Source organism: Oryctolagus cuniculus, chromosome 17 (genome assembly GCF_051225735.1).
Source record: "Oryctolagus cuniculus isolate XC-2025 breed Fujian yellow rabbit chromosome 17, ASM5122573v1, whole genome shotgun sequence".
In the NCBI taxonomy this organism is placed as follows: domain Eukaryota; kingdom Metazoa; phylum Chordata; class Mammalia; order Lagomorpha; family Leporidae; genus Oryctolagus; species Oryctolagus cuniculus.
The window spans coordinates 71,348,749-71,637,106 of NC_142883.1; the positions used below are offsets into that span (position 1 = coordinate 71,348,749).

Below are 288,358 nucleotides of genomic sequence, written 5' to 3' on the forward strand. Positions count from 1 at the left end.
TTCTCCAAAATTGTGAGAAAATCAATTTCTGTTGTTGAAATTACCCAGGCTGTGGTACTTCACTGGGGCAGTTTTAACAAACTAACATAGCCGAGCATCTTCAGAGCAGGAGACAGCATGCACAACCATGACAAAATTAATTTTCCTTTAGTTTCTGTGAAATGAGAAGTAGGTAGCCATGGCTCAGAGGAGCTCTCTGCTAAAAGAAGTCGTTCACCAGGATATGGCTTCTCAGTCTCTGCTCCAAGGTACTGACACTGAAAAGATGGATTGACATTGAAGGACTTTTCTGAAATGAATTGTTAGGATGAATTTTAGACCTGCATTATAGTCACTTTTTCCAGGTAATGTTTTTCCTTTTTTATACTTTGTCGAACTTTAAACTCCCCATTAATACATGAAGTTTTCCATAGAGTAGATTTAAAAAATGGCTTTTTTGGAGATTTCTCTGATTAGCAGTATGACCTTTGTTTGATTTATATTTCCTTAAATATGTTTTATTTATTTTTCCTTGTTAATATAATCATTATCATTTTCCAGCAATTTCCCTCATAAATGCTTGTCATTCCACTATTGCTTCTATAAAATAATTCATTATTACTAATGCTGATCACAGTACATTTTACTTCATAACCCCTTGATTCCCTTTTTATTTCGTGTGTAGGTGTGTGTGTGTTTGAGCTTCTAACTATCAACTGTGTGTATATTTTGTATCCTATTTATTTTTTAAAGATTTACTTATTTAATTTGAAAGTCAGAGTTATAGAGATAGAGAAGGAGAGAGAGAGAGAGAGAAACAGAGAGAGAGAGAGAGAGAGAGAGACCTTCCATCCATTGGTTCACTTCCCAAATGGCTTCAGCATCTAGAGCTGAGTCAGTATGAAGCCAGGTGCCAGGAGCTTCTGGTTCTCTCACATGGGTGCAGAGGCCTAAGAACTTGGGCCATCCTCTACTGCTATCCCAGGCCCATTAGCAGGTAGCTGGATCAGAAGCAGAGCATCCTGGTCTTGATCCATCACATATATAGGATGCCAGTGTCACAGACAGTGTCTTTATACACCATGCCACAGCCTCTGGTGTCTGATTTAAAGCCATTCTAATCACTATGAACTTGAGGTCACCTTGCTTGTATTTTTTTCTTTAAGAAGTTTTCAACTGACACAAAATTCTGTAAGTTGTTCTGGCAATTTTCATGTACACAGTTTTTCAGAGACTTCTCAGGCAAATTTGATCATTCTCCTTTTCCAGGTATCATATTTATTGGCAAATCTGAATTTTTCCAGAGCTATGTTTTTAACCTTTGATTTTTGAAAATGTCCTTAGATTAATTCCAGTTACTGGCATTTTCCTTTATAATTAGTGGTATTTGGACTTTGATTTATATTTTATGAAAAAATTTAGTTTATATTCTTTTTAAAGGTAATTTAATGATAAAATTTTCACTTATATCTATTGGTCACTCTATATTGCTCCTACAAAATTACTCATATTTCACAGTGATTAGCCTATATTTATTTTATAACAATGACAATTTAATTTCCATTTCCTTTTTAAATTGGAGTTAATAGCTACCAAAATCCTAGTGTAAGTCAATCCTAGCACTGGAAGCCCATGGTTATCTTGGTTGGCTTTTTGTTATGAGGTCACCAACTCAATCAGAATACTGTACTTTTTATGGGCAACCATCATTTAAACATATTTTAGACATATCATAGACCCATTTGATAACTTTTCATCTGTAGGTAATAATATTTTTACCATTTCTGGATTTTATGGAATCCTAAATTTATCTTTGATATTTTTAAAGACTTATTTATTTGAGAGGCAGAGTTACAGACAAAGAGAGGGAGAGACAAAGGTCTTCCATCCATCCGCTGGTTTACTCTCCAGATGGCCACAAAATGATGGCCAGAGCTGAGCCAAACCGAAGCCAGGAACCAGGAGTAACTTCCTGGTCTCCCACATGGATCAGAAGAGGAGCAGCCAGGACATGAACCAGTACCCAAATGGGATGCCAGCACTGCAGGTGGAGGCTTAACCTACTATGCCAAAACACTGGCCCCTATCTTTGATTTTTAAAAGTTCTAATGAAATAATTCTAGATAAAGATACCTTTCCCTTAAGATAATTGTGGTACATTTTAAGATCTTTGATTTAATTTCCCTGGAACATTTTTGCATATTTTCCTTTCTTCTGTGGACTTGTATTTTCTTTTTATAGCAACTTTCCTTATGGGGGGGATTCAGGAAGAAATTTTATCTCACATTAAAATATGGTCCATAGTAATCCAATTTTGAAAAATGCATTCTGTATGGGTTTCTTTTGCATATTTAGATACGTAATAGTATGAGCAGTGGCTGGATAATATAATTTTCATTCATATATCAAGTATAGTTCAATGGTGAAAATACAAGTTTTACATTTATACATGCTTATATGCATTTATTGTTGAGGTTATATGAAACACATTTATAATTCTACAACAGAGGAATAAAATTTAAAGGTGTAGTAAAATAAGAAATGTATTTTGAATGTCCATTAGAAACAGAACTGAGGAAATCATCAAGGGGCCACAGTCACCAACATAATTGGTTACTTTGCTAGATGGCCACTCAGCTCGAGGCCTGGGAGACACATAATTGAATTCAGGCTGATGAGCATGGAAATGGAGCAATAACTTCCTGGAGAAGGTTGAGATACAGGAACACAGTAACTGAGGGTGCCCCTGAAGATCACCATAAAGCCAGTATGAAAAATCTCCCCCTGCCCATGTGATGTATCTGTATTTTTAAAGAGCTATTTTCTGAGGTGGCATAGATCATTGATCACAGTGTTTTCTATTCCAAATATCTCCCAGATGTGTTCTGTGTCAAATTTTGGAAGACTGGTTGGCCATTTGCCAATCAGCACCTATCATTTCAATAATTTCTTTTATACTTTCTTTGGATAGGCATCACGGAAGTCACTTGCCAGCCCCAAGTGATGCATGGTAAAGGGGGTATACTGGGGACAGCTCCTTGTTATAATGGGCAGCTCCTGTTGTGGGCTGGCCTATACCTCTTCTCTTTTATATTAAAATAACTCAGTTTTCTGGCAGAAAACCTACTTCAGATGGTTTGGGTGGAGAACAATCAGTTCTCCCCTCCATCCTTACCTTACACAAAATTGGTCATGTGACACAAGGTGAACTATTTGGAGAATGCCATCCTGGTAACAGTTATTGAAACAAGGATGGCTTTGTGGCCCAAACTGGACCAATCAGTCCTCCTCAGGACCTCTCCCTGAGTGTTTCAAGGGAAGACTAGTTCATTCCTATCATTTTACCAAGGAAGGGGAGATATGGGTTGATGGCTACTGGCAGCCATTTTTCTAAGATCATGGAGAAAACATCCTAAAAACTGTAGACAAGCCAGGACAGGCAGAGTTCAGATATGGAAAAAGAACTAATTCATTACCTAATTTTAGTCTCCAGTCATGCTTGGTTCCAATAATAAACCAGCTTCTTGGAGCAGGAATTTGGCAGGGTTAGGATGCTACTGGTGGCATTTCATATGGGGGTGGCTGGGTTTTAGTACTGGTTCTGCCTCTGATTCCAGCTTCCTCTACTGTGCACCCTAAGAAAAACCAGGTGCTGTATCACTCAGCAACTTTCCTTATTATTGTTCCTACCACTGTTATTGCTCCTGTCAACTTATTCATTTTATCTAAAGAAATTAAAAATGTATTTTATTGAATAGTATTTCTAATTTTCTTTCTTTTTTTTGCCTTTGCTACGGCCAGCACACTGCACTGATCTGAAGCCAGGATCCAGGTGCTTCTTCCTGGTCTCCCATGTGGGTGCAGGGCCCAAGAACTTGGGCCATCCTCCACTGCCTTCCTGGGCCACAGCAGAGAGCTGGACTGGAAGAGGAGCAACCGGGACAGAATGCAGCACCCCAACTCGGACTAGAACCTGGGGTGTCGGTGCCGCAGGCAGAGGATTAGCCTAGTGAGCCATGGTGCCAGCCTAAGATTGTCGAACTTTTGTAAATTGTCCCTGGAAATATTTATGTATATAGTTTCACAGAGCCATCATAGAAAGGGGTGATTATTTCTCCTTCCATGTCAGATTTTTTGCATAACCTGGACTGTTTTAAAGATTTATATATTTGAATAATGGAGCAAGGGCGGGGGAGAGGGAGGGGGAAATTTTTCCATCCACTGGTTTATTCCCCTAAATGCATGTGACAGCCATATTTGAGCCAGGTGGAAACCAGGAGCTGGCAGTGCCACCCAGGTCTCCCACATATGTGATAGAGGCCCATGTACTTGTGCCATCTTCTGCTGCTTTCAGGCACATTAATAGAAAGCTGGGGGCTGGCGCCGCAGCTCACTAGGCTAATCCTCCGCCTTGTGGCACTGGCACATTGGGTTCTAGTCCCGGTCGGGGTGCCAGATTCTGTCCCGGTTGCCCCTCTTCCAGGCCAGCTCTCTGCTGTGGCCCGGGAGTGCAGTGGAGGATGGCCCAAGTGCTTGGGCCCTGCACCCCATGGGAGACCAGGATAAGCACCTGGCTCCTGCCATTGGATCAGCGTGGTGCACCGGCCGTAGTGCGCCAGCCGTGGTGGCCATTGGAGGGTGAACCAATGGCAAAAAGGAAGACCTTTCTCTCTGTCTCTCTCTCTCTCTATCTACTCTGCCTGTCAAAAAAAAAAAAAAAATAGAAAGCTGGATCATCTGCAGGAAAGCTGGGACTCTAACCAGGACTCCAATATGAAATTCTGGCATCACAAACTAAAACTTAATGTGCTGCACCACAATGCCTGTCCTGCATTATCTGCATTTTAATGGGACCTTAAATTTTTTTTTTATTTATTTATTTGAAAGTCAGAGTTACAGAGAGAGAGAGAGAGAGAGAGAGAGAGAGAGGTGTCTTCCATCTTCTGGTTTACTCCCCAATTGGCTGAATTGGCAGGAGCTGCACTGATCCAAAGCCAGGAGCAGGAGCTTCTTCCGGGTCTCCCATGCAGGTGCAGGGGCCCAAGGACTTGGGCCATCCTCCACTGCTTTCCCAGGCTATAGCAGAGAGCTGGATCAGAAATGGAGCAGCTGGGACTCACTGGAGGTGGCGGCTTTACCAGCTACGCCACAGAGCTGGCCCCAAATTCGTTTTTTAATATGAAAATTCTCAATGTAGTACTTCTATCTACTGGCACTATTTCTTTTTTTTTTTTTTTTTTTGACAGGCAGAGAGGACAGTGAGAGAGAGAGACAGAGAGAAAGGTCTTCCTTTGCTGTTGGTTCACCTTCCAATGGCCGCCACGGCCGGCGCGCTGTGGCCGGCGCACCGCGCTGATCCGATGGCAGGAGCCAGGAGCCAGGTGCTTTTCCTGGTCTCCCATGGGGTGCAGGGCCCAAGCACCTGGGCCATCCTCCACTGCACTCCCTGGCCACAGCAGAGGGCTGGCCTGGAAGAGGGGCAACCAGGACAGAATCCGGCGCCCCGACCGGGACTAGAATCTGGTGTGCCGGCGCCGCTAGGCGGAGGATTAGCCTAGTGAGCCGCGGCGCCGGCTTACTGGCACTATTTCTTACAGTATTTTGGTAAGTGATATGATCTTTTAAACTATTTTCTGGAAAATTTCTCAATATGTTCTTAATGGTTCAGTAGTTTTCATTATCTCTTATCACTATAGTATTAACCCTGGCAAATTACCCATTTCTTCTTGTACTAATTGCAATAAATTTTATTTCATTACATGCATTTCTTTACTTTTGGGGTTTTTTCCCTTCAGAATTATAACTATCACCTGTACATACATCTAATACTCTAGTGTAAATTAGTCCTAGCATTGAAATCCTGTGAACATTATGGTTGGCTTAGTCATTTTGAGGTTCCCAGTTATCTCAAAACTGTGTAAGTTGTCCTGACCATTTTCATGTGCTATTTTTCAGAGTCCTCTTATGGCTGCTAGCTAATTCTTTCTAGGTAATATTTCTTTTCTGGATTTCTATTGGACTCTAAAATTTCCTGTGATTTTTGAAATGCTTAATGGAGTAGTTCAAGATACTGTCATCTTTCACTTATGATTATTCCTATAAAATGTAATTATAATTTTCTTTTCCTTTGAAAATTCTATTTTTATTTTCCATTTTAAAGAATTTTAATAATCATTTTTTAGAAGGTGCTTTTATACCTGCTTGTCAGTATATTATTACTCCTACCAGATTAGGCATCTTGTCTCACAGCAATGAAATATATTCTATTTCATAAAATGTGTATCCTTTCACTTATTGGTTATGTATTTCATGATATAAAATCACCTGTGTATTTCTTTACTATCCTAGTCTGAGCCAATACAGGTGAACCTCTGACCATCTCATTTATAATTTATTTTTGGTAGCATAATTGTCTCCCTCAAAATTCTATAACTTGTACTGGAAACAATCCTGCATATATATTTTCAGAAAAATCTGGGGTCTGTCTTATAATTCACCCCTTTCAAAATGTATGTTTTGTGTATTCTCAAACGCTGTGAGAATTTACCTTTGGTTCCAAAGTTTCAGTAGAGGAGTTCTAGATTCTGGCACATTCTCTCAATCATTATTCAGGTGAGTGGTGTGCTAATTCCTTGATTTATGCTTCCTGACAAAAATTTATTTTCTTTTCCCTTTTTAGTTTTATATTATTTTCAAATTTTTATTATTTATTTTAAACTTGCAAACAAACACTGTGAGACACTATTACAAGTTTCCATGTACCACTGAGCCCATCTCTCTTATTAATTTCTCATATTATTATATTTGTCACAATTAATGAATCAAACAACTATTCCTGAAGTTTATAATCCAAATTCACATTATCTGAGGCCAGTGCTGTGGCACAGAGGGTTAAAGCCCTGGCCTGAAGCACCAGTATCCCATATGGGCACTGGTTCGAGTCCCAGCTGCTCCACTTCCCATCCAGCTCTCTGCTATGGCCTGGGAAAGCAGCAGAAGATGGCCCAAGTCCTTGGGCCCCTGCATCTGTGTTGGAGACCTAGAGGAAGCTCCTGGCTCCTGACTTGGGATCAGCGCAGCTTCAGCCATTATGGCCATCTGGGGAGTGAACCAGCAGATGGAAGACCTCTCTTTCTGTCTCTACCTCTCGTTGTAACTCTTTCAAAATAAATAAAATAAATCTTTTTTAAAAATTCACATTATTCCTTTCACCGAGTTCATACTCTAGTAATTAACATTCTGTGTTCAGACTGAATTATTTTAATTTTAGCTTATTTCAATCAACATGATGTGCTCCATTTGCAGCACCCATTTTGCTACAAATGACAGTATTTCATTCTTTTTTATAGTTGAGTAATATTTCATCATGTATATATACTACATTTTATTTATCCATTCATTTTATGAGGTACACATTTTGACTACTGTGATCAGTTCTGCTATAAACATGGTGGAGCAGGTATCTCTTTGATACAATGAGTTCAGATATTGAGTTTTTACCCAGTAGTAGGATTGTTGTGTCATACAGAAATTCTATTTCCAGATTTCTAAGATGTCTCAATACTGTTTTTTTTTTTTTTTAAGGTCTTGCAACTGCGATTTTATTTTGTGAAAATAATCAATTGGGAGCTTAAATTGCTCCAAAAAACATAAAATCAAAACAAAATAGACATAGAAGAAGCATGTGAGGGGAGGGGGACAGGGAGGAGGGTCCTTAGAGCTTTGGCAGATTGTGCTACCACTGACCCAGGAGGCAGGAACCAGGCCCTGCTGCCAGGGCCTGTCTGCTGTGCTGGGACCATGAGGGGCAGATCCCAACAGGTCAGGGGCAAGGGGGAGGACACAGAACTCTTCACAGAGGAAGTGGCAGGCACCTTGAGTCCCTTTAATTGTGGTGGGGGGACCAGTTCAGAGGACCTCCTTCCCCACCCACAGCTGGGGGCTGGTGGGTTGGGGCCCACCGAGGGAGCAGGGATGCTGGTGGAAACCAATCAGCCCGAGATGTCTTCTCACAAGGTGATGGCCTCACACTGGGAAGGGGACAGGGAGGACACAGGGGAAGGCCCCCCGTACTGTGCCCATGGTAAGAGCTTGGGCCAGGAAACAGGAGAGGTCCAGGAATGGATCCAGAAGAAGAGGTACCAGGCTAGAAATCACAGCAACGGCAAACATGCAGATGAAGTAGAGGGAGCCAAGACAGGTGGGGTGGATGAGAAAAGAGAGGGCAGCAGGGAAGAGAAAGAGGTAGAGAGGTGTCTTCTGCCCAGGTCCATCCACCACAGCATGCACGGGAAGAATAACACACTACTTTTCTGTTCTCGTAAAGATTTTTTTGTTGTCGTGTTGTTTTGTTTCTTAAAAAGGCCTTAAGATCAGCTACTGGTTACATCTACAAAATGCAAAGTGGTTTTGTTATCAGTCACTTTATGCAACAGTCCAGAGTGGTCAAATATTGACCAATAAAGTTTTCCTTTTTTTTTTGTTTTTTTTTTTTTTTTCTTCTGAATCATTACTACTCGATGAGTCAAATGGCAGCCTGCATAGGTCGGGGAGCAGCTTAGTGGGCAGACTTGGTGACCAAGGAAAAAGGCTGGGCCTGGAGCACGGGGAGCATGTGATGGGCATGCAGCATGGCTGGGAAAGAGGGGAGAGAGGTCAGGAGAGCTGTGGGCACGGACCCCAGCGGGAGGGCTGGGATGGGAGGGGAGGCTGGCTGCCCATCTGGCTGGAGGATGTGGCCCTAGCCTTGGCTGCCAGGACAGCAGCCGAGTGCAGAGCCAGCTGGGCCCAGGTCTCTGGCTTGGTGGTGAGGGAGAGGGGCTGGTCTTGCTTGGAGTGGGTGGCAGCAGGGGCAGCTGGTGAGGCCAAGGCTGTGGAGAGGGTTGCAGGGGAGTCCAACATGCTGCCGTGGGAGGAGGCAGGGCTGTCACATGGCCTCTCGGGGGGCAGGTACTGGACATGTGGCTTCTTTGTCTTGGAGGCCAGGGCACCCTCTGCCTCTTGGATGTGCTGCTGTGACTGTGTCTGTGTCTGTGACAGTGGCTTCTCTCACTTCCTCTTCTTTTTCTTACCGTAGTTGTCCCAGCCGACCAGGTCGGGCAGAACTGGGAGTGAAGTGCCGCTCCTTCTGGGCCAGCTCCTAGTACCTGGCCTGTTCTTCCCGCGACAGGTTGTGCCACTTCCTCCCCAGCATCTGGTTGATGGCAGCACTCTCCTTCAGGGTGCACTAGGCCACCACCTTAGCCCTCATCTCCTTCAATAAAAGGTTTGTCCAATTTCATGGCTTCATAGGGTTTTTTCTCTTTCTAAAGTCCCTGGATAGAAAGTGACCTGGCTTATGATATATAAAGTTGTCCTACATTCACATGTTTCCTCACGTGTGTGTTCTTTAATGTGTGTGTAAGATTGACTTCTAGCAAAAGGAATTTTCAATCATTCTATTGTTTTCCTTTTTGTGAATTCTTCTGTGGTATAATTTATAGTAAAAGGTCTTTCTCATGTTTATTGCATTATTAAGTTTTCTCTCATGTGTGAATTCTTTTATGGATTTTGAGATTTGAATTCTGTGAAAATGTTTTTTTTTTTTAATTCATCACAGTGATAAGGTTTCTCCCCTGAGTGAACTCTCTGATGTGTAATGAGTTGTGAGTTCTGACTAAAGGGTTTTCCACATGTACCACATTCATAAGATTTCTCCCCTTTGTGAATCAACTGGTGTTTAGTGAGGTGTGATTTTTGGCCAAAGGTTTTTCCACATTCATTACATTCATAAGGCTTATTCCCTGTGTGAATTATCCAATGTCTAATGAGGCTTGACTTCCAGTGAAAGACTTTTCCACATGTTTCACATTTATAAGATTTCTCATTCGTGTGAATATTCTGATGTGCAATGAGGTGTGCCTTTTGACAAAAATCTTCTCCACATGGATTACATTCATAAAGTTTCTTCCCTGTGTGGATTCTCTGATGGATAACGAGATTTGACTTCTGGGAAAAGGCTTTTCCACATGCATTGCAGTCATAATGTTTCTCTCCTGTGTGAATTCTTTGATTTCTAATATCTGACTTCAGGTAAACGGTTTCTCTGCATTCACTGCACCCATAGGAATTTCCTCTGCAAGTTCTGTGGTGGGTAGTGAGGCAGGGTTTACAGCTGGGAGATTTCCCATGGGGGTTGCAAACATAGGGTACTTTTCCAGTATATGTTCTCTGATTTGTTGGAAGATCTAATTTGTAAAGTTTCCTCATATTCAAAAGAGTCACAAAGTTTCTTTCCTGTGTGCATTTTCCAAGGTTTATTGGAGTAGGATTTTTCCTGGAAAGTTTTCTTTATGTTTTCAGTTGTATTTTCTACAATGACAGTTGACTTATCGCAGGTGTATCCCATATGAAGCTGTTCACATGTAAAGAATATTCTTTTCTTGCTGAAGCCTTTGCCTTTTCCACAGTGTTCAAACACCTGCTGGAAAGTCTGAATCTCGGGAGGCTAACTAACAGCCTCCCAGCATTCAATGGAGTTCCCAGACACATTAAGGTCATCAAGTTTCTCTCCTTCTTGCATCTCACCAGTACTCCTAGGGAAAAGCACATTCTAAAATAAATGATATGCCTCAGCTTTCTTTTCTTAACAATTCCCCTTTTGTATAATCAGGTTTCAAAAATGGCCTGAGCTTAAATTCAGTGTTGTTTTTAATTCAACTCTCTTGTGAGTTGATAAGTTGTTGTTTGTGATTACAACTTGCCTCAAATTTATTTGTTGACTTTTCTGGTTGGTTCCAAACTGGTCATCCCTTCTGTGGGCAACTGAAATGAGAAAAAGATAATCATATCCATGAAAACATCTAAGTACCTCTTTTAGAATGTTCATGTAAAGGCAATGAAGTTTCTTGCCATCCTAGTGGTATAGCATTTTAACATGCCAGTATAACATATTCATTTATATTATGTGTTTTACTCCATAATACACCAGTGTAATAAAACAAGCTTTCCCAATAATCATACATTACCTTAAATGCTTTTAAGTGGAGGAGAGAGGATGGATGATGTCATGCAGTGAGTCAAACCATTTCTTCAGGTGCTTGCATCCCATAATAATGCCAGGATGAGTCCTGGATGCTGTGTTTAAAGTACAAATTCCTGCTAATGCATCCTGGGAGGCAACAGATGATGATTGAAGTGCTTTAGATCCTGCCACACATTTGAAAGACCCAGATGGAGTTTTTCAAATGTGTTTGATTTCCTGATGGCCTACTTCTAACTACTGAAGGCATTTGAGCAATGCACCAATGAATAGAAGATGTTTCCCCATTCTATTTGTCCCTCAGTCACTAACACGCTGCCTTTCATGTAGAAGTAAATAAGCATTTTTATAACTAAATAAGCATTTTAAAAAGATTTATTTATTTATTTGAAAGGTAGAGTTAGAAAGACAGAGATCTTCCATCCACTGGTTCACTCCACCAAATGGCCACTACAGCTGGCACTGGGCCAGATGAATGAGCAGCTGGGAGCTTCTTCCAGGTCTCCCATGTAGGTGCAGGGGACCAAGGACTTGGGCCATCCTCTACTGCTAATAGGCTCACAGCATTCAACAGAGTTCCCACATTAGCACATTAGCATCAAGTTTCTCTCCTGCTTGCATCTCACAAGGACCACAACTCCAGGCATGTTAGTACATAGCTGTATTGGAAGTGGAACAGCTGGAACTCGAACTAGTTGCCCATATGGAATGTCAGCACCACAGGTGGAGGCTTTACTCGCTAGGCCACAGTGCCAGCCCTTAAATAAACATTTTTAAAAGTGGAGAAACACTTGCTAAAAATACTTATCCACTGTCTTGCTAGAGTGCTTTAGCAACTTTCTGTTTTCCCCACCCTTTTATTCATTGTTTCTTAAAAGAATGATGTGTTGGGGCTGGCACTGTGGCACAGTGGGTTAATGTCTTGGCCTGAAGCACCGGCATCCTATATAGGTGCTGGTTCAAGTCCCGGCTGCTCCACCTCCTATCCAGCTCTCTGCTATGGCCTGGGAAAGAAGTAGAAGATGGCTCAAGTCCTTGGGCCCCTGCACCTGCGTGGGAGACCCAGAAGAAGCTCCTGGCTCCTGGCTTCAGATCAGCACAGCTCTGGCCATTGTAGCCAATTGGGGAGTGAACTATAAGATCAAAGACCTCTCTCTCTCTCTGCCTCTCTTCTCTGTGTAAGTCTGACTTTCAAATAAATAAGTAAATCTTAAAAAAAAAAAAAAACAGATCCTGTACCTGTGGTTGTTGAATGTTCAGTTGATTACCTCTGGGGTTTTCTTAAGCAAAAATCACCTTTAAATTTTTTATCAAAATTAATTTATTTTAAAGGTAGAGTTATAGAGAGTGAGAGAGAGACAAAGAGAAAGATCTTTCTTCTACTGCTTCACTCTCCAAATGGCTGCACTGCCCATGGCTGGGCCAGGCTAACACCAGGAGCCTAGAACTCCAACTGGGTCTAAGACATATATGCAAGGACACATTTGCTGCTTCCCTGGTCATATTAGCTTGGAGCTGGATTGGAATTGGGGCAAACAGGACTCAAATGGTTCCCATATGAAAAGCTGTCATTGCAGACAGCACCTTAACTCACTGTGTCACAATCCCAGACCCCTCCCAATCTTTTATATGCACTGTATTTTGATAGCTTTCTCCATATTCCTAAGAAAATCTAGTATCTTTACATTTTCAGTTCCACAAAAGGCTCAGAAAAGTCCCAATACACCATCTTGTTCTGCTTCCCATACTAGTTTAAGGCTCAATGTTCACAGAAAACAAAGTCCCCTACACATTTTTTAATCTCTTTATAATGTAACAATTATAAAAGAAGGAGAAGTAGCAGGTTAAGCTGCTTCCTGCAATACTGGCATCCCATACTTGAATGCTATTTTGAGTCCCAGCTGCTCCACTTCTGATCTACTTCCCTGCTAATGTATGAGCTAAAGCAGCAGAGGATGACCAAATACTTGGGACATGCCATCCCTATGGGAAATCCAGATGGACTTCAGGGCTCCTGGCTTCAGCCTGTCACAGTTCTGGCCATAGTAGTCACTTAAGGACTGACCCAACAGATGGAAGATGTCTATCTTCTAAAAAAATAAAATACATCTATTCTTAATAAAGGAAAAGAAGGAATAGAAGGAATTATCTAAGTACAAACTCCTATCCCAAGCAAATGTGAGCCATTGAATATGAATTCATGGATTCACTTGACTTTTTTAATCAGAATTTTTAAATTTTCTTGGTGAATGTATTACTATCCATGTCTATATTCCTATTACAGATCCTCTTATCATTTCTGATGTCACAATACACAGAATTGCCCCGGATATCTAATTTTATTTATGTATGTATTTATTTATTTCCTTAATAATTTATTCATTTAACTCCAAGGAATGATACACAAAAAACAGAACCTCTTCACTTATTCACTTTTCAAATGCTTGCAAAGGCCTATAATTTATTTGAGAGTCAAAGACAGAGAAAGGGAGAGAAAAGACAGAGACTATGAGAGAACTCTCATTCACTGGTTCAGTCCTCAAATTTGTACAACAGCAAGGCCTGTTCCAGGCCAAAAACAGAAGTAGGAACTCAATCTCTCCAACTAGTAAGAAATCAGTGCCTGTGTGTGGCCCGATTAATAAGTATTGAAGCAATTAATAAATACATGTATAAATGTCTAGAGAAAAACAGGCTGTAAAATCAGAGAGAAGGACTAGTTAGAATATAGGGGATGTATCTAACAAAAAAAAATAGTCTTATTACAACCAGAAATTGAACAGTTGGTAATTCTAACAAAAGATTCACCAAGAGCAAAACAACAGGTAGGTGAATGTACATATGGAAGCCTTCCTTGCAGACTGCAGAATGCCTGCACTTGATAAATTAGTGAGAAGTGCTCTACACAGTCAACATCTGTTGAGCTCTTTCTGTCCCAGCCTCCCTGCCCAATGTGCACTGACTGACCTGACAGGCTCTGATTTAAGGGTTTTGCCACCATCCATGGCTCTGCTCCTTGCTCCAACTTGGAGATCACCTCAGGTTTCCTAATGCAGTGCCCTGTTAATGGGAAATAAGACTCAATGTCATGAAATCATGAAGTTAGATTTTTGAAAGACAACAGCTTGGTACCAGGAGCTGTGTACATTTGAATCCTTTCCTCATTCTTCTTGACCTCAAATTCTATGCTTACCCACAATTTAACATTATAAAGCATTGATTTATTTGCCACAGGGGAATCAAGTGTTCCATTTGGGCATGAGAGAGGAATGCCTCTCACCCAAAGAAAGCAGGTTGCTGTAGGTTTCTAGCATCACATCCCTGCACAAGGTCCTCTGAGCATCGTCCAGGTCCTGCCACTCCTCCTGAGTGAAGTACACAACCAGGTCTTCAAATGACAACACCTGTAATAGCACAGTTTTGCTCCACATGTCATTTCTGTCACAAAACACAAAGACCAGGAGTGCATCCTTCTGTGTATATCTTATATGCCTCTTATTTAAGATACAACTTACTTTGTAATCTGTATGGCAACAAAATGCCAAATCACAATGAAAATATTTTGCTTCTATAGTAATTTTATAATTCCAAAACCAATATAAAAGTTTCCCTTGTTATTCTGGAACTGATCTTTCTCCTAATGATTCTGAAAGGAGCTCACATTGTAATCTGTAGATGTAAGTATAAGACATGCCTGAATTAATACATTGGATCAGCTACAAAACATGTTCAATATTAATCAGAACATTGCGGCGCCGGCACACCGGGTTCTAGTCCCGGTCGGGGCGCCGGATTCTGTCCCGGTTGCCCCTCTTCCAGGCCAGCTCTCTGCTATGGCCAGGGAGTGCAGTGGAGGATGGCCCAGGTGCTTGGGCCCTGCACCCCATGGGAGACCAGGAAAAGCACCTGGCTCCTGGCTCCTGCCAGGATCAGCGCGGTGCGCCGGCTGCAGCGGCGGCCATTGGAGGGTGAACCAACGGCAAAGGAAGACCTTTCTCTCTGTCTCTCTCTCTCACTGTCCACTCTGCCTGTCAAAAAAAAAAAAAAAAAAAAAAAAAAAAAAAAAAAAAAAAAAAAAAAAATATTAATCAGAACAAAGAATTTTTAAAAAACAGATTTTGCTATATTATCAGGTTTCAGTTCACGGAAACACAAAAAATGCTTAGATCTTGTGGAAGAATTTGTTTACATGAATATGAACTACATAGGTGGTGGAACATAGGCCAGGTGATAGGGCTACAAAATGCATCACACCTAGGTCAGTTTTCCTAGGATGTGAGGAGACATAAAGGCATTGATTTGTTGAAGGGACTGATAATTAAGTGATATTTTACTTATAAACTTCATGTAATTCCAATAATAAAAATTTTATATGCTTGCTATTTTTGTAAGACTGCTTATGAGGGGCTGACTCCGTGGCGCAGTTGGTTAATCCTCCACCTGCAGCACCAGCATGCCATGTGGGCACTGGTTCTAGTCCCAGCTGCCCCTCTTCCAATCCAGTTTTCTGCTATGGCCTGGGAAAGCAGTAGAAGATGGTCCAAGTGCTTGGGCCACTGCACCTGCATGGGAGACTTGGCTCCTGGCTTCATATCGGCACAGTTCTGGCTGTTGTGGCCATCTGGAGAGTGAACCAACAGAAGGAAGACCTTTCTCTCTTTCTCCCTCTCACTGTCTGTAACTCTAACCCTCAAAAAAAATTTAAAAAAAATTAAGACTACTTATGAACGATGTTCATAAGCATCCTAATATTTCTTCCAACAATCAAAATGACTGTTATTTTAACATGACAGTGATTGCTCACTTTCTAAAACACAGGTTGTAAACAATGTAGGACCAATAAAATGTGGTAGAAACTTGAAAAGATTTTCATTTTAAATGTCATCTCCAGAGAGATAAGTGAGGAAAAACAACATGGTAATTACAAGGGAAATATAGAGTGCGACTTGGTCACTTACCGTCACAACACAGAGCAATAAAAAGACAGAAAAGGAAACTCAAGGTACATAAGAAAACAACAACAACAACAAAAAGAGGTGCCAGCATTGTGGTACAATGGGTTAAGCCATTGCCTGCAATGTCACATCCCATATTGGCACCAGTTCAAGTCTCAGCTGCTCCACTTCCAATCCAGCTCCCTGGTAATATGCCTGAGAATGCAACATAAAATGGCCTAAGTCCTTGGGCCTCTGTACCCATGTGCAAGACCTAGATGAAGCTCCTGGCTCCTGAATTTGGTCTGGCCTAGCCCTGGCCATTGAGGCCATTTGGGGAGTGAATAAATGGATGGAAGACCCCTCCCCATTAACTTTTCCCTTCAAATGAAATAAAACTTGAAAAAAAAAAAGAGCAAAACATGAACAGAATTCACTATAATTTGTTGTGCATAGGGTGAACACTGTAGTTTAATTCCTTGCTGTGTGTATGAAGGCTGGATAGACACTGGCATTGCAAGCTGAAACTGGCAGGAAAGAAAACAATATATGGATGGCACCATGGCTCACTAGGCTAATCCTCCGCCTGTGGCACCAGCACCCCGGGTTCCAGTCCTGGTCAGGGCACCAGATTCTATCCCAGTTTCTCCTTTTCCAGTCCAGCTCTCTGCTGTGGCCTGGAAGGGCAGTGGAGCATGGCCCAAGTGCTTGGGCCCTGCACTCTCATGGGAGACCAGGAGGAAGCACCTGGCTCCTGGCTTTGGATTGGGGTAGCGCACCAGTCGTGGCGGCCATTTGGGGGGTGAACCAATGGAAGGAAGACCTTTCTCTGTCTCTCTCACTGTCTAACTATACCTATCAAAAAAAAACAACAATATATGACACAAAGAAATGAGACTGCTTTGGACACCTCACATCTGAAGTTTCTGAAGTCAAATATCTGGAGATATTCAAATTGCAACTGGATATGTGATTTAGAGCTCAGGAAACAGATTGCAACTGCAGATAATGATTTGAGGACCTGCAGATTCACATGAATGTCTGAAGTCATCACAGTGAATGAAATGCTCAAACAGAAGCAAAAACAGAGAAACTGGACCAGGAAGGAATATAGAATGTGAGGAAAATATGACAATCATTTTAGAGGAAAAAGAAAATAAAAGAGTAATGGGAAAACAAGCATTTTTTTAATGTTTCTTCCAGAAACATGGAAAAATCTTAATAGTAAAAATCTATTAATGAATACATAGGTTTCAAAAACTATTGTACAAGTAAATCTTGAGAAGTACCTAGCATACTGCATCATATTAATTTAACAATGGAAGTATCCATGATTATCCAGTTAGACATTGAGAATGATTTTCAAAAATATTTTTCTTGTTAAACAGACCCTTAGTAAGAGAGTGTGTCTCATGTACAGGGCACAGGCCATTCCCCTTGTGCCCTCATATTGCCATGAAATAGATGAAACAGTACTCCATGGCTCAGGTCTGAGGATCAAGAGAAGCCTCTTCCAGACAGGATACAAGTTTCTGATTTCATTCACAGATCTTGGACTTTGAGTTCAAAATCGAATGTTTAATTTGGGACATGCTCAAGCTGATTTGCCCCAAATGGTAGAGTCAGAAACATACCAGGGGATTCCAATTTAATCCCATCAAGGTGGCATGTACCAATGCCATCTCACTAGTCCAAGTGATCAATTTCAGTTCACAATTGATCATAATGAAAGGACTAAGAGTCAAAGGGAGCACATAAACATGTCTAGTACCTGCTAACACTAACCGATAGAATAAATAAAGGGGAGAGTGATCCAACATGGGAAGTGAGATACTCAGCAGACTCATAGAATGGCAGATGTCCTAAATAGCACTCTGGCCTCAGAATCAGCCCTAAAGGCACTCGGATCTGGCTGAAAAGCCCATGAGAGTATTTCAGGCATGGAAAGCCAAGACACTCTGGCAAAAGATCTCTGTGAGTGAGATCCCAGTGGAAAGAACAGGTCTTCAAAGAAGGAGGTGCCTTTCTCTGAAGGGAAGAGAGAACCTCCACTTTGACTATGACCTTGTCTAAACAAGATAAGAGTCGGAGAACTCAAGGGGCTTCCATAGCCTTGGAAACTCATGACTGGAGCATAGGGAGATTACTGATGCCATAGACAGGAGTGTCAATTTGTAAAGTCAACAACAGGAGTCACTGTGCACTTACTCCTCATGTAGGATCTCTGTCCTTAATGTGCTGTGCATTGAGATTTAATGCTATAACGAGTACTCAAACAATATATTTCACTTTGTGTTTCTATGGGGGTGCAAACTGTTGAAATCTTTACTTAATGCATACTAAACTGATCTTCTGTAAAAAAAAAAGAAAAAGAAATTATCAACTCCCAACTTGACTCTCACTGGGATTAAACATGACAATAGGTCTGATCTGATTTCATCATCATTTAAAAAAATCATCTATTGTTTTTCACTTTATGTTTCTGTGTGGGAGCAAACTGTTGAAATCCTTACTTAATGTATACTAAGCTGATCTTCTGTATATTAAGATAATCGAAAATGAATCTTGATGTGAATGGAAGGGGAGAGGGAGTGGGAAAGGGGAGGGTTGTGGGTGGGAGGGACGGTATGGGGGGGAAGCCATTGTAATCCATAAATCGTACTTTGGAAATTTATATTCATTAAATAAAAGTTAAAAAAATCGAAAATAGATGAAACATTAGGATTTTCTCTCCAGGTATGGGGTAAAGTTAAGATTCACGTAGGGGAAGAGGAATTCTGGTATATGGTGATCCCTGCTCACTCATCTTCCATATTGTTACTTGTGGGAGAATCACATATCCTCTCCCAGAGGATTCTCATCAGTAGAAATGAGTTGCATCACTTCCTAGAAGAGCTTTACTTGGTTCAATGCCTTCATTATTCTCCAGTCACAAGGATGAGTACTGCTAGTAAAGGTCATTCAAGCAGCTGAGGAACATAGATGATTTGATACCCATCTTGAATGTGGAAGTCCTGCAGAGGCTGGAAGTAACTTGTCACCTAACTATACCCTAACTCATTGTCCCTATTGTTCTGAGACACTGAGAAACAGCATCAGTTAAAGCAGTTCACCTTCATAGGTAGACTTCATTACAGGTCCATGGGAGAGGGACTCTATGGACTTTTGAAAAAACTGTGTTGAAAACAAACAAAATAAAGTTACAAGTGAATGCATAGTTCACATCAAGTGCATAACAACTTGAGAATTATGTGAAATGCATAATTAATAATCTTGGGTTAGGAAAGTCCATTCTAGTTGAAATTCAATATCTAGAAGCTGCATAGGCAGAGTTGAGAAATTTCACTATATAAATATCAAAACTCGCTTTTATACAAACTAAGGAAACAAAGTACAAGTCAAACACATAAAGCTTTTACCTTTCTAACAATAAGAATTATTAACTTTCATGTGAAAAAATAAGGAAAGAATTGGAATTCAAATGGGAAAATGGGCAAAGCATTATATTTATCATGTGCTCTCCAAAAAACTGTCTTTAAATGTTGAAAAGATGGATAAATTGTGATAAATATTAAGAATCACAAATGAAAAACATAATAATACTTCACCTAATATATTTGACAAATTCAGCTGGAATCTCAAGCTGGATGAATCATAGACTTTGCCCTATGCAGCACGCTCCTTGACTTGTTAGTCGACTCTGTTAGAGTAATAAACTAGAATATGAGTGTGAAGACTTTTCTGAATCTTTTAATATTTGTGGCATCACTGAACATGAGAGCCACATTAGAGATGTGAGGAAGCACTTGATATCATAATAAACATAATGGTGAGGATATCCTAATTTCACATAGCAAAAGAAAATATAACAATTACAGCAAAGATTACCATGACTACATTTCCAAAAATCTACAGTCAAAAAACATTATTGGAATTGGTAAACACAAGAGTACAAATATTTTCACTCATATTTTCAAAAACTTCAAAGTCACTGACCATTTAAAGAAGACAATAAAGATGTATAGAGTGGTTTATAATGTGTAGGAATAAAATATATTATGAGCATAATAAAGAAGCTGGAAAAAATAACTGAAATTACACCACTATAAAGTTATCTTATATATGAAGAGATACCTTCTTTAAGGTAGACCATAAGTCAAATGTGACCACTGAGAACCACAAAACATCTTATTTAAAAACTGCAACAATTAGTCAACAAGAAGTATAGGCCATAGCAAAACAGGAAGGGAGTCAAATCTGACAGGAAGGGCAATTCTTATTTTGTATAAATTATTCCTATGAGGGAGGTAAAAAAAAATATCAGTGACACCAATCTGAAGCAATAATCCAGGGCAGAGAAAATGATATTATAAATATAGATAGCTGAGGTTAAGTGCAGAAGACATTGTTATGACAATGACAAAGCATTTGGAAAAAATGAACTCTTGGGGGCCACCAATGTGGTATAGCAGAAAAGGCCACTGCTTGTGTTGCCAGCACCCCATATGGGTGCCAGTTCGAGTCCCAACTGCTCCACTTCCAATCCAGCTCTCTGCTGTGGCCTGGCAAAGCAGTACAAGATACCCCAAGTCTATGGGCCCCTGCACCCATGCGGGAAAACCTGGAGGAAGATCCTGGCACCTGGATTCAGATAGGTGCAGCTCCGGCCTTTGTGGCCAATTGAGGAGTGAACCAGTGGAGGAAAGACATCTCTCTCCCTCTCTCTTCCTCACTCTCTGCCTCTCCTTCTCTCTTTGTAACTCTGATTTTCAAATAATAGGGAACAGTGCACTGGCACAGTAGGTTAATCCTCCACCTGCAGTGCCAGCATCACACATGGGCACCAGCTCTCTGCTATGGCCTGGGAAAGCAGTAGAAGATGGCCCAAGTCCTTGGGCCCCTGCACCTCCATGGGAGACCAGGAAGAAGCACCTGGCTCCTGATTTTGGATTGGCACAGCTCTGGCCATTGCAGCCATTTGGGGAGTGAACCAATGGAAGGAAGACCTTTCTCTCTGTCTCTCCTTCTCACTGTCTGTAACACTACCTCTCAAATAAATAAATAAAATATTTTTTAAAAAATGGAGGCAAGCTATATACTAAAAAAATAAATAAGTCTTTTTTTTTTAAAAAAAGACAGCAATCTAATACTAAAAAGTTTGTAGAAAGTAGAGTTAAAACACAATTTCACCGGCACCGTATGTAGCAGGTAAAGCCACCACCTGCAGTGTTGGCATCCCTTATGGGCACCAGTTCAAGTCCTGGCTGTTCCACTTCCTATCCAGCTCTCTGTTGGGACCTGGGAAAGCAGTAGAAGATGGCCCAAGTCCTTGGGCTCCTGCACCCATATGGGAGACCTGGAAGAAACTCCTGGCTCCTGGCTTCAAATTGACACAACTTGAACCATTGCAGCCAAATAGAAGAGTGAACCAGCAGATGGAAGACCTCTCTCTCTGTCTCTCCTCTCTCTGTCTTTAAAACAAAACACAAATTCACTTTGGTTAAAAAATTAAATGCATAAATGTGCTGTCTTCATAACCTTTATGCATAGTGTTTTATAGTATGGATTTTCAAAAATGTTCTTCTATACCACTTGTATACATGGATTGCAAGCATTTTTTGCACCAAAATAACTTCATCTTTTATTTCAAAGTCCTTCATAACTGCAACTGAAATTTCAGTAAGAAGAGAAAGAATGAAATATAAAAGATGTGTTTTGAAGTGGTTAAAGGCTTCCCAAATTTTATAAAAGATATAAATTTATAGATTCAAAATGGTCAGTTACCCCCTAATCATCACAAATAGAAAACTACTCTAGGCAAATAACAAACTGAAGAAATCCAAATACAAAGAAAAGATCTTGAAAGTAAGAAAGACAGAACAGCCTATGGCATATTGGGTTACAGCTATCCATGAATGATGGCTGACTTCTCAGCAGAAACAATGGAAAGAAATCATCAGTGTACTGAAAGAAAAAATCCTCCCATCCCTGATTCTATATGTAACATAAGTACCATAAAATATGAGGTGTACAGGAACAGACATTTTGGCTCGTTGGGATAAGCTGCTTCTCGGGATGCTCACAACTCATATCAGAGTACCTACCCCAGCTTCTGATTTAGCTTCATGCTAATGCTCACTCAGGGAGGTAGCAGGTAACAGTGCAAGTAGTTGGGTCCTAGATACCCACATGAGAGATCTTTATTGAGTTCCAGCCTCCTGGCTTTAGTTTGTCCCCTGCTCAAGAGATTGCAGACAGTTGGGGAATGGACCATCAGATAGAAGACCTCACATTAACTTTGTCTCTCAAGTAAACAAAAATAAACGAACATCAATCTGTGTGATAGACAAAATATATTTTCTGAACAATGAAATATAAAGATAATCACCAGCAAACATCACCTGTGACTGTCTTGGCAGGACCAAAGCAAATGATTTTGTAGGTTTTATATAACTAACAGAAATACAGAAATTTTTCATAAGAATAAACAGATAATACATTAGGATGACATAATAATTATAAGTGCTAATGTGCTGAAAAACAAGCCTCAAATGGCATGAAAAAAGACCAGAGAGGTAAACAAGAAATTAAAACAATTAACAAATAATGAAAAAATTGATACTTTTTAAAAAAGATTTATTTATTTATTTGAAAGACAGAGTTACACAGAGACGGAAGAAGCAGAGAGAGAGGTCTTCCATCCAATGCTTCACTCCCCAATTGGCCGCAATGGCTGGAGCTGTGCCGATCTGATGCCAGGAGCCAGGAACTTCTTCAGGGTCTCCCATGTGAGTGCAGGGGCCCAAGGACTTTGGCCATCTTCTACTGCTTTGCCAGGCCATAGTAGAGAGCTGGATCAGAAGTGGAGTGGCCAGGTCTTGAACCAGTGCCCATATGGGATGCTGGCACTTCAGGCCAGGGCGTTAACCTGCTGCACCACAGTGCTGGCCCCCTTTGATACTTTTTATAGCAATTGATGGAATAAAAGAAAATCAATTATTAACATGACAGTACATTGACCCAACTAATATTTATAGATTACTCTGCAATTCACTAAGATGGAATATTTGCTGCATATACATCAAAATTAAGATCATCATAGGTATAATTAAAAATATAATATTTCCCTTTTCCCCATGTTTTTAAACACCGAATTCAAAATTAAAATCACAATAAGGTATCACCTCACCCCAATTAGAATGGCTTTCCTACAGAAATCAACAAACAGATGCTGGTGTGGATGTGGGGAAAATGGCACACTAATCCACTGTTGGTGGGAATGCAAACTGGTATAGCCACTATGGAAGACAGTTTGGAGATTCCTCAGAAATCTGAATACAGTTCTACTATATGATCCAGCCTTCCCACTCCTCAGAATTTATACAAGGGAAATTAAATTGGCAAATAAAAGATCAGTGTGCACCTCCATGTTTATTGCAGCTCAATTTACAATAGGTAGGACATGGAATCAACCTAAATACCCATCAATGAAAGACTGGATAAAGAAATGATGGGATGTGTACTCTATGGAATACTACACAGAAGTTAAAAAAATGAAATCTGATCATTTGCAACAAAATGGAGGAATCCGGAAAACATTATGCTGAGTGAAATAAGCCAGTCCCAAAGGGACAAATATATGTTCTCCCTGATCTGTGACAACTAACTGAGCACCTAAAAGGAAACCTGTAAAAGTGAAACTGACACTATGAGAAACAATGACTTGATTGGCTCTTGTCCTTCGAGGAACAGCTTAGTATTTTAATCTTTTTAGTATTTTCTTTTTCTACTTAATACCTTTGGTTGAACTCTTTACTTAACACAGAATTATTCTTAGGTGTTTAAATCCAATTGAAAATTGATCCCATGGGGCCAGCATGTGGCATAGTTGGTAAAGTCACCACCTGTAGTGCTGGCATCTCATGTGGGTGCCAGTTCAAATCCTAGCTTCTCACTTCCAATCCAGCTTTCTGGTATGGCCTGGGAAAGCAGTAGAAGATGGTCCAAGTCCTTGGACCCCTGCACCCTCATGGGAGACACAGAAGAAGCTCCTGGCTCCTGCCTTCAGATTGGCACAGCTCCAGCTATCATAGCCAATTGGGGAGTGAATCAGCAGATGGAAGACCTCTCTTTCTCTCTGCCTCTCCTTCTCTCTGTGTGTAACTCTGACTTTAATAAATAAATCTTTAAAAAAAGAAAATTTATCCCTGTTAAAAATAAGAGTGGGAATAAGAGAGGGAGGAGATATACAGTTAGGCACACATTCCCTCAGACTTACAGATTCCTTGTGCAATTAATAAATCCAGCCTCCCAAAGCTATTTTAGCAATTCCTAAAAACTTTATTGGCTGACTTGTATATTAGCAATAGGCAACTCTCACCACTGCAGAATGTTGCATGTTTATTTCTAGGTTGGTATTAACCACTTCCACTAATTCATCTATATGACCAATAAAGACTATTTCAGACTTCACACTCCACAAGAATTTAGCAAATTCTTGGGGACTGGTGCTATGGAACAGCAGGTTAAAGCCACAGCCTGCAGCACCGGCATCCCATATTGGCGGTGGTTTGAGTCTTGGCTGCTCCACTTCTGATCCAGCTCTCTACTATGGCCTGGGAAAGCAGTAGAAGATGGCCCAAGTCCTTGGGCTTCTGCACCCATGTGGGAGACCCAGAAGAAGCACCTGGTTCCTGGTTTCAGATCAGCTTAGCTCCTGCCATTGTGGTCATCTGGGGTGTGAACCAGTGGATGGAAGACCCCCCTCTCTCTCTCTCTCTCTCTCTCTCTCTCTGGCTCTACCTCTCCATCTGTAACCTTGTCCTTCAAATAAATAAAATAAATTAAAAAAAAGAATTTAGCAAATTCTGATTTGAATCCTGTAATAAATATGACTTTGTTATGGCATCAGAAAATCTGCAGACTAATTTGCAATCATCTTTGATGGCATGAATTTCTTATAACTATGACAGTCATCATATTTATTTTACATTTTAATTTAAAAACCCTCATAAATCTCCTAATACTGTGCAAAATAAGCTGGAAAATAAGCAATCATCTTACTAGAGATGCATGCATTTCTTTTGTCCTTTGAAATATGTAGATGTCTCTACAATTATCCTGGAAGAGAAGGTGAAAGCAGGGAATCATGAGAGAATTGGTCTGGCTTCTCCTAGAGTCTACTGTGCACATGCACATGCCGAATAACAGACACATTAGCTGAAGAAACAAAGTAAAAATCAACCTCCCTGTGGAGAACTAGCACTTTACACTTGAAAAGAGGCAGAGAAGGCTCCTTGAAAAAGCACTCAAAATTATAGTTAACTGGCAGTGATTAAATCTAGTTATCCTTAGGTTAACAGAAACATTTACTTGCTACTTATTTTTATAAAGCTGATTTTACTGCCAAGAAGCAATTTATTATTTTCAGGATGATTTTCCAAACAAGTTTTTGTATACCACAGAAAAACATTTTCTCACTAAAATCTACACTAAAGAATCACTTGACACTTGTCAACAGACTTATGTCTTAAAGCACACTCTGTTTCATCTTTCTTATCTGGTACAAAGATCCTGACAACAATTCCTGAGCTACCAGAGAGAAATAACTGGATACAGGGAGTTTCAGTATTATCTACAAAAGCAAAATGTAGCGATAGGATAGGTTTCAAACAGTTCAAATTCTGGAAATAGCAAAGGCAGATAAATACCATAAGTGGTTGCCAAAGAGCAGAAAAACCCACTATAATTCACTATGCAGTTCATTTGGTTGATAATATCGAGAAAATATTAAACAGTAATTAAAAATTTGCTGCAGTGGTGTTGGATTTATGCTTTTGGGAATACATCGTTCCTCTACATCCATATAGTACAAAGTGCTAGTTTTGAGTAACTGTAATTGAAAATTTGCAAGGTCTTAGGAAAACATCCTTCTGCTTACTGTTTATTTCTCAGAAACTATAAATATTGGATAACACATGTTTATTTTTATTATTCTTTCCATTTCTCATCATGTTTTAATGCTTACTGCCATGTCATCTTATGGATTACTGTATTTACCTTACCTGTATACAACCATTACACATTTTTATGATAGTGTGTCTACATGTTTACAGGTATTAGTATGCATAATGTTTATACATGCACCAATTTTGACAGTACTGAAAGTGATACTGTGAGAAATGCTAACACATATTTCAAAAGCCAAGTCCTCCTGAGGGAGAGCTGCCTATGAGGCAAATCACTGGATCCCTTCTAAGTGCTATGGGCTGAATCTCTAAAATTTATATCATGAAATGCTGACCACCAATATGATTCTATTTGGAGACAGGACTTTAAGCAGGTAGTTAACATCAAATGATATCATAAGTGTGAAGCCCTGATTCAAACTGACCAGTGTTCCTATAAGAGATGCACACATGGACAGAGGAGATAACATGTCGGGGTGCAGCATGAAGCTGGTTGTGTGGGAGCCATGGAGAGAGACCTCAGGAGAAACCAGACCTACTTTCCTTTGTTGTTAAATTGTAATCTCTAGAATTCTGAGAAATAAATTGCTGCAAGTCAAGCCAAATATGCTACAGTATTTTCTATGGCAACCTAGCAAACACTCTTATTTCTGCCTACATTTCCTGCAGCCAATTAGAAGGTCTCCATCATCACCAAATATAGAAATTAAAAGTTATGACTTTAGGGGGCTGGTGCCATGGCTCACTTGGCTAATCCTCTGCCTTTGGTGCTGGTATCCCATATGGACACCAGGTTCTAGTCCCAGCTGCTCCTCTTCCAGTCCAGCTCTCTGCTGTGGCCCAGGAAGGCAGTGGGGGATGGCCCAAGTTCTTGGACCTCTGCACCCCCATGGGAGACCTGGAGGAAGCTCCTGGCTTCGAATTGGTGCAGCACTGGCCATAGCGGCCATTTTGGGGGGTGAACCAACAGAAGGAAGACCTTTCTCTCTGTCTCTCTCACTGTCTAACTCTATCAAATACATCTTAAAAATATATTAAAAATTTATGACTTCAATATCTAAAAAAGAAAAATATCAAATAACCTAAGTCCCATCTCAAGGACCTAGAAATACAAGGAGCCAATTCCAAGGACAGTACAAAGAAATTAATAATAAAGATCAGAGCAAAAATAAATAAGAAATATCTTAACATGAGGCCAGCATTGTGGCATAGTGGGCTAAGCCTCTGCCTGCAGTGCCGGCATCCCATAAGGGTGCCAGTTCTAGTCCTGGCTGCTTTTCTTCCAATACAGCTCTCTGCTATGGCCTGGGAAAGCAGTAGAGGATGGCCCAATTGCTTGAGCCCCTACACCCACATGGGAGACCAAGGAAAAGCTCCTGGCTCTTGGCTTTGGATCAACAAAGCTCCAGCCACTGTGACCATCTGGGGAGCAAATCAGCAGATGGAAGACCTTTCTCTCTGGCTCTCCCTCTGTCTGTAACTCTACATCTCAAATAAATAAATCAATAAAATATTTTTAAAATATCTTAAGCAATATTAAAGTTAATGAAATGAAGCACTGATTTTTCAAAAGAAAAATAAGATTAATAATTCTTTAGCTAGATTAAGAAACAGTAGACTTTATAAAACAGAAAAAGGAGATATTACAAGTGATATCACAGGAATACAATAGATCACTAGGGACTACTAATAGCAACTATAAACCAACAAATTGGAAGAAATGGTTAATTTTTGGATATGTATAACCTACCAAAAGTGAACCATGAAGAGAAAGAAAAATGGAACAGACCAAAATTGAGTAACAACACTGAATTAGGAATAAGGCTCTAAATGAAAGTTCAGCACCAGATGGGCTCATTCTAGGAGGCCAGAACTGCCTGGATTACAAACCAGAGTGAAGAGCAAATCTCTAGTTCTGAATGTCTTTCAAATAAAAGAACTATGGATGAGTGTGGCTGGTTAGTACAAATGCAAAAATTCTCATCATAATACAAGGAAGTTGAATCCAAGAACACATGAAAATACTCAGACATCATAAACAAGTCAGAAGTAACTTGGGGATGTGGGGAGTGGTCAACATATGCAAATCAACAATCTAAATAATCCACATCAATAGGATGCAGAATAAATATCATTATAATCACCTCAACAGATTTAGAAAAAGCTTTCAATAAAATTCTACATTCATTTACAAGCAAAACCTTGAGCTAAATATTTATAGAAGGTGCATAACTCAATAAAATAGTCTACATATAACAAACCATAGCCATCACCCTACTGAATGTCAAAAAGCTGAAAGCATTTCTTCTAAGATCTGGAACAAGACAAGAATACCCACTCCCTCTTTTGTTTTGGTCAAAGCTAAGAAAAGGAAATAAAAGGCAGAGAAACAGGAAAGAAGAAATTGAGATTATTTCTAATTCCAGATGACCTGATTCTATCTATAGAGAAACCTAATGACTCCAACAAGAGACTGTTAGACGGGTAAATCAATTTAGTAAAGTTGTGAGATACAAAATGAACATAAATAAATCACAAGCATTTTACATAAAAGTGAACTCACTGAGAAAGAAATTATAAAGATCAAATTCACTAGAGCTATAATAAAATAAAATACCCTGGAATAAATTTAACTGATGATGTAAAAGATCTCTACAATAAAAATTACAAACCACCACTGAAAGAAACTGATGACAAATGATGGAAAGACCTCTCACGTTCATGGACTGGAAGAATTCATACCATTTCTATGCTATCCAAACTACTTTACAGAATCAAAACAATTTCCACCAAAACAGAAATGAAATTCTTCAAATAACTAAAAAAAAAAACCCTAAAATTCATATGGATTAACAAAAGCCACCACAGAGCCCAAGCAATTTTGAATAACAGAACAAGACTGGAAGTACACAATATTTGAATTCAAGATGGTAGGCAGTGGCATAAAAACAAATATATAGACCAGTGAAAGCAAATGGAGGCCCCAGAAAGGAATCCACACATCTATAGGCAATGGATTTTGACAAAGATGCCAAAATACACTGGATAAGGAATAGTCTCTTCAGTAAATCATCCAGAGGACATCGGATACCTATATGGAGAGGACTCAACCTACAATCTCTACCCTCTTATCCTACACAAAAATCAACTCAAAGTGATTCACAGACCTAAATGGAAAACCTTAAACTAGCAATACATAAAGAAAACTTTATATAACATTGGCATAGGCAATGCTTTTACATAAGATGACAAAAGCACAAATAGTCAAACTGTATATCAAACTAGCAAGATTCTTCACAACAAAGCAAACAATCACCAGAGTGAAGATACAAGCGATAGAATGGGATAAAATGTTTGCAAGTTCTGTATCTGACAAAGGACTAATATCTAGTATGTAGAAATGGGAAAACTATAAAACAACAAAAACAAGAACAAGAATTGGGGAGTGGGGGGCCGGCACTGTGACATAGCAGGTAAAGCCACTGCCTGCAGTGCCGGCATCCCATATGGGTGCTGGTTTGAGTTCTGGCTGCTCCACTTGCAATCCAGCTTTCTGCTATGGTCTGAGAAGGCAGTGGAGGATGGCCCAAGTCCTTGGGCCCTGGCACCCATGTGGAAGACCCCGAGGAAGCTCCTGGCTTCAGACTGGCACAGCTCCACCCATTGGGGTCATTTGGGGAGTGAACCAGTGGATGGAAGATCTCTCTCTCTCTCTCTCTCTTCCTCTACAACTCTGCCTTTCAAGTAAATAAATAAATCTTAAAAAAAAAAAAAAACTGGGAAAGGACCTGAATAGGTATCTTTCAGAAGAAATACTACTGATCAATAAGTGTGGGAAAAACACAGCCAGTGTCGCTCCCCCTCTTCGTGGAGGAACGACACAGGACCCTGCGCTGTTCTTTCGTCTGCTCGGCCCTCCCCGGGTTTGCTGCTGGTTCTTCCCGGGTTGGCTACTATCCCTTCTACCTCCGTGGAAGGGCAGTTCCCCCTGGCCGCATTCCCCACTTCCGCAGGGGAGCGGCACACCGCCGGCCGGCTCTCTCGGGGGCTGCACGGGTGTTCCCCTTAGATGTTCCCCATAGATGTTCCTGGTGCATGCCGTCTCTCTCCTCCTTTATAGTCCTGCTCCGCCAATCCTAACTCGGCTGCCCACACGCCGAGTACGCTGCTCTCCTCCAATCAATAGCAAGTCCTACAGTTTATTAGTTGAACTGGAGGCAGCTGTGCGGAAGCTGTTTACTTCTCTCCCAGCGCCATATTGTGGGAGAGCAGATGCATAGAATAAGTCTTAATTCCAGTAACTCAGTCTAGTCCGGTTGCTCCCCACAAGCCAGCATCCTATTGAATGGGGAAAAGTTGGAAGCATTTCCACTGAAATCTGGCACCAGGCAGGGATGCCCACTCTCACCACTGCTATTTAACATAGTTCTGGAAGTTTTAGCCAGAGCCATCAGACAAGAAAAAGAAATCAAAGGAATACAAATCAAGAAGGAAGAAGTCAAACTATCCCTCTTTGCAGACGATATGATTCTGTACTTAGAGGATCCAAAGAACTCTACTAAGAGACACTTGGAACTCATAGAGGAGTTTGGCAAAGTGGCAGGATATAAAATCAATGCACAAAAATCAACAGCCTTTGTATACACAAGCAATGCCATGACTGAGAAAGAGCTGCTAAGATCAATCCCATTCACAATAGCTACAAAAACAATCAAATACCTTGGAATAAACTTAACCAAGGATGTTAAAGATCTCTACGATGAGAATTACAAAACCTTAAAGAAAGAAATAGAAGAGGATACCACGAAATGGAAAAATCTTCCATGCTCATGGATTGGAAGAATCAATATCATCAAAATGTCCATTCTCCCAAAAGCAACTTATAGATTCAATGCAATACCAATCAAGATACCAAAGACATTCTTCGCAGATCTAGAAAAAATGATGCTGAAATTCATATGGAGGCACAAGAGACCTCGAATAGCTAAAGCAATCTTGTACAACAAAAACAAAGCTGGAGGCATCACAATACCAGATTTCAGGACATACTACAGGGCAGTTGTAATCAAAACAGCATGGTACTGGTACAGAAACAGATGGATAGACCAATGGAACAGAATTGAAACACCAGAAATCAACCCAAACATCTACAGCCAACTTATATTTGATCAAGGATCTAAAACTAATTCCAATGGCCAAGAGGCCATGAAAAAATATTCAAGGTCACTAGCAATCAGGGAAATGCAAATCAAAAGCACAATGAGGTTTCACCTCACCCCGGTTAGAATGGCTCACATACAGAAATCTACCAACAACAGATGCTGGAGAGGATGTGGGGAAAAAGGGACACTAACCCACTGTTGGTGGGAATGCAAACTGGTCAAGCCACTATGGAACTCAGTCTGGAGATTCCTCAGAAACCTGAATATAACCCTACCATTCGACCCAGCCATCCCACTCCTTGGAATTTACCCAAAGGAGTTTAAATTGACAAACAAAAAAGCGGTCTGCACCCTAATGTTTATTGCAGCACAATTCACAATAGCCAAGACCTGGAACCAACCTAAATGCCCATCAACGGTAGACTGGATAAAGAAATTATGGGATAAGTATTCTTTAGAATACTATACCGCAGTAAGAAACAACGAAATCCAGTCATTTGCAACAAAATGGAGGAATCTGGAACACATCATGCTGAGTGAAGTAAGCCAATCCCAAAGGGACAAATACCATATGTTCTCCCTGATCGGTGACAACTGACTCAACACCAAAAAGGAAACCTCCTGAAGTGAAATGGACACTATGAGAAATGGTGACTTGATCAGCATAGCCCTGACTGTTAATGGACAACTTAATACATTATCCCTCTTAGTAGTTTTTTTGTCTGTTCTACTTAATATGACTGGTTTAATTCTGTAATTATCACACAGTTATTCTTAAGTGTTGAAATTTAACTGAAATGTGATCCCTGTTAAACATAAGAGTGGGAATAAGAGAGGGAAGAGATGTACAATTTCTTCCAGTCCATGAACGTGAGAGGTCTTTCCATCATTTGTCATCAGTTTCTTTCAGTGGTGGTTTGTAATTTTTATTGTAGAGATCTTTTACATCATCAGTTAAATTTATTCCAGGGTATTTTATTTTATTATAGCTCTAGTGAATTTGATCTTTATAATTTCTTTCTCAGTGAGTTCACTTTTATGTAAAATGCTTGTGATTTATTTATGTTCATTTTGTATCTCACAACTTTACTAAATTGATTTACCCGTCTAACAGTCTCTTGTTGGAGTCATTAGGTTTCTCTATAGATAGAATCAGGTCATCTGGAATTAGAAATAATCTCAATTTCTTCTTTCCTGTTTCTCTGCCTTTTATTTCCTTTTCTTAGCTTTGACCAAAACAAAAGAGGGAGTGGGTATTCTTGTCTTGTTCCAGATCTTAGAAGAAATGCTTTCAGCTTTTTGACATTCAGTAGGGTGATGGCTATGGTTTGTTATATGTAGACTATTTTATTGAGTTATGCACCTTCTATAAATATTTAGCTCAAGGTTTTGCTTGTAAATGAATGTAGAATTTTATTGAAAGCTTTTTCTAAATCTGTTGAGGTGATTATAATGATATTTATTCTGCATCCTATTGATGTGGATTATTTAGATTGTTGATTTGCATATGTTGACCACTCCCCACATCCCCAAGTTACTTCTGACTTGTTTATGATGTCTGAGTATTTTCATGTGTTCTTGGATTCAACTTCCTTGTATTATGATGAGAATTTTTGCATTTGTACTAACCAGCCACACTCATCCATAGTTCTTTTATTTGAAAGACATTCAGAACTAGAGATTTGCTCTTCACTCTGGTTTGTAATCCAGGCAGTTCTGGCCTCCTAGAATGAGCCCATCTGGTGCTGAACTTTCATTTAGAGCCTTATTCCTAATTCAGTGTTGTTACTCAATTTTGGTCTGTTCCATTTTTCTTTCTCTTCATGGTTCACTTTTGGTAGGTTATACATATCCAAAAATTAACCATTTCTTCCAATTTGTTGGTTTATAGTTGCTATTAGTAGTCCCTAGTGATCTATTGTATTCCTGTGATATCACTTGTAATATCTCCTTTTTCTGTTTTATAAAGTCTACTGTTTCTTAATCTAGCTAAAGAATTATTAATCTTATTTTTCTTTTGAAAAATCAGTGCTTCATTTCATTAACTTTAATATTGCTTAAGATATTTTAAAAATATTTTATTGATTTATTTATTTGAGATGTAGAGTTACAGACAGAGGGAGAGCCAGAGAGAAAGGTCTTCCATCTGCTGATTTGCTCCCCAGATGGTCACAGTGGCTGGAGCTTTGTTGATCCAAAGCCAAGAGCCAGGAGCTTTTCCTTGGTCTCCCATGTGGGTGTAGGGGCTCAAGCAATTGGGCCATCCTCTACTGCTTTCCCAGGCCATAGCAGAGAGCTGTATTGGAAGAAAAGCAGCCAGGACTAGAACTGGCACCCTTATGGGATGCCGGCACTGCAGGCAGAGGCTTAGCCCACTATGCCACAATGCTGGCCTCATGTTAAGATATTTCTTATTTATTTTTGCTCTGATCTTTATTATTAATTTCTTTGTACTGTCCTTGGAATTGGCTCCTTGTATTTCTAGGTCCTTGAGATGGGACTTAGGTTATTTGATATTTTTCTTTTTTAGATATTGAAGTCATAAATTTTTAATATATTTTTAAGATGTATTTGATAGAGTTAGACAGTGAGAGAGACAGAGAGAAAGGTCTTCCTTCTGTTGGTTCACCCCCCAAAATGGCCGCTATGGCCAGTGCTGCACCAATTCGAAGCCAGGAGCTTCCTCCAGGTCTCCCATGGGGGTGCAGAGGTCCAAGAACTTGGGCCATCCCCCACTGCCTTCCTGGGCCACAGCAGAGAGCTGGACTGGAAGAGGAGCAGCTGGGACTAGAACCTGGTGTCCATATGGGATACCAGCACCAAAGGCAGAGGATTAGCCAAGTGAGCCATGGCACCAGCCCCCTAAAGTCATAACTTTTAATTTCTATATTTGGTGATGATGGAGACCTTCTAATTGGCTGCAGGAAATGTAGGCAGAAATAAGAGTGTTTGCTAGGTTGCCATAGAAAATACTGTAGCATATTTGGCTTGACTTGCAGCAATTTATTTCTCAGAATTCTAGAGATTACAATTTAACAACAAAGGAAAGTAGGTCTGGTTTCTCCTGAGGTCTCTCTCCATGGCTCCCACACAACCAGCTTCATGCTGCACCCCGACATGTTATCTCCTCTGTCCATGTGTGCATCTCTTATAGGAACACTGGTCAGTTTGAATCAGGGCTTCACACTTATGATATCATTTGATGTTAACTACCTGCTTAAAGTCCTGTCTCCAAATAGAATCATATTGGTGGTCAGCATTTCATGATATAAATTTTAGAGATTCAGCCCATAGCACTTAGAAGGGATCCAGTGATTTGCCTCATAGGCAGCTCTCCCTCAGGAGGACTTGGCTTTTGAAATATGTGTTAGCATTTCTCACAGTATCACTTTCAGTACTGTCAAAATTGGTGCATGTATAAACATTATGCATACTAATACCTGTAAACATGTAGACACACTATCATAAAAATGTGTAATGGTTGTATACAGGTAAGGTAAATACAGTAATCCATAAGATGACATGGCAGTAAGCATTAAAACATGATGAGAAATGGAAAGAATAATAAAAATAAACATGTGTTATCCAATATTTATAGTTTCTGAGAAATAAACAGTAAGCAGAAGGATGTTTTCCTAAGACCTTGCAAATTTTCAATTACAGTTACTCAAAACTAGCACTTTGTACTATATGGATGTAGAGGAACGATGTATTCCCAAAAGCATAAATCCAACACCACTGCAGCAAATTTTTAATTACTGTTTAATATTTTCTCGATATTATCAACCAAATGAACTGCATAGTGAATTATAGTGGGTTTTTCTGCTCTTTGGCAACCACTTATGGTATTTATCTGCCTTTGCTATTTCCAGAATTTGAACTGTTTGAAACCTATCCTATCGCTACATTTTGCTTTTGTAGATAATACTGAAACTCCCTGTATCCAGTTATTTCTCTCTGGTAGCTCAGGAATTGTTGTCAGGATCTTTGTACCAGATAAGAAAGATGAAACAGAGTGTGCTTTAAGACATAAGTCTGTTGACAAGTGTCAAGTGATTCTTTAGTGTAGATTTTAGTGAGAAAATGTTTTTCTGTGGTATACAAAAACTTGTTTGGAAAATCATCCTGAAAATAATAAATTGCTTCTTGGCAGTAAAATCAGCTTTATAAAAATAAGTAGCAAGTAAATGTTTCTGTTAACCTAAGGATAACTAGATTTAATCACTGCCAGTTAACTATAATTTTGAGTGCTTTTTCAAGGAGCCTTCTCTGCCTCTTTTCAAGTGTAAAGTGCTAGTTCTCCACAGGGAGGTTGATTTTTACTTTGTTTCTTCAGCTAATGTGTCTGTTATTCGGCATGTGCATGTGCACAGTAGACTCTAGGAGAAGCCAGACCAATTCTCTCATGATTCCCTGCTTTCACCTTCTCTTCCAGGATAATTGTAGAGACATCTACATATTTCAAAGGACAAAAGAAATGCATGCATCTCTAGTAAGATGATTGCTTATTTTCCAGCTTATTTTGCACAGTATTAGGAGATTTATGAGGGTTTTTAAATTAAAATGTAAAATAAATATGATGACTGTCATAGTTATAAGAAATTCATGCCATCAAAGATGATTGCAAATTAGTCTGCAGATTTTCTGATGCCATAACAAAGTCATATTTATTACAGGATTCAAATCAGAATTTGCTAAATTCTTTTTTTTAATTTATTTTATTTATTTGAAGGACAAGGTTACAGATGGAGAGGTAGAGCCAGAGAGAGAGAGAGAGAGAGAGAGAGAGAGGGGGGTCTTCCATCCACTGGTTCACACCCCAGATGACCACAATGGCAGGAGCTAAGCTGATCTGAAACCAGGAACCAGGTGCTTCTTCTGGGTCTCCCACATGGGTGCAGAAGCCCAAGGACTTGGGCCATCTTCTACTGCTTTCCCAGGCCATAGTAGAGAGCTGGATCAGAAGTGGAGCAGCCAAGACTCAAACCACCGCCAATATGGGATGCCGGTGCTGCAGGCTGTGGCTTTAACCTGCTGTTCCATAGCACCAGTCCCCAAGAATTTGCTAAATTCTTGTGGAGTGTGAAGTCTGAAATAGTCTTTATTGGTCATATAGATGAATTAGTGGAAGTGGTTAATACCAACCTAGAAATAAACATGCAACATTCTGCAGTGGTGAGAGTTGCCTATTGCTAATATACAAGTCAGCCAATAAAGTTTTTAGGAATTGCTAAAATAGCTTTGGGAGGCTGGATTTATTAATTGCACAAGGAATCTGTAAGTCTGAGGGAATGTGTGCCTAACTGTATATCTCCTCCCTCTCTTATTCCCACTCTTATTTTTAACAGGGATAAATTTTCTTTTTTTAAAGATTTATTTATTAAAGTCAGAGTTACACACAGAGAGAAGGAGAGGCAGAGAGAAAGAGAGGTCTTCCATCTGCTGATTCACTCCCCAATTGGCTATGATAGCTGGAGCTGTGCCAATCTGAAGGCAGGAGCCAGGAGCTTCTTCTGTGTCTCCCATGAGGGTGCAGGGGTCCAAGGACTTGGACCATCTTCTACTGCTTTCCCAGGCCATACCAGAAAGCTGGATTGGAAGTGAGAAGCTAGGATTTGAACTGGCACCCACATGAGATGCCAGCACTACAGGTGGTGACTTTACCAACTATGCCACATGCTGGCCCCATGGGATCAATTTTCAATTGGATTTAAACACCTAAGAATAATTCTGTGTTAAGTAAAGAGTTCAACCAAAGGTATTAAGTAGAAAAAGAAAATACTAAAAAGATTAAAATACTAAGCTGTTCCTCGAAGGACAAGAGCCAATCAAGTCATTGTTTCTCATAGTGTCAGTTTCACTTTTACAGGTTTCCTTTTAGGTGCTCAGTTAGTTGTCACAGATCAGGGAGAACATATATTTGTCCCTTTGGGACTGGCTTATTTCACTCAGCATAATGTTTTCCGGATTCCTCCATTTTGTTGCAAATGATCAGATTTCATTTTTTTAACTTCTGTGTAGTATTCCATAGAGTACACATCCCATCATTTCTTTATCCAGTCTTTCATTGATGGGTATTTAGGTTGATTCCATGTCCTACCTATTGTAAATTGAGCTGCAATAAACATGGAGGTGCACACTGATCTTTTATTTGCCAATTTAATTTCCCTTGTATAAATTCTGAGGAGTGGGAAGGCTGGATCATATAGTAGAACTGTATTCAGATTTCTGAGGAATCTCCAAACTGTCTTCCATAGTGGCTATACCAGTTTGCATTCCCACCAACAGTGGATTAGTGTGCCATTTTCCCCACATCCACACCAGCATCTGTTTGTTGATTTCTGTAGGAAAGCCATTCTAATTGGGGTGAGGTGATACCTTATTGTGATTTTAATTTTGAATTCGGTGTTTAAAAACATGGGGAAAAGGGAAATATTATATTTTTAATTATACCTATGATGATCTTAATTTTGATGTATATGCAGCAAATATTCCATCTTAGTGAATTGCAGAGTAATCTATAAATATTAGTTGGGTCAATGTACTGTCATGTTAATAATTGATTTTCTTTTATTCCATCAATTGCTATAAAAAGTATCAAAGGGGGCCAGCACTGTGGTGCAGCAGGTTAACGCCCTGGCCTGAAGTGCCAGCATCCCATATGGGCACTGGTTCAAGACCTGGCCACTCCACTTCTGATCCAGCTCTCTACTATGGCCTGGCAAAGCAGTAGAAGATGGCCAAAGTCCTTGGGCCCCTGCACTCACATGGGAGACCCTGAAGAAGTTCCTGGCTCCTGGCATCAGATCGGCACAGCTCCAGCCATTGCGGCCAATTGGGGAGTGAAGCATTGGATGGAAGACCTCTCTCTCTGCTTCTTCCGTCTCTGTGTAACTCTGTCTTTCAAATAAATAAATAAATCTTTTTTAAAAAGTATCAATTTTTTCATTATTTGTTAATTGTTTTAATTTCTTGTTTACCTCTCTGGTCTTTTTTCATGCCATTTGAGGCTTGTTTTTCAGCACATTAGCACTTATAATTATTATGTCATCCTAATGTATTATCTGTTTATTCTTATGAAAAATTTCTGTATTTCTGTTAGTTATATAAAACCTACAAAATCATTTGCTTTGGTCCTGCCAAGACAGTCACAGGTGATGTTTGCTGGTGATTATCTTTATATTTCATTGTTCAGAAAATATATTTTGTCTATCACACAGATTGATGTTCGTTTATTTTTGTTTACTTGAGAGACAAAGTTAATGTGAGGTCTTCTATCTGATGGTCCATTCCCCAACTGTCTGCAATCTCTTGAGCAGGGGACAAACTAAAGCCAGGAGGCTGGAACTCAATAAAGATCTCTCATGTGGGTATCTAGGACCCAACTACTTGCACTGTTACCTGCTACCTCCCTGAGTGAGCATTAGCATGAAGCTAAATCAGAAGCTGGGGTAGGTACTCTGATATGAGTTGTGAGCATCCCGAGAAGCAGCTTATCCCAACGAGCCAAAATGTCTGTTCCTGTACACCTCATATTTTATGGTACTTATGTTACATATAGAATCAGGGATGGGAGGATTTTTTCTTTCAGTACACTGATGATTTCTTTCCATTGTTTCTGCTGAGAAGTCAGCCATCATTCATGGATAGCTGTAACCCAATATGCCATAGGCTGTTCTGTCTTTCTTACTTTCAAGATCTTTTCTTTGTATTTGGATTTCTTCAGTTTGTTATTTGCCTAGAGTAGTTTTCTATTTGTGATGATTAGGGGGTAACTGACCATTTTGAATCTATAAATTTATATCTTTTATAAAATTTGGGAAGCCTTTAACCACTTCAAAACACATCTTTTATATTTCATTCTTTCTCTTCTTACTGAAATTTCAGTTGCAGTTATGAAGGACTTTGAAATAAAAGATGAAGTTATTTTGGTGCAAAAAATGCTTGCAATCCATGTATACAAGTGGTATAGAAGAACATTTTTGAAAATCCATACTATAAAACACTATGCATAAAGGTTATGAAGACAGCACATTTATGCATTTAATTTTTTAACCAAAGTGAATTTGTGTTTTGTTTTAAAGACAGAGAGAGGAGAGACAGAGAGAGAGGTCTTCCATCTGCTGGTTCACTCTTCTATTTGGCTGCAATGGTTCAAGTTGTGTCAATTTGAAGCCAGGAGCCAGGAGTTTCTTCCAGGTCTCCCATATGGGTGCAGGAGCCCAAGGACTTGGGCCATCTTCTACTGCTTTCCCAGGTCCCAACAGAGAGCTGGATAGGAAGTGGAACAGCCAGGACTTGAACTGGTGCCCATAAGGGATGCCAACACTGCAGGTGGTGGCTTTACCTGCTACATACGGTGCCGGTGAAATTGTGTTTTAACTCTACTTTCTACAAACTTTTTAGTATTAGATTGCTGTCTTTTTTTAAAAAAAAAAGACTTATTTATTTTTTTAGTATATAGCTTGCCTCCATTTTTTAAAAAATATTTTATTTATTTATTTGAGAGGTAGTGTTACAGACAGTGAGAAGGAGAGACAGAGAGAAAGGTCTTCCTTCCATTGGTTCACTCCCCAAATGGCTGCAATGGCCAGAGCTGTGCCAATCCAAAATCAGGAGCCAGGTGCTTCTTCCTGGTCTCCCATGGAGGTGCAGGGGCCCAAGGACTTGGGCCATCTTCTACTGCTTTCCCAGGCCATAGCAGAGAGCTGGTGCCCATGTGTGATGCTGGCACTGCAGGTGGAGGATTAACCTACTGTGCCAGTGCACTGTTCCCTATTATTTGAAAATCAGAGTTACAAAGAGAGAAGGAGAGGCAGAGAGTGAGGAAGAGAGAGGGAGAGAGATGTCTTTCCTCCACTGGTTCACTCCTCAATTGGCCACAAAGGCCGGAGCTGCACCTATCTGAATCCAGGTGCCAGGATCTTCCTCCAGGTTTTCCCGCATGGGTGCAGGGGCCCATAGACTTGGGGTATCTTGTACTGCTTTGCCAGGCCACAGCAGAGAGCTGGATTGGAAGTGGAGCAGTTGGGACTCGAACTGGCACCCATATGGGGTGCTGGCAACACAAGCAGTGGCCTTTTCTGCTATACCACATTGGTGGCCCCCAAGAGTTCATTTTTTCCAAATGCTTTGTCATTGTCATAACAATGTCTTCTGCACTTAACCTCAGCTATCTATATTTATAATATCATTTTCTCTGCCCTGGATTATTGCTTCAGATTGGTGTCACTGATATTTTTTTTTACCTCCCTCATAGGAATAATTTATACAAAATAAGAATTGCCCTTCCTGTCAGATTTGACTCCCTTCCTGTTTTGCTATGGCCTATACTTCTTGTTGACTAATTGTTGCAGTTTTTAAATAAGATGTTTTGTGGTTCTCAGTGGTCACATTTGACTTATGGTCTACCTTAAAGAAGGTATCTCTTCATATATAAGATAACTTTATAGTGGTGTAATTTCAGTTATTTTTTCCAGCTTCTTTATTATGCTCATAATATATTTTATTCCTACACATTATAAACCACTCTATACATCTTTATTGTCTTCTTTAAATGGTCAGTGACTTTGAAGTTTTTGAAAATATGAGTGAAAATATTTGTACTCTTGTGTTTACCAATTCCAATAATGTTTTTTGACTGTAGATTTTTGGAAATGTAGTCATGGTAATCTTTGCTGTAATTGTTATATTTTCTTTTGCTATGTGAAATTAGGATATCCTCACCATTATGTTTATTATGATATCAAGTGCTTCCTCACATCTCTAATGTGGCTCTCATGTTCAGTGATGCCACAAATATTAAAAGATTCAGAAAAGTCTTCACACTCATATTCTAGTTTATTACTCTAACAGAGTCGACTAACAAGTCAAGGAGCGTGCTGCATAGGGCAAAGTCTATGATTCATCCAGCTTGAGATTCCAGCTGAATTTGTCAAATATATTAGGTGAAGTATTATTATGTTTTTCATTTGTGATTCTTAATATTTATCACAATTTATCCATCTTTTCAACATTTAAAGACAGTTTTTTGGAGAGCACATGATAAATATAATGCTTTGCCCATTTTCCCATTTGAATTCCAATTCTTTCCTTATTTTTTCACATGAAAGTTAATAATTCTTATTGTTAGAAAGGTAAAAGCTTTATGTGTTTGACTTGTACTTTGTTTCCTTAGTTTGTATAAAAGCGAGTTTTGATATTTATATAGTGAAATTTCTCAACTCTGCCTATGCAGCTTCTAGATATTGAATTTCAACTAGAATGGACTTTCCTAACCCAAGATTATTAATTATGCATTTCACATAATTCTCAAGTTGTTATGCACTTGATGTGAACTATGCATTCACTTGTAACTTTATTTTGTTTGTTTTCAACACAGTTTTTTCAAAAGTCCATAGAGTCCCTCTCCCATGGACCTGTAATGAAGTCTACCTATGAAGGTGAACTGCTTTAACTGATGCTGTTTCTCAGTGTCTCAGAACAATAGGGACAATGAGTTAGGGTATAGTTAGGTGACAAGTTACTTCCAGCCTCTGCAGGACTTCCACATTCAAGATGGGTATCAAATCATCTATGTTCCTCAGCTGCTTGAATGACCTTTACTAGCAGTACTCATCCTTGTGACTGGAGAATAATGAAGGCATTGAACCAAGTAAAGCTCTTCTAGGAAGTGATGCAACTCATTTCTACTGATGAGAATCCTCTGGGAGAGGATATGTGATTCTCCCACAAGTAACAATATGGAAGATGAGTGAGCAGGGATCACCATATACCAGAATTCCTCTTCCCCTACGTGAATCTTAACTTTACCCCATACCTGGAGAGAAAATCCTAATGTTTCATCTATTTTCGATTTTTTTAACTTTTATTTAATGAATATAAATTTCCAAAGTACGATTTATGGATTACAATGGCTTCCCCCCCATACCGTCCCTCCCACCCACAACCCTCCCCTTTCCCACTCCCTCTCCCCTTCCATTCACATCAAGATTCATTTTCGATTATCTTAATATACAGAAGATCAGCTTAGTATACATTAAGTAAGGATTTCAACAGTTTGCTCCCACACAGAAACATAAAGTGAAAAACAATAGATGATTTTTTTAAATGATGATGAAATCAGATCAGACCTATTGTCATGTTTAATCCCAGTGAGAGTCAAGTTGGGAGTTGATAATTTCTTTTTCTTTTTTTTTTACAGAAGATCAGTTTAGTATGCATTAAGTAAAGATTTCAACAGTTTGCACCCCCATAGAAACACAAAGTGAAATATATTGTTTGAGTACTCGTTATAGCATTAAATCTCAATGCACAGCACATTAAGGACAGAGATCCTACATGAGGAGTAAGTGCACAGTGACTCCTGTTGTTGACTTTACAAATTGACACTCCTGTCTATGGCATCAGTAATCTCCCTATGCTCCAGTCATGAGTTTCCAAGGCTATGGAAGCCCCTTGAGTTCTCCGACTCTTATCTTGTTTAGACAAGGTCATAGTCAAAGTGGAGGTTCTCTCTTCCCTTCAGAGAAAGGCACCTCCTTCTTTGAAGACCTGTTCTTTCCACTGGGATCTCACTCACAGAGATCTTTTGCCAGAGTGTCTTGGCTTTCCATGCCTGAAATACTCTCATGGGCTTTTCAGCCAGATCCGAGTGCCTTTAGGGCTGATTCTGAGGCCAGAGTGCTATTTAGGACATCTGCCATTCTATGAGTCTGCTGAGTATCTCACTTCCCATGTTGGATCACTCTCCCCTTTATTTATTCTATCGGTTAGTGTTAGCAGGTACTAGACATGTTTATGTGCTCCCTTTGACTCTTAGTCCTTTCATTATGATCAATTGTGAACTGAAATTGATCACTTGGACTAGTGAGATGGCATTGGTACATGCCACCTTGATGGGATTAAATTGGAATCCCCTGGTATGTTTCTGACTCTACCATTTGGGGCAAATCAGCTTGAGCATGTCCCAAATTAAACATTCGATTTTGAACTCAAAGTCCAAGATCTGTGAATGAAATCAGAAACTTGTATCCTGTCTGGAAGAGGCTTCTCTTGATCCTCAGACCTGAGCCATGGAGTACTGTTTCATCTATTTCATGGCAATATGAGGGCACAAGGGGAATGGCCTGTGCCCTGTACATGAGACACACTCTCTTACTAAGGGTCTGTTTAACAAGAAAAATATTTTTGAAAATCATTCTCAATGTCTAACTGGATAATCATGGATACTTCCATTGTTAAATTAATATGATGCAGTATGCTAGGTACTTCTCAAGATTTACTTGTACAATAGTTTTTGAAACCTATGTATTCATTAATAGATTTTTACTATTAAGATTTTTCCATGTTTCTGGAAGAAACATTAAAAAAATGCTTGTTTTCCCATTACTCTTTTATTTTCTTTTTCCTCTAAAATGATTGTCATATTTTCCTCACATTCTATATTCCTTCCTGGTCCAGTTTCTCTGTTTTTGCTTCTGTTTGAGCATTTCATTCACTGTGATGACTTCAGACATTCATGTGAATCTGCAGGTCCTCAAATCATTATCTGCAGTTGCAATCTGTTTCCTGAGCTCTAAATCACATATCCAGTTGCAATTTGAATATCTCCAGATATTTGACTTCAGAAACTTCAGATGTGAGGTGTCCAAAGCAGTCTCATTTCTTTGTGTCATATATTGTTGTTTTTTTTTGATAGGTATAGTTAGACAGTGAGAGAGACAGAGAAAGGTCTTCCTTCCATTGGTTCACCCCCCAAATGGCCGCCACGACTGGTGCGCTACCCCAATCCAAAGCCAGGAGCCAGGTGCTTCCTCCTGGTCTCCCATGAGAGTGCAGGGCCCAAGCACTTGGGCCATGCTCCACTGCCCTTCCAGGCCACAGCAGAGAGCTGGACTGGAAAAGGAGAAACTGGGATAGAATCTGGTGCCCTGACCAGGACTGGAACCCGGGGTGCTGGTGCCACAGGCGGAGGATTAGCCTAGTGAGCCATGGTGCCATCCATATATTGTTTTCTTTCCTGCCAGTTTCAGCTTGCAATGCCAGTGTCTATCCAGCCTTCATACACACAGCAAGGAATTAAACTACAGTGTTCACCCTATGCACAACAAATTATAGTGAATTCTGTTCATGTTTTGCTCTTTTTTTTTTTTCAAGTTTTATTTCATTTGAAGGGAAAAGTTAATGGGGAGGGGTCTTCCATCCATTTATTCACTCCCCAAATGGCCTCAATGGCCAGGGCTAGGCCAGACCAAATTCAGGAGCCAGGAGCTTCATCTAGGTCTTGCACATGGGTACAGAGGCCCAAGGACTTAGGCCATTTTATGTTGCATTCTCAGGCATATTACCAGGGAGCTGGATTGGAAGTGGAGCAGCTGAGACTTGAACTGGTGCCAATATGGGATGTGACATTGCAGGCAATGGCTTAACCCATTGTACCACAATGCTGGCACCTCTTTTTGTTGTTGTTGTTGTTTTCTTATGTACCTTGAGTTTCCTTTTCTGTCTTTTTATTGCTCTGTGTTGTGACGGTAAGTGACCAAGTCGCACTCTATATTTCCCTTGTAATTACCATGTTGTTTTTCCTCACTTATCTCTCTGGAGATGACATTTAAAATGAAAATCTTTTCAAGTTTCTACCACATTTTATTGGTCCTACATTGTTTACAACCTGTGTTTTAGAAAGTGAGCAATCACTGTCATGTTAAAATAACAGTCATTTTGATTGTTGGAAGAAATATTAGGATGCTTATGAACATCGTTCATAAGTAGTCTTAATTTTTTTTAAATTTTTTTTGAGGGTTAGAGTTACAGACAGTGAGAGGGAGAAAGAGAGAAAGGTCTTCCTTCTGTTGGTTCACTCTCCAGATGGCCACAACAGCCAGAACTGTGCCGATATGAAGCCAGGAGCCAAGTCTCCCATGCAGGTGCAGTGGCCCAAGCACTTGGACCATCTTCTACTGCTTTCCCAGGCCATAGCAGAAAACTGGATTGGAAGAGGGGCAGCTGGGACTAGAACCAGTGCCCACATGGCATGCTGGTGCTGCAGGTGGAGGATTAACCAACTGCGCCACGGAGTCAGCCCCTCATAAGCAGTCTTACAAAAATAGCAAGCATATAAAATTTTTATTATTGGAATTACATGAAGTTTATAAGTAAAATATCACTTAATTATCAGTCCCTTCAACAAATCAATGCCTTTATGTCTCCTCACATCCTAGGAAAACTGACCTAGGTGTGATGCATTTTGTAGCCCTATCACCTGGCCTATGTTCCACCACCTATGTAGTTCATATTCATGTAAACAAATTCTTCCACAAGATCTAAGCATTTTTTGTGTTTCCGTGAACTGAAACCTGATAATATAGCAAAATCTGTTTTTTAAAAATTCTTTGTTCTGATTAATATTGAACATGTTTTGTAGCTGATCCAATGTATTAATTCAGGCATGTCTTATACTTACATCTACAGATTACAATGTGAGCTCCTTTCAGAATCATTAGGAGAAAGATCAGTTCCAGAATAACAAGGGAAACTTTTATATTGGTTTTGGAATTATAAAATTACTATAGAAGCAAAATATTTTCATTGTGATTTGGCATTTTGTTGCCATACAGATTACAAAGTAAGTTGTATCTTAAATAAGAGGCATATAAGATATACACAGAAGGATGCACTCCTGGTCTTTGTGTTTTGTGACAGAAATGACATGTGGAGCAAAACTGTGCTATTACAGGTGTTGTCATTTGAAGACCTGGTTGTGTACTTCACTCAGGAGGAGTGGCAGGACCTGGACGATGCTCAGAGGACCTTGTGCAGGGATGTGATGCTAGAAACCTACAGCAACCTGCTTTCTTTGGGTGAGAGGCATTCCTCTCTCATGCCCAAATGGAACACTTGATTCCCCTGTGGCAAATAAATCAATGCTTTATAATGTTAAATTGTGGGTAAGCATAGAATTTGAGGTCAAGAAGAATGAGGAAAGGATTCAAATGTACACAGCTCCTGGTACCAAGCTGTTGTCTTTCAAAAATCTAACTTCATGATTTCATGACATTGAGTCTTATTTCCCATTAACAGGGCACTGCATTAGGAAACCTGAGGTGATCTCCAAGTTGGAGCAAGGAGCAGAGCCATGGATGGTGGCAAAACCCTTAAATCAGAGCCTGTCAGGTCAGTCAGTGCACATTGGGCAGGGAGGCTGGGACAGAAAGAGCTCAACAGATGTTGACTGTGTAGAGCACTTCTCACTAATTTATCAAGTGCAGGCATTCTGCAGTCTGCAAGGAAGGCTTCCATATGTACATTCACCTACCTGTTGTTTTGCTCTTGGTGAATCTTTTGTTAGAATTACCAACTGTTCAATTTCTGGTTGTAATAAGACTATTTTTTTTTGTTAGATACATCCCCTATATTCTAACTAGTCCTTCTCTCTGATTTTACAGCCTGTTTTTCTCTAGACATTTATACATGTATTTATTAATTGCTTCAATACTTATTAATCGGGCCACACACAGGCACTGATTTCTTACTAGTTGGAGAGATTGAGTTCCTACTTCTGTTTTTGGCCTGGAACAGGCCTTGCTGTTGTACAAATTTGAGGACTGAACCAGTGAATGAGAGTTCTCTCATAGTCTCTGTCTTTTCTCTCCCTTTCTCTGTCTTTGACTCTCAAATAAATTATAGGCCTTTGCAAGCATTTGAAAAGTGAATAAGTGAAGAGGTTCTGTTTTTTGTGTATCATTCCTTGGAGTTAAATGAATAAATTATTAAGGAAATAAATAAATACATACATAAATAAAATTAGATATCCGGGGCAATTCTGTGTATTGTGACATCAGAAATGATAAGAGGATCTGTAATAGGAATATAGACATGGATAGTAATACATTCACCAAGAAAATTTAAAAATTCTGATTAAAAAAGTCAAGTGAATCCATGAATTCATATTCAATGGCTCACATTTGCTTGGGATAGGAGTTTGTACTTAGATAATTCCTTCTATTCCTTCTTTTCCTTTATTAAGAATAGATGTATTTTATTTTTTTAGAAGATAGACATCTTCCATCTGTTGGGTCAGTCCTTAAGTGACTACTATGGCCAGAACTGTGACAGGCTGAAGCCAGGAGCCCTGAAGTCCATCTGGATTTCCCATAGGGATGGCATGTCCCAAGTATTTGGTCATCCTCTGCTGCTTTAGCTCATACATTAGCAGGGAAGTAGATCAGAAGTGGAGCAGCTGGGACTCAAAATAGCATTCAAGTATGGGATGCCAGTATTGCAGGAAGCAGCTTAACCTGCTACTTCTCCTTCTTTTATAATTGTTACATTATAAAGAGATTAAAAAATGTGTAGGGGACTTTGTTTTCTGTGAACATTGAGCCTTAAACTAGTATGGGAAGCAGAACAAGATGGTGTATTGGGACTTTTCTGAGCCTTTTGTGGAACTGAAAATGTAAAGATACTAGATTTTCTTAGGAATATGGAGAAAGCTATCAAAATACAGTGCATATAAAAGATTGGGAGGGGTCTGGGATTGTGACACAGTGAGTTAAGGTGCTGTCTGCAATGACAGCTTTTCATATGGGAACCATTTGAGTCCTGTTTGCCCCAATTCCAATCCAGCTCCAAGCTAATATGACCAGGGAAGCAGCAAATGTGTCCTTGCATATATGTCTTAGACCCAGTTGGAGTTCTAGGCTCCTGGTGTTAGCCTGGCCCAGCCATGGGCAGTGCAGCCATTTGGAGAGTGAAGCAGTAGAAGAAAGATCTTTCTCTTTGTCTCTCTCTCACTCTCTATAACTCTACCTTTAAAATAAATTAATTTTGATAAAAAATTTAAAGGTGATTTTTGCTTAAGAAAACCCCAGAGGTAATCAACTGAACATTCAACAACCACAGGTACAGGATCTGTTTTTTTTTTTTTTTTTAAGATTTACTTATTTATTTGAAAGTCAGACTTACACAGAGAAGAGAGGCAGAGAGAGAGAGAGGTCTTTGATCTTATAGTTCACTCCCCAATTGGCTACAATGGCCAGAGCTGTGCTGATCTGAAGCCAGGAGCCAGGAGCTTCTTCTGGGTCTCCCACGCAGGTGCAGGGGCCCAAGGACTTGAGCCATCTTCTACTTCTTTCCCAGGCCATAGCAGAGAGCTGGATAGGAGGTGGAGCAGCCGGGACTTGAACCAGCACCTATATAGGATGCCGGTGCTTCAGGCCAAGACATTAACCCACTGTGCCACAGCGCCAGCCCCAACACATCATTCTTTTAAGAAACAATGAATAAAAGGGTGGGGAAAACAGAAAGTTGCTAAAGCACTCTAGCAAGACAGTGGATAAGTATTTTTAGCAAGTGTTTCTCCACTTTTAAAAATGTTTATTTAAGGGCTGGCACTGTGGCCTAGCGAGTAAAGCCTCCACCTGTGGTGCTGACATTCCATATGGGCAACTAGTTCGAGTTCCAGCTGTTCCACTTCCAATACAGCTATGTACTAACATGCCTGGAGTTGTGGTCCTTGTGAGATGCAAGCAGGAGAGAAACTTGATGCTAATGTGCTAATGTGGGAACTCTGTTGAATGCTGTGAGCCTATTAGCAGTAGAGGATGGCCCAAGTCCTTGGTCCCCTGCACCTACATGGGAGACCTGGAAGAAGCTCCCAGCTGCTCATTCATCTGGCCCAGTGCCAGCTGTAGTGGCCATTTGGTGGAGTGAACCAGTGGATGGAAGATCTCTCTGTCTTTCTAACTCTACCTTTCAAATAAATAAATAAATCTTTTTAAAATGCTTATTTAGTTATAAAAATGCTTATTTACTTCTACATGAAAGGCAGCGTGTTAGTGACTGAGGGACAAATAGAATGGGGAAACATCTTCTATTCATTGGTGCATTGCTCAAATGCCTTCAGTAGTTAGAAGTAGGCCATCAGGAAATCAAACACATTTGAAAAACTCCATCTGGGTCTTTCAAATGTGTGGCAGGATCTAAAGCACTTCAATCATCATCTGTTGCCTCCCAGGATGCATTAGCAGGAATTTGTACTTTAAACACAGCATCCAGGACTCATCCTGGCATTATTATGGGATGCAAGCACCTGAAGAAATGGTTTGACTCACTGCATGACATCATCCATCCTCTCTCCTCCACTTAAAAGCATTTAAGGTAATGTATGATTATTGGGAAAGCTTGTTTTATTACACTGGTGTATTATGGAGTAAAACACATAATATAAATGAATATGTTATACTGGCATGTTAAAATGCTATACCACTAGGATGGCAAGAAACTTCATTGCCTTTACATGAACATTCTAAAAGAGGTACTTAGATGTTTTCATGGATATGATTATCTTTTTCTCATTTCAGTTGCCCACAGAAGGGATGACCAGTTTGGAACCAACCAGAAAAGTCAACAAATAAATTTGAGGCAAGTTGTAATCACAAACAACAACTTATCAACTCACAAGAGAGTTGAATTAAAAACAACACTGAATTTAAGCTCAGGCCATTTTTGAAACCTGATTATACAAAAGGGGAATTGTTAAGAAAAGAAAGCTGAGGCATATCATTTATTTTAGAATGTGCTTTTCCCTAGGAGTACTGGTGAGATGCAAGAAGGAGAGAAACTTGATGACCTTAATGTGTCTGGGAACTCCATTGAATGCTGGGAGGCTGTTAGTTAGCCTCCCGAGATTCAGACTTTCCAGCAGGTGTTTGAACACTGTGGAAAAGGCAAAGGCTTCAGCAAGAAAAGAATATTCTTTACATGTGAACAGCTTCATATGGGATACACCTGCGATAAGTCAACTGTCATTGTAGAAAATACAACTGAAAACATAAAGAAAACTTTCCAGGAAAAATCCTACTCCAATAAACCTTGGAAAATGCACACAGGAAAGAAACTTTGTGACTCTTTTGAATATGAGGAAACTTTACAAATTAGATCTTCCAACAAATCAGAGAACATATACTGGAAAAGTACCCTATGTTTGCAACCCCCATGGGAAATCTCCCAGCTGTAAACCCTGCCTCACTACCCACCACAGAACTTGCAGAGGAAATTCCTATGGGTGCAGTGAATGCAGAGAAACCGTTTACCTGAAGTCAGATATTAGAAATCAAAGAATTCACACAGGAGAGAAACATTATGACTGCAATGCATGTGGAAAAGCCTTTTCCCAGAAGTCAAATCTCGTTATCCATCAGAGAATCCACACAGGGAAGAAACTTTATGAATGTAATCCATGTGGAGAAGATTTTTGTCAAAAGGCACACCTCATTGCACATCAGAATATTCACACGAATGAGAAATCTTATAAATGTGAAACATGTGGAAAAGTCTTTCACTGGAAGTCAAGCCTCATTAGACATTGGATAATTCACACAGGGAATAAGCCTTATGAATGTAATGAATGTGGAAAAACCTTTGGCCAAAAATCACACCTCACTAAACACCAGTTGATTCACAAAGGGGAGAAATCTTATGAATGTGGTACATGTGGAAAACCCTTTAGTCAGAACTCACAACTCATTACACATCAGAGAGTTCACTCAGGGGAGAAACCTTATCACTGTGATGAATTAAAAAAAAAAAACATTTTCACAGAATTCAAATCTCAAAATCCATAAAAGAATTCACACATGAGAGAAAACTTAATAATGCAATAAACATGAGAAAGACCTTTTACTATAAATTATACCACAGAAGAATTCACAAAAAGGAAAACAATAGAATGATTGAAAATTCCTTTTGCTAGAAGTCAATCTTACACACACATTAAAGAACACACACGTGAGGAAACATGTGAATGTAGGACAACTTTATATATCATAAGCCAGGTCACTTTCTATCCAGGGACTTTAGAAAGAGAAAAAACCCTATGAAGCCATGAAATTGGACAAACCTTTTATTGAAGGAGATGAGGGCTAAGGTGGTGGCCTAGTGCACCCTGAAGGAGAGTGCTGCCATCAACCAGATGCTGGGGAGGAAGTGGCACAACCTGTCGCGGGAAGAACAGGCCAGGTACTAGGAGCTGGCCCAGAAGGAGCGGCACTTCACTCCCAGTTCTGCCCGACCTGGTCGGCTGGGACAACTACGGTAAGAAAAAGAAGAGGAAGTGAGAGAAGCCACTGTCACAGACACAGACACAGTCACAGCAGCACATCCAAGAGGCAGAGGGTGCCCTGGCCTCCAAGACAAAGAAGCCACATGTCCAGTACCTGCCCCCCGAGAGGCCATGTGACAGCCCTGCCTCCTCCCACGGCAGCATGTTGGACTCCCCTGCAACCCTCTCCACAGCCTTGGCCTCACCAGCTGCCCCTGCTGCCACCCACTCCAAGCAAGACCAGCCCCTCTCCCTCACCACCAAGCCAGAGACCTGGGCCCAGCTGGCTCTGCACTCGGCTGCTGTCCTGGCAGCCAAGGCTAGGGCCACATCCTCCAGCCAGATGGGCAGCCAGCCTCCCCTCCCATCCCAGCCCTCCCGCTGGGGTCCGTGCCCACAGCTCTCCTGACCTCTCTCCCCTCTTTCCCAGCCATGCTGCATGCCCATCACATGCTCCCCGTGCTCCAGGCCCAGCCTTTTTCCTTGGTCACCAAGTCTGCCCACTAAGCTGCTCCCCGACCTATGCAGGCTGCCATTTGACTCATCGAGTAGTAATGATTCAGAAGAAAAAAAAAAAAAAACAAAAAAAAAAGGAAAACTTTATTGGTCAATATTTGACCACTCTGGACTGTTGCATAAAGTGACTGATAACAAAACCACTTTGCATTTTGTAGATGTAACCAGTAGCTGATCTTAAGGCCTTTTTAAGAAACAAAACAACACGACAACAAAAAAATCTTTACGAGAACAGAAAAGTAGTGTGTTATTCTTCCCGTGCATGCTGTGGTGGATGGACCTGGGCAGAAGACACCTCTCTACCTCTTTCTCTTCCCTGCTGCCCTCTCTTTTCTCATCCACCCCACCTGTCTTGGCTCCCTCTACTTCATCTGCATGTTTGCCGTTGCTGTGATTTCTAGCCTGGTACCTCTTCTTCTGGATCCATTCCTGGACCTCTCCTGTTTCCTGGCCCAAGCTCTTACCATGGGCACAGTACGGGGGGCCTTCCCCTGTGTCCTCCCTGTCCCCTTCCCAGTGTGAGGCCATCACCTTGTGAGAAGACATCTCGGGCTGATTGGTTTCCACCAGCATCCCTGCTCCCTCGGTGGGCCCCAACCCACCAGCCCCCAGCTGTGGGTGGGGAAGGAGGTCCTCTGAACTGGTCCCCCCACCACAATTAAAGGGACTCAAGGTGCCTGCCACTTCCTCTGTGAAGAGTTCTGTGTCCTCCCCCTTGCCCCTGACCTGTTGGGATCTGCCCCTCATGGTCCCAGCACAGCAGACAGGCCCTGGCAGCAGGGCCTGGTTCCTGCCTCCTGGGTCAGTGGTAGCACAATCTGCCAAAGCTCTAAGGACCCTCCTCCCTGTCCCCCTCCCCTCACATGCTTCTTCTATGTCTATTTTGTTTTGATTTTATGTTTTTTGGAGCAATTTAAGCTCCCAATTGATTATTTTCACAAAATAAAATCGCAGTTGCAAGACCTTAAAAAAAAAAAAAAACAGTATTGAGACATCTTAGAAATCTGGAAATAGAATTTCTGTATGACACAACAATCCTACTACTGGGTAAAAACTCAATATCTGAACTCATTGTATCAAAGAGATACCTGCTCCACCATGTTTATAGCAGAACTGATCACAGTAGTCAAAATGTGTACCTCATAAAATGAATGGATAAATAAAATGTAGTATATATACATGATGAAATATTACTCAACTATAAAAAAGAATGAAATACTGTCATTTGTAGCAAAATGGGTGCTGCAAATGGAGCACATCATGTTGATTGAAATAAGCTAAAATTAAAATAATTCAGTCTGAACACAGAATGTTAATTACTAGAGTATGAACTCGGTGAAAGGAATAATGTGAATTTTTAAAAAAGATTTATTTTATTTATTTTGAAAGAGTTACAACGAGAGGTAGAGACAGAAAGAGAGGTCTTCCATCTGCTGGTTCACTCCCCAGATGGCCATAATGGCTGAAGCTGCGCTGATCCCAAGTCAGGAGCCAGGAGCTTCCTCTAGGTCTCCAACACAGATGCAGGGGCCCAAGGACTTGGGCCATCTTCTGCTGCTTTCCCAGGCCATAGCAGAGAGCTGGATGGGAAGTGGAGCAGCTGGGACTCGAACCAGTGCCCATATGGGATACTGGTGCTTCAGGCCAGGGCTTTAACCCTCTGTGCCACAGCACTGGCCTCAGATAATGTGAATTTGGATTATAAACTTCAGGAATAGTTGTTTGATTCATTAATTGTGACAAATATAATAATATGAGAAATTAATAAGAGAGATGGGCTCAGTGGTACATGGAAACTTGTAATAGTGTCTCACAGTGTTTGTTTGCAAGTTTAAAATAAATAATAAAAATTTGAAAATAATATAAAACTAAAAAGGGAAAAGAAAATAAATTTTTGTCAGGAAGCATAAATCAAGGAATTAGCACACCACTCACCTGAATAATGATTGAGAGAATGTGCCAGAATCTAGAACTCCTCTACTGAAACTTTGGAACCAAAGGTAAATTCTCACAGCGTTTGAGAATACACAAAACATACATTTTGAAAGGGGTGAATTATAAGACAGACCCCAGATTTTTCTGAAAATATATATGCAGGATTGTTTCCAGTACAAGTTATAGAATTTTGAGGGAGACAATTATGCTACCAAAAATAAATTATAAATGAGATGGTCAGAGGTTCACCTGTATTGGCTCAGACTAGGATAGTAAAGAAATACACAGGTGATTTTATATCATGAAATACATAACCAATAAGTGAAAGGATACACATTTTATGAAATAGAATATATTTCATTGCTGTGAGACAAGATGCCTAATCTGGTAGGAGTAATAATATACTGACAAGCAGGTATAAAAGCACCTTCTAAAAAATGATTATTAAAATTCTTTAAAATGGAAAATAAAAATAGAATTTTCAAAGGAAAAGAAAATTATAATTACATTTTATAGGAATAATCATAAGTGAAAGATGACAGTATCTTAAACTACTCCATTAAGCATTTCAAAAATCACAGGAAATTTTAGAGTCCAATAGAAATCCAGAAAAGAAATATTACCTAGAAAGAATTAGCTAGCAGCCATAAGAGGACTCTGAAAAATAGCACATGAAAATGGTCAGGACAACTTACACAGTTTTGAGATAACTGGGAACCTCAAAATGACTAAGCCAACCATAATGTTCACAGGATTTCAATGCTAGGACTAATTTACACTAGAGTATTAGATGTATGTACAGGTGATAGTTATAATTCTGAAGGGAAAAAACCCCAAAAGTAAAGAAATGCATGTAATGAAATAAAATTTATTGCAATTAGTACAAGAAGAAATGGGTAATTTGCCAGGGTTAATACTATAGTGATAAGAGATAATGAAAACTACTGAACCATTAAGAACATATTGAGAAATTTTCCAGAAAATAGTTTAAAAGATCATATCACTTACCAAAATACTGTAAGAAATAGTGCCAGTAAGCCGGCGCCGCGGCTCACTAGGCTAATCCTCCGCCTAGCGGCGCCGGCACACCAGATTCTAGTCCCGGTCGGGGCGCCGGATTCTGTCCTGGTTGCCCCTCTTCCAGGCCAGCCCTCTGCTGTGGCCAGGGAGTGCAGTGGAGGATGGCCCAGGTGCTTGGGCCCTGCACCCCATGGGAGACCAGGAAAAGCACCTGGCTCCTGGCTCCTGCCATCGGATCAGCGCGGTGCGCCGGCCACAGCGCGCCGGCCGTGGCGGCCATTGGAAGGTGAACCAACAGCAAAGGAAGACCTTTCTCTCTGTCTCTCTCTCTCACTGTCCTCTCTGCCTGTCAAAAAAAAAAAAAAAAAAAAGAAATAGTGCCAGTAGATAGAAGTACTACATTGAGAATTTTCATATTAAAAAACGAATTTGGGGCCAGCTCTGTGGCGTAGCTGGTAAAGCCGCCACCTCCAGTGAGTCCCAGCTGCTCCATTTCTGATCCAGCTCTCTGCTATAGCCTGGGAAAGCAGTGGAGGATGGCCCAAGTCCTTGGGCCCCTGCACCTGCATGGGAGACCCGGAAGAAGCTCCTGCTCCTGGCTTTGGATCAGTGCAGCTCCTGCCAATTCAGCCAATTGGGGAGTAAACCAGAAGATGGAAGACACCTCTCTCTCTCTCTCTCTCTCTCTCTCTGTAACTCTGACTTTCAAATAAATAAATAAAAAAAATTTAAGGTCCCATTAAAATGCAGATAATGCAGGACAGGCATTGTGGTGCAGCACATTAAGTTTTAGTTTGTGATGCCAGAATTTCATATTGGAGTCCTGGTTAGAGTCCCAGCTTTCCTGCAGATGATCCAGCTTTCTATTTTTTTTTTTTTTGACAGGCAGAGTAGATAGAGAGAGAGAGAGACAGAGAGAAAGGTCTTCCTTTTTGCCATTGGTTCACCCTCCAATGGCCACCACGGCTGGCGCACTATGGCCGGTGCACCACGCTGATCCAATGGCAGGAGCCAGGTGCTTATCCTGGTCTCCCATGGGGTGCAGGGCCCAAGCACTTGGGCCATCCTCCACTGCACTCCCGGGCCACAGCAGAGAGCTGGCCTGGAAGAGGGGCAACCGGGACAGAATCTGGCACCCCGACCGGGACTAGAACCCGATGTGCCAGTGCCACAAGGCGGAGGATTAGCCTAGTGAGCTGCGGCGCCAGCCCCCAGCTTTCTATTAATGTGCCTGAAAGCAGCAGAAGATGGCACAAGTACATGGGCCTCTATCACATATGTGGGAGACCTGGGTGGCACTGCCAGCTCCTGGTTTCCACCTGGCTCAAATATGGCTGTCACATGCATTTAGGGGAATAAACCAGTGGATGGAAAAATTTCCCCCTCCCTCTCCCCCGCCCTTGCTCCATTATTCAAATATATAAATCTTTAAAACAGTCCAGGTTATGCAAAAAATCTGACATGGAAGGAGAAATAATCACCCCTTTCTATGATGGCTCTGTGAAACTATATACATAAATATTTCCAGGGACAATTTACAAAAGTTCGACAATCTTAGGCTGGCACCATGGCTCACTAGGCTAATCCTCTGCCTGCGGCACCGACACCCCAGGTTCTAGTCCGAGTTGGGGTGCTGCATTCTGTCCCGGTTGCTCCTCTTCCAGTCCAGCTCTCTGCTGTGGCCCAGGAAGGCAGTGGAGGATGGCCCAAGTTCTTGGGCCCTGCACCCACATGGGAGACCAGGAAGAAGCACCTGGATCCTGGCTTCAGATCAGTGCAGTGTGCTGGCCGTAGCAAAGGCAAAAAAAGAAAGAAAATTAGAAATACTATTCAATAAAATACATTTTTAATTTCTTTAGATAAAATGAATAAGTTGACAGGAGCAATAACAGTGGTAGGAACAATAATAAGGAAAGTTGCTGAGTGATACAGCACCTGGTTTTTCTTAGGGTGCACAGTAGAGGAAGCTGGAATCAGAGGCAGAACCAGTACTAAAACCCAGCCACCCCCATATGAAATGCCACCAGTAGCATCCTAACCCTGCCAAATTCCTGCTCCAAGAAGCTGGTTTATTATTGGAACCAAGCATGACTGGAGACTAAAATTAGGTAATGAATTAGTTCTTTTTCCATATCTGAACTCTGCCTGTCCTGGCTTGTCTACAGTTTTTAGGATGTTTTCTCCATGATCTTAGAAAAATGGCTGCCAGTAGCCATCAACCCATATCTCCCCTTCCTTGGTAAAATGATAGGAATGAACTAGTCTTCCCTTGAAACACTCAGGGAGAGGTCCTGAGGAGGACTGATTGGTCCAGTTTGGGCCACAAAGCCATCCTTGTTTCAATAACTGTTACCAGGATGGCATTCTCCAAATAGTTCACCTTGTGTCACATGACCAATTTTGTGTAAGGTAAGGATGGAGGGGAGAACTGATTGTTCTCCACCCAAACCATCTGAAGTAGGTTTTCTGCCAGAAAACTGAGTTATTTTAATATAAAAGAGAAGAGGTATAGGCCAGCCCACAACAGGAGCTGCCCATTATAACAAGGAGCTGTCCCCAGTATACCCCCTTTACCATGCATCACTTGGGGCTGGCAAGTGACTTCCGTGATGCCTATCCAAAGAAAGTATAAAAGAAATTATTGAAATGATAGGTGCTGATTGGCAAATGGCCAACCAGTCTTCCAAAATTTGACACAGAACACATCTGGGAGATATTTGGAATAGAAAACACTGTGATCAATGATCTATGCCACCTCAGAAAATAGCTCTTTAAAAATACAGATACATCACATGGGCAGGGGGAGATTTTTCATACTGGCTTTATGGTGATCTTCAGGGGCACCCTCAGTTACTGTGTTCCTGTATCTCAATCTTCTCCAGGAAGTTATTGCTCCATTTCCATGCTCATCAGCCTGAATTCAATTATGTGTCTCCCAGGCCTCGAGCTGAGTGGCCATCTAGCAAAGTAACCAATTATGTTGGTGACTGTGGCCCCTTGATGATTTCCTCAGTTCTGTTTCTAATGGACATTCAAAATACATTTCTTATTTTACTACACCTTTAAATTTTATTCCTCTGTTGTAGAATTATAAATGTGTTTCATATAACCTCAACAATAATGCATATAAGCATGTATAAATGTAAAACTTGTATTTTCACCATTGAACTATACTTGATATATGAATGAAAATTATATTATCCAGCCACTGCTCATACTATTACATATCTAAATATGCAAAAGAAACCCATACAGAATGCATTTTTCAAAATTGGATTACTATGGACCATATTTTAATGTGAGATAAAATTTCTTCCTGAATCCCCCCCATAAGGAAAGTTGCTATAAAAAGAAAATACAAGTCCACAGAAGAAAGGAAAATATGCAAAAATGTTCCAGGGAAATTAAATCAAAGATCTTAAAATGTACCACAATTATCTTAAGGGAAAGGTATCTTTATCTGGAATTATTTCATTAGAACTTTTAAAAATCAAAGATAGGGGCCAGTGTTTTGGCATAGTAGGTTAAGCCTCCACCTGCAGTGCTGGCATCCCATTTGGGTACTGGTTCATGTCCTGGCTGCTCCTCTTCTGATCCATGTGGGAGACCAGGAAGTTACTCCTGGTTCCTGGCTTCGGTTTGGCTCAGCTCTGGCCATCATTTTGTGGCCATCTGGAGAGTAAACCAGCGGATGGATGGAAGACCTTTGTCTCTCCCTCTCTTTGTCTGTAACTCTGCCTCTCAAATAAATAAGTCTTTAAAAATATCAAAGATAAATTTAGGATTCCATAAAATCCAGAAATGGTAAAAATATTATTACCTACAGATGAAAAGTTATCAAATGGGTCTATGATATGTCTAAAATATGTTTAAATGATGGTTGCCCATAAAAAGTACAGTATTCTGATTGAGTTGGTGACCTCATAACAAAAAGCCAACCAAGATAACCATGGGCTTCCAGTGCTAGGATTGACTTACACTAGGATTTTGGTAGCTATTAACTCCAATTTAAAAAGGAAATGGAAATTAAATTGTCATTGTTATAAAATAAATATAGGCTAATCACTGTGAAATATGAGTAATTTTGTAGGAGCAATATAGAGTGACCAATAGATATAAGTGAAAATTTTATCATTAAATTACCTTTAAAAAGAATATAAACTAAATTTTTTCATAAAATATAAATCAAAGTCCAAATACCACTAATTATAAAGGAAAATGCCAGTAACTGGAATTAATCTAAGGACATTTTCAAAAATCAAAGGTTAAAAACATAGCTCTGGAAAAATTCAGATTTGCCAATAAATATGATACCTGGAAAAGGAGAATGATCAAATTTGCCTGAGAAGTCTCTGAAAAACTGTGTACATGAAAATTGCCAGAACAACTTACAGAATTTTGTGTCAGTTGAAAACTTCTTAAAGAAAAAAACGCAAGCAAGGTGACCTCAAGTTCATAGTGATTAGAATGGCTTTAAATCAGACACCAGAGGCTGTGGCATGGTGTATAAAGACACTGTCTGTGACACTGGCATCCTATATATGTGATGGATCAAGACCAGGATGCTCTGCTTCTGATCCAGCTACCTGCTAATGGGCCTGGGATAGCAGTAGAGGATGGCCCAAGTTCTTAGGCCTCTGCACCCATGTGAGAGAACCAGAAGCTCCTGGCACCTGGCTTCATACTGACTCAGCTCTAGATGCTGAAGCCATTTGGGAAGTGAACCAATGGATGGAAGGTCTCTCTCTCTCTCTCTCTCTGTTTCTCTCTCTCTCTCCTTCTCTATCTCTATAACTCTGACTTTCAAATTAAATAAGTAAATCTTTAAAAAATAAATAGGATACAAAATATACACACAGTTGATAGTTAGAAGCTCAAACACACACACACCTACACACGAAATAAAAAGGGAATCAAGGGGTTATGAAGTAAAATGTACTGTGATCAGCATTAGTAATAATGAATTATTTTATAGAAGCAATAGTGGAATGACAAGCATTTATGAGGGAAATTGCTGGAAAATGATAATGATTATATTAACAAGGAAAAATAAATAAAACATATTTAAGGAAATATAAATCAAACAAAGGTCATACTGCTAATCAGAGAAATCTCCAAAAAAGCCATTTTTTAAATCTACTCTATGGAAAACTTCATGTATTAATGGGGAGTTTAAAGTTCGACAAAGTATAAAAAAGGAAAAACATTACCTGGAAAAAGTGACTATAATGCAGGTCTAAAATTCATCCTAACAATTCATTTCAGAAAAGTCCTTCAATGTCAATCCATCTTTTCAGTGTCAGTACCTTGGAGCAGAGACTGGGAAGCCATATCCTGGTGAACGACTTCTTTTAGCAGAGAGCTCCTCTGAGCCATGGCTACCTACTTCTCATTTCACAGAAACTAAAGGAAAATTAATTTTGTCATGGTTGTGCATGCTGTCTCCTGCTCTGAAGATGCTCGGCTATGTTAGTTTGTTAAAACTGCCCCAGTGAAGTACCACAGCCTGGGTAATTTCAACAACAGAAATTGATTTTCTCACAATTTTGGAGAATACAAGTGCAAGATCAAGGTGTCAGTAGGGTTGATTTCTTAAGAGTCTTCATTCTTGTTTCGTGGCTGGCTGTTTTCTCCCTCTGTCTCATTCACAGGTTTTTCATCAGTCTCTGTGTCTTGTAAGGATACCAGTCAAAACAAAATAAAATGACCATTTTACATTAATCATCTTTTCAAAGAACCTATCTCCAATGTGACTTACATTATGAGATACAGGGGCTTAGAGTTTTACATACATATTGGGGAGAACACCATTCAGCCCATAACTCTGCCCATGGAGAATAACCCTACTTTGGCATTTTTCTACTCCAGTGTCTCTGCCAGGTCTAGTTCTTACTTCATACATTATTCTTCCCATTCAACAATAGTCCTTTTTCTCAATGATTTTTCACCCCTAAATTATGGGATTATTTCAGCGATTAGCCTGCAACCCAGGCAATAAAATACAAAGCAATATGGTTATCGCTGGTAGGACAAAGCCTCTACTCTTTTAATTGGTACATAAAAAATGTCAGTTCGCCATATCAGAGTGTCAGTTTGAGTCCTGGTTTTGCTCCACAGATCTAGCTTGCTGCTAACGCATCCGCGGGACAGCAGATGATGACTCAGGATCTCAGTGAGATCCCACCTGCTGGCTTCAGCTTGTCAGAACCCTGGATATGCCAGGCATTTGGGAAATGAACCAGCAGATGTAAGACCTTTCTCTTTTTCCCTCTTTCTCTTTCTCTCTCTTTCAAGTAGATGAAAATAAAAATATACTTCTAAAAATTGCAAGTATTTGTGGAGTGTCATATGGTGTTTCAATATATGCACACCTTCTACAACATTCAAATCAGGAGAAAGGTATTTATATCAAACATTTAGAATTTTTAATCATGAAAATATTCAAAATTATATTTGTTCTACTTTTTTGACAGGCAGAGTTAGACAGAGAAAGAGAGAGAAAGGTCTTCCTTCTGTTGGTTCATCCCCTAATGGCTGCTATGGCCGGTACGCTGCACCAATCTGAAGCCAGGAGCCAGGTGCTTCCTCCCGGTCTCCCATGCGGGTGCAGGGCTCAAGCACTTGGGCCAACCTCCACTGCCTTCCCAGGCCACAGCAGAGAGCTGGACTGGAAGAGGAGCAACCAGGACAGAATCAGGCACCCCAAGGTACCCACGGGCGGGTCAGGGGCTGACCTTGCGGGGCGCCGAGTCCCGCCCCCCGTCCTAGCCCGCCTCTGTTTCCTCCTGAGCAACCCCGAGCGTCTACACCAGAGTTCTGGGTCCCATCCGGGCGCGGCCAGGCTCTGGGGCCCCTCCCCCAGCCTGGCCCCGGAGACCTGGGGAGCAAAGCCCCCGCAGCCACGCGGGCAGCGGGACTCACCTGGGTCGGGCCGTGACCCGCCCGGGGCCTGGCAGTTTCTGGGCGCAGCCAGGCCTTCCCCCGCCACGCAGCAGTCCAGGGGCGGGGCCGGGGCGGGCAGATGTGCGGCTCCCCCGGAGACCCCCGGAGGGCGCCCTGGCCTTGCCCCCCGCACGCCCGCGCGGAGTCCTGGGCGCGCGGGGGCGGCGCGGGCGGGGGCCCATTTTCTATAATTAAGTATAAGATATAAAATTCTATGGTACTTAACAGAATTATTATTACAGATATAAAATTAATTGTTGGCAATTAAAATAATAAAAATAATAAAAATAATAAAATAATAAAAATAATAAAATAATAAAAATATTAGAAGATGTAAATATTAGAAAATTAATTGCCAACAATTAATTTTATAATATTTACATCTTCTAATATTTTCAAATTTCCTATAGTGAAAATGTCTTAGTTATATTATCAAGAAAAAAAACATTATAATACTTTTTAAATTTTTTTATTTAGTAAATATAAATTTCCAAAGTACAGTTAATGAATTACAATGGCCTCCCCCCCCATAATTTCCCTCCCACTCACACCCCTCCCATCTCCCGCTCCCTCTCCCATTCCATTTTGTCGCTCCCCATCTTCGTGGAGGAACGACACAGGACCCTGCGCTGTTCTTTTGTCTGCTCGGCCCTCCCCGGGTTTGCTGCTGGTTCTTCCTGGGTTGGCTACCGTCCCTTCCACCTCCGTGGAAGGGCGGTTCCCCCTGCCACATTCCCCACTTCTGGGGGGGGGGGCGGCACACCGCCAGCTGGCTCTCTCGGGGGCTGCACAGGTGTTCCTCAGGTGTTCCCGTTAGATGTTCCTGGTGCATGTTGTCTCTCTCCTCTTTTATAGTCCTCTTCCACCAATCCCAACTCTGCTACCCACACGCCGAGTACACTGCTCTCCTCCAATCAGGAGCAGGTCCTACAGTTTATTGGTTGAACTGGAGGCAGCTGTGTAGAAGCTGTTTCTCCCTTCTCAGCACCATATTGTGGGAAAGCAGCTGCATAGAATAAGTCTTAATTCCAGTAACAGTATAGTCCGAGTTGCTCCCCACACATTCACATCAAGATTCATTTTCAATTCTCTTTATATACAGAGATCGATTTAGTATATATTAAGTAAAGCTTTCATCAGTTTGCACCCACACAGAAACACAAAGTGTAATATACTGTTTCAGTACTAGCTATCACATTACTTCACATTGGACAACACACTAAGGACAGATCCCACATGAGAAGTAAGTACATAGTGACTCCTGTTGTTGACTTAACAATTTGACACTATTGTTTATGGCGTCAGTAATCTCCCTAGGCTCTAGTCATGAGTTGCCAAGGCTATGGAAGCCTTTTGAGTTCGCTGACTTCAATCTTATTCCAACAGGGTCATAGTCAAAGTGGAAGTTCTCTCCTCCCTTCAGAGAAAGGTACCTCCTTCTTTGATGGCCCCATTCTTTCCACTGGGATCTCACTCACAGAGATCTTTCATTTAGGTCTTCTTTTTTTTTTTTTCCAGGTGTCTTGGTTTTCCATGCCTAAAATACTCTCAAGGGCTCTTCAGCCAGATCCAAGTGCCTTAATGGCTGATTCTGAGGCCAGAGTGCTGTTTAGGACATCTGCCATTCTATGGGTCTGCTGTGTATCCCACTTCCCATGATGGATCGTTCTCTCCCTTTTTGATTCTATCAGTTAGTATTAGCAGACACTAGTCTTGTTTGTGTGATCCCTTTGACTCTTAGACCTATCAGTGTGATCAATTGTGAATTGAAATTGATTACTTGGACTAGTGAGATGGCATTGGTACATGCCACCTTGATGGGATTGTATTGGGATCCCCTGGCATGATTCTAACTCCACCATTTGGGGCAAGTCAGATTGAGCATATCCGAAATTGTACATCTCCTCCCTCTCTTATTCCCACTGCTATATTTAACAGGGGTCACTTTTCAGTTAAAATTTAAACACCTAAGAATATTTGTGTGTTAATTGCAGAGTTCAACCAATAGTAGTAGAATAAAACAAAGAAAAAATACTAAAATGGATAAAGTATTACATTGTACATCAACAGTCAGGATAAGAGCTGATCAAGTCACTGTTTCTCATAGTGTCCATTTCACTTCAACAGGTTTCCCCTTTGGTGCTCAGTTAGTTGTCACTGATCAGGGAGAACATTATAATACTTTTAATAAAATAGATCCCAATATAATGATTACCTGAGTAAGGGAAGGAGACCATTTTAACAACAAATCTGGTAATTAAATTAAATATAGTGTTTTTAGGTAGCTGTACCATCAGAATGCATAGAAAATGCCTAAAAAATTAGTAAGGCATAAGAGTAGAGAAATACTTAGTGTTTTTTTCTGAAATAAATTAATATTTTTAAAGATTTATTTATCTATTTGAAAGTCAGAGTTACACAGAGAGAGGAGATGCAGAGAGAGAGAGAGGGAGAGGTCTTCCAGCTGATGGTTCACTCCCCAAATGGCCGCAATGGCAGGAGCTGGGCGGATCTGAAGTCAGGAGCCACGAGCTTCTTCCAGGTCTCCCACGTGGGTGCAGGAGCCCAAGGATTTGGGCCATCTTCTACTGCCTTCCCAGGCCATAGCAGAGAGCTGGATCTGAAGTGGAGCAGCTGGATCTCAAACCAGCATCCATATTGGATGCCTGGTGCTTCAGGCCATGGCGTTAACCCACTGTGCCACAGCACCGGCCCCTTAATATTCATTTTGACAGCTGGTTCCTCAAGTATTTTGAACTTTACTAGTCAGTTGTTCAGCGTAGCTCTTATTTAAAATGAAAGTTTATATAAACTTAAAATAAAAAAAAGAAAACCTACTCTAAATCATCACTTCCAGGGCTGGCATTCCAGTATACAGGGTTAAGCTTCTGCCTGAAATGCTGGCATCTAATATGAGCGCTGTTCAAGTTCTGGCTGCTTTGCTTCTGATCCAGCTCCCTGTTAATGAACCTAGGAAAGCAGTGGAAGGTGGTCTATGTACTTGGGTACCTGCCAAGCACATGGGAGATGTGGGAGGACTTCTCGGCTGCTGACTTCAGCTTGAATCAGACACAGGTGTTTAAACCATTTGTCAAGTGCACTAGCAGATGGAAGATTCACTCTGTGTCTTTCCCTCTCTATATATAACTCTGCCTTTCAGATAAACAAATAAATATTTTAAAAAATCATCACTTACTGTTTATTTTACTGCTATCTATCTTGAGATTATGCCTATTGTATTAGCATGGTGTAAATAGTAAATAATGGTGCACAACTGAGCATCTCTTCCCAGTGCCATGTTCATTTATAAAAAATCGGTAGCCTGAAATAGGACAGAGGAAAACTATTTATATCACAGATACTGAAACAAATGCTAAAATTATGACTATTGCTTTGTTGATTGTTTAAACTGAAGCAGGGAACTGGTGAAGAAGTAGAGCACCTAGAATTCAGACTAGCACTCAATACAGAATATGGGCATCACATGTGGCTAAACCTGCTGCATCACCATGCTCTTTTTCTTGGAAAAAAATGGTGAACTAGGGGCTGGTGCTGTGGTGCAGTGGATTAAAGCCCTGGCCTGAACTAAAAAGGAACTTAAAGAACATATCTTTATTAAAAAAAAAGGTACAAATATTTTAAGCAAAATGTTAATATAGAGCAAAATATGAAATCACAAGAGATCATAAAAAAGCAAGATAGAGTCAAAGATGCCAAGGTGTTTAACAGTTCAAAATAAATCATGTAAATAATTCATGTGGAAGAGAAACACAAAAACATCACATGGTAACTGCAATTAAAAGATGAAAAGTTTTGAATAAAATTAAGCATCTAATCACAAAAATAAACTGTGAGTAAAGCAGTAAAAATAGTTATTACTTATTATAACTAAGATGGGCTGCAATGCACCTATAATATAAAGCATAATTGTCATAGAACACTGAAAGCTATTTCCCTCGGAACACAGCTGTACAAGCCGCTCTCCTTTTATTTTCTGTCTTCAACAATGTCCTAGATGTGCAGCTAGGAAATTTAAAAAACAGAAAACTTTATGCATAAGGATATGCTTTTAAGCAGCAAAACCATCAATAAATGTTAATTAACACTATTATATATGGAGATAATCCCATAAAATTCAAAACAAATAAAAACTGACCAGAGAATTATGCAGGATTACTGTGTATAAGATCAATATATAAACCCAATGTGTTATGACATGCCAGTAAGAATGAAACAGACAACAATATTAAATTACAGAATACAGAACTGCAAGTGAATATCTGTAATAGAAACACGAAAAAGAGAGGTCAATCTATGTAATGTATTTTTTAGTATCTTAAAATAGTCCTGGAGTCAATTTTTTTTTTAAAGTCAAATGACCTTAAAAAAGAGCCAAGAATATAAATAATATAAAGACCCTGATAAAGACCCAGAATACCAGAAAGATTCAGCATTCTGTTACACATGAGACCATTATTGAAAGTCCAAGGGTCACAAGATTTTGATAGGGTCCTGGAAAAAGGAGGGAGGGACAGTGCTCTGATGTCATGATCATCAGGGAGGTGAGAGCGGCCCCTGCTGTTGGGAGGATCAAGCTGCAAAGATGAGGCAGTTTCAGACCTGAGACCAAGCAGAGTTCCTCTCTGCCCCCACCTGCCACAACCCCAAGCTACGGCCCTCATGCTAGGAGCGTTTGGATTGGCTGTGTGTTCTCTGATGTTATGCATGCTCATTGTTAGGGCAGACTTTAAAATCAGGTGTTCAAAGGCAACACTGCTGAACCACACAGCATCTTCTTTTCTGGCATTCCAATGTTAGGCTGTGGGGCTCCATGGGATGCGCAGCCATGGAGCCCCCACATCAAGGTCGGTCTGATAGCTGTTGCTGTGTCTTTATCACAAGGCGAATGTTGCTAGTTTCGGTTAGGGCAATGCTTTCCCATGGTCGGGACTTTCCAGAGGAGTTGAGAATGTTGTAAACAACAAGATGGCGCTGAGGACTGCGTGGTGAGCCTGCCTGCTGCGTGACACCTCATCTGATTGGCCTGAGGACGCATGCACACTGCGTGAACAGGCAGCGGATTGGAGTGTTCCGTGCATGGACTTGAGCTCGCTTGCAATTGGCCAGATTTTGCATATAAGCTGTGTGCTGAGGAAGGAGGGGGCTTTTCTGTCCACTCTCCTCACTTCATTTTTTCTCTGTCACTGTTATTTTCTCATTAGAAGTCTACTGAAGACCGACAAGCTGCGAACAGTGTAGTTCCTTTGCGGGCAAGGGAGCGGCAAGTGGTTCCATGACTCGGATTCGGACCACTTTCTACATGCAGGAATAGGTAAGGAACAAAAGGTAAGCATGCGTGTACACGGAAATCCAGCTGGGGAAAGAATAGAAACCACGGTTCCATCGAGGAAAGACGGGGAAATTAAGCACCAGAAAAAAGGGTAAAGGAATCCCTTAAAAGGCGGGAGTACAAAGTGTTCAGAAATGCCAGGAAATAGGCGGAAACTTCCTTTTTACCTCCAAATGGACAATACTCGGAAACTTCCTTTTTACCTCCAAATGGACAATACTCTGTCCACCACTAGGTTGCGCATGCTGTTGAGCTGCTTGTTAAAAGCTGCGGGGACGCCCGTTAAGGCGGCTACAGTATGAGCATTTACTAGGGCCGTTGCCAAGACGTCACCATGGTTTGTGGAAGGTGGCCAATTAGATGAGCAACAGTGGCGGAGAGTAGGGAGACAGTTGAGAGCAGCTGGAGAGCCGGTAGAAATACTTAGATTATGGCAACTCATTGAACAGACACTTCAGGACCCCACTGAGAGCATAGGGCTTTTACTTGATGAAGGATGTGAGCTCCTAGAAAAGGTTCAGGAGGAGTCTTGGCATGATAGTCAATCTAGTGACTGTGGCAGTCAGTGGGACAGAAAACAGATGGACAAAGGTCCCTGTAGGGATGAGCCACTGGATGAGACAAAGAAAAATTCAGGGAAGGACCATCCCGCATCGAGTGCGCCCCTGCGCTCAAGGGGGGCATCTCATTTATATCCCAGTTTGACTAGGCTAACAAATTTGTCCTTAGAGGATGAACCGCCGCTGCAGTATCGTCCATTGACTCTCCCTAAATCAGCCCCCAGAAAAAAAGGAAAAAAAAAAGGCTATAAAGACTCCATTACAGATACAGGGAATAGGGTTAAACAAGGTGAGCCATAGAACGGTTCATTAATGCTATAAAAATAGTCCTTGGTGAGCAAAAGGAGTCGTGAATGAGCAACATTGGGATTTACTCGAAAAAAAACTTAAATGTGCATTTAAAGAAACAAAGCAAGCCATGACAAAGGCTGTGAAAACTTTGTTGCAGATATAGAGAATAGGGTTAAAGAAACAAACCGTACAGCAGTTTATCAGTGCTGTTGAAACAAGGGTTAAAGAAACAAACCGTACAGCAGTTTATCAGTGCTGTTGAAACAATTAGTCCTTGGTTTTCTGAAGAGGGTGTGGTGGATAAGAAACACTGGGAGTAAAAAATATAAATCAGTGTACACTGGACAGCTCTCACCTTGCATTTAAATATTTCATTTAAAGTAAATGTTCTCTGTTATAAAGTTAATATTACTATGTGAAATGAGAAATTGTGGTAACAAAGTGTCTGGACTACCCATTCTGTTTTTGTTTTATGTACTAACTCTACCCCTATTATTGATAGGAATGCTTGAGCAGATTATGCTTGGTTTGCTTTACAAAAAAAATGCTCCAGTCATGACTGGAGCATAGGGAGATTACTGATGCCATAGACAGGAGTGTCAATTGGTAAAGTCAACAACAGGAGTCACTGTGCACTTACTCCTCATGTAGGATCTCTGTCCTTAATGTGCTGTGCATTGAGATTTAATGCTATAACGAGTACTCAAACAATATATTTCACTTTGTGTTTCTATGGGGGTGCAAACTGTTGAAATCTTTACTTAATGTACACTAAACTGATCTTCTGTAAAAAAAAAAATATCAACTCCCAACTTGACTCTCACTGGGATTAAACATGACAATAGGTCGGATCTGATTTCATCATCATTTAAAAAAAATCATCTATTATTTTTCACTTTATGTTTCTGTGTGGGAGCAAACTGTTGAAATCCTTACTTAATGTATACTAAGCTGATCTTCTGTATATTAAGATAATCAAAAATGAATCTTGATGTGAATGGAAGGGGAGAGGGAGTGGGAAAGGGGAGGGTGCTGGGTGGGAGGGACAGTATGGGGGGAAGCCATTGTAACCCATAAATCGTACTTTGGAAATTTATATTCATTAAATAAAAGTTAAAAAAAAAGTAAGTCAAATATGCCGCAAGTAGTTAAAATTCCATAAACCTGCAAAAATGTAATAATTACAGATAATAAGAGGCTAGTTCCCTCAGATATGTTTCAATTTATCCTTAAAACATATTGAATATTATTGTGTTTGATTGCTGGATGTATACTTGCATAAAAAATTTGTATTATATTCTTATGATGTGTTAATTATGCCTATACCTTGGTGCAACTCTAGGGCCAAATGTAAGGACAGATTTTTGGGATGGAGAGGCTTGTGTCTTTGGCTCTGATAAACAAGTAACTTGTCTGCCAGATGACCTTCTCCTGCTCCTTGGGAGCCTGGCCAGCTCCCGGGGAGGGGGATAAAGGAATGTTTTCTGATAAACAGGTGGGCATTCTTCATGTCTTGGCTCTCTGGCCAAGATCCAGGACGGGACGCACTGCTTGCCTAACATCTTGGCAATGAGCCACCCTTGTCCTTGGGGGCTTTAAGGGGGAGCTGGAGCAAGCCTCTGCTGCTGCTGTTCCATCCCGGGGGAACACGCAGTCAAGCTGAACGTTAAACGTGCCCGTGATGATTACTAATGATGTTTAATTCTCAGTATGGATCCTTTTCTGGTGCTGTGTGAAAATTGCCTAGTAATGCCCATAGTACTGTAAATTCTACAAAACATAAGTACAATGCAGATATGAATCGATTGGCTATTGTGGCTGAGGTGTTCTGTAACAGTCCCTTTAATAAAAAATTAACAAAATAAATTAATTAAAAAAACAGAACATTAAGGACCTGCCACTCTGCTTGGTATGTCACTACAAAAATCAACAAGGAGGGCTATGCCTGAAAAATGAGGATGCTATCAATGTGGGCAGCAGGGACATGTACAAATATTGTCCAAAAGTCAAACATCAAAAAAGCCCCTCCTCCTGGGATTTGCCCCTGGTGCTAAAGGGAAAGGCATTGGGCCAATAAATGTCACTCCAAAACTGATAAAAAAAGATAATTCCTTAAATAAATAAAGTTCAGAAAACTAAAAGCGGGGCTGGCCCCAGGCCCCATCCCAACAAATTTTGGGGGCCATGACATTTGTTCCTCAACAGAACACCCTAAATCCATCAATTTCCTCCACAGAGCCACAGAGGACTGGACCTCAGTGCCACCTCCTATACAGTATTGACCCCTGAGATGGGCCCACAAGGCCTCCCTACTGGGATTTTTGCTCCTTTGCCAGCTGGGTTTTTTGGTCTCCTACTGGGCAGAAGTAGTATAACTATGAAAGGGTTACAGGTTTTTCCTGGAGTTATAAACACTGACTTTACTGGTGAGATAAAAACTATGACTCAAGCCAATAATGTAACTTTAACTCCAGGATAATGCATTGCTCACTTGATTCTGTTCCCCTTCTCTTCAATTGGTAGGTCTTTTTTAAATAAAAGAGAAAATAACGGTTTTGGATCTTCTGATGATTATTGAATACAAGCCATAACTAAGGACCGACCCAAGTTTTTCTTAAAATTAAATAAAAAGTTATTCAGTGGTTTTTTAGATACTGGAGCTGGTACCTCTGTTATTTCAGCAGCAAGCTGGCCCACAAATTGGAAAAAAAAATTACCATAACTCAATTGCAAGGTATTGGTTGGAGTCAAAGATTAACACAAAGTTCCATATTGCTACAATGGGAGAATAAAACAGGTAATGCTGGAGCCTATCGCCCATATATTTTGGCTGCATTACTTGTTAATCTATGGAGACATGATATTCTAACTCAAGTGGGGGCTTTAATGCATAGTCCAAATAAGACTGTTACCATTAACATACTTCAACAAGGTCATTTGCCAGGTAAGGGTTTAGGCAAACAACAACAAAGCATCACATCTCCAGTTACTTTAACTGTCAATCATGACCAGAGAGGTTTGGGTTTCCTTTGATGGCTACTGGTCAGCCTGTGCCCCATGCAAAAAATAAAATAAAATAAAAATCAGATAATTCCGTGTGGGTGGATCAGTGGCCTTTACTACAGGAAAAGATAAATGCTGCACAGATATTGGTGGAAGAACAATTAACAGCAGGACATATAGTTCCTTCTAATTCTCCTTGGAATAGTCCTATTTTTGTTATCAGAAAGAAATCTGGGAGATAGCAATTGCTTCAAGGCCTTAGGGCTGTTAATGCTACTGTGGAAATTATGGGGGCTTTACAACCAGGTTTACCATTGCCTACTGCAATTCCAAAGGACTCTTATATTGCAATAATAGATTTAAAAAATATTTTTATACTATACCTTTACATTCAAAAGATTGTCCCCAATTTGCTTTCAGTGTTCCATCAGTAAATTTTAAAAAACCTATACAAAAATGCCAATAAAGGATCTTACCTCAAAAAATGGCTAATAGCCCTACTTTGTGCCAACAACTCATTGATGCTGCTCTTCAGAAAATTTGCAAAAAATATAGCAATTTATATATTATACACTATATAAATGATATTTTGATAGCTGGACCTGAGGAATTTTTGGTGATACAGTAATAAGAGAGCAATTATCTGTTTTTGGTCTTATCATAGCCCCTAAAAATACAACTTCAATATCCTTATCAATATCTAGGCTTCCAATTGTACCCATGAAAAATACTTCCATAAAAAGTCACCTTACAATTGGATTCTTTACAGACTTTAAATAAGTTTCAAAAACTTCTAGGGAATATTAACTGGCTCTCTGTACATCTCCACCTCACAACAGGAGACCTTAAACCTTTATTCAATATCCTAAAAGGAGGTCAAGCTTCTATAATTTGTGATGGTCACCGTATGGTTATTAACACCTCTTTTTCATCTCTACAGTTAGTTAAATTAGCTACTGTTACACTTGCATTGCAGTCTACTTTGGATGTAGCAGTTAACATACACACCAATAGCAAATATGTGTTCCTATCAGTGCCTCAATTGGACACTTGTTCATTCCTTCCTAAATCCTCAACTGCTTCTCCTTCATTTTCTCCCATTTGCACTGTCATTCGACAACATACCTGCCCTTTCTTTATAGGTCATATTCGAACACATTCCAATCTTCCTGGACCATTGGTAGAGGACAATCGTTTGGCAGATTCTGCTCTATGCATATATTCTATTGATACAGCAACAAAAGATCACGTTTTACATCATTTAAATGCTCATACATTACGCTTAAAACATAGTATTACTCAAGAACAAACTCGACAAATTGTAAAATTCTGTTCTACTTGCTCCATCCAGTTACCAGTACCTATTCCTCGTGATTTATTCCCCCAATCAACTATGGCAAATGGATATCACCCACTTCATAGAATTTGGTAAACAAAAATATATACATGTGTCCACTGATACTTGTTTTAAATTTATTTTTGCTTCCTTACATACAGGTGAAGCTACAAGACATGTTATTGCCTGTTGCTTACAAGCTTTTGCTTCCCTAGGAACTCCAAAGCAGATTAAAACAGATAATGGACCTGCTTATATTTCTGCCTCTTTTAGAAATTTTTATGTAACTTTTTTTCTATCTCATGTTACTGACATTCCTTATAATCCTCAGGGTCAAGACATTATTATATATACACATAACACTTTAAAATAATATTTTAATAATATAAACAAAAGGGGGAGTTTAGGGTTCTTGCCCATTCTCCTTTGCCCATTCTCCTAACAAATGGCTCTCACGTGCTTTATTCATTTTAAATTTTCTCACATTGGATAAAGATGGTCGTTTTGCAGCCGATCAACAGTGGCATCCACAAACAGCTGGGGTAAGAACAATGGTAAAATGGAAGGATCCTATCACCAATCAATGGAATGGACCTGATCCAGTACCAGTATGGGACATGGGCTCTTAAGGGATGGGTATTTTTATGCAACCAGTTTTCTTTTTCATTGTTAGCCCCTAATGATTTTCACAACTGCTCATTGGGCCATGTGGCCCCGATACTAACATCTGTATTTCCAAAGGCATGACAGCGACGCTCATTACCTGAGAACTATGATGATGATGTCATCTTAATTGGAGACCTGCTTTCACCATGGCTATACAGCTAGTGGGAGTTCCTGGATTGGCTTATGGAAATAATCGTGGACTATGAAGGCTTACATGTTTGGTGACCAAAACAATCTTACTGCTACTGCACTATCCAATATAGCTGAAGAATTGAATCAAGTTCATTCAGGAGTACTCCTAAACCAAGCAGCTATCGATTATTTGCTGTTAAAAGATCATATAAGCTGTAAATCTGTTCCAGGGGAATGCTGTTTTAACATTACTAACAATGCCATATATAGAGTCTGTTATTGATAAACTTAAGAGTAAAATGCAACATATGTTTATTGCTAACCCACTAACATTTGAAGGGTTTCAATGGATTCATTGGTTATTAATGCGGGCTGGATTGCTACTGCTTTTCATACTTTGTATGGGATGTTTTCCGTGTGTTCTGCAATTTGTGCTATCTTCACTACAGTCTGTATGGACTGACATTCATCACTTAAAACTTCGTACCAAACCTCCTTTGTAATCAAAAATAATTAATATTTGGCTGTATGTTTCATCTCTCACCTAATGTTGGGCTAAAATGGTACTCAAAAATGGGTAAGACACTCCACATCCTGTACCTACCTAAGACAGGGCTCAAGTTAAAGAATGGGTCGCTATCGGTTGCTTGTTTGTCATGGTACTACTGGCCCTTGCCTTCATAGCCAGATGGATCAAAGCCTTAGCACTTCGTCAGCATTATACCAACGTGATAACCCAACAGGCTATACTGGCCACCTTGCGATCTCACCCCAATAAAGAAGTATGGCTTAGCATGATGGAGCAGTAGTCAAAGACGGGTAAACACTAATGGGCACTCCTAGCAACCTAAGACAGAGGGTAGGACAGGCTTCCTATTACCTCCATGATGGGTAAGCAGGTAGCGCGCCATTGGGTACCTAAGACAGGCACGTTTCCATGCCATTTAAATAATAAAGAAGGGGGAGATGTGGGGCTCCATGGGATGCGCAGCCATGGAGCCCCCACATCAAGGTCGGTCTGATAGCTGTTGCTGTGTCTTTATCACAAGGCGAATGTTGCTAGTTTCAGTTAGGGCAATGCTTTCCCATGGTCTGGACTTTCCAGAGGAGTTGAGAATGTTGTAAACAACAAGATGGCGCCGAGGACCACGAGGTGAGCCTGCCTGCTGCGTGACACCTCATCTGATTGGCCCAAGGACGCATGCGCACTGCGTGAACAGGCAGCGGATTGGAGTTTTCCGTGCATGGACTTGAGCCCACTTGCAATTGGCCAGATTTTGCATATAAGCTGTGTGCTGAGGAAGGAGGGGGCTTTTCTGTCCACTCTCCTCCCTTCATTCTTTCTCTGTCACTGTTATTTTCTCATTCAAAGTCTACTGAAGACCAATAAGCTGCAAACAGTGTCGTTCCTTTGCGGGCAAGGGAGCGGCATTAGGCTTTCTGGGTTTGTTCCTGAGAGAGGTCTCAGGTGTTTCACCCATTGCTGCTCTGTGAACTTCCCTCACCACACTCAGGAGCCCTCAGGAGGATTCTGGGACTCATTGGAAACTGGAAAGTGGTGAGTGTCAGAAACCAGTATTCTATAGTCACAGGAGGTGAGCTGGGCCAATAGCCAGGACCCTGGTGTCCTGTCCTGTGTCTAAAGGAAAAGGGTTTGTGTGAACCCTGGGGCTGCACAGCTTTCCAAATTGATGGTGATTACAGAATCCACATGGAGAAATGAACTTCCACATGTGATCTGATATCCTTTGGTTGAGAAACGAGGTCACTAGTTTACAATTCAGTCCTTGCAGCACAGCTCTTCCTAGGTTCTGAGTCAGGTTTTGTTTGATGCTAATAACAGAATAGTACAGACTCAGTAATTTAGAAAGAAATGGTATTTGTCTCATGGTTTGGGTCCAAGGTCAGAGGGCAGTATCTGTTGATGGTCATCTTGTTGGCAGAGGTTTGGGTGGCACAGAGACCATATGACCAAATAATGAAATTGCAAGAGGTTCAAATATGAAGTAGTTTCTATAGCACACACCTGGGAATAAGCAGTCACTCAATAATCACATGAATTGATTTAGCCTAATCGCTTCATTAGGGTCCCAACTGTTCCCAATGATTAATCTCTCCTAATTGGTATTAACTGCCTTCACACCCTTGTGTGGAGAGTAAAATCTTTGTAAAGGCCAATCATTCTTCACTCTCCAACCCCAAGCTAACTGGTGTGAGAACTGAAAATCAAATAAACTGTTGAACACACAGTAGTTTCATTATGCATCCAAATTTGGTTTAGTCAAATGATAGCTTGTAGCATTTGAGAATATCTCAGAATATCAGATTCTGCTGGCTATAAAATGGTTTATAAATTTGAGAGTTCATTTGTGACTGGTAAAAGAAAAAAAAATTCTTTTCTCCTCAATTCCTGTACCTTTGATTTTAAGACTCAGATATTTCATGGGCAATATGAGTGGCTATGATTCTGTCTAATACACAAATTTCAGGCCATAGCTAAGCTCATGCAAATAAGATAGCTTTAGAGGGGATCTCTGGATAACTTCATAATTTTGACTGGAGCCAGAAAATCAAATACATGCTTTTCATTGGTATATGCCTGGGATGTGTTGACGCTAAAATCTTAATCCATTATGTCTGCTAACTCTATATAATGGCAGAATTGAACTGTCGGTAAGTCATAGGTGTTATAGATGTGTTGTTTGATATTAAGCAAACAACACACATTTGGTGTTAGTGATCATGAAAATGACTGCACAGGTCACAGACTTAAACTGATTTTAAGTGTTTGATTTCTGGTGAGAATTAAGACCTTGGAGGAGGGAGCCAATGCAAACTGTTGGGAGGGAAAAGTAAAAAGTGTGGAACTCTCAGAATTAAATGTTCTGGCTGCTGAGGTTTGTCTTAGTTCCTGAGAGTGAATCCCCTTAGTCAGCATCTCCTGAGAGTGATCCCCAAAGTCTGGGAACCTGAGTTTGGTGTCCCTTGATACTGTGGGATAAATAGGTTGCTTCCTTTCAATTGCACTTAGTACACCAGCTTAGAAATTATGTGCATGATTTCATGTTAGACATATATACTCTTGCATAGATCCCTAATATACAGTAATAAAACCTGAAAGGAAGACAATTGTTGACATCTTTGTTTTCTGCTAAATTTGAATAAGAATGTTAAAATCCATAGAACTAATATTCAGGAAAATATAGGGGCCTTGGTCAGTTCAGGTATTTTCCCAATCTCTTCTACTTCTGCCCCCAAGAGGAAAGTCCTGGTTCTTTGATGTTTTTGTTTGCTTACTTTCTGTTTCTCTAAACCATGAGTTTTGCTAGCTTTGTTTGGTATTTGTGACAATATCCTTCTTGATTTTTGTTGCTCATCTGCTAATTCTTGGCCTTTTTTGTTACATCATGGCAAAATGCTGTCATGTTATAGATTGTGTATAGACTGTGCTTCTGTAGGAAATATTGATAGTTAAAATGGATTGTCTATCTTTTCTTCCATATATACTGATTTTTGTGCTTTTTCAACACTTGAAGTGACCTTATTTATTTATTTATTTATTTTCTCCATCTAGTGTTAGCTGATGTATCTGCACAATGACATATGGATAACTATTAATTACCCCTGGTTGGGTATTTATACCATTGTATTTATTTGTTCTGATAAACACTGGGCAATCCTTGCAGTTTTGTAAGCATTTTTCTTAAATATCCTGATGCTCTATCTATGAACACTGATATGAAACACTGTACTATCCTCATAGAAAATGATCTGCTCATCTCACTGTGTAACCCTTTTAAATTTTCTGACACAAATCCTGATTAACCTGAAGAGCATATTGCTTTTCCAAGCTTCAATGTAATGGTGTTATAATGGACCATGTTTCTGCATATTTTCTATTTAATCACTTTTATATCTTCATTCTATTTTACTTTTGAAATCTGTACATATGTATCTTAAGTTCACAAAAATGTAATGTATAGCACATAAAATTGGTTTGGAACACTATTTCTTTGGAAGCTCAGATATCTTATAAAAGAATGTTCTCAACTCTTTACTCCTATTGTTTATATAATTTCTGTCATTATTTTTAATGATCAGAAACTGTAACAACACTGTTCATTGTTAAGCTTTTATTAAAATGATAATATTATCTGTTAGGTTACATTGGAATAAAGAATACAAATATTTTGCTATACCTCCATTTGCTTTCAGCCTTTTCTTTACTTGGATGACTTCCAAGACTATGTTGCTCTTTATGTCTGATGAATTATTTTCTAATTTACTTGATAGAAAACAAGAGACAATGAATGAGAGAAAGAGCTCCTATTCACAAGTTCACTTTGCAAATGCTCACATCTTCCAGGGAGGGATCAGATCTAAACCTGAGAGCAGGTAACTCACTTCAGGTTTTCCATGTGGGTGGCACAAACCACATGTCTTGAGACATCATCATGACTTCCCAGGGTCTGCTTTAATTGGAAGCTGGAGTTAGGATCAGAATCAGGAAATGCACCCGGGTCCTCAATTGTGGAATACAGTTTTACTAAACTTAACAGTTACCCTAAGCCTTTTTTTAAACTGAAATACATGGATGCAAGTTTGAACATCATGCCTGTAATTTGACAACAGTATTAAGAATGAATAAAACAGTATAAAGGGATGGGGTCATGAGCAGTGAGTTAAGCCATGACTTGGGATGCCCTCATCTCATATTTATCTTCCTCATTCAGGTCCTGGCCATTCCCCACTTCCATTCCAGATTCTTGCTACAATGTATCTGAGGGGCATTTGATGATGTCTTAAGTACTCATGTACCTTCTGCCTACATTGGAGATACAAAAAGTGTTCCTGGCTCCTAGATTAAACTGGAACCAGTCCCAGGTTTTGCAAACATTGACAAGTGAACTAGTGGATGGAAGATCTATCCACTACTGTCCCTCCTCCTTTCAAGTAAATAAATACATATTAAAACCTTACAACTATTCTTCCATTTAGGTTCAAGTTTAGCTTTGCAACAATGGCATTCATAGAATATCAGAAAGGCATGCAAGGGATGAGCAAAAAGTTCAATGGGAAAGGCAACCTTGATTTTTAGATTTTAAGATTATTCAAATAATCCTTAGCAGGACTGGAGATTATTGCCTTATTACTTTCTTATGCTTTGTAAATGATGTAGTTTGGTTAATCACATATTGCAGACAGTTCATTGACAGAATATAGAGACATTTCTGATTTTTAAAATTTTGCTCAGTCTTTGATTAACACTACTTTTATGTTATCACAGGATACAGTGCAACATTTGAGTACGCACACAACATAATTTAATCTATCTAGAAAATGAGGATTTTCCTTGCTTATTTTGTGTTTAAGGCCTACAAGCTCCTCCATAACAATTTCTTATACAGTGTATCTTATCATGAACTAAAGTCACAACACTGTATTATGGAACACTGCCAGTGGTTCGTTCTTTCTAACTCTGTTTCTATATCTGTTATCGTACCACCCAGTATCTTCAGTAATGAATCTTCCCATCCTAATTAAAAACATTTATATTTATATCCACCATTTTTTAGAAACCCATATATCAGAGAACATGTGAAATTTACTTCTTCCTATGCCAGTCTTACTTCACTTAAGGATCTCCAGTTCCACCCATTTTGAAGCAAATAATATTTCAATCCTTTTTAATCACTGAATCAGGACTGGAAAACCTGTAACACATTGATAGATTCCTAGGTTGGTTCCAAATATTTACTACTATGAATACTGCTGTAGTCAAAACAGGAAGCAGAAATCTCTTTTGCATGCAGATTGAATTTCCTTCTGATACATACACAATGGTTGGAGAGGTTTATCCCTTCTCATTTTTTGAGGGATGGCCATACTAAGTCTTCATAATGCTCAGGCTAACTTGCATTCTCATCAATATCTTATATTTTAAAATATTTATTTATTTGAAAGTCATAGTTACAGATAGAAAGAGAGAGATCTTCCCTCCACTGGTTCACTCCCCAAATGGCTGCAATGGCTAGAGCTGGGCCAAAACAAAGCCAGGAACCAGAAGCTTCCTCCTGGGTCTCCCATGTGGGAGCAGAGGCCTAAAGACTTGGGCCACCTTCCACTGATTTCCCAGGCCACAGAAGAGAGTTGGATCAGAAGTGGAGCAGCTGGGACTCAAGTCCCCATATGGGATTTTGGCACTGCAGGTGGCGGCTTTAATTGCTACACAACAGTGCAGGCTCCAATAACATATTAAAGTTTTCTTTTCTTCATACCCTGCTAGCATTTGTTAGGTGACACCTAGTGTGTTTTGATTTGCATTTTCCTATATAATAATTATATTGCATTTTTCCCATTTTTGTTGACCATGGGTATTTCTTCTTTACAGAAATGCCTGTTCAGATCCTTTCCCAATTCTTAGATATATTTGTGCATAATTTCAGCAGTTTCATATGTATTCTGAATTTCAGTTCTTCCTGAAATGCAGAATTGGCAAATACGTTATCCCAGTCTACTGGGGTATTAAAATAATTTTATTCATATAAGGTGAACAAATTTCATGTATTTCATATACACAGACTTAAGAGCATAATATTTCCCACCCTAACCTCCCTCTTGCCCATGCTCCGACCCTCTGTCCTCCTTCCTCTCTTATTTTTTCTTTTTATATCCATAATTGCATAATTTCAATTTATTTTATAATCACAAGCTGAACTCTGCACCAAATAAAGAATTGAATGGAACAAGTAGAAAAATCACTGCTTATCAAGAGTACAGACAAGGATTGTAAGCAATAACCAAAACTCAACATTGCATTTTTGTGCTTTGTTTCTTTGTGCTTTGTTTATTTGTTTATTTTGTGCTGGTTTATTTGACTGAGAATAATGGCTTCCATATGCATATACTTTGTTGTAAAAGACAAGATCTTATTAATTTATATAGCTGAGTAGTTTTGCATAGTGTATATATACCACATTTTCTTTAACCATTATTCAGTTGATGAATCTCTTGGTTGATGTCAGATCTTAGCTATTGATCTGCAATAAACATAAGGTGCAGACAGGTCTTCCTTATGCTGATTTCATTCCATTTGGGTAAATTTTTATGAGTGGGATGGCTGTGTATATGGTAGAACAATTTTCAGATTACTGAAAAATTACCAGACTGTGTTCCATAATGGTTGTACTCTTTTGCAATTTAACCAGCAGTGGATTATAGTATTTTACCACCCATATATTTGCTAACATTTATTGTTTTATAATGTTTGAAAGATAGCCACTCTAATTGGGGTGAGGTTTCACCCTCATCATCCTTTTGGTTTGCATTTCCTGTTGGCTAATGATCCTGAGCATTTTTAAATGTTTCTGTTGACCATTTGAATGTCATCCTTCAAAAATGTCTGTTTTGTCCTTTGCCCATTGCTTGACAGGATTTTTGTTGTTTTTGCTGTTCTGGATTACTTGAACTTTTTGTAGATTCTGGGTATCAGACCTTTAACCATTGCAAGATTTGCAAATATTTTTTCCTGTTCTCTTGGATGCCTCTACAATATATTGAGCAATTCCTTTGCAGTGCATAAGCATCTTAGCTTAATGCAATCCTATTTGTTTATTTTTGCTTTGATTGCCTATCATTCTGGGGTATTTTACAAGAATTCCGTGTGTATGCCAATGTCTTGCTGAGTCTCCCAATATTTTCATCTAGTAATTTGATGTTATCAGGTTATTGTTTTATATCATTGATCCATCTATAGTTCATTTCTGTATAAATTGTAAGGTGGTGGTCTTGTTTCATACTTCTACATGCAGAATCCAAGTTTTCCAGTAACATTTGTTGAAGAGTACCTTTTTTTCAGGCATTGATTTTGGCTCCTTTGTCAAAGATCGGTTGGTTGTACACGAGTGTATTAAGTTCTGGAATTTCTACTCTAGTCCATTGGTCTACATGTCTATTTTTGTGCCAGTATTAGGCTTTTTTGATTCTAACTGACCTGTAGTTGTCATGAAATCTGATATTGCGATGACTCTGGCTTTGTTTTATTCTTTAAGTTTGCTCTAGCTATTCAGGATCTCTTGGGCTTCCATATGAATTTTAGCATCAATTTTTCTATCTTTCTTTTTCAGAAGAATGTCGTTACTATTTTGATTGGGATCATATTGAACATGTAAATTGCTTTCAGTAGTATGGACATTTTGATTCTATTAATTCTTCTAATCCATGAACATGACAGATATTTCCATTTTTATGTTCTCCTATTTATTTTAAAAATGTTTTGTAATTATCATTGTAGAGATATTTGACCTCTTTATTTAAATTTATTCCAATTTGGCTATTGTGAATTGAACTGATCTTGCATGTCCTTCTCAGCCATAGCATTTTTTTATGCAAATGCTATTGAATTTTGTGTATTGATTTTATCTTGCAAATTTACCAACCTCTCTTGAGTTCCAATAGTCTCTTGGTGGAGTCTTTTGGCTTCCCTATATATAAAATCATATCTTCTATCAACAGAAATAATTTGACTTCAACGTTTCCAATTTGTATCCCTTTGCTTGGATTTTGCTTGCTGGTGGCTCTCAGTAAGCCTTCTAGAACTATATTGAATAGCAATTATGGGGGTGAGCATCCTTGTAGATCTTAGTGGAAATGCTTCCAATTTACCCACACAATTTGATGGTGGCTCTGTATTTGTCATAAACTACCTTGAATGTGTTCATGAATATTCCTTCTATTCCCAGTTCAAGGTTTTTATCAAGGACATATTTTATCTAGTGCATTCCCACTTGGTCTGGGTGAATTATATTTTTAATGTGTTGTTATGTTTGATTAGCAAGTATTTTGAGGATTGTTTGCATCTGTATTTATCAAATATATTGGTCTTAGTTTGCTTTGTACATATACCTGGTTTTAGAATTAAAGTGATGCTGGTTTTATAGGAGTTAAGAGGGGTTTTATCTTCACTCTGATGATTGTCTTCTTTGTTGTGAATTATCTTGTTAGTTTGATATAAGGTTTCTCTATTAGTTTTTTATTGCCTGTTCTTAGGGTATCTTATCAAGAAGCCATTGCTTATGTCAATGTCTTATAGTTTTCTCTATATTTTGTAAGTTTCAGTTCTTACATTTACATCCATGACTCACTTTCAGTTGACTTTGTATAGGAAAAGAGGGGTGGTCATCTGGGTTTAGTCATGTCCATATGGATATCCTGTTGCCTCTGGACAATTTACTGAATAGACTATACCTTTTCCAGTGTATTTTTGTTAGCTTTGTAAAAGATCCATTGTCTGTATGTATCTGTATTTCTTTTTGGGAGCCTCTATCCTCTTACACTGGTCTATTCATCAGTTTTTATGCCAGGGTTTACCATACATCTATGGTATGTATTGAACTCATTTGTTGTGACCCCAGACGTGTTCTGTTTCTCAAGAGTTACTTTTCTATGTGGAACTTTTTTTTAATATATGTGAAGATATGAGGTTTAGGTTTATTTTTCTAGATACATGATGAATTCCATTGATTTTGATGGAAAGCATATTGTATCTGTAAATTAACTTGGATAATATGGAAATATTAAAGTATTTCAATCTGTGAATATGAGCAGTCTTTTTGATCTCAGATTCTTTATCATGGCTTTAGAATTGTTGCTGTAGAGGCATTTTACATCACAAGTCAAATTTATCCAGGGTATTTTATTTCTTATTGTGAATTTAATTTCTTCTTTAATTTATTTTTTCAGTGGGTTCACAATAGTATTGGTATATAAAACTTATTCTGATTTTTTGTGCTTACTTTGTATCCTACAAATCTACCAGTCATTTACCAGTTCAGGTGGCCTGTTGTTGAACTCGTTGCATTTCCATATAAATAGAATAAAATCATCTGGAAAAATAAATAATTTCAATTTCTTCTTTTCTACATCTATGTCTTTTATTTCCTTACCTTTTCTTTTTGTTTTGCCTAGACCTTACATTGCAGTATTGAATATAAAAGTAAAAAATGTGCATCATTTTATGGTTCCAATTATAGGGTGAATGCTTTCATTTTGTTAGCATTCAATAGAATCTGGCTCAGGTTCCTCAAATGCAAGGGTTTTGTAATTGAAGTATATGCAATCTGTAAGTGTTCTGCTCAATTTACTTCTCATAAGTGAATGTATAATTTTATACAAAATGTTTTCTGCATCTAGTTTATTATACTGATGTTTATTTTTGATTGATGTGAATTATTGGAATTATGAATTACATTCATATTTTCCCGTTCCTGTATTACATCTGACTTGATTATGATATCTGACTATTTTATTTTATTTTATTTTATTTTATTTTTTTGGATTCCAAACTGGATTCAATTACTATCAAATTTTGCACCTATATTCTAATATAAATTCTATTAGGATGACAGTGTTGCATTATATTCAGCAGGGACTCTGCTGGGTAAGTTTTTATTTGAAAAAAGAGAATCAGAGATAAACAGAGATCTTGCATCTATCAGGTCACTTTAGGAAAAACTGGCCTTATATAATGAGTTTGGAAATGTTACCTCCCTAACAATTTGTATAATACTTTTCAAAAAAATTGGTGTTTTTTTTAATTTTGTAGATTTTAGCAATGATGACATTTGTTGTTGATCTTTCGTTTGAACACATTATTCCTCATTTAATGTTCTCAGTATTGCTCTATTCAGAGATGTTATTATTATTATAGAAAACTTTTTATAATTCCCTTAATTAAACTTAGGTTTATTTATTTATTTTTTAACTTTTATTTCATAAATATAAATGTCCAAAGTACATCTTTTGGATTATACTGGCTTCCCCCCCATAACCTCCCTCCCACCCGCAACCATCCCATCTCCCACTCCCTCTCCCATACCATTCACACCAAGATTCATTTTTTCAATTATTTTTATATACAGGAGATCAATTTAGTATATGCTAAGGAAAGATTTGAACAGCTTGCACATACACAGAAACACAAAGTATAGAGTACTGTTTTAGTAGTAGTTTTACCGTTAATTCACATAGTACAACACATTAAGGACAGAGAGCCTACATGGGGAGTAAGTGCACAGTGACTCCTGTTGTTGACTTAACAATTGACAATCTAATTTATGACGTCAGTAATCACCAGAGGCTCTTGTCATGAGCTGTCAAGGCTGTGGAAGTCTCTTGAGTTCATCACCTCTGATCTTATTTAGACAAGGCCATAGTAAAAGTGGAAGTTCTCTCCTCCCTTCAGAGAAAGGTACCTCCTTCTTTGATGGCCCCATTCTTTCCACTGGGATCTCACTCACAGAGATCTTTCAGTTAGGTCTTTTTTGCCAGAGTGTCTTGGCTTTCCATGCCTGAAATACTCTCATGGGATTTTAGCCATATCTAAAACCTTAAGGGCTGATTCTGAGGCCAGAGTTCTGTTTAGGACATCTGCCATTCTGAGTCACTTCCCATCTTAGGTTGTTCTCTCCTTTTTAATTCTGTCAGTCAGTATTATCAGATACTAGTCTTGTTTAGGTGATCTCTTTGACTCTCAATCCTGTCGTTATGATCAATTATGAATTGAAACTGATCACTTTGCCTAGTGAGCTGGCATTGCTACATGCCACCTTAATGGGATTGAATTGGAATCCCCTGGCATGTTTCTAACTCTACCACTAGGGGTATGTCTGATGAGCATGGGCCATACTGTACATCTCCCCCCTCTCTTATTTCCACTCTTATATTTAACAGAGATCACTTTTCAGTTAAATTTAAACACCTAAGAATAATTGCAAGTTAATTAACGAGTTCAACCAATGGCATTAAGTAGAACAAAAAATACTAAAAGGAACAAAATAGTAAGTTGTTCTTCAACAGTCAGGACAAGGGCTGATCAAGTCATTTTTTCTCATAGTGTACATTTCACTTCAACAGGTTTCCTCTTAGGTGCTCAGTCAGTTGTCACCGTGCAAGAACATATGATATTTGTCCCTTTGGGACTGGCTTATTTCACTCAGCATGATGTATTCCAGATTCCTCCATTTTGTTGCAAATGAACAGATTTCATTTCTTTACTGCTGTATAGTATTCTATAGAGTGCATAGCCCATAATTTCTTTATCCAGTCTTTTGTTGATGGGCATTTAGGTTGATTCCAGGTCTTAGCTATTGTGAATTGAGCTGCAATACACATTAAGATATAGACAGCTCTTTTATTTGCCAATTTAATTTCCTTTGGGTAAATTCCAAGGAATGGGATGGCTGGGTTGTATGGTAGGGTTATATTCAGGTTTCTGAGGAATCTCCAGGCAGACTTCCATAATGGATTTACCAGCTGGCCTCATATGATGAGTCTGGAAAAGTTACCTCTCTAACTTTTCAAAAGATTGGTGTTATTTTTTTAATTTTGTAGATTTTATTAATGAAGATATTTGTTGCTGATCTTTCATTTGAACACATTATTCCTGATTTAATGTTCTTACTCAGTATTGCTCTATTCAGATATGTTATAATTATAGAAAACTTTTATTTAATAAATATAAATTTCAAAAGTACAACCTTTGGATTATAGTGATTCTTTGCTCTATAACCACCCTTCTACCCACAAACCATCCCATCTCCTACTCCCTCTCCTATCCCATTCTTCATTAAGATTCATTTTAAATATCTTTATATACAGAAGATCAACTCTATACTAAGTAAAGATTTCAACAGGTTGCACCCACACAGAAAGACAAAGTATAAAGCATGGTTTGAGAACTAGTGATAGTGTTAATTCTCATAGTAAAAAAACATTAAGTACACAGGTCCCAATATAGGGAGCAAGTGCACAGTGACTCCTGTTGATGATTTAACAGTTCAGACTTTCATTTTTTTTTTTTTTGACAGGCAGAGTGGACAGTGAGAGAGACAGAGAGAGAAAGGTCTTCCCTTGCCGTTGGTTCACCCTCCAATGGCCGCCGCTGCAGCCGGCGCACCGCGCTGATCCGATGGCAGGAGCCAGGATCCAGGTGCTTCTCCTGGTCTCCCATGGGGTGCAGGGCCCAAGCACCTGGGCCATCCTCCACTGCACTCCCTGGCCATAGCAGAGAGCTGGCCTGGAAGAGGGGCAACCGGGACAGAATCCGGCGCCCCGACCGGGACTAGAACCCGGTGTGCCGGCGCCGCAAGGTGGAGGATTAGCCTATTGAGCCACGGCGCCGGCCGCAGACTTTCATTTATGATGTCAGTAATCATCTGAGGCTCTTTTCATGAGCTGCCAAGGCTATGGAAGCCTCTTGAGTTCACAAAGTCCAACATTATTTATACAAGGTCATAATCAAACTGGAAGTTCTCTCCTCCCTTCAGAGAAAGGTACCTCATTCCTTAATGTCTGCTTCTTTCTGCTGGAATCTCACTCACAGAGGTCTTTCTTTAAGGTCATTTTTGCCACATTTTGTCCTGTGTTTCCATGCCTGAACTACTCTCATGTGCTTTGTAGCCAGATCCAAATGCCTTAAGGTGTGATTCTGAGGCCAGAGTTCTGTTTACGGCATTTGTCATTCTAAGAGTCTGCTCTGTGACCTGCTTCCCATCCTGGATTGTTCTCTCCTTTTTAATTCTGCAATTATTAGCAGACACTGGTCTTATTTGTGTGCTCCCTTGACACTTAATCCTCTTTATGATCAGTTATGGACTTAAACTGATCACTTTAATTAGTAAGGTGGCATTGGCACATGCCAATTTTTAGTATTTTGAGTCCCATGGCAAGTTTTATGCTTTACCCTTAGGGGTAAATACCTGGGAGCATGTGCCAAACTGTATATCCCCTCCATCTCTTATTCCAACTCTTATTTTTTATTTCAATTTGATTTAAACACCTAAGAATAATTCTGTGTTAAGTAAAAAGTTCAACCAATGGTATTAAGTAGAAAAATAAAATATTAAAATGAATAAAATAGTAAGCTGTTCCTTGACAGTCATCACAAGGGCTGATCAAGTCACTGCTTCTCATAGTGTCAGTTTCACTTCTACAGTTTTCCTTTTAGATGCTCAGTTGTCACATATCAGGGAGAACATATGATTTTTGTCCCTTTGGAACTGGCTTATTTCACTCAGTATGATGTTTTCCAGATTCCTCCATTTTGTTGCAAATGACCAGATATCATTTATTTTACCACTGTGTAGTATTCTGTAGAATACATATCACTTAACTTCTTTATCCAGTCTTCTGTTGATGGGCATTTAGGTTGATTCCATGTCTTAGCCATTCTGAATTGCACTGCAATAAACATTGAGGTGTAGACAGCTCTTTTATTTGCCAATTTAATACTCCTTGGGTAAATTCCAAAGTATGGAATTGCTGGGTCATGTGGTAGGGATACATTCAGATTTATGAGGTATCTCCAAACTGTATCCATAGTGGCTTTACCAGTCTGCATTCCCACCAACAGTGGGTTATTGTGCCTTTGCCCCCACCACCTCACCATCATCTGTTGTTAGTTGATTTCTGTATGAAAGCCATTCTAACTGGAGTGAGGTGAAACCTCATTGTGGTTTTGCTTTGCATTTCCCTGATGGCTAGTGATCCTGAACATTTTTTCATGTGTCTGCTGGCCATTTGGATTTCCTCTTGAAAAATGTCTATTTAGGCTCTTGGCCCATCTCTTAAGTGGGTTGTTTGTTTTGCTGTTGTGAAGTTTCTTGATCTCTTTGTAGATTCTGGTTATTTTTTTTTTACAGGCAGAGTTAGACAGTGAGAGAGAGAGAGACAGAGAGAAAAGTCTTCATTTTCCGTTGGTTCACCCCCCAAATGGCTGCTACACTGGCGCACTGCGCCGATCCAAAGCAAGCAGCCAGATGCTCCCTCTGGTCCCCCATGTGGGTGCAGGGCCTAACCACTTGGGACATCCTTCACTGCCTTCCCAGGCCACAGCAGTGTCGCTCCCCCTCTTCGTGGAGGAACGACACAGGACCCTGCGCTGTTCTTTCGTCTGCTCGGCCCTCCCCGGGTTTGCTGCTGGTTCTTCCCGGGTTGGCTACTATCCCTTCCACCTCCGTGGAAGGGCAGTTCCCCCTGGCCACATTCCCCACTTCCACAGGGGAGCGGCACACCGCCGGCCGGCTTTCTCGGGGGCTGCACGGGTTCCCTTAGATGTTCCCCATAGATGTTCCTGGTGCATGCCGTCTCTCTCCTCCTTTATAGTCCTCCTCCGCCAATCCCAACTCGGCTGCCCACACGCCGAGTACGCTGCTCTCCAATCAGGAGCAAGTCCTACAGTTTATTAGTTGAACTGGAGGCAGCTGTGCGGAAACTGTTTACTTCTCTCCCAACGCCATGTTGTGGGAGAGCAGATGCATAGAATAAGTCTTAATTTCAGTAACTTAGTCCAGTCCGGATTGCTCCCCACAGATCCCCCTTTCTTTTTATTTTTTGGCGTTGATACGCGCCTGTCTTCGGTGTCCCGCGGCACACACTCTGCTCTACTTGCTAGAGTTGCCACAGGCTCTTACAAGTCCTATCAATCAGGAAAACCGAATCCGGGTCCTCTCTTCGCCATTGTGAGGAGGTTTTTAGGCGCTGATGCGTGCCTGTGTTCGGTGCCCTGCAGCGCATGCTCTGCTCTGCCCGCAGGGGCTTACAAAACCTATCAGGCAAACCGAATCCAAGCCTTCTCATTGCCGTATTGTGGGGGAGACTTATTAGTGTTGGTTCGTGCCTATCTTCGGTGACCTGCAGCTCATACTCTGGTCGAGCTGCTTGCTGGTGCTTACCGCCTTAATCAGGCAGACCGAATCCAAGCCTTCTAATTGCGGTATTGTGGGGAAGCCTTACTGATGTTAATTCGTGCCTGTCTTCAGTGACCTGCGGCGCATAAGCTGCTAGCCACCCAGGTGCTCATCGCCTCACTAATCGGGCAGACCGAATCCAAGCCTTCTAATTGCCATGTTGAGGGGAGGCCTTTCTATTTCTCTATTTCTCTATCTCCGGGCATTCCTATTTCTCCCATTTTACTTCTATCTTCCAGCATTCCTATTTTTCTCATCTTACTTCTAAACTTCTGTTTCTCTTATCTCCGCAGCTTCCCGGCGCCTCGCCCCGCCGGCGGGTTCCCGGCTCTGCGCGCACGCTCCGCGGTCTCCACGCACTTCGCGCCCGCACCACGGCCTCGCGCCAGCGTTCCCTATCTATTCACGCCCCGTGCTCTCTCTGCACGCGGCGGCTTCCGCGAGTAACACAGCGTAGCTTACGTGTCCGCCACTAGCATTCAATCTAAGTTCCCCGGGCTAGCCTGGCGAATTCAACCCAGCGTACGTCTCCGCCCCACGGTTTGGCTTCCCGTCCTTTGCTCCCCGGGCTAATCAGATGGATCCCAACCAGGCTCACGTTTCAGCTTCTGGTTTCAACTTTTCGCCCCCTATTCCCGGGCTAACTTGAGAACCCCAAAGTGGCTTCCGTTTCCGCCTTGGCCTGCCCCCCGCGGCTTCAATTTCCCTAACATTTTTCTCTACCCGGTATGTTTCCCCAAGCTTTCCTCCAACGATACTCCTCCCTCATTTCTCCTGGCCTCTCCCCACAGTCCGCATCCGAGTCTGTTTGTTCTAGCTTTCACTTTCGCTTTTGACCTTAGAGATTTCTCCCAGCTTCCCCCCGTAGTCCGTATCCGAGTCTATGCCTAGGCTTTCAATAGCTTCTTCCGGCTCCTTTTTCGTCCGGCTTTTCCCTAGGCTGTTTGCTAGTCTCTCCGATATTTTCCCTAGTTCTTCCCGTTTCTTCCCTCCTAAGTTTCCTATCCGTCCTAGGTTTCCTATCCGAGCTAGGTTTCCTATCCGAGTCACGGCACCATTATGTCGCTCCCCGTCTTCGTGGGGGAACGACACTAAGCCCTGCCTAGGCTTCATATCCGAGTCACGGCACCATTATGTCGCTCCCCCTCTTCGTGGAGGAACGACACAGGACCCTGCGCTGTTCTTTCGTCTGCTCGGCCCTCCCCGGGTTTGCTGCTGGTTCTTCCCGGGTTGGCTACTATCCCTTCCACCTCCGTGGAAGGGCAGTTCCCCCTGGCCACATTCCCCACTTCCACAGGGGAGCGGCACACCGCCGGCCGGCTTTCTCGGGGGCTGCACGGGTTCCCTTAGATGTTCCCCATAGATGTTCCTGGTGCATGCCGTCTCTCTCCTCCTTTATAGTCCTCCTCCGCCAATCCCAACTCGGCTGCCCACACGCCGAGTACGCTGCTCTCCAATCAGGAGCAAGTCCTACAGTTTATTAGTTGAACTGGAGGCAGCTGTGCGGAAGCTGTTTACTTCTCTCCCAACGCCATATTGTGGGAGAGCAGATGCATAGAATAAGTCTTAATTTCAGTAACTTAGTCCAGTCCGGATTGCTCCCCACACAGCAGGGAGCTGGACTGGAAGAGGAGCAACTGTGACAGTACCTGGCACCCCAACCAGGACTATAACCCAGGGTGCCAGCTCCACAGGCAGAAGATTAGCCAAGTGAGCTGTGGTGCCTGCCAGATTTTGGTTATTAATCCTTTATCAGTTGCATAATTTGCAAAGATTTTCTCCCATTTTTGTCAGTTACCTCTTCACTTTGATGACTTTTTTTTGGAAACAAGAAACTTTTCAATTTGATGTAATCCCTGTTGTTAATTTTGGCTTTGACTGCCTATGCCACTGGAGATTTTTCCAAGAAGTCTTCCCTGTGCCTATATCTTGCAGACTTTCTCCAATGTTCTGTAATAATTTTATGGTGTTGGGTCATAGATTTAGATCTTTAATCCATGTTGAGTGGATTTTTGTATAAAGTGTAACATAGGTGTCTTGCTTCATACTTCTGCATGTGGAAATCCTGTTTTCCCAACAATATTTGTTTAAAAGACTCTCCTTGCTCCAGAAATTGGTTTTAGCTCCTTGATCAAATATAAATTGGTTGTAGATGTTTGGATTGATTTCTGGTGTTCCTATTCTGTTCTATTGCCTATCCATCTGTTTCTGTACAGTACCATGCTGTTTTGATTATAATGGCCCTGTAGTATGTCTTGAAATCTGGTATTCTGATGCCTCCAGCTCTGTTTTCATTGTATAATACTCGTTTATCTATTTGAGGTCTCCTGTGCCTCAATATATGTTTCTATATGAATATCAGCATCATTTTTTCTAGATCTGATAAGAATATGTTTGATACTTTCATTGGTATCACATTGAATCTGTAAATTGCTTTTGGAGGAATGGACATTTTGATGATATTAATTCTTCCAATCAGTGAGCATGGAATATTTTTCCATTTTTTGGTATCCTCTTCTAGTTCTTTAAGATTTTGTAATTCTCATTATAGAAATATTTGACATCCTTGGTTAAGTTTTTTCCAAGTTATTTGTTTTTTTTTTCTGGTAGCTGTTGTGAATGGGATTGACCTTAGAAGTTATTTCTCAGTTCTGGCAGTGTCTGTATACAAAGGCTGTTGATTTTTATGTATTGATTTTATATCCTGCAACTTTGCCAAATTCGTCTATGAGTTCCAATAGTCTCTTAGTGGAGTTCTTTGGATACCTTAAATAGAGTCACGTTGTCTGCAAAGATGTATAGTTTGACATTTTCCTTCCCTTTTTGTACCCCTTGTAATTTCTTTTTCTTGACTAATGGCTTGGCTAGAACTTCTAGTGCTATATTGAATAGCAATGGTGAGATTTGGCATCCCTGTCTGGAACTGGGTCTCAGTGGAAACGCTTCCAACTATTCCGCATTCAATAGGTTGCTGGCTGCGGGTTTTTTCATAAATTGCCTTAATTATGTTGAGGAATGTTCCTTCTATACACAATTTGGTTAGAGTTTTCATCACAAAATGGTTTTGTAATTTATCAAATGCTTTCTCTGCATCTATTGAGATAATATATGATTTTTCTTCTGCAGTTTGTTAATGTGGTGTATCACATTGATTGATTTGTGAATGTTGAACCATCCCTGCATACAAGAATAAATCCCACTTGGTCAGCTTGGATGATCCTTCTAATTTGTTGTTGGATTATTTTGGCTTGAATTTTGTTGTGTATTTGTTGTATGTTCTTTAGAGAAATTGGTGTGTAATTCTCTTTCTCTGCTACATCTTTTTCAGGTTTAGGATTTAAGTGATACTGGCTTTGTAGAAAGAATTTGTGAGGATTCCCTCTCTTTCAATTGTTTTTGAATAGCTTGAGAAGAATCGGAGTTATTTCTTCAGTAAATGTCTGATAGAATTCAGAAGCGAATCTCTCTTGTCCTGGACTTTTCTCTGTTGGGGGGGCCTTTATTACTGATTCAGTTTCTGACTTTCTTATGGGTCTTTTTTTGGTTTTCTATGTTTCTTGCTTCAATTTTTGTAGGTTGCCTATGCCCAGGAATCTATCCATTCTTGACAGTTTTCCCTGATTGCTGGCATACAACTCTTGTAGTAATTCATAATGACTCTTGTTATTTCTGTGGTGTCTGTTGTTACATTTCCTTTTCATGTCTAATTTTATTGATTTGTGTCTTCTCTCTCCTTTATTTGGTTAGTTGTGCCAATGGTGAGTCAATTTTGTTTATTTTTTTTTTTTCAAAAAATCCTTTCAACATTTTGCTTCTCTTTTGTATTTCTTTTGGATTCAATTTTGTTGATTTTCTTCTCTGATATTAATTATTTCTCTTCTCCTACTAGATTTGGGTCTGGTTTGCTGTAGTTTTTCTAGATCTTTGAGATGCATTGATAGTTCATTTATTTGGTGCTTTTCCAATTTCTTGATGTAGGCACCTATTGCTATAAACTTTCCTCTTAACACTGCTTTTGCTGTATCCCATACGTTTTGATATGTTGTGTTGTTATCTTCATTTGCTTCCTGAGAGTTTTTGATTTCTCTTTTGATTTCTTCTATGACCCAGTGTTCATTCAGGAGCATGCTGACATTCTCCATGTGTTTACTTATGCTCTAGAGAATCCTGAGTTGCTGATTTCCAGCTTCATTCCATTGTGGTCTGAGATGTATGGTATGATTTTGATTTGTTTTAAATTTGCTGAGACTTGCTTTATGGCCTAATATGTGGTCTATCCTAGAGAAAGTCCCATGCACTAGTGAGAAGAATGTGTATTCTGTAACATTAGGATGAATATTTCTGTACATATCTCTTAGATCTGTTTGTTCTCTAGTGTCAAGTAAATCTACTGTTTCCTTGTTGATTTCTGTCTGGTTGATCTGTCCATTGCTAAAAGTGGAGCATTGAAGCCCCCCAATATTATTGTATTGGAGTCTAAGTCTCCCTTTAAGTTCCTTAACATATCTTTTAAATAAACTGGTGCCCTGTAATTAGGTGCATATACATTTATAATAGTTACATCTTCCTGTTGAATTGACACCTTAATCATTATATAGTGCCTTTCTTTGTCTCTCTTAACATTTTTTGTGTTAAAGTCAATTTTTTCTGATATTAAGGTGGCTACATCAGCTCTTTTTTTTGGTTTCTTTTGGCATGGAATATCTTTTTCCAACCTTTCACTTTCAGTCTGCATGCATCTTTGTTGGAAAGATGTGTTTCTTGAAAGCAGCAAATAAATGGGTTTTGTTTTTTAATCCATTCAGCCAGTCTGTGTCTTTTATTTTAAACTTTTATTTAATGAATATAAATTTCTGAAGTGCAGCTTATGGATTACAATGGTTCCCCCCCATAACTTTCCTCCCACCTGCAACCTTCCTCTCTCCCACTCCCTCTCCCCTTCCATTCACATCATGATTCATTTTCAATTATCTTTATATGCAGATCAATTTAGCGTATATTAAGTAAAGATTTCAACAGTTTACACCCACACAGAAATACAATGTGTAAAATACTGTTTGAGCACTAGTTATAGCATTAAGTCAAAATGTACAGCACATTTAGGACAGAGATCCTACATGACGAGTAAGTGCACAGTGACTTCTGTTGTTGAATTAACAAATTGCAATTGTTGTTCATGGCATTAGTAATCACCCTAGGCTCTTGTCATGAGTTGGCAAGGCTATGGAGGCCTTTTCAGTTTTCCGACTCTGATCATATTTAGACAAGGCCATGGTCAAAGTGGAAGTTCTCTCCTCCCTTCAGAGAAAGGTACCTGATGACCTGTTCTTTCCACTGGGATCTCTAGAGAGTTGAGGCCATTTACTTTCAGTGCAGCTACTGATAAGAAGTGACTTTGCCCTGCTGTGTTCCCAAAGATATTTCTAATATATAGCTTGAACTTCCTGTGATCCCTTACTGCAAGGTTTTCTTCCTTTACCATCTTTCTGTTGATGACTGTGTTTCTGTGTTTCTGTTTGTAAAACATCTTCAGCATCCTTTGCAGGGATGGATGAGTGGTGACAAATTCATTCTGTTTGTTATGAAAGGCTTTTATTTCATCTTTATTCCCAAATGAGACCTTTGCAGGGTATAATATAATAGGATGACTGTATTTTCTCTAAGTCTTGGGCTATATCTTACCATTCTCTCCCAGCTTGCAGGGTTTCTGATTAGAAGTCTGATGTGAATCTAATTGGAGATCCTTGAAAGTAATCAGGCATTTATCTTTTGCACATTTTAGAATCTTTTTCCTATGCTTTGCTATGGTGAGTTTGATTACAATGTGTTGTATTGATCTTTTCTGGTCATGTCTGTTGGAAGTTCGCTAGTATTTTGCTTAAAAAAAGCATTCTAACACTTTCTCTTTCTCCATAACTTCAGAACCTACAAGAACTCAAAATCTTGTTTTTATATATTGTATCCTATAGATTCTCAGCAATATGTTTTAGATTTCTAATTTTCTCTTGCAGACTTTAGCTAGACTGTATACTTTTCTGTGCTCTGTCTTCTAAGTCTGATATTCTCTCTTCTGCCTGATTTGGATTTTAAGGTTCTCAAATGCATTTTTTATTTGTTCTGTTGAATTCTTCATTTTCATTTTGTTTTCTCTTTAATATCTAGATTTCATGTTCTATTGAGTTTTTTAATTTCATTTTTATTCCTCCTTATAAATTAAATAGGCAAACAAAAAAGCGGTCTGCAGCCTAATGTTTATTGCAGCTCAATTCACAATAGCTAAGACCTGGAACCAACCCAAATGCCCATCAACAGTAGACTGGATAAAGAAATTATGGGACATGTACTCCATAGAATACTATCCAGCAGTCAAAAACAATGAAATCCGGTCATTTGCAACAAAATGGAGCAATCTGGAAAATATTATGCTGAGTGAATTAAGCCAGGCCCAAAGGGACAAATATCATATGTTCTCCCTGATAGGCGACAACTAACTGAGCACCAAAGGGGAAACCTGTTGAAGTGAAGTGGACACTATGAGAAACAGTGACTTGATCAGCTCTTGACCTGACTGTTGATGTACAATGTAATACTTTATGCATTTTAATATTTTTTTTGTTCTAGTACTACTGGATGAACTCTTTAATTAACACACAACTATTCTTAGGTGTTTAAATTTTAACTGAAAAGTGATCTCTCTTAAATATAAGAGTCAGAATAAGAGAGGGAGGAGATGTGCAATTTGGGACATGCTCAATCGGACTTGCCCCAAATGGTGGAGTTAGAAACGTGCCACGGGATTCCAATTCAATTCCATCAAGGTGGCAAGTACCAATGCCATCTCACTAGTCCAAGTGATGAACTTCAGTTCATAATTGATCACACTGATAGGTCTAAGAGTCAAAGGGATCACAAAACAAGACTAGTGTCTGCAAATACTAGCTGACAGAATCAAAAAGGGAGAGAACGATCCAACGTGGGAAGCAGGATACACAGCAGACTCATAGAATGGCAGATGTCCTAAATAGCACTCTGGCCTCAAAATCAGCCCATAAGGCATTCGGACCTGGCTGAAGAGCCCATGAGAGTATTTTAGGCATGGAAAGCCAAGACACTTTGGGAAAAAAAGAAAACCTAAATGAAAGATCTGCTCGAGTGAGATCCCAGTGGAAAGATTGGGGCCATCAAAGAAAGAGGTACCTTTCTCTGAAGGGAGGAGAGAACTTCCACTTTGACTATGACTCTGTCAGAATAAGATCGAAGCCGGGGAACCCAAAATGCTTCTATAGCCTTGGCAACTCATGACTAGAGCCTAGGGAGATTACTGACGCCATAAACAAGAGTGTCAAATTGTTAAGTCAACAACAGGAATCACTGTGTACTTACTTCTCATGTGGGCTCTGTCCTTAGTGTGTTGTCCAATGTGAAGTAATGCTATAACTAGTATTGAAACTGTATTTTTACACTTTGTGTTTCTGTGTGGGTGTAAATTGATGAAATCTTCACTTAATATATACTGAATCGATCTTCTGTATATAAAGAGAATTGAAAATGAATTTTCATGTGAATGGAATAGGAGAGGGAGCAGGAGATGGGAGGAGTGCGAGTGGGAGGGAAGTTATTGGGGGGAGCCTATGTAATCCATAATCTGTACTTTGGTAATTTATATTTACTAAATAAAAAAAATTAAAAAAGAATTTTAATTTCATGAGAGATTTTCTTTCATGTTCTCCATGGATTTTAGTAGTCCATGCTTTTGCTTTTGATTACTTCTGTATAATCTTATCATCAATTTTTGGAATTCTATTTCTTGCATTTCTTCTATCTCATCATCTTCATAATCTTGTATTGAAGTGTTCTGTTCTTTTGGGAGCATGATGTTGTCTTCCTTATTCTTGTCTCTTGGGTTGTTGCATTTGTTGTTCAGCATTTGTGGAGGTACTCGTTGGTTTCTTCTTTTTTTTCCCCCACTTTGGCAGCTTTTATCATTGTACTATGACTCTATAGATGAGTGGAATGTCTGCTTTCAGTGAATGTCTAGAGGCTTGTAGTGGATGTAGCCAGAGAGCTCTGTTCAGTTCTCTAGAGTTAAGGGCATGCCTAAGTTGATACTCTCCGGTTTGACATGGTAAATCTTCACTCTCTTTTTTTAATCAGAAAGGAATTATTTCTGCTCAGCTGAGCTCTTCTCCTTGATGGAGTCCAGTGCCTGAGCACTAGCCAAAGTGGATATAATATTCCTCTGCTCTGTCCCAAGGACCGCACAAAGGATCTGTGCAATTCTCAGTATAAGTTAAGATTTTCCAGCAATGTCTCTCACCAGGTGTCCAGGACTTCTGGAGCTTGTGGTATCCCACTGAGACTGCTCAAAGTCTCATCCACACCATGAGTTCTTCCACACACACTCATTTTTTTCCCACAGTCCTGGTTCTGAAGCTTCACACATTCACAAGCTCCTAACCTTCTGTTATTTCTCCCCACTGGAGTCAGAAATCTCCATTCAGCTGATTGCCGGGCACAGAAATGAGCTGGTGCAGCTGTTATGTATGTCCAAATTGGCGCCTGCTCTATTGGCTTGTATGGCTTTGTAAGGTGATGAGAGAGAAATGTGTTCATACCCTCTTTTTTTCTCTCCTCTAGTTAGGCTGGTGCACTTTCCCTCACATAGCTTCAAACCTCACTTCCTGTAGGGTCTTCCTTCTGCTTTTTCACCAGAGTCTCAGGCTCCTGCTATCTTCTCTCACCTCACTTTGCAGCAATGGTGCATAGGCTCTTGGATATTGGAGTCCTGAGCCATGGGTGCCCATGCCCTCCATGTAGTAGAGTTTCCTTTGCCTTTTTTTCATAACTCTTCCCCAAGACTACCACTTATTTAAAACTAGTTTCCCCTGGGCTAGAGAAATAAGCTCCCTCCCTATTCTGCTATCTTGTAACCACCACTGGCTTGCCAATAGGCTTCTTCTAAAGGGCATTTGTAGATTGGCAGTGACAGCAAGCAGAAAGTAAGGTCACTGTGTACTTCCTACCTCCTGCTAGCAGGTGGCTTCCTCTATGACCAACCAACATCCTGCATGGAGAGCATGTTGGCTGCAGCTAAAGAACAACATTCACAATGATCATCACCCAAAGCCGCAACCCCGTGGGAGACCTGGATTCTCAGATATGTTATATCTACTGGACTCAGTTTTGGTAGGTTATATGTATCCACAAATAAACAATTTTTTAAATTTTTTCATTTATCCTTGTTAATATAAATTAGTGATGCCTATTATATCTGTGATATGCATTGTAGTTTCCCCTTCTTTGATTTTATTTACTTGAACCTAGTTTTTTTTTTAACTTTTATTTAATGAATATAAGTTTCCAAAGTACGAATAATGGATTACTATGGCTTCCCCCCCATACCGTCCCTCCCACCCACAACCCTCCCCTTTCCCACTCCCTCTCCCCTTCCATTCACATCAAGATTCATTTTCGATTATCTTAATATACAGAAGATCAGCTTAGTATACATTAAGTAAGGATTTCAACAGTTTGCTCCCACACAGAAACATAAAGTGAAAAATAATGGATGATTTTTTTTTAATGATGATGAAATCAGATCAGACCTATTGTCATGTTTAATCCCAGTGAGAGTCAAGTTGGGAGTTGATAGTTTCTTTTCTTTTTTTTTTTTTTTAGAGGATCAGTTTAGTATACATTAAGTAAAGATTTTAACAGTTTGCACACCCATAGAAACACAAAGTGAAATATATTGTTTGAGTACTCGTTATAGCATTAAATCTCAATGCACAGCACATTAAGGACAGAGATCCTACATGAGGAGTAAGTGCACAGTGACTCCTGTTGTTGACTTTACAAATTGACACTCCTGTCTATGGCATCAGCAATCACCCTATGCTCCAGTCATGAGTTTCCAAGGCTATGGAAGCCCCTTGAGTTCTCTGACTCTTATCTTGTTTAGACAAGGTCATAGTCAAAGTGGAGGTTCTCTCCTCCCTTCAGAGAAAGGTACCTCCTTCTTTGAAGACCTGTTCTTTCCACTGAGATCTCACTCACAGAGATCTTTTGCCAGAGTGTCTTGGCTTTCCATGCCTGAAATACTCTCATGGGCTTTTCAGCCAGATCCGAATGCCTTTAGGGCTGATTCTGAGGCCAGAGTGCTATTTAGGACATCTGCCATTCTAGGAGTCTGCTGAGTATCTCACTTCCCATGTTGGATCACTCTCCCCTTTATTTATTCTATCAGTTAGTGTTAGCAGGTACTAGACTTGCTTATGTGCTCCCTTTGACTCTTAGTCCTTTCATTATGATCAATTGTGAACTGAAATTGATCACTTGGACTAGTGAGATGGCATTGGTACATGCCACCTTGATGGGATTAAATTGGAGTCCCCTGGTATGTTTCTAACTCTACCATTTGGGGCAAGTCAACTTGAGCATGTCCCAAATTATATATCTCTTCCCTCTCTTATTCCTACTCTTATGTTTAACAGGGATCACATTTCAGTTAAATTTCAACACTTAAGAATAACTGTGTATTAATTACAGAATTAAACCAGTCATATTAAGTAGAACAGACAAAAAAACTACTAAGAGGGATAATGTATTAAGTTGTTCATTAACAGTCAGGGCTATGCTGATCAAGTCACCGTTTCCCATAGTGCCCACCTCACTCCAACAGGTTTCCTTTTTGGTGTTCAGTCAGTTGTCACCGATCAGGGAAAACATATGGTATTTGTCCCTTTGGGACTGGCTTATTTCACTCAGCATGATGTGTTCCAGATTCCTCCATTTTGTTGCAAATGACTGGATTTCGTTGTTTCTTACTGCAGTATAGTATTCTAAAGAGTACATATCCCATAACTTCTTTATCCAGTCTACCGTTGATGGGCATTTAGGTTGGTTCCAGGTCTTAGCTATTGTGAATTGAGCTAAATAAACATTAGGGTGCAGACCGCTTTTTTGTTTGTCAATTTAAATTCCTTTGGGTAAATTCCAAGGAGTGGGATGGCTGGGTCGAACGGTAGGGTTATCTTCAGGTTTCTGAGGGATCTCCAGACTGACTTCCATAGTGGCTTGACCAGTTTGCATTCCCACCAACAGTGGGTTAGTGTCCCTTTTTCCCCACATCCTTGCCAGCATCTGTTGTTGGTAGATTTCTGAATGTGAGCCATTCTAACCGGGGTGAGGTGGAACCTCATTGTGGTTTTGATTTGCATTTCCCTGATTGCTAATGACCTTGAACATTTTTTCATGTGCCTGTTGGCCATTTGGATTTCCTCTTTTGAAAAATGTCTATTGAGGTCCTTGGCCCATCTCTTAATTGGGTTGTTGGTTTTGTTTTTGTGGAGTTTCTTGATCTCTTTGTAGATTCTGGTTATTAACCCTTTATCTGTTGCATAGTTTGCAAATATTTTTTCCCATTCTGTCGGTTGTCTCTTCACTCTCCTGACTCTTTCTTTTGCAGTACAGAAACTTCTCAATTTGATGCAATCCCAATAGTTGATTTTGGCTTTGACTGTCTGTGCCTCCCGGGTCTTTTCCAGAAACTCTTTGCCTGTGCCAATATCTTGAAGGGTTTCTCCAATGTTCTCTAATAACTTGATGGTGTCAGGTCGTAGATTTAGGTCTTTAATCCATGTTGAGTGGATTTTTGTGTAAGGTGTAAGGTAGGGGTCTTGCTTCATGATTCTGCATGTGGAAATCCAATTTTCCCAGCACCATTTATTGAATAGACTGTCCTTGCTCCAGGAATTAGTATTAGATCCTTGATCAAATATGAGTTGGCTGTAGATGTTTGGGTTGATTTCTGGTATTTCAATTCTGTTCCATTGGTCTATCCATCTGTTTCTGTACCAGTACCATGCTGTTTTGATTACAACTGCCCTGTAGTATGTCCTGAAATCTGGTATTGTGATGCCTCTGGCTTTGTTTTTGTTGTACAAGATTGCTTTAGCTATTCGAGGTCTCTTGTGCCTCCATATAAATTTCAGCACCAATTTTTCCAGATCTGAGAAGAAGGTCTTCGGTATCTTGATTGGTATTGCATTGAATCTATAAATTGCTTTTGGGAGAATGGACATTTTGATGATATTGATTCTTCCAATCCATGAGCATGGAAGATTTTTCCATTTCTTGGTATCCTCTTCTATTTCTTTCTTTAAGGTTTTGTAATTTTCATCGTAGAGATCTTTAACGTCCTTGGTTAATTTTATTCCAAGGTATTTGATTGTTTTTGTAGCTATTGTGAATGGGATTGATCTTAGAAGTTCTTCCTCAGCCATGGCATTGTCTGTGTATACAAAGGCTGTTGATTTTTGTGCATTGATTTTATACCCTGCTACTTTGCCAAAATCTTCTATGAGTTCCAATAGTCTCTTAGTAGAGTTCTTTGCGTCCCCTAAATAAAGAATCATGTCATCTGCAAAGAGGGATAGTTTGAGTTCTTCCTTCCCAATTTGTATCCCTTTAATTTCTTTTTCTTGCCTAATATCTCTGGCTAGAACCTCCAGAACTATATTGAATAGCAGTGGTGAGAGTGGACATCCCTGTCTGGTCCCAGATCTCAGTGGAAATGCTTCCAACTTTTCCCCATTCAATAGGATGTTGGCTGTGGGTTTTTCATAGATTGCTTTGATTGTATTGAGGAATGTTCCTTCCAAACCCAGTTTGCTTAGAGTTTTCATCATGAACGGGTGTTGTATTTTATCAAATGCTTTCTCGGCATCTATTGAGAGAATCATATGGTTTTTCTTCTGCAGTCTGTTAATGTGGTGTATCACATTGATTGTCTTGCGCACATTAAACCATCCCTGCATACCAGGGATAAATCCCACTTGGTCTGGGTGGATGATCTTTCTGATGTGTTGTTGCATTCTATTGGCGAGAATTTTATTGAGGATTTTTGCATCTATGTTCATCAGGGATATTGGTCTGTAATTCCCTTCAGTGCTGCATCTTTTTCCGGCTTAGGAATTAAGGTGATGCTGGCTTCATAGAAAGAATTTGGGAGGACTCCCTCTTCTTCGATTGTTCTGAATAGTTTGAGAAGAATTGGAGTTAGTTCTTCTTTAAACGTCTGGTAGAATTCAGCAGTGAATCCATCTGGTCCTGGGCTTTTCTTTGTTGGGAGGGCCTTTATTACTGTTTCAATTTCTGTGTCAGTTATGGGTCTGTTTAGGTTTTCGATGTCTTCCTGGTTCAATTTAGGTAGGTTGCATGTGACCAGGAATCTATCCATTTCTGATAGGTTTCCCTGTTTGCTGGCATACAAGTCCTTGTAGTAATTTCTGATGATTCTTTTTATTTCTGTGGTGTCTGTTGTTACATTTCCTTTTTCATCTCTGATTTTATTGATTTGGGTCTTTTCTCTTCTTTTTTTAGTTAGTTGGGCCAATGGGATGTCAATTTTGTTTATTTTTTCAAAAAACCAGCTCCTCGTTTGGCTGATTTTTGGAATGTTTTTCTTGATTCAATCCTGTTGATTTCTTCTCTGATTTTAATTATTTCTCTTCTCCTACTAGATTTGGGTCTGGTTTGCTGTAGGTTTTCTAGATCCTTGAGGAGAATAGAAAGCTCATCTATTTGGTGCCTTTCCAATTTCTTGATGTAGGCACCTATTGATATAAACTTCCCTCTTAACACTGCTTTTGCTGCGTCCCATAAGTTTTGGTATGTTGTGCTGTTATCCTCATTTACTTCCAGAAAGTTTTTGATTTCTCTTTTGATTTCTTCTATGACCCATTGTTCATTCAGGAGCATGTTGTTCAATCTCCATGTGTTTGCATATGCTCTAGGGATTCCTGAGTTGTTCATTTCCAACTTCATTCCTTTATGGTCTGAGAAGCTGCATGGTATGATTCTAATTCTTTTGAATTTGCTGAGACTTGCTTTATGGCCTAGTATGTGGTCAATCCTAGAGAAGGTTCCATGTACTGCTGAGAAGAATGTAAAATCTTTAGCTGTAGGCTTGAAAGTTCTGTATATATCTGTTAGATCCATTTGGGCTATAGTGTCGTTTAAATCTACTGTCTCCTTGTTGATCTTCTGTCCTATTGATCTGTCTATATCTGAGAGTGGAGTATTGAAGTCCCCCAGTACTATTGTATTGGGGTCTAAGTCTCCCTTTAAGTCCGTTAACAAATCTTTTAGATAAACCGGTGCCCTGTAGTTAGGTGCATATACATTGATAATTGTTATATCTTCCTGTTGAATTGATCCCTTAATCATTATGTAGTGTCCCTCTTTGTCTCTCTTAATGGTTTTTGTGGTAAAGTTTATGGTGTCTGATATTAAGATGGCTACGCCTGCTCTTTTTTCATTTCTGTTGGCATGGTATATCTTTTTCCAGCCTTTCACTTTCAGTCTGTATGGATCTTTGTTGGAAAGATGTGTTTCTTGTAAGCAGCAAATAGATGGGTTTTGTTCCTTAACCCAATCAGCCAAACGGTGTCTTTTAACTGGACAGTTCAGGCCATTCACGTTCAATGTGACTAATGATAAGTGGTAACTTTGCCCTGCCATTTGCCAAAGATAAGTTCTAATATATGCTTTGAATTCCCTGTGATCTTTTGCTGTGAGCTTTCCTTCCTTGGTTTCTTTCCTTTACCTTCTTTCATATTGATGACCGTGTTTCTTTGTTTCTGTGTGTAACACATCTTTAAGCTTCTTTTGCAGGGCTGGATGAGTGGCAACAAATTCTTTCAATTTCTGTTTGTTATGAAAAGTCTTTATTTCACCTTCATTCACAAATGATAGCTTTGCAGGATATAATATTCTGGGCTGGCAGTTGTTCTCTCTTAGTACCTGGGCTATATCTCGCCATTCCCTCCTAGCTTGTAGAGTTTCTGATGAGAAGTCAGCTGTGAGTCTGATTGGAGATCCTCTGAGAGTAATCTGACGTTTCTCTCTTGCACATTTTAGGATCTTTTCTTTATGTTTCACTGTGGAGAGTTTAATTACAACGTGTCGTGGTGAGGATCTCTTTTGGTCGTGTTTATTAGGGGTTCTGTGAGCTTCCTGTACTAGGATTTCTCTGTCCTTCTCCAAACCTGGGAAATTTTCTGCTAATATCTCACTAAAAAGGCCTTCTAATCCTTTCTCCCTCTCCATGCCTTCAGGAACTCCTAGAACCCGAATGTTGGGTTTTTTAATAGTATCCTGAAGATTCCCGACAATATGTTTTAGATTTCTAATTTCCTCGTCTTTTCTTTGGTCTGACTGTATCCTTTCCTGTTCTCTGTCTTCTAAGTCCGATATTCTCTCTTCTGCTTCACCCATTCTGTTTGTAAGGCTCTCTATTGTGTTTTTCATTTGATCTATTGAATTCTTCACTTCAGTCACTATCCCAGTTTCCTGTTGTACTAGTTGTTTCATTTCATTTTGATTCCTCCTTAATATTTCATTTTCACGAGAGAGATTTTCTATCTTGTCCATTAAGGATTTGTGTAGTTCAAGAATTTGTTTTTGAGAACTTCTTAATGTTCTTATCAATTTTTTGAGATCTGCTTCTTGCATTTCTTCTATGTCATCATCCTCATAATCTTGAATTGGGGTGTCTTTTTCATTTGAGGGCTTCATGGTGACTTCCTTGTTTTTATTACCTTGGTTTTTGCGTTTGTTATTTGTCATATTGGAGATATTTGGTTTCTTCACTGTGGTGCTTTTTCTTGTTATACTATGACTCTAGATTAAGTGGACTATCTGTTTTTGATGGAGCCTTAGGGCTTGAGATGGGTGTGGCCTGAGAGCTCTGTTTGGTGTGCCAAAGGTGACACTCCCAGGTTAGGCGTGGTAAACCTCTCTCTCTCTCTCTCTTTTTTTTTGATTCAAAAGGGAAGTTATTCTGCACAGCTGAACGAAGTTGGAGGTAGTTAGCAGGCAAATGATATACCCACAGGAGCCAGAGATCAGAAGCTCTTTCCCAAGGGCCACACAGGGAATCTGTTCGGCCCTCAGAGTGGGCTCAAATTCTCCTTCAGTCTCCCACTGGGTTGCCAAAGTTACGGAATTGTAGCGTCTCTGGAGAGTGCTCACGTGAATTCCGTGAGTTCTCTCCCCCACCGTCTCTTTTTTCACAGTCTCAGTTCAGTAGCACCACAAGTTTACTAGGTCCTAATCTCCTGTTAATTCGCCCCGCCCAGAGTCAGGTTTTTCTGCTAGGCTCAGGGCCGGTGCAGACCTGAGGTCGCTCTGCTTATGACGTATGTCCAAGATGGCGCCTGCTCTTTGTCTTGCTCGCCCTTGAGAGGTGAGCGGAGAGAGAGAAACCCGTGTCCGTACCAGTCACCTTTTTTTTTTCCCTCTCTCTCTCTTCCAGTTAGCTTGGTGAAGTCCCCCCCCCGGGGGTCGTTCCCTCTAGTCTCCTCTCTCCGCTTGCCTGCCGGTGTCTCGGGTTATTGAGGTTCGGCTCACCTCGCGTTCCAGCGCTGGTGTGTTGAGTCTGCCGCTGGTGTCCCGAACTGTGGGCTCCCACGCTCTCCACGCAGGTCTGCTCCCCTTCCAGCGCCGATGTGTGGACTCGGAGCCCTGGACGTCCCAAGTCTCCCCGCTGTTGCACTCCCCTTCGAGCACTTGCGCGCAGACCCTGCAGCTTGCGCAGCTCAGTCCCGCGGCTCGGCTTCCGCGGCTCGGTCCCATGGCTCGGTCCTGTGGCTCGGCTTTCGCACGCGGTGGGCGACCTTGTTCTCCCAGTAGGTCCTCCGATTCACGCCCACTGGATCCAGAAGAGTTTCGTCTGCAATATTTTCCTGGTTCTTTTTTCTGAGGCTACCGTAACTCCCCTTTTATTAAACTAAATTTTCCCGGACTATCGGTGTGCGCCCTCACTATTCCACCATCTTGGCTCCGCCCCTTTGAAACTAGTTTTTATAACCTAGTGAAAGGATTGTTTCTTCTATTAAAAATAAAATCTTTATTTTGCTTATCTTTAATGTTAACATTCAATTTATGACCTATGCTATTAATTTCATCTTGTATTTGGTTTATTCTTGTTTTCTAGGACTCTCAAGATGGATACTTAGGTTGTTGATTGGAAATCTTTCTGTTTAGATGTTTGGCCATGGCAATGTCTGTGTATAGAAAGGCTATTAACTTTGGTGTGTTAATATTGTATTCTGCTACTTTAACAAAGTTTTTTATGAATTCTAATCATCTACTAGTGGACTCTTTTGGCTTCCCTATATTGAGAACCATGTCATTTTCAAATAGGAATAATCTGAATTCCCACTTTTTAATTTGTATCCCTTTGATTTCCTCTTATCAAATGGTTATGTCTAAAACTTCAAGGTGTATATTGTTTGTCTTTTTAAACAATAAAATTATGAACTGAATTAATAGAAAAATACATGATGAGGCAACAGAGGTATATGACTAAGTGTTTTTAATGATGGATCTGAAATGACTAGTGTTTGTGGCACACATTATTTTGCAATGGGATTGGCCACTTCTTGCAATTCTGGCCTCCTATATTGTAGTGTTACTTTGTGTATATTCTATTAAGGAACCTGGGAAGGCAATGGAACATGACCCAAATGCTTTGGAATGTGCCCATATAGCAGATGTAAATAAAAATACTTGCCCCTGGCTCTGTCCTCGCCAAAACCTGTTTATTTTAGCACCTTGGGAAGTGAGCCAAGAAAAAGATGCTTCATGTGTCTGTGTCTCTGTTTTTGTCTTTCATTTCTCTGCCTTTCAAATAACTAAATATTTTAAAAGAAAAGGCTAAATTCAGTTAATAATCCTTGAGGTTATTTTAATTAGCTAGACTCACTCTTTGTTCATCACTCCCTTTATTTATGCCACTTGGACTATATAATCTTCTGTATTCAGGACAAATTAATCACTATAGCTTCCTTATTGACTCAGAAGAGTCAAAGGAGTGGCTTATGATTAGCCAATTTTTGGTGAGTATGAGGTTCACAATTTTTCTCATATTGGAGTTTCCCTTGGAAGCTATATCTCCATTCCCAGAAGGAACAACTCCTGTTGGCAGAGGTGTGTGATGAACAAAGAGAGCAAATTCCAGGAAAGGACATATAAACTCACAAAGTCCATGGTGCTGAGCTAGCTCATTAATCCCTGAAATTTCATTTTTATCTCAAGCAATATGAAATTGAGACCTATTTTTTCATCATGTACTAGTTTCTGAGCTCTGAGATGAGGGAACCTAGGCTTGGAAGCTCAAGTTTAAGGTTCTCACATTTGTAGAATATCACTTAGGACAATGGCAGTATAGAGAAAACACAGGAATTTGAACAGGGAAAATCATATCTGTGCAATAAAGGAAACCAGGGAGATGTTGTGGGACTAAAACCAGTACACTGTCTTCCTCCCACTGAAGTTCACATTAGCCATGGCCATTCCCTGTTAGACAAGAACAACAGTGGCAGTAGAGGCTCTATGTAATTCTTGTGTTGATATCTTGCATGAGTTATAGAAGAAACTAGCGAACACAGAAAGTTAAGATCTGACTCTCAGAGCTATAAATAAAGATTTGATAGATCATCAGATGAATGTATAGAGAAATGGATTTCAAGAGTTTTGAATTAATTCCCAGAGACTGGAACTTTTGTTTTGTGCAATGAATTTAAATGCACCCACAGTAAGACTCATTATTTTATTCTAGTAAATGTACTGTAGTAGTTTTCTGAATTCTGGAATATTACCCATGAATAACACACTAATTATTTGATTAGGGCACAGCAAATAACTTTTGATGGATTAGATAAGAGTTGCCATAGGAATATTAGCTTCTTGTTTAAGTATCTTAAAGTAGAATAGCATGATGTTTTCCATATTTTATACATGTATCTGTGACAAGCAGATGTGTGTTTAGAAATACAGTATGATTATCAGAATTGAAAACAAAGGGAAAGCAAATAATAATCATCATAAAACCTGTTCCCACATTTGAATTTATCCTTTTTTAACTTTTATTTACTAAATATAAATTTCTAAAGTACAGTTTATGGATTACAATGGCTTCCCCCACCCCCATAAATTCCCTCCCACCCACAACCCTCCCATCTCCTGCTGCCTCTCCCATTCCATTCACATCAAGATTCATTTTCAATTATCTTTATGTACAGATCAATTTAGTCTATGTTAAGTAAAATTTCAACAGTTTGCACCCACACAAACCAATTAAGTGTAAAATACTGTTTGAGTACTAATTATAGCATTAATTCACATTGAACAACACATAAAGGACAGAGATCTACATGAGGAGTAAGTACACAGTGACTCCTGTTGTTAACTTAACAAATTGACACTCTTGTTTAAGGCATCAGTAATCACCCTAGGCTCTAGTCATGAGTTGCCAAGGCTATGGAAGCATTTTGAGTTCACTGACTTCGATCTTATGTCAACAATACATAGTCAAAGTGGAAGTTCTCTCCTCCCTTCAGAGAAAGGTACCTCCTTCTTTGATGGCCCCATTCTTTCCACTGGGTTCTCACTCACAGAGATCTTTCCTTTAGGGTTTTTTTTTTTTTTGCCAGAGTGTCTTGGCTTTCCATGACTTAAATCCTCGCATGGGCTCTTCAGCCAGGCCCGAATGCCTTAAGGGCTGATTGTGAGGCCAGGGTGCTGTTTAGGACATCTGCCATTCTATGAGTCTGCTGTGTATCCTGCATCCCACGTTGGATCGTTCTCTCCCTTTTTAATTCTATCAGTTAGTATTAGCAGACACTAGTCTTGTTTCTGTGATCCCTTTGACTCGTAGGCCTATCAGCATGATCAATTGTAAACTGAAGTTCATCACTTGGACTAGTGAGATGGCATTGGTACATGTCACCTTGATGGGATGGAATTGCAATCCCGTGGCACGTTTCTAATTCCACCATTTGGGGCAAGTCCGATTGAGCATGTCCCAAATTGTACATCTCCTCCCTCTCTTATTCCCACTCTTACATTTAACAGAGATCACTTTTCAGTTGAATTTAAATACCTAAGAATAATTGTGTGTTAATTAAAGAGTTCAACCAATAGTTCTAAGTAGAATGAAAAAATACTAAAATGGATAAAGTATTACATTGTACATCAACAGTAAGACAAGGGCTGATCAAGTCACTGTTTCTTATAGTATCCATTTCACTTCACCATGTTTCCCTTTTGGTGCTCAGTTAGTTGTCACCAATCAGGGAGAACATATGAAATTTGTCTCTTTGGGACTTGCTTAATTCACTGAGCATGATGTTTTCCAGATTCCTCCATTTTGTTGCAAATGACAAGATTTAGTTGTTTTTTTTTACTGCTTATAGTATTCTATGGAGTACATGCCCCATAATTTCTTTATCCAGTCTACTGTTGATGGGCATTTGGGTTGATTCCAGGTTCTAGCTATTGTGAATTGAGTTGAAATAAGAATTCATCTATTTTTAACACATGCCTTTCAAATATGAGTTTGAAACCCTAAAATTTAACCACTAGAGTTCCACTTCGTTAGTGTGTGGTTGAAGATGAATTCTTTTGCATCATGCATTTTGTCTTGTGAGTGAAGTGATTACTCAGGAAACATACAAATCATTCCTCTTGTTTCTTTTTACATCTCAAAGAAACATTTTATTTAATGAGTACCAATCTCATCAGTACAACTTTAGGAATATAGTGATTCTTCTCACTATGCTGCCCTCCCTCCTCCACTCTCACCCCACTCCTCTTCCCTTGCTCATTCCAAGTTCCATTATCCTTTAAGATATATTTTTATTTAACTTTATACATAGAAGACCAACTTTTACAAAGTAGATTTCAACAATTTACACACACGAACAAACACACACAGACAAACACACACACAAACCGAGAACCAGTTTTAGTTAATTCTCATAATACAATTCATTGTGGACAGAAGTACTTTATGGAGAGTATGTGCACAGTGACTCCTGTTGTTAATTTAACAAATAACACTCTTATGTATGATATCAGTGATCACCCAAAACTCTTGTCATGAGCTGCCGAGGTTATAGAAGCTACAAAGGCTAGAGTAGCCTTTGTATCCAAAATCTGTATCAGTATCTAGACAAGTCCACAAGCAAAGTTGAAGTACTCTCCACCTGTCAGACAAAAGTACATCCTTCTTTTATGGCCACTTATTTCCACTGGGGTCTCTCTCACAAAGATCCTTTATGTAGAACATTTTTTACCACATTGTCTTGGCTTTTGATGCTTGAATTGCTCTCATGCGACTTTAACCTGACCAGAATGCCTTATGGGCTGATTCTGAGGACAGAGTGTTTTTTAATGTGATTCTCATTCTATGTTTCTGCTCTGTGTACTGCTTCCCATGTTGGAATATTCTCTCCTTTTTAATTCTGTTTATTTTGACCAGACATTTCATATTATTTATATGATCCATTTAACATGTAATCCTATCTATATTATCAATTTACCACTTAATATGTTCACTTTAAAAATTAAGATGACATTTTTTACTATCCAGTTTGATGGGATTTGAGGTCCCATACCAAGATTTTAAACTGTACCTTTAGATGTAATCTGTAGGAAAGTATGCAGGACAATAGAACTTGACAGTTACAAAATTCCTCCTTCCTGTGTTATTCCAAACATTATGCTTAATGAGATTTATTTTCAATTGACTTTATAACCCTCCACTGTGATACAGCATTGACTAAACAAGTTCAGAGTTGGTGAATTCAAGGGGCTCCCATAGCCTAGACAGCTCATGACAAGAGCCTCGGGTGATTTCTGATATCATAAATAAGAGTGCCAATTGTTAAATCAACAACGGGAGTCACTGGGTACATACTCCCCATGTAGGGTCTCTGTCCTTAATGTGCTTTACTATGAAACTTAAAGACAACATTACTAGTTGAACAATACCCTATACCTTGTGCGGTTGTGTAAAGGCAGCCTGTTGAAATCCTGGCTTAGTATATACTAAGTTGATTTCTGTATATGAAGGTAATTGAAAATGAAACTCGATGAAGAGCAGGATGGGAGAGGGAGTGGGAGAGGGAAGGGTCACAGGAGGGAGGGAGGATGGGGGGAGCCAAAACAATACAAAAGTTGCACTTTGTAAATTCACATTTATTAAATAAAAAAAAACACATAATTAACTCAATGTTAAGAAAGAGTTCAACAAATACTATGACGTATAGAAAAAAAAAACTGTTTCTCAACAGTCAAGAACAAAGCTGTTCAAGTCATTGCTTCTCAAATTGTCAATCTGTTTTACGGATTTTCTTTTAGGTGCTCTGTTAGTTATCACAGATCAAGGAAAACATGTGGTATTAGTATATTGGGACTTTCTTATTTCACTCAGTATGTTTTCCAGATTCATTCATTTTGTTGCAAATGAATGGATTTCATTGTTTTTATCCATTGTGTAGTATTCAATAGAGTATATATCCCATAATTTCCTTGTCCAGTCTTTAGAAAAGGGCATTTAGGTCAATTCCATGTCTTAGCTATTGTGAATGCAGCTTTAATAAACATCGAGGTGCAGACAACATTTTTCATTTGCTGATTTCATTTCCATTGGGTAAATTCCCAGGAGTGAAATGGCTGGGTCCTATGGTAGGTCTATATTCAGATTTCTGAGGTATCTCCAAATGGTCTTTCATAGTGGCTTTACAAGTTTACATTCCCACCAGCAATGGGTTGGGGTACCTTTTGCCTCACATTCTCATCAGCATTTGCTGCTTGTTGATTTCTGTATGAAAGCAATTCTAACTGGAATGAGGTGAGACCTCACTGTGTTCTTTTTAAAGATTTATTGAATTTATTTGAAAGACAGAGTTACAGAGAGAGGTAAGGACAGAGATAAAGGTCTTCCACCTGATGGTTCACTCCCCAGATGGCTGCAATGCCTAGAGCTGTGCTGATCCGAAGCCAGGAACTTCTTCAGGGTCTCCCACATGGGTGCAGGTTCCCAAGGACTTAGGCCATATTCTATTTTTTCCCAGGCCATAGCAGAGAGCTGTATAGGAAGAGGAGCAGCTGGGAGTAGAACCGGCACCCATATGGGATGCCTGCACTTCAGGCCAGGGATTTAACTCACTGCACCACAGTGCCAGCCACATCACTGTGGTTTTAATTTGCATTTCCTTGATGGCTAGTGATTCTAGACATTTTTATTTGTCTCTTTGCCATCTGGATTTCCTATTTTGAAAAATATCCATTTAAATGCTTGGCCCATTTCTTCACTCGGTTGTTTCATTGTTGTGGAGTTTCTTGATCTCTTTATATATCCTGGTTATAAATCTTTCATCAGCTGCATAGTTTACAAACAATTTCTCCCATTCTATCAGTTGCCTCTTCACTTTTTGAGTGTAATCCCATTTGTTAATTATGACTTTGATTGCCAGTGCCTCTGGTTTCTTTTCTAAGAACTCTTTGCCTGAGCCAATTATCTTGCTGGCTTTCCACAATGTTCTTTAATAATATGGTGTTATCAGCTCATAGATTTATGTCTTTGATCATTTTGAATGGATTTTTGTGTATGGTGTAAAGTAGGGGTTTGCTTCATATTTTTGCATGTGGAAATCCAGTTTTCCCAGCACCACTTGCTGAAGAGACTGTCCTTACTCCAGGGATGTGTTTTTGCTCTTTGGTTGAATATAAGTTGGTTGAAGATGCTTGGATTGACTTCCGGTGGTTTTGTTTATTTGTTTGTTTGTTTGTTCATTTTGTCTATCCATCTTTTATTTTCACCATTACTAGGCTGCTTTTATTATAACTGCCTTGAAGCATGTCTTGAGACCTTGTATTTTGATGCCTCTGGCTTTGTTTTTGTTCTATAATATTGCTTTAGCTATGCAAGGTCTCCTGTGTTTCTTCATCATTTTTCTAGATCTTAGAAGAATTTCTTTGCTATTTTGATTGGTATCACATTGAATTTGTAAATTGCTTTTAGAATAATGGACATTTTGATGATATTGCTTCTTATAATTCATGAACATGGATTTTTTTCCATTTTTATCTTCTATTTCTTTTTTAATGTTTTATAATTCACATCATAAAGATCTTTGGCATTGTTGGATAAATTTACTCTATGCTAGTGTGAATGGGAATGATCTGAGAAGTTCTTCCTTAAACATGCCATTGTGTATACAATCTGTGTATACAAAGGCTGTTTTAATGTCTGTGTATTGGTTGTATATCCTCCTACATTACCAAACTCTTCCATGAGTTCACATAATCTCTTGGAGGAGTCTTTTGGATCCATCTGCAAATAGAGATGTCATCCTCAAATAGAGATAGTTTGACTTTCTCTTTACCAATTTGTGTCCCTTGATTTCTTTTTGTGGCTAATGGCTCTGGTTAAATCTTCCAGGATTATACTGAATAGCAATTTTGAGCGTGGGCATCCTTGTCTAGTTCCAGATCTCAGTGAGAATGCTTCTAACGTTTCCTCATTCAATGGGATGCTGACTATATTTTGTCATAAATTTCCTTGATTTTGTCAAGAGATTTTCCTCTATACTCAATTTGCTCAGTTTTCATCATGAAAGGGTGTTGTATTTTATCAAATGCTTTCTCTGCATATAGAGATAATCATTTGGTTTTTGTTCTTAAATTTGTTAATGTGATGTATCACATTGATTGACTTGCAAATATTGAACCATCCATGCACACCAAGGATAAATTCCACTTGGTCTGGGTGAATGATCTTTAGATGTGTTGTTGGATTCCATTGACTAGAATTTTATTAAGGATTTTTGCATCTATTTGATTTAGGGAAATTGGTGTGTAGTTCTCTTTCTCTATTGTGTCTTTTTCCGTGTTTAGAAATTAAGGTGATGCTGGCTTCATAGAAATATTTTGTGAAAATTCCCTCTCTTTCAATGGTTTGAAATAACTTGAGAAGAATTGATATTAGTTCTCTTTTAAATTTCTGTTAAAATTCAGCAGTGAAGCCATTAGGACCTTGGCTTTTCTTTATTGAGAGGGTCTTTATTACTGATTCAGTTTTCATCTTGGAAATTTGTCTGTTTAGGTTTTCTATGTATTCATTGCTCAATGCAGCTAGGTTGTTTGTTTCCAGGAACCTGTCCATTTCATTTATATTTCCAGCTTGTTGACATGCAGCTCTTTGTATTAATTTCCTGTTATTCACTTTATGGTGTCTGTTGTTATGTTTCCTTTTTCATCTCTAAATTTATTAATTTGCATCTTTTTTTGGTTAGTTGCCCAATTATGTGTCAATTTTATTTTTTTAAAAAACAGCTCTTTTTTTTTTCCAGGCAGAGTGGACAGTGAGAGAGAGAGACAGAGAGAAAGGTCTTCCTTTGCCATTGGTTCGCCCTTCAATGGCCACCGTGGCCAGCGCACTGCAGCTTGCGCACCGCGCTGATCTGAAGGCAGGAGCCAGGTGCTTATCCTGGTCTCCCATGCAGGTGCAGGACCCAAGCACTTGGGCCATCCTCCACTGCACTCCCTGGCCACAGCAGAGAGCTGGCCTGGAAGAGGGGTAACTAGGACAGAATCTGTCACCCTGGACAGGACTAGAACCTGGTGTGCTTGTGCTGCCAAGTGGAGGATTAGCCTATTGAGCCGCGGCCCGGCCACAGCTCTTTATTTTGCTGATCTTTTATATTGTTTTTTGGATTCATTTTTTAAATTTCCTCTCTAATTTTGATATTTCTTTTCTCTTAGTTTTGGGTTTGGTTTGCTCATTTTCTAGATCCTTGAGAAGCGTTGATAGCTCATTTATTTGGTGTATTTCCAGTTTCTTGATATAGGCACCAATTGTTACAGACTTTCCTCTTAACATTGCTTTTGCTGTACACCATGAGTTTTGATATTTTGTTGTTGCTTCATTTATTTCCAGAAATTTTTTATTTCAATTTTAATTTCTTCTATGACCCACTCTTTATTCTGGAGCATATTGTTCAGTCTCCATATGTTTGCATATGTTTCAGAGATTGTTAAGTTGCTAGTTGCTGATTTCCAGCATCATTCCATTGTGGTGTGAGAAGAAGCATAGTATGATTTTGATTTTATTTATTTATCTTTTTTTTGGAATTTGCTGATGTTTGCTTTATGGCCTAGTATGTGGTCAATCCTAGAAAAAGTTCCATACACTCCTGAGAATAATACATATTCTGGAACTGTAAGATGAAATTTCTGTAGATATCTATTAGATGCATTTGGTCTATAGTGTTGATTACCTCTGCTGTTTCCTTGCTGAATTTCTGTCTGGTGGATCTGTCCATTCCTGAATGTGGGTTATTGAAGTCACCCATTACTATCATGTTTGAATCTATGTCTCCCTTTTCTTCATTTAATGTTTGTTGTAAATAGTCAGGTGCCCTGTAATTAGGTGCATATGCATTTATAATAGTGATATACCCTCCTAGCGTGTAGGATTTCTGATGAGAAGTCCACTCTGAATCTAACTGGAGATCCCTGAAATAAATCTAGTGTTTCTCTTGTGAAGATTTTAGAATCTTTTCTTCATGTTTTACTGTGGAAAGTTTGATTATAATCTATCATGGTGAATGTAGTTTCTGGTCATATCTTTCAGGAGTTCTATGTGCTCCTCGTACTTAAATATCCTTTTATTTCTCCAAATTAGGGAAGTTTTCTGTTATTATTTCACTAAAAAGGACTTCTAATCCATCCCATCTTTCCAAAACTTCAGAAATACCTAGAACTTTTATGTTGGGTCATTTGATGGTATCTATAATTTACCAACAGTGTATTTTAACTTTCTAATTTCTTCTTATGTTTGATCTCTCTGAATGATTTCCTTTTTTTGTTTTCTAAGTCAGATATTCTTTCTTTTGATTCACAGATTCTTTTGTTAAGGCTTTCCACTGCATTTTCTAATTTGCTGTATTGACTTCATTTCCATGATTTCATTTTGATTTCTCCTTAAGTTCTCCATTTCATGGGAGAAAATTTCTTTCATGTCATGTATAGATTTTATTAGTTCATGCATTTTCTTCTGATTACTTTTAAGCAATCCTGTGATCAATATTTTGAATTCTATTTCTGGATATTTTTAATCTCATCATCTTCACAATCTATTATTGTAGTGTTGTGTTCTTTGGGGGGCATCATTTTGTCTTCCATATTCTTGTTTGGTGCATTTTTTATTTAGTATTTGAGGAGATACTCATTTTTTTTTTGCTGTGGCAGCTTTTATCTGTGGACTATGTCTGTGTTCATTATCAGATTGTCTGCTTTCAGGAAATACCTAAAGGCATGTGGTGATTGTAGCAAGTGGGCTCTGTTCATTGCTTCAGAGTGAAGGGTGTGTCTGAAGTGACGCACCACTTTTGGCATCTTAGATCTCCTTTTTTATTAGAGGGGAGGTTTCTTCTTATCTGTTGGTGTAGATTCATCTGAGCTCCTCTCCTCAAATGAGACCAGTGCCTGGGTGCTAGCCCTAGAGGGTATATTATTTGTTGGCACTGCCACAAGGACCACACAAAGGATCTGTGCAGTTTTCAGTATAAGTTTGGATTCTCCAGCAATGACCCTTGCCTGGTAACCAGGGAATGCTGATTGTGTGGAGCCTCCCACAGTGACTGGTCAAAGTCCCGGTGACACCCTGAGTGCTCCCACACAACCTCAGTATTTACACAGTCCTAGCACAGATGCCTCACACAGTCTCAAGCAGCATACCCCCCTGCCAGATCTCCCCACCAGATCAGGATTCTCTGCTTGGCTGCTTTCAAGATGCTGACACAAGCTAGCACAACTGTCATATGTGTCAAAATGGCACTTGTTCTATATCACTTTCTTACATGTTGCAGTTGCAGGGTGCTATTGACAGAGAAAATGTGCCCCCACTTTTTTTCTCCTCTAGTTTGGTAGGTACATTATCCCCCAATTGGCTCCAAGTCAGATTCTCCCTAGGCTCTTCCTGCAGCTTTTTCACCCATGGATTTGGCTTATGCAGTCTGGTCTCACTACACTTTCCTCTCTTGGCTCTTGGCTGCTGGATTTCTGAGTTATGAATCCCTCCATGTAGGTCCACTTTGTCCCTCCAATGTGTAGAGCTTCCTCTGCTTTTAAACTCCAAACTCTTGCCTGAATCTGCACTCTTTCCATTTTTTAAAAACTATCTTCCCCAAGAATAGAGCAGCAAGCTCCCTCCCTACTCTGCAATCTTGCCCCTGATCCCTATTATTGTTTTCTAATGGAGGAGAGCTTACACGTATCTGTGGATTTGTTCAACATCAAATGTTAATAACCTTGATGAGAAGGGAAGAATTTAATTCCATGCAAAGTTAAATCAGAAAAAATTAACATATATGTTCAGGTACAGGACTCCATCCTTTATTAATGTGTGGGTGGTAGGAATCCAAGTGCTTATGCACCAACTACTGCCTCATAGACATCTTAGCAGGATGCTGCCTTGAATATGCAGAATATCAATCACGCAACTGGGCATGTTGGTATTAGATATGGTATTTTCCAAGCAGCAGGCTAACTTGCATCACAACATTTAACATTCCCAAGTCTGATGGTTTGCTATGAAATTTTGCCTGGGTCCTGCATCTCCAACAGGAAGTTCTGAGGCTTCTTCATAATATAACTTTTCAAATCATGTTGGTGTTATATTCACTGAATGCCAAGAAGCATTTTAGGGAAGAACTACATGAATATTTGGAAACTGGGAGGTGTCTTTTGCAATAATTACTATAAAGATATAGTATAATAAATGTGTATTATATTAATTTTTCTACACAGCTGTGGACAAAAATACCCTGGTTACAAGAATATATTCTATAGAATTTTCAGTGTATAACATCAAACTAACAATATGAAGTACCATGAAGTATATTTGTAGCAACAGAACAATAGTAAACATCACCCAAGTATTTTTCTATAGGGTAGATGTTAGTGATAGCATTTGTTTCTTTCTGTGGTATTTTGCAACTTGATTCACAAGCATTCTTAAAATAACAAACTGCTTCTTGGCAAAAACATTTTAAACAAATTAAGTAGCAAGTACATGTTTCTTTTAACATAAGGATTACTTGTGCCTTATCACTGCCAATCAGTATAATTGTTGGTGCTCTTTCTTTTTAATTTTTATTTAATGAATATAAATTTCCAAAGTACAGCTTATGGATTACAATGGCTTCCCCCCATAACTTCCCTCCCACCAACAACCCTCCCCTTTCCTGCTCCCTCTCCCCTTCCATTCACATCATGATTCATTTTCAATTCTCTATATACAGAAGGTCAGTTTAGCATACATTAAGTAAAGATTTCAACAATTTGCACCCACACAGAAACAGAAAGTGAAAAATACTGTTTGAGTACTAGTTATATTATTAAATTACAATGTACAGCACATTAAGGACAGAGATCCTACATGAGGAGTAAGTGTACAGTGACTCCTGTTGTTGACTTAACAAATTGACACTCTTGTTTATGGCATCAGTAATCACCCTAGGCTCTTGTCATGAGCTGCCAAGGCTATGGAAGTCCTTTGAGTTCACTGGCTCTGATCATATTTAGACAAGGTCATATTCAAAGTGGAAGTTCTCTCCTCCCTTCAGAGAAAGGTACATCTTTCTTTGATGAACTGTTCTTTCCACTGGGATCTCACTCGCAGAGATCTTTCATTTAGGTCTTCTTTTTTTTGCCAGAGTTTCTTGGCTTTCCATGCCTGAAATACTCTCATGGGCTTTTCAGCCAGATCCGTGTGCTTTAAGCGCTGATTCTGAGGCCAGAGTGCTGTTTAGGACATCTACCATTCTATGAGTCTGCTGTGTATCTCGCTTCCCACGTTGGATCGTTCTCTCCCTTTTTTATTCTATCAGCTAGTATTTGCAGACACTAGTCTTGTTTATGTGCTCCCTTTGGTTCTTAGTCCTATCATTATGAACAATTGTGAACAGAAATTGATCACTTGGACTAGTGAGATGGCATTGGTACATGCCACCTTGATGGGATTGAATTGGAATAACCTGGTATGTTTCTAACTCTACCATTTGGGGCAATTCAGCTTGAGCATGTCTCGAATTGCACATCTCTTCCCTCTCTTATTCCCACTCTTATATTTAACAGCAATCACTTTTCAGTTAAGTTTCAACACTTAAGAATAACTGTGTATTGATTACAGTATTCAACCAAAAGTATTAAGTAGAAAAACAAAAATTACTAAGAGGGATAACGTATTAAGTTGTTCATCAACAGTCAGGGTAAGTGCTGATCAAGTCACCATTTTTCATAGTGTTCACTTCACTTTAACAGGTTTCCTTTTTGGTGCTCAGTTAGTTGTCACCGATCAGGGAGAACATATGATATTTGTCCCTTTGGGACTGGCTTATTTCACTCAGCATAATGTTTTCCAAATTCCTAACAGGGATCACTATTCAGTTGAAATTCAAACACCTAAGAATAATTGTGTGTTAATTACAGAGTTCAACCAATTGTACTAGAAAAAAAAATACTAAAATGGATAAAGTATTACATTGTACATCAAAAGACAGGACAACAGCTGATCAAGTCACTGTTTCTCATCGTGTCCATTTTACTTCAACAGGTTTCCCCTTTGGTGTTCAGTTAGTTGTCACCAATCAGGGAGACCATATAATATTTGTCCCTTTGAGCCTGGCTTAGTTCACTCAGTATAATGTTTTCCAGACTCCTCCATCTTGTTGCAAATGACTGGGTTTCATTGTTTTTGACTGCTAATTTCTTTATCCATTCTACTTTTGATGGGCATTTGGGTTGGTTCCAGGTCTTAGCTATTGTGAATTGATTGAGCTGCAGTAAACATTAATGTGCAGACAGCTTGTTTGTTTGCCAATCTCATTTCCTTTGGCTAAATTCCAAGGAGTGGGATGGCTGGGTTGAATGGTAGGGTTATCTTCATGTTTCTGAGGAATCTCCAGACTGACTTCCATAGTGGCTTCACCGGTTTGCATTGCCACCAACAGTGGGTTAGTGTCCCTTTTTACTCACATCCTTTCCAGAATCTTTTGTTGGTAGATTTCTGAATGTGAACCATTCTAACTGGTGTAAGGTGAAACCTCATTGTGGTTTTGATTTGCATTTCCCTGATTGCTAGTGATCTTAACATTTTTTCATGTGTCTGTTGACCATTTGGATTTCTCTTTGAAAAATGTCTATTGAGGTCCTTGGCCCATCTCTTAATTGGGTTTTTTGTTTTGATGTTGTGGAGTTTCTTGATCTCATTGTTGATTCTGGTTATCAACCCTTTATGTGTTGCATAGTTTGCAAATATTTTTCCCATTCTGTCAGTTGCCTCTTCACTCTCCTGAATGTTTCTTTTGAAGTACAAAAACTTCTCAATTTGATGCAATCCCAAATGTTAATTTTGGCTTTGACTACCTGTGCTTCTGGGGTATTTTCCAAGAAGTCTTTGCCAGTACCTATATCTTGCAGGGTTTCTCCAATGCTCTCTAATAATTTGATGGTGTCGGGTTGTATATTTAAGTCTTTAATCCATGTTGAGTGGATTTTTGTGTAAGGTGAAAGGTAGGCGTCTTGCTTCATGCTTCTACCTGTGGAAATCCAATTTTCACAGCACCATTTATTGAATAGACTGTCCTTGCTCCAGGGATTGGTTTTGGATCATTGATCAAATATAAGTTGGCTGTAGATATTGATTGATTTCTGGTGTTTCTATTCTGTTCCATTGGTCTATCCATCTGTTTCTGTACCAGTACCATGCTGTTTTGATAACAACTGCCCTGTGGTATGTCCTGACATCTGGTATTGTGATGCCTCCAGCTTGGTTTTTGTTGTACAAGATTGCTTTAGCTATTCGAGGTCTCCTGTGTCTCCATATGCATTTCAGCATCATTTTTCCAGATCTGAGAAGAATGTCTTTGGTATCTTGGTTGGGATTGCATTGAATCTATAAATTGCTTTTGGGAGAATAGACATTTTGATGATGTTGATTCTTCTAATCCATGAGCATGGAAGATTTTTCCATTTTTTGGTATCTTCTTCTATATCTTTCTTTAAGGTTTTGTAATTTTCATCATAGAGATCCTTAACATCCTTGGTTAAGTTTATTCCAAGGTATTTGATTGTTTTTGTAGCTATTGTGAATGGGATTGATCTTAGAAGTTCTTTCTCAGCCGTGTCATTGCCTGTGTATATATAGGCTATTGATTTTTGTGCATTGATTTTATATCCTGCTACTTTGCCAAACTCTTCTATGAGTTCCAATAGTCTCTTAGTAGAGTTCCTTGGGTCCCCTAAATAAAGAATCATGTCATCTGCAAAGAGGGATAGTTTGAGTTCTTCCTTCCCAATTTGTATCCCTTTAATTTCTTTTTCTTGCCTAATAGCTCTGGCTAAAACTTCCAGAACTATATTGAATAGCAGTGGTGAGAGTGGGTATCCCTGTCTGGTACCAGATCTCAGTGGAAATGCTTCCAACTTTTCCCCATTCAATAGGATGTTGGCTGTGGGTTTTTCATAAATTGCTTTGATTATATTGAGGAATGTTCCTTCCATACCCAGTTTGCTTAGAGTTTTCATCATGAAAGGGTGTTGTATTTTATCAAATGCCTTCTTGGCATCTATTGAAATAATCACATTGTTTTTCTTCTGTAGTCTGTTAATGTGGTGTATCACATTGATTGTTTTGCTCACATTGAACCATCCCTGCATACCAGGGATGAATCCCACTTGGTCTGGGTGGATGATCTTTCTGATGTGTTGTTGCATTCTATTGACCAGAATTTTATTGAGGATTTTTGCGTCTATGTTCATCAGGGATATTGGTCTGTAATTCTCTTTCAATGTTGCATCTTTTCCCAGCTTAGGAATTAAAGTGATGCTGGCTTCATAGAAACAATTTGAGAGGATTCCCTCTTTTTCAATTGTTCTGAATAGTTTGAGAAGAAATGGGATTAGTTCTTCTTTAAATTTCTGGTAGAATTCAGCAGTGAGTGAATCCATCTGGTCCTGGGCTTTCCTTTGTTGGGAGGGCCTTTATTACTGTTTCAATTTCTGTGTCAGTTATGGGTCTGTTTAGGTTTTCGATGTCTTCCTGGTTCAATTTAGGTAGGTTGCATGAGTCCAGGAATCTATCCATTTCTGATAGGTTTCCCTGTTGCTGGCATACAAGTCCTTGTAGTAATTTCTGATGATTCTTTTTTATTTCTGTGGTGTCTGTTGTTACATTTCCTTTTTCATCTCTGATTTTATTGATTTGGATCTTTTCTCTTCTTTTTTTTTTAGTTAGTTGGGCCAATGGGATGTCAATTTTGTTTATTTTTTCAAAAAACCAGCTCCTCGTTTGGCTGATTTTTTGTAATTTTTTTTGATTCAATACTGTTGATTTCTTCTCTGAATTTAATTATTTCTCTTCTCCTACTAGATTTGGGTCTGGTTTGCTGCAGATTTTCTAGATCCATGAGATGCATTGAAAGCTCATCTATTTGGTGCCTTTCCAATTTCTTGATGTAGGCACCTATTGACATAAAATTTCCTCTTAACCCTGCTTTTGCTGCATCCCATAAGTTTGGTATGTTGTGCTGTTATCCTCATTTACTTCAAGAAAATTTCTGATTTCTCTTTTAATTTCTTCTATGACCCATTGTTCATTCAGGAGCATGTTGTTCAATCTCCCTGCATTTGCATACGCTCTAGGGATTCCTGAGTTGCTAATTTCCAAACTTCATTCCTTTATGGTCTGAGAAACTGCATGGTATGATTCTAATTCTTTTGAATTTGCTGAGACTTGCTTCATGGCCTAGTATGTGGTCAATCCTAGAGAAGGTTCCATGTACTGCTGAGAAGAATGTAAATGCTTTCTGTGTAGGATGAAAAGTTCTGTAGATATCTGTTAGATCCATTTGGGCTATAGTGTCATTTAAACCTACTGTCTCCTTGTTGATCTGTCCTGTTGATCTGTCTATATCTGAGAGTGGAGTATTGAAGTCCCCCAGTACTATTGTAATGGGGTCTAAATCTCCCTTTAAGTCCCTTAACAAATCTTTTAAATAAACCTGTGCCCAGTAATTAGGTGCATATATGTTGATAATCATTGTATCTTCCTGTTGAATTGATCCCTTGATCATTATATAGTGCCCCTCTTTGTCTCTCTTAACAGTTTTTGTGGTAAAATTTAAGTTCTCCGATATTAAGATGGCTACATCCACTCTTTTTTCATTTCTGTTGGCATGGTATATCTTTTTCCAGCCTTTCACTTTCAGTCTGTATGGATCTTTGTTGGAAAGGTGTGTTTCTTGTAAGCAGCAAATAGATGGGTTTTGTTACTCAACCCAATCAGCCAATCGGTGTCTTTTAACTGGAGAGTTCAGGCCATTAACATTCAATGTGACTATTGCTAAGTAGTAACTTTGCCCTGCCATTTGTCAAAGATATTTTCTAATATATGTTTTGAACTTCCTGTGATCTTTTGCTGTGAGGTTTCCTTCCTTTACCTTCTTTCATATTGATGACCGTGTTTGTGTTTTTCTGTGTGTAACACATCTTTAAGCATCTTTTTCAGGGCTGGACGAGTGGCAACAAATTCTTTCAATTTCTGTTTGCTATGAAAGGTCTTTATTTCACCTTCATTCTCAAATGATAGCTTTGCAGGATATAATATTCTGGGCTGGCAGTTTTTCTCTCTTAGTACCTGGGCTATATCTCGCCATTCCCTCCTAGCTTGTAGGGTTTCTGATGAGAAGTCAGCTGTGAGTCTGGAGATCCTCGGAGAGTAATCTGACATTTCTCTCTTGCACATTTTCGGATCTTTTCTTTATGTTTCACTGTGGTGAGTTCTATTAGCTTCCTGTACTAGGATGTCTCTGTCATTCTCCAAACCTGGGAAATTTTCTGCTAGTATCTCACTAAAAAGGCCTTCTAATCCTTTCTCCCTCTCCATGTCTTTAGGAACTCTTAGAACTCGAATTTTTGTTTTTTTAATAGTATCTTGAAGGTTCCCAACAATATTTTTTAGATTTCTAATTTCCTCTTCTTTTCTTTGGTTTGACTGTATATTTTCCTGTGCTCTGTCTTCTAAGTCCAATATTCTCTCTTCGCTTCACCCATTCTGTTTTTAAGGCTCTCTAATGTGTTTGTCATTTGATCAATTGAATTCTTCATTTCATTATGATTTCTCATCACTTTCTCAGTTTCATGTTCTACTAGTTGTTTCATTTCATTTTGATTCCTCCTTAATATTTCATTTTCGCAAGAGAGATTTTCTATCTTGTCCATTAAGGATTTCTGTAGTTCAAGAATTTGTTTTTGAGAACTTCTTAATGTTGTTATCAATTTTTTGAGATTCGCTTCTTGCATTTCTTCTATCTCATCATCTTCATAATCTTGAATTGGGGTGTCTATTTCATTTGGGGGTGTCATAGTGTCTTCCTTGTCCTTGTTACCTCAGTTTCTGCGTTTGTTGTTTGGCATATTGGAGATATTTGGTTTCTTCTCATTATACTGTGACTCTAGATTAAGTGGACTATCTGATTTTGATGGATCCTTAGAGGCTGTTATGGGTGTGGCCAGAGAGTTCTGTTTGGTTCTTTGGGGATAAAGGTGTGCCAAAGGTGACTCACCCAGATTGTTCTCTCACTTGCTCACTCTCTCTCTCTCTCTTTTTTTTTCTGACTCAGTTGGGAAGTAATTCCACACAGCTGAGTGGAATTGGGGGTAGTTGATGTATGAAATCTGGCACCTGTGGGTATTTGTCTGGTTACCCCTGGGACCACACAAAGAGTTTATGCAGCCCTCAGTGTGGTCTCAAATTTCTCAATAGTCTCTCCCCAGTTTGCCCAAGTTACCGAGTTTGTGTACTCGGTGAGTTCTCTCGCCCTCCCCTCAGATTTTCAGTCTCAGTTCGTTAGCTCCTCACTTTCACTAACTAGGTCTTAACCTCCTGTTATTTCTCCCCACCAGAGTCAGGTTTTTCTGCTTGGCTAATGGCCGGCGCCTCTTTCCATACGTAAAATGGTGCCAGCTCTTCGTCTTGCTCAGCTTTTTAAGGTGAGTGGAGAGAGAAGTTAATGTCCGTGCTGGTTCCCCTTATTTGCTTGTTTTTTTTCTCTCCTCCAGTTTGCCTGGTGAGCTTTCCCCAGTGGGGCTTTCATTCCCTGTAGGCTTTTTCTGCCTTTCCCCAAAATGTCTTGGGTTACTGAGGTTTTTATCTCACCACCCCTTCCAGCGCTAGCGCGCAGACTCTGCGGTGTGGCTTCTGCAGTGGCGCGGCTTCTTGGTCTCGGTTTCAGCTTCTGCTTCTGTGGCGGTGCAGCTCCCGTGGCTCAGCTTCCATGTGGTGGGTGACCTTGCTCTCCTCGTAGGTCCTCCGTGTCACCTCCACTAGATCTGGGAGAGTTTCCTCTGCAATTTTTCCCTGAGCCTTTTCCTGTGGCTACAGTAACTCAACTTTTATTAAACTGTCTTTTCCCGGACTATCAGTGCGTGCCCTCACTATTCCGCCATCTTGGCTCTGCCTGTTTGTTTGTTTTTTTTGACAGGCAGAGTTAGATAGTGAGAATGGCTGATCCAAAGCCAGGAGCCAAGTGCCCATATGGGATGCTGGCACTGCAAGCTCGAACTTTAACCCGCTGTGCCACAGCGCTGGTCCTGGATCTTTTTAAAATATTTATTTTTCAACATTTTTTCTCCTTACTTGCTAGTATAGCATTCTCCCTTGGTGCTGCTGCTCTCTGTGGACTTGTCCTCAGCCTCTGACTAGAGCACAGCCACCTCTCCAATACTGACATCCTCTGACACATGTTTCACTCTTCTGTTCTCTCTAAACTGCAGACTCTTGGGCAACCTAACTCTCATGCATAAACTTGCATAGACACACACACCTGAGGACTTTAGAGTCTTGAATTTCAGGTTGTAATTAACTTTCATTTTCAGAGGACTGGTGAAAAAAACAAGTCTGGAAGCCAGGGTGTAGCCTTGTGGTTCAGATGCCTTGTCCCACATTGGAGTTTCTGGGTTTGATTCCCGGTTCCAGCCCCTGACTCCAACTTCCTGATCATGCAGACCCAGGGAACTAGCAAGTGATGGCTCAGATGATTGGGTTCCTGGCTCCTGGGCAAGCCCTGGCCACTGTGGACATTTCAGCAGTGAACTAGAGGGTGAATACCACTTCTCTGTCTACTTGTTCATTTCTTTGCATCTCAAATTAAAAAACAAAACAAGTATGTTTGTATCATCCATTAAAATAACTTCCTCATTGGAAAAAAGTAGTTTCATTGTTAAATTTGTGGAAAAATAATGCTTGGTTGTAAATGATATTTGAATAATGCATAACTGTAAATCAGACTTCCATAGTGGATAAGGAAGAGAAAGATGGAAGCAATAATTTTTACTTCTGGCTTTGGTACTTGTCATGTAACCTTGAAAAATTCCTTTAAACTCATGGGGCCTGAGTGTCCTTAAAATTACAGGCTCATCAAGTTGAGGCAGGTGGTGTAAGGGGAGGTGGCAGGAAGCTGAGAGCTTTCCTTGTTTCTGTGCCAACAGAGCTAAGTGACATTAGCAAGTCATTTGACCCCTCTGGATCTTCCTCCCTTGTGAGATAAGATTGTCTTTATAGTTAAAGGATTTATTCTACACAGTCCTATCTTATGGTAAGGTTCACATGACTGTGAAGTGTTTTATAAACTGGCAGTGTAATAATCGAGTTGACACTGAAGATGAAATGTTAAACAGCATAGAACTTCTAAGGCTTGTAGTTCTATTAGGAGCTACACAGAAACATTTAAGTTCATGGGCATTTTTAAATATAAAAACAGAATCATCGAATCATTGTTCAGAATCAGTATAGTTACTAAAATTCTTATTTATAATCACTGAGATTGGTAGTGTAATTACTGATAGCATACTCCTAGTGTTGTATATTTTAGTTTATACAATACTTAGACTATATAAAATATAGGTAGCATGGGAAGTGGGATACACAGCAGTCTCGTAGAATGGCAGATGTCCTAAATAGCACTCTGGCCTCAGAATCAGCCCTTAAGGCACTTGGATCTGGCTGAAGAGCCCATGAGAGTATTTTAGGCATGGAAAGCCACTCTGGCAAAAAAGAAAAAAAAAGGACTTAAATAAAAGATCTCTGTGAGTGAGATCCCAGTAGAAAGAATGGGCCATCAAAAAGGAGGTACCTTTTTCTGAAGGGAGGAGAGAACTTCCACTTTGACTATGACCTTGTCTAAATAAGATCGAAGTCAGTGAACTCAAGAGGCTTCCATAGCTTTGGGAACTCATGACTAGAGCCTAAAGAGATTACTGATGCCATAAACAAGAGTGTCAAATTGTTAAGTCAACAAGAGGAATCACTGTGTGCTTGCTCCTTATGTGGGATCTCTGTCCTTAATGTGTTGTCCAATGTGAAGTAATGCTATAACTAGTACTCAAACAGTATTTTACACTTTATGTTCTGTGTGGTGCAAACTGATGAAATCTTTACTTAATATATACTAAATCGATCTTCTGTGTATAAAGATAATTGAAAATGAATCTTGATGTGAATGGAATGGGAGAGGGAGTGGGAGATGGGAGGGGTGTGGGTGGGAGGAAAGTCATGGGGGGGAAGCCTTTGTAATCCATAAACTGTACTTTGGAAAATTATATTTACTAAATAAAGTTTTAAAAAATTAAATAAAAAATAAATAAAAAATATAGGTAGCAATATTTAATGCTTCTCTTACTTTTACTGGATTGGATTATAGCATACATTAATAAACCTTTTTTTAAAGATTTATTTATCTATTTGAAAGACAGAATTATAGAGACAGACAAATAAATAGACAGAGATGTTCTGTCTGCTGTTTTACTCCCCAAGTGGCTGCAAGCAGCTGGAGCTGGGCTAATCCAAAGCCAGGTGCTTCTTCCAGGTCTCCCACATGGATTCAGGGGCCCAAGTATTTGGGCCATCTCCTGCTGCTTTCCCAGGCACATTAGCAGGTAACTAGATTAGAAGCAGAGCAGCTGGGACATGAACCAGTGCCCATAAGGGGATGCCAGCACTGCAAGTGGTGGCTTTACCTTATATGCCACAGCACCAGCTACAGCCTATTCATTTTAAATTAATAACTAAAGATTATCCACTGTTCAGCCTCCAGGATTTGGCTTGGCCCAGCCTCTGCTGTTGTGGACATTTGGGGAGTGAACCAGAGGTTGAAAGATCTCTCTTCTTATGTCTCTCCCTCTCTAACCTTGCCTTTCAAATAAATAAATGAGTCTTTGAAATAAAAATACATACACACATACACACACACGGTACCAACACAGTGGGTAAAGCCATGGCCTGCTGTGCCAGCATCCCATATGGGTGCTGATTCAAGTCCCAGCTGCTCCACTTCCAATCTATCTCCCTGCTAATGTGCCAGGGAAAGTGTCAGAAAGTGGCCCAAGTGCTTGAACCACTGCATTCATATGGGAGGCCTGGAAGAAGCGCCTGGCTTTAGCTTGGCTCAGCTGAGGCCAATTTGGGAAGTGAACCAGCAGATGGAAGATCTGTCCCTACCCCTTCTCTGTAACTCTGCCTTTCAAATAAATAACAGATTTTAAAATTGGGGGAAAAGGGCAGTTCTGTTGCCTTCCCTTTACCTAGAGTAACATAATCAAAATCTGTTAGGCAAATGAATAAGGGAAATTCTGAGATCATGTATTGACCACAGAAGAGAATAGATTCCCTGTACATTTTCTGGAAGCCCATGCTAGTTGGAACCAAGTGAAGGATAACAAAAAAGGGGAGGCCTAAATCCCTCTTATTTGTCTTCTTTGTTCATTGGAGCAGTGGAGAGTTGAGTAATGTAACATTGGTGTTTGTCTCCATACAGTTCACTTCTATTTAGCTGGTTCTTTTTTTTTTGCATTTCTTTTTTATGTATTTTAAGAGATTTATTTGAAAGCATAGAGACAGGGGTCTTCCATCTGCTGGTTTGATCCCCCAATGTTTGGGCGAGGCTGAAGACCCATGCACCCCCGCCCAGGTCTCCTGCGTGGTGTGGGGTCCAAGCGCCTGTCCATCACCGCTGCACTCATTGGCTGGAGTGGGACAGGAAGTGGGTGGCAGGGACTCAAACTGGTGCCCATGATGCGGGCCCTGCAGGCTGTGGTTGCACCCCCATGCCACGGTGCCAACCTTGATAAACCTTTCTTTAAAGTGGAATTAGTGGTAAAAATGGTCTGAGGAAATAGAACATGTACATGCAGTTCCATTGTGAAAGGGGCTGAGGCCCCGTGGGTGCCCGGGGGCCAACAGGAACACCTGCAGCCTTGGCCCACAGGTCCTGTGCATCTCCCCTCTGCTTCTGCCCCACTCACGGGCCAGGCCCAGGACCCAGTGGTGCCTCAGGGATTTCTTCCCTGAACTGGTCACTTTAGGTCACTTTGTGATCCCTGACCTCTGCCCAAGGAAGGAAGCAGGAAGTGGCCCCGTAGGCTTTCTCTGACCTCTGGAGCCCCGTGCCGCAGTGCCGGCCCATGACCCAGGGAGCCCACGACCATTCTGGGCCAGCCATTGGGACCTGCGACCCCCGACTCCGGGCCCCAACCCCTTCGATGTCACCACTGCAGCCTGCTATTTAGCTGGTTCTTAATCCTCAAGAAGGGATTTAGGTCAATATTCTTTTTTTTTTTTTTTTTTGACAGGCAGAGTGGACAGTGAGAGAGAGAGACAGAGAGAGAAAGGTCTTCCTTTGCCGTTGGTTCACCCTCCAATGGCCGCCGCTGCAGCCGGCGCACCGCGCTGATCCTGGCAGGAGCCAGGAGCCAGGTGCTTTTCCTGGTCTCCCATGGGGTGCAGGGCCCAAGCACCTGGGCCATCCTCCACTGCACTCCCTGGCCATAGCAGAGAGCTGGCCTGGAAGAGGGGCAACCGGGACAGAATCCGGCGCCCCAACCGGGACTAGAACCCGGTGTGCCGGCGCCGCAAGGTGGAGGATTAGCCTATTGAGCCACGGCGCCGGCTAGGTCAATATTCTATTCTCATCAAAGACCTTGATGTTTAATAAAAGATTCTGTTAGTAATTTTAACCCTGGGTCGTTCTAAAGATGTGCTGTGACTTAGGTTTAGAAAAGAGCATCTTCCTTGCCACCCTCATCTCAGCTCTGGGGGCTGTCAGTTCTCCCTGCACAGATTCAGTAATGCATGCTTCTTCTCTACTACAAAGATCTTATGTTGGTCATATTTCCAGTTACCAAAATCAAATCAACTCACACCTGGACTCTGAGTATTCAATGACATTATTTATCAAAATAAATGTATTCAAATATTCAAAGACCACTTCAAAGCTTAACTGCCTTCAAGAGTTTTTGGCACTTGGAACAGCCACTGTGGTTTTCTACACAGGAGCACTCACTATTTTAAATACCATTTAACAATTCAAACATCACTTCCGGTTCAGCAATACACAACAATAGAATGGATGATTCTATATAATAAACATGTTATATTAGTTTGTACTTAAAACCTAGAACTAAAACCATGTGGTGACATGGATGGATTTAAGTAAAGATGTAGAGCTAGGTAGCTAAGGCCACAGAATCCCAGATCTATTGATTTTAAGTGAGTCTAGATCAACAGCATTCCATTGCATTATCTTCCATCTCAGAGTCCTGCTTTTCCAGCGAGACCCACCCCACTCAGACCACGTATTTCCTGCCTGTGTCTTCACGGTGGTGGAAGATGTTCTGATACAGGTATCTCCTGGACAGTCACCAGCTTCCTGATTTACTACCTGAACTGGAATCAACAGTTGTGAGGGATGTTTTCCAAACACCCAGGCTGAATTGAATGTCAGTCTCTGGCAGTCAAAATCTTCTGCCTTAGGAAACAGAACATGTACTCTGGGGCTCCTTTTTCTTCTCATGGGGTTCTGTGGTGATCTGTGGGTTTCAACACAAGTCCTGCTAGCATTCTGACTCAAAAGAAAGACCAGGGATAAGCGTTCTTTCTGGGGGCTGGTGCTGTGGCATAGCAAGTTACACTGCTGCCTGCAGCACTAACATCCCACATGGATGCCGGTTTGACTCCCAGCTGCTCTACTTCTTCCCCAGCTCTTTGCTGGGTAAAGCAGCAGAGAATGGCCCAAGCGCTTGGTCCTCTGCCCCCACATGGGAGACCTGGAGGAAGGGAGTGAACCTCTGTCTTTCCCTCTTTTTTTCTCTCTGTAACTCTGCCTTGCAAATAAATACAACTTCAAAAAGTTATTCTCCATCAAGCAATACACCCTTTTCCAGGCAGCTGTAAAGCTGGGAGTTGTAGCTTTTTGTATATTTTGGATAATAAGAGTTTTGGTTTGAAAGCATGTTCATCTGAAACAAAGATCACTCATTATCCTTTGTTAGAGAAGGGGCCTCTGCTCTTTGAAAGTGAAAATCAGAAGCTGTAATGTGTGATGAGCTTCACCTGCCAGGTAGGGGATACTTATTTGAAAGCCAGGACACCAGGAGAGGAAGATTTTCAGACTCCCTGGCCCTTGCTTTAGTCTTATGTCTTTACTTCTTCTGTTGCTTCTTGATGTCAAGAGTGTACACTTTATGCTGAAATGAGGAATTGTGTCTTACCTCTTTTGGGCCTTTTTCTAAGAAGAGTGCATATATTTATCTTGGATATAAGGATAGCTTCTGGGGTGGGTGGATTTTTTTGGAAGTTTTCACAAGCCAGCCAGTAGCCTATATTTTCTTCACAGAATTCAGTTTTTAGAAAAGCCTCCAATACAGCCAGACCATGTGTAGGTAGGGGAGAGAAGGTAGAAAAAGAAAAAGAAACATGAGGAATATGAGGAAGCTAATGATCAAATAATCCCTTGTGCTTTTCTAGTACTAGGATTAGCTATTTTCTAGTTTTTACTCAATCCTGTAATCCTGCGGATTTAGCTCTTTAAAGACAAAGGTGCCAGTAGGCAAAATACTTAAGTTGGTTCCATACTACTAAAACATAAATACTTCAGTTTGTTTTAATGCCAAAAATGTATTTACAGGAGAGGCATAAATCCTCAGGGAACTAAGTCTCTTGCAAACACTGCGTGCAATGAAAAGCATCCTCAGCCTCAACCAAGAGCACTGACATTGCAGAGCTGAAGGGTGATTTATCTTCCCCACCTGGTGTGAATATGCTGAGAAATAAATGGAGATAAACAGACCTTCTAGGTTAAGTCGAATTCTCCTTGGTGAGCTGCTCATTTGAGGACATAGCCTTTCTGCACCCTTGTGATACTTGCAATGGATTAAATTCAAGTCTAATTCACATTTGCTGGCCAGCAGCTCCTGGAATGCTTCTGACCACAATAGTGCTTCCTTCAGGGAAGCACTGCAAGAGCAGTTCTCTAATGAGTTGTGCTCAGAGCAGTTGCCCTCCCAGCTCAGCAGTGAGCTGTTCAGATTGCAAACACAGGAATCTCAACTTAGTTGATGAAAGCTTGCTACCTGCTTTTCTTGCCAATTGTGGCCTTCCCAGGAATGGTGGAGTTTTGCCATAGGTAGCTCAACCCAGTCTTCAATACTCTTAATCTTAAAAAAAAAAAGACAATTCACTAAGTGGTCATCCTTGAATACACTACTGAGCCTGAATGCATTTTTACCAAATAAAGTCACCTAATAGCTATAAACCAAAAGCCAACAACAGGCTTACCCACCTAATATTACACTCAGTCCCAAAGTACTGAGCAGTTTCATCAGTTCCTCAGAATATAACTATGCTGTGAGGACTAAAGATAGGACTGCCCAAATTTTAATTATCAATACACTGCACAGCTAATAAAGCAGATGCTGTCTCTGGCCCACAAAAGGAGACAGTTTCCCTGCAAGGTTTACCACAATCGGGAGACATTTTGCTCCTGATGGAACCCGCAGCGGGACTGCCTTGAGCCGGCTCCTCTGCTTCCCTTTCCACCTTTGGTCCTGGATGGGCCAGAGACCACGCACAGGAGGTGCCATCAGTCACCCGTGTCCCCCTGTCCACCTGCAACGCTCCTGGGAGGCAGATGCTGCAGAACAGTGATTTGTTCCATGATTGTCACTGTATGAGATCAGCCCATGATGAGAAAATGAGCATGGACTCGAATGAGATATCAACGGCAGAAGCACTGCCCCCAGCAGCAGTGCAGGAGGGTGGATGATAGAAGCACAGCATGGCCAGGATCTCTACGGACCCCGCAGGACTCTGCTGCCCTGGATGCCTACAGCAGGCAGCTGCACGAGGGCCCAGTGCGCCTCCAGAGCCCTCCTACCAAGCCCTTCCCCCTGTTTGCCCATGCAGACGACACAGATGCTGCGTCAGTGAGAAAATCAGCACCGCATACTTGGTTTTCCTGCTAAGACTCAGCCTTCATTGCTTCCCCAAGTGCAGCACGTTCTGCAAGCCTCAGCCAGCAGGGCTGGCGGGAGAGGTGGGTGGTCACACTCACCAGGTCTATCTCTTCTTCTCCTGCCCCTCCTGACTCTCGGGTCACCACCTGCATTCTAGCCCCAAGGTACAAAATGGACAAGAACCTAACACCACCCATGTCACCCGCATACACTGCAACTACCAGCTACCCACCAATGACCACCACCTTTATAGCCAGCCCAGCGTGGGGTGGGTCTGGCAGCTCTGGTCCTGCCCCAGGGCAGCGAGGATTGGCCCAAGGCCCTCCGCCATGTTGAGCCTGAGCTGCCCTGCAGCAGATTCTGGAAGCAAGGGAGCTGCTGATGGCTGAGGCCCTGACTCAGAGCACACTTAGGGAGACCCCATGCCCGGCAAGGGCACTGGGGCCCTGGACTTTCCCAGGCTGCAGTCCTAGGGTGGAGGCTGGCTCGGCCCTTCTTCCCCCAGTCCTGCCCGCAGGTGGAGTGGGAGAGCGGGTGAACCCCAAATGCCATGACTCCCGGTGCCGGGTGCTGGCCTGCAGCCTTCCGGTAGGGAGTAGGAGACAGTGACTTTGTGGGGAGGTGACACTTGAGCTGGGCCTGTATTTTGGGTTAGTTCTGGATGCACATCCCAGTGCGCCTGGACCTGCAGGGCTTCTGCAGGCCTCCTGGAGGCTCTGGGAGCCGGGCATCCTGGTGGCAAGGGCAGGAGGGCAGGAGGTCGAGGCGCTGAGCTCCTGTTGGATGCACCAGGCACTTTGGAGCTGTTCAGAGTAAGGAGTCGAGGTCACCTCCTGAACCACTCCTGGTCCCAAACTCCTGGTTTGGGGTTTGCCAGAACCCTGAATTAGGGGTGTGGTGGGGGTGGTAGTGGTTGGCATCAATGCACTTTATTTGTGAATTCTTCAAACACAGCTTCTCCCTACTCCTGCGGGCTTTCAGGTGATTGACAGGACAGAGTCCTTCAGCTGCAAAGTGACTGAATTTTGGAAACTACATCCAGAACTTCACAGTGTGTATTCAGTTGGTCATCCTTCAGGCCTGCAGGTGGACAGCAAGAGTAACAGTAAGATATTAATCACTGTAGACACTCTCCTTTCTTTCCGGTAGACCCACCAAAAGAGAATGGGAGATGAGTACTTGAACATTGGAACCAGTCACCATGCTAAGGTGAGCTGCCAGTACTTGGAGCTTAGGAGTGGACATGGAGAGCAAAACATGCATTGCTACTAAAGAAGACAGTTAGGTATTTTACTGTGAAAAGGGAAATCATTTAGATGTGAGCAAGACACCTTAAGAAAAGGTCTGTATATTTATTTTTGTTTATTTGCAAGCAGAGAGAGCCCTTCCATTTACTGCTCATTCCTCAAATGTCTGCACCAACCAGAGCTGGGTCAGGCTGAAGCCAGGAACTCAGTGTGGGTCTCCCACATAGGTGGCAGGGACTCAAGTACTTGAGCCATCAGCTGCTGCCTCCCAGGGTTCTGTTAGCAGGAAGCCAGAAGCAGAAGCAGGGCTAGGGTTTGAGCCCTGGGCATTCTGACTGGGATGTGGAAGGCTTTCCCACTATGCCAAACACATGCTCCAGTAAGGTGTTTCAACACGTTTGCAAAATGTAAGAATGTGGTTTTAAATATATGCTCTTCATCTTAAAAATTTGCATAATCTTATATTCAGTTTCATATGATTCAATACTTATTATTAAATACAAGTAACATTCAGACACATGCTTTACTCACCAATACAAACCTCAGTAATTTTTTCACTTAGAACCTTGAATATTAGCATTCATTCAGACTGAAGTTCACTCATAGGCTGGGAATTCTGACAAAGAGACAGTAGGGAAAAAATCTAGATGTGTATCTGATACCTAATAAGATTCTGAACCTGACTGATAGAATCTGAGTAACTGTTCAGAGAGTCACTTCAGACCTCTCCCCTCAGTAATGAGAAGACTGTGTCCTTTGGCCACTTTCACATGATGTTATGTAAATCTTACCTGAAAAGCCTTTTATAAATTCTGAAGTACCATACAGAAGCATATTATGCATTTCCATATGTGTGAAAAAAGGCAATGTCAAAGGCATAGCTATTCCAGAGAGAAGTTAGGAGGATTAGCTCAGTTTGTAAGTGTGTAAGTGCCATTAAATACCAACATATTTGAAACAGATTTATAGAGTGTGAAGTTCATGATAGATATTTAATGAATGCACTCTGGATAATAAGCAAATATCAGAAATAATGCCACACCCATCAGTGTTTAAACTCTTCAGACAGCTCCATGCCAGGGAAGTGCAGTGATCCCTGTAAATTAACAAAAATCAATCTGTGTATACCCATGGAAGCAACTGGTTTATATGCAGCCTATACTAGAGGTTTTTGTGTTTAGTAAAATTACTTGATTTTTTTAATGAATGCTTTCAGACTGATACCTGATACTGAATGGCAGACAATTTTTTCTGAAAAGTATGTGGTTGCAAAATATAAATATAAATCAGTTTATAATTTTTGTGTCTGAATATTTTCATGCATTGAGACAATACCTGCAATAATCAGAAGACTTTTCCTCAAAAAGTTGCTATATGGATGCATTATCATTTATTTATGTAATGTATGTTTAGGTAAAAGGAAGAGAGAGAGAGAGATCTCTGTCTTTCATCTGCTGGCTCACTTCCAGATGGCCACAATAGCTGGGGCTGAGACAGGCTGAAACCAGGACCCTGGAACTCTGTCCCAGTCCCCCATGTGGGTGCAGGAACCCAAACTCTTGGGCAATCTTTGCTGCTTTCCCAAGCAAAGAGATGGATGAGAAGTGAAGGAGGTGAGTCTCAAAGCAGTGCCACAAGGCATGCTGCTGTTGCAGTTGGCAACTTACCCCTTTGTGCCACAATGCTGGCCCTGGATTGATGACATATTTAAGTGCTGCCACTGGCTTTTGGCTAAATAGGATGACTTAACATGTTTTCTACTCTGTGGAAGAGGAACAATTAAGGCAGTAGGTTGTAAAAGTTGCCCATGGAAACCACGGCCTGAGAAAGATGAATCAACTCACCTTGCATTTTCCACGTTGCATCTACACCACCCTTTTCTGGACAAACATCTAATTGTATGCCCTTGTGATGGAGGTTCTCAGGGTGCTGGAACTTTTTGTAATTTTTTTTAAAAATATAGATTAAGAAGAAGGCAAATAAACAAAAAATTACAAACTGCTGCCAATACCAAGAAGAGATTATTGAGAGTAAAAGGTCACCTGTTGGAGCCAGCACTGTGGCACATCAGGTTAAAGCCCTGGCCTGAAATACAGGCATCCCATATGAGTGCTGGTAGAGTCCCAGATGCTGCACTTCCAGTCCAGCCTCCTGCTAATGCACCTGGGAAAGCAGTAGAGGATGGCCCAAGTCCTTGGGCCTTTTCACCCAAGCTCCTGGCTCCTGGCTTCAGATCAGCTCATCTCTGTCCATTGTAGCCATTTGGGGAGTGAACCAGCAGACAGAAGATTCTCTCTCTCTCTCTCTCTCTCTCTCTCTCTACCTCACTCTCTACCTCACTCTCTACCTCTCTATATGACTTTTTCAAATACATAAAATATTTTTTTTAAAAAAAGGTATCCTGCCATACTTCTTTCTTCCCTGTTAATTTCTAGGAATTAAAAATTGTTACAGGGCCAGCACTGTAGCAAAATGGGTTATACTAACACCTGCAGCACTAGCATCCTCTATGGGCACCAATTGCATGTTCTACTACTGATCCAGTTCCCTGCTAACATACCTGGGAAAGCAGCAGAATATGGTACAAATCCCTGGGTCCTGCACCCAAGTGAGAGACCTGGATGAAATTTCCCTGACTCCTGGATTTTTTTTAAAGATTTGTTTATTCATTTGAGTTACACACACACACACACACACAGAGAGAGAGAGAGAGAGAGAGAGAGAGAGAGTGGTCTTCCATCTGATGGTTTACTCCCCAAGTGGTTGCAATGGCTGGAGCTGCACTGATCTGAAGCCAGGAACCAGGAGCTTCTTCCATGTCTCCCACTTAGTTGCAGGGCCCAAGGACTTGGGCCATCTCCTACTGCTTTCCCAGGCCATAAGCTGAAAGCTCAATCAGAAGTGGAGCAGCCGGGTCTTGAACCAGTGTCATTATGGGATGCCAGTGCTTCAGGCCAGGGTGTTAATCTGCTGTGCCATAGCACTGGCCCCTACTCCTGGCTTTGCCCTGGCCCAGCCCCAGGTTTTCAGTAATTTGGGGAATGAACCAGCGATGGAATACCTGTCTCAAGTAAATAAACAAATCTTAAAAATATATAAATATATTTATGTAATAATCATGTTCATGGTTTAGAAATTTAGGGACCAAAATATATGCTTTTCTGTATATTGCTCTTTGCTTTGATTTTTTCAATCATTAAGATGTTTTAGGTCCTGAATTTATCAGTGCTGAAAGCTTCTTTCTTGCATACTTTTGAAAGCTTAAGTGGTTTTTATTTTTATTTTTTAAAGGAAGATTCATGCATGTATTTGAAAATGTAGCAGAGTGGAAGAGAGATTATCTATCTGCTGGTTTACTCCTCAGGTGGCTGCAGTGGCCTGGGCTGGGCCAGACTGAAGACAGGAACTTCATCTGGGTGTCCCATGTAGGTGGCAGGGCCCCAGTTATCTTCTGTTGCTTTTCTGGGACCATTAGCAGGAAGCCAGATTGGAAGGGGAGCTGCCGGGACTCAGCTAGCACCCATATGGAATACTGGGATTGCAGGCAGCGTCTTACCTCATGCTACAGCATTGGCACCAAGTGGTCACATTTTACCTAGGGAAATGAAAAATTAAAAGCTAGGAAATTAAATGTCATGGGAAAAGGATGTGGTGAGTGGAAAAAATGAAAACTTTTAGTACCTAGTGGTTGGCCATATGAAAGAAGTGGGACACTTACCTATATTACCTTTAGTCCAGTTTGAGTTTCTTTAATTTTTTTTTTACTTAATTGGGAGGCAGAGGGAGAGAGAATGAAAATGCACTCTGATTCTCTGCTTTACTCCCCAAAATGCCTGCAACAGCCAGAACTGGGTCAGGCTGAAGCCAGGAGTGTGAACTCAATTTTTTTTTTATTTATTTGACAGGTAGAGATAAAGATAGTGAGAGAAACAGAAAGAAAGGTATTCTGTCTGCTAGCTCATTCCCCAAATGGCCACTACACCTGGCACTATGCCAATTCAAAGCCAGGAGCCAGGTGCTTCTTCTTGGTCTCCCATGAAGGTGCAGGAGCCCAAGCACTTGGGCCATCCTCCACTGCCCTCCCGGGCCACAGCAGAGAGCTGGACTGGAAGAAGAATAACCAGGACTAGAACCCGGCACCCAAATGGGATGCCAGTGCTACAGGCAGAGGATTAACCAAGTGAGCCATGGCGCCAGCCCATGAACTCAATCTTAATCTCCCATGTGTGGGCAGAAACCTGAATACTTGAGCCATCAGTGCTGCCTTATAGGATCGGTATTTGCAGGAAGCTGGAGTTAGGAACCAGAGCTAGGCACTGAACCCCAGTACTCTGATGTAAGACTTGGACATTTTTTTCAAAGATTTATTTATTTATTTGAAAGGCAGAGTTACATAGAGAGAGAGAAGTCTTCCATCTGCTGGTTCACTTTCCAGTTGGCTGCAACAGCTGTAGCTGGGCTCATCCAAAGCCAGGAGCCAGGGGCTTCAAGGCCTCCCATGCATGTGCATGGGCCCAAGCACTTGGGCCATTTTCTACTGCTTTCCCAGACCATAGCAAGCAGCTGGATCAGAAGTGGAACAGCAAGGACTCAAACCAGTGCCCATATGGGATGCCCATAATGTTTTCTTTAATTGGAGAAATGTTCCTTTGATAGAATGAGCGTATGACCCCACAATATTCTCTACTTACTCATAATAGGGTCTGAGATGTAAAAGTCATGATTAAATTCTTAGAATAAAATTTACATACCCAGAAGCAAAGAGAGAAAATTAACCTTTTATTTTTCTCATGAATGAATCAAAGTTTAAAAGCTAACACTTAACTTGTATTTTAGAGGAGTTAATGACTTAACCAACTCTTCTATTAGAAATACTACATTGTGGCCAGTGCTGTGGCACAGCGGGTTAAAGCACTGGCCTGAAGTGCCAGCATCTCATATGGGCTCCGGTTCTAGTCCCGGCTGCTCCTCTTCTGATCCAGCTCTCTGCTATGGCCTGGGAAAGCAGTAGAAGATGGCCCAAGTCTTTGGGCTGTTCTGAGGCTCTTAGTGTAGTGAAGATATCTTACATTCTCATTAGTGAAATCTTTAGAAATGTCAAAAAGCATGTAACTTTCTTTAACGATCTGAAACCGAGATGAGATCCATAAGGGCAGAACTGCTCAGCAGCCACACTGCAGGAATATGTATCTTTCTGATGATATCTTCATCTGCTTCTTGCAGTTGCAGCCAGTCTATGAGCTCTTGGTCTGTTTCCTGCCCTTGGGAGGGCCTAGGGTGCTCTATATTATCTGTAAGGATTCAAAATTTGTTGTATATTAGTGTCTAATCATAAAATTTCCAAAGTGACAAGCTGGATGTAATAAACTATGCCAGAATGCAAAAAAAAAAGAAAAGAAAATACAAACATGGTGCACTGTCTATAAAGTACAGCGGTAAATCTGTATTATAGAGATACACATCTCTACACAGTTCTCTGTTTCTTTCACTCTGAAAGTCTACATTCAGCTCTCGATGTTATGATTACTTAGGAATAGATTTCATATACTTTCATAATCAGTGAACTCGGAATTATTATTGTAGTATTGAGGATTGTACTGACTAAAACACTATGTTTATTCCATGTTAAATAACATCATCGTATCTTTGGATTCCATTTGTCCTGCTACTGATGTACTCACAGGAGAGGGGAGGTGGGAGGAAAACCCAAAATCCATCAGGGTGGAGGAGCAATGTCAGAGGCTGTGGTTCTATTGTACTGCAGCTTTGGTTCTGGAAGAACACATTAATGGACCCAGATGGCTTGAAGCTAACTGAGGGCCTATGTACTGTACACTTGTCTGTGGTACTGCATTTTCATTTATGTAAAATTTATTTTCTTCAAGTAATATATTAATTTGGATGAAAATGAAGATGTTAAGGAATTTTCAGAATGGGTCTGTTTAACCCTCATTGGCTTTGTTTTTAGTCACTTAACTCAGAAAAGACAGAAAAATACACTTTGGGTTCTCTTCATCTCTACCATGGCACTCTTTGGTTAAGATTTGTCATTTTGTCATATTTGATTCTCTAGACTCCCTGAAAAATCCCCTACTTCATTAGATGGAATCCGTGTCTCACCATGGCAGTGAAAAGTTTAAAATGTTCCAGCTTTGCATTTAGCTAGGTCATGGACACATGCCATGGCACTTGCCAGCCAATTGTGTCGGGGACATCATCTGAATCAGAATTACTTGCATTAAAAAATGAGTTGCAGATTCTTCCAGTGAAAGTGGAGAGGAGCAGGAGCTACAGAACACTGCCAGGGGTGAGTGTGCCATGGGATGCCATGTGGTGGCTGGTGTCTGGGGTGCTGGTTCTACAGAAGATAGGGCTTATGGGGGCTGGTGCTCTGGCGTAGCAGGTAAGGCTGCCGCCTGCAGTGCCAGCATCCCATATGGTCACCGGTTAGAGTCCCGGCTGCTCCACTTCCGATCCAGCTGTGCTATGGCCTGAGAAAGCAGTAGAAGATGGCCCACATCCTTGGACCCCTGAACCCACATGGGAGACCTGGAAGAAGCTCCTAGCTCCTGGCTTTGGATCAGCTCAGCTCTGGCCATTGCATCCAATTGGGAGTAAACCAGCAGATGGAAGATTCTCTCTCTCTCTCTCTCTCTCTCTCTTTCTCTCTCTCTCTCTCTCTCTCCCTCTCCTCTCTCTGTGTAACTCTGACTTTCAAATAAATAAATCTTTTCTTTAAAAGAGCTTATGCTTATGGGTAGTGGTCATGGAAAATGTATGGGACATTTTGCAGCAAGATTTTGGATGAATTTTCCAACTCCTGAACCTCCTAGAGATTAGAATACACTTCTAATGCATAACTTCATCTTATGCTTAATTAGGTTTTTGTTTTTGTTTTGATGAAAGAGCAAGGAATTCTGAGTTATAGACTTCCTATTTCAGAGACAGGAAAACACTGATGCTTGCATTATGATTAAATAATGCCTATCACCCTTTCTTAAGCAACAAATGATCACAGATTCTCTCTTTGCTGCTAATTAATGAGCATGGTGATTCTTCCCGCCATAACCACCTTCCCACCTACACTCCCTCCCCTCTTCCTCCTCCCTCTCCTATTGACATGGAATGCCTTACATAGCTAGGGTGAACATTTAACCTGCTTGGCCCTAGGTGTTCATACACTTCAACTCTGTGTAATTATTAATATGCCCTTTTTATGACCAAGCTTATGTCAGAACAACAAATTATATATTCACCTAATACTGAGAGTCATCAAATTGATTTCTATTTCCTTCTCTATTAGGCAGTTATTGAGAGGCAGAAATATTTATTTTGTATATCATTTATTTATTCAACTAAATGACTGACTGTCAAGATGCTGAGTTTTAGTGTCAAAGCAAATATGTTTCTAGACCCCATGAAGTTTACAGTCTGGCAAGAAAGAGCAATCTACCCAAAGAATATTGTTTAACATAGTGAATGCTGGTGTGAAGTCAGTGGATAAAGATTTAAACATTCTTAATCTAGCACTAACTCTAATCCCATGATCTCTAATTGAGAGAAGTAATCAGAAACACAGAACTCCATGTTACCCAGTTATCTCTTTGAATTTCTGCTTAAAAAAATAAAACATATCAAACAACACAAATACCTAGGAGTGTGTAATATTTATATACTATCTTGATATTAAAAATAAGAAAAATAACCATGAAATAATAGCAATTTTGAATCTCCTTTGTTTTCTAGACAAGTTATAATTCTATGTGGTTCATTATGGTAAATTATTACAGTAAATTACAGTAAATCATTACAGTAAATTATTACAGTAAATAATTACAGTAAATTATTTTTAGGTACTCTTCATCTCTCTCACATTTTTCCCTTTGAGAAATAGATTTTAAAAACTGAGACCCAAGACAAAAGAAAAATTTTTAAGCTAGTATTATATGTTGATTAGCTCTCTAAAAAAGATTTATTTATTTATTTGAAAGTCAGAGTTACACAGAGTAGAAGGGGGGAGAGAGAGAGAGAGAGAGAGAGAGAGAGATCTTCCATCTTTTGGTTCACTCACCAATTGGTCACAATGGCTGGAGCTGTACTGATCCGGTGCCAGCAGCCAGGAGCTTCTTCTGGGTCTCCCACACAGGTGCAGCTGCCCAAGGACTTGGGCCATCTTCCACCGCTTTCCCTGGCCATAACAGAGAGTTGGATCGAAAGCAGAGTAGCCAGGACTCAACCTCCACCCATATGGAATGTCAATGCTGGTGGTAGCTTTACCTGCTATGCCACAGTGCTGGCCCCTTGATTGGCCTTTAACTTAGACTTTTTAATGATATTAAAAAACACCATGTTTTTCTAAGCTCTTTCCATTCAGTTTCTACTTTGTAAACTCCAGGTAATACTGTCCCCAGAATTAATCTAAGGTATAAATGATATGATATAAGGCATTTAACCCCTTAACCTGTCTCCTTGAATACTCAGCTATGTAAGCTCTGTGTCCATCCTTCTGTCTCTGTACTAGATGAATAAAAAGACAGTGTAAAATGATTTGAAAAGAACTATAAGGGGTCGGCACTGTGGCGCTGCTGCCAATTGGGGAGTGAACCAGTGGATGGAAAACCTCTCTCTCTCTCTCTCTCTCTCTCTGCATCTCCTTCTCTGTAACTCTGACTTCCAAATAAATAAATAAATCTTAAAAGAACTATAAACATCAATAAAGCACAAATGAAAATTGTATTCTCAAAACTGGATATTAAACCGTGCCTTCTACACCTCTGTTAAAAGTTACATTCTATCATAGCCATTTATGATTTCTAGGGCCAAAGTAGTAAATAATATTTTTCTGAAAGAGACAGAGGTTATGAGGGAGCCAGGATTTGGGGTCAGTTAGCAGCAGTGAGTGTCACTCTTTAAGATTTGATTCAGGAAAGGAAGAACAGCAACTGATCCTTGAGATTTTGGGGTGGGAAAGAAAGGAAGGAGGGACTTAACAAAAGCAAATGCCCTCTGGTTGTGGGCACCCACCCCAGACTGCAGCCATTGGGGAAGGCCAGCTGGTGTCTCTAGGGATGCTGCAGCCTGGACTCCATTTCCCAGAGTTCCCAGGGGCTCCGATGTATTCTGCTTTCTGAATGCCTGTGCACATGTGTGTGCTAGTGCCAGTCCGTGGGGCTCTGAGTTGGACCAGAGGGAGTTCATTCCCTGCTCAGGGTCAGCCCTGGGGGCTGTGCTGCTCCTTCTCTGGCATTTACTGCATCTCCTGCTCTGCACATGTGATCCCAGGCAGTTGCCGAGTGCTCACCCCAAGCCTGCCTCCTGCTGCTTCTTCCCTCTTCATCCTCCACCTGTGGGTCCCACATGCCAGGGACTCTCTTCCCCGTACTCCCCGCTTCATTCCCCGTGTGTCCAGAAGAAAGGGTACCTGCTCCCAGGACTTTCTGCTGCAGGTCTGGCATGCAGGAAGGGGCGGAGATGAGTGTGGGAGAAAGGTGGGTGCCTGGGCACCAGAGATCATGGCAGTTTCCCCCGAGGTCAGGGCTGGGACCCGGGCTGTTCTGTCTCCCACCTCTGCTTCCCAGGCTCCCAGAGCCCAGATTCTCCCCTGCAGAACCTCACCCAAACTGTCCCTAATGTGCTTTATTTAGTGGTTACAGGAGAGAGAGGGCAGCATTCTGGGAACCTGCACATGCAGGGAAGGAAGGCGGAAAGACTCCCGCTCTCCACAGTTAAATAAGCCGGGTTCCCACTGTGGGTGGTCTCAGAATGCAGTCTGGCCAGGCCTCTTGATGTTTCCTGGGCTGGTTCCTGCAGGGTGGGGCTGGATGGCCTTCAGCAGGGAGCCTGGGGCAGCAGAGGGGTGGGAAGGAGGATCTGACTAGGATCTGCCCCACTGCTCTCATCCTGCACCTCATCTTCCTGGTGGGGTCCCAGTGAACACACCTGCCGGGTGTGGCCCTGAGTGTTCAGATTTCTCCCAGAGGGAGCAGTGTGAAGTGTGAATAGCTGCTTTGTGCATTGATCCCTCTCAAGTATTAATTATCAGATTTTTCCAATCTGGAATTTGAAGCTGTTACAGAAACCTGGGGTGGGAAAACTCCCTTCTTTCAAACAGGCTCAGAGACAGTGGAGGATTCAAGGAGTTTATATTAATGGCCCTAGGCTCAGCTGGAATGATTTCCTGAGAATTGAGCATCAAATTCAAGTTTCTTAGCTGTTACAGCATTGGTGGGTTTAAATGGCAGCCTACATGACTTAGGACCACATTTCCAATGGTCAGTGGGTCCAGTGTGTCTGTAAAAGAGATGCCAGGGACAGATTTATGAGGACAGATTTATGACTGGAGTTTACAGAAGCAGAACTTAGGACATCTTCCCTTTCTAGAAAAGATTTCAGTGGGCAGCTGTTTCACTCGTTAATTGTGAGCATCCACTTTTAAAGGTTTGTGTTGGATGGGGTCCACTTCTCTTTCTTTGATGATTTATTTGGCTGCTTTTCATTTTCTGTCTTCAGCTATTTCTTCTCCTGTTAGCAAGGCTGTCAACTGTTTTTACCTGCCACTGATCCCTTTGCAAAGTGAGAAGGGCACTAAAATCAATGCAAGTCTACTGTGTTGTCAATAACTGGAGCTACTTTTTTAAAGATTTATTTATTCATTTGAAAGAGTTACACAGGGAGGAGAGAGAGAGACAGAGAGAGAGAGAGAGAGAGGTCTTCCATCCGATGGTTCACTCCCCAACTGGCAGCAACAGCTGGAGCTGTGGCAGTCTGAAGCCAGTAGCCAGGAGCTTCTGGGATGAAGCTGTTTTTTAAAATAATTATTTATTTATTTGAAAGGCAGAGTTACAGAGTGGCAGAAGCAGCTATAGATGGCTGGAGCTGTTTGGATCCAAAACCAGGAGCCAGGAGCTTTTTCCAGGTCTCATAGGTGGGTGCAGGAGATAGGGGATTTTGGGCCATCTTCGACTGTTTTCCCAGGCCACAGCAGAGAGCTGGATGGGAAGTGCAGCAGCCAGGATCCCAACCGGCACCCATATGGGATGCTGACACTGCAGGCAGTAGCTTTACCCACTATGCAACAGTGCTGCCCACTAACTGGAGCTCTTTTAATCTGAGTTTGTATAAAGTGGAGAATTACAGCATCATAAATACAGATAAGTAACAGTTTTCCTCTGCCCAGTACTTTACAGTTACCCAGTGATCCACTGAGAATCTTTTTTTTTTTTTTTTTTTACAGGCAGAGTGGACAGTGAGAGAGAGAGACAGAGAGAGAAAAGTCTTCCTTTTGCCGTTGGTTCACCCTCCAATGGCCGCCGCTGCAGCCGATGCACCGCTCTGATCCGATGGCAGGAGCCAGGATCCAGGTGCTTTTCCTGGTCTCCCATGGGGTGCAGGGCCCAAGCACCTGGGCCATCCTCCACTGCACTCCCTGGCCATAGCAGAGAGCTGGCCTGGAAGAGGGGCAACCGGGACAGAATCCGGCGCCCCGACCGGGACTAGAACCCGGTGTGCCGGCGCCGCAAGGTGGAGGATTAGCCTATTGAGCCACGGCGCCGGCCTAACCACTGAGAATCTTACATTCCACACTGTGTAATTAAGAAGGCCAGTTACTTGTCTTATTTTGGGTTCTGTGTTTAAACCCATGACATTTTTGACATGGGAGGATATTAGTTCTACAATTTCATAGAGACTGGTCTGTGGAAGCATCTACAGAAGTTATAACTGTGAGAGTGGTAAGAAAGAAGAGGGGAAGAAATAAGTGCCCCTTATCCCCCACAGACATGTTCACAAGTGGAGTAGAAGATGTGCCCTTGAAAACTATGGCTGACTTTCTGGGACAAACTGTTTGAATGCTTCACATGTTCTGATAGAAAGGTATTGCCACCAGGTTATTACTATATTTATTTAGTTAGTTTTTAAAGATTTATTTATTTGAAAATCAGAGTTAGAGAGAGAGAGAGAGAGAGAGAGAGAGAGAGAGGTCTTCCATCAGGTTCATTTCCCCAATGGCTTCATCATTGTGAACTTTGCTCAGTTCCTGACCTATACCTTTCCGTTAACCTAGTACTTTGCCATGTAGTAGCCCATGAAAACTGCGAACTACATAAATGAATGAATACTTTGAGGGTTGTGATTTCTTAGAGGAACATCATGAGACAGAAGGAATAAAACAAAAGTATCCTCAGTATATAGAAGGTATACTGGTTTTGCAAGCCACAGAGAAGAGGAAGAAGGAAAGTAGTGAGACTGGAAAGGTTGTGGCAAAGGTAATAGGCACTGGTCAAGAATTTAACAAGCCCATTAGGAAAACATTAAGGTTTCCTTACTTCCATGTAGACTCTGCCCTCTAATGGTGAATAGGGTCCTCTAAACCCACTTGTTGCACAAATGAAACCCCAAGCATTGTCTTCTCCCACAGATGGAGTCTGCTATTGGTTTTGGTTTACATTTCCCTAATGGCTAGTGATATTGGGCATGTTCATATATGTCTTGACCATTTAGATTTCTTCTTCTGAGAAACATCTATTCTGATCATTGCTCATTTCTTAACTGTACATTTTGCTTCTTGTTTGGAGTTTTTCCAGTTCTATATATGTATGTTCTGGCTATCAATCTTTTGTCATATTCAGAGTTTTCAATGTTTTCTGCCATTCTGTCCATTGTATCTTCACTCTGTTGATTACTTTGTTGTGAAGATGTATCTTAATTTGATATGCTCAAATTTGTATATTTTATTTTTGTTACTTGTGCTTTTGGAATCTTACCCAAAACTGTTGTCTATGCTAATGTTTTAGTTTCTCATATGTTTACTTAGTTTTTGGTTTTATATTTAGACTTTTAATTCACCTTGAGTTGCTTTTACATAGTGTATGAAGTGTTGGGGCATATTTTCAGGCTTCTACATATGGATAATCACTTTCCTTTAAACCATTTGCTAAAGGGATTCTTCTTTCTCCTGTTTGTTTTATTTCCTTTGTTAAATAGGAGTTGCCTGTAGAAAAGTCAGTTTATTTCAGCTGCTTATTCTTTTCCATTGAACTATGTGTCTGTTTTTCCAACAGTGCTAACACTGCTTCTATTTTTTTAAGATTTATTTATTTATTTGAAAGGCCAGATGCTTCTTCCAAGTCTCTCATGTGGGTGCCAGCACCCAAGAACATGGGCCATCTTCCACCGATTTCCCAGGTGCATTAGTAGGGAGCTGGATTGGAAGTGGAGCACCTGGTCTCCTAGCAGCAATATATGGGATGCATGCACAGCAGGTCAAGGCTTTAACCCACTACGCCACAGCACCAAACCCTTCCTTATTTATTTCTGCTGTGATCTTTGATTATTCACTTTTTTTCTACTGCCCTGCAACTTGACTCATTCCTGTTTTTTTCTGGGTCCTGGAGGATGGTAGTAGGTAGCTTCTGGGATATCTTTTTTGTGTTAGTAGATACTTGGTAATCTAAAATCATAGTTTTTAGTTTCTATATGTGTCTGCTAATCATGAGGACCTTCTAGATGACAGCAGAAAATTCTGGCAGAAATGAGGATATATTAATTTGCTAAGAAAATACCACAGAGAATATGATTTAAATCATGGAATTTTACTTCTCAGAGTTGTGAGGTTGAAAATATCAGATCAAGGTCCTAATAGGCTCAATTTTTCCAGAAGCCTTTCTCCGATGAGGCAGACAAATCTATCATTTGATCTGCTTAAAAGCACTTTCTTCAGGTAGAGTCATGTTGGTGGTTAGCACTTCAGTGTTTGAGTTTTAGGGAGGCACATTTCAGTCCATAACAGCAAAAGGGGCCCTGTGGTCTACGTTAATGACAGCCATCTCTGCGGAGGACAGAAAGTTTGAAATCAGCGTTAGGATTTCTCACAATATTACTGTCAGTGCTATCTCCATCAAATGTGCATTCATGTACACACAAACAAAACTACCTGTACACATAAACACATTCAACAGTGGAAATGCCTGATGGTTGTGTACAGGTAACATCAATATAATAATCCATAAGATGGCCTATTAGCAGACATTAAAAAGAGAATTAGAAAGAATGACAACAAAATCTGCAGTTACCTATATTTAGGTATATATGTATGATATTTAGTATTTATAGTTGCTAAAATATGAATACTGATGTGTGGGAATAAAAGCTAAACCTTACCTTGCAATATTGCAGCCTAGTCTACATGAAAGATGTCTCCCTAAAACCTTTCACTGGGCCCACTCTGTGGCATAGTAGAGTAAGCATCCACCTGCAGCACCAGCATCCCACATGGGCACCAGTTTGAGTCCCTGCTTCTGCACTTCCAATCCAGCTCTTTGCTAATGGCCTAGGAAAGCAGTGGAATATGCCCTGAGTGCTTGGGCCCCGGCACCCATGTGAGAAACCTGGAGGAAGCTGCTGACTCCTGCTTCTGGCACCTGGCTTCAGATTGGCCCAGCTCCAGCCATTCTGGCCATTTAGGGGTGAACCAGTGGATAGAAGACCTCTCTTTCTCTTCCTCTCTATATCTGTAACTCTGCCTCACAATAAATAAATACATTTTTTAAAAACCTTTCACATTTTAAATTTCTTAATTTTTTAAAGATTTATTTATTTATTTATTTACAAGTCGAGTTACAAACAGAGAGGAGAGCCAGAGAGAAAGAGAGAGGTCTTCCATCTAATGTTCACTCCCTAATTGATTGCAACTGCCAGAGCTGTGCTGATCCGAAGCCAGGAGCCAGGAGCTAGTTCCAGGTCTCCCAGATGGGTACAGGGGCCCAAGGACTTGGGCCATTTTCTGCTACTTTCCCAGGCCATAGCAGAGAGCAGGATCAGAAGTGGAGCATCTGAGTATTGAACCAGCCCCCATATGGGATGCTGGTGCTTCAGGCCAGGGTGTTAACCTGCTCCACCACAGCAACAGTCCAACATTTTAAATTTCTGATACTCTAAAATAGCACAGGACTGCATTACATATAGGAAAGATGCATTTAAAAATTATAAATCTAGTGCATTTTAGCAGAAGTTTTAACAAATACTTCTGATTTTCTCAGCATTATGTACTAAATAAATGACATAATGGGTCACTGTCAGATTTTTAGCTCTTTGACAGCCACTTATAATATTTAACAGCATTTTGAAATTTATTGCTAGTGTGTTTTTCTCAACACATGCACTGGATTTTACCAGTTTAGTGAACATGGAGTTGCCTATTATAGGATTTGCATTTTAATGGGTTTTCATGGCACATGTAATCAACATCTGCAAAGCCTCTAAAACACATAAATAATAACATGAATCAGGTTTTTTTTTTCTTAAAGATTTATTTATTTATTTGAAAGAGTTGCACAAATAGAGGAGAGGTAGAGAGAGAGAGAGAGACAGACAGACAGAGACAGTGAGGTCTTCCATCTGCTGGTTTACTCCCAGTTGGCCGCAATGGCTGGTCTGTGTCGATCCGAAGCCAGGAGCTTCTTCCGAGTCTCTCACATGTGTGCAAGGCCCCAAGGACTTGGGCCACCTTCTACTGCTTTCCCAGGCCATAGCAGAGAGCTGGTTCAGAAGTGGAGCAGCCACGACTTGAACTGGCACCCATATGCCTTGCCAGCACTGCAGGCAGCAACTTTATCTGCTATGCCACAGTGCCAGCCCCGCATTGCATCTTTTTAAGATGATATGGATTTAAGTTCATGAAAAATTATTAGCAGAGTGGGAACTGATAGATATGGATGAAGCAGGATGGACTTGTTAGGAATGGTGATGTTAATTTTCTTATAAAATAAATAAATAAGAAATTAAATATGGTCAGACATAAATGAAGACTAAATTTTATTAGTGGTGATCCAGAAAACATTGATCTCAGGTCTTTTTCTTCTAGTGTTAAGTTTATATTTTTAAATGCATATTAAGTGAACAAATTTCATGTAATTTATATATACAGATTTAAGAGCAAACTGATAACATCCTACCCTATCTTCCCTTGGTCTCATATTTCCAACTCCCTCCTTCTTGTTTTATTTTCTTTTAATTTTTACAGCTGCATGCTTTGATTTTATTTTAGAATCACAAGCTTTAACCCTCTACAAAATAAAGAATTCAGTAAGTAGTAGCAGCAGTATCAATGAGTATGTTGTATACTCTATCAAAGAGTACAGAAAAGTGCTATGAACAATACTCAAATCTCAAAATGTCAATTTAACTCCTATGCTACTTTTTGTTGTCTATATATTAATTACCACCAGCCAGAGAAAACATATGGTATTTGTCTTTTGGGGACTGGCTTCTTTCATGAAGCATAATTGTTTCCAGTTCATCCATTTAGTTACAAAAGATAGGATTTCATTCTCAATTATGGCTGAATAGTATTTTACACTGTATATATAGCTCATATTCTTTTTCCAGTCACCAGTTGATGGACATCTGGGTTGATTCCATGTTAGCTATTGTGAATTGAGCTGTAATAAACAAGAGGGTACAGATAACTCATGCCTATGCATATTGTATTTCATTTCATGTGGATAAATTCCCAGGAGTCAAATGGCAGGATCATATGGTATGTTTGTTTTCAGATTTCTGAGGAACTTTTATACTACCTTCCATAATGGCTGTACTAGCTTCATTCCCACCAACAGCAGGTTAGGGTACCTTTTTCCCTACCTCTCCACCAGCCTTTATTGTTTGTTGACTTTTTCAAAAGAATTATTTATTTGAAAGGTGGAGCTACAGAGAGGGAGAGGCAGAGGCAGAGGCAGAGAGACATAAGTATTTTATCTGCTTGCTTATTCTCTATATGGCCCAACAGGTGGTGCTGGTCCAATCAGAAGCCAGAGTTAGGAGCATCTCCCTGGTCACCCAAGTGGGTGCAGGGACCCAGGCACTTGGGCCATCCTCCACTGCCCTCCCAGTCCAGAGCAGAAAGCTGGACTGGAAAAGAAGCAACCGGTACCAGAACTGGCACCCATATGGGATGCCGGCTCCACAGGTGGAGGATCAACCCAGTGTGCCACGGCACTGGCCCCCATCAGGGATATTTTTCTATAGTTCTCTTTCTCCACTGTATCTTTTTCTAGTTTAAGAATTAAGGTGATGCAGGATTAATAGAAGGAATTTGAGAGGATTGTCTCTCTTTCAATTGTTTTGAATAGTTTGAGAAGAATTGGAATTAATTCTTTAAAAGTCCTGTAGAATTCAATAGTGAGGCTGTCTGACCCTGGACTTTTCTTTGTTAGGAGGGTCTTTATTACTCATCCAATCTCTGTCTTTGTTTTTGATTTGTTTAGCTTTTCTATGTGTCTTCATGACTCAATTTTGGTATATTGTGTATGTCCAGGAATCTGTTGATTTTTCCTCTAGGTTTTCCAATTTGTTAGCCATCACAACAGATGCCCACATCCTATATTGCAGTGCTAATCTGAGTTTTGGGTACTCCACTTCCAAATCAGTTTCATGTTAATATCCCTGGGAAGCAATGGATGATAGCTCAAATTCTTTAATTCCTGTCATCTAATTTGGAGAACTGTAACCTAAATGGGGACTTGAGAACCTGGTCTTGCACAGTTGTAGCCATATAGAAAGTGAACCAGCAGATGGGAGATCTCTCTGCTTCTCTTTCCTTCTTGCTTTGTCTCTGTGTCTCTCTGCCTTTTTTATCATATTAAAATATTTAATTACTTATTTGAAAGAGTTACAGAGAGAGGGAGAGGCAGAAATCTTCTACCACCTAATTCATTTTTGAGATGAATTTAATAGCCAGAGTGTAGCCAGGTTGAAGCCAGGAGCTTTCCCCCGATGTGCGTGGCAGCATCCCAGGCACTTGGACCATCTTTCACTGCTTTTTCAGTCCATTGGTAAGGAGCTGGGTCAGAAATGGAATAGTTGGTACTTGAACTGATGCACATGCAGGATGCCAATGTAATAGATAGCAGCTTTGTCCACTTCACCACAACCACCAGCGACTCTTTCTGCCTTTCCAATAAATAAATCTTTTGAAAAAGAACTTAAGGTAGTAAAAGTCATCATGACTGAGCAATGGCAAATTTATTGAAGTGAACTGCTTTCTAAAAGATCTATTTAAGAATTTGAAAGGCAGCACTAGAATGAGAGAGTGGGAGAGATTGATCTTCCTCCTGGTTTGTTCACTCCTCAAATGGCTGCAATGACTGTGGCTAGGCCAGACTGATATCAGGAGCCAGGGGCTTCTTCCAGGTCTCTCACATGGGTGCAGGAGCCCCAATATTTGAGTCATCCTGTGCTGCTTTTCCAGACACGTTAGCAGGGAACTGCATCAGTTTGGAGCATTAATGTCTATGATACTCTCCTTGCAGTTAAAGGATTTAGAATCCATTTCATTTATGGGTGGGCCAAGTACAACAGCTTCCAATTGTCCAAGGTTTGGATTAGATGGGTTCTGAGAAATTTTATTAAAATAGTTATTAATCATAACTCTCAGTTTAAGCTTTTCTTACCAAATTTTCATGTTTGATGATGTTTATATCTATGGGAAAATTGGGTCCTGGATTGCAACCAATGAAAGCATCCAGACTAACAGTAATAAGGTCAACAGTCAGCAGAATGATGTCCAGCTGAACTGAAAGAGCTTTTCTTATTTGGTAGAGGGGTTACCTCCTGCATTATACTGACATACAGACATAGACAGTAGATATTGGAGCCTGTCCCTTCTGCCAAATGGAGAATGCCACATTTTGGTCCTTCATATATATATTTATATATATAATAATATATTATATTATATATTTCTACATATAATATATTATATTATATATTATAATATATATTTCTATATATAATATAGAATTACATATAATTATTATAAATATATGAGATATACTTATTATATATAAATTTATTATTTATATACAAATATATAATTATTTCTGATCCAGCTCCTTACCAATGGACTGAAAAAGCAGTGAAAGATGGTCCAAGTGCCTGTGTTGCTGTCACACACATTGGAGGAGAAGCTCCTGGCTTCAACCTGGCCACACTCTGGCTATTCAAGCCATCTCAGTAATATATATACTATATATATAGTACATATAATAAATTATACAATATTATCTTTTTTTCATTTTCGATTCACTTTATATACAGAAGATCATTTTAGCATACATTAAGTAAAGATTTCAACAGTTTGCTCCCACACAGAAACATAAAGTGAAAAATAATAGATGATTTTTTAAATGATGATGATATCAGAACAGACCTATTGTCATGTTTAATCCCAGTGAGAGTCAAGTTGGGAATTGATAATTTCTTCTTTTTTTTTTTTTACAAAAGATCAGTTTAGTATACATTAAGTAAAGCTTTCAAGAGTTTGCACCCCCATAGAAACACAAAGTGAAATATACTGTTTGAGTACTCGTTATAGCATTAAGTCTCCATGTACAGCACATTAAGGACAGAGATCCTACATGAGGAGTAAGTGCACAATGACCCCTGTTGTTGACTTTACAAATTGACACTCCTGTCTATGGCATCAGTAATCTCCCTATGCACTAGTCATGAGTTTCCAAGGCTATGGAAGCCCCTTGAGTTCTCCGACTCTTATCTTGTTTAGACAGGGTCATAGTCAAAGTGGAGGTTCTCTCCTCCCTTCAGAGAAAGGTACCTCCTTCTTTGAAGACCTGTTCTTTCCACTGGGATCTCACTCACAGAGATCTTTCATTTAGGTGGTTTTTTTTTTTTTTTTTTTTTTTTTTTTTTGCCAGAGTGTCTTGGCTTTCCATGCCTGAAATACTCTCATGGGCTTTTCAGCCAGATCCAAATGGCTTTAGGGCTGATTCTGAGGCCAGAGTGCTGTTTAGGAGATCTGCCATTCTATGAGTCTGCTGAGTATCTCACTTCCCATGTTGGATCACTCTCCCCTTTATTTATTCTATTGGTTAGTATTAGCAGGTACTAGACTTGTTTATGAGCTCCCTTTGTCTCTTAGTCCTTTCATTATGATCAATTGTGAACTGAAATTGATCACTTGGACTAGTGAGATGGCATTGGTACATGCCACCTTGATGGGATTAAATTGGAGTCCCCTGATATGTTTCTAACTCTACCATCTGGGGCAAGTCAGCTTAAGCATGTCCCAAATTGTACATCTCTTCCCTCTTTTATTCCCACTCTTATGTTCAACAGGGATCACCTTTCAGTTAAATTTCAACACTTAAAAAAACTGTGTATTAATTACAGAATTAAACCAGTCATATTAAGTAGAACAGACAAAACAACTACTAAGAGGGATAATGTATTAAGTTGTTCATTAACAGTCAGGGCTATGCTGATTAAGTCACCGTTTCTTATAGTGTCCATTTCACTTCAGGAGGTTTGCATTTGGTGTTCATTCAGTTGTCACCAATCAGGGAGAACATATGGTATTTGTCCCTTTGGGACTGGCTTATTTCACTCAGCGTGATGTGTTCCAGATTCCTCCATTTTGTTGCAAATGACTGGATTTCGTTGTTTCTTACTGCAGTATAGTATTCTAAAGAGTACATATCCCATAATTTCTTTACCCAGTCTATCGTTGATGGGCATTTAGGTTGGTTCCAGGTCTTGGCTATTGTGAATTGTGCTGCAATAAACATTAGGGTGCAGACCGCTTTTTTGTTTGCCAATTTAAATTCCTTTGGGTAAATCCCAAGGAGTGGGATGGCTGGGTCGAACGGTAGGGTTATATTCAGGTTTCTGAAGAATCTCCAGACTGACTTCCATAGTGGCTTGACCAGTTTGCATTCCCACCAACAGTGGGTTAGTGTCCCTTTTTCCTCACATCCTTGCCAGCATCTGTTGTTGGTAGATTTCTGTATGTGAGCCATTCTAACCAGGGTGAGGTCAAACCTCATTGTGGTTTTGATTTGCATTTCCCTGATTGCTAGTGACCTTGAACATTTTTTCATGTGCCTGTTGGCCATTTGGATTTCCTCTTTTGAAAAATGTCTATTGAGGTCCTTGGCCCATCTCTTAAGTGGGTTTTTTGTTTTGATCTTGCGGAGTTTCTTGATCTCTTTGTAGATTCTGGTTATTAACCCTTTATCTGTTGCATAGTTTGCAAATATATTTTCACATTATGTTGGTTGTGTCTTCACTCTCCTGACTGTTTCTTTTGCAGTACAGAAACTTCTCAATTTGATGCAATCCCAAATGTTAATTTTGGCTTTGACTGCCTGTGCCTCCCGGGTCTTTTCCAGAAACTCTTTCCCTGTGCCAATATCTTAAAGGGTTTCTCCAATGTTCTCTAATAACTTGATCGTGTCAGGTCATAGATTTAGGTCTTTAATCCATGTTGAGTGGATTTTTGTGTAAGGTGTAAGGTAAGGGTCTTGCTTCATGCTTCTGCATGTGGAAATCCAGTTTTCCCAGCACCATTTATTGAATAGACTGTCCTTGCTCCAGGAATTGGTTTTAGATCCTTGATCAAACATAAGTTGGCTGTAGATGTTTGGATTGATTTCTGGTGTTTCAATTCTGTTCCTTTGGTCTATCCATCTGTTTCTGTACCAGTGCCATGCTGTTTTGATTACAACTGCCCTGTAGTATGTCCTGAAATGTGGTTTTGTGATGCCTCCGGCTTTGTTTTTGTTGTACAAGATTTCTTTAGCTATTAGAGGTCTCTTTTGCCTCCATATGAATTTCAGCATCATTTTTTCTAGATCTGCGAAGAATGTCTTTGGTATCTTGTTTGGGATTGCATTGAATCTATAAATTGCTTTTGGGAGAATGGAGATTTTGATGATGTTGGTTCTTCCAATCCATGAGCATGGAAGATTTTTCCATTTAGGTATCCTATTCTGTTTCTTTCTTTAAGATTTTGTAATTCTCATCATAGAGATATTTACTGTCCTTGGTTAAGTTCATTCCAAGTTATTCGATTGTTTTTGTAGCTATTGTGAATGGGATTGATCTTAGCAGTTCTTTCTCAGCCATGGCATTGCTTGTGTATACAAAGGCTGTTGATTTTTGTGCATTGATTTTATGTCCTGCCTCTTTGCCAAACTCCTCTATGTGTTCCAATAGTCTCTTAGTAGAGTTCTTTGGATCCTCTAAGCAAAGAATCATATCGTCTGCAAAGAGGGATAGTTTGGCTTCTTCCTTCTCAATTTGTATTCCTTTAATTTCTTTTTCTTGTCTGATGGCTCTGGCTAAAACTTCCAGAACTATGTTAAATAGCAGTGGTGAGAGTGGGCATCCCTGCCTGGTGCCAGATTTCAGTGGAAATGCTTCCAACTTTTCCCCATTCAATAGGATGCTGGCCGTGGGTTTTTCATAGATTGCTTTGATTATATTGAGGAATGTTCCTTCTATACCCAATTTGCTTAGAGTTTTCATCATGAAAGGGTGTTGAATTTTATCGAATGCTTTCTCTGCATCTATTGAGATAATCATATGGTTTTTCTTCTGCAGTCTGTTAATGTGGTGAATCACATTGATTGATTTGCAAATGTTGAACCATCCCTGCATACCAGGGATAAATCCCACTTGGTCTGGGTGGATGATTTTCCTGATGTGTTGTTGCATTCTATTGGTGAGAATTTTATTGAGGATTTTTGCATCTATGTTCATCAGGGATATTGGTCTATAATTTTCTTTCAGTGCTGCATCGTTCTCTGGCTTAGGGATTAAGGTGATGCGGGCTTCGTAGAAAGAATTTGGGAGCATTCCCTCTTTTTCAATTGTTCTGAATAGTTTGAGAAGAAATGGGATTAGTTCTTCTTTAAATGTCTGGTAGAATTCAGCAGTGAATCCATCTGGTCCTGGGCTTTCCTTTGTTGGGAGGGCCTTTATTACTGTTTCAATTTCTGTCTCAGTTATGGGTCTGTTTAGGTTTTCTATGTCTTCATGGTTCAATTTAGGTAGATTGCATATGTCCAGGAATCTATCCATTTCTGATAGGTTTCCCTGTTGCTGGCATACAAGTCCTTGTAGTAATTTCTGATGATTCTTTTTATTTCTGTGGTGCCTGTTGTTACGTTTCCTTTTTCACCTCTGATTTTATTGATTTGTGTCTTTTCCCTTCTTTTTTTAGTTAGTTGGGCCAATGGGGTGTCAATTTTGTTTATTTTTTCAAAAGACCAGCTCTTCGCTTGGCTGATTTTTTGTAATGTTTTTTTTGGATTCAGTCCTGTTAATTTCTTCTCTGATTTTAATTATTTTTTTCTCCTACTAGATTTGGGTCTGGTTTGCTGCAGTTTTTCTAGGTCCTTGAGATGTGCTGAAAGCTCATTTATTTGGTGCCTTTCCAATTTCTTGATATAGGCCCCTATTGCTATAAACTTGCCTCTCAATACTGCTTTTGCTGTATCCCATAAGTTTGATATGTTGTGTTGTTATCATTTAATTGCAGAAAGTTTCTGATTTCTCTTTTGATTTCTTGAATGACCCAGTGTTCATTCAGGAGCATGCTGTTCAGTCTCCATGTGTTTGCATACTTTCTGGGGTTTCCTGAGTTGCTAATTTCCAGCTTCATTCCGCTGTGGTCTGAGAAGCTGCATGGTATGATTCTAATTCTTTTAAATTTGCTGAGACTTCCTTTATGACCTAGTATGTGATCAATCCTAGAGAAGATTCCATGCAGTGCTGAGAAGAATGTAAAGTCTTTAGATGTAGGATTGAAAGTTCTGTAGATATCTGTTAGATCCATTTGGGCAATAGTGTCGATTAAATCTGCTGTTTCCTTGTTGACCTTCTGTCCGGATGATCTATCTGTTTCTGAGAGTGGAGTATTGAAGTCCCCCAGTACTATTGTATTGGAATCTAAGTCTCCCTTTAAGTCCCTTAACATATCTTTTAAATAGACCTGTGCCCTGTAATTAGGTGCATATACATTTATAATAGTTACATCTTCCTTTTGAATTGAACCCTTAATCTATATATAGTGCCCCTCTTTGTCTCTCTTAACAGTTTTTGTATTAAAGTTTATTTTGTCTGATATTAATATGGCTACACCTGATTTTTTTGATTTTTGTTGGCATGGAATATCTTTTTCCAACCTTTCACTTTCAGTCTGCATGCATCTTTGTTAGAGAGATGTGTTTCTTGTAGGCAACAAATAGTTGGGTGTTGTTCCAGTCAGCCAAACGGTGTCTTTTAACTGAAGAGTTAAGTCCATTAATGTTTAATGTGACTATTGATACATAGTGACTTTGCCCTGCCATTTTCCTGGAGATATTTTTTAGTATATGCTTTGAGCTTCCCATGCTCTTTTACTGGTAGGTGTTCTTCCTTTACCTTCTTTCATATTGATTGCCGTATTTCTGTGTTTCTGAGTGTAGCACATCTTTAAGTATCTTTTGCAGGGCCGGACGAGTGGCGGCAAAGTCTTTCAATTTCTGTTTGCTATGAAAGTTCTTTATTTCACCTTCATTCACAAATGAGAGCTTTGCAGGATATAATATTCTGGGCTGGCAATTTTTCTCTCTTAGCACCTGTGCTATGTCTCGCCATTCCCTCCTAGCTTGTAGGGTTTCTGATGAGAAGTCTGCTGTGAGTCTGATTGGAGATCCTCTGAGAGTAATCTCTCTTGCACATTTTAGGATCTTTTCTTTATGTTTCACTGTGGTGAGTTTAATTACAATGTGTCGTGGTGAGGATCTCTTTTGGTCATGTTTATTGGGAGTTCTATGAGCTTCCTGTACTAGGATGTCTCTGTCCTTCTCCAAATCTGGAAAGTTCTCTGCTAGTATCTCACTAAAAAGGCCTTCCAATCCTTTCTCTCCATGCCTTCAGGAACTCCTAGAACCCGAATGTTGGTTTTTTTAATAGTATCCTGTAGATTCCCAACAATATTTTTTAGATTTCTAATTTCCTCTTCTTTTCTTTGGTTTGACTGTATCCTTTCCTGTTCTCTGTCTTCTAAGTCCGATATTCTCTCTTCTGCTTCCCCCATTCTGTTTTTAAGGCTCTCTAATGTGTTTGTCATTTCATCTATTGAGGTCTTCATTTCATTTTGATTTCTCTTCACTATCACACTTTCTTGTTCTACTAGTTTCTGCGTTTCATTTTGATTCTTCCTTAAAATTTCATTTTCACGAGAGAGATTTTCAATCCTGTCCAATAAGGATTTCTGTAGTTCAAGGATTTGCTTTTGAAAACTTCTAAATGTTCTTATCATAAATTTTTTGAAATCCGTATCTTGCATTTCGTCTATCTCATCATCTTCATAATCTTGGCTTGGGGTGTTTTGTTTATTTGGAGGCATCATAGTGTCATCGTTGATCTTGTTCCCTTGATTTCTGTGTTTATTGCTTGGCTTGGCATGGTTAATTCTTTTTCCCTCACTGTGAGGTGTTTTTTTTTTTTTTATACTATGTCCGTGTTAAGTGGACTGCCTGCTGTTGGAGGAGCCTTGGAGGCTTGATATGGGTGTGGCCTGAGAGCTCTGCTTGGTTCTTCAGGGTTACAGGTGTGCAAAGGTGACACCCTCAGGTTATGCGTGGTAATTCTCTCTATTTATTTATTTATTCATTTATTTTATTTTATTTTATTTTATTTTATTTTTTATTCAGGAGCTAAATAATACTGCAAGGCTGAGCAGAATGGATGGTATTTAGCTTCCGATCTCTGGCTTCTACCCAAAGAGTCTGTGCAGGCTCCGTTTCTCCTGCGGACTCCCACTGGGTTGGCTATGCTACTGAATTGTAGCCTTAACTCTCCCATTTTATTATGTATATCCCAGCTCTTTGTCTCTTGCTTGCCTTTGCAAGGTTGGGGGAAAGAGGAATTTGTCTGTACCAGTACACCCCCACCTTTTTCTTTTTCCTTCTCTCCTGTAGTCAGTCTATTGAACTTTCCCGCTTCAAAGCCCGCTTCCCTCTAAAATTCTGTCTGCCGTTTCCCCATCAATGTCTCCGGTTACTGAGCTCACCTCCGCTTCCAGCACCGATGTGTGGACTCGGAGCCCTGGGCGTCCCTCCTCTCCCCACTGGTGTCTGTGTCATATCGACTCCCCTTCCCGCACTGGCACTCAGACTCTGCAGCTCCCGCGGTTTGGCTTCCACACGGTGGGCGACCCTGCTCTCACAGTAGGTCCTCTGAGTCACAGCCACTAGCTCCGGAAGAGTTTCCTCTGCAATTTTTTTCCTGATCCTTTTTCTGAGGCTACCGTAACTCCACTTTTATTAAACTAAATTTTCCCGGACTATCGGTGTGCGCCGTCACTATTCCGCCATCTTGGATATTATCTGTTTATAATTATTATATATTAAAAGGAAACCTGTTAAAGTGAAATGAACACTATGAGAAACGGTGACTTGATCAGCCCTTGTCCTGACTATTGATGAACAACTTAACACGTTATCCCTCTCAGTATTTTTTTTTTGTTTATTTGTTCTACTTAATATTTTTGGTTGAATCCTGTAATCAATACACAGTTATTCTCAAGTGTTGAAACTTAACTGAAAAGTGATCTCTGTTAAATATAAGAGTGGGAGTAAGAGAGGGAAGAGATGTGCAATTCGGGACATGCTCAAGCTGACTTACCTCAAACGATAGAATATATATGAATATATTTATATACATGCAAATATAAATAAATATATATATATAAAGAATTTATTTATTTATTTGACAGGTGTACTTACAGACAGTGAGAGGAAGAGACAGAGAGAAATGTCTTCCGTATGCTCATTTACTCCCCTAATGACTGCAATGTCTGGAGCTGGGCCAATCTGAGCTAGGAGCTTCCAGGTCTCCCACATTTTGGCAGGGAGCAAAGCACTTGGAACAGCTTCTATGGCTCTCCCAGGCTATTGCAGAGAGCTGGATGGGAAATGGGGACTAGAACTGGTACACATATGGGGTACCAGCACTGCAGGTAAAGGATTACACCACTGCACCACAGTGCTGGTCCCAATCTATCCTTTATTAAGGAGATCTCAGTAATCATGTTCAGGTATTGCTGTCCTATATTCATGGCCTAAGTCCTAGCAGACAACATGATTTGGAGAATCGTAAGCACAAGGTGTGTAGGAGACTTCATTTCTCATACAGCACAGTTAATAACAAGGTTCCAAGAGGGGAAATTACTTGCATCTTTGAGAACAAATGGATATCACAGGTGATCTAAAGAATTCAGAAGGTTTGTGAGCCCCTAGAGTGAAAAAGTCACTGGGAGCACAAGGACAGTTCCTAGAGTTTATTTTGACGGATTTTAGCCCCTTTCATTGGAGGGAGGCCCAAAGAAGCTGGACTGATTTGTAAACCTCAGAAGTGTCTTTTCAAGGTGAAGGCAAACTGAGACTGAGGGGTTTTTGGAAAAACTTTGAATAAAACACATTTGCCACACTTGGTTAAGACACATCATTTATCTATTGATTTTTATCAGATCTTTTAACATTAGGTATAAGGTACAGTGGACATGGTGGATGGCATATAGCAATATGATTTTAGTAATATATCATGAGGTGCTTTTTTTTTACTGGATTTAGCAGGTAAAATTGGGCTACCTAATGGGATATAGCTGGAATAATCACCTTTTTGTTAAATAAATCTGAGGTAATAAATGTTAGTGTATGAAGACATTGAGTTTTCTTTTATTGGGCCTTCTTGGTTATTTTAATCTGGGATCTGCGAATTCTCATTTTCTCTAGGCAAGTTGTAAATGAAAAACTTTATTTTATTCCTCATCATGTTGGACCAACTCTGCTGCTTCTGGGATTTTTTTAGTACATCTGACAATTGGAAATTTAGACAATAGTATAGTAAAAATGAGATGTACCAAGTAAAATATTTATTTTTATTCTGATACATTTTTGGAATTCTTCTAAAATTCCTATTGAGTATCCTTGTTAAATTTAGTTGCATCCAAGGTTAAGACTTATTGGAGGCAGGTGCCATGGCTCAATAGGCTAATCCTCCACCTGTGGCTCAGGCACACCAAGTTCTAGTCCTGGTGGGAGCACCAGATTCTGTCCCAGTTGTTCCTCTTCTAGTCCAGCTCTCTGCTATGACCCAGGAGTGAAGTGGAGGATGGCCCAAGTGCTTGGGCCCTGCACCTGCATGGGAGACCAGGAGGAAGCACCTGGCTCCTGGCTTTGGATCAGCACAGTGTGCCGGCCGCAGCACACTGGCCACAGCAGCCACTTGGGGGTAAACCAACAGAAAAAGGAAGACCTTTCTCTCTGTCTCTCTCTCTCACTGTCCACTCTGCCTGTCAAAATAAAAAAAATAATTTTTATAAAAAGACTTATTGGAGCCACTCTAGTGATTATACCCATGAAACTTTGTTAATAAATGCAAATAGAACCTGGGAAAATTGATGTATATCTTATGCTGTAAAGACTTAAGTTTGAACATCTTTTTTATCTTTTTTAATTATATAATTTAAAAACAAATTTTAGATTTTTTTTGACTTTATTAAGCCACAGCTCTGGCCCCATTAATATGTCTTAACAATGTTTTTTCCTCTCAGACTTATCTCTATTGTTTCAGTTAACTGCATGCCTTTTCTTTACATTTAGATTCTCTCAGCTGTCAAAGCTTATTCATCTTAATTCTGTTGTTCCTATTTCCCTCCCTTTTATTCTGTCCCTAGGCTAATTGAGGTCATGATTCTCCATTCCTTCTGTGTGGTGTCACAGTAGCCTTGAAGTGTTGTTTTTCTCTTCTGATTTCTAAAGAAAGAAATTATGTATTCCCCCAGTTTAGATATTTTAATAATTCATTCTAAAACAAAGGTTAAATAATCTTAATTTGACAAGAATTTTCATGGCCAGCAGTGTGGCGTAGTGGGTAGAGCCACCACTTGCAGTTCTGGCATCTCATATAGATCCAGATCTCTGCTATAGCCTGGGAAAGCAGTAGAAAATGGCCCAAGTCCTGGGCCCCTGCACCCATGTGAGAGACCTGGAAGAAGCTCCTTGCTCCTGGCTTTGGATCAGCACAACTCTGGCCATTTTAGCCAACTGGGGAGTGAACCAGTGGATGGAAGACCCCTCTCTCTTCTCTGCCTCTCTCTGTGTAACTCTGACTTTCAAATAAATAAATAAATCTTTAAAAAAATAATTTTTTTCCAATTTTAGATTTGTTCTACTTCATTGCCACTTCAGGATGTGTGTAAGGAGTGCATATCCAGTTTTTCTATTTTGGATTTTTGGGATTTTGTATTAGCTCTGCTGTCTATTCATTTTTCTTGAGCATTGGTGATATCTTCTCCTTAGTTGTATTAAGAGAGAGAGCAATAGCCCTCATGTCCTTTTAGGTAAGTAAGACATATTAAAAACAGAGCATTCAGTATACATTCATAGTATTTTGACTTGTTCAATTGGTTTTCCTGACCTCCCTTGGATATTCTTGGTCTCTGCTGTACAGCTTTCTATACTCATTAATTCTTTGATATTCCCAAATCCAGAAAATGAATGATTCAACAGCTGTGTTCCTGTATTTGCTGGGACTCAGGGTAAGAAGCAAAGTGGAGGTGTTCAGGAATCTAAAGTTACATGCTACATAGCAAAGCAAATCATTTCCTATACAAAGTGACTGGGAAATCCAGAATCTTTTGCACACTATATTGGATCCTGAACTATTACTGAGCTATTCAGTAAGATTTTAATGTATTTATTTTCTCTGTGTGTGTGTTTGTATTTCTAAATAAACTCTGCTGGGCTACTTAACATTAACGTGTATTGCAGAATTTTTTCATCAGTTTTTACTTTTAAAAAGTTTCTCTTTCAGTTTTATGGGAGAGGGTAGAAGTTTTCTGCTATGTAACTGAAAATTCATTCATTCATTACATTTAAAAATATTTGTTGGAAATTGGTGGCATACTATTAATTCTCATGTGATTTGCACGAAACTAAATACATTCTCTATTTTGTTTTGCTTAACATTTCTGCATGTGTGGACTTCTTTTTTCCTTATTGCCCCAAATCCCTTTGTGGATTGGGATGGCAAATGGGTTTTACACTGGACAAAACATGTTATTTTGGCAAAGAAGTACTTAGCCTTCCTGCTTCAAGTATTCAAATATTACATTAGAAATCAGTATATTTGTATACTGTACAAATGTCCTTCATACAATTTTGTAATATTCTGGGATGGGAGAGGGAGCAGGAAATAGGAGGGTTATGGGTGGGAGGGAAGTTATGGGGGAGGGGAAGCCACTGTAATCCAAAAGCTGTACTTCGGAAATTTATATTTCTTAAATAAAAGTTAAGCAATTTTGTAATCTTCACCTTCCTTTTTATTTAGTCCTTTTTTAAAAAAGATTTATTTATTTTACTTGAAAGTCAGAGTTACACACACAGAGAAGGAGAGAGAGAGAGAGCAGCCTTCCAACCACTGGTTCACTCCTGATTTGGCAACAATGGCTGGAGCTGTGCCGATCCAAAGCCAGGAGCCAGTAGCTTCTTTTGGGTCTCCTATGCAGGTGCAGGAGCCCAAGGGTCTGGGTCATCCTCTACTGCTTGATAGTAAGTCTTACTTGCCTAAAAAGCTGGATAGTAATTTGAGTAGCCAGGACTTGAACTGGCACCCATGTGGGATGTCGGCACTGCAAGCCACAGCTTTACTTGCTACACCACAGCATCGGCCCCTTTATTCTTATGACTATTGCTATGCTATTGGAATTTATAATTGATAATGCTGAACAATTGAAACTGTCTTATTTACAATTGTAGGACTGGATATGGCAGTTTTACTTGAAGTAAAGTATGTAGCCTGCTTATTGTATGATTTTCGGTAAAGCATGCATTTATATGTAACAGCAGATCTGTTAATCATTTAAAAGTGAATTATCATGATTACCCAGATATAAAGAGTGCAATATGTGCTAATGAGTTAGCAGTCACAGACATTTAGAATTAGAGGGATTTTAGAACTTTTTCAATACTGCAGTTTTTATGAAAAACTAATATTTTTTTATTTGACAGGTAGAGTTATAGACAGTGAGAAAGACAGAAAGGTCTTCCTTCCATTGGTTCACTCCCCAAATGGCCACCACAGTTGGAGCTGTGCCTATCCAAAGCCAGGAGTCAGGTGCTTTCTCCTGGTCTCCCATGTGGGTGCAGGGCCCAAGCACTTGGGCCATCCTCCACTGCCTTCCCGGGCCATAGCAGAGAGCTGGACTGAAAGAGGAGCAACCAGGACTAGAACCCTTTGCCCAGATGGGATACCAGCACCACACACAGAGAATTAACCAAGTGAGCCACGGCGCTGGCCCCCCATAAATTTACTCTTAACAAAATATCAAAATATCTTATTCAGTATAAAGTTAGTAGTGAAAAAGAGACTACCTTGTTGAACACAGAAATTTGAGATTATATTTCTTGGTTAATTTGCATCTTAAGGCTTATTGCCTAGTTTGCTTCAATATTTCAATCTAATATTACTAGTAATATCTTGTACTTAGTGGTTCACTGTGTGCAAGACAATATTTTTTTGATTTTTTAAAAGATTTATTTATTTATTTGGAAGTCAGAGTTACACAGATAGTGAACAAGAGGAAGAGAGAGAGAGGTCCTCCATTTGCTGGTTCACTCCCCAGATGGCCTAAAAGGTCAGAGATATGCCAATCTGAAGCCAGGAGCCAGGACCTCTTCAGGGTCTCCCATGCAGATTCAGGGGCCCAAGGACTTGGGCCAACTTCCTACTGCTCTCCCAGGCTCTAGCAGAGAGCTGGATGGAAAGTGGAGCAGCCGGGACTTGAACCGGCCTCCATATGGGATGCCCACACTGCATGCAGTGGCTTTACTGGCTACACCACGGGCCTGGCCTCAAGACAATGCTCTAAAATGATGCATTAATTATTCCCAAATATTGAAAAGTGGCATGGTACACATTTGAATGTGTTGTTTTGTACTAGTTGTAGAAACAGTTTTGTGGGGAGCAACTCGGACTAGACTAAGTTACTGGAGTTAAGACTTATTCTATGCATCTGCTCTCCCACAATATGGTGCTGGGAGAGGAGGAAACAGCTTCTACGCAGCTGCCTCTTGCCAACTTGAGTGATGACCTCCAGGAGCTGATCCTGCTCCTGATTGGAGGAGAGCAGCGTACTCGGCGTGTGGGCAGCCGAGTTGGGATTGGCGGAAGAGGACTATAAAGGAGGAGAGAGACAACATGCACCAGGAACATCTAAGGGGAACATCTATCTCAAGGAACACGTGTGCAGCCCCCGAGAGAGCCGGCCGGCGGTGTGCCACTCCCCCGCGGAAGTGGGGAATGTGGCAGGGGGAACCGCCCTTCCACAGAGGTGGAAGGGTCAGTAGCCAACCCGGGAAGAACCAGCAGCAAACCCAGGGAGGACTGAGCAGACGAAAGAACAGCGCAGGGTCCTGTGTCGTTCCTCCACAAAGACGGGGAGCAACAAGTTTAAAATATATTTATATTTAAAAATGTAAGCTTTGATCTAAAGTATTACTTTCCCTTAAGGTGCCTGTTTGGAAACTAAGAGATCGTTGAAGTCTATCTTGAGTACAACTGATATTATCCAAGCCTCCTTTATCACATGAGGATGCTAAATGCCAAGGCCCAGAGAAGTAAAGTGAATTGTTCAAGGTCACATAGGTAAGTTGTAGCAGGGATAATTCTGTATTAGAATTAGGTATCCTGATACATAGGCCACTGTTTTGTCAATTTAGTACTCCTTCTGGAGTTAAACATTCTAAGTTGTGGAAAATTAAGTTTGGAAATTTAGTGGTTGCTATGTTGTTTTGGTGAGAAATTTCTGTGTATAGCTATGAGTTGCTTAAATTTTATTCAATATATTTTTCTAGTATGTTTGCTATTTATTTGAAATGTATAACAAATAGCTTCATCTATTTGCCAAAAGAAGTTTTTAAAGATTTATTTATATTATTTGAAAGTCAGAATTACACAGAGAGAGAAGGAGAGGCAGAGAGTGGTCTTCCATTCACTGGTTCACTCCACAGTTGGCGTCCATGGCTGGAGCTGTGCCGACTAGAAGGCAGGAGCCAGGAGCCTCTTCCTGGTCTCCTATGCAGGTTCAGGGTCCAAGGACTTGGACCATTTTATAGTGCTTTCCCAGGCCATAGCAGAGAGCTGGATAGGGAGTGGAGCAGCCAGGTCTTGAACTGATGCCCCTATGGAATACCAGCACTGCAGGTGGCAGCCTCACCCACTATGCCACAGTGCCAGCCCTTGTCAAAAAAATTTATAGAAGCTATTACATATATACACTTAACAATTATTTAGTTACTTGACATGAACCATCCCTGCATATTTGAAAATTTTGAATGGTATCACTTGGGTTTTAACAATGTTATATTTGGGGTCTCTTAATATTTTTAGTGATGATGTTTTAAAGGCCCTTTCTGTTTTATGAAAAATGATAAGGATTTTGTTTTACAATGGCCATAGTATTACCACTTAAAGCAATAGATTAAATAACACTTTTAAACAAAGTCATTTAATACTGAATTCTAATACATTGGTATATTTTAAAGTGAGAAACCGGATTTCTTTCAGATAGTCTAAATAAGAATGATAATCAAAATTGAAGACATCTACAGTTTTTAATCACTTGTTTTAAATATTGGTCATAATGGTCCAATTTAGAGTTTTAATTTTAATTACCTTTTAAAAGATTCAATATGGTTTATAGAAAGAATTCAGAGAACATAATTATATACTCAACCTCCCTCCCTTCTTTTTCCTTCTTTGTCATTTTTTTAGCTTATGAAATGACATTTTCAGTTTACATTACATTAAAAAGGGTTGTTGAATCAAGGGCAAGTTTAACAGGCAAAAAGCAAAAAGATCCTAATTTAGAGGGAATACAGACAATGGCTCTAAACAATATTTGAATATCACATCTAAACAATATTTGAAGAAATTGATAAAATAAAATAAAAATTTTAATTTCTCCTACTAAAATGCTCAGAGAAAGTCTTTCATTATTTATCAAATATTAGTGCAAAAATATGGATTTAAATGATCCCAAAAAGTGATCAAGTTTTGGGTAATAAAGTCCAATTTTTGTCAAGGCTTTTTGACAGTCTCACAGAAAACTTGTGTTTGTGAATGGGAAGAATAATATCAAAATGTCCATACTACCAAAAGCAATTTGCAAATTCAATGCAATCCCAATCAACATACCAACGATGTTATTCTCAGAGCTAGAAAAAAATGATGCTAAAATTCATATAGAAACATGAGAGATGCTTAACATCTAAAGCAATATTATAAAGCAAAAAAAAAGCTGGAGACATCACACCATATTTTAAGACATATTACAAGGGTCAGCACTATGACAAAGCAGGTAAAGTCACCGTCTGCAGTGCCAGCATCTCATATGGGTGCCAGTATGTTTCCCAGCTGCTCCACTTCTTATACCCCTCTCTGTTATAGCCTGAGAAAAAAGTAGAAAATGGCCAACATCTTTGGGCCCCTGCACCTGCATAGAGACCTGGAAGAGGCTCCTGACACTTGGATTCACATCAACACAGCTCCGGCCATTGTGGCCATTTGGGGAGTAAACCAGTGAATGGAAGACCTCTCTCTCTCTGCCTCTACCTCTCTGTAATTCTGCCTTTCAAATAAATAAACTGCAAAAAAACAAAAAGAAGAGGTGTTAGCACTGACATAATAACAGACACATAGTTCAATGGACAAGAATAGGTAGCATAGAAATAAACCCAAATTTCTACCAGCAACTCATATTTAACAAAGAAACTAAAATGACCTGGAGAAAGAAGAATCTCTTTCACAAGTGGTGCAGAGGAACTTGATTATCCATATGTAGAAGCCTGAAAATAGACTCCAACATCTCTTACACTATGTGAAAGTGAACTCACAGTGAATTAAAAATCTAATCATAAGACCAAACCCCAAGTAAACATAGGGAAACTCTAAATATTGTCAACAGACAACAGCTTTTGGGTAAGATTCCAATAGCAATAGTAACAAAAATAAAAACAGAGACATTTGAGTATATCAAACTAAGATACTTCTTCACAACAAAGTAAACATCAGAGTGTAGATACAGCAAACAGAATGGCAGGAAAAATTAAAACTCTGAATGTTTACAGATTTCCAGAACATTTACATAAATTGGAAAAACTCCAAAAAATACAGTGAAGAAACAGGCAAGGATCTGAATAGACATTTCTCAGAAGAAATGTAAATGGTCAAAACATGTGAATATGCCCAATGTCACTAGCCATTATGTAAATATAAATCAGAACACAATATCAGTCTCCAACACCTGTGGGAGAATACAATGCTCAGGTTTTTGTGTGTGCAGCAAGTGGGTTTAGAGGACCCTGTTCACCTCTGGAGAGCAGAGTCTACAGGGGGGTAAAGAAACCTTACTGCTTTCCTAATGGGCTTATTAAGTTCTCGACCAGTGCCTGTTAGTCTTGCCACAAACTTTCTAGTCTCACTACTTTCCTTCTTCTTCCTCTTCTCTGTGACTTGTAAAATAGTATACATTCTATATACTGTGGATACTTTTGATTTATTTTATTCCTTCTGTCTCTTATGAAGTTCCTCCATGAAAGCATAGCCCTCAAAATATTCATTCATTTATGCAGTCTGCAGATTTCATGAGTTACTAAATTCCAAGTAGTATGTTAAAGGCAAGATCTAGGCCTAAGAGAAAAGTGGTCTGAATTCTGTGCCTAGAAGAGGATTTGGGACATAGTAGAACTTCAGTGAAGTGCTATGTGAATGACATGCACTCAGTAAATGAGTAATCTAAAGCATACACTGCATTTAAGCAACACAGCAGCCCTACTCACCTCAGGTAGAGCAATTGAGAGGAATAATGTGAACAAAAATAAGACATCAATAAGTTGAATGATAACAGAGAAAAAATGAGATGGATGCCAACATTACTGACCTATTTTTGAGGAATTAAATTGATAGAGGGGCTGGCATTGTGGCTAAGTGGGGTAAGCTGCAATCTGTGAGGCCAGCATATCATGTGAGTTCCACTTTGAGTTTAGGAATCTCCACTTCCAATTTAGCTCACTGCTAAACACCTGGGAAACCAGCAGAAGATGGACGAAGGACTTGGGTCCTTGCCACTCACGTGGGAGACTTGGATGAAGCTCCTGACTTCAGCATGCCCAAGGCTCAGCTGTTGAAACTCTGGGGTGTGAGCCAGCAGATGAAAGCTATCTCTGTCTTTCCCTCTCTCTCTAAATCCACCTTTCAAATAAACAAATATTTAATAAACAAATTATCTGATTTAAAAGTACACAAAACCATGAACAATACTATATCATCTTTATGCCAAAATGATAAAAAATAACAAATGCTAGAGAGCATATGGGAAAAGAAAACCTTCATATATGGTGGGTGAAAACACAAATTAGTACAGATGTTATGGAGAACAGTATGGTCATTCCTTAAAAAGGATAAAAACTGGGACCGGCACTGTTGTGCAATGGGTTAAAGCCCTGGCCTGAAGGGCCATGGACAGTGCATCTGAAGGGGCAAACCACCTTTCACAACCTCTCCACTTACAGCTAAAAGGGTTTTTTCCTGTATGTGTTGTCCTGGGGACTATCACATGAGAGTTTTTTAAAGATTTATTTATTTATTTGTTTGTTTGAAAGTCAGAATTACAGAAAGCAAGAGTGAGATAGAGATCTTCCATCCACTGGTTCATTCCCTAAATGGCCACAATGGTCAGGGCTGGGCCAGGCTGAAACCAGGAGCCAGGATCTTCATCTGGGTCTCCCATGTGAGTGCAGGGGCCCAAGTACTGGGGCTATCTTGCACTGCTTTTCCAGGTATATTAGCAGGCAGCTGGATCCAAAACAGAGCAGCCAGGACTTGAACTGGCACCCATAGGTGATGCAGGCTATTGCAGACAACACAGCTGTGGTCCCACATGAGAAATTTTAAAGTAGGTCTTGTCACATCCTGGATAACTACAGATGGGACTTCTTATTCTGGAAGAGTCAATCTGAGAAAAGACTTTAGCTGCTAAATGGGAAAACCCAGGAATGGAGGCAATGGGAGAGCCTGGTATCATCTGAGCTCACCATTGGCAGCTATGGGCTTTGTAAAAAGCACTGAGTTACAAGAGATATGACAGCTGCTTTGGGCACCTGAGAACCCATCATCAGCTTTTGTCCTGAGGACATGGGCCAGCTGATATCTATACATGACTGTCTCTGAGGTAGGCACAGAAAAGTCAAAGTGAGCACCCTCTTTTTCATCAACTTCTGCCACTGTTTCACTCACATCTGTTCGGTGACCCAGCTGCACAAGGTATGTTTTTCCCTTGCAGTGTTACATTTAGGTGGATTCTTTGAAAGGGGTTGTCCTTAACACTTGGAGATGCTGGCTGCATTTACTGGCAGGATCGGTGGCTACAAAGGTGGGCATCAGCTGCAGGATGCAACACACTGATTGCATGAGTCTTGGGCAACTTGGAGGAGAGAAATTGGGATGTTTTCTTCCTCTGAATAATGCAGCAATGTGCAGCTTCACTGGATTGGAAAATGACTTGAGGTATTTTACTTGAAGTAGATGGTGCAATCAGATTGACATTAGGGTTCAAATTCTGAGTGGCTGTAAGGTAGAGTCAACAAACAACATTGAAAGAGAATTACAGACCAATATCCCTGATGAACATAGATGCAAAAATCCTCAATAAAATTCTCGCCAATAGAATGCAACAACACATCAGAAAGATCATCCACCTAGACCAAGTGGGATTTATCCCTGGTATGCAGGGATGGTTTAATGTGCGCAAGACAATCAATGTGATACACCACATTAACAGACTGCAGAAGAAAAACCATATGATTATCTCAATAGATGCTGAGAAAGCATTTGATAAAATACAACACCCGTTCATGATGAAAACTCTAAGCAAACTGGGTTTGGAAGGAACATTCCTCAATACAATCAAAGCAATTTATGAAAAACCCACAGCCAACATCCTATTGAATGGGGAAAAGTTGGAAGCATTTCCACTGAGATCTGGAACCAGACAGGGATGCCCACTCTCACCACTGCTATTCAATATAGTTCTGGAGGTTCTAGCCAGAGCTATTAGGCAAGAAAAAGAAATTAAAGGGATACAAATTGGGAAGGAAGAACTCAAACTATCCCTCTTTGCAGATGACATGATTCTGTATTTAGGGGACCCAAAGAACTCTACTAAGAGACTATTGGAACTCATAGAAGAGTTTGGCAAAGTAGCATGGTATAAAATCAATGCACAAAAATCAACAGCCTTTGTATACACAGACAATGCCATGGCTGAGGAAGAACTTCTAAGATCAATCCCATTCACAAAAGCTACAAAAACAATCAAATACCTTGGAATAAACTTAACCAAGGACGTTAAAGATCTCTACAATGAAAATTACAAAACCTTAAAGAAAGAAATAGAAGAGGATACGAAGAAATGGAAAAATCTTCCATGCTCATGGATTGGAAGAATCAATATCATCAAAATGTCCATTCTCCCAAAAGCAATTTACAGATTCAATGCAATACCAATCAAGATACCGAAGACCTTCTTCTCAGATCTGGAAAAAATGGTGCTGAAATTTATATGGAGGCACAAGAGACCTCGAATAGCTAAAGCAATCTTGTACAACAAAAACAAAGCTGGAGGCATCACAATACCCGATTTCAGGACATACTACAGGGCAGTTGTAATCAAAACAGCATGGTACTGGTACAGAAACAGATGGATAGACCAATGGAACAGAATTGAAACACCAGAAATCAACCCAAACATCTACAGCCAACTTATATTTGATCAAGGATCTAAAACTAATTCCTGGAGCAAGGACAGTCTATTCAATAAATGGTGCTGGGAAAATTGGATTTCCACATGCAGAATCATGAAGCAAGACCCCTACCTTACACCTTACACAAAAGTCCACTCAACATGGATTAAAGACCTAAATCTACGACCTGACACCATCAAGTTATTAGAGAACATTGGAGAAACCCTTCAAGATATTGGCACAGGCAAAGAGTTTCTGGAAAAGACCCGGGAGGCACAGGCAGTCAAAGCAAAAATCAACTATTGGGATTGCATCAAATTGAGAAGTTTCTGTACTGCAAAAGAAACAGTCAGGAGACTGAAGAGACAACCGACAGAATGGGAAAAAATATTTGCAAACTATGCAACAGATAAAGGGTTAATAACCAGAATCTACAAAGAGATCAAGAAACTCCACAAAAACAAAACCAACAACCCACTTAAGAGATGGGCCAAGGACCTCAATAGACATTTTTCAAAAGAGGAAATCCAAATGGCCAACAGGCACATGAAAAAATGTTCAAGGTCATTAGCAATCAGGGAAATGCAAATCAAAAGCACAATGAGGTTTCACCTCACCCCGGTTAGAATGGCTCACATGCAGAAATCTACCAACAACAGATGCTGGCGAGGATGTGGGGAAAAAGGGACACTAACCCACTGTTGGTGGGAATGCAAACTGGTCAAGCCACTATGGAAGTCAGTCTGGAGATTCCTCAGAAACCTGAAGATAACCCTACCATTCGACCCAGCCATCCCACTCCTTGGAATTTACCCAGAGGAATTTAAATTGGCAAACAAAAAAGAGGTCTGCACCCTAATGTTTATTGCAGCACAATTCACAATAGCTAAGACCTGGAACCAACCTAAATGCCCATCAACGATAGACTGGATAAAGAAATTATGGGATATGTACTCTTTAGAATACTATACTGCAGTAAGAAACAACGAAATCCAGTCATTTGCAACAAAATGGAGGAATCTGGAACACATCATGCTGAGTGAAATAAGCCAGTCCCAAAGGGACAAATACCATATGTTCTCCCTGATCGGTGATGACTGACTGAACACCAAGAGGGAAACCTGTTGGAGTGAGGTGGGCACTATGGGAAACGGTGGCTTGATCAGCATAGCCCTGACTGTTAATGAACAACTTAATACATTATCCCTCTTAGTAGTTTTTTTTTTATCTGTTCTACTTAATATGACTGGTTTAGATCTGTAATTGATGCACAGTTATTCTTAAGTGTTGAAAATTAACTGAAATGTGATCCCTGTTGAACATGGTGGTGGGAATGGGAGAGGGAAGAGATGTATAATTTGGGACATGCTCAGGCTGACTTGCCCCAAGTGGTGGAGTTGGAAGCATACCAGGGGATTCCAATTCAATCCCTTTGAGGTGGCATGTACCACTGCCATCTCACTGTTCCAGGTGATCAGTTTCAGTTCACAGTTGGTCATGGTGGAGGGACTGGGAGTCAAAGGGAGCACATAGGCAAGTCTAGTACCTGCTAACGCTAACCGATGGAGTAAATAAAGGGGAGAGTGATCCAACATGGGAAGTGAGATACTCAGCAGACTCATAGAATGGCAGATGTCCTAAATAGCACTCTGGCCTCAGAATCAGCCCTAAAGGCATTCGGAGCTGGCTGAAAAGCTCATGAGAGTATTTCAGGCATGGAAAGCCAAGACACTCTGGCAAAAGATCTCTGCGAGTGAGATCCCAGTGGAAAGAACAGGTCATCAAAGAGGGAGGTACCTTTCTCTGAATGGAGGAGAGAACCTCCACTTTGACTATGACCTTGTCTAAACAAGATAAGAGTCGGAGAACTCAGAGGGCTTCCATAGCCTTGGAAACTCATGACTGGAGCATAGGGAGATTACTGATGCCATAGACAGGAGTGTCAATTGGTAAAGTCAACAACAGGAGTCACTGTGCACTTACTCCTCATGTAGGATCTCTATCCTTAATGTGCTGTACATTGAGATTTAATGCTATAACGAGTACTCAAACAATATATTTCACTTTGTGTTTCTATGGGGGTGCAAACTGTTGAAATCCTTACTTAATGCATACTAAACTGATCCTCTGTAAAAAAAAAAAAAAGAAATTATCAATTCCCAACTTGACTCTCACTGGGATTAAACATGACAATAGGTCTGCTCTGATTTAATCATCATTTAAAAAAAATCATCTATTATTTTTCACTTTATGTTTCTGTGTGGGAGCAAACTGTTGAAATCCATACTTGATGTATACTAAGCTGATCATCTGTATATTAAGATAATCAAAAATGGATCTTGATGTGAATGGAAGGGGAGAGGGAGTGGGAAAGGGGAGGGTTGTGGGTGGGAGGGATGTTATTGGGGGGAAGCCATTGTAATCCATAATTCGTACTTTGGAAATTTATATGCATTAAATAAAAGTTTAAAAAAAAAAGATGCCATTTGGGAACAGTGTCCCACGTTGGAGTACTTGGCTTCACATCTTGGCTCCGGATGCTTACTCCACTCTCCTGCCAGCACAGACCCTGAGAGGCAGTGCTGACTGGTCAGGTAGTAGGGTTCCCCACTCATGTGGGAGCCTTGCATTCAGTTCCAGCTCCTAACTTTAGGCTGACTCAGATCTACGATGTTGGTGTTTGAGAAGTGAACCAACAGATGAGAGCTCTGCTACTGTCTCTCCCTCTCAAGTAATTTTTTAAATGTTTTTCTCATTGTAAAACAAGGAAGCATGGAAAACAAGAATATTGAAAGTTTCAAGAAAATCTATAATTCTATCATACAATTAACATTATGGGCATTGATTTCTACACATTAAATGATTGTCAGTACAAATTATTGCCCTACACTTTTTATAGACACTATTCAAAGCATATCCTCAACTAATTCAATTAATTTAAAGGATTTATTAAATGATAGACTACATTAAATTTATGGATGAATTTCATCAAGCATCATCCAATGTAAATGACTACCATATGTTTGCACTTTTGGGAATCATTCTATTGTGAATATTTTGGCATCAATATAATTCTGTTTAAAATTTCTTTATGAAAAAATATCCGGACTAGAAATCAATTGAATAGTATTTCATGGTTTTGTTACCTAATGACAAATTGCCTTCATTGAGGTTTATAAGTATTTATTCTTTCAACACTAATGTTATGTGTTTATCAAATACAGTTATATTAAGATACATTTGGGGTTGGCACTGTGGCATAGCGGGTAAAGCTGCAGCCTGGCACTGCTAGCATCCCAAATTGATGCTGGTTCGAGTCCCGGCTGCTCCACTTCTGAGCCAGCTCTTTGCTAAGGCCTGGGAAAGCACTGGAAGATGGTCCAAGTCCATGGGCCCCAGAACTCACATGGGGGACCCAGAAGCTCCTGGCTCCTGGCTTTGGGTCAGTGCAGGTCTAGTCATTGCAGCCAATTGGGGAGTGAACCAGCAGATGGAAGACCTCTCTCTCTCCTTTCTGCCTCTTCTTCTCTCTCTGTGTAAATCTGGCTTTCAAATAAATAAATAAATAATTTTTAAAAAGATACGTTTGTTTGCAAACAATATGTGACATCAATACAACTACTTAAATTTTCTCATACAAGTAGTTTAATTTGGGGGCCTGAATTATGGCTGATTGGTTCTGTAGTCTAATGATATCTTTGAACCCAACTATGTTCCCCTTCTGTATGAATTTCAGTGCTGTATATTACTAGAATTCTGAAAAAAATTCACAGGAACTTTTTAGGCATCATCTAAACATCATAATCTCCAAAGAGCAAAAATTATTGCAAACCATGATTTTCTAGAATTATTTCTTTGTATAATGCTACAATTTTATTGTAGGTTTAAATTGAGCACACACACACACACACACACACACCCATGTACCATACATACATTCACAAATGCACATACACAATCAGCAAGTCTCCAATGCATTTACCAAAGTGCATCAATATGCTAGTTTAAGATTACTGTCAAAGAATAGTCCCTTTCTTTAAATACCAATTTACTCTATTGATTTATTTTTGACCTAAAATGATGCAGTTTAGTTACTGTTTTGAAAAAGAGGCAGGTATAGGCCGGCGCCGCGGCTCACTAGGCTAATCCTCTGCCTAGCGGCGCCAGCACACCGGGTTCTAGTCCCGGTCGGGGCGACGGATTCTGTCTCGGTTGCCCCTCTTCCAGGCCAGCTCTCTGCTGTGGCCAGGGAGTGCAGTGGAGGATGGCCCAGGTGCTTGGGCCCTGCAGCCCATGGGAGACCAGGAAAAGCACCTGGCTCCTGGCTCCTGCCATCGGATCAGTGCGGTGCGCCGGCCACAACGCGCTGGCTGGGGCGGCCATTGGAGGGTGAACCAACGGCAAAAGGAAGACCTTTCTCTCTGTCTCTCTCTCTCACTGTCCACTCTGCCTGTCAAAAAAAAAAAAAAAAAGAGGCAGGTATCATCACAAAGCACAAGCGAGTGAATAAGTTATATTATCTAGGGAATTAGATAAGAAATGGCTCACTCATCAAATTATTTTTTTTTTTTTTTTTTTTTTTTTTTTTTTTTTTTTTTTTGACAGGCAGAGTGGACAGAGAGAGAGACAGAGAGAGAAAGGTCTTCCTTTTTGCCGTTGGTTCACCCTCCAATGGCCGCCGCTGCAGCCGGCGCACCGCGCTGATCCTGGCAGGAGCCAGGAGCCAGGTGCTTTTCCTGGTCTCCCATGGGGTGCAGGGCCCAAGCACCTGGGCCATCCTCCACTGCACTCCCTGGCCATAGCAGAGAGCTGGCCTGGAAGAGGGGCAACCGGGACAGAATCCGGCGCCCCAACCGGGACTAGAACCCGGTGTGCCGGCGCCGCAAGGTGGAGGATTAGCCTATTGAGCCACGGCGCCGGCCTCACTCATCAAATTAAAATGAATTGAATCCAGTTTGAGTTACCATGTCAAGCAAAATATGAAGTTTTACAAAAATTGAATGTATATAATTTCAAATAAATTTTGAGTTGTGTCTAAATGTGTACACTACAACATTAAGCATAAAGGCACAAATATTTAAATACCTTTATTTAGGAAAATATGAATAGATAATAATAATAATTGCTATTTATGGCATCAATAATCTCCCTATGCACCAGTCATGAGTTTCCAAGGCTATGGAAGCCCCTTGAGTTCTCCGACTCTTATCTTGTTTAGACAAGGTCATAGTCAAAGTGGAGGTTCTCTCCTCCCTTCAGAGAAAGGCACCTCCCTCTTTGAAGACCTGTTCTTTCCACTGGGATCTCACTCACAGAGATCTTTTTGCCAGAGTGCCTTGGCTTTCCATGCCTGAAATACTCTCATGGGCTTTTCAGCCAGATCCGAGTGCCTTTAGGGCTGATTCTGAGGCCAGAGTGCTATTTAGGACATCCGCCATTCTATGAGTCTGCTGAGTATCTCACTTCCCATGTTGGATCACTCTCCCCTTTATTTATTCTATCGGTTAGTGTTAGCAGATACTAGACTTGTTTATGTGCTCCCTTTGACTCTTAGTCCTTTCATTATGGTCAATTGTGAACTGAAATTGATCACTTGGAATAGTGAGATGGCATTGGCACATGCCACCTTGATGGGATTGAATTGGAATCCCCTGGTATGTTTCCAACTCTACCAATTGGGGCAAGTCAGCCCGAGCATGCCCCAAATTATACATCTCTTCCCTCTCTTATTCCCACTCTTATGTTTAACAGGGATCACATTTCAGTTAATTTTCAACACTTAAGAATAACTGTGTGATAATTACAGAATTAAACCAGTCATATTAAGTAGAACAGACAAAAAAAAAATACTATGAGGGATAATGTATTAAGTTGTCCATTAGCAGTCAGGGCTATGCTGATCAAGTCACCATTTCTCATAATGTCCATTTCACTTCAGGAGGTTTCCTTTTTGGTGTTCATTCAGTTGTCACCGATCAGGGAGAACATATGGTATTTGTCCCTTTGGGACTGGCTTACTTCACTCAGCATGATGTGTTCCAGATTCCTCCATTTTGTTGCAAATGACTGGATTTCGTTGTTTCTTACTGCGGTATAGTATTATAAAGAATACATATCCCATAATTTCTTTATCCAGTCTACCATTGATGGGCATTTAGGTTGGTTCCAGGTCTTAGCTATTGTGAATTGTGCTGCAATAAACATTAGGGTGCAGACCGCTTTTTTCTTTATCAATTTAAACTCCTTTGGGTAAATTCCAAGGAGTGGGATGGCTGGGTCGAACGGTAGGGTTATATTCAGGTTTCTGAGGAATCTCCAGACTGATTTCCATAGTGGCTTGACCAGTTTGCATTCCCACCAACAGTGGGTTAGTGTCCCTTTTTCCCCACATCCTCGCCAGCCCTTGGAAACTCATGACTGGTGCATAGGGAGATTATTGATGCCATAAACAGGAGTGTCAATTTGTAAAGTCAACAACAGGAGTCACTGTGCACTTACTCCTCATGTGGGATCTCTGTCCTTAATGTGCTGTACACTGAGGCTTAATGCTATAACGAGTACTCAAACAGTATATTTCACTTTGTGTTTCTATGGGGGTGCAAACGATTGAAATCTTTCCTTAATGTACACTAAACTGATCTTCTGTAAAAAAAAAAAAAAAGAAATTATCAATTCCCAACTTGACTCTCACTGGGATTAAACATGACAATAGGTCTGATCTGATTTCATCATCATTTAAAAAAAATCATCTATTATTTTTCACTTTATGTTTCTGTGTGGGAACAAACTGTTGAAATCCTTACTTAAGGTATACTAAGCTGATCTTCTGTATATTAAGATAATCGAAAATGAATCTTGATGTGAATGGAAGGGGAGAGGGAGTGGGAAAGGGGAGGGTTGTGGGTGGGAGGGATGGTATGGGGGGGAAAGCCATTGTAACCCATGAGTCGTACTTTGGAAATTTATATTCATTAAATAAAAGATAAAAAAAAAAGAGGCTTTCATAGCCTTGGCAGCTTATGACAAGAGCCACGGGTCATTACTGACGTCATAAATAAGAATGTCAATTGTTAAATCAACAACAGGAATCACTGTGCACTTACTCCCCATGTAGGATCTCTGTCTTTAATGTGTTGTACTATGTGAAATAATGGTAAAGCAGTATGCAAACAGTATTTATACTTTGTGTGTCTGTGTGGGTGCAATCTGTTGAAATCTTTACTTAGTATATACTCACTTGATATTCTGTATATAAAGATAATTAAAAATGAAAAAAACTCCAAAGACCAAAAAAAAAATAATAATTGCTAACATTTATTTTATACCAGGTGATGTTTCCAGAATTTTATGTTTCCAGAAAAATGGAGGTAGCTCCTGTTATCTTAACTTTAAAGAAAATGCAACTGAGGCATGAAGAGGTAAGTAACTGGTTTGCCGAAGGATATATAATCATGAAATGGCAAAGCCTTAGACTTGGCATGATCTGAATGACAGCATTTTTTTTCACAAATTCAATGTTTGATCTATTTCATATATTCACTAAAAGGATTTACTATCAAATGATACTTTCTGATAAAACCTATGAAAACTGAAGATGAGTATTGCTTCAAACCAAATACTTAAGGCTAGCATTAGGTGTAGCAGGTAAAGCCATTGTCTTTAAATTTAGCAAAGATATGCCTTGTTAGATGAGTGTACTTTGTGTAATTCTTCTTGTCAGTGTATACACTTTAGAAATTGATTACAGGGGCCAGTGCTGTGGCACAGCATGTTAAAACCCTGGCCTATGGTACCAGCATCCCATATGGGTGCTGGTTTGAGTCCCAGTTGCTCCATTTCTGACCTGGCTCCTTGCTAATGCACCTGGGAAAGCATCAGAGGATGGCTCAAGTCCTTGGGCCCCTGCACCCATGTGGGAGACCTGAGAAAAGCACCCAGCTCTGGGCTTCAGATCAGCTCAGCTCTGGCTTTTGCAGCCAATTGGGAAGTGAACCAGCAGATTGAAGACTTTTCTCTCTGTCTCTACCTCTCTATGTAACTCTGTCTTTCAGATAAATAAAAATAAATCTAGAAAAAAATTGATTACATCAGGCAACACATATGAACTTTTTTATAGAAAGATTGACCTTTAGAAAAATTTTAGACCTACAGAAAAAAAATGTGGTACAAATGTGAACTTTTGAATAAAAATCTATTTTTCATGAATGCATGGTGTTATAAAACACAGCAATACATCACTGAGAACCAAAAATAAATTGGACTGTCTCATTCTGTGATTTGAAATCTATTGACAAATATCCTTTATTTTTCTTACAGAGAATGTAAATAGTGTTGTGATATCAAACTCATTCTAAGTTTAGGTACCCCATGGAAAGTTTGATCTAATGAAAACAAATCTGCTGGATCATTTACCTCATACATTCCACTACCATTAAAATAATATATCTGTCATAATACATCAAGAATAAAACATATTGGGCCGGCGCCGCGGCTCACTAGGCTAATCCTCCGCCTAGCGGCGCCGGCACACCGGGTTCTAGTCCCGGTCGGGGCGACGGATTCTGTCCCGGTTGCCCCTCTTCCAGGCCAGCCCTCTGCTGTGGTCAGGGAGTGCAGTGGAGGATGGCCCAGGTGCTTGGGCCCTGCACCCCATGGGAGACCAGGAAAAGCACCTGGCTCCTGGCTCCTGCCATCGGATCAGCGCGGTGCGCCGGGCGCAGCGCGCCGGCCGCGGCGGCCATTGGAGGGTGAACCAACGGCGAAGGAAGACCTTTCTCTCTGTCTCTCTCTCTCTGTCCACTCTGCCTGTCAAAAAAAAAAAAAAGAATAAAACATATTTATGCCTAAAAATACAAATTCAACTATTACAAATTGTTCAGCAAAATTTAAAATTGTATGTTTTTAATATTCTAAAATGAAACATTTTTCTTTGCTTCTCAGTAAAAATGTGATACACTTTAACATCTTCAGAATAAGAACTGAGAGTGTACAAAGCATAATTTATTTATTTATTTATTTTTTGCCAAGCAGAGTTAGACAGTGAGAGAGAGAGAGACAGAGAGAAAGGTCTTCCTTCCATTGGTTCACCCCCCAAATGGCCACCATAGCCTCCCGATATCCCATGTGGGTGCAGGGCCCAAGCGCTTGGGACATCCTCCACTGCTCTCCTGGGCCACAGCAGAGAGATGGACTGGAAGAGGAACAACCAGGACAGAACCAGCACCCCAACTGGGACTAGAACCTGGGGTGCCAGCACTGCAGGCAGAGGATTAGCCTTGTGAGCCACGTCACTGGTGAAATATATTTTAAGGAGAGAATTTGTAATGTTCATTTTTTAAGTAACAAAAACATTTTTTCACTTCTTGGTTTGCATTTTAAATTTGTACATATATATATATATATATGTATTTTAGATATCCTTACTGGTTAATGCAAATTACCACACACTAGAATTAATTGCTTCTCAACATTTACAATTTGTTTCTTCACTTTAAAGGAAAATATTTGTGTCTCTTGAGTAAACAAGTAGATATTATGATTTGGCATCATTTTATAAAACTCAAATCTGTAAGAAATCAAAAACCACTGCAGAAATATTCTATAAGAATGTACTCATGCATATTGTTTTTACAATAGATTCACCCGTGTCATAGGAGAGCAACTCCTTGCTCAACATTCAAAATTGTCACATTCTTCTAAATATTCCTTTTAACATAGTGACCACAGTTGGACACAAGAGAGTCTTTAAAATTAAAAGAAATAATTTGGGTATGCTGACTTTCCTAGTCTTCTTGTTTTCCTGGGACAGAGTATCTTTTTTGAATGTAGGCTGACAAGGATACAACCCCTCCACAAAGTAAAATTCCTAATCATTAGAGCACTGCTCCTGACCCCTGCTCACTTGTTCCTCTATGTGGGATTTATGAATGACTTGCATGAATGGAGATATTGGAAAGAGGCAATGAGCTACCACCCCCCCCTTTTCTTTATTTAGCACTTTTCTAGGATGCCTATGAGAGAACATGAGTTCTTGTCTGCCCTTTTTTATACTGTAAATTTAGCAAAAAACCTGTGCTCTGTAAGTGACTAGGTAAGGATGCAATGTAATGTACTAGGGCAATGGAAGGGAATCTTTGTTGCTAAGCACAAAGACCAACAACTCTGTGGGCTAGAAAGCTTACATTTTGACTTCTTTCCATGTCCAGCTTGAATCATTCAGAATTCAGAAAAATTAGGAATGTAAGTTATGAACACACTTCACTGCCACAAATGTTATGATACTCATCAGTTTGCAATCAGGAATGATTTAAAATTTAACCAAAAATACCACAGTAAACTATGGTGGATTCATCAACACCTACACTTATAATTAACATCCACATTTATAATTGTATTTTTCTATGAATGATCTGACAGGAATTATTATCTGGGATGGATAATTAACAACTCCTTTTACAATTTTTATAATGTACCAAAAAAGTGAACTTTGAATCCTTTGGGAATTGGATAAGCTAAATATATTTGTATATGATGAGTCCAGGCTGAGAACTTGTAAGCACAATACCAACCATAATACCTACTAAAAAATAAAATACCTTGGAATAAATGTAACTAAGAATTTGAAAGATTTTAACAATGAAAATTGCAAAACATTAAAGGAAGAAATAGAAGAACACACAAAAAATGGAAAAATATTTCATGTTTGTGCACTGGAAAAATTAATATCATGAAAATGTTTATACTACCCCAGGTGATTTATAGATTCAATGAAATCCCAATCAAAACTCCAAGAACATTCTTCTCAGATCTAGAAAAAAGAATGCTAAAATTTGTGTAGAAACACAAGAGACCCCAAAATAACTAAAGCAACATTAAACAAGAAAAAATTGGAAGTATCAGAAGACCAGATTTCAAGACATACTACAGGGCAGTTACAAACAAAACAGCCTAGGACTGTAAGAAAAAAAGACAGGTATACCAATGAAACAAAATATAAACCAAAAAAATTAATCCATGCAGCTACAACCAACTAGTCTTTGACAAACCATCTAAAATCAATCCCTGGAGAAAGGACAGTCTCTTCAACAAATAGTGTTGGGAAAATTGGATCTCAACATGCAGACATATGAAACAAAACCTGTACTTACACCCATACAAAAATCAACTCACAACTGATCATGAATCTAAATCTATGACCTGATATCAACATATTACTAGAGGAAAACATTGGGGAAACTTTGCAAGATATTGGCATAGGAAAGACTTCTTGGAAAAGACCCCAGAAGCACAGGCAATGAAAACAGAAAGAGACAAAAGGGACTACATCAAGCTTAGAAGATTTGTGCTGCAAAGGAAACACTAAGCAAAGTGAAGAGTGGTAGAAAATATTTGCAAACTATATAACTGAAAAAGGGTTAATATCTTGAAGCAACACCTTAACAGTAGGGACTCCATTTTGGAGCACTTGAGACTCCATTCTGGAAAGGTGCCCCCCCACACACCATGAGACTCTGCTCTGAAACTATGATCTAAAACAGTTGAATAATAGCAGTCCACTACATCACACTTGGCAGAGCACAGAAACCCCCTAGCATGATCGATCAAGCTTGGAAGCGGATAGACTACACCTAGATTAATGATAAAAATGTAATTTGTCTATGTTCTACATATGATTAAAATCAATACCTGGATTAATGTCAAGATTATAATTGGAATTGTTAAGATTGTAACTGGTATTGTCAATATTATAATTGATACTAGTTTACTGATACTAGATTATTGATACTAGCTTATAAGTGATTCCAGTTTCACATAGGTTTTAAGTCAGTAACCAGTAACCAGATCTTGGATTGAGATAGCCACAACACACCAGATATTTCTGCATTCCTCCAGGCATATCTGGACAAAGTGGTGTAGAATTTGGGTGAAATTTAACCAAAAAATCACCATCACAGTTGTTTTGGAGAAAAGCACAATCTTTCTCTTCGGTGTGTGGATCCAATGTCATGTGTACAAACAAAATATCATGCTTACTCGGGTTTCTGAAGCTTTCTACTAGGAAAACTCGAATGTACGGAGGATTTGACTCCATGTGGAACCAATTAACCTTTCCTAGCAGAAAACCAAAAGTTACATGCTAATATTCTCTCAAAAACGCAAAGTTGGTAGATAATGTCCAGAAAACACAAACACAGAGGCTGTAGCAAGATATGGGATGTATCCACAACACACCAGATATTTCTGCATTCATCCATGCATATCCGGACAAGGTGTGGAATTTAGGTGAAATTTAAGCAAAAATCACCATCAACGTGGTTTTGGAGGAAATTACAATCTTTCTTTTTTGTAAGTGGATGCAATGCAATGTTTACAAACACATATATCATGTTTTCTTGGGTCTCTGAAGTTTTCTGCATAGAAAACTCAAATGTGTGGAGCATTTGACTCCATGTGGAACCAGCTAGAGTTTGCCAGCAGAAAACCAAAACTTACATTCTAAAATTCTCTCAAACCCATAAAGTCGGAAGATAATGTACAGAAAAAAAAACAATCACAGAGGCTGTAGCAAGATCTCAGATTGAGATAGCCACAACACACCAGATATTTCTGCTTTCATCCAGTCACAGCCAGACAAGGTGGTGTGGAATTCAGGTGAAATTTAACGAAAAAATCACTGTCAAAGTGGTTTTGGAGAAAAACACAATCTTTCTCTTCCACAAGTGCAACCATTGTTATGTTTACAAACACAAATATCATATTTCCTCAGATCTGAAGCTTTCTGCCAGGAAAACTCGAATGTGTGAAGGATTTGACTCCATGTGCAACCAATCAGCGTTTGCCAGCAGAAAACAAAAAGTTACATGCTAAACTGCATTCAAAACCATAAAGTCCGTAGATAATGTCTAGAAAACACAAACAAACACAGAGGCTGTAGCAAGATCTAGGATCGAGATAGCCACAACACACCAGATATTTCTGCTTACATCCAGGCATATCTGGACAAATTTTTGTGGAACTCAGGTGAAATTTAACCAAAAAATCACCATCAAAGTGGTGTTGGAGAAAAGCACAATCTTTCTGTCCAGCAAGTGGATCCAATGTCATGTTTACACACAGAAATATTAGGTTTGTTCGGGATTCTGAAGCTTTCTACCAGGAAAATTCGAATGTGTGGAGTGTGGGGAGCAATCCGGACTAGACTAAGTTACTCGAATTAGGACTTATTCTATGCATCTGCTCTCCCACAATATGGCGCTGGGAGAGAAGTAAACAGCTTCCGCACAGCTGCCTCCAGTTCAACCAATTAACTGTAGGACTTGCTCCTGATTGGAGAGCAGCGTACTCATCCGAGTTGGGATTGGCGGAGGAGGACTATAAAGGAGGAGAGAGACGGCATGCACCAGGAACATCTATGGGGAACATCTAAGGGAACCCGTGCAGCCCCCGAGAGAGCCGGCCGGCGGTGTGCCGCTCCCCTGCGGAAGTGGGGAATGCGGCCAGGGGGAACTGCCCTTCCACGGAGGTGGAAGGGATAGTAGCCAACCCGGGAAGAACCAGCAGCAAACCCGGGGAGGGCCGAGCAGACGAAAGAACAGCGCAGGGTCCTGTGTCGTTCCTCCACGAAGAGGGGGAACGACATAATGGTGCCGTGACTCGGATAGAAAACCTAGGACGGATAGGAAACCTAGCTCGGATAGAAAACCTAGGACGGATAGGAAACCTAGCTCGGATAGAAAACCTAGGACGGATAGGAAACCTAGCTCGGATAGGAAACCTAGGACGGATAGCAAACTTAGGAGGGAAGAAACGGGAAGAAGCAGGAAAATATCGGAGAGAGAGACTAGCAAACAGCCTAGGGAAAAGCCGGACGAAAAAGGTGCCGGAGGAAGCTGTTGAAAGCCTAGGCATAGACTCGGATACGGACTACGGGGGGAAGCTGGGAGGAATCTCTAAGGTCGAAAGCGAAAGTGAAAGCTAGAACAAACAGACTCGGACGCGGACTGTGGGGAGAGGCCAGGAGAAATGAGGGAGGAATATCGTTGGAGGAAAGCTTGGGGAAACATACCGGGTAGAGAAAAATGTTAGGGAAATTGAAGCCGCGGGGGGCAGGCCAAGGCGGAAACGAAAGCCATTTTGGGATTCTCAAGTTAGCCCGGGAATAGGGGGCGAAAAGTTAAAACCAGAAGCTGAGACGCAAGCCAGGTTGGGATCCGTCTGATTAGCCCGGGGAGCAAAGGACGGGAAGCCAAACCGTGGGGTGGAGACGTACGCTGGGTTGAATTCGCCAGGCTAGCCCGGGGAACTTGGATTGAATGCTAGTGGTGGAGACGCAAGCTACGCTGTGTTACTCGCGGAAGCCGCCGCGTGCAGAGAGAGCACGGGGCGTGAATAGATAGGGAACGCTGGCGTAGGCCGTGGTTCAGACGCGAAAGGGTTAAGCGTGGAGACCGCGGAGCGCGCAAAGCCAAGCCGCGCAAAGCCGGGAAGCTGCGCAGATGAGAGAGGCGCGCGGGCTGAAGCGGCGCAGAGCCGGGAACCCGCCGGCGGGGCGAGGTGCCGGAAAGCTGCGGGGATAAGAGAAACAGAAGTTTAGAAGTAAAAGAGAAATAGGAATGTTGGCAGACAGAAGTAAAATGGGAGAAATAGAAATGCCCGGAGATAGAGAAATAGAGAAAAATAAGGCCTCCCCTCAACATGCCAATTAGAAGGCTTGGATTCGGTCTGCCCGATTAGTGAGGCGATGAGCACCTGGGCGGCTAGCCGCAGGTCACCGAAGACAGGCACGAATTAACATCAGTAAAGCTTCCCCACAATACCGCAATTAGGAGGCTTGGATTCGGTCTGCCTGATTTAAGGCGGTAAGCGCCAGCAAAGCTCGACCAGAGTATGAGCTGCAGGTCACCGAAGATAGGCACGAACCAACACTAATAAGTCTCCCCCACAATAAGGCAATGAGAAGGCTTGGATTCGGTTTGCCTGATAGGTTTTGTAAGTCCCCTGCAGGCAGAGCAGAGCATGCGCTGCAGGGCACCGAACACAGGCATGCATCAGCGCCTAAAAACCTCCTCACAATGGCGAAGAGAGGACCCGGATTCGGTTTTCCTGATTGATAGGACTTGTAAGAGCCTGTGGCAACTCTAGCAAGTAGAGTAGAGTGTGTGCCGCGGGACACCGAAGACAGGCGCGTATCAACGCTAAAAAATAAAAAGAAAGGGGGATCTGTGGGGAGCAATCCGGACTAGACTAAGTTACTCGAATTAGGACTTATTCTATGCATCTGCTCTCCCACAATATGGCGCTGGGAGAGAAGTAAACAGCTTCCGCACAGCTGCCTCCAGTTCAACCAATTAACTGTAGGACTTGCTCCTGATTGGAGAGCAGCGTACTCATCCGAGTTGGGATTGGCGGAGGAGGACTATAAAGGAGGAGAGAGACGGCATGCACCAGGAACATCTATGGGGAACATCTAAGGGAACCCGTGCAGCCCCCGAGAGAGCCGGCCGGCGGTGTGCCGCTCCCCTGCGGAAGTGGGGAATGCGGCCAGGGGGAACTGCCCTTCCACGGAGGTGGAAGGGATAGTAGCCAACCCGGGAAGAACCAGCAGCAAACCCGGGGAGGGCCGAGCAGACGAAAGAACAGCGCAGGGTCCTGTGTCGTTCCTCCACGAAGAGGGGGAACGACAGTGGAGGATTTACCTCCATGTGGAACCAATCAGCATTGGTAGCAGAAAACAAAAAGTTAGATGATATAATTCATTCAAAACCTTAATGTCTGTTGATAATGTCCAGAAAACACAAACAAACACAGAGCCTGTAGCAAGATCTAGGATTCAGATGGCACAACACACCAGATATTTCTGCTTACATCCAGGCATATCCTGAGAAGATGTGGTGGAATTCGGGTGAAATTTAACCAAAAAATCACCGTCAAAGTGGTTTTGGAGTAAAGCAAAATCTTTCTGTTCAGAAGTGGATGAAACATCATGTTTAAAAAGACAAATATCATGCTTACTCAGATTTCTGACTTTCTGCCAGGAAAACTAGAATGTGTGGAGGACTTGACTCCATGTGAAACCAATTACTGTTTGTTAGCAGAAAACCAAATGTTACATGCTAATATTCTCTCAAAACCGTAAAGTTGGTAGACAATGTCCAGAAAACACAAACACACACAGAGGCTGTAGAAAGATGTGGGATGTAATCGCCACAACACACCAGATATTTATGCTTTCATCTAGGCATATCCAGACAAACTGGTGTAGAATTCGGGTGAAATTTAACCAAAAAAATCACCATCAAAATTGTTTTGGAGAAAAGCACAATCTTTCTCATCAGCAAGTAGATCCAATGTCATGTTTGCAAAAAGAAATATTATGTTTTCCCGGGTTTATGAAGCTTTCTGCAAAGGAAAACAGAATGTGTGGACGATTTGACTCCATGTGGAAAGAGTTACATTTTGCGGGCAGAAAACAAAAAGTTACATGGTAAAATTCAATCAAAACCTAATGTCACTAGATAGCGCCCAGAATACAAGTACAAATGCAGAGGCTGTAGCAAGATCTGAGATTGACATAGCCACTACTCACCAGATATTTCTTTTTTCCTCCAGGCATATCCGGACAAAGTGGTGTGGAATTGGGCTGAAATTTAAAAGAAAAATCACTGCCAAAATGGTTTTGGAGAAAAGCACAATCTTTCTCTTTGGTAAGTGGATCCAATGTCATGTTTACAAACAAAATATCATGTTTGTTTGGGTTTCTGAAGCTTTCTGCTGGAAAAATTGAATGTGTGGATGACTTGAGTCCATGTGCAACCAATTAGTGTTTGCCAGCAGAAAACAAAAAGATTATAAAATTCGTTCAAAACCTAAACTTTGTTGATAATATCAAGAAAACACAAACAAACACAGAGGCTATAACAAGATCTGGGATTGAGATAGCCACAACACACCACATATTTCTGCTTTCTTCCAGGCATATCCGGTATAGGGGTGTGGAATTTGGGTAAAATTTAACCAAGAAATCACAATCAAAATTGTTTTGGAGGAAATTGGAATCTTTCTTTCAGCAAGTGAATCCAGTGTCAAGTTTATAAAAGCAAATATATTTTCTCAGGTTTATGAAGCTTTCTGCCAGAAACCTCAAATGTGTTTAGGATTTGACTGCATGTGGAACCAATTAGGGTTTGCCAGCAGAAAAGCAAAATTTACATGCTAAAATTCACTCAAAACCATAAAGTCCTTCAATAATGTCCAGAAAACACAAACAAACACAGAGGCTGTAATACGATCTAGGATTGACATAGCCACAACTCACCAGATATTTCTACTTTCATCCAGGCATATCTGGACAAAGTGTTGTGGAATTCATGTGAAATTTAACCAAAAAATCACCGTCAAAGTGGTTTTGGAGAAAAGCACAATCTTTCTCTTCCACAAGTGGATGTATGTCATGTTTACAAACACAAATATCATGTTTTCTCAGGTTACTTAAGCTTTCTGCCTAGAAAACTCAATGTGTGGAGGATTGGACTGCATGTGGAACCAATTAGTGTTTGCCAGAAGAAAGCCAAAATTTACATGCTAAAATAATCTCACACCCGTAAAGTGGTAGATAATGTCCAGAAAACACAAACAAACACAGAGGCTGAGCAAGATCTAGGATTGACATAGCCACAACACACCAGATATTTCTGCTTTCATGCAGGCATATCTAGACAAAGTGTTGTGGAATTTGGGTGAAATTTAACCAAAAAATCACCATCAAACTGGTTTTGGTAAAAGCACAATTTTTCTCTTTGGCAAGTGGATACTAAGTCATGTGCACTAACAGAAATATTATGTTTTATTTGGTGTCTTAAGCTTTCGGCCTAGAAAAATTGAGTGTGTGGACGATTTGAATCCATGTGCACCCAATTAGTGCATGCCAGCAGAAAAACAAAAGTTACATGCTAAAATAATCTCCAACCCATAAAGTCCATAGATAATGTCTAGAACACACAAACAAACACAGAGGCTGTAGCAACATCTGGGATTGAGATAACCACAATACACCAGATATTTCTGCTTTCATCCAGGCATATCCGGACAAGGTGGAGTGGAATTCAAGTGAAATTTAACCAAAAAATCACCGTCAAAGTGGTTTTGGAATAAAGCAAAATGTTTCTCTTTGTCATGTTTACAAACACAAATATCATCTTTGCTCGGGTTTCTGAAGCTTTCTGCCTAGAAAACTCGAATGTGTGGAGGTTTTGACACCATGTGCAACCAATTAGCATTTGCCAGCAGAAAATAAAATGTTAGATTATAAATTCATTCAAAACTTTAAGTTGGTAGATAAAGTCCATAAAACACACACACAAAAAAAAACCACAGAGGCTATAGGAAGATCAGGATTGAGATAGGCACAACACACCAGATATTTCTGCTTGCAGAAATATATATCCAGAAAATGTGGTTTGGAATTCGGGTGAAATTTATCCAAAAAATCACCGTCAAAGTGGTTTTGGAGAAAAGCACAATCTTTCTCTTCAGCAAGTGGATCCAATGCCATGTTTACAAACACAAATATCATGTTTTCTCAGGTTTTTTAAGCTTTTTGCCAAGAAAACTCAAATGTGTAGAGGATTTGACTCCATGTGTAACCAATCAGTGTTTGCCAGAAGAAAGCCAAAAGTTACATGCTAAAATAATCTCATACCCGTAAAGTTGGTAGATAATGTCCAGAAAACACAAACAAACACAGAGGCTGTAGCAAGATCTAGGATTCAGATGGCACAACACACCAGATATTTCTGCTTTCATGCAGGCATATCTAGACAAAGTGTTGTTGAATTCGGGTGAAATTTAACCAAAAAATCACCATCAAACTGGTTTTGGGAAAAGCATAATCTTTATCTTTGGCAAGTGGCTACAAACTCATGTGCACTAACAGAAACATTATGTTTTATTTGGTGTCTGAAGTTTTCTTCCTAGAAAAATTGAATGTGTGGATGATTTGAATCCATGTGCAACCAATTAGTGCTTCCCAGCAGAAAAACAAAAGTCACATGCTAAAATAATCTCCAACCCGTAAAGTCCGTAGACAATGTCCAGAAAACACAAACAAACACATAGGCTGGAGCAAGATCAGGAATTAGATAGCCACAATACACCAGATATTTCTGCTTTTATCCAGGCATATCCTGATAAGGTGGAGTGGAATTCAAGTGAAATTTAACCAAAAAATCGCCTTCAAATGGTTTTGGAGAAAAGCACAATCTTTCTGTTCATCAAGTGGATCCAATGTCATGTTGACAAACACAAATGTCATATTTTCACACTTTTCTGAAGCTTTGTGCCTGGGAAACTCGAATGTGTGGAGGATTTGACTACATGTGGAACCAGTTAGCATTTGCCAGCAGAAAACTAACAGTTACATTATAAAATTCACTCAAAACCTTAAAGTCCAAAGATGATGTCCAGAAAACACAAATAAACATAGAGGTTGTAGTAAGATCTGGGATTGACATAGCACAACACACCGGATATTTCTGCTTTTATCCAGGCATATCCTGATAAGGTGGAGTGGAATTCAAGTGAAATTTAACCAAAAAATCACCGTCAAAGTGGTTTTGGAGAAAAGCACAATCTTTCTGTTCGGCAAGTGGATCCATTGTCATGTTTACAAACACAAATGTCATGTTTTCTTGGGTTTCTGAAGCTTTCTTCCTAGAAAACCAGAATGTGTGGACGATTTGACTCGATGTGGAACCAGTTAGCTTTTGCGGGCATAAAACAAAATGTTATAAGGTAAAATTCAGTCAAAACCTATTGTTGCTAGATAATGCTCAGAATACACATACAAACGCAGAGGCTGTAGCAAGATCTGAGATTGACATAGGCACAACTCACCAGATATTTCTGCTTTCCTCCAGGCATGTGAACACAAAATGTATAATTCGGGTGAAATGTAACACAAAAATCATCATCAAAGTGGTTTTGGGAAAAGCACAATCTTTCTCTTTGGCATGTGGATCCAATGTCATGTTTACAAACAAAATATCATGTTTGCTTGGGTTTCTGAAGCTTTCTGCTGGAAAAATTGAATGTGTGGAGGATTTGAGTCCAAGTGATTAGCGATTGCCAGTAGAAAACAAAAAGTTAGATTATAAAATTTGTTCAAAACCTAAACTTCGTAGATAATGTCCAGAAAACACAAACAAACACAGAGGCTGTAGCAAGATCAGGAATGAGATAGCCACAATACACCAGATATTTTACTTGCATCCAGGCATAACTGGACAATGTTGTGTGGAAATTGGGTGAAATTTAACCAACAAAATCACCATCAAAGTTGTTTTGGGAAAAGCACAATCTTTCTCTTCAGCAAGTGGATGCAATGTCATGTTTACAAACACAAATATCATGTTTTCTCAGGTTTCTTAAGCTTTTTGCCTAGAAAACTCAATGTGTGGAGAATTTGACTGCATGTGGAACCAATTAGTGTTTGCCAGAAAAACCCAAAAATTACATGCTAAAATAATCTCACACCCGTAAAGTTGGTAGATAATGTCTAGAAAACACAAACTAACACAGAGCTGTAGCAAGATCAAGGATTCACATAGCCACAACACCCCTGATATTTCTGCTTTCATCCAGGCAGATCTACAAAGTCTTGTGGAATTCAGATGAAATTTAACCAAAAAATCACTGTCAAAATGGTTTTTGAGAAAAGAACAATCTTTCTTTTCGGCGAATAGATCCAAGGTCATGTTTACAAACACAAATAGCATGTTTGCTCAGGTTTCTGGAGCTTTCTGCCAGGAAAACTCAAATGTGTGTAGTATTTGACTCCGTGTGGAACCAATTATTAGCATTTGCCAGCACAAAACTAAAAGATTATAAAATTCACTCAAAACCGTATAGTCCATAGATAATGTCCAGAAAACACAAACAAACACAGAGGCCATAGCAAGATATGGGATTGAGATAGACAAAACACACCAGATATTTCTGTTTTCCTCCAGGCATATCCGGACAAAGTGGTGTAAAATTTGGGTGAAATTTAACCAAAAAATCACCATCAAAATTGTTTTGGAGAAAAGCACAATCTCTTTGGCAAGTAGATCCAATATCATGTTTGCAAAAAGAAATATTATGTTTTCCCGGGTTTATGAAGCTTTCTTCCTAGAAAACCAGAATGTGTGGATGATTTGACTCCATGTGGAACCAGTTAGCTTTTGCGGTCATAAAACAAAATGTTACATGGTAAAATTCAATCAAAACCTAATGTCACTAGATAATGCCCAGAATACACATACAAACGCAGAGGCTGTAGCAAGACCTGGGATTGAGATAGCCACAACAAACCAGATATTTCTGCTTTCCTCCAGGCATATGAACACAAAATGTATTATTCAGGTGAAATGTAACACAAAAATCATCATCAAAGTGGTTTTGGGAAAAGCACAATCTTTCTCTTTGGCATGTGGATCCAATGTCATGTTTACAAACAAAATATCATGTTTGCTTGGGTTTCTGAAGCTTTCTGCTGGAAAAATTGAATGTGTGGAGGATTTGAGTCCATGTGCAACCAATTAGCGTTTGAAAGTAGAAAACAAAAAGTTAGATTATAAAATTCATTCAAAACCTAAACTTCATAGATAATGTAAGAAAACACAAACAAACACAGAGGCTATAACAAGCTCTTGGATGAGATAGCCACAACACACCAGGTATTTCTGCTTTCTTCCAGGCATATCCAGTCAAAGTGGTGTTTAATTGGGGTGAAATTTAACCAAGAAATCATCACCAAAATTGTTTTGGAGGAAATTGGAATCTTTCTGTTCAGCTAGTGAATCCAGTGTAATGAATACAATAGGAAATATCATGTTTTCTCGGGTGTGTGAAGTTTTCTGCTTAGAAAACTTGAATGTGTGGAGGATTTGACTCCATGTGGAACCAATTAGTGTTTGCCAGCAGAAAGCCAAAAGATTATAAAATTCACGCAAAACCATAAAGTCCATAGATGATGTCCAGAAAAAAACAAACACTGAGGCTGTAGCAAGATTGGGGATTGAGACAGTCACAACACACCAGATATTTCTGCTTTCATCCAGGCATATCCAAAGTGGTGTGGAATTCGGGTGAAATTTAACCAAAAATCACCATCAAAGTGATTTTGGAGAAAAGTACAATCTTTCTGTTCCACAAGTGGATCCAATGTCATGTTTACACACACAAATATAATGTTTGCTCAAGTTTCTGAAGCTTTCTGCCAGGAAAACTCAAATGTGTGGATGATTTGACTCCATGTGGAACATATTTTATTTGCCAGCAGAAAACAATAAGTTAGATTATAAAATTCATTGAAAAGCTAAAGTTGTTAGATAATGTCCAGAAAACACAAACAAACACAGAGGCTGTAGCAAGATCTGGGATTGAATAGCCACAACACATCAGATATTTCTGCTTTCATCCAGGCATATCCTGAGAAGATGTGGTGGAATTCGGGTGAAATTTAACCAAAAAATCACCGTCAAAGTGGTTTTGGAGTAAAGCAAAATCTTTCTCTTTGGCAAGTGGATCCATTGTCATGTTTCCAAACACAAATATCATATTTTCACGGGTTTCTGAAGCTTTCTGATAGGAAAACTCGAATGTGTGGAGGATTTGACTCCAATTACCAATGTGCAACCAATTAGCGTTTGGCAGCAGAAAACAAAATGTTAGATTATAAAATTCATTCAAAGCCTAAAGTTTGTAGATAAAGTCCAGAAAACACAAAAACCACAGAGGCTTTTGGAAGATTGAGATAGGCAAAACACACCAGATATTTCTGCTTGCATCCAGGCGTATCCGGAAAATGTGGTGTGGAATTCGGGTGAAATTTATCCAAAAAATCACCGTCAAAGTGGTTTTGGAGACAAGCACAATCTTTCTCTCAGCAAGTGGATCTAATGTCATGTTTACAAACAGAAATAGCATGTTTTCTCAGGTTACTTAAGCTTTCTGCTTAGAAAACTCGAATGTATGGTGGATTTGACTCCATGTGGAACCAATTAGCGTTTGCCAGCAGAAAACTAAAAGTTACATGCTAAAATGCATTCGAAACTGTCATGTCAGTAGATAATGTCAAGAAAACACAAACAAACACAGAGGCAGTTGCAAGATCTAGGAATCAGATAGCCACTACACCCCTGATATTTCTGCTTTCATCCAGGCATATCTAGAAAAAGTGTTGTGGAATTCAGATGAAATTTAACCAAAAAATCACCATCAAAGTGGTTTTGGGAGAAGTACAATCTTTCTCTTTGGCAAGTGGATCCAATCATGTCTACTAACAGAAATATTTTGTGTTATCTGGTGTCTGAAGCATTCTGCCTAGAAATATCAAATGTGTGGAGGATTTGAATCCATGTGCAACCAATTAGTGCTTGCCAGCAGAAAAACAAAGTTACATGCTAAAATAATCTCCACCCCGTAAAGTCCATAGATAATGTCCAGAACACACAAACACAGAAGCTGCAGCAAGATCTGTGATTAACATAGCCACAACACACCAGATATTTCTGCTTTCATCCAGACATATCTAGACAAAGTGTTGTGGAATTTGGGTGAACTTTCAACAAAAAATCTCCTTCAAAGTGGTTTTGGAGAAAAGCACAATCTTTCTCTTCGGCAAGTAGATCCAATGTCATGTTTACAAACACAGATATCATATATTCATGGGTTTCTGAAGCTTTCTGCCTAGGAAACTCAAATGTGTGGAGGATTTGAATCCATGTGGAACCAATTAGCGTTTGCCAGCAGAAAACTAAAAGCTAGATTATAAAATTCACTCAAAACCTTAAAGTCCATAGATGATGTCCAGTAAACACAAACAAACACAGAGGCTGTAGCTAGATCTGGGATTGACATAGCCACAACACACCAGATATTTCTGCTTTCATTCAGGCATATCTAGACAGGGTGCTGAAGAATTTGGGTGAAATGTAAGGCAAAAATCACCTTCAAAGTGGTTTTGGAGAAAAGCAAATTCTTTCTATTCGGCAAGTGGATCCAATGTCATGTCTACACACAGAAATATAATGTTTGCTTGGGTTTCTGAAGCTTTCTTCCTAGACAAGCCAAATGTGTGGAGGATTGACTCAATGTGGAACCTACTAATGTTTGCCAGCAGAAAACAAAATGTTACATTGTAAAATTCGTTCAAAACCTAAAGTTCGTAGATAATGTCCAGAAAACACAAACACAGAGGCTGTAGCAAGATCAGGATTGAGATAACCAAACACACAAGATATTTCTGCTTTCAATCAGGCATATCTGGACAATGTGGTGTGGAATTCGGGTGAAATGTAACCAAAAAATCACCGTCAAATGGTTTTGGAGAAAAGCACAGTTTTCTCATCGGTAATGGATCTAATGTCATGTTTACAAACACAAATATCATATTTTCACGGGTTTCTGAAGCTTTGTGCCTGGGAAACTCGAATGTGTGGAGGATTTGACTCCATGTGGAACCAATTAGTGTTTGCAAGCAGAAAACTAAAAGTTAGATTATAGAATTCACTCAAAACCTTAAAGTTCGTAGATGATGTCCAGAAAACACAAACAAACACAGAGGCTGTAGCAAGATCTAGGATTCAGATAGCTACAACACCCCTGATATTTCTGCTTTCATCCAGGCAGATCTAGACAAAGTGTTGTCGAATTTGGGTGAAATTTAACCAAAAAATCACCGTGAAAATGGTTTTGGAGAAAAGCACAATCTTTCTGTTCAGCGAATCGATACAAGGTCATGTTTAAAAACACAATAGAATATTTGCTCAGGTTTTTGGTGTTTTCTGCCTGGAAAACTCGAATGTGTGGAGTATTTGACTCCGTGTGGAATCAATTAGTGTTTGCCAGCAGAAAACTAAACAATTTTAAAATTCACTCAAAATCATAAAGTCCACAGATAATGTCCAGAAAACACAAACAAACACAGAGGCTGTAGCAAGATCTGGGATTGAGATAGACAAAACACACCAGATATTTCTGCTTGCATCCAGTTTATCCAGAGAAACTGGTGTAGAATTCCGGTGATATTTAACCAAGAAATCTCCATCAAAATGGTTTTGGAGGAAATTGGAATCTTTCTTTCGGCAAGTGAATCCAGTGTCATGTTTACAAAAGCAAATATCATGTTTGCACAGGTTTCTGAGGCTTTCTGCCTAGAAAAAATGAATGTGTGGAGGATTTGACTACACGTGGAACCAATTATTTTTTGAAGGCAGAAAAGCAAAAGTTACATGCTGAAATTCAATCAAAACTGTAAAGTCCTTAGATAATGTCCAGAAAACACAAACAAATACAGAGGCTGCAGCAAGATCTGTGACTGACATAGCCACAACACACCAGATATTTCTGCTTTCCTCCAGGCATATCTGGACAAAGTGGTGTGGAATTCGGGTGAAATGTAACCAAAAAATCACCGTCAAAGTGGTTTTGGAGAAAAGCACAATCTTTCTCTTCGGCAAGTTGATCTAATGTCATGTTTACACACAGAAATATCATCTTTGCTCAGATTTCTGAAGCTTTCTGCCAGGAAAACTCGAATGTTTGGAGGATTTGACTCGATGTGCAATCAATATTGTTTGGCAGCAGAAAACAAAATGTTAGATTATAAAATTCATTAAAAACCTCAAGTCTGTAGATAAGTTCCAGAAAACACACACACAAAAAAAAAAAACACAGAGGCTGTAGCAATATCTGGGATTGAGATAGTCACAACACACCAGATATTATTGCTTTCTTCCAGGCATATCAGGACAAAGTCATGTGGCATTCGGGTGAAATTTCACAAAAAAACAGCGTCAAAGTGGTTTTGGAGAAAAGCACAAGCTTTCTCTTCGGCAAATGGATCCAATGTCATGTTTACAAATACAAATATCTTGTTTGCTCGGGTTATTGAAGCTTTCTGCAAGGAACACTTGAATGTATCTGAGTTGACTCCATCTGGAACCAATTAGCGTTAGCTGGGAGAAAACAAAAAGTTCCATGCTAAAATGCATTAACATGCGTAAAGTCCGTAGATAATGTCCAGAAAACACAAACAAACACAGAGGCTGTAGCAAGAACTCGGATTGAGATAGCAACAACACACCAGATATTTCTGCTTTTCTCCAGGCATTTCCGGACAAAGTTGTATGGATTTCGGTGAAATTTAACCAAAAAATCACTGTGAGATCGGTTATGGAGAAAAACACAATCTTTCTGTTCGGCAAGTGAATCCAACGTTTTGTTTACCAACCCAAATATCATGTTTGCTTGGGTTTCTAAAGCTTTCTGGCAGGAATATCTAATGTGTGGAGGATTTGACTCCAGGTGGAACAAATTAGCGTTTGCCTGTAGAAAACAAAATGTTACATGCTAAAATGCATTCAAAACCATCAAGTCCACAGATAATGTCCAAAAAACACAAACAAACACAGAGGCTGTAGGAAGAACTGGGATTGAGATAGCCATCACACACCAGATATTTCTGTTTCCTCAAGGCATATCCGGACAATGTTTATGGATTTTGGGTGAAATTTAACCCAAAAATCACCATCAAATTGGTTTTGGAGAAAAGCACAATCTTTCTCTTCGGAAAGTGGATGCAATGTCATGTTTACAAACACAAATATCATGTTTGCTCGGGTTTCTGAAACTTTCTGCCAGGAAAACTCGAATGTGTGGATGATTTTACTCTATGTGGAACCAATTAGTGTTTGGGATTAGAAAACAAAAAGTTACATGCTAAAATGCATTCAAAACTGGAAAGTCCGTAGATAAAGCCCAGAAAACACAAACAAACACAGAGGTGGTAGCAAGATCTGGGATTGAGATAGCCACAACACACCAGATATTTCTGCTTTCATTCAGGCATATCCGGACAAAGTGTTGTGGAATTTGGGTGAAATGTAACCAAAAAATCACTGGCAAAGTGGTTTTAGAGAAAAGCACAATCTTTCTGTTCAGCAAGTGGATCCAAACAGAAATAGCATGTTTTCTCAGGTTTCTGAAACTCTCTGCCTAGAAAACTCAAATGTTTGGAGGATTTGACTGCATGTGCAACCAATTAGCATTTGCCAGCACCCTCTTAGTAGTTTTTTTTTTTGTCTCTTCTACTTAATATGACTGGTTTAATTCTGTAATTAATACACAGTTATTTTTAAGTGTTCAAATTTAACTGAAATGTGATCACTGTTAAACACAAGAGTGGGAATAAGAGAGGGATGAGATGTACAATCTGGGACATGTTCAAGCTGACTTGCCCCAAATGGTAGAGTTAGAAACATACCAGGGGACTCCAATTTAATCCCCTCAAGGTGGCATGTACCAATGCCATCTCACTAGTCCAAGTGATCAATTTTAGTTCACAATTGATCATAATGAAAGGACTAAGAGTCAAAGGGAGCACATAAACAAGTCTAACCTGCTAATACTAACCGATAGAATAAATAAAGGGGAGAGTGATCCAACATGGGAAGCGAGATACTCAGCAGACTCATAGAATGCTGGATGTCCTAAACAGCACTCTGGCCTCAGAATCAGCCCTAAAGGCATTCCGATCAGGCTACTACTACTACTCATGAGAGTATTTCAGGCATGGAAAGCCAAGACACTCTGGCAAAAAAAAAAATAAATAAAACCTAAATGAAAGCTCTCTGTGAGTGAGATCCCAGTGGAAAGAACAGGTCTTCAAAGAAGGAGGTACCTTTCTCTGAAGGGAGGAGAGAACCTCCACTTTGACTATGACCTTGTCTAAACAAGAGAAGAGTCAGAGAACTCAAGGGGCTTCCATAGCCTTGGAAACTCATGACTGGAGCATAGGGAGATTACTGATGCCATAGACAGGAGTGTAAATTGGTAAAGTCAACAACAGGGGTCACTGTGCACTTACTCCTCATGTAGGATCTCTGTCCTTAATGTGCTCTACATTGAGGCTTAATGCTATAATGAGTACTCAAACAGTATATTTCACTTTGTGTTTCTATGGGGGTGCAAACTGTTGAAAGCTTTACTTAATGTATACTAAACTGATCTTCTGTTAAAAAAAGTAGCAGAAATTAGCAATTCCCAACTTGACTCAGACTGGGATTAAACATGACAATATGTCTGATCTGATTTCATCATCATTTAAAAAATCATCTATTACTTTTCACTTTACGTTCCTGTGTAGGAGCAAACTGTTGAAATCTTTACTTAATGTATGCTAAACTGACCTTCTGTATATAAAAAGAATCAAAAATGACAAAAAAAAATTCTGGCAATGAGATAGCCATTACACTCCAGATATTTCTGCTTTCCTCCAGGCATATCAGGACAAAGTGGTGTGGCATTCGGGTGAAAATAAAGCAAAAAATCACGGTCAAAGTGGTTTTGGAGAAAAGCTTAATCTTTCTCTTCGGCAATTGGATCCAGTGTCATGTACATAAATGCAAATATCATGTTTGCTCGAGTTTCTGAAGCTTTCTGCCAGGAAAACTCGAATGTGTGGAGGATTTGACTCCAGGTGGAACCAATTAGTTAGCTAGCAGAAAACAAAAAGTTACATGCTAAATGCATTCAAAACAGTACAGTCCCTAGATAATGTCCAAAAAACACAAACACGGAGGTGGTAGCAAGATCTGGGATTGAGATAGCCACAACACACCAGATATTTCTGTTTTCCTCCAGACATATCCGGAATAAGTGGTGTGAATTTGGGTGAAATTAAAGCAAAAAATCATGGTGAAAGTGGTTTTGGAGAAAAGCACAATCTTTCTCTTCAGCAAATGGATCCAATCTCATGTTTACAACCCAAACATCATGTTTGCTCGGGTTTCTGAAGCTTTCTGCCAGGAAAACTCGAATAGTGGGGATTTGACTCCATGTGGAACCAATTAGCCTTAGCCGGCGGAAAACAAAAAGTTACATGCTAAAATGCATTCAAAACCGTCAAGTCTGTAGACAACGCCCAGAAAACACAAAAAAAAAAAACACAGAGGCTGTAACAAGATCTCGAATTCAGATACCCACAACACACCAGATATTTCTGCTTTCCTCCGGGCATATCAGGACAAAGTGGTATGGATTTCGGGTGAAATTTAACCAAAAAATCACCGTCAAAGTGGAATCGGAGAAAAGAACAATCTTTTTCTTCAACAAGTGGATCCAGTTTCATGTTTACTAATACAAATATCGTGTTTGCTCAGGTTTCTTAAGCTTTCTGCCAGGAAAACTCAAATGTATGGAGGAATTTTTCTCCATGTGGAACCAATTAGCTTTTGCCGGTAGAAAACAAAAAGTTACATGCTGAAATGCATTCTAATGCCTAAAGTCCATAGATAATGTCCAAAAAAAAACACAAACAAGCACAGAGGCGGTAGGAATCTCCGGGACTGAGATAGCCACAACACACCAGATATTTCTGCTTTCCTCCAGGTGTATCCAGACAAAGTTGTGTGGAATTCGGGTGAAATTAAAGCAAAAAATCACCATCAAAGTGGTTTTGGAGAAAAGTACAATCTTTCTCTTCGGCAAATGGATCCAATGTCATTTTTAAAAACCCAAATATCATGTTTGCTCGGGTTTTTGAAGCTTTCTGCCAGGAAAACTCGAATGTGTGGAGGATTTGACTCCATGTGGAACCAATTAGCGTTTGCCAGTAGAACACAAAATGTTACATGCTAAAATGCATTCAAAACAGTAAAGTCTGTAGATATGTTCCAGAAAACACAAACAAACACAGAGGCTGTAGCAAGACCTGGGATTGAGATAGCCACAACACACCAGATATTTCTGCTTTCCTACAAACATATCCGGAATAAGTGGTGTGGAATTCGTGTGAAATGTAACCTAAAAATCACCGTCAAAGTGGTTTTGGAGAAAAGCACAATCTTTCTCCTCGGCAAGTGGATCCAATGTCATGTATATAAACGCAAATATCATGTTTGCTCGGGTTTCTGAAGCTTTCTGCCAGGAAAACACGAATGTGTGCAGGATTTGACTCCAGGTGGAACCAATTAGTGTTTGCAAGTAGAAAACAAAACGTTACATGCTAAAGTGCATTCAAAACAGTAAAGTCTGTAGATAATGTCCAGAAAAAAACAAACAAACACAGAGGCTGTAGCAAGACCTGGGATTGAGATAGCCATAACAAACCAGATATTACTGCTTTCCTCCAGACATATCCGGACAAAGTGGTGTGGAATTCGTGTGAAATGTAACCTAAAAATCACCGTCAAAGTGGTTTTGGAGAAAAGCACAATCTTTCTCTTCGGCAATTGGATCCAATGTCATGTTTACAAACCCAAATATCATGTTTGCTCGGGTTTCTGAAGCTTTCTGCCAGGAAAACTCGAATGTGTGGAGGATTTGACTCCATGTGGAACCAATTAGCGTTTGCCGGTAGAGAACAAAACGTTACATGCTAAAATGCATTCAAAACAGTAAAGTCTGTAGATAATGTCCAGAAAACACAAACAAACACAGAGGCTGTAGCAAGACCTGGGATTGACATAGCCACAACAAACCAGATATTTCTGCTTTCCTTCAGGCATATCCGGACAAAGTGGTGTGGAATTCGTGTGAAATGTAACCAAAAAATCAACGTCAAAGTGGAATTGGATAAAAGCACAATGTTTCTCTTTGGTAAGTGGATCGAATGTCATGCTTACAAATACAAATGTCATATTTGCTTGGGTTTCCAAAGCTTTCTGCCAGGAAAAGTGGGATGTGTGGAGGATTTGATTCCAGGTGGTATCAATTAGCATTTGCCGGTGAAACAAAATGTTACATGCTAAAATGCATTCAAAACAGTAAAGTCTGTAGATAATGTCCAGAAAACACAAACAAACACAGAGGCTGTAGCAAGATCTCAGGCTGAGATAGCCACAACACACCAGATATTACTGCTTTCCTCCAGGCATATCCGGACAAAGTGGTGTGGAATTCGTGTGAAATGTAACCTAAAAATCACCATCAAAGTGGTTTTGGAGAAAAGCACAATCTTTCTTCTCAGCAAGTGGATCCAATGTCATGTTTACAATACAAATGTCATGTTTGCTCGGGTTTCTGAAGCTTTCTGCCAGGAAAACTCGAATAGTGGGGATTTGACTCTATGTGGAACCAATTAGCCTTAGCCTGCGGAAAACAAAAAGTTACATGCTAAAATGCATTCAAAACCATCAAGTCCATAGACAATGCCCAGAAAACACAAAAAAAAACCACATAGGCAGTAACAAGATCTCGGATTCAGTTACACACAACACAACAGATATTTCTGCATTCCTCCGGGCATATCCGGACAAAGTGGTATGGATTTCGGGTGAAATTTAACCAAAAAATTTCTGTCAAAGTGGTTTTGGAGAAAAGCACAATCTTTCTCTTCAGCAAGTGGATCTAGTGTCATGTATATAAACGCAAATATCATGTTTGCTCGGGTTTCTGAAGATTTGTGCCAGGAAAACTCGAATGTGTGGAGGATTTGACTCCAGGTGGAACCAATTAGTTTAAGCCACCAGAAAACAAAAAGTTACATGCTAAAATGCATTCAACACAGTACAGTCCCTAGATAATGTCCAAAAAAACACAAACATGGAGGTGGTAGCAAGATCTGGGATTGAGATAGCCACAACACACCATGTATTTCTGCTTTCCTCCAGGCATATCCGGACAAAGTGGTGTGAATTTGGGTGAAATTAAAGCAAAAAATCCGGGTCAAAGTGGTTTTGGAGAAAAGCGCAATCTTTCTCTTCGGCAAATGGATCCAACGTCATGTTTAAAAACCCAAATATCATGTTTGCTCGGGTTTCTGAAGCTTTCTGGCAGGAAAACTCGAATGTGTGGAGGATTTGACTCCATGTGGAACCAATTAGCATTTGCCGGTGAAAACAAAATGTTCCATGCTAAAATGCATTCAAAACAGTAAAGTCCATAGATAATGTCCAGAAAACACAAACAAACACAGAGGATGTAGCAAGATGTCATATTGAGATAGCCACAACAAACCAGATATTTCTGCTTTCCTCCAGGCATATCCAGACAAAGTTGTGTGGAATTCGGGTGAAATTTAACCAAAAATCACCGTCAAAGTGGTTTTGGAGAAAAGCACAATATTTCTCCTCGGCAAGTGGATCCAAGTCATGTTTACAATGCAAATATCATGTTTGCTCAGGTTTCTAAAGCTTTCTACCAGGAAAACTCGAATGTGTGGAGGATTTGACTCCATTTGGAACCAATTAGCCTTCGGCGGTGGAAAACAAAATGTTACATGCTACAATGCATTCAAAACCATGAAGTCCGTAGACAAAGCCCAGAAAACACAAACAAACACAGAGGCTGTAGCCAGATCTCGGATTCAGATATCCACAACACACCAGATATTTCTGCATTCCTCCAGGCATATCCGGAAAAAGTGGTACGAATTTCAGGTGAAATTAAACAAAAAATCACTGTCAAAGCCGTTTTGAAAAAAAAAAAAAAAACACAATCTTTCTCTTCGGCAAGTGGATGCAATTTCATGTATATAAACGCAAATACCATGTTTGCTCGAATTTCTGAAGCCTCTGCCAGGAAAACTCGAATGTGTGGAGGATATTACTCCATGTGGAACCAATTAGCATTTGCCAGTGAAACAAAATGTTACATGCTAAAATGCATTCAAAACAGTAAAGTCCGTAGATAATGTCCAGAAAACACAAACAAACACAGAGGCTGTAGCAAGATATGGGATTGAGATAGCCACAAAACACCAGATATTTCTGCTTTCCTCCAGGCATATCCGGACAAAGTGGTGTGGAATTCGGGTGAAATTTAACCAAAAAATCACCTTCAAAGTGGTTTTGGAGAAAAGCACAATTTTTCTCTTCGGCAAGTGGATCCGATGTCATGTATACAAACCCAAATATCATGTTTGCTCGGGTTTCTGAAGCTTTGTGCCAGGAAAACTCGAATGTGTTGAGGATTTGACTCCAGGTGGAACAAATTAGCATTTGCCAGTAGAAAAGAAAATTTTACATGCTAAAATGCATTCAAAATAGTAAAGTCTGTAGATATATTCCAGAAAATACAGACAAACCCAGAGGCTATAGCAAGAAGTCGGATTGATATTGCCACAGTACAACAGATATTTCTGCTTTCCTCCAGACATATCCTGACAAAGTGGTGTGGAATTCGTGTGAAATGTAACCTAAAAATCACCATCAAAGTGGTTTTGGAGAAAAGCACAATCTTTCTCTTCGGCAATTGGATCCAATGTCATGTTTACAAACCCAAATATCATGTTTGCTCAGGTTTCTGAAGCTTTCTGCCAGGAAAACTCGAATGTGTGGAGGATTTGACTCCGTGTGGAACCAATTAGCGTTTGCCGTTAGAGAACAAAACGTTACATGCTAAAATGCATTCAAAACAGTAAAGTGTAGATAATCTCCAGAAAACACAAACAAATACAGAGGCTGTAGCAAGACCTAGGATTGAGATAGCCACAACAAACCAGATATTTCTGCTTTCCTTCAGGCATATCCGGACAAAGTGGTGTGGAATTCGTGTGAAATGTCACCTAAAAATCACTGTCAAAGTGGTTTTGGAGAAAAGCACAATCTTTCTCTTTGGTAAGTGGATCCAATGTCATGTTTACAATACAAATGTCATGTTTGCTCGGCTTTCTGAAGCTTTCTGCCAGGAAAACTCGAATGTGTGGGGATTTGACTCCATGTGGAACCAATTAGCATTTGCCAGTAGAAAAGAAAATTTTACATGCTAAAATGCATTCAAAACCGTCAAGTCCGTAGACAACTCCCAGAAAACACAAAAATACACAGAGGCTGTAGCAAGATCTGGGATTGAGATAGCCACAAAACACCAGATATTTCTGCTTTCCTCCAGGCACATCCGGACAAAGTGGTGTGGAATTCGGGTGAAATTTAACCAGAAAATCACCTTAAAAGTGGTTTTGGTGAAAAGCACAATCTTTCTCTTCGGCAAGTGGATCCAATGTCATGTTTAGAAACCCAAATATCATGTTTGCTCGGTTTTCTGAAGCTTTGTGCCAGGAAAACTCGAATGTATCTAGGAGATGACTCCATGTGGAACCAATTAACATTTGCCAGAAGAAAACAAAAAGTTACATGCTGAAATGCATTCAAAATAGTAAGGTCTGTAGATATGTTCCAGAAAACACAAACAAACACAGAGGCTATAGCAAGAAGTCGGTTGATATTACCACAATACAACAGATATTTCTGCTTTCCTCCAGACATATCCTGACAAAGTGGTGTGGAATATAGGTGAAATTTAACCAAAAAATCACCGTCAAAGTGGTTTTGGAGAAAAGCACAATGTTTATCCTTGGCAAGTGGATCCAATGTCATGTATATAAATGCAAATATCATGTTTGCTCGGGTTTCTGAAGCTTTGTGCCAGGAAAATTTGAATGTATCTAGGAGATGACTCCATGTGGAACCAATTAGCATTTGCCGGAAGAAAACAAAAAGTTACATGCTAAAATGCATTCAAAATAGTAAAGTCTGTAGATATGTTCCAGAAAACACAAACAAACACAGAGGCTATAGCAAGAAGTCGGATTGATATTGCCACAATACAAAAGATATTTCTGCTTTCCTCCAGACATATCCTGACAAAGTGGTGTGGAATATAGGTGAAATTTAACCAAAAAATCACCGTCAAAGTGGAATTGGAGAAAAGAACAATCTTTTTCTTCAACAAATGGATCCAGTTTCCTGTTTACAAATACAAATATCGTATTTGCTCAGGTTTCTTAAGCTTTCTGCCAGGAAAACTCGAATGTATGGAGGAATTTTTCTCCATGTGGAACCAATTAGCTTTTGCCGGTAGGAAACAAAAAGTTACATGCTGAAATGCGTTCTAATGCCTAAAGTCATAGATAATGTCCAAAAAAACACAAACAAACACAGAGGCGGTAGAAATCTTTGGGACTGAGATAGCCACAACACACCAGATATTTCTGCTTTCCTCCAGGCGTATCCAGACAAAGTTGTGTGGAATTCGGGTGAAATTAAAGCAAAAAATCACCATCAAAGTGGTTTTGGAGAAAAGCACAATCTTTCTCCTCGGCAATTGGATCCAATGTCATTTTTAAAAACCCAAATATCATGTTTGCTCGATTTCTGAAGCTTTCTGGCAGGAAAACTCGAATGTGTGGAGGATTTGACTCCATGTGGAACCAATTAGCGTTTGCAGCTAGAAAACAAAACGTTACATGCTAAAATGCATTCAAAACAGTAAAGTCTGTAGATAATGTCCAGAAAACACAAACAAACACAGAGGCTGTAGCAAGACCTGGGATTGAGATAGCCACAAAACACCAGATATTTCTGCTTTCCTTTAGGAATATCCGGACAAAGTGGTGTGGAATTCGTGTGAAATGTCACCTAAAAATCACCGTCAAAGTGGTTTTGGAGAAAAGCAGAATCTTTCTCTTTGTTAAGTGGATCCAATGTCATGCTTACAAATACAAATGTCATGTTTGCTTGGGTTTCCAAAGCTTTCTGCCAGGAAAAGTGGGATGTGTGGAGGATTTGATTCCAGGTGGTATCAATTAGCATTTGCCGGTGAAACAAAATGTTACATGCTAAAATGCATTCAAAACAGTAAAGTCTGTAGATAATGTCCCGAAAACACAAAAAAAAAACACAAAGGCTGTAGCAAGACCTCAGGTTGAGATAGCCACAACACACCAGATATTACTGCTTTCCTCCAGACATATCCGGAATCAGTGGTGTGGAATTCGTGTGAAATGTAACCTAAAAATCACCATCAAAGTGGTTTTGGAGAAAAGCACAATGTTTATCCTCGGAAAGTGGATCCAATGTCATGTTTACAATACAAATGTCATGTTTGCTCGGGTTTCTGAAGCTTTCTGCCAGGAAAACTCGAATGTGTGGTGGATTTGACTCCATGTGGAACCAATTAGCATTTGCTGGAAGAAAACAAAAGGTTACATGCTAAAATGCATTCAAAACAGTAAAGTCTAGATAATGTCCAGAAAACACAAACACAGAGGCTATAGCAAGAAGTCGGATTGATATTGCCACAATACAACAGATATTTCTGCTTTCCTCCAGACATATCCTGACAAAGTGGTGTGGAATACAGGTGAAATTTAACCAGAAAATCACCGTCAAAGTGGTTTTGGAGAAAAGCACAATCTTTCTCCTCAGCAACTGGATCCAATGTCATGTATATAAACGCAAATATCATGTTTGCTCGGGTTTCTGAAGGTTTCTGCCAGGAAAACTCGAATGTATCTAGGAGATGACTCCATGTGGAACCAATTAGCATTTGCCGGAAGAAAACAAAACGTTACATGCTAAAATGCATTCAGAATAGTAAAGTCTGTAGATATGTTCCAGAAAACACAAACAAACACCGAGGCTGTAGCAAGAGTCGGATTGATATTGCCACAATACAACAGATATTTCTGCTTTCCTCCAGACATATCCTGACAAAGTGGTGTGGAATACAGGTGAAATGTAACCTAAAAATCACCGTCAAAGTGGTTTTGGAAAAGCACAATCTTTCTCCTCGGCAAGTGGATCCAATGTCATGTATATAAATGCAAATATCATGTTTGCTTGGGTTTCTGAAGCTTTCTGCCAGGAAAACTGGAATGTATCTAGGAGATGACTCCATGTGGAACCAATAGCGTTTGCCAGTAGAAAACAAAAAGTTACATGCTAAAATACTTTCAAAACCGTCAAGTAAGTAGATTTTATCCTGAAAACACAAGCAAACACAGAAGCTGTAGTAAGAACTCGGATTGAGATAGCCACAACACTCCAGATAGTACTGCTTTCCTCCAGGCATTTCCAGATAAAGTGGTATGGATTTCGGGTGAAATTAACCAAAAAATCACCATCAAAGTGGAATTGGAGAAAAGAACAATCTTTTTCTTCAACAAGTGGATCCAGTTTCATGTTTACAAACACAAATATCGTGTTGGCTAAGGTTTCTTAAGCTTTCTGCCAGGAAAACTCGAATGTATGGAGGAATTTTTCTCCATGTGGAACCAATTAGCTTTTGCCGGTAGAAAACAAAAAGTTACATGCTGAAATGCATTCTAATGCCTAAAGTCCATAGATAATGTCCAAAAAAACACAAACAAACACAGAGGCGGTAGGAATCTCTGGGACTGAGATAGCCACAACACGCCAGATAATTCTGCTTTCCTCCAGGCGTATCCAGACAAAGTTGTGTGGAATTCGGGTGAAATTAAAGCAAAAAATCACCGTCAAAGTGGTTTTGGAGAAAAGCACAATCTTTCTCCTCGGCAATTGGATCCAATGTCATATTTAAAAACCCAAATATCATGTTTGCTCGGGTTTCTGAAGCTTTCTGCCAGGAAAACTCAAATGTGTGGAGGATTTGACTCCATGTGGAACCAATTAGCATTTGCCGGTAGAAAACAAAACGTTACATGCTAGAATGCATTCAAAACAGTAAAGTCTGTAGATAATGTCCAGAAAACACAAACAAACACAGAGGCTGTAGCAAGACCTGGGATTGAGATAGCCACAACAAACCAGATATTTTTGCTTTCCTCCAGGCATATCCGGACAAAGTGGTGTGGAATTCGTGTGAAATGTCACCTAAAAATCACCGTCAAAGTGGTTTTGGAGAAAAGCAGAATCTTTCTCTTTGTTAAGTGGATCCAATGTCATGCTTACAAATACAAATGTCATGTTTGCTTGGGTTTCCAAAGCTTTCTGCCAGGAAAAGTGGGATGTGTGGAGGATTTGATTCCAGGTGGTATCAATTAGCATTTGCCGGTGAAACAAAATGTTACATGCTAAAATGCATTCAAAACAGTAAAGTCTGTAGATAATGTCCAGAAAACACAAACAAACACAGAGGCTGTAGCAAGATCTCAGGTTGAGATAGCCACAACACACCAGATATTACTGCTTTCCTCCAGACATATCCGGAATAAGTGGTGTGGAATTCGTGTGAAATGTAACCTAAAAATCACCATCAAAGTGGTTTTGGAGAAAAGCACAATGTTTATCCTCGGAAAGTGGATCCAATGTCATGTTTACAATACAAATGTCATGTTTGCTCGGGTTTCTGAAGCTTTCTGCCAGGAAAACTCGAATGTGTGGTGGATTTGACTCCATGTGGAACCAATTAGCATTTGCCAATAGAAAAGAAAATTTTACATGCTAAAATGCATTCAAAACAGTAAATTCCATAGATAATGTCCAGAAAACACAAGCAAGCACAGAGGCTGTATCAAGACCTGGGATTGAGATTGCCACAACACACCAGATATTTCTGCTTTCCTACAAACATATCCGGAAGAAGTGGTGTGGAATTCGGGTGAAATTTAACCAAAAAATCACCTTCAAAGTGGTTTTGGAGAAAAGCACAATCTTTCTCTTCGGCAAGTGGATCCAATGTCATGTTTAGAAACCCAAATATCATGTTTGCTCGGGTTTCTGAAGCTTTCTGCCAGGAAAACTCGAATGTATCTAGGAGATGACTCCATGTGGAACCAATTAGCGTTTGCCAGTAGAACACAAAAAGTTACATGCTAAAATGCTTTCAAAACCGTCAAGTAAGTAGATTTTATCCTGAAAACACAAGCAAACACAGAGGCTGTAGTAAGAACTCGGATTGAGATAGCCACAACACTCCAGATAGTACTGCTTTCCTCTAGGCATTTCCGGATAAAGTGGTATGGATTTCGGGTGAAATTTAACCAACAAATCACCGTCAAAGTGGAATTGGAGAAAAGAACAATATTTTTCTTCAACAAGTGGATACAGTTTCCTGTTTACAAATACAAATATCGTGTTTGCTCAGGTTTCTTAAGCTTTCTGCCAGGAAAACTCGAATGTATGGAGGAATTTTTCTCCATGTGGAACCAATTAGCTTTTGCCTTTAGAAAACAAAAAGTTACATGCTGAAATGCATTCTAATGCCTAAAGTCCATAGATAATGTCCAAAAAAACACAAACAAACACAGAGGCGGTAGGAATCTCTGGGACTGAGATAGCCACAACACGCCAGATAATTCTGCTTTCCTCCAGGCGTATCCAGACAAAGTTGTGTGGAATTCGGGTGAAATTAAAGCAAAAAATCACCGTCAAAGTGCTTTTGGAGAAAAGCACAATCTTTCTCCTCGGCAATTGGATCCAATGTCATTTTTAAAAACCCAAATATCATGTTTGCTCGGGTTTCTGAAGCTTTCTGCCAGGAAAACTCGAATGTGTGGAGGATTTGACTCCATGTGGAACCAATTAGCGTTTGCCGGTAGAAAACAAAACGTTACATGCTAAAATGCATTCAAAACAGTAAAGTCTGTAGATAATGTCCAGAAAACACAAACAAACACAGAGGCTGTAGCAAGACCTGGGATTGAGATAGACACAACACACCAGATATTTCTGCTTTCCTACAGACATATCCGGAATAAGTGGTGTGGAATTCGTGTGAAATGTAACCTAAAAATCACCGTCAAAGTGGTTTTGGAAAAGCACAATCTTTCTCCTCGGCAAGTGGATCCAATGTCATGTATATAAATGCAAATATCATGTTTGCTTGGGTTTCTGAAGCTTTCTGCCAGGAAAACTCGAATGTATCTAGGAGATGACTCCATGTGGAACCAATTAGCGTTTGCCAGTAGAAAACAAAAAGTTACATGCTAAAATACTTTCAAAACCGTCAAGTAAGCAGATTTTATCCTGAAAACACAAGCAAACACAGAAGTTGTAGTAAGAACTTGGATTGAGATAGCCACAACACTCCAGATAGTACTGCTTTCCTCCAGGCATTTCCAGATAAAGTGGTATGGATTTCGGGTGAAATTTAACCAAAAAATCACCATCAAAGTGGAATTGGAGAAAAGAACAATCTTTTTCTTCAACAAGTGGATCCAGTTTCATGTTTACAAATACAAATATCGTGTTTGCTCAGGTTTCTTAAGCTTTCTGCCAGGAAAACTCGAATGTATGGAGGAATTTTTCTCCATGTGGAACCAATTAGCTCTTGCCGGTAGAAAACAAAAAGTTACATGCTGAAATGCACTCTAATGCCTACAGTCCATAGATAATGTCCAAAAAAACACAAACAAGCACAGAGGCGGTAGGAATCTCTGGGACTGAGATAGCCACAACACACCAGATATTTCTGCTTTCCTCCAGACATATCCGGAATAAGTGGTGTGGAGTTCGTGTGAAATCTAACCTAAAAATCACCATCAAAGTGGTTTTGGAGAAAAGCACAATGTTTATCCTCGGCAAGTGGATCCAATGTCATGTTTACAATACAAATGTCATGTTTGCTCGGGTTTCTGAAGCTTTCTGCCAGGAAAACTCGAATGAGTAGGGATTTGACTCCATGTGGAACCAATTAGCATTTGCCAGTAGAAAAGAAAATTTTACATGCTAAAATGCATACAAAACCGTCAAGTCCGTAGACAACTCCCAGAAAACACAAAAATACACAGAGGCTGTAGTAAGATCTCAGGTTGAGATAGCCACAACATACCAGATATTTCTGCTTTCCTCCAGGCACATCCGGACAAAGTGGTGTGGAATTCGGGTGAAATTTAACCAGAAAATCACCTTAAAAGTGGTTTTGGTGAAAAGCACAATCTTTCTCTTCGGCAAGTGGATCCAAGGTCATGTTTACAAACCCAAATATCATGTTTGCTCGGGTTTCTGAAGCTTCTGCCAGGAAAACTCGAATGTATCTAGGAGATGACTCCATGTGGAACCAATTAACATTTGCCAGAAGAAAACAAAAAGTTACATGCTAAAATGCTTTCAAAATAGTAAAGTCTGTAGATATGTTCCAGAAAACACAAACAAACACAGAGGCTATAGCAAGAAGTCGGATGGATATTGCCACAATACAACAGATATTTCTGCTTTCCTCCAGACATATCCTGACAAAGTGGTGTGGAATACAGGTGAAATTTAACCAAAAAATCACCGTCAAAGTGGTTTTGGAGAAAAGCACAATCTTTCTCCTCAGCAATTGGATCCAATGTCATGTATATAAACGCAAATATCATGTTTGCTCAGGTTTCTGAAGCTTTCTGCCAGGAAAACTCGAATGTATCTAGGAGATGACTCCATGTGGAACCAATTAGCATTTGCCGGAAGAAAACAAAAGGTTACATGCTAAAATGCATTCAAAATAGTAAAGTCTGTAGATATGTTCCAGAAAACACAAACAAACACAGAGGCTATAGCAAGAGTCGGATTGATATTGCCACAATACAACAGATATTTCTGCTTTCCTCCAGACATATCCTGACAAAGTGGTGTGGAATACAGGTGAAATTTAACCAGAAAATCACCGTCAAAGTGGTTTTGGAAAAAGCACAATCTTTCTCCTCAGCAATTGGATCCAATGTCATGTATATAAACGCAAATATCATGTTTGCTCGGGTTCTTGAAGCTTTCTGCCAGGAAAACTCGAATGTATCTAGGAGATGACTCCATGTGGAACCAATTAGCGTTTGCCAGTAGAACACAAAAAGTTACATGCTACAATGCTTTCAAAACTGTCAAGTAAGTAGATTTTATCCTGAAAACACAAGCAAACACAGAGGCTGTAGTAAGAACTCGGATTGAGATAGCCACAACACTCCAGATAGTACTGCTTTCCTCCAGGCATTTCCGGATAAAGTGGTATGGATTTCGGGTGAAATTTAACCAACAAATCACCGTCAAAGTGGAATTGGAGAATAGAACAATCTTTTCTTCAACAAGTGGATCCAGTTTCATGTTTACAAATACAAATATCGTGTTTGCTCAGGTTTCTTAAGCTTTCTGCCAGGAAAACTCGAATGTGTGGTGGATTTGACTCCATGTGGAACCAATTAGCATTTGCCAATAGAAAAGAAAATTTTACATGCTAAAATGCATTCAAAACAGTAAAGTCCATAGATAATGTCCAGAAAACACAAGCAAGCACAGAGGCTGTAGCAAGACCTGGGATTGAGATAGCCGCAACACACCAGATATTTCTGCATTCCTCCAGGCATATCCGGACAAAGTGGTGTGGAATTCGGGTGAAATTTAACCAAAAAATCACCTTCAAAGTGGTTTTGGAGAAAAGCACAATCTTTCTCTTCGGCAAGTGGATCCAATGTCATGTTTAGAAACCCAAATATCATGTTTGCTCGGGTTTCTGAAGCTTTCTGCCAGGAAAACTCGAATGTATCTAGGAGATGACTCCATGTGGAACCAATTAGCGTTTGCCAGTAGAACACAAAAAGTTACATGCCAAAATGCTTTCAAAACCGTCAAGTAAGTAGATTTTATCCTGAAAACACAAGCAAACACAGAGGCTGTAGTTAGAACTCGGATTGAGATAGCCAAAATACTCCAGATATTACTGTTTTCCTCTAGGCATTTCTGGATAAAGTGGTATGGATTTTGGGTGAAATTTAACCAACAAATCACCGTCAAAGTGGAATTGGAGAAAAGAATAATCTTTTTCTTCAACAAATGGATACAGTTTCCTGTTTACAAATACAAATATCGTGTTTGCTCAGGTATCTTAAGCTCTGCCAGGAAAACTCGAATGTATGGAGGAATTTTTCTCCATGTGGAACCAATTAGCTCTTGCCGGTAGAAAACAAAAAGTTACATGCTGAAATGCATTCTAATGCCTAAAGTCCATAGATAATGTCCAAAAAAACACAAACACAGAGGCGGTAGGAATCTCTGGGACTGAGATAGCCACAACACGCCAGATAATTCTGCTTTCCTCCAGGCGTATCCAGACAAAGTTGTGTGGAATTCGGGTGAAATTAAAGCAAAAAATCACCGTCAAAGTGGTTTTGGAGAAAAGCACAATCTTTCTCCTCGGCAATTGGATCCAATGTCATATTTACAAACCCAAATATCATGTTTGCTCGGGTTTCTGAAGCTTTCTGCCAGGAAAACTCAAATGTGTGGAGGATTTGACTCCATGTGGAACCAATTAGCGTTTGCCGGTAGAAAATAAAACGTTACATGCTAAAATGCATTCAAAACAGTAAAGTCTGTAGATAATGTCCAGAAAACACACACAAACACAGAGGCTGTAGCAAGATCTCAGGTTGAGATAGCCAGAACAAACCAGATATATCTGCTTTCCTCCAGGCATATCCGGACAAAGTGGTGTAGAGTTCGTGTGAAATTTAACTAAAAAATCACCTTCAAAGAGGTTTTGAAGAAAAGCACAATCTTTCTCTTTCGTAAGTGGATCCAATGTTATGTTTACAATACAAAAGTCATGTTTGTTCGGGTTTCTGAAGCTTTCTGCCAGGAAAACTTGAATGTGTTTGGATTTGACTGCATGTGGAACCAATTAGCCTTAGCTGGTGGAAAACAAAAAGTTACATGCTAAAATGCATTCAAAACCGTCAAGCCCATAGACAACGCACAGAAAACACACACACACACACAAACAAGAGGCTGTAACAAGCTCTCGGATTCAGATACCCACAGCACACCAGATATTTCTGCATTCCTCTGGGCATATCCGGACAAAGTGGTACGGATTTCGGGTGAAATTTAACCAAAAAATCATCGTCAAAGTGGTTTTGGAGAAAAACACAATCTTTCTGTTCGGCAATTGGATCCAGTGTCATGTATATAAACGCAAATATCCTGTTTGCTTGAGTTTCTGAAGCTTTCTGCCAGGAAAACTCGAATGTGTGGAGGATTTGACTCCATGTGGAACCAATTAGCGTTTGCCAGTAGAAAAGAAAATTTTACATGCTAAAATGCATTCAAAACAGTAAAGTCTGTAGATAATGTCCAGAAAACACAAACAAACTCAGAGGCTGTAGCAAGACCTGGGATTGAGATAGCCACAAAACACCAGATATTTCTGCTTTCCTCCAGGCATATCCGGACAAAGTGGTGTGGAATTCGGGTGAAATTTAACCAAAAAATCACCTTCAAAGTGGTTTTGGAGAAAAGCACAATCTTTCTCTTCGGCAAGTGGATCTAATGTCATGTTTAGAAACCCAAATATCATGTTTGCTCGGGTTTCTGAAGCTTTCTGCCAGGAAAACTCGAATGTGTGTAGGATTTGACTCCATTAGGAACCAATTAGCCTTTGCCAGTAGAAAACAAAACTTTACATGCTAAAATGCATTCAAAACAGTAAAGTCTGTAGATAATGTCCAGAAAACACAAACAAACACAGAGGCTGTAGCAAGACCTGGGATTGAGTTAGCCACAAAACACCAGATATTTCTACTTTCCTCCAGGCATATCCGGACAAAGTGGTGTGGAATTTGGGTGAAATTTAACCAAAAAATCCCTATCAAAGTGGTTTTGGAGAAAAGCACAATCTTTCTCTTTGGCAAGTGGATCCAATGTCATGTTTACAAACCCAAATAACATGTTTGCTCGGGTTTCTGAAGCTTTCTGCCAGGAAAACTCGAATGTGCGGGGATTTGACTCCATGTGGAATCAATTAGCCTTAGTCGGCGGAAAACAAAAAGTTACATGCTAAAATGCATTCAAAACCGTCAAGTCCGTAGACAACGCCCAGAAAACACAAAACTACACAGAGGCTGTAACAAGATCTCGGATTCAGATACCCACAACACACCAGATATTTCTGCATTCCTCCGGGCATATCCGGACAAAGTGGTATGCATTTTGGGTGAAATTTAACCTAAAAATCACTGTCAAAGTGGTTTTGGAGAAAAGTACAATCTTTTTCTTCAACAAGTGGATCCAGTTTCATGTTTACAAATACAAATATCGTGTTTGCTCAGGTTTCTTAAGCTCTCTGCCAGGAAAACTCAAATGTATGGAGGAATTTTTCTCCATGTGGAACCAATTAGCTCTTGACGGTAGAAAACAAAAAGTTACATGCTGAAATGCACTCTAATGCCTACAGTCCATAGATAATGTCCAAAAAAACACAAACAAGCACAGAGGCGGTAGGAATCTCTGGGACTGAGATAGCCACAACACAGCAGATATTTCTGCTTTCCTCCAGGCGTATCCAGACAAAGTTGTGTGGAATTCGGGTGAAATTAAAGCAAAAAATCACTATCAAAGTGCTTTTGGAGAAAAGCACAATCTTTCTCTTCGGCAATTGAATCCAAAGTCATGTTTAAAAACCCAAATATCATGTTTGCTCGGGTTTCTGAAGCTTTCTGCCAGGAAAACTCGAATGTGTGGAGGATTTGACTCCATGTGGAACCAATTAGCATTTGCCGGTAGAAAATAAAACGTTAAATGCTAAAATGCATTCAAAACAGTAAAGTCTGTAGATAATGTCCAGAAAACACAAACAAACACAGAGGCTGTAGCAAGACCTGGGATTGAGATAGCCACAAAACACCAGATATTTCTGCTTTCCTTTAGGAATATCCGGACAAAGTGGTGTGGAATTCGTGTGAAATGTCACCTAAAAATCACCGTCAAAGTGGTTTTGGAGAAAAGCAGAATCTTTCTCTTTGTTAAGTGGATCCAATGTCATGCTTACAAATACAAATGTCATGTTTGCTTGGGTTTCCAAAGCTTTCTGCCAGGAAAAGTGGGATGTGTGGAGGATTTGATTCCAGGTGGTATCAATTAGCATTTGCCGGTGAAACAAAATGTTACATGCTAAAATGCATTCAAAACATAAAGTCTGTAGATAATGTCCAGAAAACACAAACAAACACAGAGGCTGTAGCAAGATCTCAGGTTGAGATAGCCACTACACACCAGATATTACTGCTTTCCTCCAGACATATCCGGAATAAGTGGTGTGGAATTCGTGTGAAATGTAACCTAAAAATCACCTTCAAAGTGGTTTTGGGAAAAGCACAATCTTTCTCCTCGGCAAGTGGATCCAATGTCATGTTTACAAACCCAAATATCATGTTTGCTCGGGTTTCTGAAGCTTTCTTCCAGGGAAACTCGAATGTGTGGGGATTTGACTCCATGTGGAACCAATTAGCCTTAGCCGGCGGAAAACAAAAAGTTACATGCTAAAATGCATTCAAAACCGTCAAGTCTGTAGACAACGCCCAGAAAACACAAAAAAACACAGAGGCTGTAACAAGATCTTGGATTCAGATACCCACAACACACCAGATATTTCTGCATTCCTCCGGGCATATCTGGACAAAGTGGTATGGATTTCGGGTAAAATTAAACAAAAATCACTGTCAAAGCCGTTTTGGAGAAAAGCACAATCTTTCTCTTTGGCAAGTGGATCCAATGTCATGTTTATAAACGCAAATATCATGTTTGCTCGAGTTTCTGAAGCTTTCTGCCAGGAAAACTCGAATGTGTGGAGGATTTGACTCCATGTGGAACCAATTAGCATTTGCCGGTAGAAAACAAAACGTTAAATGCTAAAATGCATTCAAAACAGTAAAGTCTGTAGATAATGTCCAGAAAGGACAAACAAACACAGAGGCTGTAGCAAGATCTCAGGTTGAGATAGCCATAACACACCAGATATTTCTGCTTACATCCAGACATATCCAAAATAAGTGGTGTGGAGTTCGTGTGAAATGTAACCTAAAAATGACCATCAAAGTGGTTTTGGAGAAAAGCACAATCTTTCTCCTCGGCAAGTGGATCCAATGTCATGTTTACAATACAGATGTCATGTTTGCTCGGGTTTCTGAAGCTTTCTACCAGGAAAACTCGAATGAGTGGGTATTTGACTCCATGTGGAACCAATTAGCATTTGCCAGTAGAAAAGACAATTTTGCATGCTAAAATGCATTCAAAACAGTAAAGTCCATAGATAATGTCCTAAAAAACACAAACAAGCACAGAGGCGGTAGGAATCTCTGAGACTGAGATAGCCACAACACACCAGATATTTCTGCTTTCCTCCAGGCGTATCCAGACAAAGTTGTGTGGAATTCGGGTGAAATTTAACCAAAAAATCACCGTCAAAGTGGTTTTGGAGAAAAGCACAATCTTTCTCTTCGGCAAGTGGATCCCATGTCATGCTTACAAACCCAAATATCATGTTTGCTCGGGTTTCTGAAGCTTTCTGCCAGGAAAACTCGAATGTGTGGAGGATTTGACTCCATGTGGAACCAATTAGCGTTTGCCAGTAGAACACAAAAAGTTACATGCTAGGCCGGCAAGATGGCGGAATAGGAAGGGAGCACACTGATAGTCTGGGGAGAGATAGTTTAATAAAAGTGGAGATACTGCAGGTTCAAGGAAGAGTAGGGGAGGAAACAGCAGAAGAAACTCTTCCGGAATGCGTGACTCACAGCGGACCTGCGTGGAGAGCGTGGGAGCCCACAGTTCGGGACATCAGCGGCAGACTCAACACACCAGCGCTGGAACGCGAGGTGAGCCGAACCTCAATAGCCCGAGACACCGGCAGGCAAGCGGAGAGAGGAGACTAGAGGGAACGACCCCCGGGGGGGAAGTTCACAAGGCTAACTGGAAGAGAGAGAGAGAGAGAAAAAAGGGTGACTAGTACGGACACGGGTTTCTCTCTCTCCGCTCACCTCTCAAGGGCGAGCAAGACAAAGAGCAGGCGCCATCTTGGACATACGTCATAAGCAGAGTGACCTCAGGTCTGCACCGGCCCTGAGCCTAGCAGAAAAACCTGACTCTGGGCGGGGCAAATTAACAGGAGATTAGGAGCTAGTAAATTTGTGGTGCTACTGAACTGAGACTGTGAAAAAAGAGACGGTGGGGGAGAGAACTCACGGAATTCACGGTGAGCACTCTCCAGAGACGCTACAATTCTGTAACTTTGGCAACCCAGTGGGAGGCTGAAGGAGAATTTGAGCCCATTCTGAGGGCCGAATAGATTCCCTGTGGGGATCTTGGGAAAGAGCTTCCGATCTCTGGCTCCTGTGGGTATATCATTTGCCTGCTAACTACCTCCAACTTCGTTCAGCTGTGCGGAATTACTTCCCTTTTGAATCAAAAAAAAAAAAAAGAGAGAGAGAGAGAGATTTACCACGCCTAACCTGGGAGTGTCACCTTTGGCACACCAAACAGAGCTCTCAGGCCACACCCATCTCAAGCCCTAAGGCTCCATCAAAAACAGATAGTCCACTTAATCTAGAGTCATAGTATAACAAGAAAAAGCACCACAGTGAAGAAACCAAATATCTCCAATATGCCAAATAACAAACGCAAAAACCGAGGTAATAAAAACAAGGAAGTCACCATGACGCCCTCAAATGAAAAAGACACCCCAATTCAAGATTATGAAGATGATGACATAGAAGAAATGCAAGAAGCAGATCTCAAAAAATTGATAAGAACATTAAGAAGTTCTCAAAAACAAATTCTTGAACTACACAAATCCTTAATGGACAAGATAGAAAATCTCTCTCGTGAAAATGAAATATTAAGGAGGAATCAAAATGAAACGAAACAACTAGTACAACAGGAAACTGTGATAGTGACTGAAGTGAAGAATTCAATAGATCACATGAAAAACACAATAGAGAGCCTTACAAACAGAATGGGTGAAGCAGAAGAGAGAATATCGGACTTAGAAGACAGAGAACAGGAAAGGATACAGTCAGACCAAAGAAAAGAAGAGGAAATTAGAAATCTGAAACATATTGTCGGGAATCTTCAGGATACTATTAAAAAACCCAACATTCGGGTTCTAGGAGTTCCTGAAGGCATGGAGAGGGAGAAAGGATTAGAAGGCCTTTTTAGCGAGATATTAGCAGAAAATTTCCCAGGTTTGGAGAAGGACAGAGACATCCTAGTACAGGAAGCCCACAGAACCCCTAATAATCACGACCAAAAGAGATCCTCACCACGACACGTTGTAATTAAACTCTCCACAGTGAAACATAAAGAAAAGATCCTAAAATGTGCAAGAGAGAAACGTCAGATTACTCTCAGAGGATCTCCAATCAGACTCACAGCTGACTTCTCATCAGAAACTCTAAAAGCTAGGAGGGAATGGCGAGATATAGCCCAGGTACTAAGAGAGAACAACTGCCAGCCCAGAATATTATATCCTGCAAAGCTCTCATTTGTGAATGAAGGTGAAATAAAGACCTTTCATAGCAAACAGAAATTGAAAGAATTTGTTGCCACTCGTCCAGCCCTGCAAAAGATGCTTAAAGATGTGTTACACACAGAAACACAGAAACACGGTCATCAATATGAAAGAAGGTAAAGGAAGGAAACCAAGGAAGGAAAGCTCACAGCAAAAGATCACAGGGAATTCAAAGCATATATTAGAACTTATCTTTGGCAAATGGCAGGGCAAAGTTACCACTTATCATTAGTCACTTTGAACGTGAATGGCCTGAACTGTCCAGTTAAAAGACACCGATTGGCTGATTGGGTTAAGGAACAAAACCCATCTATTTGCTGCTTACAAGAAACACATCTTTCCAACAAAGATCCATACAGACTGAAAGTGAAAGGCTGGAAAAAGATATACCATGCCAACAGAAATGAAAAAAGAGCGGGCGTAGCCATCTTAATATCGGACAACATAAACTTTACCACAAAAACTGTTAAGAGAGACAAAGAGGGACACTATATCATGATTAAGGGATCAATTCAACAGGAAGATATAACAATTATCAATGTATATGCACCTAACTACAGGGCACCAGTTTATCTAAAAGATTTATTAACGGACTTAAAGGGAGACTTAGACCCCAATACAGTAGTACTGGGGGACTTCAATACTCCACTCTCAGAAATAGACAGATCATCCGGTCAGAAGATCAACAAGGATACAGTAGATTTAAACGACACTATAGCCCAAATGGATCTAACAGATATATACAGAACTTTCAATCCTACAGCTAAAGATTTTACATTCTTCTCAGCAGTACATGGAAGCTTCTCTAGGATTGACCACATACTAGGCCATAAAGCGAGTCTCAGCAAATTCAAAAGAATTAGAATCATACCATGCAGCTTCTCAGACCATAAAGGAATGAAGTTGGAAATTACCAACTCAGGAATCCCTAGAGCATACGCAAACACATGGAGATTGAACAACATGCTCCTGAATGAACAATGGGTCATAGAAGAAATCAAAAGAGAAATCAAAAACTTTCTGGAAGTAAATGAGGATAACAGCACAACATACCAAAACTTATGGGACACAGCAAAAGCAGTGTTAAGAGGAAAGTTTATATCAATAGGTGCCTACATCAAGAAATTGGAAAGACACCAAATAGATGAGCTTTCAATTCACCTCAAGGATCTAGAAAACCTACAGCAAATCAGACCCAAATCTAGTAGGAGAAGAGAAATAATTAAAATCAGAGAAGAAATCAACAGGATTGAATCAAGAAAAACATTACAAAAAATCAGCCAAACGAAGAGCTGGTTTTTTGAAAAAATAAACAAAATTGACACCCCATTGGCCCAACTAACTAAAAAAAGAAGAGAAAAGACCCAAATCAATAAAATCAGAGATGAAAAAGGAAATGTAACAACAGACACCACAGAAATAAAAAGAATCATCAGAAATTACTACAAGGACTTGTATGCCAGCAAACAGGGAAACCTATCAGAAATGGATAGATTCCTGGACACATGCAACCTGCCTAAATTGAACCAGGAAGACATCGAAAACCTAAACAGACCCATAACTGAGACAGAAATTGAAACAGTAATAAAGGCCCTCCCAACAAAGAAAACCCCAGGACCAGATGGATTCACTGCTGAATTCTACCAGACATTTAAAGAAGAACTAACTCCAATTCTTCTCAAACTATTCAGAACAATCGAAGAAGAGGGAGTCCTCCCAAATTCTTTCTATGAAGCCAGCATCACCTTAATTCCTAAGGCGGAAAAAGATGCAGCACTGAAAGAGAATTACAGACCAATATCCCTGATGAACATAGATGCAAAAATCCTCAATAAAATTCTGGCCAATAGAATGCAACAACACATCAGAAAGATCATCCACCCAGACCAAGTGGGATTTATCCCTGGTATGCAGGGATGGTTTAATGTGCGCAAGACAATCAATGTGATACACCACATTAACAGACTGCAGAAGAAAAACCATATGATTCTCTCAATAGATGCCGAGAAAGCATTTGATAAAATACAACACCCGTTCATGATGAAAACTCTAAGCAAACTGGGTTTGGAAGGAACATTCCTCAATACAATCAAAGCAATCTATGAAAAACCCACAGCCAACATCCTATTGAATGGGGAAAAGTTGGAAGCATTTCCACTGAGATCTGGAACCAGACAGGGATGCCCACTCTCACCACTGCTATTCAATATAGTTCTGGAGGTTCTAGCCAGAGCTATTAGGCAAGAAAAAGAAATTAAAGGGATACAAATTGGGAAGGAAGAGCTCAAACTATCCCTCTTTGCAGATGACATGATTCTGTATTTAGGGGACCCAAAGAACTCTACTAAGAGACTATTGGAACTCATAGAAGAGTTTGGCAAAGTAGCAGGGTATAAAATCAATGCACAAAAATCAACAGCCTTTGTATACACAGACAATGCCATGGCTGAGGAAGAACTTCTAAGATCAATCCCATTCACAATAGCTACAAAAACAATCAAATACCTTGGAATAAACTTAACCAAAGACGTTAAAGATCTCTACGATGAAAATTACAAAACCTTAAAGAAAGAAATAGAAGAGGATACCAAGAAATGGAAAAATCTTCCATGCTCATGGATTGGAAGAATCAATATCATCAAAATGTCCATTCTCCCAAAAGCAATTTACAGATTCAATGCAATACCAATCAAGATACCGAAGACCTTCTTCTCAGATCTGGAAAAAATGGTGCTGAAATTTATATGGAGGCACAAGAGACCTCGAATAGCTAAAGCAATCTTGTACAACAAAAACAAAGCCGGAGGCATCACAATACCAGATTTCAGGACATACTACAGGGCAGTTGTAATTAAAACAGCATGGTACTGGTACAGAAACAGATGGATAGACCAATGGAACAGAATTGAAACACCAGAAATCAACCCAAACATCTACAGCCAACTTATATTTGATCAAGGATCTAAAACTAATTCCTGGAGCAAGGACAGTCTATTCAATAAATGGTGCTGGGAAAATTGGATTTCCACGTGCAGAATCATGAAGCAAGACCCCTACCTTACACCTTACACAAAAATCCACTCAACATGGATTAAAGACCTAAATCTACGACCTGACACCATCAAGTTACTAGAGAACATTGGAGAAACCCTTCAAGATATTGGCACAGGCAAAGAATTTCTGGAAAAGACCCGGGAGGCACAGGCAGTCAAAGCCAAAATCAACTATTGGGATTGCATCAAATTGAGAAGTTTCTGTACTGCAAAAGAAACAGTCAGGAGAGTGAACAGACAACCTACAGAATGGGAAAAAATATTTGCAAACTATGCAACAGACAAAGGGTTAATAACCAGAATCTACAAAGAGATCAAGAAACTCCACAAAAACAAAACCAACAACCCACTTAAGATATGGGCCAAGGACCTCAATAGACATTTTTCAAAAGAGGAAATCCAAATGGCCAACAGGCACATGAAAAAATGTTCAAGGTCATTAGCAATCAGGGAAATGCAAATCAAAACCACAATGAGGTTTCACCTCACCCCGGTTAGAATGGCTCACATTCAGAAATCTACCAACAACAGATGCTGGCGAGGATGTGGGGAAAAAGGGACACTAACCCACTGTTGGTGGGAATGCAAACTGGTCAAGCCACTATGGAAGTCAGTCTGGAGATTCCTCAGAAACCTGAAGATAACCCTACCGTTCGACCCAGCCATCCCACTCCTTGGAATTTACCCAAAGGAATTTAAATTGGCAAACAAAAAAGAGGTCTGCACCCTAATGTTTATTGCAGCTCAATTCACAATAGCGAAGACCTGGAACCAACCTAAATGCCCATCAATGATAGACTGGATAAAGAAATTATGGGATATGTACTCTTTAGAATACTATACCGCAGTAAGAAACAACGAAATCCAGTCATTTGCAACAAAATGGAGGAATCTGGAACACATCATGCTGAGTGAAATAAGCCAGTCCCAAAGGGACAAATACCATATGTTCTCCCTGATCGGTGACGACTGACTGAACACCAAGAGGGAAACCTGTTGGAGTGAGGTGGACACTATGGGAAATGGTGGCTTGATCAGCATAGCCCTGACTGTTAATGAACAACTAAATACATTATCCCTCTTAGTAGTTTTTTTTATCTGTTCTACTTAATATGACTGGTTTAGATCTGTAATTGATGCACAGTTATTCTTAAGTGTTGAAAATTAACTGAAATGTGATCCCTGTTGAACATGGTGGTGGGAATGGGAGAGGGAAGAGATGTATAATTTGGGACATGCTCAGGCTGACTTGCCCCAAGTGGTGGAGTTGGAAGCATACCAGGGGATTCCAATTCAATCCCATCGAGGTGGCATGTACCAATGCCATCTCACTGTTCCAGGTGATCAGTTTCAGTTCACAGTTGGTCATGGTGAAGGGACTGGGAGTCAAAGGGAGCACATAGACAAGTCTAGTACCTGCTAACGCTAACTGATGGAGTAAATAAAGGGGAGAGTGATCCAACATGGGAAGTGAGATACTCAGCAGACTCATAGAATGGCAGATGTCCTAAATAGCACTCTGGCCTCAGAATCAGCCCTAAAGGCATTCGGAGCTGGCTGAAAAGCTCATGAGAGTATTTCAGGCATGGAAAGCCAAGACACTCTGGCAAAAGATCTCTGCGAGTGAGATCCCAGTGGAAAGAACAGGCCATCAAAGAAGGAGGTACCTTTCTCTGAAGGGAGGAGAGAACCTCCACTTTGACTATGAGCTTGTCTAAACAAGATAAGAATCGGAGAACTCAGAGGGCTTCCATAGCCTTGGAAACTCATGACTGGAGCATAGGGAGATTACTGATGCCATAGACAGGAGTGTCAATTGGTAAAGTCAACAACAGGAGTCACTGTGCACTTACTCCTCATGTAGGATCTCTATCCTTAATGTGCTGTACATTGAGATTTAATGCTATAACGAGTACTCAAACAATATATTTCACTTTGTGTTTCTATGGGGGTGCAAACTGTTGAAATCCTTACTTAATGCATACTAAACGGATCCTCTGTAAAAAAAAAAAAAAAAAAAAAAAAAAAAAAAAAAAGAAATTATCAATTCCCAACTTGACTCTCACTGGGATTAAACATGACAATAGGTCTGCTCTGATTTCATCATCATTTTAAAAAATCATCTATTATTTTTCACTTTATGTTTCTGTGTGGGAGCAAACTGTTGAAATCCATACTTAATGTATACTAAGCTGATCTTCTGTATATTAAGATAATCGAAAATGAATCTTGATGTGAATGGAAGGGGAGAGGGAGTGGGAAAGGGGAGGGTTGTGGGTGGGAGGGACGGTATGGGGGGAAAGCCATTGTAATCCATAAGTCGTACTTTGGAAATTTATATGCATTAAATAAAAGTTTAAAAAAAAAACAAACAAACAAAAAAAAAAGTTACATGCTAAAATGCATTCAAAATAGTAAAGTCTGTAGATATGTTCCAGAATACAGAAACAAACACAGAGGCTAAAGCAAGAAGTCGGACTGATATTGCCACAACACTCCAGATATTTCTGCTTTCCTCCAGACATATCCTGACAAAGTGGTGTGGAATACAGGTGAAATTTAACCAAAAAATCACCGTCAAAGTGGTTTTGGAGAAAAGCACAATCTTTCTCTTTGGCAAGTGGATCCAATGTCATTTTTAAAAACCCAAATATCATGTTTGCTTGGGTTTCCGAAGCTTTCTGCCAGGAAAACTCGAATTAGTGGGGATTAGACTCCATGTGGAACCTATTAGCGTTTGCCGGTAGAAAACAAAAGGTTACATGCTAGAATGCATTCAAAACAGTAAAGTCTGTAGATAATGTCCAGAAAACACAAACAAACACAGAGGCTGTAGCAAGATCTCAGGTTCAGATAGACACAACACACCAGATATTACAGCTTTCCTCCAGGCGTATGCAGACAAAGTGGTTTGGAATTCGTGTGAAATGTAACCGAAAAATCACAATCAAAGTGGTTTTGGAGAAAAGCACAATCCTTCTCTTCGGCAAATGCATCCAATTTCATCTTTACAGAAACAAATATCATGTTTCCTCAGGTTTCTGATGCATTCTGCCTAGAAAACTCGAATGTGTGGAGGATTTGACTCCAGGTGGAACTAATTAGCGTTTGCCAGCTAAAAACAAATCTTACATGCTAAAATGCATTCAAAACCGTAAAGTCGATAGAGAATGTCCAGAAAACACAAACACACACAGAGGCTATAGCAAGATCTGTGAATGAGATAGCCACAACACACGAGATAGTTTTGTTTTCATCCAGAGTATCTGGACAAAATGTTGTAGTATCTGGGTGAAATTTAAACAAAAAATCACCGTGAAAGTGGTTTTGGAGAAAAGCACAATCCTTGTGTTCGGCAAATGCATCCATGTCATCTTTACAGAAACAAATATCATGTTTTCTCAGGTTTCTGAAGCTTTTTTCCTAGAAACTCGAATGTGTGGAGGATTTGACTCTAAGTGGAACAAATTAGCGTTTGCCAGCTGAAAAAAAAACTTACATGCTAAAATGCATTCAAAACCGTCAAGTCCATAGAGAATGTCCAGAAAACACAAACACACACAGAGGCTGTAGCAAGATCTGGGATTGAGATAGCGACAAATCACCAGAGAATTTTGTTTTCATCCAGAGCATCTGCACAAATTGTTGTAGTTTTGAAGTGAAATTTAACCAAAAATCACCGTGAAAGTGGTTTTGGAGAAAAGTGCAATCTTCCTGTTTGGCAATTGCATCCAATGCCATGTTTACAAGTACAAATATCATGTTTTCTCAGGTTTCTGTAGCTTTATTCCTGGAAAACTCAAATATGTGGAGGATTTGTCTCCAGGTGGAACCAATTAGCGTTTGCCAGCTGAAAACAAAAACTTACATGCGAAAATGCATTCAAAACCGTAAAGTCCATAGAGAATGTCCAGAAAACACAAGCAAACACAGAGGCTGTTACAAGATCTGGGATTGAGATAGCCACAAATCACCAGACAGTTTTCTTTTCATCCAGGAGTATCTGGACAAATTGTTGTGGATTTCGGGTGAAATTTAACCAAAAGTCACCGTGAAAGTGGTTTTGGAGAAAAGCACAAACTTTCTGTTCGGCAAATGCATCCAATGTTATGTTTACAGAAAGAAATATCATGTTTTCTCAGGTTTCTGAAGCTTTCTTCCTAGAAAACTCGAATGTGTGGAGGATTTGACTCCAGGTGGAACCAATTAGCGTTTGCCAGCTGAAAACAAAAACTTACATGTTAAATGCATTCAAAACCGTAAAGTCCGTAGAGAATGTCCAGAAAACACAAACAAACACAGAGGTGTAGCAAGATCTGGGATTGTGATAGCACAACACACCAGATAGTTTTGTTTTCATCCAGAGTATCTGGACAAAATGTTGTAGTATCTGCGTGAAATTTAACCAAAAATCACCGTGAAAGTGGTTTTGGATAAAAGCACAATTTTTTTGTTTAGAAAATGAATCCAATGTCATTTTTACAAATACAAATATCATGTTTTCTCAGGTTTCTGGAGCTTTCTTCCTAGAAAACTCGAATGTGTGGAGGATTTGACTCCAGGTGGAACCAATTAGCGTTTGACAGCTGAAAACAAAAACTTACATGCTAAAATGCATTCAAAACCGTAAAGTCCATAGAGAATGTCCAGAAAACACAAACACACAGAGACTGTAGCAAGATCTGGGATTGAGATAACTACAAATCACCAGATAGTTTTGTTTTCATTCAGAGTATCTGGACAAAATGTTGTAGTATCCGGGTGAAATTTAACCAAAAAATCACCGTGAAAGTGGTTTTGGAGAAAAGCACAATCCTTGTGTTCGGCAAATGCATCCATGTCATCTTTACAGAAACAAATATCATGTTTTCTCAGGTTTCTGAAGCTTTCTTCCTAGAAAACTCGAATGTGTGGAGGATTTGACTCCAGGTGGAACCAATTAGCGTTTGCCATCAGAAAACAAAAACTTACATGCTAAAATGCATTCAAAACCGTAAAGTCCATAGAGAATGTCCAGAAAACACAAACACACACAGAGGCTGTAGCAAGATCTGGGAATGAGATCGCTACAAATCACCAGATAGTTTTGTTTTCATCCAGGAGTATCTGGACAAACTGTTGTGGATATCGGCGGAAATTTAACCAAAAATCACCGTGAAAGTGGTTTTGGAGAAAAGCACAAACTTCCTGTTCGGCAAATGCATCCAATGTCATGTTTACAGAAAGAAATATCATGTTTTCTCAGGTTTCTGAAGCTTTCTTCCTAGAAAACTCGAATGTGTGGAGTATTTGACTCCAGGTGGAACCAATTAGCGTTTGCCAGCAGAAAACAAAAAGGGTCCTGCTAAAATGCATTCAAAACCTTAAAGTACATGCAGAATGTCCAGAAAACACAAACACACACAGAGTCTGTAGCAAGATCTGGGATTGAGATAGCTAACAGTCACCAGATAGTTTTGTTTTCATCCAGGAGTATCTGGACACATTGTTGTAGTTTTGAAGTGAAATTTAACCAAAAATCACCGTGAAAGTGGTTTTGGAGAAAAGTGCAATTTTCCTGTTCGGCAAATGCATCCAATGTCATGTTTACAGAAAGAAATATCATGTTTTCTCAGGTTTATGAAGCTTTCTTACTAGAAAACTCGAATGTGTGGAGGATTTGACTCCAGGTGGAACCAATTAGCGTTTGCCAGCTGAAAACAAAAACTTACATGCTAAAATGCATTCAAAACCTTAAAGTCCATAGAGAATGTCCAGAAAACACAAACACACACAGAGGCCGTAGCAAGATCTGGGATTGAGATAGCCACAACACACCAGATAGTTTTGTTTTCATCCAGGAGTATCTGGCAAATTGTTGTAGATTTGAAGTGAAATTAAACCAAAACATCACCGTGAAAGTGGTTTTGGAGAAAAGCACAATCTTTCTGTTCAGTAAATTAATCCCATGTTATGTTTACAAATACAAATGTCATGTTTTCTCAGGTTTCTGAAGCTTTCTTCCTAGAAAACTCGAATGTGTGGAGGATTTGACTCCAGGTGGAACCAATTAGTGTTTGCCATCTGAAAAGAAAAACTCACATGCTAAAATGCATTCAAAACCGTAAAGTCCATAGAGAATGTCCAGAAAACACAAACACACACAGAGGCTGTAGCAAGATCTGGGATTGAGATAACTACAAATCAACAGATAGTTTTGTTTTCATTCAGAGTATCTGGACAAAATGTTGTAGTATCCGGGTGAAATTTAACCAAAAAAACACCTTGAATGTGGTTTTGGATAAAAGTACAATCCTTGTGTTCGGCAAATGCATCCATGTCATCTTTACAGAAACAAATATCATGTTTTCTCAGGTTTCTGAAGCTTTCTTCCTAGAAAACTCGAATGTGTGGCGTGGTTGACTCCAGGTATAACCAATTAGCGTTTGCCAGCTGAAAACAAAAACTTACATGCTAAAATGCATTCAAAACCGTAAAGTACATAGAGAATGTCCAGAAAACACAAACACACACAGAGGCTGTAGCAAGATCTGGGAATGAGATCGCTACAAATCACCAGATAGTTTTGTTTTCATCCAGAGTATCTGGACAAACTGTTGTGGATATCGGGTGAAATTTAACCAAAAATCACCGTGAAAGTGGTTTTGGAGAAAAGCACAATCTTCCTGTTCAGCAAATGCATCCAATATCATGTTTACAGAAAGAAATATCATGTTTTCTCAGGTTTCTGAGGCTTTCTTGCTAGAAAACTCGAATGTGTGGAGTATTTGACTCCAGGTGGAACCAATTAGCGTTTGCCAACAGAAAACAAAAAGGGTCCTGCAAAAATACATTCAAAACCGTAAAGTCCATAGAGAATGTCCAGAAAACACAAACACACACAGAGGCTGTAGCAAGATCTGGGATTGAGATAGCTACAAATCACCAGATAGTTTTGTTTTCATCCAGGAGTATCTGGAAAATGTTGTAGTTTTGAAGTGAAATTTAACCAAAAATCACCGTGAAAGTGGTTTTGAAGAAAAGCGCAATCTTCCTGTTCGGCAAATGCTTCCAATGTCATGTTTACAAATACAAATATCATGTTTTTCCAGGTTTCTTGAGCTTTCTTCCTAGAAAATTCGAATGTGTGGAGGATTTGACTCCAGGTGGAACCAATTAGCGTTTGCCAGCAGAAAACAAAAAGGTTCTCGCTAAAATGCATTCAAAACCTTAAAGTCCATAGAGAATGTCCAGAAAACACAAACACACACAGAGGCTGTAGCAAGATCTGGGATTGAGATAGCCACAACACACCAGATAGTTTTGTTTTCATCCAGGAGTATCTGGCAAATTGTTGTAGTTTTGAAGTGAAATTAAACCAAAAAATCACCGTGAAAGTGGTTTTGGAGAAAAGCACCATCTTCCTGTTCGGCAAATGCATCCAATGTTATGTTTACAGAAAGAAATATCATGTTTTCTCAGGTTTCTGAAGCTTTCTTCCTAGAAAACTCGAATGTGTGGAGGATTTGACTCCAGGTGGAACCAATTAGCGTTTGCCAGCTGAAAACAAAAGATTACATGCTAAAATACATTCAAAACCGTAAAGTCCATAGAATGTCCAGAAAACACAAACACACGCAGAGGCTATAGCAAGATCTGGCATTGAGATAGCTACAAATCACCAGATAGTTTTGTTTTCATCCAGGAGTATCTCGACAAACTGTTGTGGATATCGGGTTAAATTTAACAAAAAATCAACGTGAAAGTGGTTTTGTAGAAAAGCACAATCCTTCTGTTCGGCAAATGCATCCATGTCATCTTTACAGAAACAAATATCATGTTTTCTCAGGTTTCTGAAGCTTTCTTCCTAGAAAACTCAAATGTGTGGCGTAGTTGACTCAAGGTGGAACCAATTAGCGTTTGCCAGCTGAAAACAAAAAGTTCCACGCTAAAATGCATTCAATACCGTAAAGTCCATAGAGAATGTCCAGAAAACACAAACACACACAGAGGCTGTAGCAAGATCTGGGAATGAGATCACTAAAAATCAACAGATAGTTTTGTTTTCATCCAGGAGTATCTGGACAAACTGTTGTGGATATCGGGTGAAATTTAACCAAAAATCCACGTGAAAGTGGTTTTGGACAAAAGCACAATCTTCCTGTTCGGCAAATGCATCCAATGTCATGTTTACAGAAAGAAATATCATGTTTTCTCAGGTTTCTGAATCTTTTTTTCTAGAAAACTCGAATGTGTGGAGGATTTGATTCCAGGTGGAACCAATTAGCGTTTGCCAGCAGAAAACAAAAAGGGTCCTGCTAAAAGGCATTTAAAACCGTAAAGTCCATAGAGAATGTCCAGAAAACACAAACACACACAGAGGCTGTAGCAAGATCTGGGATTGAGATAGCCACAACACACCAGATAGTTTTGTTTTCATCCAGGAGTATCTGGAAAAATTGTTGTAGTTATGAAGTGAAATTTAACCAAAAATCACCGTGAAAGTGGTTTTGGAGAAAAGCACAGTCTTACTGTTCAGCAAATGAATCCAATTTCATGTTTATAAATACAAATATAATGTTTTTTCAGGTTTCTTGAGCTTTCTTCCTAGAAAACTCGAATGTGTGGAGGATTTGACTCAGGTGCAACCTATTAGCGTTTGCCAGCTGAAAACAAAAACTAATATTCTAAAATGCATTCAAAACCGTAAAGTCCATAGAGAATATCCAGAAAACACAAACACACACAGAGGGTGTAGCAAGATCTGGGATTGAGATAGCCACAACACACCAGATAGTTTTGTTTTCATCCAGGAGTATCTGGACAAAATCTTGTAGTATCGGCGTGAAATTTAACCAAAAATCACCGTGAAAGTGGTTTTGGAGAAAAGCACAATTTTCCTGTTCGGCAAATGAATCCAATGTTATGTTTACAGAAAGAAATATCATGTTTTCTCAGGTTTCTGAAGCTTTCTTCCTAGAAAACTCAAATGTGTGGAGGATTTGACTCCAGGTGGAACCAATTAGTGTTTGCCAGCTGAAAACAAAAACTCACATGCTAAAATGCATTCATAACCGTAAAGTCCATAGAGAATGTCCAGAAAACACAAACACACACAGAGTCTGTAGCAAATCTGGGATTGAGATAGCCACAACACACCAGATAGTTTTGTTTTCATCCAGGAGTATCTGGACAAATTGTTGTGGATTTCGGGTGAAACTTAAACAAAAATCACTGTGAAAGTGGTTTTGGAGAAAAGCACAATCTTCCTGTTCGGCAAATATATCCAGTGTCATGTTTGCAGAAAGAAATATCATGTTTTCTGAGGTTTCTTGAGCTTTCTTCCTAGAGAACTCGAATGTGTGGAGGATTTGACTCCAGGTGGAACCAATTAGCGTTTGCCAGCTGAAAACAAAAACTTACATGCTAAAATGCATTCAAAACCTTAAATTTCATAAAGAATGTCCAGAAAACACAAACAAACACAGAGATGTAGCAAGATCTGGGATTGTGATAGCCACAACACACCAGATAGTTTTGTTTTCATCCAGAGTATTTGGACAAATTGTTGCAGTATCCAGGTGAAATTTAGCCAAAAAATACCGTGAACGTGGGTTTGGATAAAAGCACAATTTTTCTGTTCAGCAAATGAATCCAATGCCATTTTTACAAATACAAATATCATGTTTTCTCAGGTTTCTGAAGCTTTCTTCCTAGAAAACTCGAATGTGTGGAGGATTTGACTCCAGGTGGAACCAATTAGCGTTTGCCAGCTGAAAACAACAAGTTCTATGCTAAAATGCATTCAAAACCGTAAAGTCCATAGAGAATGTCCAGAAAACACAAACACACACAGAGGCTGTAGCAAGATCTGGGATTGAGATAACTACAAATCACCAGATAGTTTTGTTTTCATCCAGAGTATCTGGACAAAATGTTGTAGTATCCAGGTGAAATTTAACCAAAAAATCACCGTTAAAGTGGTTTTGGAGAAAAGCACAATCTTCCTGTTCGGCAAATGCATCCAATGTCATGTTTACAGAAAGAAATATCATGTTTTCTCAGGTTTCTGAAGCTTTCTTCCTAGAAAACTCGAATGTGTGGAGGATTTGACTCCAGGTGGAACCAATTAGCGTTTGCCAGCTGAAAACAAAAACTCACATGCTAAAATGCATTCAAAACCGTAAAGTCCATAGAGAATGTCCAGAAAACACAAACACACACAGAGGCTGTAGCAAGATCTGGGAATGAGATCGCTACAAATCACCAGATAGTTTTGTTTTCATCCAGAGTATCTGGACAAAATGTTGTAGTATCCAGGTGAAATTTAACCAAAAAATCACCGTGTAAGTAGTTCTGGAGAAAAGCACAATCATTCTCTTCGGCAAATGCATCCATGTCATCTTTACAGAAACAAATATCATGTTTTCTCAGGTTTCTGAAGCTTTCTTCCTAGAAAACTCGAATGTGTGGAGGATTTGACTCCAGGTGGAACCAATTTGCGTTTGCCAGCTGAAAACAAAAAGTTCCATGCTAAAATGCATTCAAAACCATAAAGTCCATAGAGAATGTCCAGAAAACACAAACACACACAGAGGCTGTAGGAAGATCTGGGAATGAGATCACTAAAAATCAACAGATAGTTTTGTTTTCATCCAGGAGAATCTGGACAAACTGTTGTGGATATCGGGTGAAATTTAACCAAAAATCAACGTGAAAGTGGTTTTGGACAAAAGCACAATCTTCCTGTTCGGCAAATGCATCCAATGTCAGGTTTACAGAAAGAAATATCATGTTTTCTCAGGTTTCTGAAGCTTTCTTCCTAGAAAACTCGAATGTGTGGAGGATTTGACTCCAGGTGGAACCAATTAGCGTTTGCCAGCAGAAAACAAAAAGGGTCCTGCTAAAAGGCATTCAAAACTGTAAAGTCCATAGAGAATGTCCAGAAAACACAAACACACACAGAGGCTGTAGCAAGATCTGGGATTGAGATAGCCACAACACACCAGATAGTTTTGTTTTCATCCAGGAGTATCTGGACAAATTGTTGTAGTTATGAAGTGAAATTTAACCAAAAATCACTGTGAAAGTGGTTTTGGAGAAAAGCACAATCTTTCTGTTCATCAAATGAATCCAATCTCACGTTTAGAAATACAAATATCATGTTTTCTCAGGTTTCTTGAGCTTTCTTCCTAGAAAATTCGAATGTGTGGAGTATTTGACTCCAGGTGGAACCAATTAGCGTTTGCCAGCTGAAAACAAAAACTTACATGCTAAAATGCTCTCAAAACCGTAAACTTCATGAGAATATGCAGAAAATACAAACACACACAGAGGCAGTAGCAAGATCTGGGATTGAGATAGCCACAACACACCAGATAGTTTTGTTTTCATCCAGAGTATCCGGACAAAATGTTGTAGTATCCGGGTGAAATTTAACTGAAAAATCACCGTGAAAGTGGTTTTGGAGAAAAGCACAATCTTCCTGTTCAGCAAATGAATCCAATGTCATGTTTACAAATACAAATATCATGTTTTCTCAGGTTTCCGAAGCTTTCTTACTAGAAAACACGAATGTGTGGAGGAGTTGATTCGAGGTGGAACCAATTAGCGTTTGCCAGCAGAAAAAGGGTCCTGCTAAAAGGCATTCAAAACCTTAAAGTCCATAGAGAATGTCCAGAAAACACAAACACACACAGAGGCCGTAGCAAGATCTGGGATTGAGATAGCTAAAAATCACCAGATAGTTTTGTTTTCATCCAGAGTATCTGGACAAAATGTTGTAGTATCCCAGTGAAATGTAACCAAAAAATCACCGTGAAAGTGGTTTTATAGAAAAGCACAATGTTCCTGTTCAGCAAATGCATCCAATGTCATTTTTACAGAAAGAAATATCATGTTTTCTCAGGTTTTTGAAGCTTTCTTCCTAGAAAACTCGAATGTGTGGAGGATTTGACTCCAGGTGGAACCAATTAGCGTTTGCCAGCTGAAAACAAAATCTTACATGCTAAAATGCATTCAAAACCTTAAAGTACATAGAGAATGTCCAGAAAACCCAAACACACACAGAGGCTGTATCAAGATCTGGGATTGAGATAGCCACAACATATCAGATAGTTTTGTTTTCATCCAGGAGTATCTGCACTCATTGTTGTGGATTTCGGGTGAAACTTAACCAAAAATCACCGTGAAAGTGGTTTTGGAGAAAAGCACAATCTTCCTGTTCGGCAAATGCATCCAATGTCATATTTACAGAAAGAAATTTCATGTTTTCTCAGGTTTCTGCAGCTTTCTTCCTAGAAAACTCGAATGTGTGGAGTAATTGAATCCAGGTGGAACCAATTAGCGTTTGCCAACAGAAAACAAAAAGGGTCCTACATAAATGCATTCACAACCGTAAAGTCGATAGAGAATGTCCAGAAAACACAAACACACACAGAGGCTATAGGAAGATCTTGGATTGAGATAGCCACAACACGCCAGCTAGTTTTGTTTTCATCCAGATTATCTGGACAAAATGTTGTAGTATTCGGGTGAAATTTAACCAAAAATCACCGTGAAAGTGGTTTTGGAGAAAAGCACAATCTTCCTGTTCGGCAAATGCATCCAATGTCATTCTTACAGAAAGAAATATCATGTTTTCTCAGGTTTCTGAAGCTTTCTTCCTAGAAAACTCGAATGTAGCGTATTTGACTCCAGGTGGAACCAATTAGCGTTTGCCAGCAGAAAACAAAAAGGGTCCTGCTAAAATGCATTCAAAACCATAAATTCCATAGAGAATGTCCAGAAAACACAAACAGACACAGAGGCTGTAGCAAGATCTGGGAATGAGATCGCTACAAATAACCAGATAGTTTTGTTTTCATCCAGGAGTATCTGGATAAATTGTTGTAGATTTGAAGTGAAATTTAACCAAAAATCACCGTGAAAGTGGTTTTGGAGAAAAGCACAAACTTCCTGTTCATCAATTGCATCCAATGTCATTTTTACAGAAAGAAATATCATGTTTTCTCCGGTTTCTGAAGCTTTCTTCCTAGAAAACTCGAATGTGTGGAGGATTTGACTCCAGGTGGAACCAATTAGTGTTTGCCAGCAGAAAACAAAAGCTTACATGCTAAAATGCATTCAAACCCGTAAATACCATAGAGAATGTCCAGAATACACAAACACGCACAGAGACTTTAGCAAGATCTGGGATTGAGATAGCTACAAACCACCAGATAGTTTTGTTTTCATCCAGGAGTATCTGGACAAATTGTTGTGGATTTCGGGTGAAATTTAACCAAAAATCACCGTGAAAGTGGTTTTGGAGAAAAGCACCATCTTCCTGTTAGGGAAATGCATCCAATGTCATGTTTACAAATACAAATATCATGTTTTCTCAGGTTTCTGAAGCTTTCTTCCTAGAAAACTCGAATGTGTGGAGGATTTGACTCCAGGTGGAACCAATCAGCGTTTGCCAGCAGAAAACAAAAAGGGTCCAGCTAAAATGCATTCAAAACCGTAAAGTCCAAAGAGAATATCCAGAAAACACAAACACACACAGAGGCTGTAACAAGATCTGGGATTGAGACAGCCACAACACACCAGATAGTTTTGTTTTCATCCAGAGCATCTGCACAAATTGTTGTGGATTTCGGGTGAAATTTAACCAAAAATCACCATGAAAGTGGTTTTGGAGAAAAGCACAATCTTCCTGTTCAGCAAATGCATCCAGTGTCATATTTACAGAATGAAATATCGTGTTTTCTCAGGTTTCTGAAGCTTTCTTCCTAGAAAACTCGAATGTGTGGAGGATTTGACTCCAGGTGGAACCAATTAGCGTTTGCCAGCAAAAAACAAAAAGGGTCCTGCTAAAATGCATTCAAAACCTTAAAGTCCATAGAGAATGTCCAGAAAACACAAACACACACAGAGGCTGTAGCAAGATCTGGGATTGAGATAGCTACAAATCAGCAGATAGTTTTGTTTTCATCCAGGAGTATCTGGACAAATTGTTGTGGATTTCAGGTGAAATTTAACCAAAAATCACCGTGAAAGTGGTTTTGGAGAAAAGCACAGTGTTCCTGTTTGGCAAATGCTTCCAATGTCATGTTTACAAGTACAAATGTCATGTTTTCTCAGGTTTCTGAAGCTTTCTTCCTAGAAAACTCGAATGTGTGGAGTATTTGAATCCAGCTAGAACCAATTAGCGTTTGCCAGCTGAAAAGAAAAACTTATATGCTAAAATGATTACAAAAACTTAAAGTCTATAGAGAATGACCAGGAAACACAAACACACACAGAGGCTGTAGCAAGATCTGGGATTGAGATAGCCACAACAGACCAGATAGTTTTGTTTTCATCCAGGAGTATCTGGACAAATTGTTGTGGATATCGGTTGAAATTTAACCAAAAATCACCGTAAAAGTGGTTTTGGAGAAAAGCACAATCTTCCTGTTCGGCAAATGCATCCAATGTCATGGTTACAGAAAGAAATATCATGTTTTCTCAGGTTTCTGAAGCTTTCTTCCTAGAAAACTCGAATGTGTGGAGGATTTGATTCCAGGTGCAACCTATTAGCGTTTGCCAGCTGAAAACAAAAACTTATATTCTAAAATGCATTCAAAACCGTAAAGTACATAAAGAATGTCCAGAAAATACAAACACACACAGAGGCTGTAGCAAGATCTGGGATTGAGATAGCCACAACACACCAGATAGTTTTGTTTTCATCCAGGAGTATCTGGACAAATTGTTGTGGATTTCAGGTGAAATTTAACCAAAAATCACCATGAAAGTGGTTTTGGAGAAAAGCACAGTCTTCCTGTTTGGCAAATGCATCCAATGTCATGTTTACAAGTACAAATGTCATGTTTTCTCAGGTTTCTGAAGCTTTCTTCCTAGAAAACTTGAATGTGTGGAGTATTTGACTCCAGGTGGAACCAATTAGCGTTTGCCAGCTAAAAAGAAAAACTTATATGCTAAAATGCTTACAAAAATTTAAAGTCTATAGAGAATGTCCAGAAAACACAAACACACACAGAGGCTGTAGCAAGATCTGGGATTGAGATAGCCACAACACACCAGATAGTTTTGTTTTCATCCAGGAGTATCTGGACAAATTGTTGTGGATATCGGTTGAAATTTAACCAAAAATTATCGTGAAAGTGGTTTTGGAGAAAAGCACAATCTTCCTGTTCGGAAAATGCATCCAATGTCATGGTTACAGAAAGAAATATCATGTTTTCTCAGGTTTCTGAAGCTTTCTTCCTAGAAAACTCGAATGTGTGGAGGATTTGACTCCAGGTGGAACCAATCAGCGTTTGCCAGCAGAAACCAAAAGGGTCCTGCTAAAATGCATTCAAAACCGTAAAGTGCAAAGAGAATATCCAGAAAACACGAACACACACAGAGGCTGTAGCAAGATCTGGGATTGAGATAGCCACAACACACCAGACAGTTTTGTTTTCATCCAGGAGTATCTGGACAAATTGTTGTGGATTTCGGGTGAAATTTAACCAAAAATCACCGTGAAAGTGGTTTTGGAGAAAAGCACAATCTTCCTGTTCGGCAAATGCATCCATTGTCATGTTTACAGAAACAAATATCATGTTTTCTCAGGTTTCTGAAGCTTTCTTCCTAGAAAACTTGAATGTGTGGAGTATTTGACTCCAGGTGGAACCAATTAGCATTTGCCAGCTGAAAAAAAAAGGGTCCTGCTAAAATGCATTCAAAACCATAAAGTCCATAGAGAATGTCCAGAAAACACAAACACACACAGAGGCTGTAGCAAGATCTGGGATTGAGATAGCCACAACACACCAGATAGTTTTGTTTTCATCCAGGAGTATCTGGACAAATTGTTGTGGATTTCGAGTGAAATTTCACCAAAAATCATGGTGAAAGTGGTTTTGGAGAAAAGCACAATCTTCCTGTTCGGCAAAACATCCAGTGTCATATTTACAGAATGAAATATCGTGTTTTCTCAGGTTCCTGAAGCTTTCTTCCTAGAAAACTCGAATGTGTGGAGGATTTGACTCCAGGTAGAACCAATTAGCGTTTGCCAGCAGAAAACAAAAAGGATCCTGCTAAAATGCTTTCAAAACCGTAAAGTCCATAGAGAATGTCCAGAAAACACAAACACACACAGAGGCTGTAGCAAGATCTGGGATTGAGATAGCCACAACACACCAGATAGTTTTGTTTTCATCCAGGAGTATCTGGACAAATTGTTGTGGATTTCGTGTGAAATTTAACCAAAAATCACCGTGAAAGTGGTTTTCGAGAAAAGTACAATCTTCCTGTTTGGCAAATGCATCCAATGTCATGTTTACAGAAAGAAATATCATGTTTTCTCAGGTTTCTGAAGCTTTCTTCCTAGAAAACTCGAATGTGTGGAGGATTTGACTCCAGGTGGAACCAATTAGCGTTTGGTAAGAGAAAACAAAAAGGGTCCTGCTAAAATGCATTCAAAAACTTAAAGTCCATAGAGAATGTCCAGAAAACACAAACACACATAGAGGCTGTAGCAAGATCTGGGAATGAGATCGCTACAAAAAACCAGATAGTTTTGTTTTCATCCAGGAGTATCTGGATAAATTGTTGTAACTTTGAAGTGAAATTTAACCAAAAATCACCGTGAAAGTGGCTTTGGAGAAAAGTACAATATTCCTGTTCGGCAAATGCATCCAGTGTCATGTTTACAGAAAGAAATATCTTGTTTTCTCAGGTTTCTGAAGCTTTCTTCCTAGAAAACTCGAATGTGTGGAGGTTTTGACTCCAGGTGGAACCCATTAGCATTTGCCAGCGGGAAACAAAAACGGTCCTGCTAAAATGCATTCAAAACCGTAAAGTCCAAAGAGAATGTACAGAAAACACAAACACACACAGAGGCTGTAGCAAGATCTGGGATTGAGATAGCCACAACACACCAGATAGTTTTGTTTTCATCCAGAGCATCTGCACAAATTGTTGCGGATTTCTGGTGAAATTTAACCAAATCACCATGAAAGTGGTTTTGGAGAAAAGCACAATCTTCCTGTTCGGCAAATGCATCCAATGTCATATTTACAGAAAGAAATATCGTGTTTTCTCAGGTTTCTGAAGCTTTCTTCCTAGAAAACTCGAATGTGTGGAGGATTTGACTCCAGGTGGAACCAATTAGCGTTTGCCAGCAGAAAACAATAGGGGACCTGTTAAAATGCTTTAAAAACCGTCAAGTCCATAGAGAATGTCCAGAAAACACAAACACACACAGAGGCTGTAGCAAGATCTGGGATTGAGATAGCCACAACACACCAGCTAGTTTTGTTTTCATCCAGGAGTATCTGGACAAATTGTTGTGGATTTCGGGTGAAATTTAACCAAAAATCACCATGAAAGTGGTATTTTAGAAAAGCACAATCTTCCTGTTCGGCAAATGCATCCAATGTCATGTTTACAGAAAGAAATATCATGTTTTCTCAGGTTTCTGGAGCTTTCTTCCTAGAAAACTCGAATGTTCGGAGGATTTGACTCCAGATGGAACCTATTAGCGTTTGCCAGCTGAAAACAAATACTTACATGCTAAAATGCATTCAAAACCTTAAAGTACATAGAGAATGTCCAGAAAACACAAACACACACAGAGGCTGTAGCAAGATCTGGGATTGAGATAGACACAACACACTAGATACTTTTGTTTTCATCCAGGAGTATCTTTACAAATTCTTGTTGCTTTCGGGTGAAATTTAACGAAAAATCACCATGAAAGTGGTTTTGGAGAAAAGCACAATCTTCCTGTTCGGCAAATGCATCCAGTATCATGTTTACAAATACAAATATCATGTTTTCTCAGGTTTCTGAAGCTTTCTTCCTAGAAAACTCGAATGTTCGGAGGATTTGACTCCAGATGGAACCTATTAGCGTTTGCCAGCTGAAAACAAATACTTACATGCTAAAATGCATTCAAAACCTTAAAGTACATAGAGAATGTCCAGAAAACACAAACACACACAGAGGCTGTAGCAAGATCTGGGATTGAGATAGCCACAACACACCAGATAGTTTTGTTTTCATCCAGGTGTATCTGGACAAATTGTTGTGGATTTCGGGTGAAATTTAACCAAAAACCACCGTGAAAGTGGTTTTGGAGAAAAGCACAATCTTCCTGTTCGGCAAATGCATCCATTGTCGTGTTTACAGAACGATATATCATGTTTTCTCAGGTTTCTGAAGCTTTCTTCCTAGAAAACTCGAATGTGTGGAGGATTTGACTCCAGGTGGAACCAATTAGCGTTTGCCAGCTGAAAACAAAAAGGGTCCTGCTAAAATGCATTCAAAACCGTAAAGTCGATAGAGAATGTCCAGAAAACACAAACACACACAGAGGCTGTAGCAAGATCTGGGATTGAGATAGCCACAACACACCAGATAGTTTTGTTTTCATCCAGGAGTATCTGGACAAATTGTTGTGGATTTCGGGTGAAATTTAACCAAAAATCACCGTGAAAGTGGTTTTGGAGAAAAGTACAATATTCCTGTTCGGCAAATGCATCCAATGTCATGTTTACAGAAAGAAATATCTTGTTTTCTCAGGTTTCTGAAGCTTTCTTCCTAGAAAACTCGAATGTGTGGAGGTTTTGACTCCAGGTGGATCCCATTAGCATTTGCAAGCGGGAAACAAAAACGGTCCTGCTAAAATGTATTCAAAACCGTAAAGTCCAAAGAGAATGTACAGAAAACACAAACACACACAGAGGCTGTAGCAAGATCTGGGATTGAGATAGGCACAAAACACCAGATAGTTTTGTTTTCACCCAGAGCATCTGCACAAATTGTTGCGGATTTCTGGTGAAATTTAACCAAAAATCACCATGAAAGTGGTTTTGGAGAAAAGCACAATCTTCCTGTTCAGCAAATGCATCCAATGTCATGTTTACAGAAAGAAATATCATGTTTTCTCAGGTTTCTGAAGCTTTCTTAGAAAACTCGAATGTGTGGAGGATTTACTCCAGGTGGAACCAATTAGCGTTTGCCAGCTGAAAACAAAAAGGGTCCTGCTAAAATGCTTTCAAAACCGTAAAGTCCATAGAGAATGTCCAGAAAACACAAACACACACAGAGGCTTTAGCAAGATCTGGGATTGAGATAGCCACAACACACCAGATAGTTTTGTTTCCATCCAGGTGTATCTGGACAAATTGTTGTGGATTTCGGGTGAAATTTAAGCAAAAATCACCGTGAAAGTTGTTTTGGAGAAAAGCACAATCTTCCTGTTCGGCAAATTCTTCCAATATCATTTTTACAAATATAAATATCATGTTTTCTCAGGTTTCTGAAGCTTTCTTCCTAGAAAACTCGAATGTGTGCAGGATTTGACTCAGGTGCAACCTATTAGCGTTTGCCAGCTGAAAACAAAAACTAATATTCTAAAATGCATTCAAAACCGTAAAGTCCATAGAGAATATCCAGAAAACACAAACACACACAGAGGCTGTAGCAAGATCTGGGATTGAGATAGCCACAACACACCAGATAGTTTTGTTTTCATCCAGGAGTATCTGGACAAATTGTTGTGGATTTCGGGTGAAATTTAACCAAAAATCACCGTGAAAGTGGTTTTGGAGAAAAGCACAATCTTCCTGTTCGACAAAACATCCAGTGTCATATTTACAGAAAGAAATATCATGTTTTCTCAGGTTTCTGAAGCTTTCTTCCTAGAAAACTCGAATGTGTGGAGGATTTGACTCCAGGTGGAACCAATTAGCGTTTGCCAGCAGAAAACAATAGGGGTCCTGCTAAAATGCATTCAAAACCGTAAAGTCCATAGAGAATGTCCAGAAAACACAAACACACACAGAGGCTGTAGCAAGATCTGGGATTGAGATAGCCACAACACACCAGATAGTTTTGTTTCCATCCAGGTGTATCTGGACAAATTGTTGTGGATTTCGGGTGAAATTTAACCAAAAATCACCGTGAAAGTGGTTTTGGAGAAAAGCACAATGTTCCTGTTTGGCAAATGCATCCAATGTCATGTTTACAGAAATATCATGTTTTCTCAGGTTTCTGAAGCTTTCTTCCTGGAAAACTCGAATGTGTGGAGTATTTGACTCCAGGTGGAACCAATTAGCGTTTGCCAGCAGAAAACAATAGGGGTCCTGCTAAAATGCTTTCAAAACAGTAAAGTCCGTAGAGAATGTCCAGAAAACACAAACACACACAGAGGCTGTAGCAAGATTTGGGATTGAGATAGCCACAACACACCAGCTAGTTTTGTTTTCATCCAGGAGTATCTGGACAAATTGTTGTGGATTTCGGGTGAAATTTAACCAAAAATCACCGTGAAAGTGGTTTTGGAGAAAAGCACAATTTCCTGTTCGGCAAATGCATCCAATGTCATGTTTCCAGAAAGAAATATCATGTTTTCTCAGGTTTCTGAAGCTTTCTTCCTAGAAAACTCGAATGTGTGGAGGATTTGACTCCAGGTGGAACCAATTAGCGTTTGCCAGCTGAAAACAAATACTTACATGCTAAAATGCATTCAAAACCTTAAAGTACATAGAGAATGTCCAGAAAACACAAACACACACAGAGGCTGTAGCAAGATCTGGGATTGAGATAGCCACAACACACCAGATAGTTTTGTTTTCATCCAGGTGTACCTGGACAAATTGTTGTGGATTTCGGGTGAAATTTAACCAAAAACCACCATGAAAGTGGTTTTGGAGAAAAGCACAATCTTCCTGTTCGGCAAATGCATCCATTGTCTTGTTTACAGAAAGAAATATCATGTTTTCTCAGGTTTCTGAAGCTTTCTTCCTAGAAAACTTGAATGTGTGGAGGATTTGACTCCAGGTGGAACCAATTAGCGTTTGCCAGCTGAAAACAAAAACTTACATGCTAAAATGCATTCAAAACCATAAAGTCGATAGAGAATGTCCAGAAAACACAAACGCACACAGAGGCTGTAGCAAGATCTGGGATTGAGTTAGCCACAACACACCAGATAGTTTTGTTTTCAACCAGGAGTATCTGGACAAATTGTTGTTGATTTCGGGAGAAATTTAACCAAAAATCAACGTGAAAGTGGTTTTGGAGAAAAGCACAATCTTCCTGTTCGGCAAATGCATCCAATGTCATGTTTACAGAAAGAAATATCATGTTTTCTCAGGTTTCTGAAGCTTTCTTCCTGGAAAACTCGAATGTGTGGAGTATTTGCCTCCAGGTGGAATGAATTAGCCTTTGCCAGCAGAAAACAATAATGGTCCTGCTAAAATGCTTTGAAAACCGTAAAGTCCGTAGAGAATGTCCAGAAAACACAAACACACACAGAGGCTGTAGCAAGATCTGGGATTGAGATGGACACAACACACTAGATACTTTTGTTTTCATCCAGGTGTATCTTTACAAATTCTTGTTGCTTTCGGGTGATATTTAACCAAAAATCACCATGAAAGTGGTTTTGGAGAAAAGCACAATCTTCCTGTTCGGGAAATCCATCCAATATCATGTTTACAAATACAAATATCATGTTTTCTCAGGTTTCTGAAGCTTTCTTCCTAGAAAACTCGAATGTGTGGAGGATTTGACTCCAGATGGAACCTATTAGCGTTTGCCAGCTGAAAACAAATACTTACATGCTAAAATGCATTCAAAACTGTAAAGTCGATAGAGAATGTCCAGAAAACACAAACACACACAGAGGCTGTAGCAAGATCTGGGATTGAGATAGCCACAACACACCAGATAGTTTTGTTTTCATCCAGGTGTATCTGGACAAATTGTTGTGGATTTCGGGTGAAATTTAACCAAAAATCACCGTGAAAGTGGTTTTGGAGAAAAGTACAATCTTCCTGTTCGGCAAATGCATCCAATGTCATGTTTACAGAAAGAAATATCTTGTTTTCTCAGGTTTCTGAAGCTTTCTTCCTAGAAAACTCGAATGTGTGGAGGTTTTGACTCCAGGTGGAACCCATTAGCATTTGCCAGCTGGAAACAAAAAGGGTCCTGCTAAAATGCATTCAAAACCGCAAAGTCCAAAGAGAATGTACAGAAAACACAAACACACACAGAGGCTGTAGCAAGATCTGGGATTGAGATAGCCACAACACACCAGCTAGTTTTGTTTCCATCCAGGTGTATCTGGACAAATTGTTGTGGATTTCGGGTGAAATTTAACCAAAAATCACCGTGAAAGTGGTTTTGGAGAAAAGCACAATGTTCCTGTTTGGCAAATGCATCCAATGTCATGTTTACAGAAAGAAATATCATGTTTTCTCAGGTTTCTGAAGCTTTCTTCCTGGAAAACTCGAATGTGTGGAGTATTTGACTCCAGGTGGAACCAATTAGCGTTTGCCAGCAGAAAACAATAGGGGTCCTGCTAAAATGCTTTCAAAACACTAAAGTCCGTAGAGAATGTCCAGAAAACACAAACACACACAGAGGCTGTAGCAAGATCTGGGATTGAGATAGCCACAACACACCAGATACTTTTGTTTTCATCCAGGGGTATCTTTACAAATTCTTGTTGCTTTCGGGTGAAATTTAACCAAAAATCACCATGAAAGTGGTTTTGGAGAAAAGCACAATATTCCTGTTCGTCAAATGCATCCAGTATCATGTTTACAAATACAAATATCATGTTTTCTCAGGTTTCTGAAGCTTTCTTCCTAGAAAACGTGAATGTGTGGAGGATTTGACTTCAGGTGGAACCTATCAGCGTTTGCCAGCTGAAAACAAAAACTTATATTCTAAAATGCATTCAAAACCGTAAAGTCCATAGAGAATATCCAGAAAACACAAACACACACAGAGGCTGTAGCAAGATCTGGGATTGAGATAGCCACAACAAACCAGATATTTTTGTTTTCATCCAGGTGTATCTGGACAAATTGTTGTGGATTTCGGGTGAAATTTAACCAAAAATCAACGTGAAAGTGGTTTTGGAGAAAATTACAATATTCCTGTTCGGCAAATGCATCCAATGTCATGGTTACAGAAAGAAATATCATGTTTTCTCAGATTTCTGAAGCTTTCTTCCTAGAAAACTCGAAGATGTGGAGTATATGACTCCAGGTGGAACCAATTAGCGTTTGCCAGCAGAAAACAATAGGGGTCCTGCTAAAATGCTTTCAAAACCGTAAAGTCCATAGAGATTGTCCAGAAAACAGAAACACACACAGAGGCTGTAGCAAGATTTGGGATTGAGATAGCCACAACACACCAGCTAGTTTTGTTTTCATCCAGGAGTATCTGGACAAATTGTTGTGGATTTCGGGTGAAATTTAACCAAAAATCCACGTGAAAGTGGTTTTGGAGAAAAGCACAATCTTCCTGTTTGGCAAATGCATCCAATGTCATGTTTACAGAAAGAAATATCATGTTTTATCAGGTTTCTGAAGCTTTCTTCCTGGAAAACTCGAATGTGTGGAGTATTTGACTCCAGGTGGAATGAATTAGCGTTTGCCAACAGAAAACAAAAAGGGTCCTGCTAAAATGCTTTGAAAACCGTAAAGTCCGTAGAGAATGTCCAGAAAACACAAACACACACAGAGGCTGTAGCAAGATCTGGGATTGAGATAGACACAACACACTAGATACTTTTGTTTTCATCCAGGAGTATCTTTACAAATTCTTGTTGCTTTCGGGTGAAATTTAACCAAAAATCACCATGAAAGTGGTTTTGGAGAAAAGCACAATCTTCCTGTTCAGCAAATGCATCCAGTATCATGTTTACAAATGCAAATATCATGTTTTCTCAGGTTTCTGAAGCTTTCTTACTAGAAAACTCGAATGTGCGGAGGATTTGACTCCAGATGGAACCTATTAGCGTTTGCCAGCTGAAAACAAATACTTACATGCTAAAATGCATTCAAAACCTTAAAGTACATAGAGAATGTCCAGAAAACACAAACACACACAGAGGCTGTAGCAAGATCTGGGATTGAGATAGCCACAACACACCAGATAGTTTTGTTTTCATCCAGGTGTACCTGGACAAATTGTTGTGGATTTCGGGTGAAATTTAACCAAAAACCACCATGAAAGTGGTTTTGGAGAAAAGCACAATCTTCCTGTTCGGCAAATGCATCCATTGTCTTGTTTACAGAAAGAAATATCATGTTTTCTCAGGTTTCTGAAGCTTTCTTCCTAGAAAACTTGAATGTGTGGAGGATTTGACTCCAGGTGGAACCAATTAGCGTTTGCCAGCTGAAAACAAAAACTTACATGCTAAAATGCATTCAAAACCATAAAGTCGATAGAGAATGTCCAGAAAACACAAACGCACACAGAGGCTGTAGCAAGATCTGGGATTGAGTTAGCCACAACACACCAGATAGTTTTGTTTTCAACCAGGAGTATCTGGACAAATTGTTGTTGATTTCGGGAGAAATTTAACCAAAAATCAACGTGAAAGTGGTTTTGGAGAAAAGCACAATCTTCCTGTTCGGCAAATGCATCCAATGTCATGTTTACAGAAAGAAATATCATGTTTTCTCAGGTTTCTGAAGCTTTCTTCCTGGAAAACTCGAATGTGTGGAGTATTTGCCTCCAGGTGGAATGAATTAGCCTTTGCCAGCAGAAAACAATAATGGTCCTGCTAAAATGCTTTGAAAACCGTAAAGTCCGTAGAGAATGTCCAGAAAACACAAACACACACAGAGGCTGTAGCAAGATCTGGGATTGAGATAGACACAACACACTAGATACTTTTGTTTTCATCCAGGTGTATCTTTACAAATTCTTGTTGCTTTCGGGTGATATTTAACCAAAAATCACCATGAAAGTGGTTTTGGAGAAAAGCACAATCTTCCTGTTCGGGAAATCCATCCAATATCATGTTTACAAATACAAATATCATGTTTTCTCAGGTTTCTGAAGCTTTCTTCCTAGAAAACTCGAATGTGTGGAGGATTTGACTCCAGATGGAACCTATTAGCGTTTGCCAGCTGAAAACAAATACTTACATGCTAAAATGCATTCAAAACTGTAAAGTCGATAGAGAATGTCCAGAAAACACAAACACACACAGAGGCTGTAGCAAGATCTGGGATTGAGATAGCCACAACACACCAGATAGTTTTGTTTTCATCCAGGTGTATCTGGACAAATTGTTGTGGATTTCGGGTGAAATTTAACCAAAAATCACCGTGAAAGTGGTTTTGGAGAAAAGTACAATCTTCCTGTTCGGCAAATGCATCCAATGTCATGTTTACAGAAAGAAATATCTTGTTTTCTCAGGTTTCTGAAGCTTTCTTCCTAGAAAACTCGAATGTGTGGAGGTTTTGACTCCAGGTGGAACCCATTAGCATTTGCCAGCTGGAAACAAAAAGGGTCCTGCTAAAATGCATTCAAAACCGCAAAGTCCAAAGAGAATGTACAGAAAACACAAACACACACAGAGGCTGTAGCAAGATCTGGGATTGAGATAGCCACAACACACCAGCTAGTTTTGTTTCCATCCAGGTGTATCTGGACAAATTGTTGTGGATTTCGGGTGAAATTTAACCAAAAATCACCGTGAAAGTGGTTTTGGAGAAAAGCACAATGTTCCTGTTTGGCAAATGCATCCAATGTCATGTTTACAGAAAGAAATATCATGTTTTCTCAGGTTTCTGAAGCTTTCTTCCTGGAAAACTCGAATGTGTGGAGTATTTGACTCCAGGTGGAACCAATTAGCGTTTGCCAGCAGAAAACAATAGGGGTCCTGCTAAAATGCTTTCAAAACACTAAAGTCCGTAGAGAATGTCCAGAAAACACAAACACACACAGAGGCTGTAGCAAGATCTGGGATTGAGATAGCCACAACACACCAGATACTTTTGTTTTCATCCAGGGGTATCTTTACAAATTCTTGTTGCTTTCGGGTGAAATTTAACCAAAAATCACCATGAAAGTGGTTTTGGAGAAAAGCACAATATTCCTGTTCGTCAAATGCATCCAGTATCATGTTTACAAATACAAATATCATGTTTTCTCAGGTTTCTGAAGCTTTCTTCCTAGAAAACGTGAATGTGTGGAGGATTTGACTTCAGGTGGAACCTATCAGCGTTTGCCAGCTGAAAACAAAAACTTATATTCTAAAATGCATTCAAAACCGTAAAGTCCATAGAGAATATCCAGAAAACACAAACACACACAGAGGCTGTAGCAAGATCTGGGATTGAGATAGCCACAACAAACCAGATATTTTTGTTTTCATCCAGGTGTATCTGGACAAATTGTTGTGGATTTCGGGTGAAATTTAACCAAAAATCAACGTGAAAGTGGTTTTGGAGAAAATTACAATATTCCTGTTCGGCAAATGCATCCAATGTCATGGTTACAGAAAGAAATATCATGTTTTCTCAGATTTCTGAAGCTTTCTTCCTAGAAAACTCGAAGATGTGGAGTATATGACTCCAGGTGGAACCAATTAGCGTTTGCCAGCAGAAAACAATAGGGGTCCTGCTAAAATGCTTTCAAAACCGTAAAGTCCATAGAGATTGTCCAGAAAACAGAAACACACACAGAGGCTGTAGCAAGATTTGGGATTGAGATAGCCACAACACACCAGCTAGTTTTGTTTTCATCCAGGAGTATCTGGACAAATTGTTGTGGATTTCGGGTGAAATTTAACCAAAAATCCACGTGAAAGTGGTTTTGGAGAAAAGCACAATCTTCCTGTTTGGCAAATGCATCCAATGTCATGTTTACAGAAAGAAATATCATGTTTTATCAGGTTTCTGAAGCTTTCTTCCTGGAAAACTCGAATGTGTGGAGTATTTGACTCCAGGTGGAATGAATTAGCGTTTGCCAACAGAAAACAAAAAGGGTCCTGCTAAAATGCTTTGAAAACCGTAAAGTCCGTAGAGAATGTCCAGAAAACACAAACACACACAGAGGCTGTAGCAAGATCTGGGATTGAGATAGACACAACACACTAGATACTTTTGTTTTCATCCAGGAGTATCTTTACAAATTCTTGTTGCTTTCGGGTGAAATTTAACCAAAAATCACCATGAAAGTGGTTTTGGAGAAAAGCACAATCTTCCTGTTCAGCAAATGCATCCAGTATCATGTTTACAAATGCAAATATCATGTTTTCTCAGGTTTCTGAAGCTTTCTTACTAGAAAACTCGAATGTGCGGAGGATTTGACTCCAGATGGAACCTATTAGCGTTTGCCAGCTGAAAACAAATACTTACATGCTAAAATGCATTCAAAATCGTAAAGTCCATAGAGAATGTCCAGAAAACACAAACACACACAGAGGCTGTAGCAAGATCTGGGATTGAGATAGCCACAACACACCAGCTAGTTTTGTTTTCATCCAGGTGTATCTGGACAAATTGTTGTGGATTTCGGGTGAAATTTAACCAAAAATCAACGTGAAAGTGGTTTTGGAGAAAAGCACAATCTTTCTGTTCGGCAAATGCATCCAATGTCATCTTTACAGAAAGAAATATCTTGTTTTCTCAGGTTTCTGAAGCTTTCTTCCTAGAAAACTCGAATGTGTGGAGGTTTTGACTCCAGGTGGAACCCATTAGCATTTGCCAGCTGGAAACAAAAAGGGTCCTGCTAAAATGCATTCAAAACCGCAAAGTCCAAAGAGAATGTACAGAAAACACAAACACACACAGAGGCTGTAGCAAGATCTGGGATTGAGATAGCCACAACACACCAGCTAGTTTTGTTTTCATCCAGGAGTATCTGGACAAATTGTTGTGGATTTCGGGTGAAATTTAACCAAAAATCACCATGAAAGTGGTTTTGGAGAAAAGCACAATCTTCTGTTCAGCAAATGCATCCAATGTCATGTTTACAGAAAGAAATATCATGTTTTCTCAGGTTTCTGAAGCTTTCTTCCTAGAAAACTCGAATGTGTGGAGGATTTGACTCCAGGTGCAACCTATTAGCGTTTGCCAGCTGAAAACAAAAACTTATATTCTAAAATGCATTCAAAACCGTAAAGTCCATAGAGAATATCCAGAAAACACAAACACACACAGAGGCTGTAGCAAGATCTGGGATTGAGATAGCCAGAACACACCAGATAGTTTTGTTTTCATCCAGTAGTATCTGGACAAATTGTTGTGGATTTCGGGTGAAACTTAACCAAAAATCACCGTGAAAGTGGTTTTGGAGAAAAGCACCATCTTCCTGTTCGGCAAAACATCCAGTGTCATATTTACAGAAAGAAATATCGTGTTTTCTCAGGTTTCTGAAGCTTTCTTCCTAGAAAACTCGAATGTGTGGAGTGTTTGACTCCAGGTGGAACCAATTAGAGTTTGCCAGCTGAAAACAAAAAGGGTCCTGCTAAAATGCATTCAAAACCGTAAAGTACATAGAGAATGTCCAGAAAACACAAACACACACAGAGGCTGTAGCAAGATCTGGGATTGAGATAGCCACAACACACCAGATAGTTTTGTTTTCATCCAGGTGTATCTGGACAAATTGTTGTGGATTTCGGGTGAAATTTAACCAAAAATCACCGTGAAAGTGGTTTTGGAGAAAAGCACAATCTTCCTGCTTGGCAATTGCATCCAATGTCATGTTTACAGAAAGAAATATCATGTTTTCTCAGGTTTCTGAAGCTTTCTTCCTAGAAAACTTGAATGTGTGGAGGATTTGACTCCAGGTGGAACCTATTAGCGTTTGCCAGCTGAAAACAAATATTTACATGCTAAAATGCATTCAAAACCTTAAAGTACATAGAGAATGTCCAGAAAACACAAACACACACAGAGGCTGTAGCAAGATCTGGGATTGAGATAGCCACAACACACCAGATACTTTTGTTTTCATCCAGGTGAATCTGGACAAATTGTTGTGGATTTCGGGTGAAATTTAACCAAAACTCACGGTGAAAGTGGTTTTGGAGAAAAGCACAATCTTCTTTTTCGGCAAAACATCCATTGTTATATTTACAGAAAGAAATATCATGTTTGCTCAGGTTTCTGAAACTTTCTTCCTAGAAAACTCGAATGTGTGGAGGATTTGACTCCAGGTGGAACCAATTAGTGTTTGCCAGCTGAAAACAAAAACTTACATTCTAAAATGCATTCAAAACCGTAAAGTCCATAGAGAATGTCCAGAAAACACAAACACACACAGAGGCTGTAGCAAGATCTGGGATTGAGATAGCCACAACACAGCAGATAGTTTTGTTTTCATCCAGGAGTATCTGGACAAAATGTTGTAGTATCTGCGTGAAATTTAACCAAAAAATCACCGTGAAAGTGGTTTTGGAGAAAAGCACAATATTCCTGTTCGGTAAATGCATCCAATGTCATGTTTACAGAAAGAAATATCATGTTTTCTCATGTTTCTGAAGCTTTCTTCCTAGAAAACTCGAATGTGTGGAGGTTTTGACTCCAGGTGGAACCCATTAGCATTTGCCAGCTGGAAACAAAAAGGGTCCTGCTAAAATGCATTCAAAACCGCAAAGTCCAAAGAGAATGTACAGAAAACACAAACACACACAGAGGCTGTAGCAAGATCTGGGATTGAGATAGCCACAACACACCAGCTAGTTTTGTTTTCATCCAGGAGTATCTGGACAAATTGTTGTGGATTTCGGGTGAAATTTAACCAAAAATCACCGTGAAAGTGGTTTTGGAGAAAAGCACAATGTTCCTGTTTGGCAAATGCATCCAATGTCATGTTTACAGAAAGAAATATCATGTTTTCTCAGGTTTCTGAAGCTTTCTTCCTGGAAAACTCGAATGTGTGGAGGATTTGACTCCAGGTGCAACCTATTAGCGTTTGCCAGCTGAAAACAAAAACTTATATTCTAAAATGCATTCAAAACCGTAAAGTCCATAGAGAATATCCAGAAAACACAAACACACACAGAGGCTGTAGCAAGATCTGGGATTGAGATAGCCAGAACACACCAGATAGTTTTGTTTTCATCCAGTAGTATCTGGACAAATTGTTGTGGATTTCGGGTGAAACTTAACCAAAAATCACCGTGAAAGTGGTTTTGGAGAAAAGCACCATCTTCCTGTTCGGCAAAACATCCAGTGTCATATTTACAGAAAGAAATATCGTGTTTTCTCAGGTTTCTGAAGCTTTCTTCCTAGAAAACTCGAATGTGTGGAGGATTTGACTCCAGGTGGAACCAATTAGCGTTTGCCAGCTGAAAACAAAAAGGGTCCTGCTAAAATGTATTCAAAACCGTAAAGTACATAGAGAATGTCCAGAAAACACAAACACACACAGAGGCTGTAGCAAGATCTGGGATTGAGATAGCCACAACACACCAGATAGTTTTGTTTTCATCCAGGTGTATCTGGACAAATTGTTGTGGATTTCGGGTGAAATTTAACCAAAAATCACCGTGAAAGTGGTTTTGGAGAAAAGCACAATCTTCCTGCTTGGCAATTGCATCCAATGTCATGTTTACAGAAAGAAATATCATGTTTTCTCAGGTTTCTGAAGCTTTCTTCCTGGAAAACTTGAATGTGTGGAGGATTTGACTCCAGGTGGAACCTATTAGCGTTTGCCAGCTGAAAACAAATATTTACATGCTAAAATGCATTCAAAACCTTAAAGTACATAGAGAATGTCCAGAAAACACAAACACACACAGAGGCCGTAGCAAGATCTGGGATTGAGATAGCCACAACACACCAGATAGTTTTGTTTTCATCCAGGTGAATCTGGACAAATTGTTGTGGATTTCGGGTGAAATTTAACCAAAAATCACGGTGAAAGTGGTTTTGGAGAAAAGCACAATCTTCCTGTTCGGCAAAACATCCAGTGTCATATTTACAGAAAGAAATATCATGTTTGCTCAGGTTTCTGAAACTTTCTTCCTAGAAAACTCGAATGTGTGGAGGATTTGACTCCAGGTGGAACCAATTAGTGTTTGCCAGCTGAAAACAAAAACTTACATGCTAAAATGCATTCGAAACCGTAAAGTCCATAGAGAATGTCCAGAAAACACAAACACACACAGAGGCTGTAGCAAGATCTGGGATTGAGATAGCCACAACACAGCAGATAGTTTTGTTTTCATCCAGGAGTATCTGGACAAAATGTTGTAGTATCTGCGTGAAATTTAACCAAAAAATCACCGTGAAAGTGGTTTTGGAGAAAAGCACAATATTCCTGTTCGGTAAATGCATCCAATGTCATGTTTACAGAAAGAAATATCATGTTTTCTCATGTTTCTGAAGCTTTCTTCCTGGAAAACTCGAATGTGTGGAGGATTTGACTCCAGGTGGAACCAATTAGCGTTTGCCAGCTGAAAACAAAAACTTACATGCTAAAATGCATTCAAAATCGTAAAGTCCATAGAGAATGTCCAGAAAACACAAACACACACAGAGGCTGTAGCAAGATCTGGGATTGAGATAGCCACAACACACCAGATTGTTTCGTTTTCATCCAGGAGTATCTGGACAAATTGTTGTGGATTTCAGGAGAAATTTAACAAAAAATCACCGTGAAAGTGGTTTTGGAGAAAAGCACCATCTTCCTGTTCGGCAAATGCATCCAATGCCATGTTTACAGAAAGAAATATCATGTTTTCTCAGGTTTCTGAAGCTTTCTTCCTAGAAATCTTGAATGTGTGGAGGATTTGACTCCAGGTGGAACCAATTAGCGTTTGCCAGCAGAAAACAAAAAGGATCCTGCTAAAATGCTTTCAAAACCGTAGAGTCGATAGAGAATGTCCAGAAAACACAAACACACACAGAGGCTGTAGCAAGATCTGGGATTGAGATAGCCACAACACAGCAGATAGTTTTGTTTTCATCCAGGAGTATCTGGACAAAATGTTGTAGTTCTGCGTGAAATTTAACCAAAATTCACCGTTAAAGTGGTTTTGGAGAAAAGCACAATATTCCTGTTCGGCAAAACATCCAGTGTCATATTTAACAGAAAGAAATATCATGTTTTCTCAGGTTTCTGAAGCTTTCATCCTAGAAAACTCTAATGTGTGGAGGATTTGACTCCAGGTGGAACCAATTAGTGTTTGCCAGCTGAAAACAAAAACTTACATGCTAAAATGCATTCAAAACCATGAAGTCCATAGAGAATGTCCAGAAAACACAAACACACACAGAGGCTGTAGCAAGATCTGGGATTGAGATAGCCACAACACAGCAGATAGTTTTGTTTTCATCCAGGAGTATCTGTACAAAATGTTGTAGTTCTGCGTGAAATTTAACCCAAAAATCACCGTGAAAGTGGTTTGGGACAAAAGCACAATCTTCCTGTACAGCAAAACATCCAGTGTCATATTTACAGAAAGAAATATCATGTTTTCTCAGGTTTCTGAAGCTTTCTTCCTAGAAACTCGAATGTGTGGAGGATTTGACTCCAGGTGGAACCAATTAGCGTTTGCCAGCTGAAAAGAAAAACTCACATGCTAAAATGCATTCAAAACCGTAAAGTCCATAGAGAATATCCAGAAAACACAAACACACACAGAGGCTGTAGCAAGATCTGGGATTGAGATAGCCACAACACACCAGATAGTTTTGTTTTCATCCAGGAGTATCTGGACAAATTGTTGTGGATTTCAGGAAAAATTTAACAAAAAATCACCAGGAAAGTGGTTTTGGAGAAAAGCACCATCTTCCTGTTCGGCAAATGCATCCAATGCCATGTTTACAGAAAGAAATATCATGTTTTCTCAGGTTTCTGAAGCTTTCTTCCTAGAAAACTTGAATGTGTGGAGGATTTGACTCCAGGTGGAACCAATTAGCGTTTGCCAGCAGAAAACAAAAAGGATCCTGCTAAAATGCTTTCAAAACCGTAGAGTCGATAGAGAATGTCCAGAAAACACAAACACACACAGAGGCTGTAGCAAGATCTGGGATTGAGATAGCCACAACACAGCAGATAGTTTTGTTTTCATCCAGGAGTATCTGGACAAAATGTTGTAGTATCTGCGTGAAATTTAACCAAAAAATCACCGTTAAAGTGGTTTTGGAGAAAAGCAAAATATTCCTGTTCGGCAAAACATCCAGTGTCATATTTAACAGAAAGAAATATCATGTTTTCTCAGGTTTCTGAAGCTTTCATCCTAGAAAACTCGAATGTGTGGAGGATTTGTCTCCAGGTGGAACCAATTAGTGTTTGCCAGCTGAAAACAAAAACTCACATGCTAACATGCATTCAAAACCATGAAGTCCATAGAGAATGTCCAGAAAACACAAACACACACAGAGGCTGTAGCAAGATCTGGGATTGAGATAGCCACAACACAGCAGATAGTTTTGTTTTCATCCAGGAGTATCTGGACAAAATGTTGTAGTTCTGCGTGAAATTTAACCAAAAAATCACCGTGAAAGTGGTTTTGGAGAAAAGCACAATATTCCTGTTCGGTAAATGCATCCAATGTCATGTTTACAGAAAGAAATATCATGTTTTCTCATGTTTCTGAAGCTTTCTTCCTGGAAAACTCGAATGTGTGGAAGATTTGACTCCAGGTGGAACCAATTAGCGTTTGCCAGCTGAAAACAAAAACTTACATGCTAAAATGCATTCAAAATCGTAAAGTCCATAGAGAATGTCCAGAAAACACAAACACACACAGAGGCTGTAGCAAGATCTGGGATTGAGATAGCCACAACACACCAGATTGTTTCGTTTTCATCCAGGAGTATCTGGACAAATTGTTGTGGATTTCAGGAGAAATTTAACAAAAAATCACCGTGAAAGTGGTTTTGGAGAAAAGCACCATCTTCCTGTTCGGCAAATGCATCCAATGCCATGTTTACAGAAAGAAATATCATGTTTTCTCAGGTTTCTGAAGCTTTCTTCCTAGAAAACTTGAATGTGTGGAGGATTTGACTCCAGGTGGAACCAATTAGCGTTTGCCAGCAGAAAACAAAAAGGATCCTGCTAAAATGCTTTCAAAACCGTAGAGTCGATAGAGAATGTCCAGAAAACACAAACACACACAGAGGCTGTAGCAAGATCTGGGATTGAGATAGCCACAACACAGCAGATAGTTTTGTTTTCATCCAGGAGTATCTGTACAAAATGTTGTAGTTCTGCGTGAAATTTAACCCAAAAATCACCGTGAAAGTGGTTTGGGACAAAAGCACAATCTTCCTGTACAGCAAAACATCCAGTGTCATATTTACAGAAAGAAATATCATGTTTTCTCAGGTTTCTGAAGCTTTCTTCCTAGAAACTCGAATGTGTGGAGGATTTGACTCCAGGTGGAACCAATTAGCGTTTGCCAGCTGAAAAGAAAAACTCACATGCTAAAATGCATTCAAAACCGTAAAGTCCATAGAGAATATCCAGAAAACACAAACACACACAGAGGCTGTAGCAAGATCTGGGATTGAGATAGCCACAACACACCAGATAGTTTTGTTTTCATCCAGGAGTATCTGGACAAATTGTTGTGGATTTCAGGAAAAATTTAACAAAAAATCACCAGGAAAGTGGTTTTGGAGAAAAGCACCATCTTCCTGTTCGGCAAATGCATCCAATGCCATGTTTACAGAAAGAAATATCATGTTTTCTCAGGTTTCTGAAGCTTTCTTCCTAGAAAACTTGAATGTGTGGAGGATTTGACTCCAGGTGGAACCAATTAGCGTTTGCCAGCAGAAAACAAAAAGGATCCTGCTAAAATGCTTTCAAAACCGTAGAGTCGATAGAGAATGTCCAGAAAACACAAACACACACAGAGGCTGTAGCAAGATCTGGGATTGAGATAGCCACAACACAGCAGATAGTTTTGTTTTCATCCAGGAGTATCTGGACAAAATGTTGTAGTATCTGCGTGAAATTTAACCAAAAAATCACCGTTAAAGTGGTTTTGGAGAAAAGCAAAATATTCCTATTCGGCAAAACATCCAGTGTCATATTTAACAGAAAGAAATATCATGTTTTCTCAGGTTTCTGAAGCTTTCATCCTAGAAAACTCGAATGTGTGGAGGATTTGACTCCAGGTGGAACCAATTAGTGTTTGCCAGCTGAAAACAAAAACTCACATGCTAAAATGCATTCAAAACCATGAAGTCCATAGAGAATGTCCAGAAAACACAAACACACACAGAGGCTGTAGCAAGATCTGGGATTGAGATAGCCACAACACAGCAGATAGTTTTGTTTTCATCCAGGAGTATCTGGACAAAATGTTGTAGTTCTGCGTGAAATTTAACCAAAAAATCACCGTGAAAGTGGTTTTGGAGAAAAGCACAATATTCCTGTTCGGTAAATGCATCCAATGTCATGTTTACAGAAAGAAATATCATGTTTTCTCATGTTTCTGAAGCTTTCTTCCTGGAAAACTCGAATGTGTGGAGGATTTGACTCCAGGTGGAACCAATTAGCGTTTGCCAGCTGAAAACAAAAACTTACATGCTAAAATGCATTCAAAATCGTAAAGTCCATAGAGAATGTCCAGAAAACACAAACACACACAGAGGCTGTAGCAAGATCTGGGATTGAGATAGCCACAACACACCAGATTGTTTCGTTTTCATCCAGGAGTATCTGGACAAATTGTTGTGGATTTCAGGAGAAATTTAACAAAAAATCACCGTGAAAGTGGTTTTGGAGAAAAGCACCATCTTCCTGTTCGGCAAATGCATCCAATGCCATGTTTACAGAAAGAAATATCATGTTTTCTCAGGTTTCTGAAGCTTTCTTCCTAGAAATCTTGAATGTGTGGAGGATTTGACTCCAGGTGGAACCAATTAGCGTTTGCCAGCAGAAAACAAAAAGGATCCTGCTAAAATGCTTTCAAAACCGTAGAGTCGATAGAGAATGTCCAGAAAACACAAACACACACAGAGGCTGTAGCAAGATCTGGGATTGAGATAGCCACAACACAGCAGATAGTTTTGTTTTCATCCAGGAGTATCTGGACAAAATGTTGTAGTATCTGCGTGAAATTTAACCAAAATTCACCGTTAAAGTGGTTTTGGAGAAAAGCACAATATTCCTGTTCGGCAAAACATCCAGTGTCATATTTAACAGAAAGAAATATCATGTTTTCTCAGGTTTCTGAAGCTTTCATCCTAGAAAACTCTAATGTGTGGAGGATTTGACTCCAGGTGGAACCAATTAGTGTTTGCCAGCTGAAAACAAAAACTTACATGCTAAAATGCATTCAAAACCATGAAGTCCATAGAGAATGTCCAGAAAACACAAACACACACAGAGGCTGTAGCAAGATCTGGGATTGAGATAGCCACAACACAGCAGATAGTTTTGTTTTCATCCAGGAGTATCTGTACAAAATGTTGTAGTTCTGCGTGAAATTTAACCCAAAAATCACCGTGAAAGTGGTTTGGGACAAAAGCACAATCTTCCTGTACAGCAAAACATCCAGTGTCATATTTACAGAAAGAAATATCATGTTTTCTCAGGTTTCTGAAGCTTTCTTCCTAGAAACTCGAATGTGTGGAGGATTTGACTCCAGGTGGAACCAATTAGCGTTTGCCAGCTGAAAAGAAAAACTCACATGCTAAAATGCATTCAAAACCGTAAAGTCCATAGAGAATATCCAGAAAACACAAACACACACAGAGGCTGTAGCAAGATCTGGGATTGAGATAGCCACAACACACCAGATAGTTTTGTTTTCATCCAGGAGTATCTGGACAAATTGTTGTGGATTTCAGGAGAAATTTAACAAAAAATCACCAGGAAAGTGGTTTTGGAGAAAAGCACCATCTTCCTGTTCGGCAAATGCATCCAATGCCATGTTTACAGAAAGAAATATCATGTTTTCTCAGGTTTCTGAAGCTTTCTTCCTAGAAAACTTGAATGTGTGGAGGATTTGACTCCAGGTGGAACCAATTAGCGTTTGCCAGCAGAAAACAAAAAGGATCCTGCTAAAATGCTTTCAAAACCGTAGAGTCGATAGAGAATGTCCAGAAAACACAAACACACACAGAGGCTGTAGCAAGATCTGGGATTGAGATAGCCACAACACAGCAGATAGTTTTGTTTTCATCCAGGAGTATCTGGACAAAATGTTGTAGTATCTGCGTGAAATTTAACCAAAAAATCACCGTTAAAGTGGTTTTGGAGAAAAGCAAAATATTCCTGTTCGGCAAAACATCCAGTGTCATATTTAACAGAAAGAAATATCATGTTTTCTCAGGTTTCTGAAGCTTTCATCCTAGAAAACTCGAATGTGTGGAGGATTTGACTCCAGGTGGAACCAATTAGTGTTTGCCAGCTGAAAACAAAAACTCACATGCTAAAATGCATTCAAAAGCATGAAGTCCATAGAGAATGTCCAGAAAACACAAACACACACAGAGGCTGTAGCAAGATCTGGGATTGAGATAGCCACAACACACCAGATAGTTTTGTTTTCATCCAGGAGTATCTGGACACATTGTTGTAGTTTTGAAGTGAAATTTAACCAAAAAATCACCGTGAAAGTGGTTTGGGACAAAAGCACAATCTTCCTGTACAGCAAAACATCCAGTGTCATATTTACAGAAAGAAATATCATGTTTTCTCAGGTTTCTGAAGCTTTCTTCCTAGAAACTCGAATGTGTGGAGGATTTGACTCCAGGTGGAACCAATTAGCGTTTGCCAGCTGAAAAGAAAAACTCACATGCTAAAATGCATTCAAAACCGTAAAGTCCATAGAGAATGTCCAGAAAACACAAACACACACAGAGGCTGTAGCAAGATCTGGGATTGAGATAGCCACAACACACCAGATTGTTTCGTTTTCATCCAGGAGTATCTGGACAAATTGTTGTGGATTTCAGGAGAAATTTAACAAAAAATCACCGTGAAAGTGGTTTTGGAGAAAAGCACCATCTTCCTGTTCGGCAAATGCATCCAATGCCATGTTTACAGAAAGAAATATCATGTTTTCTCAAGTTTCTGAAGCTTTCTTCCTAGAAAACTTGAATGTGTGGAGGATTTGACTCCAGGTGGAACCAATTAGCGTTTGCCAGCTGAAAACAAAAAGGATCCTGCTAAAATGCTTTCAAAACCGTAGAGTCGATACAGAATGTCCAGAAAACACAAACACACACAGAGGCTGTAGCAAGATCTGGGATTGAGATAGCCACAACACAGCAGATAGTTTTGTTTTCATCCAGGAGTATCTGGACAAAATGTTGTAGTATCTGCGTGAAATTCAACCAAAAAATCACCGTTAAAGTGGTTTTGGAGAAAAGCACAATATTCCTGTTCGGCAAAACATCCAGTGTCATATTTAACAGAAAGAAATATCATGTTTTCTCTGGTTTCTGAAGCTTTCATCCTAGAAAACTCGAATGTGTGGAGGATTTGACTCCATGTGGAACCAATTAGTGTTTGCCAGCTGAAAACAAAAACTCACATGCTAAAATGCATTCAAAACCATGAAGTCCATAGAGAATGTCCAGAAAACACAAACACACACAGAGGCTGTAGCAAGATCTGGGATTGAGATAGCCACAACACACCAGATAGTTTTGTTTTCATCCAGGAGTATCTGGACAAATTGTTGTGGTTTTCGGGTGAAACGTAACGAAAAACCACCAGGAAAGTGATTTTGGAGAAAAGCACAATCTTCCTGTTCGGCAAATGCATCCAATGTCATGTTTTCAGAAAGAAATATCATGTTTTCTCAGGTTTCTGAAGCTTTCTTCCTAGAAAACTCGAATGTGTGGAGTATTTGACTCCAGGTGGAACCAATTAGCGTTTGCCAGCAGAAAACAATAGGGGTCCTGCTAAAATGCTTTCAAAACCGTAAAGTCCATAGAGAATATCCAGAAAACACAAACACACACAGAGGCTGTAGCAAGATCTGGGATTGAGATAGCCACAACACACCAGATAGTTTTGTTTTCATCCAGGAGTATCTGGACAAAATGTTGTGGATTTCGGGTGAAACTTAACCAAAAATCACCAGGAAAGTGGTTTTGAAGAAAAGCACAATCTTCCTGTTCGGCAAAACATTCAGTGTCATATTTACAGAAAGAAATATCATGTTTTCTCAGGTTTCTGAAGCTTTCTTCCGAGAAAACTCGAATGTGTGGAGGGTTTGACTCCAGGTGGAACCAATTAGTGTTTGCCAGCTGAAAACAAAAACTCACATGCTAAAATGCATTCAAAACCGTAAAGTCCATAGAGAATGTCCAGAAAACACAAACACACACAGAGGCTGTAGCAAGATCTGGGATTGAGATAGCCACAACACACCAGATAGTTTTGTTTTCATCCAGGAGTATCTGGACAAAATGTTGTAGTTCTGCGTGAAATTTAACCAAAAAATCACCGTGAAAGGGGTTTTGGAGAAAAGCACAATCTTCCTGTTCGGCAAAACATCCAGTGTCATATTTACAGAAAGAAATATCATGTTTTCTCAGGTTTCTGAAGCTTTCTTCCTAGAAAACTCGAATGTGTGGAGGATTTGACTCCAGGTGGAACCAATTAGCGTTTGCCAGCTGAAAAGAAAAACTCACATGCTAAAATGCATTCAAAACCGTAAAGTCCATAGAGAATGTCCAGAAAACACAAACACACACAGAGGATGTAGCAAGATCTGGGATTGAGATAGCCACAACACACCAGATAGTTTTGTTTTCATCCAGGAGTATCTGGACAAATTGTTGTGGTTTTCGGGTGAAACGTAACGAAAAACCACCAGGAAAGTGGTTTTGGAGAAAAGCACAATCTTCCTGTTCGGCAAATGCATCCAATGTCATGTTTCCAGAAAGAAATATCATGTTTTCTCAGGTTTCTGAAGCTTTCTTCCTAGAAAACTCGAATGTGTGGAGGATTTGACTCCAGGTGGAACCAATTAGCGTTTGCCAGCTGAAAACAAATACTTACATGCTAAAATGCTTTCAAAACCGTAAAGTCCATAGAGAATATCCAAAAACACAAACACACACAGAGGCTGTAGCAAGATCTGGGATTGAGATAGCCACAACACACCAGATAGTTTTGTTTTCATCCAGGAGTGTCTGGAAAAATTGTTGTGGATTTTGGGTGAAACTTAACCGAAAATCACCAGGAAAGTGGTTTTGGAGAAAAGCACAATCTTCCTGTTCGGCAAAACATCAAGTGTAATAATTGCAGAAAGAAATATCATGTTTTCTCAGGTTTCTGAAGCTTTCTTCCTAGAAAACTCGAATGTGTGGAGGATTTGACTCCAGGTGTAACCAATTAGTGTTTGCCAGCTGAAAACAAAAACTCACATGCTAAAATGCATTCAAAACCGTAAAGTCCATAGAGAATGTCCAGAAAACACAAACACACACAGAGGCTGTAGCAAGATCTGGGATTGAGATAGCCACAACACACCAGATAGTTTTGTTTTCATCCAGCAGTATCTGGACAAAATGTTGTAGTATCTGCGTGAAATTTAACCAAAAAATAACCGTGAAAGTGGTTTGGGACAAAAGCACAATCTTCCTGTACAGCAAAACATCCAGTGTCATATTTCCAGAAAGAAATATCATGTTTTCTCAGGTTTCTGAAGCTTTCTTCCTAGAAACTCGAATGTGTGGAGGATTTGACTCCAGGTGGAACCAATTAGCGTTTGCCAGCTGAAAAGAAAAACTTACATGCTAAAATGCATTCAAAACCGTAAAGTCCATAGAGAATGTCCAGAAAACACAAACACACACAGAGGCTGTAGCAAGATCTGGGATTGAGATAGCCACAACACACCAGATAGTTTTGTTTTCATCCAGGTGTATCTGGACAAATTGTTGTGGATTTCGGGTGAAACTTAACCAAAAATCACCAGGAAAGTGGTTTTGGAGAAAAGCACAATCTTCCTGTTCGGAAAATGCATCCAATGTCATGTTTACAGAAAGAAATATCATGTTTTCTCAGGTTTCTGGAGCTTTCTTCCTAGAAAACTCGAATGTGTGGAGGATTTGACTCCAGGTGGAACCAATTAGCGTTTGCCAGCTGAAAACAAAAACTCACATGCTAAAATGCATTCAAAACCGTAAAGTCCATAGAGAATGTCCAGAAAACACAAACACACACAGAGGCTGTAGCAAGATCTGGGATTGAGATAGCCACAACACAGCAGATAGTTTTGTTTTCATCCAGGAGTATCTGGACAAAATGTTGTAGTTCTGCGTGAAATTTAACCAAAAAATCACCGTGAAAGTGGTTTGGGACAAAAGCACAATCTTCCTATACAGCAAAACATCCAGTGTCATATTTACAGAAAGAAATATTATGTTTTCTCAGGTTTCTGAAGCTTTCTTCCTAGAAACTCGAATGTGTGGAGGATTTGACTCCAGGTGGAACCAATTAGCGTTTGCCAGCTGAAAACAAAAACTCACATGCTAAAATGCATTCAAAACCGTAAAGTCCATAGAGAATGTCCAGAAAACACAAACACACACAGAGGCTGTAGCAAGATCTGGGATTGAGATAGCCACAACACACCAGATAGTTTTGTTTTCATCCAGGTGTACCTGGACAAATTGTTGTGGATTTCGGGTGAAATTTAACCAAAAACCACCGTGAAAGTGGTTTTGGAGAAAAGCACAATCTTCCTGTTCGGCAAATGCATCCAATGTCATGTTTCCAGAAAGAAATATCATGTTTTCTCAGGTTTCTGAAGCTTTCTTCCTAGAAAACTCGAATGTGTGGAGGATTTGACTCCAGGTGGAACCAATTAGTGTTTGCCAGCTGAAAACAAAAACTCACATGCTAAAATGCATTCAAAACCGTAAAGTCCATAGAGAATGTCCAGAAAACACAAACACACACAGAGGCTGTAGCAAGATCTGGGATTGAGATAGCCACAACACACCAGATAGTTTTGTTTTCATCCAGGTGTATCTGGACAAATTGTTGTGGATTTCGGGTGAAACTTAACCAAAAATCACCAGGAAAGTGGTTTTGGAGAAAAGCACAATCTTCCTGTTCGGAAAATGCATCCAATGTCATGTTTACAGAAAGAAATATCATGTTTTCTCAGGTTTCTGGAGCTTTCTTCCTAGAAAACTCGAATGTGTGGAGGATTTGACTCCAGGTGGAACCAATTAGCGTTTGCCAGCTGAAAACAAAAACTCACATGCTAAAATGCATTCAAAACCGTAAAGTCCATAGAGAATGTCCAGAAAACACAAACACACACAGAGGCTGTAGCAAGATCTGGGATTGAGATAGCCACAACACAGCAGATAGTTTTGTTTTCATCCAGGAGTATCTGGACAAAATGTTGTAGTTCTGCGTGAAATTTAACCAAAAAATCACCGTGAAAGTGGTTTGGGACAAAAGCACAATCTTCCTATACAGCAAAACATCCAGTGTCATATTTACAGAAAGAAATATTATGTTTTCTCAGGTTTCTGAAGCTTTCTTCCTAGAAACTCGAATGTGTGGAGGATTTGACTCCAGGTGGAACCAATTAGCGTTTGCCAGCTGAAAACAAAAACTCACATGCTAAAATGCATTCAAAACCGTAAAGTCCATAGAGAATGTCCAGAAAACACAAACACACACAGAGGCTGTAGCAAGATCTGGGATTGAGATAGCCACAACACACCAGATAGTTTTGTTTTCATCCAGGTGTACCTGGACAAATTGTTGTGGATTTCGGGTGAAATTTAACCAAAAACCACCGTGAAAGTGGTTTTGGAGAAAAGCACAATCTTCCTGTTCGGCAAATGCATCCAATGTCATGTTTCCAGAAAGAAATATCATGTTTTCTCAGGTTTCTGAAGCTTTCTTCCTAGAAAACTCGAATGTGTGGAGGATTTGACTCCAGGTGGAACCAATTAGTGTTTGCCAGCTGAAAACAAAAACTCACATGCTAAAATGCATTCAAAACCGTAAAGTCCATAGAGAATGTCCAGAAAACACAAACACACACAGAGGCTGTAGCAAGATCTGGGATTGAGATAGCCACAACACACCAGATAGTTTTGTTTTCATCCAGGAGTATCTGGACAAAATGTTGTAGTATCTGCGTGAAATTTAACCAAAAAATCACGGTGAAAGTGGTTTGGGACAAAAGCACAATCTTCCTGTACAGCAAAACATCCAGTGTCATATTTACAGAAAGAAATATCATGTTTTCTCAGGTTTCTGAAGCTTTCTTCCTAGAAAACTCGAATGTGTGGAGGATTTGACTCCAGGTGGAACCAATTAGCGTTTGCCAGCTGAAAACAAAAACTTACATGCTAAAATGCATTCAAAACCGTAAAGTCCATAGAGAATGTCCAGAAAACACAAACACACACAGAGTCTGTAGCAAGATCTTTGATTGAGATTGCCACAACACACCAGATAGTTTTGTTTTCATCCAGGAGTATCTGGACAAAATGTTGTAGTATCTGTGTGAAATTTAACCAAAAAAGCACCGTGAAAGTGGTTTTGGAGAAAAGCACAATCTTCTTGTTCGGCAAATGCATCCAATGTCATGTTTCCAGAAAGAAATATCATGTTTTCTCAGGTTTCTGAAGCGTTCTTCCTAGAAAACTCGAATGTGTGGAGGATTTGACTCCAGGTGGAACCAATTAGTGTTTGCCAGCTGAAAACAAAAACTCACATGCTAAAATGCATTCAAAACCGTAAAGTCCATAGAGAATGTCCAGAAAACACAAACACACACAGAGGCTGTAGCAAGATCTGGGATTGAGATAGCCACAACACACCAGATAGTTTTGTTTTCATCCAGGAGTATCTGGACAAATTGTTGTGGATTTCGGGTGAAACTTAACCAAAAATCACCACGAAAGTGGTTTTGGAGAAAAGCACAATCTTCCTGTTCGGCAAATGCATCCAATGTCATGTTCACAGAAAGAAATATCATGTTTTCTCAGGTTTCTGAAGCTTTCTTCCTAGAAAACTCGAATGTGTGGAGGATTTGACTCCAGGTGGAACCAATTAGCGTTTGCCAGCTGAAAACAAAAACTCACATGCTTAAATGCATTCAAAACCGTAAAGTCCATAGAGAATGTCCAGAAAACACAAACACACACAGAGGCTGTAGCAAGATCTGGGATTGAGATAGCCACAACACAGCAGATAGTTTTGTTTTCATCCAGGAGTATCTGGACAAAATGTTGTAGTATCTGCGTGAAATTTAAACAAAAAATCACCGTGAAAGTGGTTTTGGAGAAAAGCACCATCTTCCTGTTCGGCAAAACATCCAGTGTCATATTTGCAGAAAGAAATATCATGTTTGCTCAGGTTTCTGAAGCTTTCTTCCTAGAAAACTCGAATGTGTGGAGGATTTGACTCCAGGTGGAACCAATTAGCGTTTGCCAGCTGAAAACAAAAACTTACATGCTAAAATGCATTCAAAACCGTAAAGTCCATAGAGAATGTCCAGAAAACACAAACACACACAGAGGCTGTAGCAAGATCTGGGATTGAGATAGCCAAAACACACCAGATAGTTTTGTTTTCATCCAGGAGTATCTGGACAAATTGTTGTGGATTTCGGGTGAAATTTAACCAAAAATCACCGTGAAAGTGGTTTTGGAGAAAAGCACAATCTTCCTGTTTGGCAAATGCATCCAATGTCATGTTTACAGAAAGAAATATCATGTTTTCTCAGGTTTCTGAAGCTTTCTTCCTAGAAAACTCGAATGTGTGGAGGATTTGACTCCAGGTGGAACCAATTAGTGTTTGCCAGCTGAAAACAAAAACTCACATGCTAAAATGCATTCAAAACCGTAAAGTCCATAGAGAATGTCCAGAAAACACAAACACACACAGAGGCTGTAGCAAGATCTGGGATTGAGATAGCCACAACACACCAGATAGTTTTGTTTTCATCCAGGAGTATCTGGACAAATTGTTGTGGATTTCGGGTGAAACTTAACCAAAAATCACCATGAAAGTGGTTTTGGAGAAAAGCACAATCTTCCTGTTCGGCAAATGCATCCAATGTCATGTTCACAGAAAGAAATATCATGTTTTCTCAGGTTTCTGAAGCTTTCTTCCTAGAAAACTCGAATGTGTGGAGGATTTGACACCAGGTGGAACCAATTAGTGTTTCCCAGCTTAAAAAAAAACTCACATGCTAAAATGCATTCAAAACCGTAAAGTCCATAGAGAATGTCCAGAATACACAAACACACAAAGAGGCTGTAGCAAGATCTGGGATTGAGATAGCCACAACACACCAGATAGTTTTGTTTTCATCCAGTGTATCTGGACAAATTGTTGTGGATTTCGGGTGAAACTTAACCAAAAATCACCATGAAAGTGGTTTTGGAGAAAAGCACAACCTTCCTGTTCGGCAAAACATACAGTGTCATATTTACAGAAAGAAATATCATGTTTTCTCAGGTTTCTGAAGCTTTCTCCCTAGAAAACTTGAATGTGTTTAGGATTTGACTCCAGGTGGAACCAATTAGCGTTTGCCAGCTGAAAACAAAAACTTACATGCTAAAATGCATTCAAACCTTAAAGTCCATGGAGAATGTCCAGAAAACACAAAAACACACAGAGGCTGTAGCAAGATCTGGGATTGAGATAGCCACAACACACCAGATAGTTTTGTTTTCATCCAGGAGTATCTGGAAAAATGTTGTAGTATCTGCGTGAAATTTAACCAAAAAATCACCGTGAAAGGGGTTTTGGAGAAAAGCACAATCTTCCTGTTCGGCAAAACATCCAGTGTCATGTTTACAGAAAGAAATATCATGTTTTCTCAGGTTTCTGAAGCTTTCTTCCTAGAAAACTCGAATGTGTGGAGGATTTGACTCCAGGTGGAACCAATTAGCGTTTGCCAGCTGAAAACAAAAACTCACATGCTAAAATGCATTCAAAACCGTAAAGTCCATAGAGAATGTCCAGAAAACACAAACACACACAGAGGCTGTAGCAAGATCTGGGATTGAGATAGCCACAACACACCAGATAGTTTTGTTTTCATCCAGGAGTATCTGGACAAAATGTTGTAGTATCTGCGTGAAATTTAACCAAAAAATCACCGTGAAAGTGGTTTTGGAGAAAAGCACAATCTTCCTGTTCGGCAAAACATCCAGTGTCATATTTCCAGAAAGAAATATCATGTTTTCTCAGGTTTCTGAAGCTTTCTTCCTAGAAAACTCGAATGTGTGGAGGATTTGACTCCAGGTGGAACCAATTAGCGTTTGCCAGCTGAAAACAAAAACTCACACGCTAAAATGCATTCAAAACCGTAAAGTCCATAGAGAATGTCCAGAAAACACAAACACACACAGAGGCTGTAGCAAGATCTGGGATTGAGATAGCCACAACACACCAGATAGTTTTGTTTTCATCCAGGAGTATCTGGACAAATTGTTGTGGATTTCGGGTGAAATTTAACCAAAAATCACCGTGAAAGTGGTTTTGGAGAAAAGCACAATCTTCCTGTTTGGCAAATGCATCCAATGTCATGTTTACAGAAAGAAATATCATGTTTTCTCAGGTTTCTGAAGCTTTCTTCCTAGAAAACTCGAATGTGTGGAGGATTTGACTCCAGGTGGAACCAATTAGTGTTTGCCAGCTGAAAACAAAAACTCACATGCTAAAATGCATTCAAAACCGTAAAGTCCATAGAGAATGTCCAGAAAACACAAACACACACAGAGGCTGTAGCAAGATCTGGGATTGAGATAGCCACAACACACCAGATAGTTTTGTTTTCATCCAGGAGTATCTGGACAAATTGTTGTGGATTTCGGGTGAAACTTAACCAAAAATCACCAGGAAAGTGGTTTTGGAGAAAAGCACAATGTTCCTGTTCGGCAAATGCATCCAATGTCATGTTCACAGAAAGAAATATCATGTTTTCTCAGGTTTCTGAAGCTTTCTTCCTAGAAAACTCGAATGTGTGGAGGATTTGACACCAGGTGGAACCAATTAGTGTTTCCCAGCTTAAAAAAAAACTCACATGCTAAAATGCATTCAAAACCGTAAAGTCCATAGAGAATGTCCAGAATACACAAACACACAAAGAGGCTGTAGCAAGATCTGGGATTGAGATAGCCACAACACACCAGATAGTTTTGTTTTCATCCAGTGTATCTGGACAAATTGTTGTGGATTTCGGGTGAAACTTAACCAAAAATCACCATGAAAGTGGTTTTGGAGAAAAGCACAACCTTCCTGTTCGGCAAAACATACAGTGTCATATTTACAGAAAGAAATATCATGTTTTCTCAGGTTTCTGAAGCTTTCTCCCTAGAAAACTTGAATGTGTTTAGGATTTGACTCCAGGTGGAACCAATTAGCGTTTGCCAGCTGAAAACAAAAACTTACATGCTAAAATGCATTCAAACCTTAAAGTCCATGGAGAATGTCCAGAAAACACAAAAACACACAGAGGCTGTAGCAAGATCTGGGATTGAGATAGCCACAACACACCAGATAGTTTTGTTTTCATCCAGGAGTATCTGGACAAATTGTTGTGGATTTCGGGTGAAACTTAACCAAAAATCACCAGGAAAGTGGTTTTGGAGAAAAGCACAATCTTCCTGTTCGGCAAATGCATCCAATGTCATGTTCACAGAAAGAAATATCATGTTTTCTCAGGTTTCTGAAGCTTTCTTCCTAGAAAACTCGAATGTGTGGAGGATTTGACACCAGGTGGAACCAATTAGTGTTTCCCAGCTTAAAAAAAAACTCACATGCTAAAATGCATTCAAAACCGTAAAGTCCATAGAGAATGTCCAGAATACACGAACACACAAAGAGGCTGTAGCAAGATCTGGGATTGAGATAGCCACAACACACCAGATAGTTTTGTTTTCATCCAGTGTATCTGGACAAATTGTTGTGGATTTCGGGTGAAACTTAACCAAAAATCACCATGAAAGTGGTTTTGGAGAAAAGCACAACCTTCCTGTTCGGCAAAACATACAGTGTCATATTTACAGAAAGAAATATCATGTTTTCTCAGGTTTCTGAAGCTTTCTCCCTAGAAAACTTGAATGTGTTTAGGATTTGACTCCAGGTGGAACCAATTAGCGTTTGCCAGCTGAAAACAAAAACTTACATGCTAAAATGCATTCAAACCTTAAAGTCCATGGAGAATGTCCAGAAAACACAAAAACACACAGAGGCTGTAGCAAGATCTGGGATTGAGATAGCCACAACACACCAGATAGTTTTGTTTTCATCCAGGAGTATCTGGAAAAATGTTGTAGTATCTGCGTGAAATTTAACCAAAAAATCACCGTGAAAGGGGTTTTGGAGAAAAGCACAATCTTCCTGTTCGGCAAAACATCCAGTGTCATGTTCACAGAAAGAAATATCATGTTTTCTCAGGTTTCTGAAGCTTTCTTCCTAGAAAACTCGAATGTGTGGAGGATTTGACTCCAGGTGGAACCAATTAGCGTTTGCCAGCTGAAAACAAAAACTCACATGCTAAAATGCATTCAAAACCGTAAAGTCCATAGAGAATGTCCAGAAAACACAAACACACCCAGAGGCTGTAGCAAGATCTGGGATTGAGATAGCCACAACACACCAGATAGTTTTGTTTTCATCCAGGAGTATCTGGACAAAATGTTGTAGTATCTGCGTGAAATTTAACCAAAAAATCACCGTGAAAGTGGTTTTGGAGAAAAGCACAATCTTCCTGTTCGGCAAAACATCCAGTGTCATATTTCCAGAAAGAAATATCATGTTTTCTCAGGTTTCTGAAGCTTTCTTCCTAGAAAACTCGAATGTGTGGAGGGTTTTACTCCAGGTGGAACCAATTAGCGTTTACCAGCTGAAAACAAAAACTTACATGCTAAAATGCATTCAAAACCGTAAAGTCCATAGAGAATGTCCAGAAAACACAAACACACACAGAGGCTGTAGCAAGATCTGGGATTGAGATAGCCACAACACACCAGATAGTTTTGTTTTCATCCAGGAGTATCTGGACAAATTGTTGTGGATTTCGGGTGAAACGTAACCAAAAATCACCATGAAAGTGGTTTTGGAGAAAAGCACAATCTTCCTGTTCGGCAAAACATCCAGTGTCATATTTACAGAAAGAAATATCATGTTTTCTCAGGTTTCTGAAGCTTTCTTTTGGAAAACTCGAATGTGTGGAGGATTTGACTCCAGGTGGAACAATTAGCATTTCCCAGCTGAAAACAAAAACTTACATGCTAAAATGCTTTCAAAACCGTAAAGTCCATAGAGAATGTCCAGAAAACAGAAACACACAGAGGCTGTAGCAAGATCTGGGATTGAGATAGCCACAACACACCAGATAGTTTTGTTTTCATCCAGGAGTATCTGGACAAATTGTTGTGGATTTCGGGTGAAACTTTACCAAAAATCACCATGAAAGTGGTTTTGGAGAAAAGCACAATCTTCCTGTTCAGCAAATGCATCCAATGTCATGTTCACAGAAAGAAATATCACGTTTTCTCAGGTTTCTGAAGCTTTCTTCCTAGAAAACTCGAATGTGTGGAGGATTTGACTCCAGGTGGAACCAATTAGCGTTTGCCAGCTGAAAAAAAAACTCACATGCTAAAATGCATTCAAAACCGTAAAGTCCATAGAGAATGTCCAGAAAACACAAACACACACAGGCTGTAGCAAGATCTGGGATTGAGATAGCCACAACACACCAGATAGTTTTGTTTTCATCCAGGAGTGTCAGGACAAATTGTGGATTTTGGGTGAAATTTAACCAAAAAATCACCGTAAAGTGGTTTTGGAGAAAAGCACAATCTTCCTGTTCGGCAAATGCATCCAGTGTCATATTTACAGAAAGAAATATCATGTTTTCTCAGGTTTCTGAAGCTTTCTTCCTAGAAAACTCGAATGTGTGGAGGATTTGACTCCAGGTGGAACCAATTAGCATTTGACAGCTGAATACAAAAACTTACATGCAAAAATGCTTTCAAAACCGTAAAGTCCATAGAGAATGTCCAGAAAACACAAACACACACAGAGGCTGTAGCAAGATCTGGGATTGAGATAGCGACAACACACCAGTTAGTTTTGTATTCATCCAGGAGTATCTGGACAAATTGTTGTGGATTTCGGGTGAAACATAACCAAAAATCACCATGAAAGTGGTTTTGGAGAAAAGCACAATCTTCCTGTTCGGCAAAACATCCAGTGTCATATTTACAGAAAGAAATATCATGTTTTCTCAGGTTTCTGAAGCTTTCTTTTAGAAAACTCGAATGTGTGGAGGATTTGACTCCAGGTGGAACCAATTAGCATTTGCCAGCTGAAAACAAAAACTTACATGCTAAAATGCTTTCAAAACCGTAAAGTCCATAGAGAATGTCCAGAAAACACAAACACACACAGAAGCTGTAGCAAGATCTGGGATTGAGATAGCCACAACACAGCAGATAGTTTTGTTTTCATCCAGTGTATCTGCAAAAAATGTTGTAGTATCTGCGTGAAATTTAACCAAAAAATCACCGTAAAGTGGTTTTGGAGAAAAGCACAATCTTCCTGTTCAGCAAATGCATCCAGAATCATATTTACAGAAAGAAATATCATGTTTTCTCAGGTTTCTGAAGCTTTCTTCCTAAAAAACTCGAATGTGTGGAGGATTTGACTCCAGGTGGAACCAATTAGCGTTTGCCAGCTGAAAACAAAAACTCACATGCTAAAATGCATTCAAAACCGTAAAGTCCATAGAGAATGTCCAGAAAACACAAACACACACAGAGGCTGTAGCAAGATCTGGGATTGAGATAGCCACAACACACTAGATAGTTTTGTTTTCATCCAGGAGTATCTGGACAAATTGCTGTGGAATTCGGTTGAAATTTAACCAAAAATCACCGTAAAGTGGTTTTGGAGAAAAGCACAATCTTCCTTTTCGGCAAAACATCCAGTGTCATGTTTACAGAAAGAAATATCATGTTTTCTCAGGTTTCTGAAGCTTTCTTCCTATAAAACTCAGATGTGTGGAGGATTTGACTCCAGGTGGAACCAATTAGCGTTTGCCAGCTGAAAACAAAAACTTACATGCTAAAATGCATTCAAAACCGTAAAGTCCATAGAGAATGTCCAGAAAACAGAAACACACAGAGGCTGTAGCAAGATCTGGGATTGAGATAGCCACAACACACCAGCTAGTTTTGTTTTCATCCAGGAGTATCTGGACAAACTGTTGTGGATTTCGGGTGAAACTTTACCAAAAATCACCATGAAAGTGGTTTTGGAGAAAAGCACAATCTTCCTGTTCAGCAAATGCATCCAATGTCATGTTCACAGAAAGAAATATCACGTTTTCTCAGGTTTCTGAAGCTTTCTTCCTAGAAAACTCGAATGTGTGGAGGATTTGACTCCAGGTGGAACCAATTAGCGTTTGCCAGCTGAAAAAAAAACTCACATGCTAAAATGCATTCAAAACCGTAAAGTCCATAGAGAATGTCCAGAAAACACAAACACACACAGGCTGTAGCAAGATCTGGGATTGAGATAGCCACAACACACCAGATAGTTTTGTTTTCATCCAGGAGTGTCAGGACAAATTGTGGATTTTGGGTGAAATTTAACCAAAAAATCACCGTAAAGTGGTTTTGGAGAAAAGCACAATCTTCCTGTTCGGCAAATGCATCCAGTGTCATATTTACAGAAAGAAATATCATGTTTTCTCAGGTTTCTGAAGCTTTCTTCCTAGAAAACTCGAATGTGTGGAGGATTTGACTCCAGGTGGAACCAATTAGCATTTGACAGCTGAATACAAAAACTTACATGCAAAAATGCTTTCAAAACCGTAAAGTCCATAGAGAATGTCCAGAAAACACAAACACACACAGAGGCTGTAGCAAGATCTGGGATTGAGATAGCGACAACACACCAGTTAGTTTTGTATTCATCCAGGAGTATCTGGACAAATTGTTGTGGATTTCGGGTGAAACATAACCAAAAATCACCATGAAAGTGGTTTTGGAGAAAAGCACAATCTTCCTGTTCGGCAAAACATCCAGTGTCATATTTACAGAAAGAAATATCATGTTTTCTCAGGTTTCTGAAGCTTTCTTTTAGAAAACTCGAATGTGTGGAGGATTTGACTCCAGGTGGAACCAATTAGCATTTGCCAGCTGAAAACAAAAACTTACATGCTAAAATGCTTTCAAAACCGTAAAGTCCATAGAGAATGTCCAGAAAACACAAACACACACAGAAGCTGTAGCAAGATCTGGGATTGAGATAGCCACAACACAGCAGATAGTTTTGTTTTCATCCAGTGTATCTGCAAAAAATGTTGTAGTATCTGCGTGAAATTTAACCAAAAAATCACCGTAAAGTGGTTTTGGAGAAAAGCACAATCTTCCTGTTCAGCAAATGCATCCAGAATCATATTTACAGAAAGAAATATCATGTTTTCTCAGGTTTCTGAAGCTTTCTTCCTAAAAAACTCGAATGTGTGGAGGATTTGACTCCAGGTGGAACCAATTAGCGTTTGCCAGCTGAAAACAAAAACTCACATGCTAAAATGCATTCAAAACCGTAAAGTCCATAGAGAATGTCCAGAAAACACAAACACACACAGAGGCTGCAGCAAGATCTGGGATTGAGATAGCCACAACACACTAGATAGTTTTGTTTTCATCCAGGAGTATCTGGACAAATTGTTGTGGATTTCGGGTGAAACATAACCAAAAATCACCATGAAAGTGGTTTTGGAGAAAAGCACAATCTTCCTGTTCGGCAAATGCATCCAATGTCATGTTTACAGAAAGAAATATGATGTTTTCTCAGGTTTCTGAAGCTTTCTTCCTAGAAAACTCGAATGTGTGGAGGATTTGACTCCAGGTGGAACCAATTAGCGTTTGCCAGCTGAAAACAAAAACTCACATGCTAACATGCATTCAAAACCGTAAAGTCCATAGAGAATGTCCAGAAAACACAAACACACACAGAGGCTGTAGCAAGATTTGGGATTGAGATAGCCACAACACACCAGCTAGTTTTGTTTTCATCCAGGAGTATCTGGACAAAATGTTGTAGTATCTGCGTGAAATTTAACCAAAAAATCACCGTAAAGTGGTTTTGGAGAAAAGCACAATCTTCCTGTTTGGCAAATGCATCCAATGTCATGTTTACAGAAAGAAATATCATGTTTTCTCAGGTTTCTGAAGCTTTCTTCCTAGAAAACTCGAATGTGTGGAGGATTTGACTCCAGGTGAAAGCAATTAGCGTTTTCCAGCTGAAAACAAAAACTTATATGCTAAAATGTTTCAAAACCGTAAAGTCCATAGAGAATGTCCAGAAAACACAAACACACACAGAGGCTGTAGCAAGATCTGGGATTGAGGTAGCCACAACACACCAGATAGTTTTGTTTTCATCCAGCAGTATCTGGACAAATTGTTGTGGATTTCGGGTGAAACTTAACCAAAAATCACCAAGAAACTGGTTTTGGAGAAAAGCACAATCTTCCTGTTCGGGAAAACATACAGTGTCATATTTACAGAAAGAAATATCATGTTTTCTCAGGTTTCTGAAGCTTTCTTCCTAGAAAACTCGAATGTGCGGAGGATTTGACTCCAGGTGGAACCAATTAGCGTTTGCCAGCTGAAAACAAAAACTCACATGCTAAAATGCATTCAAAACCGTAAAGTCCATAGAGAATGTCCAGAAAACACAAACACACACAGAGGCTGTAGCAAGATCTGGGATTGAGATAGCCACAACACACCAGCTAGTTTTGTTTTCATCCAGGATTATCTGGACAAAATGTTGTAGTATCTGCGTGAAATTTAACCAAAAAATCACCGTAAAGTGGTTTTGGAGAAAAGCACAATCTTCCTGTTTGGCAAATGCATCCAATGTCATGTTTACAGAAAGAAATATCATGTTTTCTCAGGTTTCTGAAGCTTTCTTCCTAGAAAACTCGAATGTGTGGAGGATTTGACTCCAGGTGGAACCAATTAGCGTTTGCCAGCTGAAAAGAAAAACTTACATGCTAAAATGCATTCAAAACCGTAAAGTCCATAGAGAATGTCCAGAAAACACAAACACACCCAGAGGCTGTAGCAAGATCTGGGATTGAGATAGCGACAACACACCAGTTAAGTTGTTTTCATCCAGGAGTATCTGGACAAATTGTTGTGGATTTCGGGTGAAACTTAACCAAAAATCACCATGAAAGTGGTTTTGGAGAAAAGCACAATCTTCTTTTTCGGCAAAACATCCAGTGTCATGTTTACAGAAAGAAATATCATGTTTTCTCAGGTTTCTGAAGCTTTCTTCCTATAAAACTCGGATGTGTGGACGATTTAACTCCAGGTGGAACCAATTAGCGTTTGCCAGCTGAAAACAAAAACTTACATGCTAAAATGCATTCAAAACCGTAAAGTCCATAGAGAATGTCCAGAAAACACAAATACACACAGAGGCTGTAGCAGGATCTGGGATTGAGATAGCCACAACACACCAGATAATTGTGTTTTCATCCATTAGTATCTGGACAAATTGTTGTGGATTTCGGTTTAAACTTAACCAAAAATCACCATGAAAGTGGTTTTGGAGAAAAGCACAATCTTCCTGTTCGGCAAATGCATCCAATGTCATGTTCACAGAAAGAAATATCACGTTTTCTCAGGTTTCTGAACCTTTCTTCCTAGAAAACTCGAATGTGTGGATAATTTGACTCCAGGTGGAACCAATTAGTGTTTGCCAGCTGAAAAAAAAACTCACATGCTAAAATGCATTCAAAACCGTAAAGTCCATAGAGAATGTCCAGAAAACACAAAGACATACAGAGGCTGTAGCAAGATCTGGGACTGAGATAGCCACAACACACCAGATAGTTTTGTTTTCATCCAGGAGTGTCCTGACAAATTGTTGTGGATTTTGGGTGAAACTTAATCAAAAACTCACCATGAAAGTGGTTTTGGAGAAAAGCACAATCTTCCTGTTTGGCAAATGCATCCAATGTCATGTTTACAGAAAGAAATATCATGTTTTCTCAGGTTTCTGAAGCTTTCTTCCTAGAAAACTCGAATGTGGGGAGGATTTGACTCCAGGTGGAACCAATTAGCGTTTGCCAGCTGAAAACAAAAACTCACATGCTAACATGCATCCAAAACCGTAAAGTCCATAGAGAATGTCCAGAAAACACAAACACACACAGAGGCTGTAGCAAGATCTGGGATTGAGATAGCCACAACACACCAGCTAGTTTTGTTTTCATGCAGGAGTATCTGGACAAAATGTTGTAGTATCTGCGTGAAATTTAACCAAAAAATCACCGTAAAGTGGTTTTGGAGAAAAGCACAATCTTCCTGTTTGGCAAATGCATCCAATGTCATGTTTACAGAAAGAAATATCATGTTTTCTCAGGTTTCTGAAGCTTTCTTCCTAAAAAACTCGAAAGTGCGGAGGATTTGACTCCAGGTGGAACCAATTAGCGTTTGCCAGCTGAAAACAAAAACTCACATGCTAAAATGCATTTAAAACCGTAAAGTCCATAGAGAATGTCCAGAAAACACAAACACACACAGAGGCTGTAGCAAGATCTGGGATTGAGATAGCCACAACACACCAGATAGTTTTGTTTTCATCCAGGAGTATCTGGAAAAATGTTGTAGTATCTGCGTGAAATTTAACCAAAAAATCACAGTGAAAGGGGTTTTGGAGAAAAGCACAATCTTCCTGTTCTTCAAAACATCCAGTGTCATATTTCCAGAAAGAAATATCATGTTTTCTCAGGTTTCTGAAGCTTTCTTTTAGAAAACTCGAATGTGTGGAGGATTTGACTCCAGGTGGAACCAATTATCGTTTGCCAGCTGAAAACAAAAACTTACATGCTAAAATGCATTCAAAACCGTAAAGTCCATAGAGAATGTCCAGAAAACACAAACACACCCAGAGGCTGTAGCAAGATCTGGGATTGAGATAGCGACAACACACCAGTTAGTTTTGTTTTCATCCAGGAGTATCTGGACAAATTGTTGTGGATTTCGGGTGAAACGTAACCAAAAATCACCATGAAAGTGGTTTTGGAGAAAAGCACAATCTTCCTGTTCGGCAAAACATCCAGTGTCATATTTACAGAAAGAAATATCATGTTTTCTCAGGTTTCTGAAGCTTTCTTTTAGAAAACTCGAATGTGTGGAGGATTTGACTCCAGGTGGAACCAATTAGCATTTGCCAGCTGAAAACAAAAACTTACATGCTAAAATGCTTTCAAAACCGTAAAGTCCATAGAGAATGTCCAGAAAACACAAACACACACAGAGGCTGTAGCAAGATCTGGGATTGAGATAGCCACAACACAGCAGATAGTTTTGTTTTCATCCAGTGTATCTGGACAAAATGTTGTAGTATCTGCGTGAAATTTAAAAAAAATAACCGTAAAGTGGTTTTGGAGAAAAGCACAATCTTCCTGTTCGGCAAATGCATCCAGTGTCATATTTACAGAAAGAAATATCATGTTTTCTCAGGTTTCTGAAGCTTTCTTCCTAGAAAACTCGAATGTGTGGAGGATTTGACTCCAGGTGGAACCAATTAGCGTTTGCCAGCTGAAAACAAAAACTCACATGCTAAAATGCATTCAAAACCGTAAAGTCCATAGAGAATGTCCAGAAAACACAAACATACACAGGCTGTAGCAAGATCTGGGATTGAGATAGCCACAACACACCAGATAGTTTTGTTTTCATCCAGGAGTATCTGGACAAATTGTTGTGGATTTCGGGTGAAACGTAACCAAAAACCACCAGGAAAGTGGTTTTGGAGAAAAGCACAATCTTCCTGTTCGGCAAATGCATCCAGTGTCATATTTACAGAAAGAAATATCATGTTTTCTCAGGTTTCTGAAGCTTTCTTCCTAGAAAACTCGAATGTGTGGAGGATTTGACTCCAGGTGGAACCAATTAGCATTTGCCAGCTGAAAACAAAAACCTACATGCAAAAATGCTTTCAAAACCGTAAAGTCCATAGAGAATGTCCAGAAAACACAAACACACACAGAGGCTGTAGCAAGATCTGGGATTGAGATTGCCACAACACACCAGATAGTTTTGTTTTCATCCAGGAGTATCTGGACAAATTGTTGTGGATTTCGGGTGAAATTTAACCAAAAATCACTGTGAATGTGGTTTTGGAGAAAAGCACAATCTTCCTGTTTGGCAAATGCATCCAATGTCATGTTTACAGAAAGAAATATCATGTTTTCTCAGGTTTCTGAAGCTTTCTTCCTAGAAAACTCGAAAGTGCGGAGGATTTGACTCCAGGTGGAACCAATTAGCGTTTGCCAGCTGAAAACAAAAACTCACATGCTAAAATGCATTTAAAACCGTAAAGTCCATAGAGAATGTCCAGAAAACACAAACACACACAGAGGCTGTAGCAAGATCTGGGATTGAGATAGCCACAACACACCAGATAGTTTTGTTTTCATCCAGGAGTATCTGGAAAAATGTTGTAGTATCTGCGTGAAATTTAACCAAAAAATCACAGTGAAAGGGGTTTTGGAGAAAAGCACAATCTTCCTGTTCTTCAAAACATCCAGTGTCATATTTCCAGAAAGAAATATCATGTTTTCTCAGGTTTCTGAAGCTTTCTTTTAGAAAACTCGAATGTGTGGAGGATTTGACTCCAGGTGGAACCAATTAGCGTTTCCCAGCTGAAAACAAAAACTTACATGCTAAAATGCATTCAAAACCGTAAAGTCCATAGAGAATGTCCAGAAAACACAAACACACCCAGAGGCTGTAGCAAGATCTGGGATTGAGATAGCGACAACACACCAGTTAGTTTTGTTTTCATCCAGGAGTATCTGGACAAATTGTTGTGGATTTCGGGTGAAACGTAACCAAAAATCACCATGAAAGTGGTTTTGGAGAAAAGCACAATCTTCCTGTTCGGCAAAACATCCAGTGTCATATTTACAGAAAGAAATATCATGTTTTCTCAGGTTTCTGAAGCTTTCTTTTAGAAAACTCGAATGTGTGGAGGATTTGACTCCAGGTGGAACCAATTAGCATTTGCCAGCTGAAAACAAAAACTTACATGCTAAAATGCTTTCAAAACCGTAAAGTCCATAGAGAATGTCCAGAAAACACAAACACACACAGAGGCTGTAGCAAGATCTGGGATTGAGATAGCCACAACACAGCAGATAGTTTTGTTTTCATCCAGTGTATCTGGACAAAATGTTGTAGTATCTGCGTGAAATTTAACAAAAAATCACCGTAAAGTGGTTTTGGAGAAAAGCACAATCTTCCTGTTCGGCAAATGCATCCAGTGTCATATTTACAGAAAGAAATATCATGTTTTCTCAGGTTTCTGAAGCTTTCTTCCTAGAAAACTCGAATGTGTGGAGGATTTGACTCCAGGTGGAACCAATTAGCGTTTGCCAGCTGAAAACAAAAACTCACATGCTAAAATGCATTCAAAACCGTAAAGTCCATAGAGAATGTCCAGAAAACACAAACATACACAGGCTGTAGCAAGATCTGGGATTGAGATAGCCACAACACACCAGAGAGTTTTGTTTTCATCCAGGAGTATCTGGACAAATTGTTGTGGATTTCGGGTGAAACGTAACCAAAAACCACCAGGAAAGTGGTTTTGGAGAAAAGCACAATCTTCCTGTTCTGCAAATGCATCCAGTGTCATATTTACAGAAAGAAATATCATGTTTTCTCAGGTTTCTGAAGCTTTCTTCCTAGAAAACTCGAATGTGTGGAGGATTTGACTCCAGGTGGAACCAATTAGCATTTGCCAGCTGAAAACAAAAACCTACATGCAAAAATGCTTTCAAAACCGTAAAGTCCATAGAGAATGTCCAGAAAACACAAACACACACAGAGGCTGTAGCAAGATCTGGGATTGAGATAGCCACAACACACCAGTTAGTTTTGTTTTCATCCAGGAGTATCTGGACAAATTGTTGTGGATTTCGGGTGAAACGTAACCAAAAATCACCATGAAAGTGGTTTTGGAGAAAAGCACAATCTTCTTTTTCGGCAAAACATCCATTGTCATGTTTACAGAAAGAAATATCATGTTTTCTCAGGTTTCTGAAGCTTTCTTCCTATAAAACTCGGATGTGCGGAGGATTTGACTCCAGGTGGAACCAATTAGCGTTTGCCAGCTGAAAACAAAAACTTATATGCTAAAATGCATTCAAAACCGTAAAGTCCATAGAGAATGTCCAGAAAACAGAAATACACACAGAGGCTGTAGCAAGATCTGGGATTGAGATAGCCACAATACACCAGATAATTTTGTTTTCATCCAGGAGTATCTGGACAAATTGTTGTGGATTTCGAGTGAAACTTAACCAAAAATCACCATGAAAGTGGTTTTGGAGAAAAGCACAATCTTCCTGTTCGGCAAATGCATCCAATGTCATGTTCACAGAAAGAAATATCACGTTTTCTCAGGTTTCTGAACCTTTCTTCCTAGAAAACTCGAATGTGTGGAGGATTTGACTCCAGGTGGAACCAATTAGCGTTTGCCAGCTGAAAAAAATACTCACATGCTAAAATGCATTCAAAACCGTAAAGTCCATAGAGAATGTCCAGAAAACACAAACACACACAGAAGCTGTAGCAAGATCTGGGATTGAGATAGCCACAACACACCAGATAGTTTTGTTTTCATCCAGGAGTGTCTGGACAAATTGTTTTGGATTTCGGGTGAAACTTAATCAAAAACTCACCATGAAAGTGGTTTTGGAGAAAAGCACAATCTTCCTGTTCGGCAAATGCATCCAATGTCATGTTTACAGAAAGAAATATCATGTTTTCTCAGGTTTCTGAAGCTTTCTTCCTAGAAAACTCGAATGTGTGGAGGATTTGACTCCAGGTGGAACCAATTAGCGTTTGCCAGCTGAAAACAAAAACTTACATGCTAACATGCATTCAAAACCGTAAAGTCCATAGAGAATGTCCAGAAAACACAAACACACACAGAGGCTGTAGCAAGATCTGGGATTGAGATAGCCACAACACACCAGCTAGTTTTGTTTTCATCCAGGAGTATCTGGACAAAATGTTGTAGTATCTGCGTGAAATTTAACCAAAAAATCACCGTAAAGTGGTTTTTGAGAAAAGCACAATCTTCCTGTTTGACAAATGCATCCAATGTCATGTTTACAGAAAGAAATATCATGTTTTCTCAGGTTTCTGAAGCTTTCTTCCTAGAAAACTCGAATGTGTGGAGGATTTGACTCCAGGTGGAAGCAATTAGCGTTTTCCAGCTGAAAACAAAAACTTATATTCTAAAATGTTTCAAAACCGTAAAGTCCATAGAGAATGTCCAGAAAACACAAACACACACAGAGGCTGTAGCAAGATCTGGGATTGAGATAGCCACAACACACCAGATAGTTTTGTTTTCATCCAGGAGTATCTGGACAAAATGTTGTAGTATCTGCGTGAAATTTAACCAAAAAATCACGGTGAAAGTGGTTTTGGAGAAAAGCACAATCTTCCTGTTTGGCAAAACATCCAGTGTCATATTTCCAGAAAGAAATATCATGTTTTCTCAGGTTTCTGAAGCTTTCTTCCTAGAAAACTCGAATGTGTGGAGGATTTGACTCCAGGTGGAACCAATTAGCGTTTGCCAGCTGAAAACAAAAACTTACATGCTAAAATGCATTCAAAACCGTAAAGTCCATAGAGAATGTCCAGAAAACACAAACACACACAGAGGCTGTAGCAAGATCTGGGATTGAGATAGCCACAACACACCAGATAGTTTTGTTTTCATCCAGGAGTATCTGGACAAATTGTTGTGGATTTCGGGTGAAACGTAACCAAAAACCACCAGGAAAGTGGTTTTGGAGAAAAGCACAATCTTCCTGTTCGGCAAATGCATCCAGTGTCATATTTACAGAAAGAAATATCATGTTTTCTCAGGTTTCTGAAGCTTTCTTCCTAGAAAACTCGAATGTGTGGAGGATTTGACTCCAGGTGGAACCAATTAGCATTTGCCAGCTGAAAACAAAAACCTACATGCAAAAATGCTTTCAAAACCGTAAAGTCCATAGAGAATGTACAGAAAACACAAACACACACAGAGGCTGTAGCAAGATCTGGGATTGAGATAGCCACAACACACCAGTTAGTTTTGTTTTCATCCAGGAGTATCTGGACAAATTGTTGTGGATTTCGGGTGAAACGTAACCAAAAATCACCATGAAAGTGGTTTTGGAGAAAAGCACAATCTTCTTTTTCGGCAAAACATCCATTGTCATGTTTACAGAAAGAAATATCATGTTTTCTCAGGTTTCTGAAGCTTTCTTCCTATAAAACTCGGATGTGCGGAGGATTTGACTCCAGGTGGAACCAATTAGCGTTTGCCAGCTGGAAACAAAAACTTATATGCTAAAATGCATTCAAAACCGTAAAGTCCATAGAGAATGTCCAGAAAACAGAAATACACACAGAGGCTGTAGCAAGATCTGGGATTGAGATAGCCACAATACACCAGATAATTTTGTTTTCATCCAGGAGTATCTGGACAAATTGTTGTGGATTTCGGGTGAAACTTAACCAAAAATCACCATGAAAGTGGTTTTGGAGAAAAGCACAATCTTCCTGTTTGGCAAATGCATCCAATGTCATGTTCACAGAAAGAAATATCACGTTTTCTCAGGTTTCTGAACCTTTCTTCCTAGAAAACTCGAATGTGTGGAGGATTTGACTCCAGGTGGAACCAATTAGCGTTTGCCAGCTGAAAAAAATACTCACATGCTAAAATGCATTCAAAACCGTAAAGTCCATAGAGAATGTCCAGAAAACACAAACACACACAGAGGCTGTAGCAAGATCTGGGATTGAGATAGCCACAACACACCAGATAGTTTTGTTTTCATCCAGGAGTGTCTGGACAAATTGTTGTGGATTTCGGGTGAAACTTAATCAAAAACTCACCATGAAAGTGGTTTTGGAGAAAAGCACAATCTTCCTGTTCGGCAAATGCATCCAATGTCATGTTTACAGAAAGAAATATCATGTTTTCTCAGGTTTCTGAAGCTTTCTTCCTAGAAAACTCGAATGTGTGGAGGATTTGACTCCAGGTGGAACCAATTAGCGTTTGCCAGCTGAAAACAAAAACTTACATGCTAACATGCATTCAAAACCGTAAAGTCCATAGAGAATGTCCAGAAAACACAAACACACACAGAGGCTGTAGCAAGATCTGGGATTGAGATAGCCACAACACACCAGCTAGTTTTGTTTTCATCCAGGAGTATCTGGACAAAATGTTGTAGTATCTGCGTGAAATTTAACCAAAAAATCACCGTAAAGTGGTTTTTGAGAAAAGCACAATCTTCCTGTTTGACAAATGCATCCAATGTCATGTTTACAGAAAGAAATATCATGTTTTCTCAGGTTTCTGAAGCTTTCTTCCTAGAAAACTCGAATGTGTGGAGGATTTGACTCCAGGTGGAAGCAATTAGCGTTTTCCAGCTGAAAACAAAAACTTATATTCTAAAATGTTTCAAAACCGTAAAGTCCATAGAGAATGTCCAGAAAACACAAACACACACAGAGGCTGTAGCAAGATCTGGGATTGAGATAGCCACAACACACCAGATAGTTTTGTTTTCATCCAGGAGTATCTGGACAAAATGTTGTAGTATCTGCGTGAAATTTAACCAAAAAATCACGGTGAAAGTGGTTTTGGAGAAAAGCACAATCTTCCTGTTTGGCAAAACATCCAGTGTCATATTTCCAGAAAGAAATATCATGTTTTCTCAGGTTTCTGAAGCTTTCTTCCTAGAAAACTCGAATGTGTGGAGGATTTGACTCCAGGTGGAACCAATTAGCGTTTGCCAGCTGAAAAAAATACTCACATGCTAAAATGCATTCAAAACCGTAAAGTCCATAGAGAATGTCCAGAAAACACAAACACACACAGAAGCTGTAGCAAGATCTGGGATTGAGATAGCCACAACACACCAGATAGTTTTGTTTTCATCCAGGAGTGTCTGGACAAATTGTTGTGGATTTCGGGTGAAACTTAATCAAAAACTCACCAGGAAAGTGGTTTTGGAGAAAAGCACAATCTTCCTGTTCGGCAAATGCATCCAATGTCATGTTTACAGAAAGAAATATCATGTTTTCTCAGGTTTCTGAAGCTTTCTTCCTAGAAAACTCGAATGTGTGGAGGATTTGACTCCAGGTGGAACCAATTAGCGTTTGCCAGCTGAAAACAAAAACTTACATGCTAACATGCATTCAAAACCGTAAAGTCCATAGAGAATGTCCAGAAAACACAAACACACACAGAGGCTGTAGCAAGATCTGGGATTGAGATAGCCACAACACACCAGCTAGTTTTGTTTTCATCCAGGAGTATCTGGACAAAATGTTGTAGTATCTGCGTGAAATTTAACCAAAAAATCACCGTAAAGTGGTTTTTGAGAAAAGCACAATCTTCCTGTTTGACAAATGCATCCAATGTCATGTTTACAGAAAGAAATATCATGTTTTCTCAGGTTTCTGAAGCTTTCTTCCTAGAAAACTCGAATGTGTGGAGGATTTGACTCCAGGTGGAAGCAATTAGCGTTTTCCAGCTGAAAACAAAAACTTATATTCTAAAATGTTTCAAAACCGTAAAGTCCATAGAGAATGTCCAGAAAACACAAACACACACAGAGGCTGTAGCAAGATCTGGGATTGAGATAGCCACAACACACCAGATAGTTTTGTTTTCATCCAGGAGTATCTGGACAAAATGTTGTAGTATCTGCGTGAAATTTAACCAAAAAATCACGGTGAAAGTGGTTTTGGAGAAAAGCACAATCTTCCTGTTTGGCAAAACATCCAGTG

The 288,358-nt window shown here is 39.8% G+C and overlaps 1 long non-coding RNA gene and 1 pseudogene across 1 annotated transcript; one reads left to right on the top strand and one right to left on the bottom strand.

Moving 5' to 3' along the window:
* Positions 1-8,536: 8,536 nt before the first annotated feature.
* LOC149121373 (transcription factor 7-like 1 pseudogene) lies at positions 8,537-73,826 on the bottom strand (annotated as a pseudogene).
* Positions 73,827-73,875: 49 nt separating this feature from the next.
* Positions 73,876-189,465, top strand: LOC149121374 (uncharacterized). The gene is made up of 4 exons (XR_016223772.1): positions 73,876-74,473; positions 166,472-166,606; positions 180,090-180,179; positions 189,370-189,465. It is a non-coding gene; the product is annotated as an uncharacterized LOC149121374 (long non-coding RNA).
* The last annotated feature ends 98,893 nt before the right edge of the window (positions 189,466-288,358 follow it).